The sequence below is a fragment of the Lotus japonicus genome, chromosome 6, assembly GCF_012489685.1.
Source record: "Lotus japonicus ecotype B-129 chromosome 6, LjGifu_v1.2".
NCBI classification, from domain to species: domain Eukaryota; kingdom Viridiplantae; phylum Streptophyta; class Magnoliopsida; order Fabales; family Fabaceae; genus Lotus; species Lotus japonicus.
The window spans coordinates 61676131-61949129 of record NC_080046.1 but is presented as its reverse complement, the minus strand read 5'-3'; the positions used below and the strand labels follow the sequence as shown (position 1 = coordinate 61949129).

General features: G+C 36.9%; 39 protein-coding genes, 1 long non-coding RNA gene, 1 other non-coding gene and 1 pseudogene across 77 annotated transcripts; 17 read left to right on the top strand and 25 right to left on the bottom strand.

Annotated features, from left to right (window-relative positions):
- Positions 1-3670: 3670 nt before the first annotated feature.
- On the bottom strand, positions 3671-9651 carry LOC130723013 (F-box/LRR-repeat protein 4). Its single transcript, XM_057573921.1, has 8 exons — positions 9220-9651; positions 8854-9105; positions 7871-8277; positions 7207-7392; positions 6186-6378; positions 5175-5251; positions 4801-4951; positions 3671-4292 (listed from the first exon to the last, which is right to left on the bottom strand). Exons 1-8 carry the CDS (start codon positions 9487-9489, stop codon positions 3996-3998), a joined length of 1833 nt encoding a protein of 610 aa, XP_057429904.1. The 5' UTR covers positions 9490-9651; the 3' UTR covers positions 3671-3995.
- Positions 9652-37560: 27909 nt separating this feature from the next.
- LOC130725740 (isoleucine N-monooxygenase 1-like) lies at positions 37561-39830 on the top strand. The gene is made up of 2 exons (XM_057576943.1): positions 37561-38505; positions 39186-39830. The coding sequence occupies exons 1-2, from the start codon at positions 37561-37563 to the stop codon at positions 39828-39830; spliced, it is 1590 nt and encodes a 529-aa protein (XP_057432926.1).
- Positions 39831-45290: 5460 nt separating this feature from the next.
- On the top strand, positions 45291-50385 carry LOC130724630 (uncharacterized). Its single transcript, XM_057575906.1, has 11 exons — positions 45291-45557; positions 46311-46475; positions 46559-46677; positions 47216-47290; positions 47879-47972; positions 48060-48119; positions 48400-48465; positions 48557-48655; positions 49346-49390; positions 49836-49938; positions 50072-50385. The coding sequence occupies exons 1-11, from the start codon at positions 45435-45437 to the stop codon at positions 50152-50154; spliced, it is 1032 nt and encodes a 343-aa protein (XP_057431889.1). The 5' UTR covers positions 45291-45434; the 3' UTR covers positions 50155-50385.
- A 363-nt stretch (positions 50386-50748) lies between these two features.
- Positions 50749-52754, top strand: LOC130723860 (uncharacterized). 4 transcript variants are annotated; one of them, XR_009014372.1, is made up of 3 exons: positions 50749-51175; positions 51379-51506; positions 51596-52111. It is a non-coding gene; the product is annotated as an uncharacterized LOC130723860 (long non-coding RNA). The 4 variants fall into 4 exon arrangements; XR_009014370.1 differs by lacking the exon at positions 50749-51175 and adding an exon at positions 52622-52754 and having other exon boundaries at positions 51204-51506; positions 51596-52512; XR_009014371.1 differs by lacking the exon at positions 50749-51175 and adding an exon at positions 51235-51289.
- A 1064-nt stretch (positions 52755-53818) lies between these two features.
- LOC130727023 (uncharacterized) lies at positions 53819-55613 on the top strand. The gene has a single exon (XM_057578352.1). The coding sequence runs from the start codon at positions 53865-53867 to the stop codon at positions 55266-55268; it is 1404 nt and encodes a 467-aa protein (XP_057434335.1). The 5' UTR covers positions 53819-53864; the 3' UTR covers positions 55269-55613.
- Positions 55614-56929: 1316 nt separating this feature from the next.
- LOC130727024 (BI1-like protein) lies at positions 56930-58978 on the bottom strand. The gene is made up of 4 exons (XM_057578353.1): positions 58628-58978; positions 58425-58538; positions 58176-58333; positions 56930-57366 (listed from the first exon to the last, which is right to left on the bottom strand). Exons 1-4 carry the CDS (start codon positions 58914-58916, stop codon positions 57160-57162), a joined length of 768 nt encoding a protein of 255 aa, XP_057434336.1. The 5' UTR covers positions 58917-58978; the 3' UTR covers positions 56930-57159.
- A 1317-nt stretch (positions 58979-60295) lies between these two features.
- Positions 60296-63923, top strand: LOC130724562 (protein FAR1-RELATED SEQUENCE 7-like). 2 transcript variants are annotated; one of them, XM_057575829.1, is made up of 2 exons: positions 60296-60640; positions 60983-63923. In XM_057575829.1, exon 2 carries the CDS (start codon positions 61106-61108, stop codon positions 63797-63799), a length of 2694 nt encoding a protein of 897 aa, XP_057431812.1. In that variant the 5' UTR covers positions 60296-60640; positions 60983-61105; the 3' UTR covers positions 63800-63923. The 2 variants fall into 2 exon arrangements, with proteins under 2 accessions (XP_057431812.1, XP_057431811.1); XM_057575828.1 differs by having other exon boundaries at positions 60298-60640; positions 61090-63923.
- Positions 63924-64965: 1042 nt separating this feature from the next.
- LOC130725739 (uncharacterized) lies at positions 64966-67206 on the top strand. The gene has a single exon (XM_057576942.1). It carries the CDS (start codon positions 64966-64968, stop codon positions 67075-67077), a length of 2112 nt encoding a protein of 703 aa, XP_057432925.1. The 3' UTR covers positions 67078-67206.
- Positions 67207-69765: 2559 nt separating this feature from the next.
- LOC130724707 (F-box/kelch-repeat protein At3g23880-like) lies at positions 69766-71602 on the bottom strand. Of its 2 annotated transcripts, XM_057575997.1 has the most exons (2): positions 71465-71602; positions 69766-71309 (listed from the first exon to the last, which is right to left on the bottom strand). In XM_057575997.1, the coding sequence occupies exon 2, from the start codon at positions 71151-71153 to the stop codon at positions 70062-70064; it is 1092 nt and encodes a 363-aa protein (XP_057431980.1). In that variant the 5' UTR covers positions 71154-71309; positions 71465-71602; the 3' UTR covers positions 69766-70061. The 2 variants fall into 2 exon arrangements, with proteins under 2 accessions (XP_057431980.1, XP_057431979.1); XM_057575996.1 differs by having other exon boundaries at positions 69766-71469.
- Positions 71603-74518: 2916 nt separating this feature from the next.
- Positions 74519-75304, bottom strand: LOC130725738 (F-box/kelch-repeat protein At3g23880-like). The gene has a single exon (XM_057576941.1). It carries the CDS (start codon positions 75302-75304, stop codon positions 74519-74521), a length of 786 nt encoding a protein of 261 aa, XP_057432924.1.
- A 1599-nt stretch (positions 75305-76903) lies between these two features.
- On the bottom strand, positions 76904-78064 carry LOC130725737 (F-box/kelch-repeat protein At3g23880-like). Its single transcript, XM_057576940.1, has one exon. It carries the CDS (start codon positions 78062-78064, stop codon positions 76904-76906), a length of 1161 nt encoding a protein of 386 aa, XP_057432923.1.
- A 6091-nt stretch (positions 78065-84155) lies between these two features.
- On the bottom strand, positions 84156-85535 carry LOC130722267 (F-box/kelch-repeat protein At3g23880-like). Its single transcript, XM_057572951.1, has one exon. The coding sequence runs from the start codon at positions 85515-85517 to the stop codon at positions 84351-84353; it is 1167 nt and encodes a 388-aa protein (XP_057428934.1). The 5' UTR covers positions 85518-85535; the 3' UTR covers positions 84156-84350.
- Positions 85536-89135: 3600 nt separating this feature from the next.
- On the bottom strand, positions 89136-90582 carry LOC130722269 (F-box/kelch-repeat protein At3g23880-like). Its single transcript, XM_057572953.1, has one exon. The coding sequence runs from the start codon at positions 90529-90531 to the stop codon at positions 89611-89613; it is 921 nt and encodes a 306-aa protein (XP_057428936.1). The 5' UTR covers positions 90532-90582; the 3' UTR covers positions 89136-89610.
- Positions 90583-93440: 2858 nt separating this feature from the next.
- Positions 93441-94827, bottom strand: LOC130725736 (F-box/kelch-repeat protein At3g23880-like). The gene has a single exon (XM_057576939.1). The coding sequence runs from the start codon at positions 94772-94774 to the stop codon at positions 93479-93481; it is 1296 nt and encodes a 431-aa protein (XP_057432922.1). The 5' UTR covers positions 94775-94827; the 3' UTR covers positions 93441-93478.
- An 11318-nt stretch (positions 94828-106145) lies between these two features.
- On the top strand, positions 106146-110322 carry LOC130722264 (eukaryotic translation initiation factor 2 subunit gamma-like; annotated as a pseudogene).
- Positions 110323-111183: 861 nt separating this feature from the next.
- Positions 111184-116345, top strand: LOC130722268 (protein ABCI12, chloroplastic). The gene is made up of 7 exons (XM_057572952.1): positions 111184-111674; positions 112929-113045; positions 113493-113729; positions 113881-114045; positions 114774-114849; positions 115713-115777; positions 116105-116345. Exons 1-7 carry the CDS (start codon positions 111363-111365, stop codon positions 116255-116257), a joined length of 1125 nt encoding a protein of 374 aa, XP_057428935.1. The 5' UTR covers positions 111184-111362; the 3' UTR covers positions 116258-116345.
- Positions 116346-117343: 998 nt separating this feature from the next.
- Positions 117344-117415, top strand: TRNAP-UGG (transfer RNA proline (anticodon UGG)). Its single transcript has one exon. It is a non-coding gene; the product is annotated as a tRNA-Pro (tRNA).
- A 926-nt stretch (positions 117416-118341) lies between these two features.
- Positions 118342-123030, bottom strand: LOC130722265 (glutamine synthetase leaf isozyme, chloroplastic). 2 transcript variants are annotated; one of them, XM_057572950.1, is made up of 14 exons: positions 122852-123030; positions 121972-122228; positions 121797-121836; positions 121576-121679; positions 121440-121488; positions 121235-121341; positions 120745-120832; positions 120516-120644; positions 120349-120423; positions 119693-119746; positions 119578-119615; positions 119323-119482; positions 119160-119220; positions 118342-118696 (listed from the first exon to the last, which is right to left on the bottom strand). In XM_057572950.1, exons 2-14 carry the CDS (start codon positions 122217-122219, stop codon positions 118557-118559), a joined length of 1293 nt encoding a protein of 430 aa, XP_057428933.1. In that variant the 5' UTR covers positions 122220-122228; positions 122852-123030; the 3' UTR covers positions 118342-118556. The 2 variants fall into 2 exon arrangements, with proteins under 2 accessions (XP_057428933.1, XP_057428932.1); XM_057572949.1 differs by having other exon boundaries at positions 121972-122222; positions 122852-123028.
- Positions 123031-126995: 3965 nt separating this feature from the next.
- Positions 126996-133911, top strand: LOC130722568 (uncharacterized). 4 transcript variants are annotated; one of them, XM_057573332.1, is made up of 15 exons: positions 126998-127142; positions 127253-127300; positions 127450-127478; positions 128370-128451; positions 128918-129021; positions 129368-129494; positions 130316-130410; positions 130715-130838; positions 131498-131578; positions 132177-132275; positions 132551-132709; positions 132802-132862; positions 132965-133032; positions 133124-133294; positions 133403-133911. In XM_057573332.1, exons 4-15 carry the CDS (start codon positions 128413-128415, stop codon positions 133721-133723), a joined length of 1449 nt encoding a protein of 482 aa, XP_057429315.1. In that variant the 5' UTR covers positions 126998-127142; positions 127253-127300; positions 127450-127478; positions 128370-128412; the 3' UTR covers positions 133724-133911. The 4 variants fall into 4 exon arrangements, with proteins under 4 accessions (XP_057429313.1, XP_057429315.1, XP_057429312.1 ...); XM_057573330.1 differs by having other exon boundaries at positions 126996-127142; positions 127253-127478; XM_057573329.1 differs by having other exon boundaries at positions 127005-127300.
- A 1114-nt stretch (positions 133912-135025) lies between these two features.
- LOC130722569 (elongation factor Tu, mitochondrial-like) lies at positions 135026-139359 on the top strand. The gene is made up of 12 exons (XM_057573333.1): positions 135026-135285; positions 135767-135842; positions 135969-136061; positions 136195-136269; positions 136657-136761; positions 136878-136968; positions 137056-137261; positions 137665-137748; positions 137842-137907; positions 137995-138057; positions 138423-138663; positions 138998-139359. Exons 1-12 carry the CDS (start codon positions 135107-135109, stop codon positions 139066-139068), a joined length of 1350 nt encoding a protein of 449 aa, XP_057429316.1. The 5' UTR covers positions 135026-135106; the 3' UTR covers positions 139069-139359.
- A 235-nt stretch (positions 139360-139594) lies between these two features.
- LOC130722567 (uncharacterized) lies at positions 139595-142688 on the bottom strand. Its single transcript, XM_057573328.1, has 2 exons — positions 140379-142688; positions 139595-140245 (listed from the first exon to the last, which is right to left on the bottom strand). Exons 1-2 carry the CDS (start codon positions 142452-142454, stop codon positions 139820-139822), a joined length of 2502 nt encoding a protein of 833 aa, XP_057429311.1. The 5' UTR covers positions 142455-142688; the 3' UTR covers positions 139595-139819.
- Positions 142689-146259: 3571 nt separating this feature from the next.
- Positions 146260-149686, bottom strand: LOC130724689 (guanylate kinase 3, chloroplastic). Its single transcript, XM_057575971.1, has 2 exons — positions 148697-149686; positions 146260-146634 (listed from the first exon to the last, which is right to left on the bottom strand). The coding sequence occupies exon 1, from the start codon at positions 149590-149592 to the stop codon at positions 148726-148728; it is 867 nt and encodes a 288-aa protein (XP_057431954.1). The 5' UTR covers positions 149593-149686; the 3' UTR covers positions 146260-146634; positions 148697-148725.
- A 2457-nt stretch (positions 149687-152143) lies between these two features.
- Positions 152144-157988, bottom strand: LOC130726881 (mitogen-activated protein kinase 15-like). Its single transcript, XM_057578202.1, has 10 exons — positions 157360-157988; positions 156101-156506; positions 155835-155962; positions 155688-155747; positions 154705-154854; positions 154463-154618; positions 154172-154383; positions 153837-153938; positions 153560-153720; positions 152144-152818 (listed from the first exon to the last, which is right to left on the bottom strand). The coding sequence occupies exons 1-10, from the start codon at positions 157381-157383 to the stop codon at positions 152532-152534; spliced, it is 1686 nt and encodes a 561-aa protein (XP_057434185.1). The 5' UTR covers positions 157384-157988; the 3' UTR covers positions 152144-152531.
- Positions 157989-159550: 1562 nt separating this feature from the next.
- LOC130726882 (40S ribosomal protein S15a-1-like) lies at positions 159551-161597 on the bottom strand. The gene is made up of 4 exons (XM_057578203.1): positions 161444-161597; positions 160814-160951; positions 160549-160709; positions 159551-159832 (listed from the first exon to the last, which is right to left on the bottom strand). The coding sequence occupies exons 2-4, from the start codon at positions 160944-160946 to the stop codon at positions 159734-159736; spliced, it is 393 nt and encodes a 130-aa protein (XP_057434186.1). The 5' UTR covers positions 160947-160951; positions 161444-161597; the 3' UTR covers positions 159551-159733.
- Positions 161598-162399: 802 nt separating this feature from the next.
- Positions 162400-165414, bottom strand: LOC130726002 (endo-1,3;1,4-beta-D-glucanase-like). 4 transcript variants are annotated; one of them, XM_057577202.1, is made up of 7 exons: positions 165169-165414; positions 164963-164984; positions 164395-164521; positions 163569-163659; positions 163360-163449; positions 163182-163282; positions 162400-162767 (listed from the first exon to the last, which is right to left on the bottom strand). In XM_057577202.1, exons 1-7 carry the CDS (start codon positions 165317-165319, stop codon positions 162627-162629), a joined length of 723 nt encoding a protein of 240 aa, XP_057433185.1. In that variant the 5' UTR covers positions 165320-165414; the 3' UTR covers positions 162400-162626. The 4 variants fall into 4 exon arrangements, with proteins under 4 accessions (XP_057433185.1, XP_057433187.1, XP_057433188.1 ...); XM_057577204.1 differs by having other exon boundaries at positions 164963-165080; positions 165169-165310; XM_057577205.1 differs by having other exon boundaries at positions 164963-165070; positions 165169-165309.
- Positions 165415-170994: 5580 nt separating this feature from the next.
- LOC130726606 (mediator of RNA polymerase II transcription subunit 33A) lies at positions 170995-178586 on the top strand. The gene is made up of 12 exons (XM_057577912.1): positions 170995-171378; positions 171661-171771; positions 171888-172235; positions 172572-172891; positions 172993-173084; positions 173246-173600; positions 173789-173999; positions 174452-174566; positions 174702-174863; positions 175940-176594; positions 176844-177050; positions 177273-178586. The coding sequence occupies exons 1-12, from the start codon at positions 171104-171106 to the stop codon at positions 178388-178390; spliced, it is 3969 nt and encodes a 1322-aa protein (XP_057433895.1). The 5' UTR covers positions 170995-171103; the 3' UTR covers positions 178391-178586.
- A 3302-nt stretch (positions 178587-181888) lies between these two features.
- Positions 181889-183297, top strand: LOC130725735 (F-box/kelch-repeat protein At3g23880-like). The gene is made up of 2 exons (XM_057576937.1): positions 181889-183049; positions 183187-183297. The coding sequence occupies exons 1-2, from the start codon at positions 181889-181891 to the stop codon at positions 183295-183297; spliced, it is 1272 nt and encodes a 423-aa protein (XP_057432920.1).
- A 2983-nt stretch (positions 183298-186280) lies between these two features.
- Positions 186281-187187, bottom strand: LOC130723450 (uncharacterized). The gene has a single exon (XM_057574508.1). It carries the CDS (start codon positions 187051-187053, stop codon positions 186469-186471), a length of 585 nt encoding a protein of 194 aa, XP_057430491.1. The 5' UTR covers positions 187054-187187; the 3' UTR covers positions 186281-186468.
- Positions 187188-190956: 3769 nt separating this feature from the next.
- LOC130723828 (protein ALP1-like) lies at positions 190957-192008 on the top strand. The gene has a single exon (XM_057574964.1). The coding sequence runs from the start codon at positions 190972-190974 to the stop codon at positions 191902-191904; it is 933 nt and encodes a 310-aa protein (XP_057430947.1). The 5' UTR covers positions 190957-190971; the 3' UTR covers positions 191905-192008.
- Positions 192009-194663: 2655 nt separating this feature from the next.
- Positions 194664-196093, top strand: LOC130726502 (uncharacterized). The gene has a single exon (XM_057577779.1). The coding sequence runs from the start codon at positions 194810-194812 to the stop codon at positions 195761-195763; it is 954 nt and encodes a 317-aa protein (XP_057433762.1). The 5' UTR covers positions 194664-194809; the 3' UTR covers positions 195764-196093.
- A 1820-nt stretch (positions 196094-197913) lies between these two features.
- LOC130722035 (uncharacterized) lies at positions 197914-200726 on the top strand. 4 transcript variants are annotated; one of them, XM_057572623.1, is made up of 4 exons: positions 197914-198072; positions 198382-199066; positions 199146-199568; positions 199661-200726. In XM_057572623.1, exons 2-3 carry the CDS (start codon positions 198601-198603, stop codon positions 199382-199384), a joined length of 705 nt encoding a protein of 234 aa, XP_057428606.1. In that variant the 5' UTR covers positions 197914-198072; positions 198382-198600; the 3' UTR covers positions 199385-199568; positions 199661-200726. The 4 variants fall into 4 exon arrangements, with proteins under 4 accessions (XP_057428606.1, XP_057428602.1, XP_057428605.1 ...); XM_057572619.1 differs by having other exon boundaries at positions 199661-200725; XM_057572622.1 differs by having other exon boundaries at positions 197914-198083; positions 199661-200725.
- On the bottom strand, positions 200548-201951 carry LOC130725734 (serine/threonine-protein phosphatase 7 long form homolog). Its single transcript, XM_057576936.1, has 2 exons — positions 200786-201951; positions 200548-200692 (listed from the first exon to the last, which is right to left on the bottom strand). Exons 1-2 carry the CDS (start codon positions 201601-201603, stop codon positions 200548-200550), a joined length of 963 nt encoding a protein of 320 aa, XP_057432919.1. The 5' UTR covers positions 201604-201951.
- Positions 201952-202699: 748 nt separating this feature from the next.
- LOC130724079 (pentatricopeptide repeat-containing protein At5g19020, mitochondrial-like) lies at positions 202700-209289 on the bottom strand. Of its 5 annotated transcripts, none has more exons than XR_009014426.1 (3): positions 207061-209289; positions 204559-204844; positions 202700-202983 (listed from the first exon to the last, which is right to left on the bottom strand). XR_009014426.1 is itself a non-coding variant. In XM_057575249.1 (2 exons), the coding sequence occupies exons 1-2, from the start codon at positions 209184-209186 to the stop codon at positions 204835-204837; spliced, it is 2136 nt and encodes a 711-aa protein (XP_057431232.1). In that variant the 5' UTR covers positions 209187-209289; the 3' UTR covers positions 204070-204834. The 5 variants fall into 5 exon arrangements, 3 of the variants coding, with proteins under 3 accessions (XP_057431232.1, XP_057431234.1, XP_057431233.1); XR_009014425.1 differs by lacking the exon at positions 202700-202983 and adding an exon at positions 204068-204478; XM_057575249.1 differs by lacking the exon at positions 202700-202983 and having other exon boundaries at positions 204070-204844.
- Positions 209290-212945: 3656 nt separating this feature from the next.
- Positions 212946-214403, bottom strand: LOC130722926 (uncharacterized protein At4g04775-like). The gene is made up of 2 exons (XM_057573814.1): positions 213438-214403; positions 212946-213354 (listed from the first exon to the last, which is right to left on the bottom strand). Exons 1-2 carry the CDS (start codon positions 213615-213617, stop codon positions 213025-213027), a joined length of 510 nt encoding a protein of 169 aa, XP_057429797.1. The 5' UTR covers positions 213618-214403; the 3' UTR covers positions 212946-213024.
- Positions 214404-214538: 135 nt separating this feature from the next.
- LOC130722925 (uncharacterized protein At5g19025) lies at positions 214539-223737 on the bottom strand. Its single transcript, XM_057573813.1, has 2 exons — positions 222965-223737; positions 214539-214815 (listed from the first exon to the last, which is right to left on the bottom strand). Exons 1-2 carry the CDS (start codon positions 223672-223674, stop codon positions 214770-214772), a joined length of 756 nt encoding a protein of 251 aa, XP_057429796.1. The 5' UTR covers positions 223675-223737; the 3' UTR covers positions 214539-214769.
- Positions 223738-225745: 2008 nt separating this feature from the next.
- LOC130722609 (uncharacterized) lies at positions 225746-231053 on the bottom strand. Of its 2 annotated transcripts, none has more exons than XM_057573388.1 (6): positions 230754-231052; positions 229973-230209; positions 229776-229887; positions 229509-229683; positions 228907-229144; positions 225746-226295 (listed from the first exon to the last, which is right to left on the bottom strand). In XM_057573388.1, the coding sequence occupies exons 1-6, from the start codon at positions 230926-230928 to the stop codon at positions 226006-226008; spliced, it is 1227 nt and encodes a 408-aa protein (XP_057429371.1). In that variant the 5' UTR covers positions 230929-231052; the 3' UTR covers positions 225746-226005. The 2 variants fall into 2 exon arrangements, with proteins under 2 accessions (XP_057429371.1, XP_057429373.1); XM_057573390.1 differs by lacking the exon at positions 225746-226295 and adding an exon at positions 226749-228556 and having other exon boundaries at positions 230754-231053.
- Positions 231054-233377: 2324 nt separating this feature from the next.
- On the top strand, positions 233378-234941 carry LOC130722042 (uncharacterized). Its single transcript, XM_057572632.1, has 2 exons — positions 233378-233787; positions 234395-234941. The coding sequence occupies exon 2, from the start codon at positions 234399-234401 to the stop codon at positions 234924-234926; it is 528 nt and encodes a 175-aa protein (XP_057428615.1). The 5' UTR covers positions 233378-233787; positions 234395-234398; the 3' UTR covers positions 234927-234941.
- Positions 234942-238156: 3215 nt separating this feature from the next.
- Positions 238157-242964, bottom strand: LOC130722470 (DUF21 domain-containing protein At4g14240-like). The gene is made up of 13 exons (XM_057573200.1): positions 242634-242964; positions 242439-242515; positions 242040-242123; positions 241848-241961; positions 241294-241377; positions 241090-241161; positions 240033-240100; positions 239805-239892; positions 239636-239709; positions 238884-239247; positions 238748-238794; positions 238569-238650; positions 238157-238380 (listed from the first exon to the last, which is right to left on the bottom strand). The coding sequence occupies exons 1-13, from the start codon at positions 242875-242877 to the stop codon at positions 238297-238299; spliced, it is 1482 nt and encodes a 493-aa protein (XP_057429183.1). The 5' UTR covers positions 242878-242964; the 3' UTR covers positions 238157-238296.
- A 6433-nt stretch (positions 242965-249397) lies between these two features.
- LOC130722471 (uncharacterized) lies at positions 249398-252025 on the bottom strand. Of its 13 annotated transcripts, none has more exons than XR_009013969.1 (3): positions 251439-252025; positions 251056-251176; positions 249398-250079 (listed from the first exon to the last, which is right to left on the bottom strand). XR_009013969.1 is itself a non-coding variant. In XM_057573204.1 (3 exons), exons 1-3 carry the CDS (start codon positions 251466-251468, stop codon positions 249693-249695), a joined length of 459 nt encoding a protein of 152 aa, XP_057429187.1. In that variant the 5' UTR covers positions 251469-252017; the 3' UTR covers positions 249400-249692. The 13 variants fall into 13 exon arrangements, 10 of the variants coding, with proteins under 10 accessions (XP_057429187.1, XP_057429194.1, XP_057429192.1 ...); XR_009013968.1 differs by having other exon boundaries at positions 251400-252024; XM_057573204.1 differs by having other exon boundaries at positions 249400-250079; positions 251056-251097; positions 251439-252017.
- A 1600-nt stretch (positions 252026-253625) lies between these two features.
- On the bottom strand, positions 253626-257280 carry LOC130723891 (uncharacterized). Of its 3 annotated transcripts, none has more exons than XM_057575037.1 (9): positions 256582-257280; positions 256224-256491; positions 255957-256053; positions 255558-255642; positions 255313-255448; positions 255056-255210; positions 254828-254945; positions 254530-254718; positions 253626-254459 (listed from the first exon to the last, which is right to left on the bottom strand). In XM_057575037.1, the coding sequence occupies exons 3-9, from the start codon at positions 255961-255963 to the stop codon at positions 254217-254219; spliced, it is 933 nt and encodes a 310-aa protein (XP_057431020.1). In that variant the 5' UTR covers positions 255964-256053; positions 256224-256491; positions 256582-257280; the 3' UTR covers positions 253626-254216. The 3 variants fall into 3 exon arrangements, with proteins under 3 accessions (XP_057431020.1, XP_057431021.1, XP_057431019.1); XM_057575038.1 differs by having other exon boundaries at positions 256224-256848; positions 256978-257280; XM_057575036.1 differs by having other exon boundaries at positions 256224-257280.
- Positions 257281-263274: 5994 nt separating this feature from the next.
- Positions 263275-267072, bottom strand: LOC130726822 (BRCA1-associated RING domain protein 1-like). 3 transcript variants are annotated; one of them, XR_009015015.1, is made up of 6 exons: positions 266601-267072; positions 266236-266356; positions 265882-266145; positions 265273-265344; positions 264149-264229; positions 263278-264035 (listed from the first exon to the last, which is right to left on the bottom strand). XR_009015015.1 is itself a non-coding variant. In XM_057578128.1 (5 exons), exons 3-5 carry the CDS (start codon positions 265300-265302, stop codon positions 263721-263723), a joined length of 426 nt encoding a protein of 141 aa, XP_057434111.1. In that variant the 5' UTR covers positions 265303-265403; positions 265882-266145; positions 266236-267071; the 3' UTR covers positions 263275-263720. The 3 variants fall into 3 exon arrangements, 2 of the variants coding, with proteins under 2 accessions (XP_057434111.1, XP_057434110.1); XM_057578128.1 differs by having other exon boundaries at positions 263275-264035; positions 265273-265403; positions 266236-267071; XM_057578127.1 differs by having other exon boundaries at positions 263275-264035; positions 266236-267071.
- Positions 267073-269259: 2187 nt separating this feature from the next.
- LOC130726106 (adenylate isopentenyltransferase 5, chloroplastic-like) lies at positions 269260-271499 on the bottom strand. The gene is made up of 2 exons (XM_057577334.1): positions 271158-271499; positions 269260-270624 (listed from the first exon to the last, which is right to left on the bottom strand). Exon 2 carries the CDS (start codon positions 270603-270605, stop codon positions 269613-269615), a length of 993 nt encoding a protein of 330 aa, XP_057433317.1. The 5' UTR covers positions 270606-270624; positions 271158-271499; the 3' UTR covers positions 269260-269612.
- Positions 271500-272999: the final 1500 nt, after the last annotated feature.

Genomic DNA, 272999 nt, shown 5'->3' with positions numbered 1-272999 from the left:
ATATGAACGGAGACATTAGCAAGTTGTGTTGAAACTAATTTTTTTCATCAGTTGCACTGGCATTGGCATAAGCATACAACTACAAAGTATCTTTAGGGATATCATGGAACTATGACAAAAAAGCCTTATTAAATACTAGACCAATGTGACAAAGTGATTAAATCCATTACACACAAGATCAATTCATATCACAACTTGATTAGTCTCAACCCTTTCAATTAATCTCATCTTTCCATTGTATCTCCACAACTTCAAGCCAAAACATCGAACATCACATTAAATGATATAAGTCAGGAATTGTAAAGGCACCTAAGTGTATTCTGCATTTAGCTTTTTCAATTTTTATGATGCAAATGAATAAGAACAAAAGGTAACAAGGGTTGAGAATATTGCATACAAATTCTTCTGCTTTGGACAGTTAGATATAGTCATCCTCAGTTGATTCCTCTTCCTCATCTTCAGTTGCTTCCTCATCTTCATTTGATTCCTCTTTTGATTCCACTTCTTCATCATCAGTTGCTTCCTCAACATCGGTATCTTCCTCTTTCTCATCTACAGTTGCTTCCACATCTTCAGTTGCTTCCTCAACTTCATTTGCTTCCTTAAAGTCACGAAGCATGAACAGGTAACTATTTACACATGAAACAAAGTTCTAATAATGTTATCATCCTTTAAATTAACTAAAAGTTGGGAAAAAATGAACAGCCAACTTATGCCTTACTTTAAACCCAAAACCATGACAGCACCCACACTCCTTTTGCCCATGACAGAAAGCACTTCCTTACTAGCCAAGGACAACATAAACAAAGTATTCGTGAACATTAACCATTGCCACACAAGACCATTGTTTGTTTATTTATCATACTCTCCATTACCAAAATCCCATGAAAGCTAAAAACAGTAGCAAAAATCAGAAAAGCTCCAACTAAGAAACACTGGCAAACAGTGAAACCAGCTCCATCCCCCAACCAGCACAAAAACTCATATCATATCACAACACACCCACAAAACAGGTGAAGAATCCATCAAAATTAATGGGGAAAAAATAAATCAAAATCAAAATAGGTGAAGAATCATACCCACGAACACAGGTTTGCGATCCCAGAGGTTGAAGAGATCAATGCGGTGAGAAACGATTGGATCTTCAGATCTGGGTTCACCCAATTTGCTCAAACGAACCTCCAACGTTTTCGAACCAGCCTCGTAATCAACCCACGCGTTGAGCTTTTCCCCATTGTTGACAACCAGCTTCAACACGGAAGCATTCGCAACCGCGACGGAGGCGAGGCTACCAACATCGATCCCAGTCTTGCCGTCTTGGCCTTGGGTATGGGAGAAGGAGAACTGGAGAAGCCGAGATAGAGAGGTAGAGGCGCGGCGCAGAGTGCGTGGTGGACTGGAGGACGGTGGTGGTAGCCGGTGGTGCAATGGTGCGTGTGTGTGTGCGCTTGACCTAGGGTAGTGAGAGAAAGAGGTTGAGGACTGGGGCTGAGTAGTGAGTGGGTCTTGGGTGCAAATTAAAATTTTTAGGGGGTTCAAAAAAATATTATACAGGGGGGTAAGTGGGAATTTTATTTTTTTCAGGGGGTTCAACTGAACCCCCTGAGTCCAACGTGGGTCCGCCCCTGTAATTGATGGCTAACACTGGAAACATACATCAACACTCACTTTAAATAAAAAGGAAATGGAATTCTTTCTATGATTTGAGATGAAAATTTGTTTACATTAAACTCAACTTATATTCATTTCATAGCATATACCGGTGCTCATAATCATTTTTATTTTGGGTGAATTGATGAAGTTAGAAAGCATGTATAATGCATGTATATATATGGTAACAAAAGCCTGGTAGTGGAGGCAATTTTATAGTCCTTAAGAAACTTAAAGTGCACGTGGCTATAATTGAATTTGGGTAACACACTATATAGAAGGTAAACAGAGGACAAAAGTAGGAGACAGGTATAGAAGCAATAATAATATGCTCCATTTCCATTATGAAAAGGTTAATTTGTTCACCTATTAGACATAATGCAATTTACACGACCAAATACATGAACACATCTCAGTCATTTTAAGGTGACAATAGGTGTCATGTTTGATTTTAAGTGAAGTCAAGATAAAGTATATAAAGTATGCTACATTGTATAGCCTTACATTTCCAGTTAAACTAAGGGCTCGTTTGGCACACCATATTAGGCATGATAGCATAAGCTTATACAATACATTATGAGTTTATCCATTGTTTGGTGATGACATTGTATTGTATAAGCTTATCCATCAAAGTCCCCTTATAAGTTAAAATGACGTATTATTTAATCCATCATATGAGTGATGTCATATGAGTGATGGATAAGACATGATAAGGTTGTGACGTATAAGTCACCATCACCACCACCCTCCGTTGCTGCCAACTTACACTACCATTAGCACCACCGCCACCGGTGTTGCTGCCACCACCCGATCACCGTCGTCGTCGCCGCCACCACCACCGCCGCCGCCCTACCGCCACCACCACCACCACAACCCTATCGCCACCACCACCATAATCGCCGCCACCACTCTATTGCTACCACCGCCGCCACAACCACCGCCCTATCGCCACCACCACCACCATTGCCTCTACCCTCAACCATCGCCGCCACCCTTCTAAGCCGCCACCGCCTTACCACCACCGCCACCACCCTATCGTCGCACGACAACCACCATCGCTGCCACCACCCGATCACCACCGCCGCCACCACCGGTGTTGCCGCCACCGCCAACACCACCAACACCACAACCACCACCCTATCGCCACCACCACCATAATCGTCGTCACCAATCTATTGCCACCACCGCCACCACCGACACCACAACCACCACCCTATCGCCACCACCACCACCGTTGCCTCCACCCTCCACCGTAGCCGCCACCGCCTTACCACCACCACCACCACCGTATCATCGTCACCACCACAGCCACCATCGCTGCCACCACCACCACCAACCTATCTCCACTGTCACCACCACCGCCACCAACACCGACCTACCACCATTGCCGCCACCACCACCAACCTACCACCACTTCCATCACAACCGCCACCACCGTTATAATCACCTCCATATTTGATTTTTATTATATATCATTATTCAATACTTCATTAAACATAAAATTGCATTAATTTAAACGGTATGATAAATTATACAGAGTATGGCCAAACGCTGGATAGTATAAGAAAGTTATCAGAGCTTATACGATCAGGCCTAATACTATCAGGTCTTATACTATCAGGCCTTATACTATACGTCACACCAAACGGGCCCTAAAAACATTAAATATTGAAATTAACCTCATTTCAACTATTTCCTCATGTAACAAAAAAAAAACTCATTTCAACTATTTTTTTTTCTCAATTATCCTATTTTAATAACTACTGTCTAAAAGACTTTAATTTGATTAAACCTCCAAAATAAAATCATTCGGTACTACATTAATTTGTCTAAAGAGAAATATTTGATTTAACTTTTTCCATTCAATATATAAATAACTAAATAAATGCCACACTCAATTATTTTTTGAATTTTTCATTAAATTAGTTTTCGGTTTTTTTTTAATAACACCCCTAGTTGCAACAAACCAGAACCAGTAAAAATAAATCCTTTCAGCAAATAATCCAATGATTGACCATACTTAAGTCCAAAGCAAATATTTATTTTCTTTAACAAGTTTGGTGTTACATAAATATCAGAGTCAAAAGATTTATTAAACTATGTCTATCCATAAATCAAAACACATTTATTTAACTAAGCCTATTGTTTCCTGAACTACTGACACTCCTACAGCAAAGTCATGACTCCATCTCATATCATCTTATGAGAATTAGTACATGAAAAAACTTCATTCACTAAGGGAACAAAAGTTCTGCATAAGTAAAAACACATAGCTTGCAGCTTTATTTAAATTCACACATCAACCTGTAGCAAGATTGGGGGTATGCATATATACCGAACGAGGTCTAGAGGTCCACACACAAGTAGGAAATCACAGAGCCTGCTCGGCGCTTGGTCCTCGGGGTAACCTTCCACTTCTCAACAAGAACCTTTTTTATGTTGAGACAGCTAGAAACCACGGTGGCCACTCCAGCTGAAGTTATACCAGAGCAATAAACCATGTGGCATGACTCCAGCATGGTGCAGCTTTTTACAAGATGGGCTAAACCAACATCTGTTATTTGACGGCAGTGAGAGATGACTATTTCTCTAATCAATGGACAGTGTTCTCCCAACTCAGTCATAGCCATGTCACCCAAATTCTGCAATTGTATTGAGCAAAGCAATGAAAAGTAGAATGAAAGAAGAACAAGCAAGTAGTGACTACTGACTACTGAGACTTCATTGGGGTATAGCTTATAAGTTGTCCGGTTCAGAGATTCTTGTTTAAGAACTTCTATAAGCACAAAAACTTTATTTGATTCATAAATATAGTACATGAAAATTAGATAAGAGGCATTTAGGTAATTACTTTCTATGACATCACTGAAATAATCTGCCTCAGTTAAGAAGACATACATGCTAATGTTAAAGGAAAGGTTTGATATCATGTCTCCTATATGTGTTTCTATCTATCTATGTGTGTGTGTGTGTGTGCAGTCCTGGGCTGGCCATGGGCATGTTTGATAATAATATTTTAGTAGAAACTAAAACTCAATCAGGAAAGCACAAGAAATTCCTGAAAAAGTATGAGAAGTACAATGCAAATGATAAAGGGCTATAATTAAAGAAATTAATCACTTTGGTATAAAAAGAGACAGGAAAACACACCTGCAGTACGCTCACGTCCAAATAACAGAGTTGAGGGCACCCCCTTGCAATGGCTATCAATCCGGCATCTCCAACTTTGTGGCAACCACTCACATTCAGATATTGGAGGGAACAGCCCTCACCTATAGCAATAAGGGCCTCATCTCCAACCCTAGTAATTTAACAAAGAAATTAAAGGTAGACACATCAGAAGTAATCTAGAGCATGCAGACTGATTAAAAACTAAACTACAGAAGAAAGGATCTAACACAAATAATCATCATCATCAACAATGAAAACAACAATAAAAATAAAGATTAAGAAAATAGAATACATGTAACTGAGGATTTCAATGGAGAGGAAGAATAAAAAAAAGCTGGGAATAAGGTTTTTACCTATCACAGAATCGAATGCTAAGATCAGTTAGAGACCTACAGTGCTCGCCAACAGCAATGATCCCCTTGTTCCCAATCTAATACGGGGAAGAAAGCAAGAAACATAAAGACAGAGCCAAAAATCTATAAACCTCTAATATAAAACCTAAATGGTCAACTACACAAAATTTGTTTACTGCTTGAATGGCATACATAATCTTTCAAGTATTACAATACTCTCAGCTAAGTTTTCCATAAGTCAACTCTTTGAAAGGTGAATAATTTAATCATATCATAGCGTAAAGAAGCGAAGTAGAATGGATAATAAGAATAAAACAACAGAATGCATATTATGATACACAGCCATAACAACAAGGTATAAAATGTTGCCTTAAAAGCCAGGGGACAGCACAGGACCAGTACAAAGTTAACTTGAACAATTGGCTGTAATCTTCTCTTGATAATATGAGAACGGTGTCAAATATTCAACTTGTTAAAAGCCACAGAAAATCTTTAAGAATAAGGACATATAATTTCAGCTTAGAATTCATTGAAATTTGAATCATATATAGTACATTGTATACTCTATCCCTTCTTCAGAGCAATGTTCTATCTGTTGGCCTAAAAGCCAAGATAAAAGACTGCAAGTAGTAGTTCAATTAGTAAGTAACCTTGATAAAAGCACTGCAAATAGAAGGGATGAAAGAAACTAAAAAAACAATTCCTTTTTTTTAAAAAATAGGATTGACACTGAGCAAGGACAGAAAGAGATAACTAGTTGGGATTGTAGAATAATTTTGACATAAATGAATTAGGAAAGAACTAGTTATGACAGAATTTTATACTGGAAAGTGGAAATGATTGTCTAAAAGTAAGTTTGTGAGAATGAGTTTAGATTGGATAGTGTTAAGGTAAAAAAAATTCTGAATGTGAAATCACCACATCCCATGAAGAATAATTTTTTTTTTTGAAATATTACACGAAAAGAATGTTGTTTTCACACAAAAAGCCAAACAAGCACGAACAGATTACCTCATAACAGCGACGGATATGAAGTTTCTTTAAATTCCTGCAGCCCCTAGCTATAGCACACATGGCTTCATCTCCAATGCTTGAGCAATCTACCAAGTGAAGAGCTTGCAAGAATTTGCATCCTTTTCCAACTCTAAGAAGGCCACCATCGCCAATTTTTTGGCAGTAAAGCAATGCTAACTCAGAGAGATGTCTGTACAGTAGAAAGCTGAGATTAGCATCATTGATGGAAGTTCAACATTTTGAAACTTATGTCATCAAATATTATGTCAACATCATGAGCTAATATTCAAATATAAGACCCCAACATTTATATGTGTCAGATTTATATTTCTATAAGAGTTACATCCAATCAGTACTGGGCACAAGAATGATCAGAAGAAGATGGATGATAAGATGAACTATGTGAAGTCCACACAAGATTGATAACCAAGTCCAAAATACATAAAATCCCCCATGTCAAAGCAAATTTTCAGTGATGGTTAGCCTGCTGGAGAAACAATATTGACATAATATCAATCAAATTTCCAAAAGCACGTGTTTTTCCTCCAAAGTGAGCCTGTTTCCTACACCAACAGGGCCCACAGAAAAAAAGTTAATTAGGAGCAGTCTCCAATGTTTATATTCTTTGCATGAAAGCAGGCCTGTTAACAGCACCAACAGGGCACACAGCTATATCAATAGAACAAGACTTTCCTGTTCATACTCATACTACTATGAATTTTGTCTTTGCAGTTTACACTGGGAATCTTTATCAGTTTAAAAAATCCACGAACAACAATACAGGTGGATACAAATATATTTAGTTAACAAACACACAACCAACAAAAAGTTCATGCAATGAAATGCACACCGAAAGACTAATTAAATATCATCACATGAGAGGCAGAGAAACCAAGAGCACAAACATAAATCTCCTTCTGTTGCTTCCTTCTTGATCCAAATTCCAAATGATGATTCACCCAAAAGTTGCCAGGCATACATAACATTTTGGTTCAATTTAGCATAGAGAAAAACGTACTTGCAAAATTTCCCAACAGATACTAGACCAAAAGTTCCAATATTGTGGCATCCATTGACTTCCAGATGAGTAAGTTCCTTGCAGCCAGTGGCAATTGCTTCCAAACCCTTGTCACTTAGGAAAAAACAATCACTTAAAGTCAAATTCTTTAACTTCTTACATCCATTCCCGATAGCACACAAACCCCTGAACGGAAGACATCATTAAAAGAAAAAATATTAGAACAGAATGGAAGACTAAAACTGAAAAAAATGGAAGAATTCTTAGCAGAATGCGAATTTAGAAAAAGAGACATATAATAAGATTGTACCCTCAGGTACAGTCAAAAGATTGTATTTTAAATTCCCTTAAAGGTCATGCAAAAGGAAAATAAAAAGAAATATATATATTAAATCAATCAAGTCTTATCCCATTCTAGATTGACTTAGCAATTAAAAAATAACCACGATTTTTTTTTTGTTAGAACAGTCCCTTTAAATTGATCAACCCTACAAATGGTTGATTCAAGTGACAACACCAGAAAAGAATTTGCAACCTGCACTAAGTCCACTACATCCCATAACATATCATGAGAAATAAAGTTAAGCATTGTGACATTGTGAATTCAACCATAATCAAATGAAGTAAAGTTCTGAAAAAGCAATTATGAGAGAAAACAGCTTACTTATCAGTAAATCTCTGAAAACTATATAGAGCCAACAATTCCAACGACAAACAGCTAACGCCTACAGCTTCCAAAGCATCATCTGTAAGATTAATACATTGCAGCTTTAGAGCTTTCAAATTTGGACATCCTTTAGCCACAGCATTCACCCCTTCGTTGTGGATGAACTCAGAGTCCAATGACAAGGTCTGAAGGGATCCGCAGTGCGATCCAACAGCTTCCATTGTGATGTTAGATACTTTGGCACAAGCAGCTATACCAAGAGATTTTAATGATTTTCCCACACCTACGGCTAACTCAACCAAACCCTTATCACTCACGCCTTCACAGAAACGCAGATTCAAATCTTCAAGATTTTTGCAGCACTGTCCAACAGCAGCCATACCTGGATCTCCCACATAACAACCCTAAAGGAAAATCTCAGTCATTATAACAACAAATATGCATCATCTATGCCATTGAGCTAGTAGAATCATAGATATTGATAAAGCGGCAGGGAAAATGGTGTTGGGGGTCTTAAATTGCAATGCTTCAGAAGACAAGGACATTGATAATAAACTAACGCTTCAATCAAAAAGAAAACTGCAAATTAAGTACCCTTTTAGCTTTTCTATTACATAACCTTAACTATCACTCAAAGCATCTAAATTCTTTGGCCAATCACTAGGAAACATTTTTTCTATCAGAAAAGTTTGAACTTTTTTCAATTGATGTGATTGATCAAAATGATCAAAAGCCAGTTTAGATAAACTATTCCACAAGCACTTACAGGAAATTGAATTTTGAAATGATCTTACAATGACTATAAGTATATTCTACATAAGTTGAAATACTTATCCTTCTCAACAAGTCAGGAATCAAATGAAATATTGCAAAGAAGCACAACACAGTTCCATCAAAATACATGGACATAACAATGCAAAATGATAGCAATCCCAAATCGAATTCGAATCAGCTGAAAACAAAATCAATTAAAAGAAAACCTGCAAGTCCAAGGCTTTCAGAGACACGCATTTGCGAGCAAGCGATGTCAATCCCTTGCTAGTGACATTAGAACACCAAATCAACTTCAGCTTCTGGAGCTTAGGATACCCATTCGCGAGAGCAGACAATCCAGCATCAGACAAGCATAGCGAATCGAAATCTCCCTCAGCAGAAGTAGACCCATTATTCTCCTTCATGTAATGCAGCTTCAGCGCCGAAGAAGAAGACGCTCCCTTATCGGGTTTTTTCACCTGCTCAAAAAAACAAAAATCGACCAAACAAACCAATCAAACATTCAAAACTTTCAATCAATTTGCAGAATTAAACGTGAATGGAGAATTGGGTATGATGATTCAGAAACTTACGAGTTCACTAAGGGGAAGCGGAACGGAGATGCGCTCGTCGATGTGAACGGTGGTGACATTGGAGAAGCGGGAAGAGATGAGGTGGACGAAGAGGTCAGGGGAATCGGTGGCGCCGATGCGGATGAATGATCGAGAGAGACGCTCAAGGCGGCGCCACCGTCTGCAGACGAGGGAGCAGGCGTCGCGGGTGGATTTGGACTCGATATGGTGGAAGATCTCGACGATTAACTCGTCGGGGAGACAAGTGTTGATCAAATCGTGACCTCGCATCGCATCGAATCGAAGCGAAGCGAAGCAATGAGATTGCGAAGAAGAATCAGAAGATGGAAATGGAGAACGAGAACGAGGAAGATGAAGATGAAGGAAGAAAGGGAAGTGAACCACAGATCCAGTTGCGAACCGTACGGTGTGTGTGGTATTTATACACGATGTGACAGACAGAGATTAGCACATCATTCAGGTTTCATCAGACTTGTGTAATAACATGTTTAGTCCTAGGATAACCTATTAAATTTTGCGCGCGCAACTAAACGGTTTATTTAAGCGCGCTTATGACAACAGCTGCGAATGAGGTCTAAGTAGATTTGTTATTAAGGGGTTTGATAACTTTATAAATTGTTTTAGGAAATGGATTTTATTGATGTTTTAAAATGTTCGGTTAAATTTAGCGCGCGCATCTTAACCGTTTATTTAAGCGCGCTTATGACAATAACTACCAATGAGATCTAAGTTGTTTTATTGTTAAGGGGTTTGATGATTTTATAAATTGTTTTAGTGAATGAATCTCACTACTGTTTCAGAATGTTTTGTTAAATTTGGCGCGCGCAACTAAACGGTTTATTTAACCGCGCTTATGATAATAACTACAAATGAGGTTTAAGTTGTTTTATTATTAAGAGGTTTGATCACTTTATAAGTTGTTTTTATTGAACGGATCTCGCAACTGTTTTAGGCGAACAGGCTGCGGGTTTCCGTGTAGCGGCTAGTTCAAATTTAACAGTCCCGTCATTTGGAGGTTAATCTAGGACGGTCGAGCGACAGTTGTAAATTTAACAGTCCCAAAATGTGGATACGTGCAACCCAAATATCTTAGAGTTCGTATATCTATCAATTATTTGTGCACACAACTAAACGGTTCATTTAAGCGCACAACTAAACGATTCATTTAAGCGCTTATGACAATAACTACGAATGAGGTTTAAGTTATTTTATGAGATTAATTTCTATGCACCGACGGTGTAAAAAGTTTTACACCATCATTCAATCACAACCTTCCATTTCCTATTTTTAGATATTCTTAAATTTAAAATTAATTGTAAGCTAACAAAATGGAGGGATGTGATTGAATGATGGTGTAGGTGATCATCTTGGTGGCTTCTCGGTTAAGGCCATTTACTATCTAGCAGAGGCCAAAATCTTGGGAGCTGATCCTATGGTTATATCAAAGAGAATTAGAAAGGTTACACCCCCTAAAGTCGCTATCTTTCTTTGGCAAGCAGTTTTAAACAGGATAGCAGTTAAGGATAACTTGATGAAGAGGGGCTTGGTGGTAGAGAATATGGGACTTTGCAGCGTTTGTGGCATATGTACAGAATCTACTAGTCACCTCCTTCTACACTGTGACAAGATTTAGGCCCTTTGGAGTATGATTCTATCTCGGGAGGGTATGGTATGGTGTACACATAGGAACCTTGAGGAATTGATGATTGAATGGAGCTCACTTTGTCGCATCTCTGATCAGCTGTTGTGGGACCTGATCCCGTTTGCCCTGTGCTGGAGTATTTGGCTCGAGAGAAATAATCTCATATTTCAGAATGCAAGGTTTATTACAGAGAATATTTGGGACCTTCACATTTCTCGAATAGCATGGTGGATTAAGGCATGGCAAAAGGATTGTCCCTACGCTATGACAGACTTCCTGCTTAATTTTGAGGTGATCTCTCTGAAATCAAGGGCAGTTTCTTCCCGGTCTACAACTTGGTTTCCCCCTCCGGAAGGTGTACTAAAATTTAACGTGGACGGATCGTCCTTTGGAAATCCAGGACAAAGTGGTGTGGGTGGGATTTTGAGAAACTGCTCAAGACAAATTCTGGGGGTTTTCTCTTCAGCTGTTGGAGTTCTATGGGCGTATGAAGCGGAGGTTAAAGCTATCTTAAATGCCTTACTATTCTGCAAGCAATTTCAGGTCAGGAATCTAATAATTGAATCGGACTCTGCTCTCGCCGTGGGGTGGGTCAATTCAGATCAAAACAGGCCATGGAAGCTTAATCAAGATTTAATACAAATTGATATGCTGAGGACTGATGTGGGATGCCTTGGGGTTAATCATATTTACAGGGAGGCAAATAACCATGCTGATAAATTGGCAAAATCAGGAGCTCATAGAACCAATCGAATTTGGGCAAAATTCTGAATTAATCTCATTTTGCAGCAGGTCTATATCTGATATTTTCCCCTTATAAGTGCTGATTGCCATTGTGCTGATCTCTTTATGGTCCAAGGCTAGTTCTGCTCTGATATGAGAGGATGTTTTTGATGCTATATATGATCCTTGTCTAGCTGACTCGGTTGGACTATATAATAATCTGGTGGTTCCTACTCTTTGGAGTTATGATGCTATGAGTTGTAGACTTATCCTACTTGATCGTTGCCAAGTGAGCTCTGTTACACAAAGCTTCCTCTGTCTATGAGATGATAGGAACGTTTTTAATATGATGCGAAGGTTATTGGAAGCTGATCCTTGGAAAGCCATGCTCACTGCTCACTGCTGATTGCTTTCCTTTGTCCTAGTCTTTTGTCTCTTGCTTAGATTCCTCTAGTTTTCTTGCAGCTGTTTTATTATGCTTTCTTTTTTCTGTTTCTGTTATGAACTTTCTAAAACTCACAAGGGAGAGTTTTTGTTCCCTTGACCTTTATTTTAATCTATGATATGTTTCTCTTTTAAAAAAAAAAAAAACTTATTTACACCGTCGGTGCATAGAAATTAATCTCTTATTTTATTATATTAAGGGGCTTGATAACTTTATAAGTTATTTTAACGAACGAATCTCGTTATTGTTTTAGGGGAACAGGATGCGGATTTCCGGTAGCGGAGGGTTCGAATTTAACGGTCCCGCCATTTGGAGGTTAATCTAGGACGGTCGAGCGATACTTGTAAATTGCGGCGGTTAAAACATTCTCAAAATGTGTATACGTGCAACCCAAATATCTTGGAATTCGTATGTCTATCCATTATATTTTCAAATTTAATGTTGATGGGTCGCTTAAATTGAATATAAATAAATGATGAAATTATGAGTATCCTCGCTATTATGAAGATAGTTTGAAATGTAAAATTAAAGAAGATTTTGATTTGAGAGTGATTCGTTTCCGGTGATTCATTTCTAATTCGGGGATTAGAAATTTGAATTGTGGTAGTATTGCCCAACATTCTTAATTGGACCAAAGGGTATTGGTGCTTACCATTTATGCATGTTTGGAGGGAGGCAAACTTGATTGTGCATAACCTTACTAATCAAGCCCACAATATGCTTGTTAATAGGTTTCACCTAATTGATGTAGAAATCTACTTTTCAATAATTTCATGCGAATTTAGTTGTAGAGATTAGAGTTGTCTACCGATTCAAAAAAAAAAAACACAGTGGTTTAATTTATACTAAACAAAAGTGAGGTGATGGATATATTTAAAATCTTTAAAATGAATGATCCATATTAATTGGTGTTAAAGATATTGATTTACTATATTCTCTTTTCCACCTCGACAACAACATCTCCCCCTATACCTCTGCCCCCACCCAAGTCACCACCACCTTCACCTGCTAATAACATCGACACCGCCACCTTCATGGTGCATCCACCACCATAAAAGTCAAAAGATCTCATATTTTCGTACTCACTACCACAATCGCCAAACTCCATTAGAGAGATAAATTTCATTCGAGTTCGTGAGTTGATTAATAAACACGAGAGTGATAGAAAATTTGTGTGTAAGAGATAAAGAAGAAAACCCTTTTGAGAAACTGAGTGAACAAACTTTTTTTTGTGAAAAAACCCAACAATAGGCCTTGGCCAACACATCACCATGTTCTTCGATGAGCTCCCGGGATCCTCAACCATCGCAGAGTGATGCTTCCTAAGATGCTCATTAACATTGTTATAAGTTTGTGCCAGTTGGAAAACGACACCGCCTATTACAAAATTGTAACATATGCAGATGATCCAAACTAAGGGGGAGGACATGGATAATGTTTAATGAACTAGGACATTATTGACGTAAAAAAATATTGATTTGAGCTAATTTTTGGTAGTATATGATAGAATAGGATATTATTTATTCTCTTTGTAATTACGCCTGTAATTAGGGTTTAATATTTATTGTTAGTCAACTAGGTAAGTTGGATATATAGGGTATTTCATTATCAATAATAGTCATGGAAAATATTTCCTTCATGGTATCATTGAGCAGGTTCAGATCCCTCTCTATCTGACCTAGTTTTCTTTTTCCCTTCCTCTACCTCTCTCTCATCAACAGCCGCCGCCGCTCCCTCCAAGTGCAGCCGTCGCCGCCTCCTCCTTCGCGCCGCCGGACACAGCCAGCCACCGCGCCCCTCCACGACGTCGTCGCTCCTTCTTGTTCGTTCCCAGCGAACCACAGCCACCCGCACGTCCAGAACGCCACCACGTTCGTTCGCACCGCCACGCCACCGCCCGCCGACGCCTGCCCGTCGACCGCCGGCCCCTCCCGCGCGCCTCCTTTCTCTCACAACGGACCCGCGCCGCCGCTCCTAGGGTTTGCCACCTCCTGCAACCCGGGCTGGATCTCCCAAGCAGATCCGACCCAACTCATTTTCGGGTCTGCCTATTGCTTCCGGTTCGCCAGCAACCGGTTTGACCAGACCGGTCCGGTTCAATCCCACCCGGTCCAACCGCACAGCCAAAAAAAAAAAAAAATTATTTTGTTTAATTATTTTGTTTTGCAATTCCTATGGCTACCTCCGACTCGACCACTGGCTCTCCAACCGGCGACACCACTATGGTCCCTACGCCCACAGCGCCGTCGGCCTCCTCTCCCAAGCCAGATTTTCATCCGGCCCTTGCTGTCACTAATATCAAAAACAACATTCCTTTCAAACTCGAGATCGACAAGGATCATTATGCTATGTGGGCTGAATTGTTTGAAACTCATGCTCACGCCACTCAGGTGCTCCACCACATCATTCCTCAAGCTGACTTGGAGCCTCCTGCGCGCACCGATGCTTCCTATGCCCGGTGGGCTACTCTTGACTCTACTGTCAAACAGTGGATTTATTCCACCATCTCCTTTGACCTTCTCTCCACTGTTATGGAGAAAGGTTCTACTGCTATGGCTACTTGGAACCGTATCGCTTCTATGTTTGAGGACAATCAGAACTCCCGTGCTGTCGCCCTCGACCAGGATTTCATCTCCACTCGCATGGAGGATTTTCCTAATGTTTCGGCCTATTGTCAACGTCTGAAACATATCTCTGATCAGTTGAGGAATGTTGGTGCCCCTGTTAGTGATCATCGTCTTGTTCTCCAGTTGGTCTCTGGTCTCACTGAGCCTTTCCGTGGTGTTGCCACCCTGATCCGTCAGAGTGAGCCTTTGCCTCCTTTCCTCAAGGTCCGCTCCATGTTGATTCTAGAGGAATCTGGTCTCGCCAGGATGTCAGGTCCGGCCTCTCAGACTGCTTTGCACACCTCTGCTTCCCGTCCACCGGCCTCCGTTGACTCCTCTCAGCAGCGCCCCACCTACCGCAGCGATCAGGGCCACTCCAACCATCGTTATGGGTCAGGGCAAAATCGCAATCATCAGGGTGGTTCTGGTAAACCTAGGAAGAAAGGTGGCTCCTGTTATCCTGGATCATCTGGCTCCTCTGGTTCCTCTGCTGCATCTTCTCCACCCTGGCGCCCACCACCGCAGGCATCCTGGAATCCATGGGGTTGGGCTCCTCCCCCTGGTTGGGCTCCTTCCCCTTGGGGCATGCCTCCTTGTCCTTACCCCACATCTCAGTGGTCGCGTCCCATGGGTGTTCCGCAGCAACCCGGCGTTTTAGGTCCGCGTCCTCAGGCCTACACCGCTACTGCTTCTCCAGCACCCACTGATATCGCTGCTGCCATGCACACCATGTCCTTGACTCCTCCAGACACCACGTGGTACATGGACACTGGCGCCTCGTCCCATACTGCGGCATCTCAAGGTACTCTCACGTCTTATTCTAATTTAAGTCATTTAAATCAGAAACTGATAGTTGGTAGTGGTCAGGGCATTCCAATTCAGGGTTCAGGATATACTTCTATTCCTACCCCCCACAAACCTTTAGCACTCAATCATGTCTTGCACACTCCGCGAATTATTAAAAACTTAATTTCTGTGCGACAACTCACTACTGACAATAATGTTTCTGTTTCTTTTGATCCATTTGGATTCTCGGTGTCTGACTTCAAGACGGGGATGCCTCTTCTGAGATGTAACAGCCTCGGCGACCTCTACCCAGTCACTCGTTCCTCTCCCTTTGCTGGTCTTGCTTCTAGTGTCTGGCACAATCGACTTGGTCATCCAGCTTCCTCAGCTTTAAACCATCTTAGGAATAATAAACTTATTTTTTGTGAACCTTCGCGTTCTAGTTCTGTTTGTGACTCTTGTGTTTTAGGCAAACATGTCCGGTTGCCTTTTAGTTCATCTGCAACTATTACTTTGAGACCATTTGATATTTTGCATAGTGATTTATGGACGTCTCCTGTTTTAAGTACTGCTGGTCATCGTTATTACGTTTTGTTTTTGGATGATCATACTGATTTTTTATGGACGTTTCCGATTAGCAAGAAATCTCAGGTTTATGAAATGTTTACTACTCTTGCTACACTTATTAAAACACAATTTTCAGCAAATATTAAATGTCTTCAATGTGATAATGGACGTGAATATGACAATGAATCCTTTCATCGGTATTGTGATGCTAATGGCCTTACTTTTCGCTTCTCTTGCCCTCACACTTCTTCTCAAAACGGCAAAGCAGAACGGAAAATTCGCACCATTAACAACATGATCCGCACCCTCCTCGCTCATTCGTCAGTTCCTCCTTCATTTTGGCATCATGCCCTTCAAATGGCAACATATCTTCTGAACATTTTGCCACGCAAGACTCTTCAGAATGATTCTCCTACTCAGCTGTTGTATCATCGCGACCCTTCCTACTCCCACTTACGTGTCTTTGGTTGTCTATGTTTTCCTCTATTTCCTTCCGCTACAATAAACAAATTGCAACCACGATCGACTCCGTGTGTTTTTCTAGGGTATCCGATGAATCACAGAGGTTATAAATGTTATGATTTGTCACACAGAAAAATTTTAATATCGCGGCATGTCATTTTTGATGAAACCCGATTTCCCTTTGCTGACCTATCCTTGACTCCTGCCCCTTCTTATGAGTGTTTCACCGAGGACCTCCCTCCTTCCTTGATCCACCATTGGCAAACCGTATCCTCCCGCCCACCTGACCCTCCGGTCCAGCCGTCGAGTACCACTGACTCTTCGCCTCCCTTATCGGCTCTCGTCTCCCCTACCGCTTCTCCCTCACCTTTGCCCTTGCCTCCGGTCCCTCCTGCACCACCCGTACGGACCATGACTACCCGTAGCATGCACGGCATTTCCAAACCTAAAAAGCCTTTTAGTCTTTCGGTCTCTATTGATGACCCGTCCATCTCACCCTTGCCTCGTAACCCAAAACAAGCCTTATCCGATTCAAATTGGAAGTCCGCTATGCAGTCTGAATTTAATGCTCTTATTAGAAATAATACGTGGGAGTTGGTTCCCCGTCCTTGTGATGTTAATGTTATTCGTTGCATGTGGATTTTTCGCCATAAAAAGCAGTCTAATGGTTTGTTTGAGCGGTATAAGGCTCGTCTTGTAGGTGATGGCAGGTCTCAGATTGCAGGTGTGGATTGTGATGAGACATTCAGCCCCGTGGTGAAACCGGCTACCATCCGGACAGTTCTCAGCATTGCTCTCTCCAGATCTTGGCCCATACATCAGTTGGATGTCCAGAATGCTTTCCTGCATGGTGATCTTCATGAGACTGTCTACATGCATCAGCCTTTGGGTTTCCGCGACCCTCACCACCCGGACTATGTCTGCCGTCTGAAGAAGTCCCTTTATGGTCTGAAACAGGCGCCTCGTGCTTGGTATCAGCGATTTGCTGATTATGTTTCCTCTATTGGATTCCGGCACAGCACTTCAGATCATTCTCTTTTCATCTTCCGGCAGGGTTCTGATATTGCCTACATACTTCTCTATGTTGATGACATCATCCTGGTTGCATCATCGCATGATCTCCGCAAATCCTTTATGGCACTTCTTGCATCCGAGTTTGCTATGAAGGATCTCAGTCCTCTGAGTTACTTTCTTGGCATCGCTGTCACTAGACATGCAGGTGGCCTTTTCCTCAGTCAGAGCACTTATGCTACTGAGATTATTGCTCGCGCCGGCATGGCCTCATGCAACCCTTCTGCTACACCGGTTGACACCAAGCAGAAGCTCAGTTCTTCCTCTGGGACTCCTTGTGAGGATGCCTCCCTATATCGGAGCCTTGCTGGTGCCCTACAGTACCTCACATTTACTCGTCCTGACATTTCCTATGCTGTTCAGCAGGTTTGCTTACATATGCATGCACCCCACACCGAGCACATGCTTGCCCTCAAGCGGGTTCTCCGCTATGTTCGTGGCACATTGACTTATGGCCTCCCCGGTTGAAAAGCTTGTTTCTTACACTGATGCTGACTGGGGGGGCTGTCCTGACACTAGACGCTCCACTTCTGGTTATTGTGTTTTCCTCGGTGACAATCTCATATCTTGGTCCTCCAAGCGGCAACCCACTCTCTCTCGCTCTAGTGCTGAAGCTGAATATCGCGGTGTTGCTAATGTTGTCTCCGAGTCCTGCTGGATCCGCAATTTACTTCTGGAGCTTCATTTTCCTCTCTCTCAGGCAACATTGGTCCACTGTGACAATGTTAGTGCCATCTACCTCTCTGGGAATCCAGTGCACCATCAGCGTACCAAACATATTGAGATGGATATCCATTTTGTTCGGGAAAAGGTCGCGCGTGGCCAGGCTCGCGTCCTTCATGTTCCTTCCCGTCATCAGATTGCGGACATTTTCACCAAGGGCCTACCTCGGTTTCTTTTTGATGATTTTCGTTCCAGTCTCAGCGTCGGTGAACCTCCCGCTTCGACTGCGGGGGTGTGATAGAATAGGATATTATTTATTCTCTTTGTAATTACGCCTGTAATTAGGGTTTAATATTTATTGTTAGTCAACTAGGTAAGTTGGATATATAGGGTATTTCATTATCAATAATAGTCATGGAAAATATTTTCTTCAGTATACCAAGGTAGTTGGTTGGGTTTACTTCATATTCGGGCATTTTTCCCTCTATCATCACAAAAAAGAAAAATATAAAGTTATGAAAAAGAAGTTCCAAAATGATTTTGTAAATTAAAAGAAGATATTTAGGATTTGAGGATGGGATTGTACAAGACAAGTGAGCATTCATCTTGGTTGTCATAGCAAAGGCAAAAGTGGTTTTTATCATATCTAATAATTTGGCCAATTATACTAAATTTATTTGGTCACATGCTGAATATTTATTTGGTCACATGCCTATTACCCCCACTCATCAATACTACCAAGTACCAACAATAACATGACCTACCTAACTTGTGCACATTTTTTTTCTGCCTCTTTGCAACATACGAATTTTGAATGGATTTTCCAAAGCATAGTAATAAAACTTACGAAATATAGCTGACAATATAGGTAAGAAAAAGTTACTTGCTCTATCAAACGTTTATGATTTACTGAATAATGCTGGTTTAAGTAATACTTGTTTGATTCATTTTAAGTAAGGTGTAGGTATGAATTTTGTTCATGAAAATATCCTTGCTAAGAGAGTTAGCTTCATTAATATGAATGTTTCCGGCTCGAATAGTAATATCATTTTTAATAGAGGATACTTGTAAGATTAGAAAAATAATTACAAACCGATAAAGACAAAACAAACTAAAGCTGAGAAGTCCTTTAAGATAAGAGCTTCTAACTCAATATTGAGCATTTTTATGACACTAACACTAAAGGGTAAAATGTGCGGACTCAATTTAACTTACAAATCCTTTACGGCGTTACGCATTAAAAATATAAATATGATTTCATGATATATGAAACTATGAGTTGTTTAAATAACCTATGTGAGTTTTACTAACCAACAACTTAATGAATCAATAAGATTTTTTATAAATAAATTAATAAATAAAATATAGAAATTTTTAACCCACTTATCGTCAATGTGCTTTGACGATAAATTATTTAACTCAAACTTTTTTGTAGGTCAATTAGACAACTAGAGAAAATATATTTCCATTTAATTAAATTAATTAATGAGACAATTTTTTAAAAATCACGACCATTTATTTAAAGAAAGTCAGTGCAAAAAATTTAATCCCAATTATTTTTTATTTTAGGAAAGCAGTTCCATGATATATATTTTTTTTTGGTACAATGATATACTTTTTTTGGTAGAAAGAGAAAAAGGAAAAGAACAACCTTAATTCCCACTACGCTGCTATTGCTCTCTCTATGATGATCGGGTTCATTATTGCTGCTGATGATGATTCTCAGATCATAATCACCATTACCAATTGAAATCGATATAGAAATTTCAAAGAAGAAGAAGAAGCACTTCATCACCAGCAGCATTTTCGGGGCGGAGAAAGATAGAGAGGCGATCAATCATCATCATCATGTCGTTTTCCTTCTATTGGAAATGTTGAACTGAATTTTATTGATTGTAAAACTGAAGAGTACAATTGATGATCTCTCTATTTATAGAGAGTTACAAGCTTGCATAAGAAGCTAACTAATTCTGTTATGCCAGCTCAGCTTTGACAGCTAAGCTTGACAGCTAAGATAACTAACTACTAGAGTAACTAACTCCATAGCATATACTCTAATATACCCCCTCAAACTCAAGGTGGGTGAGAAACAAGTTTCTCAGCCACATTGAGTTTGGTTCTAAGTGCTTCAAACCTAGTAGGAGAGAGGGCTTTGGTGAATATACCTGCAAGCTGATCAACAGAAGGTACATGATGAACAAAAAGAGACTGATTCAGAACCTTTTCCCTAACAAAGAAAATGTCTAGTTCCATGTGCTTTGTCCTAGTGTGAAGCACTGGATTATGGGTCAAAGCAACTGCCCCCATATTATCACATAAGATTCTTGGAGTCAGGAATGGAACATGAAGCTCATGAAGCAGTGATTGAATCCATAGCAACTCAGCAGAAGTATTGGCCAGACTTCTGTACTCAGCTTCAGTACTAGATCTGGCAACCAGTGTTTGCTTTTTAGATGTCCAGGAGACAAGATTTGGGCCAAAGAAAACACAGGAACCTGAGGTTGACCTTCTGTCATCAGGGTCAGAGCCCCAATCTGCATCACAATATGCAGTCAATGGCACTGGAGTATGCAAAGAACAAGGCTTAAGTAGCAGGCCATAATGAATAGTTCCCTTTAGATACCTAAGTATCCTTTTGACAGCCTTCCAATGATCTTGTAGAGGTTGGCTAAGAAATTGGCACACTTTATTGACAGCAAAACTAATTTCAGGTCTAGTGAGAGTTGCATATTGCAAAGCCCCCACAATGGACCTGTAGAGTGTAGGATCTTCAAAGTAGTCTCCCCCATGTTTGCTCAATTTTGAATTACTAACCATAGGTGTAGAAATTCCCTTAGCCTCAGCCATATCAGCCCTCTCAAGTAGATCTCCTATGTATTTGGACTGAGTTAAGAGGAGTGATCTGTCTTGCAAGTGGTGTACCTGAACCCCTAGAAAATAGTCCAATTGTCCCAACTGCTTCAAAGCAAACTCGGAATTAAGTTTCTGAACTACCTCTTGAATAAAAGGCAAGAAATTTCCTGTGATGATTATGTCATCAACATAGACAAGAATATAGATCACATTGGACTTGTTGTGAAAGGTAAATAAGGAAGGATCACAGCAACTAGCCTTAAAACCATACTTAACCAAAGCTGCCTTCAATCTATCAAACCAAGCTCGAGGAGCCTGCTTGAGTCCATATAAAGCTTTATTAAGCTTGCACACAAGAGACTTGTCTGTATTCTGAAAACCAGTGGGCTGTTGCATGTACACCTCTTCTTGCAAAGCACCATGAAGAAATGCATTGTTCACATCTAGCTGATGTATATGCCACTGTTTAGAGACAGCTAAACTAAGGATCAACCTAATAGTGATTGGTTTTACCACAGGGGAAAAAGTTTCAGCATAATCAAACCCCTTTACTTGATGATATCCTTTAGCCACAAGGCGAGCTTTGTATCTATTGACTGATCCATCAGGATTTTCCTTAATCCTAAACACCCATTTACACCCTATAGGATGTCTCCCTTTTGGAAGAGAAACCAGAGTCCAAGTATTGTTGGCCATGAGTGCTTCATATTCTGACTTCATTGCTGCTAACCACTTAGGATCCTTTAAAGCATTCCTTGTAGTTGTAGGCTCAGTTTGTGCAAGTAATAGAGTTGGAAAAAGTCTTGGCATTACAATACCAGACTTAGACCTAGTCTGCATTGGATGAGCATTAATTACTGGAGGCACAGCAGAGGAATCAGATGCTGGAGGAGAAGCATTAGCTGTAACTGCTTCATTAGGAGAATGAGGAACTGAAGATCCTTCATGCTCAAGAGAAGATCCAGTAGCTGCAACTGCTTCTGCAGAAGCCTCTTGTAGAGGGTGAGAAGAACCAGTAGCTGCAGGAGATGCAGGAGCTGCTGCAAAGAGGGGTTGCTGCTCAAGAGGAACTGAAGCAATAACAGGAAGATCGCTTCCAGATGTTCACGATAAGAGATCGGATCACCAATCGTGATGAGTGCATTCACGATCGACTTCACACGCTTGAGAAAATCCGAAGTACTCTTCGATCCTTTGGTGATGGTTCGAAGCTCAGATCGCAATTGTGTAGATTGCGCGAGCGACTGAGCTTGAAAGAAATCAAGAACAGCTTGCCAAACCTCCCACGCGTACTTGCAATTCACGACGGTAGGAAGCACAGAAGGCGATAGAGAAGAAAGAAGCCATGTGAACAAGGCAGAATCCTGTTGCTCCCAGAGTTGATATGCAGGATTCTCAATAGCATTGATACGATCCTGTTCACTGAGAAAACGCAGTGGAATCTCTGGATCTACAAGAAAACTCTGCAAGCGATGAGTCCTGACAATTCCTTCAACATGTTGCTTCCATGAGAGGAAATTGGAATCATCAAGCTTCAGCGTGAGCTTGTGAACCAGTGTAGATGCACTCGATTGTGACAGAGCCACTGAAACTGGTGCTGGAGTAGGTATAGGAGTTGCAGGAGCAGAAGCTTCATCAGCCATGGTGATGAAGAAGAAGAAGAAAAACCTAAGAAAAATCTGAGAGAGAAAGGCCTCAAGGACCGTACCCTGCTCTTGATACCATATTGGAAATGTTGAACTGAATTTTATTGATTGTAAAACTGAAGAGTACAATTGATGATCTCTCTATTTATAGAGAGTTACAAGCTTGCATAAGAAGCTAACTAATTCTGTTATGCCAGCTCAGCTTTGACAGCTAAGCTTGACAGCTAAGATAACTAACTACTAGAGTAACTAACTCCATAGCATATACTCTAATACCTTCTTCAAGGTTTCAAGGCCGAAAATGCCGCTGGAGGTTGCCAAGTCCATCAAGAAAAGCCTCATTGGTCCTCGACACCAAAACCATTGCTTAAGTTAATGTTGTGTATCAAGTGTGAGTAAGTCTCAGGTTTTGGTGAAAAATGTGGTGTCTGATCAACTTATGGTTTCTGTCAAGTAACCACTTATCCCAAAAGATTCTATATAAATAGTTTTATATTATATTCTAACACGTCCCCTCACGCAAGAGCCCGTTGGGCTTGAAGCGTGGATAAATGCACAGGTCCACCTACCACGTGCGTAATTAAATTCCACTTTTTTATTAGAAAGGGAGGGAAGCAAGGATCGAACTCTAGATCTCTCAGTCATAGAGGTTATGATACCATGTCAAGTAACCACTTATCCCAAAAGCTTAAGCTGTTGGGTAAGGGCTACATGAATGATTTATATTATATTCTAACGGTTTCCTCTTTAAAGTCCAATATGTAGAGTTTGGCTGAAATAAGTTTTTGGTCCCTAACCTTTACCAAATGCTTGGTTTTCGTCCCTCGCCGAAGCAAAGGTGGGTTTTAGTCCCTAACCTTTGCCAAAAGATTTGGTTTTCATCCCTCCGGAGCTCTGGGTCAACGCCGGAGCTCCGGTGGCCCATGTGGCAATGGCACATAGGATTAATGAGGCCAGGTGTTATTATTATTTTAAAAAAAATGAACCAAATTAAAAATAGGATTCATATTCAGCGTCTTCCTCCTCCTTCCCCATCTTCAAATCCCACAATCCAACCTCACCCAGCAACAATCCTCTTCACTCACTCAAATACCACAAGACCAGCAGCAGCCACTGATTCTTCCTCAAAATCGCATTTTTTAACAACCCATTCCCCCAAATCCAACCTTTTATTCACTGTCAAAACCCCATGGCTATGGTATCCTCAGAGCCCCAACCCAGATCCATTCGAAACCCCATCTCTCAAAGCCCCAACCCAGATCTGGACACTACGGTGGCTGGCCTCCACGAAGATGGTGGTGGCGGCGCGATTTCCGCTGAAGCTTGCATCACCGCACCAAGCCACCATGACGTTCGTCTCTTCCTCCGGTTTCAGGAACAAGGACGAAATTATGGATCTTTGTCACAGACATGTTGTTTGGAAGGTTAATGGGTTGGGGGCGAAGATGGTGAAGCAAAGGCACACCTAAACGCTGCGTTTGGAAGGCCAAATTGTTTGGGTTTTGCAATTGAGGAACAGAAAAGTCCATGTGAGGAAACATGGTTGTTCTTGGCTTCACAGAACGAAGGAGAAGGTTAGAGAGAAATTGGTGATGGGGCTTTGTGAGGCACCAGTTGGAGGGAGTCATTAGGAACCAATGAAGGCCTTGGTAAATTGGTACTCATGTGCTGCTAGCCTGCTACGGTGTTCCCCACCCCCTATTTTGACTCTGTTTCTCTTTTATGTTTCTCATTAGCTTTGTTTTTCCCCCTGTAATTGGTCTTGGTGTTTTCTTCCTTTTCTCTTGAGTCTGTACATATACTTGGTTTGGCACTTCTTGTACTTTTTTATAACAACAAATTGGCTTATCCAAAAAAAAATTGCTCTTGTTATTGTTGTTGTTGAAGATTTGGTTTTGGTGTTGTGTTTGGCGTTGAATGATTTGGGAGGAATGATCTTGAAATATGGGAGGGGTCTGTTGTTGTTGTTGCTGGGTTCGGTAGATGAGGAAGGATGATGATGGTGTTGATGATGATGAAGAAATATTGGTGAGGGCTTTAATTAATTAAAAAGGAGGTTAATTAGTGAGTTAAGGGTTTTTTTATTACTGAGTTAATTTCCTTTTTCTAAAAAAATAAAATTAAAATAACACCTGGCCTCATTAATCCTATGTGGCAATGCCACATGGGTCACCGGAGCTCCGGCGTTGACCCAGAGCTCCGGAGGGATGAAAACCAAATCTTTTGGCAAAGGTTAGGGACTAAAACCCACCTTTGCTCCGGCGAGGGACGAAAACCAAACATTTGGTAATGGTTAGGGACCAAAAACTTATTTAAGCCGTAGAGTTTTATACCCCAAGTTTTAAACCATATCCTTTATTTAACCATTTATTTGGCTGAGATTCACTCACGTAATTAGCACCCCTTTTGATCCAAATTCTAAATGCTTTATCTTGGTCTTTGATTTTCCAGTTAAATTTTCAGTCTTGAATCTTGGGTGTCTTGTAATTCTCTAAACGGGTTCTTTAAATTGGTAAAAATACCGTCTTTTACCCGAAAGCTAATTGTTGTTATGTTATGTGTTAGTAACTGGCTGTTATGCAAGTAGTTGTTGTGTTGGAGAAACAACTATATATGGTAGAGTTGTGTTCTGGGAATGAACATTGAGGAGAGGTATAGTACCTAGAGGTAGAGGGATTGTGCTAAGAGAGAATGAGAGTGAGAGAGAGTGCTGAATTTCGAGTGTTATTTCATCAAATGAGCCAAAAGTCCCCTACACTTGATAACTACCTCCTATTTATAGAGCTTGGGTACTACCTATTGGGCCAATTGGGCCTCCGAGGTCAAGGCCCATCTGAAGGCCAGGGCCTCGCCTCAGGGCGGGATACATGCTGGGCGTTGCCCCTCTAGGGGCTCGCCCAGTCCACTAGTCCACAAGACACCGAGCTCGAGGTATGAGAGCTAAGTGTGTCTTTCAAATGCTTTTACATATGTCTTACAGTACACCGGAATCTGCACTGCCAATATGGCTTGAGAAAAGAGAAGTAAACTATATCGCCAACATGGCGCGAGCAAAAGGAAACTAGCATTTTCGGTTACCCAGTCCACTGACTTGACGAGCAATCCGAGCTGGCAAGTCCACAAGTCCACAAGCGGCGAGAACGATTACTTCGTATTGGCGATAAGTTGGAGCAGGTGTATGATCGTTCGCCGGCGGGAGAGGTGGCAGGCATGGGTCATGTGCTGATCATTCAATCATTGACTGGCGGTAACCCCGGCGAGCGACTGAACTTTGTTGTTGGTGTCACCCGTCAGGCGATGGTGTTTGATCCTTATAGTGGCGAGGCTTTTCGCGCTTTCCCTTATTTTAAAACCCTTTCAAATCTCTATCCGCCTCACGTGGCTGCCCCACGTGATGTGTCGGTTACATCAATTTCCCTCTTTCTCCGGAACCGTCACTTCACCCTTCATAACCGTCCCATCGTGCGCAGTAACTCCCCATTGCACGCGACCCACCTCCCCAAAACCATCATGACTTCCAACCTTCCACACGCGTCCAACACGCGTCACCCTTCCAGCTTCTCCCCTTCCCCTATAAAAACCCTTCTTCCCCACAGTCATCCCTTTCCGAGACCCCTCTTTACTTCCCTAATCGCTTACCAAACTCCCTCTGCCCACTTCCGCTCCGGAGCCGTCGCTTATCACCCTTTCCGCTACCCACTCTTCACATCCTACTCCGGTGAGTCCCACTGTCCTTATCTTTGCACCACACACATACTCATCTTTTCCTTTCCTTCACTTCACTGTCTTCTAAAAATGGCTTCAAGCCCTACCTCCCCTAACCACTCCTCTTCTTCCTCCGGAAGCGACCCTGATGCCACCGCCGCCGGCGGCCTCCGTTTAGAGGCCCCGGAGATCCCACCTTACCGACTAAGAACCTACGCCACTCTGCCCCTTCCAGTCCAAATAGCCCCCACTCACGAGGCTATAGACCAACCTTCTATTTTCCAGAACAGCGATCTCATCGTGCAGTTCGTGAACTCCCTGGGTGGTTTGTCGAATGACGATGAGTTTAGCGCGAAACTCAGGATCTGGATTTGCAGTCCTGGGGACCGCCCCTGGCTTCATAAGCCTCCGCCGGCGTCAACGCCACAAAAGCTGCTGCGTCTTCCGACACTCCTATTGGAGAGAAGGAAAAAGAAAATGAAACCCCGAAGTCTCCCCCTCGCCAAGATGCGCCTCCTAGCCCGCCCTCAACACATGATGCGGGCTCCATGCCTTCCCCGCCTCATCAAGGGGAAAAATCCTGTCCTGGTGCTGCCACTACCTCTGAAGCGGCTCAAATTGAACAAGCCCCTGCTCCCGAGGTCGGTTCTTCAAGCTATTATAATATGCTCCCCAACGCCATTGAACCCTCAGAATTCTTACTTGCTGGTCTTAACCGTGACGTCATAGAAAAAGAAGTTTTGAGTCGGGGCCTTAATGACACCAAGGAGGAGACTCTTGCTTGCCTCCTACGCGCTGGGTGCATCTTTGCTCACGCATTTGAGAAGTTCAATGCCGCCACCGTTGAAGCTGAGCGGTTGAAGGCCGAAAGTGCTAAGCATCAAGAAGCCGCCGCCGCTTGGGAAAAGCGTTTCGACAAACTGGCGACGCAGGCAGGAAAAGACAAAGTCTATGCCGACAAGATGATTGGCACGGCGGGGATTAAAATCGGCGAGCTGGAGGATCAGCTGGCGCTGATGAAGGAAGAAGCAGATGAGCTTGATGCAAGCCTTCAAGCTTGCAAAAAGGAAAAAGAGCTAGCTGAGAAGGACTTGATCGCCCGAGGCGAGGCGCTGATTGCTAAGGAGTCAGAGCTTGCCATACTGCGCGCTGAGCTGGAGTTAGTGAAGAAGGCGTTGGCGGAGCAAGAGAAAAAGTCTGCGGAGTCCTTGGCCTTGGCGAAGTCTGACATGGAGGCGGTGATGCAGGCTACGTCCGAGGAGATCAAGAAAGCGACCGCAACTCATGCCGAGGCCCTCGCCACGAAAGATGCTGAGATTGCTTCCCAACTGGCAAAGATCAAAAGACTAGAGGACGAGCTGGCGACGGAGAAGGCCAAAGCCACTGAGGCGAGGGAACAAGCCGCTGACATCGCCCTTGACAACCGCGAGCGCGGTTTCTACCTCGCCAAAGATCAGGCCCAACATTTGTACCCGAACTTTGACTTTAGCGCCATGGGAGTAATGAAAGAAATAACCGCCGAAGGACTGGTTGGTCCCGACGATCCTCCCCTGATTGACCAACACCTCTGGACAGCGACTGAAGAAGAAGAGGAAGAAGAAGAACAGGAGAAAGAAAACAATGAATAATGTAATTTTAACATTACTTTAGCTTTTACTGTCACCTTGTAGTGTACTTTTCCGCCATTCGTCTATGTTTAAGAAACCCTTCGCCATAGCTTTTTATATCGCCGTTGGATATTTTGTAAATCATGTTGGAATGCTTCCGCCGTACATTTTTTAGTCGCCGCCTTCTTATGGCTTAAAAAATTTAAGAATAAGTTTCATAGTTTAACCCCTCAACACGCCAGAATAGTAAAATACTCAACATCCTGAGTGACCAAGCACTCGCCTTCCACCTTATTCATTCGCCGACCTTATATCTTGCGCTATTTTTCACGCGTCATATGATTGAATTACGCCTAACGATTTCGTGCCTTAATTTTAACTAGGACTTGTTGCTTGGTATTCCACCACCAAGACTTTAGACGTTTTCCCCAATAGGAAGAAACGGTCTCCATTCTCGAGGACTTCGCCCGGGGCTTTGCCCGCTCGGGGCTTACAATGCTTGGATCCCAATGGCCATTTGGGGGTCCCAAGACTTTTGCCTAGCTAACGGCGCTCGTCGTATTCTGGCGAGACTTACCCAGCACATCGTTTACGGGACCGGCGATCACGTCAGACTTTCCGGAGGGTGATTCCCAGGCGTCAAAGGCCATTTGTGGAATCGCCACAACCTTCAGGGTTCCAGCAAGCCCCTTTGGGGATCAAGCTTGTCCCACTTAGTGATCGCCGTAATTCTTTATGTCGATCGGCAATTCCGATCGTCAGGGAATCCCTGGAATTTTTGGACACGAATTTCGTGAATTTTCGTTTTATTTTATTGATGGAGCGCCTCATTAAAAAACTCCTTTCGGAGAAAAAGAGCACGCCTTGTTATTGCAATACATTGGAGAATTTGAAAACACTTCGGAAAATCTTAAAGATATCTGGCTCCGGCGATTCCGCCTTGTTCACTTTCTCGCCTGCGATCAACTATAAAAGTAGCGCAAGCTCAAACCATTGAACGATCGAGGTAACCGCCTTCCATCCAGCTCTTCTAAGTGATAGGCCCCATTACCAAGAACTTTAATAATGCGGTAGGGCCCTTCCCAGTTGAGAGTAAGCTTGTTCCCCGGGGCTCCCGATCGCCACTTGAGGACAAGGTCGCCGACCTGCATATCCCGGACGCAAACCCTGCTGTTGAACTTTGCCGCCACGCGCTGCTTCATCGCTGTTTCCCGAATGTGCGCCTCGTCGCGCGTTTCCGACAAAAGGTCCAGCTCCATCGCCATGTTGGCCTGATTTTCCCCTTCAAAACCTGGTTGAGTCCGCCATGTAAAGTTGTCAATCTCCACCGGCAACATGGCGTCTACCCCATAGGTCATTCTAAAGGGGGTTTCCCTTGTAGTAGATTGCTCGGTGGTGTTGTACGACCACAGCACCACCGGAAGTTCATCCAACCAAGCTCCCTTAGCCTCCGCAAGCCGTCGTCTTAGTCCTCGCAGGATTACCCTGTTTGCAGATTCCACCTGCCCGTTCGTCTGCGGATGCTCAACAGAGGCGAACCTCATCTGTATGCCCATTTCCCTGCAGAACTCCCTTGTTTGGCTGCTTGAAAACTGGGTCCCGTTGTCAGATACGATCGCCCTTGGGATCCCGAACCTGCAAACAATACGCTTCCAGTAGAAATTGACTATCTTTGCAGAAGTAATCTTGGCCATGGGTTCAGCCTCAATCCACTTAGTGAAGTAGTCCACCGCCACTAATATAAACTTTATTTGTGCCCTGGCGGTCGGAAAAGGTCCGACTAAGTCCACACCCCACATGGCAAAAAGCCACGGGGCGCTCATCGTTACCAACTCTTTTGGCGGTGCCTTAGACAAATCCGCGAACACTTGACATTTCTTGCACTGCTTCACGAAGTCTATACAATCTTTCCTGAGGGTGGGCCAGTAAAAACCCGCCCTCAACACCTTGCAAGCCAAAGATCTTCCCCCGATGTGGCTCGCGCACACTCCTTCATGTACCTCAGACATTATCGCTTCGTACTTCTGTGGCGGTACGCATTTCAACAATGGCGTTGAGAAACCACGGCGATACAAGTGTCCGTCAATGAGAGTGTAGTGACTCGCCTCCCGCCGTTGTTCCTTCGTGCATTGCTCCACTTCTGTCGGGTCCCCCGCCAAGATAGATATTATGGGATCCATCCATGTTCCCCCTCTGTTCACGCAGGCCATGAGCTCGCCTTCGATGCTTGGGTACGCCAGCGTTTCCTGAATCACACTTTTGTTATTGTCGGGCTTCCGCGTGCTCGCCAATTTGGCCAGCGCGTCCGCCCGCTGATTTTCTGCCCGAGGAACGTACTCCACCACGACCTCTTGAAAAAGTGTCATCAAATACCGTACCCGCTCAAGGTACTTGATCAGATTAGGATCTTTGACCTGGAAAGTTCCCTTCACTTGATTCTCCACCAATTGTGAGTCCGTTCTTATCAACAAACTCCCGATCTTCACTTCCCGCGCCAACTTCAATCCGGCGATGAGAGCTTCATATTCTGCTTGGTTGTTCGTTGCTTTGAACTCGAATTTCAGGGATTGCTCCAACACTAGTTCCCCCGGCCCTTCTAACGTTACTCCCGCGCCGCTGCCACTACTATTGGAGGATCCATCCACGAAGAGAGTCCACTGAGTGTCCACTCTTTCAAACCGATCTGGAGTCAACTCGACCACAAAGTCAGCTAGCGACTGCGCACCAACCGCGCCCCGCTTATCATATTGCAAACCATACTCTGACAATTCAACCGACCAGGCGACCAATCTACCTGATAAATCCGGTTTTTGTAATACTTGTCTCAAAGGCAAATCCGTCCGCACTTTCACGGGAAAACTCTGAAAATAAGGTCTCAACCGCCTGGCGGTGACGAGGACCGCCAGCGCCGCCTTCTCAATTTTCTGATATCTGACCTCCGCGCCCTGGAGTGTGTGACTAACAAAATAAACAATTCGATGCTCGCCATCTATCTCCTGCAACATCACAGAACTCAGAGCACTATCGCTCACAGCAAAATACAAATGCAGCGGGTGTCCCTGTATTGGTTTCGACAAGATTGGCGGTGACGATAGGAGTTCCTTGAGGCGAACAAAAGCTTCCTCACACTCCGCCGTCCACTCAAATGCGACATTCTTGCGAAGACACTTGAAAAAAGGGAAAGATCTGTCACCAGACTTGGGAAGAAACCGAGATAACGCTGCTATTCGCCCCGTCAAACGTTGGACCTCTTTCACATTAGAAGGGCTTTTCATCTGCTGAATCGCCTTGCATTTTTCTGGGTTTATCTCGATTCCTCTGGATGTGATCATGAATCCCAAAAACTTGCCCCCCTGAACACCAAAAGAGCATTTCTCCGGGTTGAGGCGCATGTTGTGCTTCCTTATTTCGCCAAATGCTTCCTCCAGATCTTGATGATGGTCTAAACCACGTACTGATTTAACAATCATGTCATCAACGTAAACCTCCATGTTTCTTCCCACCTGCCCAGCAAAAACCCTATCCATCAATCTTTGGTAGGTCGCCCCAGCGTTCTTTAGTCCAAACGGCATGGTGCGATAGCAATAATTGACTCTGGCGGTCATAAAAGCCGTTTTGTCCTCGTCTGCCGGGTGCATGCGGATTTGATGATAGCCAGAATAAGCATCCATCAAGCTAAGCAGTTCGTTGCCCGAGGCACCATCAACAAGGCTATCGATGCTGGGAAGGGGATACGAATCTTTTGGACATGCTTTGTTTAAGTCTGTGTAATCTACACACATTCGCCATTTCCCGTTCGCCTTCTTCACCATTACGACGTTCGCCAACCACGTCGGATACTTCACTTCCCTGATGAACTCTGCCGCCAGCAACTTGTCGACTTCCTGTTGCATCGCCTTCCCTTTGTCGCCACCCAAGCGCCTCCTGAGTTGTGAAACTGGCTTGACACTTGGATTCAATGCTAACCGATGGCATATGAAGTTTGGATCAATTCCAGGCATGTCTTTACAGCTCCAAGCAAACAAGTCTAAGTTCTCCCCAAGCAGTTTTGTCAGGCGCGTCTCCTGCTCTTCCGTCAGTCTGGTCCCAATCTTCAAAGTGCGATCGCCAAACTTTAGCGCCTTCGTTTCCTCAATTGGCGTGGGCCTATTTACTCGCCCCTCGCCCCGGGGATCAAGATTTTCATCCGAAGCTTCGATTTCATAACATCTATGACCAACCAACGCACTCTTCTTGCCATACAAGTTAAGGCAATTATTGTAACACTCCCTCGCCATCTTCTGGTCCACCTTCAGCTTTCCCACCTTTCCACTGCTTAGCGGATACTTGACCGCCAAGTGGGCTGTTGAAATTACAGCACAAAGGCGATTCAATGTATTTCGCCCAATGATGACATTGTAAGATGCCACCACCTGGAGAACCAGATACCTTACCTTCAAAACCCTGGCACACTCATCTTCCCCAAATATTGTGTCTAGATCAATGTATCCCCGCACCATTACTTGCTCCCCCGCGAAACCTACCAAGGTTCCCGCATATGGAGTCAGATCATTGTCAGTTAGTCCCAACTTGTCAAATGCATCACCATAGATAATATCAGCCGAACTACCCTGATCCAGGAGTACCCTTCTGACGTTGAAACTGTTCATCCTTAACTGTACCACAATCGGGTCGTCCTTATGAGGCTTTATCCCCTCAAAGTCCACCATCGAGATTGTTATGTCAGGGTGTACGAATCCAAAAGCGACCTCATGAACGGAATTAACGGCACGAACATGGCGCTTACGCGCCGCATGAGTGTCGCCACCGCCGCCAAATCCCCCGGCGATGGTGTTGATGGTCCCGACGGGCGGGCCTGAGTGTTGAGCGAACGTGTCATCAGCCCCTTTTGTGGCGATAGCCGCTGTTTCTTGCTTTTTCTTGCCCTTAGTGTCCGCTCGCTCCTCCTCCCGCTTGTGCGCTTTGTTTTGATCGCCACCGTTGCGCCACAGACCTTGACGATTTCCTTGATATCCCGCCCGAATCAACTTATCAATCTCCCGCTGCAAAGTCCAACAGTCATCCGTATCATGCCCGGCGGACCGGTGGAACTCACACCACTTCTTGGGATTGGCGTCCCGTGGCTGATACTTTGGGGCCTCCGGTTCATCCACTAGATTTGCGTCCCTCGCCCCTTGGAGCATATCCGATAAATCTGTGTTCATCACCATATCAGTTTCCTCCCGCTGGCGATGAGACTTAGATTGCCAAGGCCGACGTTGTTCATAATCATCGCGCCGTGGATACAACTGTTCCTTGGTCAGTTTGAATACCGACTTCCCCTTACCTGGTCTCTGCTGCTTGCCATCCCCCTTATCTTCGCCGCTCCTATCTTTTTTCGCACGCTTGGGCGACGAGTCACCCTTTTCCAACTTCGCGCGCTTTCTTTTGAAAGCGTCGTCCTCCTCGTCGAGAATATAAGTGCTGGCACGAGCACGCATCTCTTCCATCGAGCGCGCCGGCTTACGTGTCAATTTGCTGTTCAACCCTCCCGGCAGCAAACCGTTTTTAAATGCTAAAGCACAAGCTCGAGGCTCCTCGTCCTCTACCTTTACCGACGCCGCGCTGTACCTTGCCATGTACTCTTTCAGTGACTCCCCTTCTTGCTGGCGAATATTGTATAGGTCATTGATCGTCACCGGCTGATTCTTATTTGCCGAGAATTGCACTAGAAACTTGGATGAGAAGTCTCTGAAATTTGAAATCGATCCTCGCGGCAAAGTTGTGAACCACGCCATCGCCGTCGATTTGAACGTTGATGGAAACATCCTGCACTTCACCGCATCTGACGCCGCAATTATCACCATCTTCGTATTAAAATACAGAAGATGATCTTTCGGATCGGAATCTCCGCTGTAAGAATCCAGAACTAACGTTTTCATGTTATCCGGAATCGCCACATTCTCAACATCTTCCGAGAACGGACGGAACTCAGCCACGGAATCTGCTTCTCTGCTTCCATCGTCTCGCTGCTCGCGACGGTAGAAATCTAACTGAGCCTGTAGATGCTCATTCCGCTGCTGGATGTTGCCAATGCTGCGCATCAAATGGCGCCATTGCTCCTGTGTCACCGCCGGCTGTTGTTCCGGAGCAGGTGAATTCTCTGGTGAGCGCTCCAGAGATCCCACCTGTGAAGGCGATGGAGGAGGTGGTGGTGATGGAAGAGGAGAAGGCGACTGTACTCCTGTCGTTCGTACCGGAGAATCCAGGTCCACACGATGAGGCCGCCGAGGCGGCGAAATCCGCTGTCGCATTGGTGAATGATGCTGCCTCCTGCGTCGAGTCTCCATCCAAACCAGAAACGATGCAAACTCGATCGGAAAACCAACACTAGTCACAGAATCAAAATCAGAAAACCAGAGAATTGCCTAATCACAATCAGATGTAACTTCATGCACAATCAATCCACGTGAATGGGAGTAGAAAGTTTACAGTCCCCACAGACGGCGCCAAATGTTCTGGGAATGAACATTGAGGAGAGGTATAGTACCTAGAGGTAGAGGGATTGTGCTAAGAGAGAATGAGAGTGAGAGAGAGTGCTGAATTTCGAGTGTTATTTCATCAAATGAGCCAAAAGTCCCCTACACTTGATAACTACTTCCTATTTATAGAGCTTGGGTACTACCTATTGGGCCAATTGGGCCTCCGAGGTCAAGGCCCATCTGAAGGCCAGGGCCCCGCCTCAGGGCGGGATACATGCTGGGCGTTGCCCCTCTAGGGGCTCGCCCAGTCCAAGTTGTACTTTACTTTCAAAATGCAACTTGAAAATGGAGGAAGTTACTCTGATTTTAACTCATGGAAGCTTTCAAATTATTGGGTGGTTTGTTCCTTCTACTTCTAAGATGATAAATAGTTCTGTGTGTTATCCAAATGGGTTATGGTGTTTGTTAGAAGAACCTTCATTTTGGTGAAACAAATAATTGAAAACTGTTTAGAGAGTAAAAACCAAAACCATACTAAAATATGAAAAAGGTCCTATAAAACCATGAAATTACCAAATCAATGCAAAAACACAAATAAAGATGAAAATGCATGAGAATGCATGAAACAATACATGATACAAAGAAAAATACTCAAAAGAAACAAAGAAATGACCCGAAAAACTAGGACAAAAGGAGAGTCATCAGGCTCCCTTTAGGAAAAAAAAATTAGGCTAAAAAACATTTTTGCCCCCTGATGTTTCAATTTTGTGCAGATTATACCCCCACTCTTTTTTTGTCGAAGAATCTACCCTCCATCTTATCAAAAGGTCCAGCGCTTACCCTTCCGTTAGCCAGACGTTAAATCATTAACGGAGGAGCTGACGTAGCATTTTTCTTATTCTTTCTTAATACCACGTTGATTAAAACAATTAAAAAAAAGAGGGACCACACGCCAGATTTGTGCGCATGCTTGTGTCTGCAACCGCGCTGTTCACTTCCAAGACCAAACCACGGTGCCACCACCGCAACCGCGCCGAAGATGCGCCATCCTCTGTCAAAACCTGAAACAGCCTCAACCTCCATGAAACCTCTTCTTCATCTTCCTCAACCTTGACCCATACCCATTATTGCAAAGCCCAGCCACCGTAACCATCATCCAAACCAGAAAACCCACCATCAGAAGCCCCATATTCAGTACTAGACGGTGGAGAAGAAATAAAGGAAATCAAAATCTCCAATACTCAAACACGCACTGCCGCCACCTCAAGGTGGAAGCGCGCAGACGGCGAATCGACGCAGACATGGCAGGGGAAATTGGGTGTGTGCAGCGATTGATGAAGGATAAACATACAAGATGATTGAATTGAGGGATTCTGAATTGGATTTGCGAAACGACGACGTTGAAGGTTAACGACAAGCAGGCGCGAGAATGGTGAGAGTGTGTGACCAGGTCGCAAGTGCAGGAGGTTGGAATCTAGGTTTTAAGGGGGAAAGAGGGAGGAAGAATTATCAATCTTCACCGATCTATCCTTTCTATGAAGTGTCTCCATCTCTTCTCCTTCTCTACTGTCAATTCATCTTCACAAACCCAGAAATTCAGTTTGTTTCTCCTTCCTTGAGTCAGATCTGGTGTCACCGTTACCCAAATCTGAACCCTCTTGCTCTAGTATGACACCATCAAATTTGTTTCAATAATCGAGTCTTGTTCTGCATAATTTTATCATGCAATATAAATTAACCTTCTTCAAATTTTGGATCTTTGTTTTTTTTTTCTGATAATATTCTGGTTATTTCAAAGCCAGTGGGTTGGTGATGATGGAAGGAGAAAGATGGAAAAATTTAATCAAGGAATTTTTTTTCCCAAATATGGCGTGTGGTCCCTCTTTTTCTTTTTCTTTTTTTCTTTTTAATTGTTTTAATCCATGTGGCATTAAGAAAGAATAAAAAAAAAAAGGTCATGTCAGCTCCTCTGTTAGTGATTTAACGTCTGGCTAACCGATGGGTAAGCGTTGGACATTTTGATAACATGGAGGGTAGATTCATCAACAAAAAAAAGAGTGGGGGTATAATTTGCACAAAATTGAATAATCAAAGATCAAAAGTGCTTTTTAGCCAAAAAAATGAAAATAGGCTAATTAATAAAAAAAATTATAATTTTTAAAAATATAAAAATTAAATTTAATAGAATAATCATTTTACAAAATTAATTTTTTTAAATATTATGTATTTTTTGTTCAAAGGAAAATTTAATGTATTTTTCATTGTTTATATCATATCATTCCACCTCAAACACAAGATATGATAATAGTTTATCCTACCGTTATCCTATCTTGTCATTGTCCAACTCTCTATCATATCCTGCTCTTATCTTATCCTGATTACCAAACATGAAAGTTATCCTGAGGATATGATATCAGTTTTTTATTTGTTTATTACCATAACCAGAAATTAATTTCAATATTTATATTTTATATATTTTACAATAATATTAATTAATAAAATATAAATTTTTATTTTAATAAAATATTAATTTTATTACTCATCAATTACTAGTTGTTATTGTTAAGTTAAAATTATTTAATTACAAATAAATTGATTTATAAATGATGTATATAGTGGATTTACTCATATAAAATAATTAAATTTTCTTTATCAGTTATGACTAATTAGTTAACATTATTTTAAGTTATTTATATTATAATAGAAATACACAAAATAATTCTTCACTAACAGTAAAATAGGCTACTCACATACACCATCCGGTCACTATTATAAGCAAAATACAAGTTTTTAAATTCATTCAATAAATGATGTATCTAGTCTATAATAATGTTAGCTAGATACATCATTTATTCAATGAATCTAAAATGTTTTTTTTCTTATAATAGTGACTGGAGGGTGTATATATAAATATTAATTTTTTAATAGTAAATATAAACTAATTTATATTATATGTTTTTATCCAATCATTTATCTCATCTTATCTTATCTTGGTCATATCTTATGCACATATATATATATATATATAAAGAGTGCAGTAGTGAAATTATGACCATACATATCCAATAACTCTTCAGTCCTTGACCCAGTAATTTGAAAGCCATATGGAACGTGCATTTGTCCCTCATTTACTTTGGAGCCTCATAATGCTGATGCTAGCTAGCCTTACGATTCTCCTAATGAAATTCCTAAAACACAACCACATCAAAAAACCAAGACTACCTCCAGGTCCCAAACCTTGGCCAATAATTGGCAATATTCCTGAACTGCTTGCAAATAAGTCTGGATTTAGATACATACAAAAAGTAATGAGTGATCTCAACACTGAAATTGCATGCATCCGTTTAGGCAATGTTCATGTGATCCCGGTGTCAAGTCCTGAAATTGCACGTGAACTCCTAATAAAACAGGATGCTGTTTTTGCCTCAAGGCCCATGAATTGGTCCAGTGAACATGTTTCACTTGGATATCTAACCACAGCTCTCTCTCCTTACGGAGAACAGTGGAAGAAAATGAAGAAAGTGGTCATCAACGAAATGCTTTCACCCCTCAAGCATGATTGGCTTCATGACAAGAGGGTCGAAGAAGCCGATAACCTTGTCCGCTATGTCTACAATCAGTGTAGAAATGGTGATGGTGGGGTGGTAAATGTTAGGGTTGCTGCACAACATTATTCTGGGAATGTGATAAGGAGGTTGATTTTCAATAGAAGGTACTTTGGAGAGGGTAGGGAAGATGGAGGACCCGGTGTTGAAGAAATGGAGCATATAGAAGCACTTTTCAATGTGTTGAAGTACCTTTTTGCCTTCTCTGTTTCTGATTACTTGCCATGCTTCAGGGGACTTGACTTGGATGGTCATAAAAAGAACCTGAAGAAGGCTTGTGAGGATGTGAGGAAATATCATGATCCAATTATTGAAGACAGAATTGAGCAATGGAAGAATGAGAAGAAGACAAATGAAGAAGACTTGCTTGATGTTCTCATCTCACTCAAAGATGCTGACAACAATCAACTTTTGACAATGGAGGAAATAAAATCTCAAATTCTGGTATGCATGCCACTCTTGATTCTTAATTTCTAGCTCTTTTAATTAGTCTCGAGTGAGTTGTTTTATCGATATCTACATTTCATTTTCATGTCTAATTATTGATTTTGAATACTAGTAAGACTATAAGAATTAGGTTTATAATTGTTACTCTTGTAAACCTGAAGCGTCTATTTGGCGGTCATGATAAAATATGATAGAGAGTCGGTGGTCCACACATCACCGTCTCCTCTAGCCCACTCTCCTTGACCATAGGGGTCTTTTAGGTCCGCTCACACGAACCCAACAAATACTACTAACGGCCATATTTGAATTTTGACATATATGCTAAAAAATATTTTAATTTAATGCTCTATCTTAAATTTACATTGATATTCAATCATTTAATGTTACGTATTTAAAAAGGAAATGATAGAGTGCACGAGGATGTAGGCACAATGGGAGCACGAGGCAGTTTCTGGCGGTTTAAAACCGCCATAAATGTGTAACGCTTTTTTTTACACGGTCAACCAAACCGATTTTAATATGTGATTCACTAACTGTGTAAAAAAAATTACACCGTTAATGTATAAAAATTATTCTTTTCAAAAATAATTGCGTTATTTTTTTTAATTAAATTAATAGCTTATATTATGATGTGAGGACACTAATAACGCGCATAAATTCAAATTGGATCCTTACAGGAAATGTGTATTGCGACGGTAGATAATCCATCAAATGCAGTTGAATGGGGACTTTCTGAAATGGTAAATAAGCCTGGGCTACTTGAAAAGGCCATTGAAGAATTGGACAATGTTGTTGGTAAAGAAAGGCTAGTGCAAGAATCAGATATTCCAAAGCTCAACTATGTGAAGGCTTGTGCAAGAGAAGCATTTCGTCTTCACCCCATTATAGATTTTAACATTCCCCATGTTTCAATGGCTGACACAGTTATTGCTAATAAGTACTTTATCCCAAAGGGTAGCCATGTGTTGTTAAGGAGACAAGGAGTTGGCCATAACTCAAGAGTTTGGGAAGAACCACTCGAGTTCAAACCAGAACGCCATCTTAGTATGAGTGGTTATGGGTCCAAATTCAATTTGGTCTTAGCAGAGCCAAGCTTGAAGCTGGTGACATTCAGCACTGGAAGACGCGGCTGCCCTGGACTCATTCTTGGAACTTCAATGACTATTATGTTGTTTGCTAGGTTGCTGCATAGCTTCACTTGGACTGTGCCACCAACTCACTCTAGCATTGACCTTTCTGAATCCGATGGAGATACCACCAAAGCTGAGCCTCTTGTGGCATTTGCAAAGCCTAGGTTATCACCAGATGCTTATTTAATTTAAAGGAGTGAAAATGGTTGATCTTAAACTTGTTAAATTATTTAGTATGTAATTATTTATGTTTTAAGGGTAGCATTAATGCGTGCGTTGAATGTATTTTATTTTCGGCTTGTATAGTGGCTTATATATGGTTTTACGTTTGGGTTGGTGTTATTAGCTTTAGGGCTTGTATTCTGGCCCAAATAGTTTTTAGGGTTTGAGTGTTGCACTTATGATCCAATAGGTTAGAATAAGAGTACGAAAGTGAGAATGTAAAATATTTTCATTCAATAAAATTCCTTTCAAAAAAAAAAGAGTACGAAAGTGAGAGAATAAGAATTGATCCCCTTGGGCAACCCATGTTAGAGAATTTTGTAGCTTTCACTCTAAGGGGGTGTTTGGTACAAGGTTGGGAAATACATTCCCGGGAATGTGAAGGTAGGGAATCATATTCCCGTGTTTGTTACAAGGTTGGAAATAGGATGTCCGGGCATAAAACATTCCCGGGAATGACATAGGGAGCGTTTGGTAGAAGGTTGGGAAATACATTCCCGAGAATAATATTCATGAGAGTCTGATTGTTGGGAATATCATTCATGAGTAAGACTTAAGGTGTGTTTGGTTAGGATTTAGGATTCCCAGGAATATTTTTAAATTTTATTTAATTCAAAAATTTAAAATGATAAAAAATATATGATGGAATTTGTGAGTAGTGGGAAATTACATTTACTTTCCCATGGAATGCAAGATTCTCAACCCATTTCATGAGAATCAAATGACGGAAGTGATATATGTTTAATTTTTGTAAGTAAAGTATTGGGTACAAATTTTGTTCATGAATTTTTTTCTTTAAGAGATTTAATTTCACCATAATGTGATTATTTCCAACTCGAACAATATTACATTTAAAAGATGATACTTGTAAGAAAAAAGTAAATATAATTATTTTTCTTCGAAAAGCAATTACAAACCGATAAAGACAAAACAAATTAAGGCACAAGTGAGAAGTTCTTTAAGATAAAAGTTTCCTACTCAATATCAATATTGAGCATTTCTATAACACTATTATAAAAAAAATAAAAAGTGCGTATCCAACTTAGCTAACCAATCCGTTGAAGCATCAATATCAATATCAATATATATTAGAAAAGAAGAACTTCTGTCAGGCTGATTTAGTGACGTGTCGTTCTCACGTTAATTCTCATTAAAAAAATTTCACGTGTCATTCTTAGGTTAATTCTCATAAAAATTTATTTTAAAATTTTATATTTGATTAGGATTTAGGTTGTTTATTTCTTGATTTAATCTTAATTTATTTTTGATTTATTTTTAGAGCATTAATTAATTTTTATGGTATTTTTAGATTTTAAATTAATTCAGAATTTTATGAGTTTTTATTGTGATTTGCTAGATTTTGATAGTTTTTATCTATATTTATTTAGTACCTTTTTAAATTTTAGGTTTGATTAGGATTTAGGTTGTTTGTTTTTATGTATCTTTGTTAGATAGTTTCTGTTAAAAAAAATCTTTCGTGCATGTTCTTCAAACTCAAAAACGAGTTTCTCACTTCTTGCTTCAGCCTCTTTGTTCCAGGTATGTCAAAAACAATGCTTTGTGGCTTTGTAGACTAAGAATTGTTATCACTCAAAAGTCAAAGGCATATCATTTTCCTCATATCTCTGGTGGTCCTTCTTCTTCAATTTTAATGATTCTTTCATGTAGTTCTAGAAGTGTCTTTTGTTCGCCAAAGCATGTTTTAACCCATTCTATGTTTCATTATTATTGTTTTGTATTGTTCATGTATTAATGTGTTTGTTGATAAAAAAAATTAACATTGATACATGAACATCCCATTTATTTTTTTTCATTGTTATGTATGTTATTTCAACATTTATCTTTCTCACTGGTAGGTGAATTGTTTTCCATCTGTTCTTACTTTTTAAGGGGGGATTAAAAGTTTATTTGATGTTGTAAGCTTATGAATTAGGCTAACCAGATCTTACTGCAGTGTGTTATCCAAATCTTAAGGTTAATGGCCATAAGTACGTACTTTGATTTGAGGCATGTACTACTCACAAAGATTGAGATATAAGTGCATTTGAATGTATGTAAACATTTATACAAACATAGTCTTAGTGGCACGATTTCAATCATTTTACATAACTAACATAAGCAAGGTGAGATCAATAAAAAAAATATTGTGCATATAAAACAATAGAAAATATATATTTTTTAATTAATCGAGGTATGTGGAAAGGTAGTGTGATTCATTTCACCTTGCAATTTAGATTTTTTCATAGTTTTGGTGGGATTCTTCTACAATTGAATACCTATAGGTTAGTGTTAATTTGGAATTGCCAAAACCTATTGCTAGGTTGCATTTTTTTTCTTCTGGAATGGTGAATTTTCTTTAGAATTTTATGGTCCCTTATTTGCTTAAGCTAAATCTTGAGAACATTTATTTGTTTGCATATGAACTTATTGTTGTATATTTTATTAATATTTCAAAAGATTTAAAGTGAATTTAAATTAAAAATATTTATCTATTTATGATTGGCATCCCGTTTATGTTTACAATTAAAATATTGATTACATGGTTAATATGTTACCATTCAATATTTCCCTCTCTGTTCTTATATAAGTTTTCTTTGTGCCAAACGTTACCTTCCCTCTCATAATGTACATGGTAAAAGGTTTTTAATTCCCATGAAAAACATACCGCCAGTCTACCAGCACCTTTCATAAGTTCTAAACCCTATAGTTACATATTCCCTTAAGAGTGTTAATTAATTTTTATCGTATTTTTATTGAATTTTCGGATTTTTATTTAATTCAGGGTTTTATGAGTTTTTATTGTGATTTGCTAGACTTTGGTAGTTTTATCTATCTTTAATTAGTACCTTTTTAAATTTTAGATTTGATTAAGATTTAAGTTGTTTATTTCTTGATTTTATCTTGGATCTTTTATTTTATTTTGAGAGTATTAATTAATTTTTATGGTGTCTTTATTGAATTTTAGGTCTTTATTTAATTTATGATTTTATAAGTTTTTATTGTAATTTGCTATATTTTGATAGTTTTTATCTATCTTTAATTAGTACCTTTTTAAATTTTAGATTTGATTAGGATTTAGGTACTTTAATTCTTGATTTTTTCTTAATTTGTCATATTTTTATTTATTGTGAATTCCAGGAAAATGGAGCTGATCTGGTGATGAGGGACCACAAAGCTATCATGGACACGCAAAGATGTGATGGTTGCTAGGTGAATTTGGCAGAGTTTCTCATTAGCTGCGGACTAGAGCTCATAAGTTACTGCATATAAGGTTTGATGTACAGTTGTGGAGGGTGAAAGGATATTACTCTGGCAAATCAACCATTATTAATGTGAATGCAATCATTATTAATTTTTAAATCTTATTTTTAATTATAGAGATTTTTTTATGTATATGTAACGTGAGATTTTGTTTTATATAAAAACTATCATTGTAAAATCTTCTTTTTAACTTCAGAAATTTCTTTATGTATATGTAACGTGAGATTTTGTAAAACCCCAAGGATTTCTCTATACAGTTAACTTCTTTATTTCTCTGATAAATGAGCATCCATTTAGTAAGATGATTTGCATCTAAAGCTGCTATGAAATCTAAAAGCTATTGTTGTTTGTATTTGGGTTTAATTTTCAATTTATATGTTTTAATTTTAAACTACAATAATGCTACCTACGTGAGATTTTGTTTTATATAAAAGGTTTCATTATATTTTTTTTAAGAGAAAAAGTTTGATGCACCGACGGTGTAAAGTTTTTTTACACCGTCAACCAATTAGATTTCAAGGATATGCCACGTCAATTAATGAAATTAAATGAAAAGAGAGATTTTCTCACATCCTTGAAATCTGATTGGTTGACGGTGTAAAAAAACTTTACACCGTCGGTGCATCAAAATTAAACTCTTTTTTTAAACAATCATTATATTCTAAACTAATTGATTGATATTATGTCAAATTTCAAATAAAATCAAATGGGATACCAACCGAATGCATTCAGTATAAATGACGAGGAGAAATTTCTGCACCTAAAATTCATTTCCAAAACAAATCTATCTTTGCTAATTTGAAAATTTTAAATCTATATTGATTTATGAAATTTATAAGATTTTGTTTCTATGATAAATGAGAATTCATTGAGTAAGATGATTTGCATCTAAGTCTGCTCTGAAACCTAAAAGTGGTTGTTGTTTGTATTTGCGTATAATTTTCAATTGTATGTTTTAATTTTAAAGTACTATAATGCTATTTACGTGAGATTTTGTTTTATATAAAAAGTATCATTATACTTTTTTTATACAATCATTATATTATAAACTAATTAATTGATATTATTTTAATAGAATAAATTTAATATAATTAACTTTAGTATTGTTTTCAAAATTTTAAGAGTGTATATTTATATAAGTATATAACTATAATAAATTGATAGTAAAAAAAGTACGAGGAATACAAAATATTAATACATATGTACTATAAAATTATGACCTGAATTTATTAGTGCTAACAAATTAGAATTACGAGATCTCACGGGGAGAAACATTTTACATGAAAATGAAAATTTATACGAGTTAAAAAAAATAAAATTCATTTTCTATAACTTAAGTGTATTTTTAATAATAATTATATATTTATGTATTGTTATATATCTAAAACACAAAAGCATTACCATTTATGCAACACGAGTATACATCTTCACAAACAAAATTCAGTTATACCTCACATATGCAAAAATTAAAGCTTTTGATTTATTAACTTCTGTGTTTTTCAAAATTTGTGCTCTTTAAATATCTACATCTTTATTATGATTATTCTTACATTCTTAGCATCTTAAATATTTATAATTTAAAATATGAATCGATGTATCAAATACAATAGACATATTCCCAGTGCAACGCGCGGGTAAAAAAGCACTAGTTATGTATAAAAATGTAAATACTATGATTTTTTGTAAATAAAAATGTAAGTATGATTTTGAAGATATGAGAAAATATATTTCTATTTAATTTAATTAAAGTTCCATGATATATACTTTTTTAATTATGGCTGTAGAAAAAGAAAAAAAAAAGGAAAAAACAACCTTAATTCCCACTACGCTTTGCTATTGCTCTCTCTATGATGATTCATCGATCATTAGATTTGGCATCACAACCATTAGAAATGTCACCCCACTTACGGAAACTCAGTTTCCGAAATATTTCGGAAATAAGGTTTCCGAAGCACTTTTTTACTCAAAAGTGTGATTTTTTACTCAAAAGTGTGGTGTTAGATGTATTTTGAACTAAAAATCACGAATTAATTTCGGAATCTAAGATTCCGAAATAATTCGGAACTTGAAAATCCGAAAATTAGGGGTGTGAAATCTAATGGTTGGGGTGGCAAATCTAACTCTCTGATTCATCGGGTTCATTATTGCTGATGATGATGATAACTTTCAGATCCTAATCACCATTACTCATTGAAATCGAAGAAGAAAATTCAAAGAAGAAGAAGCACTTCATCATCAACAGCATTTTCTCTTCATTTTCATCCAACAATCAACAAGGTTAGAGAGAGAGAGAGGTGATCAATCATCGTCATCATGTCGTTCTCGTTCTTCAAGGTTTCGAGGCCGAAAACGCCGCCGGAGCTGGCCAAGTCCATCAAAGAAAGCCTCATGGCCCTCGACACCAAAACCGTTGCTGAAGTGAAAGCGCTCGAGAAGGTAAACTGAGATTCACTCGCGTAATTACCACCCCTTTTGATCCAAACTCTCAATGCTTTATCTGGGTCTTTGTTTTTTCAGTTAAACTTTCAGTCTTGAATCGTGGGTGTCTTTTAATTCTCTAAACGGGTCCTGCAAATTGGTCAAAATATTATCTTGTACCCGAAAGCTAATGTTTGTTATGTAAGTAGTTGTTGTACTTTACTTTCAAAATACAACTTGGAAGTTATGAGCTTTCTGCAGTAGGTTACATGTTTCCCAAATGGAGGAAGTTGCTCTGATTTTAACTCATGAAAGCTTTCAAATTATTGGCTGTTTGTTCATTCAAATGAGTTATGGTGTTAGAAGGACTTTCATTTTTGTGATACAAATAATAGAAAACTGTTTAGAGGGTAAAAAATGGTAGAGCATTCAGCTTGCGAGATCAAGGATTTATTGCTACATTTATTGGGGATGATGTCTAGTAATAGCACGAACGATGGTTGCAGAATATGAACTTGCAGATTTAACACACTTTTATTGGACAAAACAATCAAGAAGATTGTACATCCTAGAAGTAGAAACCGGGTTTCTTGTGAAACAACTCTTTTGTATGCCAGGTTAATCACCTAAGGAGATTATGTCAGAGAAGTCATTCCGTCACTGTTTCTTTGCTTGGTTCTGATTGTCACCATTTTGTTGTAGATATTTATGTGGACAAGAAGCAAAATAATATCTATACAGATATTAAGCCTTTGTTTCACTTTATTGTAGGCTTTGGAGGAAGTTGAAAAGAATTTTGTAACAATGAGAACAATGCTTTCTGGAGATGGAGAGTCAGAACCAAATCTGGACCAGGTTTCACAGCTAGTGGAGGAAATCTGCAAGGAGGATGTTCTTACTCTTGTAATTCACAAGCTGCCTGCACTTGAATGGCAAGTAAGATTCTGATTGATACCAATCATTACCATGTGCAGTTGACTTATTGGTTACTCACTGTTTGAGTGTGAATTTTGATACAGGCTAGAAAGGATTTAGTCCACTGCTGGTCCATATTATTGAAACATACGGTTGACTCCAAATATTGCTGTGTAGAATACATTGAACAACACATTGAGTTACTGGACTTTCTTGTTGTATGGTAAGTTTTTCACTGCATCACCTTTTCTCTCACCAACTTGGAACTGATTTTTGCTGCCTTCCTCCTCTCCTTTTCCTATGAGGGATCTTTAACTTGATGGTATTCAAGTTGGGTGAATGAAACTAATACTCCATGCCAGATTGAAAACATGAGAGATTTTGTTTTTTCTTAACTTCAGCATCTTTTGTATCCTTGGAACTTGTCTGGTCTGGGAAAGAGTTGGTGAAGGACATTTGGATTTTTTTTAGTTTTATGACAGTGGTGAACATACACCGCAATGTTGTCAATGCCATAAATGAGTGACCTTTCCCCTATATTTGGGGTATAATATTCAACCTGCAGTATATTACTATTAATACTAATCTTACAGTATATTGCTATCAATAATTGCCATGGTGATTTTTCCAAAATCAGATATCTAATCTTACAGCAATGTGACACATGTAAAAAAACTATATGTTGTTATATTTTTCAATGTTCTTAAATATGTTAAGTTTAAATAGTTTCTCACTGCGTTTCTGTATCCATTTCCAAGCAGCTATGATAACAAAGATATTGCCTTGAGCTGTGGCTTAATGTTGCGGGATTGCATCAAATTTACGACACTTGCAAAGTAAGTTATTTTGGGTTGTCACCATTTTTTCTTTTTCCTAATTTTGCTGATATTTTCATGTCCATTGTAGACTCATATCGGTCCTGCCAAGAGTTTGATGTGCATTTTTGTAAAAGGATCTGCTTTTGTACTCATGCATTAGTAGGACTTATTACATTGGATTAAATAATAGAGTATTTTAGATTTTAAAGAAAGAAAAAGTGCATAATTTTTTTGTATTATAACAATGAATATAGTGCCTATATGTTGGCATATCTGCATTTCTTGGACGAGCTTCTCCTTATAGTAGGCAATACTTGGCATTTTCATCCACCATTTTTAATTCACTGCTTAGGAGGTTATGATCATAAGTTAAACCCATTTGCAAAATTGGGGTTAAGTTCTTGAGGATCATGAAATTCATCTGTTTAAAAAGGCTGGGGGGTTACGGGGGGTTAAAGTATTTCAGATGTAAAAACTAACAGATTATTATCACTATAAATTTGCATGTTGAGGCTGGTGCTTGTCATGCAATCTATCAAGATGGCAACTGGCAAGTCAGTTACGCTTCTCTAACTTTTTTTTTTTTTTACTTTTGGGCATTTTCAGATACATATTGGAATCTGCAAGCTTTGTGCTGTTCTTTAAATTTGTAGAGTTACCTAACTTTGATGTTGCATCTGACGCATTTTCTACGTTTAAGGTCAGATCTGAATTTTCCCCCTTTAATTCCCATCACCTATCTTACTGGTTGTAGAGTTCTATATGCCACTTAATATATGTCTTGCAGGACCTTCTTACTAAACATGGAGATGTGGTCTCTGAATTTTTGACAGCTCACTATGACGAGGTTTGCTTCCTTTTTGGCATGTTTAACAGATTTGAGCATATCAAGGCAGCACAAAATACTGCTTGAGAAAAATTTATGAATGTCGGTTGAATATTTACCAGGAGATCAAATCTCTTGGGCAATAATTTAAGCATCTGTGTTATTCTTCCTAATGAGATAGTTAAGTGTGCCTACCCTCATCTTTGAACATGCGCGCGGGCATGCTAGAAACTAATTGATTGGGGTGGTTTTATCTCCTATGTATAGTCCAGCTTTTTCTAATAGGACTTCTTGTTCCCAGTTCTTTGATCAATACGAGAAACTTTTGACATCTTCTAATTATGTCACAAGGAGGCAGTCTTTGAAGGTTTGTTCTAGCAACAATTTTCAATGTTTTTCTTTCTGAACTTCTTTTTGATTTACATGCTAATGAACAATTGAATTTATATGGATTCTAGCTTCTCTCGGAATTTCTTCTGGAATCTCCCAACTCTAAGATAATGAAGCAGTACATCTTAGAAGTTCGTTTTCTGAAAGTCATCATGACATTATTGAGGGTATGACTCCTCTTAATCTTGTTAATTGTGTAATATTTGTTTTCCCCCGCGTTTAGATGATTTCATAATTAATCATCTGGTCAGTTTAGTTTCATGTAACGTTATTAGTGTGAAATTTGTGATATATGTCACAGCCACTCGAGGGCATAAACATGGTGCTTATGGATGCTCTTTGGTTGTGAATATTTGGCAATGAGGTGCCAATCAAAGCAAAAATTAAGTGCAATAGAGATGAGAATGTACACAGGAGAAAGTTGAAGTATAGCACCTATTTAGGAGAAGATGATAAAAACTTGACAGGGGTTTGGGAAGACAACCAATAAAGACTCCAGTGAGAAAAGGGGAGTAAGTTGAATATAGTTCTGTTAAATGGGGAGATCTAAGAAAACTTGAGGAGAAACAAATGAAACAGACCTTGCTGTAAATAGTTTTGCTGAAATGCTGGTTTTTTATAGAGCTCGATGACATCAATTGATCCACGTAACTAACTTCACTATTCTATTCGGATAAAATTCGGTGATTATTGTTGTTGTAGTCTATCTGCTTGGCATGCCAAACACTAATAATAAGCATCTAAACCCTTGCTATACATGCTTTTTCTAGTTTACACACACAATAAGCATTGCTTTTGTCTTACCTTCTCTTTCTATTAACTCCATATGTTTAATTGTTATATTTTGGGCTGAGCAGGATTCAAGTAAAAACATTCAGTTATCAGCTTTCCACATTTTCAAGGTGATTTTCCCCTTTCATGCTTTTATATATTGAGCTCATTATTTTTTGGATGCACAAAAAAATTCAACCAGATTATGCCTTCCATTCAAAAGTAATTGGGAGTATTAACCTCATTCTTTGCAAAGTTTAGCATCCTTAAGAGACCTAATCCGCCTTGCCTTATTACATTTGCAGCAATGAATTTAAAATTTTGTTAATAGCAGGTTACATTATGAATTGTTTTAGTGCATAATCTAATTTACAAAAGAGGCTGCAATGCAGATAGTTTCTGAAGGCTATTGTGCACTTCTTTCAAAATATTAATTGCTTGACAATGACATTCTATACTTTTTTAATTCAAGGATGTTGATGGTTTTATTTTTTTTAAATATACCCTACAACACAACACTTTGCTTTGGAGATGATTATCTATATTTGTTTAATATTCTCCCACACGTTTATCCAGGTTTTCGTAGCTAATCCGAATAAACCCCGAGAAATCAAAATTATTCTGGGCAAGAACAAGGAGAAGCTGCTAGAGTTGCTTCATAATCTGTCTCCGGGAAAAGGTTATTATACTTTCAGTAATGGGTTGATTTAAAACTTACAATTAACATGTTGCTCTGAATTTCCATTCTCTATTACTCAAGAATTGAAATATAGTATCTTGAGTCATTGGTCTTAGCTCTTGTCCACTTGCAGGTTCAGAAGATGAGCAATTTGAGGAGGAGAAGGAGTTTATCATCAAGGAAATTGAAAGAGTATCGATGTACATCCAAAGCTAATTTGATGCTAGAGTTTCTTGTTTGCTGTTTGTGAGAAACAAATGTGTTGGAAGGTCCATGAGACTATGAAAAATATGTGTCTGTAATTTAAATAGAATTCAATGTATCAACGAAGAATGTTGCACTGGACTGATCCAGCTACAAACTTAATTTTTTCAGTTTCTATGAAAAAAACAACATTGATCTGAAAAACTGAAACAACTTATATAAAACATGTATGTTTTTATCCCAGCAGATGAGCATTGAGCAGAACATGTTAATGGAACCTACTTGTAGCAGAACAAATGTAATCAGAAGAAATTTTCTTTTTGGGGTCCAAATCAAAAGAAGGTTAAATTACGGAATTTGTCAGAAACAAAATTGCCATATGAGGAATTCTTTAATTGTTTTGGTGCTTCAGAATCAGAACAAAAAGAAAACAATAGAAAGAAACAAACTAGCACCAATTCTATGAAGAAAAAATCAGTCTTTGAAACTTTGTATCGAGAACAAGTATTTTAACTATTTTTCATACAAATATTTAATTGCAAATCTATCTATAAACACTACAAAGGTAGAAGCTATTTGCTACTGTTCACTAAGAGAGTTTTATACCATGTGTGTTGGTCCACTATAAGGCAATATGTGGGTTACTTTTTGTTGCTTTATCTGATTTTTCCCCCTTTTTTCTACTTTCCTGAGCAGAGCATGAATGCGTGAAAACTTTTCAACATTTATTTCACTTTTCTGCACAAATTCAAGTTAGGATTTTACTTTACATGAATTTTCCCTATATAAGGCACTCTAATTGGGAAGATCAATGGTGCAATTGTGTTTCATTGTTTCCAATTTATTCACAAGTGCATTGAAGGATTTCATAGCAAGGGAAGTGGCTGATTGAGACGATGAAGTGATCACTGTTGCTCCATTCAAGGTTTTTTCCGGCCAAAAATCCGATTGGCAACCCAACTTCCTCTTCTGGCGAAATTTGAACATCCAAATCGCCACCCATTTTTGCCTCCTCAGAATTCGACCTTCCCAGGTACTAAGTACTAGGTTTTTTCCGTTTTCCTCCTCTGTCTTTTTTTCTATTACCTTAAAGTTAAAAATGAATGACTCATACCATTAATGGTGTTATTAGAATTTTCTGGTTCAGGTACTATCTTCCCAGTTTACAGGTATGCTACATCAGTTTTGGGTTATTTGCTCAAAATACTTATTTGCCTCACATATTGATTCTATTAGGTAAAGAAAATCAGCATTGGCTTCTCTGCAGTCTGTGAACACCCAGAGCAGAGAAAAAATGTTCATCATTTTTTAACCGAGTAGAGGAGGAACTTGGCACTATTAGTGATGCTGAGTCAACAAAAAAGGTCCTACTTATAATATTGTCTGAATCTGAAGATTGCATTCAACTACAGTTTGTCGTTGTTACATTTGGTGATTCATTGTTTAATGGCAGGTTTCATAAGCTATGCAGATTGGAGCGCGAGCAATTAAAGAAGTAAGATCAGTGTGGAAGATGTTGATCTATGATTAAGAGATCTCGAAGAGAGTATTGGTTCACAGAAGGAAGTTTAAAAGGCGCTAGGTATATTTCGTCAAATATTTTATACCACATATTTGAATTGTGCTTTTGCATTTTTTATGCTGAAATGAATTGTTTGTGATACTAACTTGAGGGAATTTCAAGATCGTCAGGATGTTTGTATCTCTGATGTCAACAATTAAGATTTTGATTTCTTAAGCATGTTGCCTTGTGTCTTTAGAGCAAACTCCACCACACACAGATATGGATGAAGAAGATGTTGAAGAGGAATTCAATATACCCTGTAGTATTTATAGATGTAGCTCCTGTGAAGAACAAATATACCTTGTACGTATTTATTTTAAAAACATTGAAAACTTACATTCTCTCCTCCTGCAACCTTTTTCTTCTTTTTCATTTACCATTAAAAACCAACAGGGTTTTATTCCATGTGATGAAGGTCCACCTTAAGTTAAATATGTTCTGTCAATTGTGGTAGTGGTTTGCAATTTTACGGTGGCCTCAAAAGCTAAAAATAATTCTATTAAAACTTCATGAGGTAGACTTTAATTACAGAGCAATTGGTTCTTATATTAATTAAGGTGGTGTTTAGTTTTCCCAAATAAATCAGTTCAATAGCCAAACCTGCATATTGTCATTCACAGATTGAGTTGTCATTTATAAAGTATAAATTGAATAACATTTATGTTATTACTTTTTAAAATTTGTTTATTTAATATTTTATACTTCACTATTATCCTGGGTGTGAGGCATATCCTTAGAGATCAGCCACAAATGCTATGGACTGCTATTGACATGCCTGGAGAATGAGTCAGGGTTTTATTGGATGGGTATGTGGATTACTAATAGAAATATGGATATACAATCTGTTTTTTTTTGGAAAACAGCATAGTAGGATTCTGATGGGGTTGGATGACAATTTTTATGTTTGGGCATCAGGTTTGCAAAATAGTAGTATTGTTTTTTCATGGTGGGGTTGGAGGAGTGTGTTTTATGCTCCTTTGCACAGATCCGATGCAATGGTGTATGGGAGTTTTACAGGCATGGGGACACAGGCTGTAAAACAACATTTAATCAAATGCTCCCTAATTACACAGCAAATTTTATATCACCAACAAAGGATTGCCAAACACCGAATCAAACCCACATAGCCCCAACTGGATTAATATAAGGCCTAAACCCATGTCAAAATTAGAACCACGTTATGGCCTATATATCCCACAAATCATGACAATAAAATCATTTCAATGTAATATACCAGCAATGTTCCCAAGTATGATTATTCTTTAGTAAAACTTCATCTTTTCCTTAAAAAAATACTTCATTATTATCCTGAACCATATGGATATGATTATGATAAGAAGTTGATGAAATTGTGCTAAAAAATTATCAAATTTTAAAATATGATTCAATATTATGACTTAAAAAAAATAGCATCTGTGCATCGCACGGGTACCTACCTAGTGATGATACAAAACACTTTATGAAATCAAACTGGCCTTTAGTTTATAGGGATTAGAATTAAGTCCATCTTTGAAGGTTATTCTGTTTGTGAGAAATGAAATAGTGTTTATCAATGAAAATAGAGGTGCTTGATAAATAAACTCACCTCATCGTGTTTATAGTTGCTATTTTATTATTGTCCTTCATAAGGTTTGTATGTTTGATTTTCATTGCCGATGTGAGAGTTGTGATGGTGAACGATCTATAAATATCTTTATAAGCAACATGTAATTCTCGCAGACAATCCCCAACTGACTAACTGTGATGGTGATCGGAGCCGAACTCACCCAAACTCTTAATCATTTAAGAAAAAAAAAGCTTATTATTTAATCACAAGAACTAATGAATCAAACCATTGCACTCAATATCAACACCTGTCACCTATCAATTTAAGTGGAAAAAAACTTGATTGCTCTTGAAGTAAGATGTTCCAATAACCTCTTATAAAGGAACCGTGTTAGAAAAATAAAAGAAATCTATATTCTTTTCAAAAGAATTATACATTAAGAAAACTTAACTCCATTCAGATAAATCCAAAATGTGACTTCAAAATATAAAAAATTAAAAATATTAGTATAAAAATATTAGTATAAAAATATTAATATAAAAACCTGAGCCTATTTATAATCACATTTTCACCGATTTCTCCCTAAACACTCCAAACAACAACACCGCCGACATGAACTTCTTCAAAACCGTCTTCTCCGACGAACCCGACCCGCCATCACCCGGATCGGACGACGATCCCGCCCCGGATGAGACGGAATCGTCCGCCGCCACCACCACCACCGGCTCCGCATGGAGCTTCGGCGGCCTGATCCAAACTCTCGCATCGAAATCCGAGTCCGCCCTCGAGAACTACCGCCGCGATCTCGAGGAATTCAGCTCCGGCCTTAGGAAGGAGACGGCGGTGATCCGCGAAGCCGCCTCACGTGCCGTCAAGGACCTCCCGGGCTCGCTCGATGCCGGCGCTTCCGTCGCTCAGGAGTCGCTCGAGTCCGTTGGCCAAGCCATCGACGACATCGGTAGCACCGTTTGGAAATCGACGGCGCAGATCATCTCTCAAGGTAGGGAATCTCTCATGGCTCCTGATTTCGATTCCGATTCTTATGATTCAAGCAATAGCGATAGCGTTTACAGGAAACAATTGAGTAGTGGTAGTGTTGGTCAGGGTTTGGATTTGAAACGGTATAGTAGGTTTGATGCGCTGGTTCGTGCTCTTCAGAGTGATGTGAATACCTATTTGGAGGAGCCTGAGGATTTGGGGAATTTCAATGAGTGGAAATTAGGGTTTGAATTGGATAAGAAGGGGGAAGAGATTGAGAATTTGATTGAAGAGAATGGGGTTGTTGAGAGGATTTATGGGGAGGTTGTTCCTAGTAGGATTGATCATGAGAGTTTCTGGAGTAGGTATTTTTACAAGTTCCATAAGCTGAAGCAAGTTGAGGATGCAAGGGCTAAGCTTGTGAAGCGCGCGATTTCGGGGGATGAAGAGGAGGATTTGAGCTGGGATTTTGATGATGATGATGATGATGATGGGTATGAGATTAAGGGCAGTACCAGTGGGGTTTCTGAGCTGAAGGCGGAAAATTCTGCTGAGGTTGCCACAGGGGGTGGTGGTGGTGGTGAGAATGTTAAGGATTTGGAGGTAGGAAATGATGAAAAGGGCGTTGCCGCTGAATCTGAAACTGATGGAGGTGATAGGTTGGAGGAGGTGAATAATGATCAGAATGTGGTGTCTAATGTTGTTGCAACTGGAAGTGACAGTGGGGAGAAGTTGGATATCAAAAATGAAGTGAAAGAGGTATCGGAAGTGAAGGCAGATCATGATAACAGTGAGTCTTCTTGCAAAGACAGTGATATTTCAATTGTTTCAACCCAGCCTTCAATGCCTGGGGAAGAGGACATCGGCTGGGATGAAATTGAAGATGTTGAAAGCAATGATGACAATAAAGGGGGAGTGGATGCTGTTGAGTCCAGTACTAGTGTTGATTTGCGGAAGAGGTTGAGTGCGGCGGAAGAAGATGAGGATCTTAGTTGGGATATTGAAGATGATGATGATGATGAGGCTGTCAAGTCATGAGTAGCAGGTTGTGGGTTCAGGATCATTAGTGGTTCGATTTATAAACACAAATTGATTACAAACTGTATAATTCTTTTCTTGTAACTTGATAATGTAAATAGGCTCTGTTTTTTTTTATACAAGCTTCAGTGATAAGGTGGTCACCACGCACCAGTTGAAAATGAAGATTAAGTTGTAAGCTCAAGTGGACTCCATTGTGGAACGTTCTTCTTGCACCACGTTCAATTGTATCTTTTGGCAAGAAGGTTCATGTTATTTGCAATTACTTTATTGATGGGATTAATTACATAATCATGTCATAAACTCATATGGAGTCAGCTTATTATAGATTTATCTGTTGCAGCATTGACTCAATTGCAGTCACTTGCAGTATTTCTGGTTATAGTAGTGTTTAGCTAGCAGTACTGTATGTGCATTTACATTAAACGTAATTAGTGATCTGCGATAGGGTAAGCCATTTCTCTCCCTAAAAAAGACATTCATGGCTTATAGTGGTTCTTCCTTAGCCTTGTGAATTATACACATAATTATTGACCCCTTCTCCACCTTCGTATTCTAAACTTTCATTCGTTAATCCAATTTTGATTTGGAGAACCATTCCTGCCTATCCTCTTACTGACCTGCCATTGTTTTTCATTGATGAGTATATATAAACTCTGGGCTTTATCTGATCATGAAAGCTTTGTTCAAAGCTAATGATAATTAAAGCTAATGATTTGATTATTTTCACTTTGTAACTCCTTACTTCTCATATATAAAATACAAATCACTCAGAAAGGTAATATTTTAGTTCAAATTTGATGTGCATTCATGTTGTATACTACATTCCCTTGGTTCCATATAAGAGGATCTAAAACAAAATAAATGAAAATATAAACAATGTACGGTACGCTCATGTTTTGCGTAGAAACCTAAAGGAAATATTATTGACATTGTTCTTACAACAGAAAACAACATTTAGAAAACTCAATCATGTGTTTGAAGTTTCACTGTTAAGAAAATTTTGGAATGATAATATGGGAATAACCGTTGAGTTAGTGTATAAATCGTATTTACACTTGTGAGTGTATAAATCATATTTGGTTTATATTTCATTTTTGTTTGCCCACACCGTGGTGAAACTAGCTCTAGCCTTTTTTTTTTTTTTTCAATTTTTAAGTCTCAAACTCAACATCATTGAAAAGAAATCAAGCATTGCTAACGAAACATCAAAGTTTAAGTCGTATATGTACTTGCTATATGGCCAAACGTTCAATTTTGCTTGACCCGATCGTTATTATGTATTTATGTACTTCTTCCCCTGTATTTAACTTCAGACTTCTATGACCTTCACTACAAAGGAAGACATGAAATTTCCAACACAAAACTTGAAGAATTAGCCAAATAGCCAATATAGATGATTCACATTCAGCTTAGGCAAAAAATTGTAGAGCATTGAATAAAAGTTTTCAGATGCCCAAAGAGCAAAAAACAGATATCAACACTATGCAGTATTACAGCTACCATCCGCATTGTAAGCCCTCACGGAATAATTCTATATGCTTTCTTGCAATTTGCATGACAACAATGATAATACCACAATTCTCTGCATATAGTGCCAGGGTGATAGTATGATAAGCTACGTATTATATATAGCATTAAATTCAAAGACACGAGAACAATTCGCATAGGATACTTTTATATCACACTTCAAATCAAATTATTAAGCTACAAACTTTACATGACACCAAAGTATTGTCATCTGTAAAGGAACACAAGAGAAGCATTGTGTATCTCCATAATGTTTCCTACAGTATTATAAAGATCCAACAAAGCGGTCTAAATAATTTTACTCAACCTCAATTTTTTTTTTTTGATCAGCCTTACTCAACCTCAATTGAAGTAGGATTGACTAATTGTTTGCCTCCCTCAGAATCCTCAAGATGGAGAGGAAGAGGTTCAGAATGTCAAGATAAAGAGTGACAGAGGCCCCAATGTATTCATCATAAGTGAAGCGCTTGATCAGATTGTCAGTGTCATAGACAATATAACCACTGAAAATCATAGCACCAATTCCACCATAGAGAGCATGTGATGCTGGGCCAAGAGGGAAGAACATCTGCAGAAAAGGACAGCAAGTCTTAAGCAAGAGAAAAAACTGCAACCATCCACTATGCATGCATGCGTGTATGTATACAAAGAGCACCCTCATTTTGAAAATTTGAGAAATGTCTAGTGTCATAATTATCAGAGCTATCAAATGGAAATTCAAGTTGTGAATCACTAAGCTAGTTTTTAAATTGTGAATTGTAAATTGTATCAAATCGTAAGATTCAAAGACACAGTAAAAAATAGCTTGGAATATACCATATAAATGTATAATGCTTAATGCAATAAAATGAAATATTATTGACTAGACAACTTAACCACAATCCTCAAAAATTCAAAATCTAGTTTATATACAATATGTCCAGATGAAAACAAAGCAATGCATGGTTAAATAAGATGGAACATAGAGTGAGTAAGTAATCAAGTCAAGACCCTATATGAGCAAGTGCCTCAGTAAGTAACCATGTAAAGCAAGTCCCTATTTCATAAGAATGGAACAAAGCAATGAAATAATTAAAAAGGTGCATTCAGAAGTGCTCCTGTAATTTATTTTCACTAAACAATGCCACAATACAATCTTGCTTAACATAACATTTCAATTTCTATGATGTGAATTGAAGAAAGCAAATCGAAATCAACAAATTGATTGAACTGTGCAATTTATATCAATCAAACAAATCAATTCACGCGCTATATCACACAATCCAAAGTCATTTCTGACTCGTGACATGATACAAAATACCCCATATGATCCCAACAGTGAAATGCAAAATTCTAACAATAATAATGAATTAAGAGAGAAAATGGAATCTAACAAACCTGCATCATCCCAACGAGGAAGAGGGTAAAGAGGCAGGTGAACAAAATCGGGCCAAGGTAGCTGAAATCCTTCCCCTTCTTTGAAGCCCAGAAGGCATATCCCGTAAGAGATGAAACCACCGCAGATGTCAAAATCAAAGCCTCAAGCACAATTTTACCTGCAATACAACAAACATACACAATCATTCACAATCTCATAACAATCCCAACACAATTCACAGCACAGATACAGAAAAATTGAAAACAAACCATCGGTGTTAGCACAGGTAACTCCAACGGTCATGCTAATCGAAACGGTAAAAAGCCCAAGCAAAATATAATTATGAGGATGCTTCTGCTGGTACCTGAGCAACGGAATCAAAACTACAACCAAAAATGCAAAAATCAAAATCAAATTTCATGAAACCCTAGAATTCGAGATCGGGAATTGGGGGAAAATGAAAATGGCTTACAGATGAAGGGGAGGAAGACGAGGAAAAGGAGGAGAGGCGAATTGCCCCTGAGGAGGAGGTTAAGCGGAGCGTAGAAGACGGTGAGGACGGAGACGAGGGTGGTGAGGACGATCTGAGCGGAGAGGATGCCGTACACCTTGCGGATGAAACCCCATCGGAGTTGATTCTCGCCGAGGCTGAGACCCGGGTAGAGGGTTTCACCTGATTCGATGTCGAGTTCGTGGTCATCGCTCTTCACGTTGGAGTATGAAGCTCCTCCTCCTACCTTCTCCTCAAACAGGTTCTTCATCTTTCGTTCTCTGTGGATTTCTGATCTTCTTCTTCTTCTTCTTCGCGAAAGTTTGATCTGAATTTATGTGTGTGATGATGGAAGATGATGCGTGTTTTGTTGGGATTACAGGGCGGTCAGTTTGGGATGGTCACAGGTGTGTTTTGATGCGTTGGATTGGGAAGAGGGGTGCTCTCGTTAGCGTTGAAGATTCTGTCGGTTTGTTTGGTGGGTAATGGTAGCACGTGAGATGACGTAAGCTTTGAGACGCGGTTTTTCCACTTAGGACATTTCCTTTTATTTCCCTCTTTTTTTGTATGGCACTTAACAATATTAGTTAGTTCATAGTTCGTTTTCACTCACTCCAAGTGAGATATTAAAACAAAGGCAAGGAAACATTGCACCTTCCACTACGAGTACGACCATATACTATAGATGAGCATGTCACCCTTCGTGATGTGATTGAGAGCTTGGTGAGGATGAGGCAGTTAGGTTAGATTGAAATGTGCAAAGGGACAAGAGCGTAATGGACGATAAGAACTAGTACAACTTTCAATACCGCAGATCACCGAGCTTGGACAAATGAGCATAAAGAGAGCGTTGAAGATCTCGATCACCTCATGGGCAAGGTCAAAGCTTTAAGAAGTCAAATAGAGAGCTAGGGCAATACTTGCCTCAGGGCCAAGAAGCGAGAAGAGAGGGTAGGGGATTTTGAATCACATGCATTGAGGAGGACCATTCGATCTCCCAAGAGGTTGTAACCCTCATGATTGCATGATGATTCAACGACGTGGAGCTCCTACAACGCTCGCAAGAAGTACTACGCAGAAGTTATGCTTATTTCTTCCAATCGCCCAGTTTGGCAAAGGTAGGAATTTCTGAACCTAGTAATCACATTCAACAATAGAGATTCTGACTGCATCAAGTGCGATCATGACAACCCCATTATCATTGAGGTGCAAACCTCCAACATTGCAGTATGCAGAGTGTTTATCATCCAAGGCAATTCAATTGGCATAATCTCCCACCATGATTTAAGAGGATGAGACTCACCAACACATATCTAATTCTTTTTTAGAGAAACGTGATAGGATACGAAGGAGTACATATAACCCCCTCCATCAAGGAGAAAGAAAAGGAACTATTGGATGCTGGATTCACCATAGAAGTCAACTGCAACACTTCCCTATCCAATGTGGTCATGATAAAGAAATCGACTGGGAAGTGACACATGCGTGTCGTCTTCACAAACCTTAATAAGGCACAATCAAAAGACCATTTTGCTATGTGAAACAAACACAACTTAATAGACCACTCATCATAGTACCGCCACTGAGCACCCGTCTAATAATATTTGATTTCATTTTGATTAGATTGGTGAAGTTTTTGATTGATTTTTTTTTCTTCTGAAAATGAATTATTTTGATACCATGTATAATACATTGATTAGATCCATTTATCCAAATTGGGATGGGCTTCAGAATCCGAATTGTCTCTATATAAATCCCAATTCATACACCGTCGTTTGCCGCTGCCAACTCAAACTGAACAAGTAACGCATTTCAATCACCGTCTTCTCTTCTCCTCTCATCTCCTCCTGAATTCCCTACAAGCTTCTTGCCTATCTTCTCCATTCCCACTCTCACATTGTTCATTCTCAAACCCAATTCTACTCTCACTCTCTCTCTGTGTCTTTCAATTCCAAGTTTTTCTGTATCTTCCTTCCAATGCATCATTGCTTCAAGGTACTTTTCATTTCTCAAACCCTAACTTTTAATTTCACTCTCTGCTGCGTTGTTTTCATTGTTAATTCATGCTTTCACTCAAAATTTCAAGTTTTGCACCAAATGATTGCTTTGTTTCATAACTCTTAATCTATTGATTTATTTGATTGCTTCACTTAATTGCCATCATTTCGTTTTTTTTTTTCAAAGATTTAATTTTTCGTGTTAGTTTCCGATCAATTGTGGTATCTGGGAAGTTTAGAGAAATGGGTCTGAAGAATTATGACAGGGATGCCTAAATTTTTAAGCAGGGTTGTAGTTGTTGAAGTTTGTTTCTTACTTACACCACTATGTATATTTCAGATTTTGTAGGAATGTGTGAGAGTTTGAGATACCTGCAGTTTTTGTCTGAAGTTGTATAGGACTTTTGTTCATTGCATGCTGAATTGCTGATCATTGGATTTAAACAGATAAGAACTTGGGACCATGGCTGTAGAGGAGCATCCTGTTGGTACTCGACTGGCGATGAATAATGGAACTGGGGAGGCGGAAATGGATTTTTCTGGTGAGCTGCGGATAGGGTTAGAATTTGATTCGGCAGATGATGCACTTATGTTTTACACATCATATGCTAATCGAATGGGATTTAAAGTTCGGATTGGTCAGCTTAAGCGATCGTTAACTGATGGGTCTGTTTCTTCTCGAAGATTTGTTTGCTCAAAGGAGGGACACCAGGTTAAGTCAAGAACAGGCTGCCCAGCACTCATAAGAGTACAAATAAATGAATCTGGAAAGTGGGTGATTGATCATTTTAATGAGAACCACAATCACAATCTAGAAATCGGAAGTGGAAACCGCGCTCTGTCGTTGCAGCAGAATGGTGCTATACCTATAAATTCTTTTCCTGGAGTACCTTCCAGGCCAAGGACAAGATTGCTTGGAGAAGCCAATGATGAACCCACTTGTCCCTCTATTATTAGTAATTTCAAGCGCCAAAGAAAGGAAGAACTTGAAGGACAGCCCGGGATTGAACCATATATCGGTCAAGAGTTCAATTCACCTGATGAAGCCTACCAATTTTATCATGCATATGCAGCATGTGTGGGTTTTGGGATCCGAATTGGTCAATTGGTTCGTTCTAAGAATGATGGGTCTGTTTCTGCTCGAAGATTCGTTTGCTCAAAAGAGGGACACCAGGTTAAGTCAAGAACAGGCTGCAAAGCACTCATAAGAGTACAAATAAATGAATCTGGAAAGTGGGTTATTGATCATCTTAATAAGAACCACAATCACAATCTTGAAATTGGAAGTGGAAATCGCACTCCGTCATTGCAGCTGAATGATGCTATACCTATAAATTATTTTCCTGAAGTACCTTCCAGGCCAAGGACAAGATTGCTTGGAGAAGCCAATGATGAATTTGAAGGACAGTCCATCACTGAACCATATATCGGTCAAGAGTTCAATTCACCTGATGAAGCCTACCAATTTTATCATGCATATGCAGCATATGTGGGTTTTGGGATTCGAATTGGTCAACTGTTTCGTTCTAAGAATGATGGGTCAATCACATCGCGCCGTTTTGTGTGCTCAGAAGAGGGGTTTCCGCATCCTTCAAGACTTGTTTGTGGGGCTTATTTAAGAATTAAGAGACTGTCATCAGGAAAGTGGGTAGTAGACCATCTCGAGAAAGATCATAATCATGATCTTGATGCTGAAATGGCAGGTAAGGCAAACTGTCTTCGTGCTTCTGATAGTTTGACAGAGGAGGTAAATACTGGACTGGTAAAAGGTGACTTATTTAGGATAGATAACTATCCTGTCCCTAGAGGAGGTAGACAAAATCACATAAGAAGTGATTGGTACAACATGCTTTTAGATTATTTTCAATCAAGACAAGCAGAAGATACAGGATTTTTCTATGCTATGGAAGTTGATAATGGTAATAGCATGAGCATATTTTGGGCTGATGGCAGATCTAGATATTCATGTAGTCTGTTTGGTGATGTCCTTGTCATAGACACATCATATCGAGAAAGTGACTATTTGGTACCATTGGCTACTTTCGTTGGAGTTAATCATCACAAGCAACCTGTGCTTCTGGGATGTGCTCTAATTGCTGATGAATCTGAAGAGGCTTTCACTTGGTTGTTTCAGACTTGGCTAAGGGCAATGTCTGGCCGACAGCCTCTGTCAGTGATAGCTGATCAAGACATTGCAATTCAGAGGGCAATAGCGAAAGTCTTTCCCGTAACTCATCATCGCTTTTCATTGTGGCAAATTAAGGCGAATGAACAAGTGAATGCAGGTCTGATGGGTGATGGATTTACAAAAGATTATGAAAAGTGTGTTTACCAGAGTCAGACAGTTGATGAATTTGACACCACATGGAATGCCTTACTCGACAAATATGGATTGAAGGGCAATGCTAGGCTAAAAGAAATGTATGAGAAGCGTGCATCCTGGGTTCCATTATATTTAAAGGGCTCATTTTTTGCTGGAATTCCCATGAATGGAAGCGTGGATTCATTCTTTGGGGCACATTTAAATGCCCAAACACCTCAAACAGAGTTCATCCGAAGATATGAAAGAGGTATTGAGCAACGCCGTGAGGAAGAAAGAAAAGAGGATTTTAATGCTTCTAATTTTCTGCCCTTTATACGAACAAAAGAGCCAGCAGAAGAACAATGCAGAAGGCTTTACACCCTTGCAGTATTCAAAATATTTCAAAAAGAGCTCTTGGAGTGCTATAGTTATCTCGGGCTTAAAACATATGAAGAAGGAGGCCTCAGCAGATATTTGGTGCATAGGCTTGGAGATGATATGAAACAGCATGTAGTTACATTTAATGCATCCAATCTTAGCATTAGTTGCAGCTGTCAAATGTTTGAATATGAAGGTGTTCTTTGTAGACATGCCTTGAGGGTTTTCCAAATATTGGAATTAAGAGAAGTTCCTTCTCGCTACATCTTACACCGATGGACGAGAAATGCTGAAGATGGTGTTTTTCCTGACATAGAATCATGGAGTAGCTCTCAGGAACTAAACAATCTGATGATGTGGAGTCTAAGAGAAACTGCATCTAAATATATAGATGCTGGCGCAACATCCATCGATAAGTACAAACTTGCGTATGAGATATTGCGAGAGGGTGGGAGAAAGCTAGGCTGGAACGGGTGAATGCTTTTAAGTTCTGTGAGGCTGGACATAGTTGGGATCAGTTTTTGTTTTATTTTTTTTATCTTGAACTGTTTATTTACAGTCACATTTTAGCTCTTCTAATCAAATACCAACATTTTTCATCCATCCCAGTACTTCTACATTTTTAAGTAATGTATTGTTCAGATTGTTGGTTCTATTAATCATTTACCTGTTCTTTTAATTCAACATTGCAAAACTGCAATGCCCCGGGAATATCTTTGCTGCAATCATTAAAAGGATATCTGAGAGAATAATTGTTAGGCCCTGGGATTTCCAAGCAGGCCCAAATGTCACTAAGGAGCCTTTGATTCATTATTCAACCAAGGAATATGGATAGTGCATTCTAGAAGGGGCAAAGTGGGGATTACTAGTAACTCCCTAACAGAATAGAGAGAGAGAGGATTATGATTGTAATGACCATCTAACAATATAAAGGGAGGAAGGAAAGGTTGAGGGGGTATCTTGATTCTAAGCTAAGTAGAGATATGAGTAGGAAGCTTTGAGCTTCCTATAGGAGCCTAGCTCTGTGTCAGAATCGGATTCCATTCCCTTTCTGTTGTAATCCCTTTTTATCATCAAATAAGCAATCTATCAATTCAGTTCTTACACTTTCTTTACAGTTCTCAATTGTTAGGATCTAGGTTCCTAACAAAATGGTCCGACCTACCGGATTCGCTTTGACGGATGTTCTTCGCCGGAACCAGCAAACAGCGACCAAGATGGAGGCGAAACTCGACGCGTTGGCGAACGAATTCGCTGAGGTGCGAACGGCGTTAGCAGCGATCACGACGGCGGTGAAGGATCTACCTTCATCGTTGGCGCTGATGATAGAGTGATCGAAGGGGAAGGAGATTCCCGATGAAGCAGCGGAGGAAGAACGGCGAGAGCAATACCTACCAGAACCAAGTCTAGATTCTTCAGAGCAGGAAAGCTTGGAGAACAGAGAAGTTTCAGAGGAGGAAGCAAAACCTGAGGCGAATTCACCGGAGAAGACCGAGAGGGAAGCGTCGCGGAAAGATTCAGCGTTTGTTACGGTGGCGGAAGCCGAACTTAAGTCTCCGACAACGGGGAAGGAAGCCACAGCAGAAGCGTTGGGGAGACAAGAGGAGGTCATCGTCTTCAAGAAGCTTCTCGAAGGATCGTCAATGGAGAAGTTGCAGATCGGCAACATTCAAGGGAAGAAGAAGGGAGAATCAGTCGTGGAGGCTCAGATCAGCGATTTAGGGTACGATTGGGAGGGGCGGCCACCACAAAAACCGCCGGACTCAGATCGTCACACGGTAGCGCACCGAGCGCGTACGGCGGCGGCGAAATTAGAGACCCACGGCGCGCCGGCATCGGGAAGGAGAGGGAAGGTTGTGGAAGGCGCACAACATCTCACCGCAAGAGATGGGGAACGTCAAGAGCAAAACGGGTTGGGTATATTTTTCCTTTTAATGGGCCTGGCCCAACAAGGAAAAGAAATAAAAACCAAGGAGTTCTGCTCACTGCCAGCAAAAAGAAGGAAGGAAAAGAATATAGTGGATTTACTATTTAACATAGAGCACCAAGGCCCAATAGAATTCCACACAACCGGATTTACGGGGTCGGGTCACACAGGAGGATCCGATTGGGACTGGGTCAAAGGACCAAAGGAAAACGGGTCTATAGCAAAACCAGAATTACCTGAGGAAGACGGTGAAGAAGTTGCAGAGGGAAACGTTCTTGCCAGAGAGGTAAACGAACAAGAAGAAGGTCATGATGGAGAGCTGAGTCTGAGGAATTTTAACAATCCAGCAGTGGCTATGGTTGTTGCAGAGGTGAGTTTCTTTTCTGGAACGAGCTTGTATCGGAATCAGAAGCCTGGAGGCAGCCCCCCCACACGTATATGCCAGGTGGTAGTGGCATCCATGAGAAAGCACAGATTTCAATCACCTGAGAATGTCAAATACAACGAATTTGGGACAGAGGGTAGGTCTCGTGACAAACTTTTTGGTCTTGTGACTTCAAGAGATGAAATTCCAGAGCTATGGAAGCTTGATGAAGTGATAGATCTTAGGGCTCCTAGAGGCAGTAATAAGCTTGTTCCTCAAATCAAGGAATCAACAAAAGTTCCTGTTCTTGGACATGCTGATGGAATTTGTAGTGTATATGTTGACAGGTCTGCTAATAATAATATGGAAAAGCAGACTGTTAGGGATGCAGATACTGATTACCCCGCAGCTGGCAATGCAATGGAAACTCTTCTGGGACACAAGGGACTGTCATGTATTGGTGGACTTAATGAGCTCACCCTTGAACTCCATCGTGAAGGTGTTCAGCTGTTTGGCAGAACAAAAGCCAGTGCCTTGCTAAAAATTTCTGAGACGAGCACTTTTCATCTTGAGGACAGCTCAATTGCTTGCACGGTTGTAATTGCAGAAGGTGTGTCTGCGGCCATTGACCACATCAATAACCATGGAAGTGCTCATACTGAATGCATGGTTACAGAAGACTCTGAATTGGCTGAGACTTTCATTAGACAAGCTGACAGTGCTGCTGCATTCCACACTACAAGCACACGATTTGGTGTTGGGCGGGTTCTGGGTAATACTTCATCACAGGATCTACGAATCATTGCAAATCTTCATTGTTTGGTTCCCAACATATGTGAAGCACAAGAGATGAACCTTTTTGTTCTCAGGGTCCTGGAATACTTGCAAATGGATCTATCTAATTTGCTGCCTGGGTTTTCGTTTGCTTCTGATGTTCCTAAAGCTGCCTCTGTCAGCAAGAATCTACGCCCTTTACTAAGTTATGCAGAATCTTTGATTACGAACTTTCTAAATGAGGAGGATGTACATCTTCTAAGGGTGTTGCTTGGCGAATCACAATCATTATTCACTTCTCCTGGCATTGGGAGAAATGAGGTTCAGGATAACGAATTGGAAGAGTTATCTTGGGATAAGTTTTCTCAACTCGTCAACAAACATTATCAGGAGGCTCATAGTGTAGTGCGATGCTCATCACTTATACAAGAAGAACCTTCTGTACTTGGTAAGAAAGGGGGCAAGTTGAAGGAGAGAATGTCTGAGACTTCTTTATGTCCAAGCACAGGCCAGTTCGATGAAGCTACTTGGGAAGACAACATCACTATCAAGAGTCAATTCCCATCTTTCAACCTTGAGGACAAGGTTGATCTTTCAGCAGGTGGTATTGTTAGGCCCTGGGATTTCCAAGCAGGCCCAAATGTCACTAAGGAGCCTTTGATTCATTATTCAACCAAGGAATATGGATAGTGCATTCTAGAAGGGGCAAAGTGGGGATTACTAGTAACTCCCTAACAGAATAGAGAGAGAGAGGATTATGATTGTAATGGCCATCTAACAATATAAAGGGAGGAAGGAAAGGTTGAGGGGGTATCTTGATTCTAAGCTAAGTAGAGATATGAGTAGGAAGCTTTGAGCTTCCTATAGGAGCCTAGCTCTGTGTCAGAATCGGATTCCATTCCCTTTCTGTTGTAATCCCTTTTTATCATCAAATAAGCAATCTATCAATTCAGTTCTTACACTTTCTTTACAGTTCTCAATTGTTAGGATCTAGGTTCCTAACAATAATCTTTCTGAAGAAATCAATATTCCAAGTTTGCTCTTATAATTTTTGCAGATCCATTTATAAATAAATATTTTTCTCATTATAACTATGCTCTTATGTTATTTGTTTCTTTAGATTCATTTTGTCCCTTTTTGAAATTTTTGTTTAAATTAATAATTTAACCTTTTTCATGTTTTTAAGTTTTTTTGAAATTTAATTTTGCCATGCAATGCAAAAATAATACAACATTGTATAGTTAGTACTTAGTACTGAGAAAGATCAATTTACTTCTATGTTTTCCTTCTTATAACATGATTTTTTTTTCTAGAAGGAGGATGGTATAAAGGGAAAAGAGGAAATTGCTGGATAAAGACAATGAGCTAAGATTCTTTGTCAATACTACTTCTGTAGAGAACCTGGTTTCGAATTTGCTTGAGACTCTTATAGGCTAGATGTTTCATAGAAAAACTCTGCAGTGGATAAAGTCCACATACTTATCTAAAGCAGCTGTTATGTCCTCATCACCCCAATTGATTCATGTAAGTGGAGGTGGCAAGACTCTTCAATCTTCGAGTTTTTTTTTTTCATCTAATACAGGTACCAATTGTTTTCAAGTCAAAAACATTCACATTTTAATGAAACTTAGCTGTCTATACAAGTTTTTTTCATACATAAGATTCCAATGAAATCTTATTTAAAAGAAATCAAGCATTTATCACGTAAACTATGGTATTTGAGATTTACTGATTTGATGTAGACATTAGCTGCATTTGGATAATGAAAAATAAAAGAAAAAACTTTGGATAATGAAAAATAAATGAAAAAACTTTGGATAATGAAAAATAAATGAAAAAACCACACTAGCCACATTTGGATTCTGTTTCTTTCTTTTTTGTCTTCTTCCCGCCCTCTGATTTCTTTCGGTAGGCGGCGAATGGAATATACAACAGTTACACATAACACATCGTGAATCTTCTATTAAAATCATGTTTCTTCTATAAACTGTATCTTTATATGGAATATACAACAGTTACACATAACACATCGTGAATCTTCTATTAAAATCATGTTTCTTCTATAAACTGTATCTTTATCCACGTGAAATGAGTAGTAGACTTTTCTACTGCAGTAAATCCATACAAGTCTAGGCTTTGTTTGGTTAGAGGAAAAGAAAGGGGGAATGAAAGAAAATACGGAATTCGAGGTGTGAATTTAGATTAAGGTGTAGTTCAAATTCACACCTCGAATTTTGTGTTTTCTTTCCTTTCCCCTTTCCTTCTCTCCGACCAAACAAAGCTAAGTATAGAGTTAGCTTATTCAACCTAATTACCTTTTTTACAAACACTTTTTGACTGATTGTTATTTATCTGTATCTAGCAGTTGTTGTTTACTGCAGCAAATTCAATACAATCATGTCTCAATTATTGGTCTTAAAAAATGTCTCATTGGGAATGGAAATTTGAGGTACAATACAAATAATTCTAGTAGTACATTTCTTAGCATGCAAGAATCCTTACGTCTGTCTCAGTGCTGCGTTTGAGAGCAAAGTTTGTAGCTTTCTGTTTTTGTTTCTATGAGATGTGAAACTTGTCTTCTAGTAATAGTTAATTTATAGATTTCTGTTATTTTTTTCTAATTTTAGAAAGCTCCTCAGTCCTCTCTCTTCTTCTCTTCTTTAGAAGAAGAAGAACTAAAGATGAGTAACGATTATTCACTCTCTCAAGGGTGCTTATCAATAACTTGTGTCATTTGGATTTCTGTTGAACTCAACGTAAATTTATGTTGAAGTTAACGTGTCAAATTCTGCTTCACTGATACGCGTTAAATTTAATGTGGCAAATTTAAACTTCTTTGTTAATACTTTGAAATACGTCAAATCACATTTGTGTTGGCTTCAACGTCAAAACAAACTCGCACGAACATGTTCTAAAAGGAAGAGTCGCCCATGCAATGGAAGTTAATACTTAATACACCATTTATATACATTCCATACTGCAACTACAATTTAAACCAGAAACTGAAGAAAATCTAGACAAGGTCACCCTACGATCCATCATTCTATAGTGTGTTCCATTAGTGCATGTGTAGAAATACTTCTGCAATTAATTCTAAAACTGCAAGATACTTCTGCAATTGATTAGAGAATCTGATACAAAGATGCTATATGAGCCACAAATCTACCTTCAGTATTGTGCTAGAGAACCTGGTTCCCAAGCTTTTTACTTTATTCCATTCTAGGCTTTTTCTAAGGTCAAGCAAAGCTTAGTGCTTTGTTATATAGACAATGGAATAGAGTTTCCTATAGGAGTATATGTAAAAGCTTTCCTCTTTTATACTTCACTGACAGAATGTGCCCTGTTTCTCAAAAGTAGTTCCTTCCTTATCTTTTATACTTCATAAAAGCCTATAGATTCTTCATTCAGAAATTCAACAGAATTGAAGTTGAGTCACCAATTATATGCTTCTTACCATAATACAAGAGAGCATATACTTGTTTTCATACTAGAATTTTCTCATACACACAAATAGATGAACCTATCATCAAATCTTAACAACATCTATACACTGATTTGCCTCTCAGTTCTGAAACATATAATACATCTAATGGCAAAGCATATAAACACAGAGAAAACTAGAGAAGGATTTAAAATACTTCACTTCATTTTTATTCTTCCTTAGCACACCAACCTTAAATCTTCATTGGTGAAATCAAGGTTTCAATATAGACCTCAGCATCAAACCAACCCTTCCCACTCTCAATCCTGGGATACCTAAATGACTTGTCTCTTGGATCATACATAACCAAGTCAAATTCAAACATCAACAGCACTTCACCATTCTCTGAGATGAAATAAGGCCCTGAATATGAAAAATCTTCAGGATTAGGCAAATAAGGAATTGTCACCAATTTCACCCAAGACTCTCTCACTCCATAGTCCTTCATCATCCACACAACAAAATCAGTTCTTTTGTGATCATAATTCATGCAGAGACATCCCTTTAAAACACTCAAAGTAGGTGTTGAACATTCTTCCTTTTCATAATCAGGTGGCAGAATTTCCTTATATGTTTCTTTCTGAAGATCCAAAGAAACAATAATCCACAAAGAACTCACACCAACAGAGTAATTAGCAGCCCAATTGAGAGTGCCACTTACAAATTTCCCAGAGCTTTGATAGGGTGAAACACCATGAGGGAAATCCTGAATCTTCCTCCAAGAATTTGTTCCCATACTATAAACTTTCACCTTAGATTCACTGAAGAACTCATTAGGATCACAGAACACAGCCACCACCTTGTAATCCTCAGTGACATGATCATACCCAAGCCCAAAAGCAGTGAAACACCCTGGTCTCCAATTGTTATTCAGAGGCGGTGATTTCTTGGAGACCCTGATGGAAGGATTCCAGAGAAGAACACAGTCACCTTTAATGGCGAAACAGAGCAAACCATTGCAAGAGCCAACAATTCCATCATGCCGGTACTTGTTCTTCACCGGATAGTTAAGGTCCTCACAAACAGTTGATGTGCTGTTGAACAAAGAGCTCACGGAACATGATTTGAGGTGAAACTCAGCGGTTGTTGCACTCAATATGATCCTATGATGGTTGAACAGAGTGCTCTGTTTTGACAAGTGGAGATGCTTCTTGATGAAGTAAGGATCAGAAATCAGTAACATCCATGACTTGCACACGCACCTGAACTTCAGAAGAGACTTCACTGGAAGCCTTGAGAGGATTTCAACAACGAGTTCATCAGGGAGGAAAGTTGCCACTGCCATAGCTTGATTCTGCTGACTCTGTTTCAAGTGGCTCTGTTTCTGAACAGAGGAAGGTGGAAGTAGTAGTTGTAGTAGTGAGGTTTGGTCCGTGGGATTGATGGGTCGCTCTCTCTTCCTGGTGGAGCTTACACGGTGGCTGGAGCCACCGGCGCCGCCCTGTGATGACATGTTAGAGATAAGGAAGGTTGTTATTGTGGTGGTGATCGGTGATCAAAAGTGTGTGAGTGTGAGTGTGAGTGTGAGTAGTTCATGTGTGTGGTGATGGATGATTATAAGGATGAAGATGATAATGATGATAGTGATAATCTTACTGTGATTGCGCAACTCTAATAAAGTAACCCATGAATTGAAAACTTTGATGTTTGATACATGAGACAATGCCACGTTTCAGTTTTGGAAAGACACTTGCTTTGCTTGAGTCCAAGATAAAGAAGAGGAAGGAAATGAAAAGAAGAAGGAATTTTATTTAGAGAGTTGAACCCAAAACTTCTACTTGAGTTTGAACAATCATGCGGCAATTGACTTATATGTTAACGCAAATGCATTTTTAGGAACTCAGACTCAAGACCCTACTTAAGTTAGAACGATAGTTGATTTATGTGTTGAGTTGTTAAGAACGAATCTAAATATAACTAAAACAACAAAGAATAATATTTTTTGAAAATAGCTAAGTTGCATGATGGCTTTTGCTTAACCTTTGTTGAAATTTTAATTAAAGCCACTCTTTATCTATACCGTACAGAAACACTCTTAATAGCATTTTTGATTATATACCCTTTTGCATATCATATATGCTGTTTTCTATGACTAAGGATCTTGTATGGCGATTAACTTGCAACCAAAGCTGTGTGCTGCATTGAATAATGATAATAATTTTGGTACAAGTAATTGGAAAATTTAAAGCATGAGCTAAGGAATATTTCAGGAACACCTCCAAGGACTTTCTGTTTCACTAATATAATTTTTTATCAGCAATGCTATATGTTAGAAGTAAAGTTGCAAGAAATGCTAGTGTGCCAAAACTCAGTGTAAATTGTCTTGTTTGACAAAAAACATGCAATGATGAGTTAAAAGTCTCTTCTTACATTTTTTTTAAAGATTTAGAGTGAATTTTTTTCAGAGACTGTTTGTATATGAGCTTATTAAAACATATTGGAGCTTTTCTATTAGAAAATGCACTAAATAAGTTTTAATAAGTGCATTTTACTTTTCATTCAAACGAGTTGTACGATTATTAAAATAAAATAAAATTTAGCTATCTAAAAAAAGAATATTTTTTAAATATTTTATGAAAAACATAAGTTAATTTATGTTTGATTACATGCACCAACTTAAATGCTTTTTTTAAAGATAAAAAGTACTTTTTTATTTTCTTTCTCATCTATCGCAATATATTTTTTGATAAGCTAATCAAAATAGCTTATTCAAATAATCTCATTTCACTTTTTTTTAATAATGATTACTTTTAAAAATTCAGACAAACAAACACCTAAAAAGTTAACAAGTGATTTTTATTTGAAAAGTGATTTTATAATGAAATAAAGTAGATGAGTGATTTAACAATTAAAGTAATACTACTACGAAGAATACCAGCAGGAAGAAATTTTGTGAATCTAATTATTTTGAGTTACATATACTCATCAATTAGTCAGTTATATGTTATGTTATTAAAATTTTATATAATTTTTTTTCATTGTAATAGTATAAGCTTATCAAATACCTCTGTCACTCACTCTTTATATCTTACTTCACCCATAAGATTTCTAGATGACATATTAGCGCTAATGTTCTTATCATTAAAGCCCCACACAGTCGTGCCACCACAGTATTCCTGTTTTGTGTTTTCTGATTCATTTGTTCATTTTTTTTTCTCTCTTTAGATAAGATGATGACAGCAAGTGGTGAATTTTGTGAGTCACTCAAAAGTCTATTGAAGAAACAACAGGGCAAAAATCAAAAGAAAAAAAAATTGATCCTGCTATCTCCTATCATGAGATGTACATGTGATTATATCCATTCTTCCCTAGTTAAAAATTAATCTTGTGCTTAGTACAATTCGCTATTCTGTGGCTCATTTATTTGACCAAACTACCAATGATATTGGTCTAATACTGTAATGTTATCATGCACAAGTTGCTTTTTTCTTTACCCTTTAAAATGACAACCATGACTTTGTTATTTGAAGGTATCATGATTCATGACTTCTCAGTGGCTTACAAAAACATCACTAAATTATGAGTGTTCTGTTGAAGGTGTCAATGGGAATATTCCACCATATAAGAACTACTAAAGATTAAAAAAATGCAGACACTTCATCAGAGACACATTAATTCAAATTGTGCTTAAGGATGCTTATGGATTTCTTTGAAGCATAAGATACACATTGATACAAATTGCACACAGCATTCTTTGAAGAATAAGAAGCACATTAATACAACTTGCACACATGGAATGACTGAAAACCATAAATATCAAGGATACTTAGGGATTTCCCAGTACATTTGCAACCCACTTCAAGTGACATTTTAACTTTCTTTACAAGTCAGTAAAACAAGCTTGCATAGATAAATTTTGCAATTGCATCTCTTGCATTGATTGCCTGAACATAGAGTGTGAAAGAGCTAAACAAATAAATAAATGAATAACATACATATATTGAATACAGAGTATTTAGAGCCATAGAGCACTGGTTACAACTGCAAAAAGAAATAGATCAATTAAATTCACGTAGATCAATTAAATTCATGTACATACTTATACTATGTACTGAAAATTGATACACAACGACGCAGAGAAATTTATTCGAACTTCAGCAAAAATTGGATTTCAAACCCCCCAAATGGTCATGTACTGTTATAAGACCGGAGCTCATCTATGCAACAGTCTGCATTAGTTGTTTGTTGCTTTTCTTTCCATTCACAAAAGAAAAACATGAGTTATTTATGAACTTGTAAAAGCAAATCATGAACTTAATTAAGAGCCAAATGTATGTTAAATTATGATTTGTTTAGCTCATAATGTATCATGCAAGATTTGAAGGAAACATCATGGAAATTTGTGCAGCAATTAACATGCACTTCAAGAAACATCTAATGACATTGCATAATATCTAAGTCTCAATTCCAATCTTAGAAAACTAATCAATAACAATAACCATCTAATGCAACACACGGTTTATTGATTGTGAACTATATAAAACGCAACACATATGAAATAACAAACAACCAGATAATCTAATAACTGAAATTAACAAAGAAATTCCTCACACAGCAGTTCCATGGACCATCAAGTATCAACTGGATTCTCTTCAAGAACATCGTGACACAACATGTCATATAATTCTAGATATATCAAAGATATATTAATTATGAAAGACAGGGTGATATCAAACTCTCAATGTAGCGGTATGGGACCATCCCCTCCGAAATTTTTGTGCTGTATTCAGTATCAGGACTCCTAGAAGTGCCATTTATGTAATTATAAACAATCGCACCTGTCTTGGACATGACGACCACTTCATCATCCTCGTATACATAATAAAGCACGCTGGTACACAACGGATTAAAGCCGTCATGAACTCTGAACAACTTGGTCCAAGACTCTTTATTTCCATATTCATTCATAACCCAAACATCTGCGAAAGTGAGTGCATTACAAAAGATGCACAAGCAATCCCTCAACACTTCCAATGTCACATTAACACCCCCTCCTCCATAATCAGGAAGGCAGAGTTCTTGACAACACTCCTTCACCAAATCAAACGAAATAATCCGCGAATCAACTGAGAGCCAGTTAAGTGTGCCCCTAACCAATTGTCCTGCATCAGAGCTTGGACTAGAAGGAAAATACTTAATCATTCTCCAAGAATCAGTGCCCAGAGTGTGAATTTTGGCTACACGAACATCCCAAAAAACCGCAACCACCTTGTAATTATCAAGGACATGATCATAACCAAACCCATACACAATGGGCCTAATTCCAAAATAAGGCTTTGAGTCTTCTAAGGTGGGCAACTTCTTGGATTTCTGAATGGAAGGGTTCCATAAAACGGTGTCACGTTGTTGATTGGTGGTGATACAGAGCATGCCGTCGCAAGAGGCAACAACGACGGAGTCTTGGTATGGATTGTTGAGAGGTTGGTCGAGGCGCATGGCGTGGGTGGTGACGGTTTGAACGAAAGGGTAGTACTGAAGAATGCGTGAAGGGGTGAAAATGAGGCGGTGACGGGTGGGGTTCACTGATGAACGACGGAGGTGGTTTCTGGCGAATTTGGGATCGGAGATGAGGGAATTCCAGGACTTTCAGACGCAGCGAAGTTGCGAGAGGGGCTTTACTGGAAGCCTGTACAGAATGTCCTCCATGATTTCTGACGGGAGCATTGGCTGCGGCGGCGATGGGTCGCCGGAAGGGTTGGAAGCGGAGGAGAGTGACGGTGGTGGTGGTGTTAGGGTTCCCTGCATCAACGGCGTCGTTGCTCCCACTGTCCCGCCACCTGATACTATTGTAATAAAGATTTGAGATAAATATGAAAATGGTTCTTCAACTATGAGCGAAAGTTGGTTTTGATCTCTCACCGGCGTAACTTCCCGAAATAGAACCACCGTACCTGAAATTTGGTCTGGCCATTTCTGGCACAGTTGTTCACCTCACCGGATGGACTATTTTCGGAAGTTATACCGATGATGGACCAAAACCAGCTTTTCAGAGAACATTTTCATATTTCAGAATGTCCTCAATGATTTTTAACGGGAGATTTGCGGTGACGACGATAGGTCACCGGAAGGGTTGGAAGCGGAGGAGAGTGATGGTGGTGGTGTTAGGGTTCCTTGCATCAACGGCGTCATTGCTCCCACTGTCCCCACCACCTGATACTAGTCGGTGAGGGACAAAAGCCAGCTTTTCAGGGAACATTTCCACATTTATCCCTAATAATTTTATGATATTTATTACCAAGCATGTTTATTTAAAGTGATTTTTTATCTTATAATATAATATTGTTTTTTTGGTACATCAGAAACATAAATTATACACGTTAGGAATCGATTTATAGACCTCCACTACACAACTCATATGACATATGTCCACAGGTCTTACCACTTGAGCTATTCTATGAGGACTATAATATAATATTGTAGCGGCTCACGGTTATTATATTTTCAAAAAATGTGATTTTATATAAAAAAAAGTATTTTATAGTTTCATATCCAACCAATTTAAAAGTGTGAATTTTGTGAGTCATCACTCTTGAGGAAAGACAAGGCAATTTTTTTTATGATATGTTTAGTTCATAATGTGTCATGCAAGATTTAATTGAAATATCAAGCGCTAAGCGCTTAGGAATAAATGGGTTGGGAAGTTGGAGATTTAATAAGTTCTAGTAGGTGTAATTTATCATTTCGATGAAAAAATTGAACCTTATAAAATTAGCGCAGCAATCAGCAAGCATTTCAATTTTCAAGAAATATATAACAACATGACATAATATCTAAATCTCAATTCCAATCTTAGGATAATAATAATCAATAATAATAACACTAATGCAATGCATGGTTGATTGATGGTGAACTATTTAAAACGCAATACATGATGAAAGAACTAACAATCCTATTATCTAATAACTGAAAATTAACAAAGCAAATCTTCAAAATGCAGGATTCCCTGGACCATCAACTATCATATGGATTATTCTAGATCAACCTTTTGACGCAACATGTCATATAATTCTTGATATATCAAGGATAAATTGACTATCACGGACAAGGTGATACTAAACTCTCAATGTAGCGTTGTGGGACCATCCATTCCAAAATTCTTGTGTTGTACTCAGTATCAGGACTCCTAGACGCACCATTTCTGTAGTTATAAATAGTCAAATTTGAATTGTATTCAAGGACTACTTCATCATCCTCATAAAAATAAAGCACCCTGGTGCATAGATCAAAGCTGTCAGGAACACTGAATAATTTGGTCCAAGAGTCTTTATTTCCATACTCATTCATGATCCAAATTTCAGAGAAAGTGAAACCATAAGAAAAGATGCACAAGCAATCCCTCAACACCCCCAACGTCACAATAACATGTTTTCCTCCATAATCAGGTGGGGAGAGTTCTTGACAACACTCCTTCACCAAATCAAAAGAAATAATATTCAGAGAAACACCAGAGAACCAATTAAGTGTGCTGCTCACTAATTTACCTGATTCTTCACTTGAAAAATAAGGAAAATTGTTAATCCTTCTCCAGGAATCGGTGCCCAAAGTATGAATTTTGGCTTCACAAACATATGGGGAAACTGCAATCACCTTATAATTGTCAGCCACATGATCGTAACCGAACCCATATACAGTGTGATTAAAGTAGTCTCTTATGTAGCTAGGCTCTTCCAAGGTGGGCAATTTCTTAGATTTCTGAATGGAAGGATTCCATAAAACGATGTCATGTGGATTGATAGTGATACATAAGATGCCGTCGCAAGATCCAACAATGATTGAATCACTGTATGGATTGTTGAGAGGGTGGTCCAAGCGCACAGTGTCCTCGGTAACATGGTTGGAAATGAAAGCATGAGGGAAAGACGTGCGAACGAAATGTAGAAAGCGAGACGGGCTGAAAATAAGGCGATGGCGGGTGGGATTCATTGATGACCGATAGAGGTGCTTTTTGGTGAATTTGCGATCAGAAATGAGGGAATTCCAAGACTTGCATACGCAACAAAATTGTGCAAGGGACTTCACTGGAAGCCTGCACAAAATTTCCTCCATGATTTCAAATGGAAGGATTGGTTGCAATGAGTCTCCTAAAGGGTTTAAGGAGGAGGATATTGAAGGTGGTGGTGTTAGGATTTCTAATCTCTTCATCTCAGTTAAGTAAGAGACGTAGTTTCTCCCACTGCTCTCGCCACCTAACACCATTTGTGATTGTGGCAAAAATTGGATGAGGAATTGAAGATGTTTTGTCGCCTTTTAAATAAAATTTTATTATATTTTATTGTAATTTTAAATTATATTATATTATTTTATTTTAATATTATTTATAACTATATATATTTATATTGTATAGTATTGTATTATATTATATTTTATTTTATATAATATGAAATTTAATTTAAGTTAAAATATTATTGCAAACCAATATTTAGTAACAATTTCCAAAATATAAAATTTAATTCATAATTATTTTACATAAAATAAAAAATATATTTAATGATTATTCAGATTGTTGAGTATATAAATTATTAAGCAAGACTACTCATAATATATTTTGATAATGATAATATTATCAATAATTTTTTTGCTTAATTTCTTAAATAAAATAATGGTTTGTTTTATCATTAGTCACAAATATTAATATTAAATTATAAAATTTGTATGTGTAATTAACATGAAATTATCAAAACAATTATACATTTATCTAATATAATAATACTTTTTGTGATAATGTATATTAATTATTTAACAAAACCTACCAACATATGATAAAATATAATTTATGAATGTAAAATTATTTTTTATGTTTACTAGAAAAATTAATATTTTTGGATATTAATATTCTACATTCATCTGGATCTAATAATATTTATGATTATTATTATATATATATATATATATTAATTATTTAAAAATAAATAATTATGGATAAAATTTAAAATATTATCATAATTATTGATAATATTAATTAACTAATTTTTATGTTAATTTTTATTTTTGTTTACTGGTCATTTATATTATTAATTATATGAATTATTATAAAAATGTACTTAAATATCAAATGTAAAAAATAGCTTACTCCATTTTATAAAAAAAAAAATTGTAGGTAATTCACACTTTGATGAATTTATTTTTAAATAAAATTTAAATATTGTTTATTTAATTTTATTTCAGTGATAATTTTGAGCCATATTTTATTTTTAATCAAATCAATCATATTTTGTGAATAAAAAATTATTTTACCTTAATATTTGTGATTATTTTTCTCATTGATATAACATCCAATTATCAAAGCTTAGTAACTTTTTTGTGGGTTTAAATCATAGGTATTTCCAATGAGCGGAACAAATCCCTAACAATTACTTAACCTAACTGCATTTAGAGGTGGAAATAGGGAGAACTGAACTTTGCATAAATAGTTTTATCTGCTTAAAAAATATAAGGTCTAAGCCTAAAACAAAGGGGAAATAATATTAAATACAAAACAATTTTCTCTTACTGTTTGCTACTACTTACTCAAAATAGTTTAATTTCTATACTAATATATATTTTATATTTAAAATTTTAAATATAGACTATTTTTTTTTTTGAAAAGAAATATAGACTATGTTTAAAAATCCTATATCCTGGCCAGTAGTATTTGAACCGTAGACTTGAGAAATTTTGTTCCATTCAGGCCATTCATGCTAGTAAATAAACTCATAAATAAAAATGAAAAAATAAATTTAGTAGATTAAATAATTTTTAAAATTTTAAATTTAGACAAGTCAAAATTTAAATTAAGATTTATTCCATTGAAATTTTCATTAATTTCTCACTTTTTATATCAAGTCATTATCAAGTCTAACTTAAACAAAGGAGAAGATAAAATCTATCTTGTTTTTATCTTATCCTATGCTCTTTTCCAGCTCTCTACCTCATTCTGCTCTTATTATCTCATAATCATCAAACGAGCTGCAACAAAAGATTTAATTTGTGTAATACTGTAATTCGCAACGTATTGTGCAAGATTTGAAGCAAACATGAAATTTGTGCAGCAGTTAAGTGACATTTAAATACTAGTGACTTGACATAACATTTGGATCCTAAACCATTTAATGCATGATTGTGAATTATAAAAAGAAGAATACATGATGAAAGAAACAACAAACTAAGTTCTAACTAAAATTAACATGTCAATTTTTCAATTTGCAGATTTCATCAACCATTTATTAACAATCATAAAAAATAAGGCAAACTTTTACATGCTGTTTGGTGAGGAACTGTTATAATGTTGTTTCTCTCAAATCCAATGAGTGAATGCCAAGTGGATATTTGTGCGATAGCATTTTAACTTATAAAACTCTTAAATAGGTCCTCTAACTATTTATATTATACATTTTACCATATGATACAAATACTCAACAAAATGTTTATTTTCTGATTTTGAAATTGATTTTAACCTTATTGAAATTGATTTAAACATTTCAAGCTGATTTGGGGCAAATTTATTGACCTAATCCTTCCTCTTCCTCCTCTCTACCGTGTTCATCTTCTTTGTGCCGTCGTGCTCCGTCCTGCCGTGGCGGCCTGAATGAGACCTCATCCTTCGTCAACCCAGCGTCAATTGTGTGCTTGAGTTTTCGTCGTCGTCCTTTCATCTACGTCTATATTGTCCGTGTTCTTCCTCTTCTCTGATGTGCGGTCGTGCTTCGTCAGGGCCCTTGTAAACAGTTGCTTTCTTTGAAGGTTAGGTTTCTCTCACACTCCTACTCTTGTATGCATATTGTACAATTTGTTTTGAAAAATGCACCAGAAGTATAACATGCTTTCAATCGATATTTCAGCGTTGTGGGTTATTTGTACCTATTAGTAGCAGGAAAAACCCTTACCTGAGTGTCTGAGTTTGTTGTTTTCCCCCTTTATTGTAATGCATATGTCTATCTCAAGCTCAATTTTATTGACAGAACCATAAGCAACTCGATCTATATCTTATCCTATTTAATTGAGTATTTATATTTTGGGTTCAATTTGATGTTTCATTTTTGTAAAACTATTCATCAGTTTAAATCTCTGAACTATTAAAACCTAAAACTAGAGAGGATTAATGGGTGTTGTGATGTAGAAAAGTCATATCATTCATGGACACAAAACTACTTCACGTATGAGTTTTTGAGGCTTTGTAATTGTAGTATTCGATGGCTTATACCCATTCATGCAAATAACTGAAATTTATGTGGGTAAATGATCGTATCTTTGTAATATGTTGATATTGCTAGTGGTGCAATTAGTTTCTAGCAATGACATTATGCTCTATCATAAATCAAATGGTTAAAGGGAAAATATTATTATCCACTATCATTGCATATTTCCAGAACTATTTTTAGTGCTTTTTATTTTGTTGTTGGTGATTTGGTTCTGAACAAGTACGGGTTTATAGTTATAACAAATTAATTTCTCTGTATCTCATCATGGCCTTGTGAAGGTTTTGGCTGAATTAAACTAGCCTACTTAACTTAAAGAAGAAAAATGCTAAGCCGCCCCTATACATAACATGGTTGTAATGGGTAGGGCAGTCCAACCATCTCTTGCTTTTGTTTGTAACCAAATTTGATATCAATAACCATTAGAGTAGATTGGTCTGGTCATTGTTGTAGTGATAATGTTTATGTTTTACTGATAGAGTTAATCCTTTTAGTATTGTCACAACCTTTTTTCATTGTTAGTTTGTAATAATAGGAACTTGTTTCTGGTTTGATTGCAGAATGATATCACTTATAAGTCATGTTCTGGATCTTTAGAGTTTTAGTATTGATAAATGATATGGATAAATGAACTTATATGAACGGGCAAATGTATTGAGTATGCTCTTAAATTTTTTTAAAATGATATATTGTATTATGCAAATGTTAGGCTAATATTGACAGACATTCCATGGTATATTTCTATTAGAGCCTTGTTATCTCTTACCAGCAACTCAAATTTTACGTGGGTCTTTCAAGCTGTTTGAACACATAAGATAATGTTTAGTTCTTATAGATTTTTTTTTTCATTTTAATTTCAGGGGATTGCGTTGTGTGTTTTCTGCTTCAAAATTTGGTGCATGACACAGTGAATGGACAATTGGACACTGAAGTCCCCATTGAGACAATTCTTTCTTATTGAAGCACATGATGCTTCTGATATTGATGAAGAGATAAAAAATAAAGACCGACCAAGCTGCTAGTGCCTAAGCAGTTTTCTTACCTATTATGGAAGGAGATTTTACACTTTGTTTGTTAATTGTTAGGGTAGAGATAGTGAAAAGATAGATAGGGAAGACAAGTCATAAAAGGAGTTTGACTAATTTGTTTTTGTTTAGCAAGACAATCATTTTGTGGCGGTTTGAAACCCCCAAAGTTTTTTTTTCACAGCCAGAAAACAGTATCGTAGACAATCTTTTTGTGGCGGTTTGCAACCGCCAAAGTTTGTTTTTACCCAGAAAACAGCAGCCCAGTGAGGAGTTTATTTCTATGTGTAGGATATCATCACCAAGTATTCTAAGTTCATAAGGGGCAAAAATCCTCAATCCCTAAATGGTATCCCATATCCTCTTTCACCAATGAAATTGTCTCATGGCAATTACAAACCACCATGTAAGGTTATAAAAATGTCATATCCATGCATTGTTAGTTAACATGACATAATTTTATTGGTTGAAACAGACAATAAGAGAGTTAATGAGATCAATTTACAATTTTTTTTATAGAAAATGGAAAGCAATTGCTTTGCAGGCATGTTACATCAAGAAATCCATAAAGAAGGGGAGCAATATCTTCTACCACTCCTCAAAGCATTTTTGGGACTTCCACTTTAAAACCATTATTTGCTGCCCTTGCTGTACTTCAAGTCTTCCAACTTGGGACTTCCTAGCACTTTGAAATTTCATATGCACTGCTTTAGCTTTATCACTTTGAAATTGTGTTCTCTCAAATTCGATAAACCAAATTTCACACTAAATCTCCCATAATTTGCACATTTGAAACATTCAGACAATTAGGAACTATCCAATTACATTAAAACAAAAGGAAGGAAACAAGCAATAATCAAATGACAAGCTTTACAATCTTTCTTAAGGTATGAAAACAAGATCTATATACAAAGTGAAAACCCTGATACATTATCATAAAGATGCTCTCCTTCATAAAAGGTAAAATGTAGTTTTCTGTAAATTTATTTAATTTCCAAGCAATTAAATTATCTTGCTATTTCCAAGTTCAAACTAGTGATAACTTATTTCTAAATATGTCCTGATATGTCTCCTGCTACACTTATCAGAACATTATAATTATTCAATCAACAATTCAACACCTGTTCCACACTTGCTGATTAAAGCACATCATGCTCTTTCCAGGAAAGTTTGAACTAATAATTTATTTCAAGCCAAGTCTTATTTTAGAATTCACATTAATAAAGGAAGCATGAGAGCAACAGTATTAGAATGTTATTTTGAGAAGAGAGTTATTAGCAGTTCCTCCAAATCCATCACTGCCTCCAACACAGCTAGAAATTTTAGCCAATAGATAATAACTGGATTCTAGGCCTAGGTCAAGAGTTCTGATCTTGCCAATAAACTACAAGAACCTAAACGAATGCATCTATCAAGCAGAGCCCTGGAAGAAACTTAACCCAGATAATTTAATTAAAACTTCAAAAATCTTTTAGTTTGAGACAAAAAAAAAACAGGCAATTGATATGTACTCAGAATACACACATATGCAAAATAATTGTCCGGATAAGATGAACCTCAGTGGGTGTACAGACTCCCCTCCTACATGAAATGGACACAGATATGAAGTACTGGAGCAAGTTTCAGTATTGATTACATAATAAAAATATCTACCTGGGTGATAGGAGCGTACATAGGCTCGCAAAAGTTTGTGCCAGAGGCGTGCTTGCGACGGATGAGGTGATTATTTTCATATGAAAAGGGGCTTGCGACGAAGGTGCTTCTGGTCGGAATAAACCATGCTTGCGGCGGCGTGGGAGGGGGTGGAGGAGGACTCGCGGGTGGAGGAGATACTTCGGTTGAATAGGCCTAGAAGCTGGAACACGGTGGTGGAGCCTCCATCACCGGCGAGGAAGCTGCGGCTGAAGAGAGATTAGGATGAAGCAGAAAGGTTTTAGGTTAATGAATGTGTTTCTCAAATTTTATTTTAGGTTTAATTTGATTTTCTTAAGTTCAAAAATGATTTAAAAGTGTGAATAGTTGGAGGATAAAATGGAAAACTTAAGAAGTTTAGGGACCCAAATTTAAAACATTAAAATTACTAGTCAAAATGGATGATATGGCAGTCTAGTACATTAGGCATCTTGCTATTGGCCAATAAGTGGGGGGCATTGCTGCTGTTTAAAACACAAACAGCATTTTTAAGTTTGCCAAAAAATAATTAAGATACATTGAATGAAATGAAAACATGTAAGGTCTAGTTAATGGGTTGACAAATTCTTCAAGCATAGCAGCGTCCACATCTTAATACAAAGAACAAGGTGACATCAAACTTTCTACATAGACCTCTGAGCCCATCAGGGAGCCATCATCCTCTAACATATGAAGTTCCATTTGAATGTAGGCTGTCTTAGAAGTTCCATTTTTGAAATTGTATAGAACAAAATTCTCTTTTAACTCCAGCAGCACTTCCTCACTCTCTGACATATGAAGTATCTTTGCATATGAAGACCCTAGTTCCCTTATGGTGAATAATTTACTCCAAGACTCCTTATTTCCATACTCCTTCATAAGCCAAACATCAAAAAACGTATCATATTTAGAAATGATGCACAAACAATCTCTCAACACCCCCAAAGTCAAATTCACTTTTCCATAACCAGTAGTAGGTTGATTAAGTTTTTGATAACTTTCCTTCTCCAAGTCAAGAGAAACAACAACCCAATTAGAATCATCAAATGATAACCAATTAATAGTGCCACTTACAAATTTTCCTGGATCTTTTGGGACATCTTCAAAAGGGAATTCTTGAATCCTCCTCCAAGAATATGTACCCAAAGTATAAACATTGACTTGTGTTTTGTAACCCCCATTATCACTTGGATAGCAGAAAACTGCAACTACTTTATAGCAATCAGAGAAATGATCGTAACCAAAACCATATATTGTGTAACATGATCTCTTTAGCGGTAAATTTTCCAAAGGGGGTAGTTTCTTAAATCTCCGAGTGGAAGGATTCCATAAAAAAGGAAAGTTTGAATAATCATCGCTGAAGCAGAGGATGCCGTGGCAAGATCCATTGATTTCATCCAAACGTTTGTAACTGCCCATAGGGTACTCAAGTTGAATGGCGGGAGCAGGCGCTACGACGTTGAAAATAGAGAGTAGCGGGTAAGTTGTGAAAGATAACTCGCGTGTGTAGTATGAGAAGTTGCTTACGATGAGGTGGTGGCGAGTGAAGTCTGTCAATGAATAGCGGAGGTTCTTTTTGGCGAACTTGGGATCGGAGATTAAGGAATTCCAAGACTTGCATACATAGCGGAGTTCCAAGAGGGACTTCACGGGGAGCCTGCACAAGATTTCCACCACGAGGTCGAAAGGAAGGCTTGGAAGTAGCGACGCGTGAAGTGAATCATTGGGAGGGTGAGAAGAGGAAGGGAGTGAAGGTTGCCCTTGAGTATCTGATGCCATTTCTGAGTGGCAGAAGCTACATGAATGAGAATGTGGTTGCAACTTGCAATAAATCAATTCATCTGACACATTTGAGAGTAAAAACCGAGAACCTCAAGGCCGAGAGACTAGTTCAAAACCAAGAAATCTTTGACTATAACTTGTGGTGAAAATGGATGCATCAGTTCCTAGCCAATTAGGCATAATAAATCCATCTTCAGCAACTGAAAAGAACAGTGAGGTATTTAAACTCAGCTTCGATAATACTATTTATACATTTTTAGGTTATTTATTTAATTTTTCGAAATGATTAAAATTGAAGCATATTTATTTATAATCAAATCAATCACATTTAAAAAAAGAATCGTCTGAAAAAATGTTGATAAACTTATTAATTAACTAATTTTACGTTAAATATTACATATATAATTGAAATAAATATACTACGAATAAATACAATTTTTCAATGTAAAAAAAATTGTACCCATCTGTTGAAAATAAATATTATAATTTTAAAAACTTATTTTATTTTAATATTGAAAAGACAACAAAATTGAAGCATATTTTATTCATACTCAAATCAATCATAATTTGTGTGTGCAATCTAGTATCAGTGCGCCATTGCTGTTACATCTTACAGTACTCATGGAGTCATGGTCATCATGAAAAAATAAACTTAAATGAGTTCCCACCCACACCTCCAAAAAAGGAAAACTTGAAAAATCAGAACAGAAGCACTTGGTTAGTTACTAAATAGTGCAAACAAGTACCACAGCAGGTAGTTAAATTTGTAGAATTTATGTACATAAGCCTCACAAGAGGATGACCTGAAGAAAAATAATTTATGTCTCGTTATTGAACTTGTGCTTATTTAAAACATGCAGTCTAAGTTATGTTTACCAGAGTAAGAGATGTTTCAATCATCTGAAATTACCTATATTTATCTTTAGTGATAAAAAAACCAACAAAACAAGTTCTCTCTTCTCATTCTCAAGCAGTTACTATGAACTTGTCATCAACTTCATTAAGAACTATATGTATGATAGGATTTAATTTGTTCAGTGCACAATGTATAATGCAAGATTTGAAGCAAACATGGAATTTGTGCAGCAGTTAGGTAAACATTTAAATAAATGTACCAGTGACTTGACATAACATATAGATCTAATTTCAATTTAGAAAACTATAACATTAACCATCTAATGCAATTCATGATTGTGAATTATACAAAGCAGGATACACACATGACTAAAAGGACCAACAGTACTATAACTGAAATTAACATACCAATTTCTCAAGTTGCAGATCCAATCAACGATCAATTAAAATGATCAAAAGTAATTACAACAAACAAAACATTAAATGAAATGAAAAACATGCAAGGTCTAGTCAATGGATTGATGGGTTCTTCAAGCATAGCATCCACATCCTAATATAAAGAACAAGGTGATATCAAGCTTTCTAGATAGACCTCAGGGTTCATCATCAAACCTTCGATGTTTTGAATTTGGGTAGTCTTAAAAGTGTCATCTATGGAATTGTAAAGAACTAAATCTTCTTCTAACTCCACCAGCACTTTCTCATCCTCTGACATATGAAGTATATTAGGATATGAAATGCTCAGGGCCCTTATACTGAATAATTTAGTCCAAGACTTTGTATCTCCATACTCCTTCATAAGCCAAACATCAGAATATTTATCAAAGACATCATGATTATATATGATGCACAAACAATCTATCAACACCCCCAAAGTCAAAACTTCAAAAGTCATATTAACAGGCTGAACAAGTTCTTGATAACTTTCCTCCCCCAAATCAAGAATAACAACAACCCCATTCTTCGGGTTGAAGGTGATTTCGCCTGAGGGGATCTCGCAGTTTAAGATGACATGGTGGCGGCTGAGGTCCGTCAGTGAACAGCGGAGGTGCTTTTTGGCGTGGAAAGGATGGCCTTAGAATGACATAAACTCTCGTTTTCATTAATGTAATTGAGCAATACCCATGTTTTATGTTATATATTAAGGGAGATTGTCATAGGTATCATTTTTAAGTGATTCAGAATCAAAAGGTAATAACAGTGGATTGGTGGACCACATGAAAAATGATTCACCATATAACTTGTGTATGCTCAATTAGCTTTGCCCCGGTAGGAAAGCCTTGAAGTGAATGATAAGAACAAGGTGAAGTATTTTGCCTAGGTGATGTGTTAATAACATTAGCCTTTGTAATGTGTTGTTCAAGCTTGTGACCAAAGTGCTTCGGCTAATAGGTTGAGACTAATTTTATCAGATATCATTGATGAGGCAAAAAATGTGTTTGTGTCTAGTAGGCTTATCACGGATAATGCCATGATTGTTTTTTACTGCTTTCACTACATGAAGAAAAATTACATGTGTGAAGCCTGTCTCATTTTTGCTATGCTAATATTAAGCCCACTACCAGTTTTGCTCCTTAGAGGGATCTCCGGCAGGGGGGCCTTTCTCCCTATCTTTTCATCCTTTATGGGGAGATGTTGTTAACCATGCTTAACAGGGTTTTCAGAAGTTTTAGCTTTGCATGGTATTCATGGTGCAAAAATTGCCCAAATTGGGCTTGTTATTTCTCATTTGATTTTTTTTCTAGACTATAGTATTGTGTTTTCCCAAGCAAATGTGGAGGAGGTTGTTATCATCTACTCTGATACTACTCAGAAACTATACACAATTACTCGAACTTTCAGACGAGTGGTTTAAGAGATCTTTGCTTAGAGAACGCTACAATATTTTTTGTGCAAACTAGTGATGGGCTGATTTAAAATGATGATTTCTTCTAATCCAAAATAAAATAGCATATACATGACTTCATCGATGGCAGATTACATTCACTTGCATTCTCAATTTGGCAGCAAATTGTGAGGTAAGATATAAATACTTGAAATATGGAGATAGTATTGCCACCAGTAACTCTCTTGATTGTGGGCAATAGTTCTGTCATAACAACTCATGTACTCAAATATATCTCAAGTTAGGTTGATGATGAAATCAAGATTAACAACATCATTTCCACATATCCATAACAAGTAACAGAACGGACTTCAAATTCACATTCTGACAGAAATTGGTTCCAATTGTGGCCATTTTTGCATACTGACATGATCTTAAACCAAGGCAATTCATCTTACAAATCGGTGAGCACTTGAATTTTGAGAGTATTAGTATGGCATTGCAGCTGTTTTCATATTGTATCATGTTCTCACTTTGGGATTTGTTCTCTAGTGCAAACTACTGATTATGTAAATAAGAGGATTATTCTCTTGTGACAGCTCTGGCTAGTATCAGTGTCATTGCTGTAACATCTAACACAACTCATGGTCATTATGAAAAATATACGTTAAGAAATGAGTTCACCCACCCGGCTCCGAAAAGAAAGACTTGAAAAATCAGAACAGAAGCTCCTTGTCAGTTACTGCAAAGTGCAAACATGTACCACTGTAGGTAGATAAATATTTAGAGTTTATGGGCATAAGACTCACTAGTCACAAGAGGGTGACTTGAAGAAAAGGAATTTACTTGTGCTTAATAAAACCATCCAATCTAAGTTATAGTGGAAAATATGTTACCAGAGTATCAACTGAAAATACCTATCTATTTTAGTGATAAAAAACCAACAAAACAAGTTCTCTCTTCATTACCCATCTAATCCAATGCATAGTGAATTACACAAAGCAGGGTACATACATATAGAACCAAAGAACCAACAAACTCTAACTAAATTAACACACCAATTTCTCAAATTGCATTTTCCATCAAACTTCAATAAAGCAAAAGTAATTAGAACACTTGGTTTGAAGGATTCTTCAAGTTCAAGCATAACATTCACATCCTATTATAAAGAACAAGGTGATATCAAACTTTCTACATAGACCGCAGAGTCCATTGGTCTATTGGAATCTTGAATTCGGGCAGTCTTAAAAGTGGCCTCTCTGGAATTGTAAAGAACTAACTTTCCTCTATGATCCAACAGCAGCACTTCACCATCCTCGGAAATATGAAGTAAGTAGGGAATTAAAAGGTCTAGTTCCATCATCTTCATACGGAACAATTTAGTCCATGAATCTTTATTTCCATACTCCTTCATAAGCCAAATATCACCAAACGCATGATCATCATGATCAGCAATGAAGCACAAGCAATCTCTAAATACCCCCAAACCACTCCTCCACAAACAGGCAGACAATGTTCTTGATAACTTTCATTCCCCAAATCAAAAGAAACAATAACCAAATCATCTGACAACAACCAATTAAGAGTACCACTCACAAATTTTCCTGATTCATTACCTGGATCACCTGAACCGAAATCTTCAATACTCCTCCAAGAATCTGTACCCAGAGTATGAACCTTGACTTGTGTTTCGTAATACACCTCATCATCATCATCATCATCACATTTTAAGCAGAAAACTGCAACCACCTTGTACCTATCAGTGGAATGATCATAACCGAAACCGTATGTTGTGTAACATTCACAATCTTCTTCCTCTAGAAGTGGATTTTCCAAAGATGGTAGTTTCTTAAATCTCCGGGTGGAAGGGTTCCATAGAATAGGAGAGCTTTCATCAATGTCCAACAAGAGCATGCCATGACAGGAGCCAGCGATGAAATTGAATCGGTTTTGATCGTTGAGAGGGTACTTGACCCGGGTGGCGGTGGCGGGGGTGGTCACAGCGGCGGCGTTGAAAACAGATTGGAGCGGGTAAACCATGAGAGCGCGGCTTCTGTAGGATCTGAGATTAGCCATGGTGTGGTGGCAGGTGAAGTCCTTCGGTGAACAGCGGAGGTGCGTTTTGGCGAATTCGGGATCGGAGATTAGGGTTTTCCATGACTTGCATACGCAGCGGAGTTGCAAGAGGGATTTCACAGGAAGCCTGCATAGAATTTCCACCACGAGGTCGAACGGGATGGTTGGCAGCGGCGGTGGAGGCTTGGAGGTGGCGGTTGTTTCCTCCGTCGGCGGCAGCATAGATGAAACGGCGTTTTTATTGTCTTGCGCCATTCGTCAGCGAGATGACTACATGGACTCGTGCAGGAGAGTGGAATTTTATCTGAAATAAATATTTTTATTATCTGAAACAAATATTTTTATTATCTGAAACAAATTTAGTGATAATTTTTCTTTGATGGATTGATTTGGTTTTATTTTTATTTTTTTGAAACTGGATTTGGTTATAATATTTAAAAAATAGATATGACAATTCTTAATTTTTTACAAAATAATTTAGTAACAAAATTAGCTTAAATGTGTTTTAGTCATTTTCCGATGTATCAAAAAATGTGTTTTAGTCCTTGTAAAATATAGGTTAATTAATTTTGTTCTCTCTAAAATAATTTGACTTATATAAGTTTTAGGTCCCTAAAATTGTAAAAGAAATCAAATTAAGTTAAAAAATTGATGCGGTCATCACTCATATATATCTGCTAGCTGCTATTAAGTTAAAAAATTGTCCTAAATTCGATCCTCAAAGGATTTTGTAGATTTTGTAGAATTGTACAAGGTAAATCAATGAATCCTAAATCTTAAAGCTTAAACCATGCAAAGAAAAACTTTTTTTTTTGGTAGGTAAAGAAAAACTTGTTAAAGATAGAAATAGCATTCTATATTTTTTTTTTGAAAGAGTAGCATTCTATATTTTAAAATCCAAAGATAGCGTATTTTGCCAATTGTAAAAAAAAAAAAATTATGTCCAAATATAGTGAATACATTTTGCAGGAAGCAATGTCCACTTTGTTTTATGGTAAAAGAAATTAGATTAATTAAGTATCGTGTGGAATCAATTTTATAAACTCAACTTGATTTGATGGCTCCTATTTCTACCTCTGCCATGTGTCGCGATCAGAACAGAGGTCTACCATAAAATGATGTTGCACGAAGTACTAGAATTTATGCTTTAAAGCTTGGACCAATAGAAGGTTTACACATGGCATTTTGATAAGTTCTTTAAACATCACATGATTGAATCAAAGGAGAATATTGACTAATATAAGGTTTAGGTATCCGAAATTGTAAAGAGAATCAAATTAAGTTTATGAATTTTTTTTGCATGAAATGTTGTCCCTGGAATTTTTTTTAATCAAATTGAGTCATTTTGCTCAATTTTAACTCATCAACGGCCCAATGGAAAACATAGTCACCTGAGGATGACCACGTAGATTTTTTCAAATCAATTTTAATCTATTTAAAAATATTTAATCAATTTTAGTCCATGTTCTTCCACCTTCATCTTCTTTCTCTTCCTCCATAACTCAAATCCCTAAACCCAAAAATTCAAAGCCCTTAAAAAGCCCATGTTCATCTTCACCTTCACCATGTTCATCATATTCACCTTGTTATTCCAAAACCTAAAAAATCAGTGGAAAAAAAACAATTGTGGCCACTTTTACGTACTGACATGATCTTTGTTCTGGGAACTTGGGAAATACCTAGGTCCGACCCCACACTCCCACAAAGGACAACGGTGGGACCCAGGACCTAGGAGTTAACTTCCCTCAACCACCCTAGAAAGCTAGGGACTGAACTTACCACACGGGGAATCCTGGACCGTGAGATCTCACTGGCGCCGCATGAATGACAGAGGATCGAACGGCTGGGAGCCACCCGCGCACAGGGCATGCATGACGTTGCATGGCTCAACCCTAGCTCCAAGGCAAGTATCCCTTAGAAGGTAACTCATCTATCCATCTCTTTACTCACTCACTCTCATTCCTCTACTTACTTTAGCATTGGAGTCCCTTGTAGGAGCCCCTCCCGGGACCTTCTCCAGCCGTCCCAGTTTCACCGCGTCCCTCCCCTTCTTCCTACCCCCGGCTTCTAGGGTAGTTTGGTCGCTCCCCGATCAATCTTAAACCATGCATCTTACAAATCGGTGAAGAATTGAATATTGAGAGTATCATATGTTCTCACTTTGGGCTTTGTTCTCTAGCTAGTGCAAACTACAGATTTTTTAAATAAGAGGATTATTCACTTGTGTCAACCCTGGCTAGTATCAGTGTCATTTCTGCAACATCTTACACTACTCATGTCTCATGGTCATCAAGAACTTGTGTTTAAACATGCATTCTAAGTTATAGTGGAAAATATGTCACCAGAGTAAAAGATGTTTCAATCAACTGAAAATACCTATTTAATTTAGTGATAAAAAACCAACAAAACAAGTTCTCTCTTCTCATGTATTTATTATGAACTTATCATCAACTTCATTAAGAACTACATGCATGATTAGATTCAATTTGTGCAGATTGTACGATTTGAAGCAAACATGAAAATTGTACAGCAGTTAGGTGACATTTAAGTAAACATCCGGCTGGGCATAACATATAGATCTAATTTCAGTTTTAGAAAACTACATCATTACCCATCTAATGCAATACATGATTGTGAATCTCACAAAGCAGGGTGCATACATAATGGAATATTGAGAGTATTAGTATGGCAATGGAGTTGTATTCATATTGTATTATGTTTTCACTTTGGGATTTGTTCTCTAGCTAGTGCAAACTACTGATTATTTAAATAAGAGGATTATTCCCTTGTGTCACCCCTGGCTAGTATCTGTGTCATAGCTGTAACATCTACTCATCAAGAACTTGTGCTTAACTAAACATGCATTCTAAGTTATAGTGGAAAATATGCTACCAGGGTAAAAGATGTTTCAATCAACTGAAAATGCCTATTTATCTTAGTGTTAAAAAACCAACAAAACAGGTTCTCTCTTCATTACCCATCTAATGCAATGCATGATTGTGAATTACACAAACCAGGGTGCATACATAACCAAAGAACCAACAAACTCTAACTGAAATTAACACACCAACTTCTCAAATTGCATTTTCCATCCACCATCAATTAATCAAAAGTAATTAGAACAAACATTAAATGAAATGAAAACAAGTAAAGTAATGGTTTAAACTTTGAAGGATTCCTCAAGCATAATATTCACATCCTATTATAAAGAACAAGGTGATATTAAACTTTCTACATAGACCGCCGAGTCCATAAAACTATCGAAATCTTGAATTGGAGGAGTCTTAAAAGTGGCATCTCTGGAATTGTAAAGAACTAACTTTTCTCTAAGCTGCACCAGTAGCACTTCACCATCCTCAGAAATATGAAGTAAGTTGGGATATAAAAGTTCTACTTCTTCCATCATCTTCATACTGAATAATTTAGTCCACGAATCTTTATTTCCATACTCCTTCATAAGCCAAATATCAGCAAACCTATCAGGAGGATCAGAGATGATGCACAAACAATCTCTCAACACCCCCAAACCCAAAACCAATTCTCTAGTAACAGGCGGAAAAATTTCATGATAACTTTCCTTCCCCAGATCAAAAGAAACAATAACCGGGTTTAAGTTTGTTGAATCATCTGCCAACCAATTAAGAGTACCACTCACAAATTTGCCCGTATCAAAAACTGCAACACCTGAAGGGAACTCTTGAATACTCCTCCAAGAATCTGTACCTAAAGTATGAACCTTGACTTGTGTCTTGTAATAAAAATCATCATCTTCCTCATCGTCATCACATTCGTAGCAGAAAACTGCAACCACCTTGTACCTATCAGTGGAATGATCATAACCGAAACCGTATGTTGTGTAATAATGACAGTCTTCTTCCTCTAGCAGTGGATTTTCCAAAGAGGGTAGTTTCTTAAATCTCCGGGTGGAAGGGTTCCATAAAAGAGGAGAGCTTTGATCAATGTCCAAGCAGAGGATGCAGCCATTACAGGAGCCAACGATGAAATCAACTAGGTTTTGCGTGTTCAAAGGGTACTCGAGCAGGGTGATGGTGGCGGCCACAGCCGCGTTGAAAACAGATTGGAGCGGGTAAGCCATGATAACGCTTTCGTCGAATTTGAGATGAAAGATTAGGGATTTGAGATGAGAGATTAGGGATTTTTGGTTCAACGTATGGTCTAAGATGATGTGGTGGCGGGTGAAGTCCTTCGGTGAACAACGGAGGTGCTTTTTGGCGAATTTGGAATCGGAGATTAGGGAATTCCAAGACTTGCATACGCAGCGGAGTTGCAAGAGGGATTTCACAGGAAGCCTGCACAGAATTTCCACCACGAGGTCGAATGGCAGCGGCGACGAAGGGTTGGAGGTGGCGGTTGTTTCCTCCGTCAGCGGCGGCATGTATGAAACGGTGTTGTTATTGTCATACGCCATTCGTGAGTGTAGCGGCAGCGAGATGACTGCATGTACTGTCGATGTTTGCATGAGAGTTAATTTATACATAAGGTTTCCACCTTATCTTTTTTTTTTTTTTGAAAAGTCGTTCCCACCTTATCTGAAACAAATTCAGTGATAATTTTATATGATTTCTTTGATGATTGATTTTGATTTGCGTTCAAAAAAAGATTTTTTACAATTTAGAAACAAAATATTTTCAATTGATTCTACTATTTTGATTTGAACCCCTATAAATTTGTAACGTTAAAGTATTACATATTACAATTACAATTAAAAGTCTTAAAATATATATATCATAATTATTCTATGTGAGTTTTCATATTTTGAAAACTATAAAAAAGAAATATTCTCAATATTTGTAAATTTTTATGACTTCATTTATGTTTTCACCAAGAAGAACTTATAAAGCATTGACCAAGCAAGATTTATAAGACATTCAGCTTATATAAAAATAACTACATAAAATTTTAAAGCACGTGAATGAACATTTTATATTTCAACATATTAATATTTTAATTAAGTAGTGTATAATAGTACGGATCGGAGTAGCATATTTAGGTTGATTTTAAAATTTTAGATTTGATTAAGATTTAAGTTGTTTATTTCATGATTTTATCTTGATTTATCTTATTATTTATTTTTAAGAGTATTAATTAATTTTTATGGTATTTTTATTGAATTTTACCCGCGCGTTGCACGGGGAATATGTCTATTGTATTTGATATATCAATCAATATATTGATTTTTTAGATTTCTGTTTTTTCCCAATCATAACCTCAACATATGAATATGATTGTTTGTTAACCAATTCGTTGTATTCGTGAGATAAAAAATTTGATCCATATATCATTACTCATTTATAATTAACATAGGAAATACGATTGAATTCATATGTAAAACACTAAAGTAATGAAAATATACTGTTACAAATAATATAATTGACCAAGGAGATTAAAGTGAAGTTGTAAAGGGGGGGGGGGGAATCAGATGATGGAAATTGAATAGAGATTGAAAGTAGTGACGCTCGGTGACGGATATGAGGCAAAGGGGAGTCGTGATCGGAGTAGATGACCATGTCGATGTTGAAGGAGGACTTGCCGAAGGGTGGCGGTGAACGAAGCGGGTTCTGATCTAGGAGGTGTGGGGTGAGAGTTGACTATCTTTTCGGGTTCTGATTTGAATTGGAATCGAATTCAAACAGAGTAAAACGAGGAGAGAGTAACATGTGTAATTCATGAAGAGTGAACTATTGGAAGGACACGTGTAAAGGAGGCTTGGAGAATCAATCAGGTATATATCGGGACCGGTGATAAGTGCAATTGAAATTAAATTTGAATTTGAATTTGTGAACCATAAATGCTGAAAACGGGAAAAAAGAGAGAAGATTTGAAAACGGGAAAGAAGGAAAGCAAAGAAGGCAACGTGGGTCAGGGAAGAGAATTCATGTGGGAATGCCACGTATTAAGAAGCAATAGAGAAACATGGGAATGACACGTAGAGAGGGAGCTGTGAGAATTAATCTGAGAGCAAAATGCACCTTGAATTGACACCTCAGCAAGTGGCTCTCATAGCCCTTGTTCTTATATTCTTATATTTGACAGTATCCATCAATGAAAACATTCAGAAATGGTTGAGCACAATCCCTTATGCAAAAGGGAGAAAGAGATAGCACAATACCTTACCATTGCTATACAATACTCCATTTCCTGGAAGAAGGAATCACGAAGTAGAATCTGCACATGACTAAAAGACTATCAAATATCCATGACTAAAGGGATACCAAACCAAATTTTACATCTAAAATTATATACTAACATTCAGAATATATATCCATGATTCTACTGCTTTTTTTTGAACTAAACTAAACAAAGATTCAATATCTAATTTAATAAGGCGAAAGTGCAATAGTATTGTCATCAAGGAATAAACACTATAATACAATTTCCATAACTAAACGCAACCAAGATGCAATAAAACGGACAATGGCTATATTTCTTTGTTAACCAAGATATAGAACTGTGGGACCCCAAGATTAGATAAAATAGTTTTAAAAACAGAACCTCAATTTTGAGCTAAGTTGTGATATTAATTATGTTCTTTTTTCTGCATCTTGTTTTTAGATTGTTAGTTGTTTTCCTGGTTGATAGTTCAATTTCGTTGTTGATTCACCCAAAAGAGACACATGCTTGAGAGTGATCTTAAATCCTGCCCTAAGTTTAGGACATGCGTGCCTTTCAAGAATTGGAAGAAAGCAGGCAACCTTCCTTCTTAACTTATGCCTAGATGAAAGTTGCCAATGCATGAACAAAAAGAGCTTGGAGGACAGGTTCCTACGAAAGAATGACACATCTATTATCTCACTTTATCTTCTATAAAAAGAAGCTCACATTAAACCCCAAACACATATTTTAACCATAGATAGATAAAAACTACAAAAATCTAGCAAGTCACAATAAAACCTCATAAAATCATGAATTAATTAAAAATCCCACAATTCAATAAAAATACCATAAAAATTAATTAATACTCTAAAAATAAATAATAAGATAAATTCAGATAAAATCATGAAATAAACAACCTAAATCCTAATCAAATATAAAATTTAAAAAGGTAATAAATAAAGATAGATAAAAACTACAAAAATCTAGCAAGTCACAATAAAACCTCATAAAATCATGAATTAATTAAAAATCCCACAATTCAATAAAATACCATAAAAATTAATTAATACTCTAAAAATAAATAATAAGATAAATTCAGATAAAGTCATGAAATAAACAACCTAAATCCTAATCAAATCCAAAATTTAAAAAGGTAATAAATAAATATAGATAAAAACTACAAAAATCTAGCAAATCACAATAAAAACTCATAAAATCATGAATTAATTAAAAATCCGAAAATTCAATAAAAATACCATAAAAATTAATTAATACTCTAAAAATAAATAAAAAATAAATTAAGATTAAATCAAGAAATAAACAACCTAAATCCTAATCAAATCTAAAATTTAAAAATGAAATTTTTTATGAGAATGACACGTGGAATTTTTTTTAAGATAATTAACGTGAGAATGACACGTCACTAAGAATTAACGTGAGAGTGACACGTCACTAAATCAGCCCGGTAGGAGTTCTTCTTTCCTAAATCTACGGATTTCATAGGGGAAAAAAACTACATCTTTGTAATGAGTATCTACAAAAATAAATTGATTTTGAGGCTAATCATGCAATTTAGCTAAATTCATGTTTATTAATTGTGTCCTTAAAAAAATGTTTAATAATTGTGGGTCACCTGAAAAAGAGAAAGAACAAATATATTTATGCATCTTAATCGGTATTAGAATCACATTTGAAGGAAGTTAGCTGCATATACGAACCTTTCACTATCATATCTCATCATGTGCTAACATGTTCGTGTTGGAGTTTCTAACACACTGAACTAGAGAGAGACAGAGTAAACACAGAGAGAGAGTTGGGGAAAAACGAAATCTGTTTATTCAAATTGAGAGTCAACACACTAATGACCCATTATCTTTTATACAAGTCAATCATGGGCTTTTAATACCCCACTAACTCAGCCACATTAATACTGGATCAATCAGCATTAATTCTAGCCCTAATTCCATATTAATTGCATTATTCTAACACTCCCCCATAATGCAATTAACCTATGACAAAGCTACTAAAAAAACAACTCAGCCAAAATATAACAAAGGAAACAAAAAACCACATTATAATTGTGTAAAAAAAAACCCTAAGTCTTCAAATCAGCCAAGCTTGTGACTCCAATAAGCTTTCTCATTTCTTTGAATTTCTCAATCTTCAGTGCTTTGGTTAGCACATCAGCCAGTTGCAAATCTGTCTTGCAGTACACCAATTTAATCTTTCCAGCTTCAACTTGTTGCCTCAAGTAGTGGAATTTAGTCTCAATATGTTTGCTTCTACCATGTGAGACAGGATTCTTTGCTAAGTCTATAGCTGATTTGTTATCCACAAGCAAATCAATTTGAGTACCAATACCTGCTCTCAGTTCTTCAAGCAATGATGAGAGCCAGATCCCTTGACAAGCAGCAGAACAAGCTGATATATATTCAGCTTCACAAGTGGATAATGCTACCACTGACTGCTTCCTACTGCACCATGAGACTGGTGCTCCAGCCAAGAGAAATATGTACCCCATAGTACTCTTTCTATCCATGATATCCCCACACCAATCAGAATCAGAATAAGACAGTAGCTTCAACTTGCTTCTACTGCCTTGATGAGGAAATAGTATTCCATGATCCAATGTTCCTCTCAGATATCTCATCACTCTTTTTGCAGCCAAGAGATGAGATTGCTTAGGATTACTCATGAACCTGCTAATCACACCAACACTGAAAGATATTTCAGGTCTTGTGTGGCAGATATACCTCAGGCATCCCACAATCTGCCTGAACTGTGTACCATCAACGGACTGTTCTTCTTCACACAGTCCAAGTTTCACACTTGCTTCAGCTGGTGTCTCTGAAAAATTACTACCCCACATATGAAACCTCTTTAAGACCTCTGAAGTGTACTTCTTTTGTCTCATGAACAAACCACTGTCAGTTTGAATGACTTCCAAACCAAGGAAGTAAGACAAAACTCCCAAATCAGTCATTTCAAACTCTCATTTAAGCAGTAGTTTCACATTCTCAATCTCAACTGGATTATTGCCAGTTATGAGGAGGTCATCAACATACAAGCATATGTAGAGTACACTATTGTCAGCAAAGAATTTCACATAAATTCCATGCTCAACTGTACATCTTCTAAATCCAGAGCTAGACAAGAATCCATCAATTCTTTTGTTCCAGGCTCTTGGTGCTTGTTTTAGCCCGTATAGAGCCTTTCTCAACTTCAGCACCTTGTCTTCTTGACCTCTGACCACAAATCCAGGAGGTTGATGTATGTAGACTTCCTCTTCAAGTGGTCCATTCAGAAATGCAGATTTGACATCAAGTTGAAACAGATTCCACTTATGCCAACTAGCTAGAGCTATGATTATTCTCACAGTTTCAAGTCTTGCTACTGGAGCAAAGACTTCAGAATAATCCAGGCCTTCCTTTTGCATAAATCCTTTGGCAACAAGCCTAGCTTTGTATTTTGCTATTGTCCCATCAAGTTTGAGTTTTACTTTGTAAACCCACTTTACAGCAATTGGGACTTTTCCTGAAGGCAAAACAGCTAGCTCCCATGTCTTGTTCTTCTCTATGGAGTTGAGTTCTTCTTTCATGGCTTGCTTCCAAGTATCACTGACAATAGCTTCATCAAAACTCACTGGCTCAGAGTCAGCTAGAAGTGCCATGTGCTGCACAAGATCCCCATCATCATCAATAGCATCATCTGAGAAGATCTGAAAGTCTCTCAGCCTTGGTGGTAGACTCCTAAGCCTTGAGGGCCTATTGTTAACTGATTGAGGAGTACGTGCTACTTGTAATCTCTCCCCCTCAGCTTCTGTTTGTGAGTGGCCAGTAGTTGCATTATCCTCAAGTTCTAAATGCACTGAGTTAGGCTTAGGTCTATCACCTTTTACTTCATACCAAGTTCTAGACTCATCAAAGTACACATCCCTACTGAAGATTACCTTCTTTGTTTCAGGATTGTACAACTTGTAGGAACCAGTTGAGTTGTAGCCAATGAAAACCAGCATCTCACTCTTGTCATCAAGCTTTTTCCTTCTCTGATCTGGGATATGTCTATAGGCCAATGCACCAAAGATCTTTAGATGACTCACAGAAGGCTTTGTTTTTTACCATACTTCCTCTGGAACCTTTTCATGTAATCTCTTGGTAGGACATCTATTGAGCACATACACTGCAGTTGATGCAGCTTCACCCCAATAACAGTGAGGTAGATTTTTGCATTTAATCATGCTCCTTACCATGTTGAGAATGGTTCTATTTCTCCTCTCAGCCACTCCATTATGCTGAGGAGTATAAGGAGCGGTCACCTCATGCATAATACCATGTTCAAGACAGTAGTTCTCAAACTCTGTGGAAGTAAACTCTCCTCCACCATCAGTCCTTAATATCTTCATGAACTTTCCTGATTGCTTCTCTGCCAAGTTCTTGAAGATCTTAAACCTTGTAAAAGCTTCATCCTTGGTTTGTATCACATCAAGCCAGATTTTTCTACTAAAATCATCTATAAAGGTGATGAAATACTTGCCTCCACCTAAGGAAGGTACTTCAAAAGGACCACACACATCTGAATACACCATGTGAAGAATGTCCATTGCTTTGGAAGTTGTATAGGAGCTGAAAGAGTTTCGAGGTTGCTTACTGACTAAGCAACTATCACAAATCTTCTGAGGAACAGAAATGGTTGGCAATCCTGTAACAAGGCCTTTGGTCTTGAGCAGTGCAAGATCCTTGAAGTTCAAGTGGCCCATTCTGAGGTGCCAAAGCCAAGTGTCTTCAGTCAAAACAGAAGCTGATAAACACTGGGATTCAAGTGCTTTGACATCAAACTGGAAAGTTCTGTTCCTTGATAAAGGAGATCTAATGATCTTCTTCATGGATCTATCATACACATCTAGATACTTGTCCTTTATGTCAATAGAAAAGCCATTTTCTACCAACTGTCCTAGACTTATCAGATTGTTCTCCATCTTAGGAACATACAAGACTTCAGCTATGATTGCATTAGTACCATTTTTCCTTCTAACACATACATCACCAGTTCCCTCAGCATGTAGTATTCTCCCATCAGCAAATCTCACTGAACTTTTTCTAGTGAAATCAAGATTAACAAGCCAATCCTTATTTCCAGTCATATGATTGCTACAACCAGAATCTAGGTACCATCTTTTTATATTTCTATCACTATCATTGGTGAGCATCATGAGAGTAAGGGGTTGATCATCACTACTTACCTCAGATCCTTCCTTCACCATGTGTGCTTCTTCATGTTGAATACCTCTGTGATCAGCTTGCTGTGGTGGTGCTTTACACTCATTCGAAAAATGCCCAATTTTGTTACAATTGTAACATTTGAGCTTCTTCCTATCAATCTTCTTCCTGTACCACGCCAGTTCTTGTTTCCACCTTTCTTAGTGTTGTCCTGTTGATTTTGCTCAGATTTCTCACCGCCATCTTGTTGATAATTGCTTTGAATCCCTTTTGAGCTTCCACCCTTGTAGAACTCCTTGCCCTTGCCTCGACCTTTGTAACCACTCTTTCCTCCATAGCCACCCTTCTTAAAGGTTTGTGCTTGTAATGCCTGGTCACCAGACTTCTCAGTGGTCCTCTCCATGAGCCTTTGCTCATGAGCTTCCAATGATCCTTGAAGATCATCTATTGTCAAGGTTTCAAGCTTCCTGGATTCCTCAATAGCAACTACAACATGATCGAATTTCTGTGTTAAGGTTCTCAAAACCTTCTCCATCTTAGATTGATCTGTGATAGTTTCACCACATGCCTTCATTGCATTTGTGTGGCTCACTACCCGATTGCAATAGTGTGCTATCTTCTCATTAGCCTCCATTTGCATCAACTCATATTGACGCCTCAGTGTCTGCAATCGAACTTTCTTTAATTGTTCCGCTCCCTCATTGCATTTTTCCAAGATCCCCCAGGCTTCTTTTGAGGATTTCACACTTGAGATTTTCTCAAAGTGTGCATCATCTACTCCTTGGTGAAGTAAGCAGATAGCCTTGAAATCTTTCCTCTTTTGCTCTTTGAACAACGTTTTCGCAGCTTCAGGAGCATCTTCTGCCGGCGCTGTGAACCCTTCTTCCACAATTTCCAGAACTTCTTGAAACCCCATCACAGCTTTCATCTTGACACTCCACTTGTTCCAGTTCTTTCCATCAAGAATTGGAATGTTCGCTGAGAACCCTGAACCTGAGTTCCCTGTGGATGTCATCGCAAGAAGATGAGAAGTGAATGGCTTCAAGATTGAGAATCGGTGCTGGCGAATGGTGTCAACCACCGTGTGTGGTTTGCCGGAGAGGACGATATCGTCGCTGCGAACTTGAATCGCACCACCCTATCGCCACCGCGCAATCTTCTTCGCCGTCGCAACCCTCGTCGCCGCCGTCGTGACCCTTAGATCGAACAATAGCTCTCGATACCAGTTTGTTGGAGTTTCTAACACACTGAACTAGAGAGAGACAGAGTAAACACAGAGAGAGAGTTGGGGAAAAACGAAATCTGTTTATTCAAATTGAGAGTCAACACACTAATGACCCATTATCTTTTATACAAGTCAATCATGGGCTTTTAATACCCCACTAACTCAGCCACATTAATACTGGATCAATCAGCATTAATTCTAGCCCTAATTCCATATTAATTGCATTATTCTAACAGTTCGCTAGTCCGCTACTACCTTTCGCTCTTGGGAAATTTAAACCAGTACCAAAAAGGGTCCAGTTAATCATTGCTTCTTTCACAAATTAACATTGTCCTCCCTATACTATCATTCTCCTACTAATTTAATTTTAATTACTTGATTGTTAAAAATGTTATCTTGAATCATACTAGTTTTTTTTTCCGGAGAATATATCTATCGTATTTGATACATCAATTAATCTTGAACGTGATTATGCGAGTTCGTTTTCAGTTATTATTTTTTAAATTCTAAGTTATCTATGTTTTAATTTTTTTTAAAAGCTATCTAATTCTTTTCTAATATATATTGATTGATATGTAGTATTGTAGGGGAGGAGATGGTTGATGTTGTATCTTAGATAATTAGCAAAAAAAAATAAAATTTTAATAGATTATAATCTTAGCACTACATATTTTATTTTTATATTGTAGATTATGAGAAAAAATAAAAGGAGAAATCAGGGGATTCCTGTAAATATGCAGTAAATTAGACTTGAGATTTTTTCTAATTTAAAGAGATAATGGAAACGGTTTTTTCCTCTAGAGAGACGCGGTAAGAACAACTCACCACATGTGCATAAAGAACCTATCAAAACCATTCCAATGGTGGTGAAACAAAATGGGGCAATAAATAGGCAGAAGAAATACGCTAAGCGTTTGGTTATTACCAACAATGAAAGTGGTGATGGCGATGGTAATGAAAACCCCAATCCAAAGAGGCAAAAAGAAGAAAAAATGGATACCTAATAAATATCCTCTCCATGCTACGCACCATGGCTCTCCGACTCAAATGTTAAAAATTCACCTGTAGAGTCTGTAAAAAAAGATTTAGGAGTGAGTTAAGCAAATCCATGCATGTTCATATTTTGACTGAAATGTTGATGAAATTGTGGGAATAATAAGTAAGGACTGAATCATTATTCAATAGGAGAATGAAAATTTGTGACACAGCACATTGGGGTTCATATTGACTTTGCTCAGCGAAAAGATATCAATGTGGGTCACACCAGAGATAGGGAAAAGAATTATGTACTATGAAGGAAATGCACAACAGACTAAATTCAAAGATAAGGAGCACGCCCGGAGAGAACCTGTTAAAAGTGCCACGAGAAAATAACATTGGTAAAAATCAAAAGTGTCTTTTTTTCAGTTTACACCAACTCTAACGAAGTATAGTGGAAGAAAGGGAGCAGCACCTTGGTAAAGTTTCTAAATTACAGCACCACCCAATAGTAAAAGAAACGGTCTCGAAAGTGTTACGGCAAAAACGAAGGCATTTCTTATTGTTTCTAAACAAAACATATTTCTTGTATCACACGGAGCTTAAAAAAATTCTCCAAAACCTGCTTGATTGTAAAGGGAAAACGAAAAAAGAAAAAAACTAATTCTCAAATCCGAAAGCAACAAAAAGAAGAATATATGAATTGTAAAAATATAAGCACCTAGAGTTAGTTTTTTTTTTATTTACATTAGAGTTAGGTTAAAATCAAAGAAGACAAACAAACAATAAAGGGATTTGAAGAAACCTAGTATCATAGGGCAGCAAGATCAGAGAAATCGAGAGTCTGGTCAGTCACGTTCACTTCTCTCTCACTCTATTTCTCAGTCGAGAAGTGTTCCTCCATTGCTTCATAAACGAAACAATAAAATCGCGGAGACAAAAGAACGTGAGTGAGAAGAACATTTATGGTGCCATCTGCGATGCCTATGATGAAGCCGAAAAAAACCCAAAAGGAAGAGACTATAAAAAAACAGCATGATTAGAACGGTCTCAGGCCACCACAGGCCACCGCCCCAGACCGCAGAGCCGCTATGGTTTCAAAACTCTCATGTGAGCAGCGGGGCTGCTAGGTTAAGGGAGAAGGAAGAGCTAACAAATTTTCTCTTGCACGGGGATCCATTTGATCTTTAAGCATTGCTACACTTTGGAAAATAAGAAATCGAAAAGAGTGAAACGGTGGAAGAAAGAAGAGCGCCAAACCTGAAGCGTTACAAAATGAGAAACCCATAAGACCAAAACGGTGCTTATCTAAAAAAACAAAAAAATAAGACCAAAACGGTGAAGAAAGATGAGCAGCAAATCTGAAGCGTTGCAACAGAAATTATGGACGGCTAAGATTTAATCTTTGGGGAATAATGTGTATCTTTACTAAAATGTCCATGTTAAAAATCAATTGAATGTGCAATGAATTGTCGAATGACTAAACTGCCATTGAAGCTGCAAAAACTCTTCCTTTATATAATTTATAGATAGATAGATAGATAGATAGATAGATAAGCATGCAGGGGTCAAATCCTTACACAGATGCCAATTTGAGTCTTGTAACTAGGCCAATTTGTATAAGACTAGGCTAGATTAGATGAACCCGGATCCTCTCCTGCAACTATTTTGGTCCAGCCCTCCTGCATCAATCTTAACCGTTAGATGCATCTTATGGTTCAGAAAACTAACTACAATAAAACACCTAAAATATAATTAGACATTAAATTACAACCATATGATGCATCTGACAGTGCATAAAATAAAACCCTATTCGTTTTCAGTTTCCTTCCCCTCACTCCTTCCTGCGTGCCTCTTTCTCCATGATTCCTCTGTTTATCTTTTTTTTGCTTCTCTTTCTCAATGACTCCTCATCTCTATTAACCAATCTGTGTGCAAAAATCAATTCCAATTCAATTGACACAATGTGCCTAAATTAACCAACTCCAATTCTTACAATTGGTTTTTTTGTTCTCTGTCTGTAGAAAGAAAGATAAAGTTGCAGGTTCCAGTTCTTGAGTAAAATGGAAAGAAGACAATACATCTAATCTGTCAATGGTGCTAAGAATAAAAACCATCAATTCCAGTGGCAGAGGGTGAGGAAGGTCCAAACCCTAGCAGTGGAGGTTGCCTTATGGTATCGCCGCCCTGAATTGACTCCAGCGGCGGAGGGTGGGGAAGATCAGAACTCGGGGGCTGCGGTGGAGAACGAACGTGAGCCTCCTCGTTGGAATTTTTCATTTGATTTCAACCCTTAGATTGATCTAACAGCTGAGATTATTTTTCAGAATAATTTCAGCACTAGAATTTTTTGAACCCTTGGATGCATCTGACAGTCAAGATTGCTGCAGAAGGGGCTGGACCAAAATAGTTGCAGGAGAGGATCCGGATTCAGGCTAGATTTAATACTCTTTTTTTTTGGTCAAATAAAGTTGGTGCACTTGTGTAACTCTCTAGCCCATAAGTTGGGCCTCGGCCGTTTGGCCTTTTTATTGGAGAACCCTAATCAGAACCATGTCAGTGTCAACAACGCACGCGGACTCTATTCTGAAATCTTCTTCTTCCTCCTCTGACTCGAGGTACCCCTTGTCTTTTTTCACTCTTTTTCTTATCATGTTCTTGCTTATGGGAACACTGCCGTATAATATTTTGTTCTAGTATTGAGAATTTTGGCTACAAATCTTCTTACTAAAGTTGTAGGGATTAACGAGATGCCAAAAAGTGAATGAGGAATCTATTTATATATGTCTGATATATGAAGGCTTATATTGGAAAAGTTTAAAAAAAAAAGTTGCTGAACAATAATCAATATCTATATAAATGCAGATCAGATACTTTAGCTTCAAAAATCACTTCATTGGAAGCAGCCACCATGTCACGGAAGGGTTTGATGGAACAAGACCTGAGTAAGTTGGATGTGACAAAATTGCATCCACTTTCTCCTGAAGTCATATCTCGGCAAGCTACTATTAATATTGGTAATACGTTCTGTATTTATTTCCGATTGATTTGTTACAGCATTAGTATTTGAACTTGAACAATTTTGTGATTTAAAAAATTATGTTAGCTTCTTTCTATATTGATGGGCATTAATCCTGATGAGTAATATTGTAACCTGGCAGGCACCATAGGCCATGTGGCCCATGGAAAGTCAACCGTTGTGAAAGCAATATCAGGTGTTCAGGTATTCTTTTGTTTTAAATTTTTCACTAGGATAATGCTGTTTAACACTTTAACTTTGTACATATATGTAATGTAATTCCTGTTATATAGATTCTTTGTTGTCTCATGTGTGATCTGTTTCAAATGGAAATAAAGTATCTACTCAATTGCCGCTTATATTTGCTCAGTATAAATAGCTGTTACTTGGTACCTACATCAAGTTTGTCAAAATGAGTTGCCATAGAATATGAAGTGGCAATCATCTCCTGGTGGTTACATAGATATTTGACTCTTTATTTTCCATCTTCAATCTTTAAGAAGGATTATGCAAAACCTTGCAAGATTGTATTATTGATATATTTTCCCTCTATGGTTTCCTGTGATTGTTGTGCAGACCGTGCGTTTTAAAAGTGAGTTGGAACGTAACATTACAATAAAGCTTGGCTATGCAAATGCAAAAATATATAAATGTGAAGATGCACGGTGTCCGAGGCCTATGAGCTACAAGTGGGGTTATTATTTTGCACCCTCTTTCTCTGTTATATTATCAGTTTATTTCAACTCTTGTGATGTGATCTAACATTTTGCACAGGGCTTATGGAAGTGGGAAGGAAAATGCTCCTATGTGTGAAGTACCAGAGTTTGAAAACTGCAGGATGAAATTGTTGAGACATGTTTCTTTTGTGGATTGCCCGGTAAATTCCAGTAGTCATTTGCTAGCTAGGCTGTTTTATTCATGCTTTCTTTAGATTTTAGATATAATGTAGGAGTATTTACGTTTTGGTTTTACGTTTCTTCCCCTCAACCCAATTCTTTTAATCCTAGGAAGATACTGTTATTGTTATCCATGTGCATGTATGTCTATATGAATGTACTTATATACCTATATGTCCATTGACAAATTCTTAAGTGCTCTAGAGCAAGAGATAACACCTGTTCTTTACCATTAAATGTGTGTCCACCCTCAACCATGTGATCCATCATGATGTCTCTGTAGTTTCATTTTTAATGCATTTGATGTGATTCAGATCCAATGGTTTAGAATAAGAAACCTAAAATTTGCTTGTATATTTTAGCTTTGACTGTTTCCCATATAGTGAGATTTTTATATTTCTATGGGAATTCTTTTTAATAGAGTGTCAGGTGGCTACAGGTTTCCACTCTGCTAAATCATTGAATATATGTTTAGGTTGGTTGCTTTTACTTATGATTTCTGTTTTTACTTGGCCGATCTGTAGGGACATGATATTCTCATGGCTACAATGCTTAATGGAGCAGCAATCATGGATGGAGCTCTGCTACTCATTGCTGCTAATGAAAGCTGCCCTCAACCTCAAACTTCTGAGCATTTAGCTGCGGTTGAAATTATGCGTCTGCAGCACATTATAATCCTTCAGAACAAGGTAGACCTAATCCCAGAAAACGTGGCAATCAATCAGCATGAAGATATTCAGAAGTTCATTGCAGTAAGTGTTCTTTGAAGTGGTCTATGCTATACATGTGAATCCCTCTTTCATAAGCTTACACTGTACTGAGCATACTCTTCTTTTTTGGTGGTTTACCAGGGAACTGTTGCTGTTACGGCACCTGTGGTACCTATTTCAGCACAATTGAAGTATAACATTGATGTTGTGTGTGAATATATTGTGAAAAAGATCCCAATCCCTGAAAGGAACTTCATTTCTCCACCAAATATGATATTAATTTGATCATTTGATGTCAATAAACCTGGTTATGAGGTTGATGAAATAAAAGGAGGTGTAGCTGGTGGAAGCATTCTGAGGGTAATTCTTTTTCTGGTCCATTTCCCAAATATAATTCTTCATTTGCATGACGCGACTTGCAGATGTTAATACTTTTAATGGTTGGAATGATTATGCTTAGTTTTTAAAATGTTTAGTCTACTGTAGAATTTGAAAGTGTTTGGCGAATAATGCCAATTGCCAAGGGTGTGCCCTATTATACGTGGATGCTTAATCAATGAGTAATACGCGGCCTTCAATTTGTTGAATCTTTTTCTATTTTTGAAAACTTATTTACACATGTAATTTTCCAGAATACATGGAACATTGTATGCCATTCTATTGACAAACAGAATGTCAGTATTTTGGTGTTTGGAATGATATCTGCCTTTACATTTATATGCATAATTTTTAAAATGTTAAGTCTGCTGTAGATTTTTGAAGTGTAAGTTGTGTGCTTTATAATACATGGATGCTTAATGAATGAGAAGCAAGTGGCCTTCTAATTTGTTGATTTTTGTTTTGGAAACTCTTGATGCATGTTATTTTCCAAAACTTTTACAGGGTGTAAAGCAAAGCTGACAATTTGTATTTTACAGGGTGTTTTAAAGGTCAACCAATTCATTGAAGTTCGACCTGGGTTAATTGGTAAAGATGAGAATGGAAACATTCAATGCTCACCCATATACTCCAGGATAGTTTCATTGTACGCTGAACAAAATGAGCTTCAATTTGCTGTGCCTGGAGGCCTTATTGGTGTTGGGACCACGATGGATCCCACTTTGACGCGTGGTGACCAGTTGGTAGGGCATATTCTTGGAGAGGTTGGATCACTGCCTGAGGTTTTTGTTGAACTTGAGGTAGGTCGCCATCAGTTATTTAGTTCATAATGACAAGTGGGGATAAATAACTTGCCTTTCAAAATATCTTCGTTATTCATTTTTACTTGTGTGTTAAGCTTTCTTGTCATGACTTGCGAGAGAGATGACATTCAGTTCTCCTGTTGCTGGAAAAACTTTATTTGTAGATGAATTGGTGACTTGGTATTGCAGGTTAACTTTTTCTTGCTTCGGCGGCTTCTTGGTGTCCGGACAAAAGGCTCAGAGAGACAGGAAAAGGTAGCTAAGCTGACCAAAGGAGAGCCGCTACTGTTGAACATTGGATCAATGTCAGCAGGTGGCAAAGTAATTGCTGTGAGGAATGACCTTGCTAAATTGCAACTCACTACCCCTGTGTGTACTAGCAAGGGTGAGAAGATCGCACTTAGTCGACGTGTCAAGAAGCTTTGGCGTCTTATCGGGTGGGGTCAAATTCAAGCCGGAATCACTCTTGATGTCCCTCCTGCCCCTGCACTGTGTTGAAATACAAACACCAGTTATAGAAACGTGAGATGAATTGAGGTATATGGAAAGGGAGACAATTATTTAACTTTCATAAACAAGTTTGTGTCTGTTGTGTTGTGTAGAGAAGAGAGATGATGAATTATTTTGAACATTTAGAAGTAATTTAGTTATTGTGAACAAATGAGGATGGTGAAGTGGGGGAATGGAAGCCGTAGTTTTGCCCCTCACTTGTTGGACTAAGCATTAAAAAAACATTGAATTTTGTTTTAATTTTATCAATATTTCAAAAGCTTAATTGTACTTTTGGTCTCGTGACTTTACAAACTCATGATTATAGCCGTCTAGTTTCAACCGCTCAAATTAAATATATCAATATTCATTCAAAATTGAATAAATATGGTCAAGAGAAAGCCAAAGGTGAGAGAGGTTATTATATTCATACTTGAACTTCAAGGGAAGGTGAGGGAGAAAGGGAAGAAGATGAGTTGTGTGAAAGATCATCTTTTCTACTTTGATTAAAAAATGACGATCAATGCAGCGTCAGACGCAGTTAATTGCATAATGTTTCCCTTGACGTTCAAGAGTACAACGATGGCGTAGTTTACAACCTTATCTCGTTGATCTATCACCAATTTCCGTGACTTCTCATCGAAGTTCCTGATTTAGTTTTCTGCAAGTAGGGTCAGACAAGTGACGATTGACGATCTATACAATCTTCGTCAGTTGGAAGGCGAAACTCTAGGACCGGGATGATTACTCGGGATGTAGAAATAGACGTTCTAGCTTTAGCTTCCTCGTTCCCGATTCATGTGCAATCCCTGGGGTCAGTTTAAACTCTAGGTTTTCGTTAGTGGAGATTGGTTTCAGATCTATTCAATTTGAGACCGTCTATTTGCAACTTTTTAAGTGATGCGACATCATTCTGAAGGATCTTCTTTTTTAGATTTGCTTATTTCATATTATGGTTCTATTACTACGTTTTTTGATTGGGTTGATCTCATTTACGACACTCGTAGAAGTGCGAATTTTGTGGTTAATTATCTATAGCTATGATCTCATTTACACAAGAATGTGTTACTCTTCTTAACTACATTGTTTATTAAAAAAAACCTCTTCTAAACTACATTAGCTATCCCAGCATATGTTGAATCTCCTCTCCAAAACCAAGGTGTTCGCCACCGCACTAAGCCCCGGAGAAGCAGAGATTGGAGTATAGCCACCGCTCTCCTGGCTTACTCCGCCTCCTTCTCCTCCCTCAAACGCCCCCATGAGCTGTAACCCTGCCACCTTCCTTCTGGTCTCTTTACCACCACCCAGCTGTGTGCTTTTCCCAAAACCCCCTTCTGCATTCCCTGGGTTAAGGAAACCCCTTTTGGCCGCAAACGTGAGGAGAAAACGGTGTTTTACAATCAGAGCTTCAAAGGGTCAATCGGTGGATTGGTCCCAGTGGCTCCCCACCGGCTCTTTTGCTGCTGACAAAGTTTTCAGATTGATAGCCGGTGCCACCGCTAGCCCCATTGGCCAGTTTGTATCTTCCCCCACCACGTTTCTTCACTCTATCGACCCTCGAGTCAAATTGGTAAGCAAAATCATTTCATGGGTATTTTGTTTTCTGTTAGTTTCTGCTCAAATTGATCTGAAAGTGTGTGCTTTTGGCCCCGTTTAGGAAAACAGCTTAATTAAGCGCTTATGATCGCCATAAGCGCTTATTCATAAACTATTTTTATAAATTTATTGAAATACATTGAAAATAAGCTATATATAAGCATAAGCTCTTTTTCATAAGCTATAGCTTATGAAAATAAGCTAAAAACAGCTTATGGTAGGCCATAAGTTGTTTGCATAACCTCTCCCAAACACTTACCCAAGCGCTTATGCTATCCGATAAGCTCAAATAAGCTCTTTCAAACGGGTATCTATGCTCTGCTCGAAGTTTTGGCTATTAGAAAGGATTGTGTAGGAGTAGGACTGTAGTGTTTGAGTTTTGGGTTTGTAATATTTTTGTATGATTACAAGAAACTGAAAAATAATGACTTTATGTTCTGATATGTGATATTCACTATTATGCTATGTTTGGATACCTGTTGGCACCGGTGCGTAATCGTTAGCACCTACTTCGAGACAACAAGTGAACGAAACTTTTCTTATAGATTGAGATATAGTACTCTCGTTGCATTCAACTGATATTCAAACATTAATACTAAGCAATCACAAATGAAAAACTAATGATTTTGTGATGACTATCATATCTTCTGGATTGAACAAGGCGCGGGGGGGGGGGGGGGATTTAACTGATATCCAAACATTAGTACTAAGCAATCCCAAATTAAAAACTTATGATCTTGTGATGACTGCCATATCTTCTGGATTGAACAAGGTTGTGGGAGGGGGGGAGCAGAGCAGAAAGTGTTATTTTCACATGTTATAAATGTTACATCTGTTCAGGAACCTAATGCTCTGGTAGGCTACTGCTGATTGCCTCTTTGATGTCTTTCCTATTTTTAAGAGTCATTGATAAAGGGTGATGCAACAACTAAACTGTAATTGAAACATGAATGGAATTCTCAGGCGAGTCAATTTCTATAATCATCTAATGGATTGGAAAAAGCGTCGTTACCATTTGACTGATAGTGAAGTGGTCATTTATTATTGTTACGTTGTCAATTACTTTGGGTTAGGGGCTCAAGGCTATTAGTGTTGGAGTTCTTCTTATCATGAAACATGATGGAAATCTCAGCAACTATTAGCAGATTCGTATAGCTGGTAGATTAAATTATTTGTTTTGGTTGCTTGGTTTATGTGTGTTTGTGATTTTTGGTGTCTGATTTTACAGGTATGGCTTTTAGTTCTGGTTGTTCTACCGTCAAGGTCACATATAATTATGCGATTTGGATTAGTTATATACTTGACTTTGCTTTCAATTTGGGTTCTACCAAGAAGTACTTGGACGGTAAGTAATTGTTAACTTGACTTATCTAGTTTGGGGGTAGAGTATCTTCATATATAGATTGATATTGTTCACTTTGCTTAATTATATTTGGTAAGTTGATAACCAATTTAAGGGGTTGATTGTGATTTACATTTACTAGTCCTAGACTATTAGGGTGTTGTCAGATGTATACTTTAAGGTTACATTGTGTTTCATCTGACGTTCACTATTTTTTAATCATGTTTTGAATTATTTTTTTCTTTTCATATCCTTAATTTTCATAGTCCAGCACATGGTATTTCTCATTGTTAATGCTTATTTATGATTTGAGCTAGCTTGTAACTTCTCATAAATAATTTGGATTTTCCTTTATATCAAGTCCAATGACAGTTGGCTATTTATTTACGGTTTCTTTAGCCTTGAAGTTTTGTGTTAATGTGGGAATTTTTTGTCTAACTTCTTTTGTAGGATCAACTAGGACGAGTTTATTTGCTATCAGGATTGCTATTCATAACCTCAGGGCTAGGTGCAGATGGTGCACCTGCACTTGTTCAGTTGAGAACTCCACCACCTGCAGTGACGGGGCTTCCTAATCTTCCTGTATCATTAACAGGTTATTCATATTTAATCTCGAAGTTAGGTCCATTAACCTTTACAAGGAAAGGTTTATCTGTAGCAAGTACTGTTGCATGTTTGACTTTTACAGTAAGTTGCTTTTTTGCCTTTCTGTTTTTTCTTTTCATCTATAAGTTGATTTTGGACATTTGGCAAAAACTATGCCTTGAAAGCTTTCTGAAACAGCAAAAATAATTTATGATTCCGTCTTCTGAGAATTTGATCTGCATTTCTTTACAAGGTATTTCAAAGTGCTAGTCTCTGCCTTACAACTACTACCCCTGAACAACTAGCCTTTGCATTACGATGGTTTATGCTCCCTCTGAGATATCTGGGTGTCTCTGTGTCAGAAATTGTGCTTTCCCTTTTACTTTCGTTGAGGTTCATCAGTCTAGTTTTTGACGAGGTAAGAGGTAGGGTAGGGGTTTAACATGCCTACAAATATGTGAATTTCATAAACATAGTTTTGATCTCTGTTTGTTCTATTTTGTTCATGTGTTTCCTTCCAGTAAAACTATCACACATAAAATGTGAAATTAAGAATTGGTGTACACTTTTTTTTGTGGGGGGGGGGGGGGGGGGTGGGATCTTGAAAACAAGCTGAATCACTGTGTTTTTTTTTTCTTTCGTTTTTTGTTTGGGGAGGAGGAGGGGGATGCTTATGATTCCAACTCGAAACACAAGCGTTACTAGGTTTATTTGTTAATAGGACGGTGGTGTTCATTTAAGAACTTAAGGATATAAGATGGCTGTAAGCAGTTCTGTAGATGATCTTACCGGTTTTAATATTTTGAGGTACACTAAAACCAGGATATGATAATATTTTGATTAATAGAATTTTCATTTGTTATGGATGATAGGATTAGATTTAGCACAGGAAATAATTGAAGTAAGATTTCTGAAAACACAGATGAGCAGGTTAGCCTAGGTACTACTTGAAATGGAATGCATAATTAGATGATAATAGTAAATATCACAGTCGCTAAAATTTATTAGTAGTGTATACAGAAAAATTGGAAATCCCTGGAGCAACTTCAAGCAATAGTTAAAACACTGTTTTTACGTTGAGTATTAAACTGGAGTTTTTCTTGTTCCTTGCTATGCTCATTAAATATCCATTTTGTGTTAGTGCAGGTGCGTAACCTTGCTATGGGAATCGTATCTCGCAGGGTAAATTGGAAACAATTGACTGTTATGGAGACAATTGATAGTAAGTAAATTTTTGCTAGCTGTTCCTCATGGTTCCAGGCCTTGAAAAAAATTATTTTTGTGTTTTCTAATTACTAACTAGTGTCCCAACTAGTTAATGGGTATCATCTGGATAATGATTTTACTTTAACCTCATTTAGATCTCTAGGCTTCATATTTGTGCCATCCATAAGAAATTGACACTAGGAAGTAGGAAGTGCTTATCCTAACATGTTTGTTTTGTGTATTTCCATGCTAAGGTCAATGAAATAGGTAATAAATACCATACGACATGCCTATTGATGATGCAGCATTTACTTCTATTCCAATAGCACTTACACATGATTTTGTATAAATATATTTTTGTTGCATAACCTTATACTTATTTAGTTTTATATTACATTTGTCCCATTATTTTGTTATATTAATATGATCATCATTGCACTGAAACTGAATTTCTGGACTGGTGCACAACTTGCTATTTTACCTTATATGACATGTCAGTATTATAATCAAGGCCAGCCCGGATCCTGAACAAAATAACTGAGGGTGCAAGTTTATCTGTTTCTTTTGGATGGTGGTAATTGCTGTCGAAGCTATTTTTTGAAATTTAGTGCTGTTTGCTGCTATCCAGCTGAACTTTCTATCCGTCACCTATATCTACTAGTACTACTAACAGATACATGTACCTCTGTCTAAATAACCTTGTTCTAGCATACGGTTTCAACTGAATGTTACATGGCAGGTAGTTTGTACTTTGTATAGGAAACTTAGTTCTGGAACCGAAAAACTTAATCCGGTTAAAGAAGTTTGATAGACTAAAAGCTTTTACGTAACTATATTTCTCTTTTATCACGATTTATATATCCGTATATAACTTTGCAGTTTTCTTCAACTACTTTCGGCGCATCTTCAAAAATATTTTCAGCCATGCAGAGCAAATTTCTCAGGTTTGTCTTAGATGTCTAATATATTTTTCCCCTATTGTGTATTACTTTTGTTTGGCTTTTCATATTTGTTCATTGTTGAACTGTTGATCAACTGGAAAATTTTGTCAACAATTAAGAAGGTTTTTCAGATAGCTTTAGACAAAATGCTGCTTTCAGTTTTGGCATATGAAAAGTAATACGAAACAGTTACAATTTTGTCCATGTGTTAATTGTATAGTTTTAACTATGAACTATATGTTGACTGGATTATAAACTGACCTTTTAGCTGTTGGCATTAAAACATTCATAAGTTGTTGTATGCTGATAGTTTAACATAAAATACTGCAGGCTATGATAGTCAGAGGTTTTAAAGGGGACGTTGGCTCTCAAAAAATTTATTTCTTGTCAGAACCTTCTTTTGGGATGGCAGATATTATATGCTTATTGTGCTTGAAAATTGTCATAGGAGCTGCTCTCTTGTCTGAGTATTACTTTGTCTAATAAGAAATGTCAATCTTGAATCAGTGAGAGCTTTTTACATTAACATGTTTACGTTTGTTAATATATATTATTTTCATACTTTTTGTCATATTAATTGCACTTTTTATTTATTTACTTAGTTTATGAGTCATTTTGGTCGCTTAATATTTTTTAAGCAAATTTGGTCAATGTGTTTTTTTTTTTTTATCAATGATGTCTCATATATTTCTTCATAACTGGCCAGGCCCAAAAGGTGAGAATATTACTTTATCATTTTTATTTTACATTGGAGTGTGAAGATTAAGGATGTTCGCGGTCCGATTTGGTTCGGTTTTAAGAGAAAAATTTATCTGATCCGATCACTTCAGTTTTATAACTTCACCATCCAATCAATTCCACTTTTCTTTTACATCCAAACCAATCCGATCCAATTTATTTCAGTTTAGATTAGATTGGATTTCAGTTTTTCAAACAAAATCTGAATATTTAAATAAACTCAAAGTTATAAAACTGCTTGCCACTGTTTCAAAGAACAGAAATGCTACTTACCCCGTACGAATCCATCCAGATGTAGCAACAAATTAATACACCTTCACCCCTCCCATGAATGGTTATGGTCCCTACTTAACTTGCTAACTGATTTTCTATTAGATCCCTCAAATTTTTATGAAAAATCATTTGAGCTAAATAGCAGTGCTCTTCAAAGAAAATATGGTTAAGAAGCTAAATTTGTAAAACTTGCATCCAAAAAGTGAAGACCGAAGTTGAAAGATCCAAAAAGTAATTTGTGATTCAACTAGGAATTCATGTCACAACGGTAGTCAGTTTACTATTCCTCCCTACCAAACAATAATCAATATCTGAAACAAACATTTTTGGTTTGTATTTTTTTTTTCTCTTTTTAAATCAGAGAGAACGTGTGAAGATTGGAATTGAAAGATGAAGATCGAATAATTATGAATTATGATATGGGATTAAATGAAATAACGAAAATAAGTAGAATGGGGAGTGAAAGAGACTGCAAATCTGCAATGGTGCAACCCAAGAGAGCAAAGAAAAGAAATACGAAAGTATAAATATTAAAAACTAAGAGCAATGTCAACAAGTGGGCATTTGGTCTAGTGGTATGATTCTCGCTTTGGGTGCGAGAGGTCCCGAGTTCGATTCTCGGAATGCCCCCTTTTTTAATCTATTATTCAAGTCTATTTTTTAATTTTTTTTCATGCAAATCTGCTAGCATGGCCCATTTCCACGGGAAATGTCATTTGGGCCCAAAACACAATCATGATATTAGTTTATAAGCCAAGTTTCACTATTTGACCCACAAAAAAAAACCGAGATTCACTAGAAAAGTAGAAGAACAACAAGAAGCACTACCCTTTATCTCTTCCAGCATTATCCAGTTTGTCTCATGAACAAAGGTGAGAAGGTTTTGTGTTTGTAAGGGGAAGTATTTTTTGGATTGAACTATGCAAGAAAATAGGCAACTTGTATAAGGCAGAATTTATTAGAAAAGAAGAGTGTCTCATGAATAAAGGTAAAGAAGTTATAACATTATCAAAAAAAAAGGTAAAGAAGTTATGTGTTTGTCAGGGGCTTATACTTTTAGGATTGAAATATTTAAGAGAATATAAATACTGTATTATTATATTATAAGTTTATAACCATATTTTTATTAGTTGATGCAAAGGCTTAGACATATTGAGCACAAAATTATGAAACTCTTAGTGATGAATTTGTCGGCTTACTTAACAAATTTATTATAGAATAAACCCATTTTTATCACGGAATAAGTCTTTAAATAAAAGGAGAAAGTGTGGAGAGAATAATGTGACATGATGTGATAAAATATGAAGAAGAAAAAAAACGTACGAGTGATAAAAAAAAAGGTGTGAAAATACCATTTTCATATCTACTCATGAAGGGGACCAGGAGTTTTTCTATGCATACTTTATCTTTTTGGGTCGAATATCCCATGTTCTTTATATGGTTTGAATATTCAGTTTTAATTGTTGTAGTCCCGGTTCCCAAAAAAATTGTGAAATTGGAATGCTTGCTATATTTCTTTTGGTTTAGCCTCAGTTACTTCTAGGAAAAGAACAAAATCAAATCCGAAGGAACACTGAAATATAACCAAGCATCAATGTTTGTCCAGATGCAAACATAACCAACAGAATTTATGATATACAGTGCACATTTCATTTGACAATCAATAACTGGGCATAGGAGCCTCTTTTGTCCAAACAAGATCTTCAGAATGTAGATAATCTAAAAGGAAAGTGTACGTGCTCTCCATCAAGAATGCCATCAATCAATAGATTTAGACCTTCAATTGTATCTTCTGAGCTGCAAGAGCTTCAGCCTCTAGAGTTGGTTCCCACAACAAGGTAGTCTCTGCCAGCAATGCTGTCACAACATATGGATCCATGTTTGAAGCAGGGCGCCTGTCTTCCAAGTAACCTACAATCAAGAGGATATGCAAGGTAAACAATCAAATACATGGTAATTGCAATTTCCTAAGTGCATGTTTGGAAATTCTTCTACAATTGATTCTGAAGTCAGAATCAATTCTGGAGAGAAGAGTAGCTACTGCATTTCAGAATTGATTCCATTGAAGCAAAAGCTAATATAAACATGATGCAAAAACAAAGTTATTAGGAAACAAAGGCAAGTGATTTTGCAACACAATGCCAATCCATAAGCCTGATGGTAAGCCAAGGTGTTGCATTGGCAAATTTGCAATTATTCAAAATGTTTAAGCTACTCAATTTTTTTTAGCTAGTTAATTCAGTTAAGCACAAAATGCTACATAATTGATTATGAGATAAAAGAAGCTAATCCAAACATGTCAATTCTATAATTTTGTACTGTTCATTGAACTAGACCCTCTAAACAAACCGTAGAACTATTGGTGGTGACTAACCTTTTCCTTCCTTCTCTGTGTCTCTTCCCACACGGATTGAGCAACCCCGGTTAGCCACTCCCTGCAATCAACTTCATTAGGATGTTTCACACAAGAAGAAAAACTTTATGCTTGAATACTCTGTCTTTTACAAGAATAGGTATTGGAAAATATGAAACAGTACCCAAGAAAATGTGTTAATGTCGGCTGTTTCATGCTTTCCCGTCAATCGTCTCTCATTTCCTTCTCCATAAGCACGAATATGGTCCTGGTGGCGAAGGGATAGATTCAAAATTGCCTTCTTGATTACCTCAAAGCCTCCCTCTTCCCTCATGCTCTTTGTGCTAAAAGCAAATGATATTTATCAGCTTAGTGATTTATCATGTCAATAAGATAAACACATACAATCATGATTCATGACAAAGGCATGGACAGAAACCTGTAATTGGTGTGGGCTCCGGCACCGTTCCAGTCACCCTAGCAAGTTCAAAACGAAAACAATTAGTATAATTAGCACTGTATAAGAAACAATGTAACCTAAAGCATTATAGTACCTCAATTGGTTTTGGATCAAGAGTGAGGACAACACCAGCTTGTTCAGTGATTCTCTGTCAGAACAGACAAACGCAATATATTCAATTAGAATTTAAATATACAAAATTGGATTAGGGGCAAGAGAACATGCACAAGATTGTTTTTACACAAAACACAGTCAACAATTTTCAGTAACAAGCAAAATGCCATAAGCTTAAGAATGCAAAAATTTCTTTCATGATCTTAAGATTCTTAACACTTAACAGATACTTAGGAATAGTATAGAAATAGATTGAAAGGGAAAAATATCTAATTTGTAGTGTATTCTATTCAATCTTTGATTTCTTCGACTGTGAAAGAAGAGGATAGAACTAAAGAGGAAAAGAATATAGATACATGACAATAATTATATGTTGATACTTCTGCATAACTACAAGCAAATGTTGTAATTCTCATGTAAACACACAATATAAAATCATCAAATCAAGCTTAGTGCAAACAGTCACTTTTTAAAATGCACCTGCACATGAATAAGAACCATACAAGCAAAAGTAAGATATTATTATTGTGCCAAAAACTCATTCAGCAATAAAAAAAGTGACATGTTTTCATCACTGATTATTTCAACATGTTAATTTTTCATATATACAAACCAAAAGTAGGTTAAATGAATTACCTCAAGGAGGTACCTTGAAGCCCAGATATGATCACCAGCTTCAATACCTACACTAGGACCAACTTGATACTCCCACTGCAATATTCACAGAAAAATAGTTACAAAAACTGAGTTCAAACTTCATATACATTCATAAGCCTTAAGAAGTTGGCTGTCAAGAGATATACCTGCCCAGGCATAACCTCCCCATTGGTGCCACTGATGTTGATTCCAGCATACAAGCAAGCCTTGTAATGAGCATCAGATATATCACGTCCGAATGACTTATCAGCCCCGGCAGCACAGTAATAGGGACCCTGATATATAAAGAAACACCTGATTAAATCCACTTTATGAAATTCACAAATTCCTGCAATGTGAACAAAACTGAAAAGAAAACACAAGAAGTGACATTACCTGAGGACCAGGATAGCCGCCAACAGGCCATCCCAAAGGCCACTTCACATCCGTTTGAAGTAGGGTGTACTCTTGTTCTATTCCATACCTTTGAACAATCAATAGACAACATCAGCATGTCTTCTGTTAAGATTATAATTCCACACCAAAAGTTCAGTATCTTCTATTTGAGTGAGTGATCATATGAAGAAGGAAAAAAGAATATAATATCTAATTTTGTTAGGTATCATAGACTAGACAAAAAGTACTATATATGTCAGCATATTACATGGCATCACTAGTCATCATATATCTTTCTTGTTCGCTATAAATCACCATATATTGAAGAGGCTTGTTTATCATAACAGTTAGATACTAAGTTACATTTTTCTAGCTTCTGATAATAGTTAGTAATATTAAGCCTAAATAAATGAATTAATTCTTCGATCATGCAATTTATCATCCCAAAATTGTGGTTATCTTTGTAAAGACAGTGAGTAAAATAATATACCATGGAATTTCAGCTTGAACCTTTGGGTTACTGAAGATTTCAGCAGCTCTGTGCCGCTTGTTTGTAGGGATAGGCTCACCTTGTGGTGTGTAAGCATCGCAAATAACCTTTGCAAAACAAAATAATTCAAATTAACTTCATAATATCTGTATTTCCATTTCAATCAACATGCCATGAGACCCATATCAAGTATAACAGCTCTTACCAAAATATTGTTACCACCACGGAAAGGATCTCTGAAAATTGCTTGAGGACTGCGGGAAAAAAAGACTAAAATTAAAACTGCGCCCGCATGCAGTAATTAGTAACATTAATATAAGTATCAGAACAAAGATTCTTACTATAGAATTACTTCACTATCATCGCCCGGTGCCTGCCCAGTGCTAGATCCATCATAGTTCCATTTAGGGAGCTCAGAGGGATGTGAAACAGGCTTCGATATAGTCTGAGAATTGAAAAATATATATATAGAATTGTCATGAGTAGCATGAGATAAATCAAATGACAACAATGGTAGGAATGTTTTTTTCATAGTAAGTTTTGCACATTATAAATAACATACTCTTGATTTACTGCGAACATCGACACCAGTCCCCCCAATCCTGTTTCAAAAAAAGTATCACAGCTTTAAATACCTAGTATCCTCATATAGAAGGATAAAAAATGATATAGTTATTGAAAAATTGATCTTGCAAACTATGAGATAAAGACAGAAAAAGAAGAATATAATGAAATACCAGATGTACTCAGCAATGAACTTATCAGTGTATGGAGTGACATCCAAATTAAGCAGACCCTCTAGCCTGTTGATGGTGCTACCATCAGACTTGATTGCCAGTACTCTAAACTTAGAAGCACGTGCAACTTTCTTGTTTTGTTTCCACAATAAAGAACTCCACATGTTTGATGTAATGGGACTTGCATTGGGAGAGGTTTTGGTGATTCTCGTCTGCCATTGCGTCGAGGGTGCCAAAATCTGTGCCATGTTCTGCTCCTTACAAAACAAAGTAGTCATGAGAACCCCCACCAAATAAAGGATTCAAATTTCAAATTTAAACAAATTAAGCAAAAATAATTAAATAGGATGATGATTTAATTCTTAATGCCTATCAGCTATCTTGCAACCACTCTCAAATGATGACTAATGAAGCTACACACAATATCATTCTAGAGCACTTGTCAAATCCTTGTTAAACCAATTTCAGTCAGTGCTTGAAAAGTACTAAAATCTGTGTCATTTCTCAACAAAATATACACATGAAAACATCACCTATATATCATCATTAAGATAAAGCACAAAAGAACATTAGTATCATATCAACTATACTCAAATTAATGACTACTTCAGATCAAAGCACTGAAAATTTAATTTCCTGTTTAAACCTTACATAACATTTCAGCCAGAGTCATTACTATACTCTATAAGATGCACATTGCATAACATCAGATTAGATGGAAAAGAACAAGAAAAAAAAACAAAACAATCCATACTCAGAACATAGTATGAATGAAAAATGAGCAGAGAATTAACAGTGACAGTAGAAAAATAAAAAAGAGAACTTGATGGCACCAATCCCAACTCAGGAAGTTTGAATGAAATGGGGTTACGAAACTCACCAGTAGAGAGTGGAAAAATGGCTAAAGATGCAAACTTGAACTAAGTTCAAGTGAAAATGCGCCCCGTGTATGAGTCAGAGACCCTGAGGCAGAGTGTGAAGAATAGTAGTAGGAGAGACTCGTGTGAGATAGATATGGGTTGATGGGCAAAGACTGAAAGAAATCTATTGGCTTTTGTAATATCGATAGGGGTGTGTGATGTGTGGTTGAAGATGCTTTTTGGTCCCTTAAAGACCACCAAGAGAAGCTTGGACTCACAACAATTTAGATAAGGTATGGTGGCATTGGCAGCTACCTTTTTTTTAATCACAAAGATATTGCCAATGGTAAAGATTCTTATAATAATCATAATGATCAGGTTAAAACTTGTTGAACATGGTATTGTTTATAGGTTGTTTAGATCTTAGGTTAGGTTCAACCATGACATGCCAAATTGAGAGTTGAAAACAAACATTTGGAGCATATTTCTATGGATTTTGTAATTTTAATGTGTATTATTTGGAGCATATTTCTTTGGATTTTTGTATTTCTAATATGTATACGTCCTCGGTTTCCTATGAATAGTTTAGATTGTCTCATTACAAGCTATACATAAAGTCAATTTGATGACTATTGTAATAATGGAGCATTTTAAGATTAGAAAAATTATTGTTTTGGAGGATTTGTTTCTCTTTCTTGCAAATCTAGGATGATGTACTAATATTTTTTAAAATCAATTATCCCACTATAAACTACTTACGCGAAAATTTCCACCAAATTAATTCTAACATTAATTGTAGAAGAGCGTGTTAAATATTATTTTCTTCGTTTTCTCACAATTCGAAGGCACAACCGAAATAGTGGCGCTGCCACCCTCCTTTGGGGGGCTCATCGGCATTCCATCTACTTAGGCCCCGTTTGGAAACACGGCTTTATTAAGCGCTTATACATAAGTTATTTTAATTTTTTTATTGAAATAAATTGAAAATATGCTATATATAAACATAAGCTCTTTTTCATAAGCTATCCTGAATAGCTTATGAAAATCAGCTCAAGCCATAAGTTGTTTTGCATAAGCTCTCCCAAACACTAACATAAGAGCTTATGCTTACAGATAAACTCAAATAAACTCTTCCAAACGGGGCCTTAGTAGATGTTCTTTTCCCACATTAGGTGAGATTCTAACACATTAGGTGGTTTTGATATTCAAATAGGTGGATTTTTTCATGTTATTGTTAGGTTCTCCCCCTTGTTTTTCGACCACCACTCCTCCCCACCGCTACCTTGGTCGGTTGCTCCCCTTCCGCTTCCCATCTACACCACAGGCTCGGCCACATACACTAAAACTTGCTGACAGGTGTCGCGCACCCCTTTGTTTTTACTCCACCCAAATCGCAGGTGCAATCGAGACAACCGTTCGCGATAGTAGACACTGACTTCAACTCTTATCACAGTCTACACCTCCTGCCACTAGTTTGTGACCCTGACCCTGGGCTCCGCTTTTGCCGTCGCCTGTCGATGTTTCCTTCACCTGCCTCAGTCGATTTAGCTTATGTTGTTGTTTGTTTGTGCTCTACATGAACCTTTCTCTTCTCTCCATATTCTAAGATCTATTGATTTGACCCCTATTGATGCTGCACAATTTGCAACTCTGGCAGAGCCGGATGAATTGTGTTGATGAGAGCGTTATGTAAAATGGATTATGAAAGTTCTTTCTGCTCAAAAGTCATTTTACTTCTCCGTAAATCTTAAGAGTTTTCAAGAAGTTTTATACGACCTTAAAAACTTTTTACACCATTTTCGCTTAAATGAGCATGTTTATTTTCCTTTTGTATATGCATTTGCATTACAACTTTTTGATATTAATTATTTTCACACAAGTGTGGTTTGACAACACTCTAAATATTTATTCCAAACATCTTTTCAAAAAAATGGAAAGAGATCCCATACATGCATATAATTATTTTTTTAAAAATTGATCTGAATCACGAAACTCAGCAATAAGCAACCGTGTGTATAATATAGCGCTCATTTTATTTTTATTACAAGAAGACAAGATAATAGGAATCTCACAGCAGAAACAGAGAGGGAAAAAAGTAACACATGCATGCATGCCTACTATTTTTTTTTTGGCTTTTCAAGGACTCTTAAAAGTAATAATTATTCTCCTTTATCAATTTCTTTGTTAATACGATTATCGCATACAACTATATAAACCTATTTTTACAAGGGATGCTGGACCACTTTAAATTTACATGTGAGTAAAATTTCTAATTTTGTGGGATGCAGATATGCTTAGATCAAACATTATCTCATTTTGTCTTGTAGTTTGGACATGCTAATTGCTATACCGTCATGAACTGAAAGTTACAAGTGATATCACAAATTAAGACCATGTAATATAGCATAGCCTTGAATCCAAGTGAATCTCATCAGCACATGATGAAGATCATATTAATCACATGGGTACATATCTTTTGCTTTGGCATTGGCCAGACCAAACTGTTCTTGATGAATGGTTGTTGGTGAGGGGAGAAAGACGTTATGCTTTGAACTTTGGGGACCACCACTGGAATACCATTTTCAAGCAATGATGGCCTTAGCCTTATGGACATGGTTCACCTCACCTAATTTATGGGTTTATAAACTTTCACTTTGTGATACCATTATTGTTTGTTTGATTTGGATATCTAACCAACTTTAACTTTTTTATATGAATGCAAATTGTTAATGTGGAAATCTCTTTTTTTATATATGGGTTGAAAGTTAAAAAGTTTTCAGCTATATAAAATAAATGAGAATTCAAGGAGTAAAATTCATTTTCATGATCACCAGGTTCCAATACAGTTAATAGATAATTGAACTCTTTAAACATTTAGTTGAGAGTTTGATTGCTGAGCAGTGTGTATGAAGAATAGTTTGTTGAGAAACCTTAATATATATATATATATATATATATATATATGATCTTAGAGTGTGCTCATGTTAGCCGAAGGTAGGATATCTTAATTAAAAAAAAAAAGAAAAAAAAAAGTCATATCCAGGTTTCATGAAAAGAAGTTCTGAAAACCAGCAAAAAAGTTGACTAAAGTTCTTTACTAGTGTTTTTGTCCAATTTTCTGGTTTGTTTGGGGATTGGCCCAGTTCTCACTAGTCACTGATGGGCTCGTAGGCCACTTGATTGTGGGGAGCCTATTTGCTTCCTTCCTCCCAGATTGCACAAAAATTAAAACGGGCGAATGTTTTGAACAAAAAAGCACAAAACAACTTAATAGGGGTTTGGGCATTGGCGCATTGCTGCAATACCTTTGAAATTGAGAGCTTCATTATTTGTACTATATAAAAGACAGATTAAAAAAATTATGGCAAATCAAAACAAAAGGCACGGAACCCCTCTATTTAAATGGATATTGTTCCGACCCGCTCTAAAAACCATACAACCTGATGACATTACGGCTGGCAGACATGAAACACCACATAGTTGATCAGCGAGACTTGGATTAAGAATGGGTCACCCCAAAACCATTGCCAAAGTGTCCGACCTGCCTAACAAAGGGCCTAATTATCAACTTAAGTAGGACGAAACACAAGTCAATTGTGCGCTTGGAAGCTTCACTTAAAGAACTTCTCTCACACTTGTAAAAATTTCAAACATACCTACCAACCTATAAATATAGGTTGTATCGTTCATTTACTTTTAACATGATATTCATTTTTCACATTTATGAAATATTTGTAGGATTCTCTTTTTTATTCATTCACTCTTGCAATAATTATCATATCAGGACTAATTTTTCTTTATCACAATCTGGTGTGATAACATTTTCCTAAAAATTAATCATACCTCTTCCCTCACACTCATGGTCAAAACTTGTCAGGGGGCAGATAAAGGTGTCTAATCCCCATTAATTATGTTACTTTTCCCACGCTAGCTCCAGTCCACAGCAAGTAGTATAATTAATTTACCCATTTGAAAACTAGCCACTGTATTTCATTATTTACTAATTATTTAATTAAATTGTCTTAAAGTAACAATGATATGTCATATGTGATTCAAAGAATGAATATGAGCTGTATGCCTCTGCTTCTTTCGACAAAACCGAAGAACAAAAGAGAAGTACTTAAGATGGTCAGGAAATAGATATATTATTATTATTTTCATTTGATATCAAAAAGCAAACAGTAAAAAGAAACAAAATATGTAGAATTTATGTAAAAGCTTATGATTATATTATATATGTATATTTTCTGAAGAGGAATTCAAATATTGGGTTGGAAAATGACCAGCTTTTCATGATGCCAGCAGCACCAGGTACAGAATCACCTGTATCTGCTTGGTTGACAGCAACAACAACATTTTCATTATCTTATTTTCCATTTAAGTTCTGTTTTTTTGTTGTTTGTTGTTGTTTCCAACAAAAGAAGAACAGTTGGAAGGAAGCAAAAAAGAACAACAAAGACAAGAGCCTGGTCCAGTCCTTTTCTTTCTGTTTTCTTCTTCTTTACTTCTTCTACTTTGTCTCACAGTTGTCACCTCTCAACTCTCTCTCTCTATTGAATGCATGTTTGTTTCAAGAGCTGAAATTTATCATCTCTGATAGTTTAAAAACATGGAACAGCTTGCCAACTTCATCATTCGCCCACCAAGGTATCAACTTTACTCCTTCTTCCTCTCTGTTAGGATCACTTTCTCAACCAAAGTGTGCTTTTTTCTTTTTTTTTTCACTTTCTGGAACTTGTTTTTTCTCTTTGAATTCTCAGATGGGTATCTGAATGTACTTCTTATGACTATAACAACTTCCTATTGCTTGTTATGTTCTGAAAATGAGATTTGCAAATCAGGAATAAAAAGGAGTGAGAAAGGAAATTATATGGAGATTTTTGCTTTGTGTAGATAGGGGAAGAAAATGGAGAAAAGAGAAAATAAGTGAATTTATTTATTGTTTGGACAGAGAGAACATGGAGAGAAACAAAGATGGATTTTTTCTCTGTTTGTCTGGTTGGACAAAAAGTGAAAATATAGAGAATGTATTTATGTTAAATGAGTTTTACATCTTTTTAAATAGTTGTAGGTATAAGTAAGTAGATGAAATTTTTTGTCATTTTACACTAGTTTTTGCATTTTTCTCATTTTGTTCTCATAAGAGAATGGAAAACTTGTAAGTGGATCTCATTATGTTCCTCTCATTTTAATTTTGTGCAATGTACCATTGTACCTCTTCCAATTTTCTATTAAAACAATCACAGGGTTCATGTTGGTTGAAATATTTTCAGGATTTATATTGAATAGTCATGTCCTTGTAAGTTGTAATTTTAACGATATGTGATGAAGTTCAGCTGCAATATATAGCTTGAGGCATGGTTATGCTAATTATGCAGCTGTATGTGGTATGCCTGTCACAGAGTGGCTACATACTTCAATATCCTTCTGCAATCCTGGTGTTAGATTAGATGAACTCACAGGGACTAATTTCTTTGCATTATTTCATTTCAACTTTTAAATTACTGTGATATGATTGCATCTTTTACTGATATGCAGAGCTGAATATGATCCAAAAAATGATTTGCTGGAGCACGAGTTCATGTTAAAAGGGAAATTGTTTCAACGGAAGGATGTGGAGGTAAGGTTAAAAAATAAATTCAGCATGTCAGTAAAAGCATTAGATATGTGAAAACCCATTGAAAGATTGCAAGTTTCTGCTTTTGAGGCTATAGCTTTTACCCTGAAAGCAATTCAGTTTGAAAGCAATTCTATTTGATTGCTCTTTTGGACAATTGTCACAATAAATGTTACTTATCTAGAATGTCAACATAAGTAATGGGTTAGTCACATTTAAAAACAGTGAAACTGTTGTAGGATGAATAAAATCTCAGAACTAATAATCTACACGACTTGCTTCTTTAAGTTTTGTGCTGATTCCTTTTATGCACGTGATATTCTGATTTTATATATCAATTCAATTGGGAAGTTATTGTTGATGACATTGTTTGTTTGATCGTTTCCATCGTAAGTATTCTTTTTTTATTTTATATTTTAGTTGATGACCCGAAGTATCAGCTTGTCATGTAATATTTGATATTTTGCAGATAAAAAACAGCCATGGTATTGTTCTTCAATGCAGTCATTACATTCCTATAGTCAGTCCTGATGGAAAGCCTCTGCCGTGTGTAATATATTGCCATGGAAACAGGTGATACTGATATAAATTGTATGACCAAAAGTTAACTCAGTCGCATCTTTAAATCCTTTCCTTTTCAGTTTCTTTATGTAGCTGGATAAATGTATGCATGATCGGTTTGACACGGTGACCATGTGGGAGTTGCTGTATTTGCAACATAACAATGCTAATTTGAAATGTTTGTTTTTTCAATATTTGTTTACTGATTATGTACTCAGAAAACTATGAAAATTCTTGATATTAGTAAATTCTGATCTCTTTCATGAGGTTCTTTGCTGATGATTTTTTATTTGTAATTGCTCGCTTTATAGATTTCTGTTCTATATGTTCTTGCTTACTCTGTCTATGTTTATGGCAGTGGATGCAGGGTAGATGCCAGTGAAGCTGCTGTAGTTTTACTTCCTTCAAATATTACAGTTTTTACTATGGATTTCTCAGGATCTGGAATTTCTGGAGGGGAGCATGTCACTCTTGGTTGTAATGAAGTAAGTGCTTGATCAATAACTGTTTGAAAGAATATAATTATCATTTATTCAGTATGAACTTATTGATCATGCCACAACTTGCTTGATTTGGGTCTCTTAGATATATCTGCCAAAGTAATAGGAGAATGATGGGGATGTAACACTAGGGATTGAAGATGGGTTCATGAAATGGAGAAATATTTCAAGCACACTTTGTGATTTTGTGATTACCAATTGCCGGCAAACTCAAAGGAGGATTCTACTCGATAGCTATAAGATCATTAACGCTTTATGGTTGTGAATGTTGCTTATTGGGCATTAAAGTGCCATGAAGAGCGAAGCCAAAAAATAAGCATAGCTGAGATAAGAATTTTGAGGTGGATGAGTAGGAATACTAGTTAGGAGTTATGCTTTCAAAAGTTAGAGTAGCACCTATTGAGAAGAAGCTGACAGGAACTCACCTATGGTGGTTTAATTTGGTCATGAGAGGAGAAGACAGTTAGAGGCTCTAGTTAAAAAAAAAGTTTAAAAATAATCTAATTTAAGAGGGTTCAGGAAGTCCAGACATAATTTCATAATCACTAGTTTAATCCAAAAGTGTTACCAAATAACTTTGGAAACATGGACTGGAATACTATATAGCGTTGGCAGAAAATATAAAACTTGTGATGTGCCTGATGCAGGATACTTATCCTTAATTATTTTTAATAAACTGCTGAATATATTTCAGTAAAAAAATGCTTGGGTTTGTTCTCTGCTGGGATTTTTCATATGCATACTACCATTTGCTTTGTTCCCGTTTTCTTCTATGAAATTTATTTAACATTATTAACTGTTTTCAGAAGGATGATCTGAGGGCTGTGGTCAACTATCTGCGGACCGATGGAAATGTCTCTCGCATTGGATTATGGGGACGCTCAATGGGTGCTGTGACTAGGTAAATTTTTATTGATTCTTCATTTTACCTTTCACTTTGAATGAGGTTAAAGAGGAAAAAGTTATTATTAATATTCATACATAGGTTGTAGCAAGAGGTTGTAATCGGTTCTGTTATTATTATTCAGATCTTAAAGGTAATTGCTTCTAAGAAGTTTATTAATATTCAATTATTCATACATAGGGTACTATCGATGTGTTTTTTAATCTTGAAGTCAATTCATAAACTCCCTGGTTATGTAGCAATTCAATCTTACAGTTTACATGGCTTTTCTTCTTGCGATTAACAATGTCATTACTTGCAGCCTGATGTATGGAGCTGAAGATCCTTCAATTGCAGGGATGGTTTTAGACAGTCCCTTCTCTGTTTTGGTTGATTTGATGATGGAACTTGTAGATACATACAGTGTTCGTCTACCAAAATTCACAGTGAGTATATTCTATTTTTGGATGGAAAATGAGAATATCTTTCATATAAATTATCTATCTGAAAACTGAAACTTTTAATGTATGATTTCATTTCATATTTTAATGCTTATTTACATTTTGGTTACTAAACTACCTTCATGCTTAGTCTATGGTGTGTTACCACATAATATATATGACCAAAAGTTGTTTGGAGGAGGTTCCATTTTAACACCAATTAATAACTCTACTCATAGAATTTGAATAGTTTTTCTTCTTGTGTGTTCAAGACTTCTTCTTTTCTTCTTTTAGATGCTATATCTTGAGAAGCAGTTGATCAAAACTTAAGATTTATTATGTAGCAATATAGCAGCTCCAACAAATGTTTATGCTAATTCTTTTCTCTAGGGGATTGTGAAATGTGGATATCTGTAGTTTGCAACATATAGTCAGATCTTACAATGAACATTTTAAATTCTTGGTATCTTGAACACATATAGCATCTGATTGCAAGGCCCTTTTTACCCTTATTAAGAGAGATTGTCATCGCCCTTTTCCCCATTTATTAATGATAATTAATAAATAAATTATATGCCCAATAAATGAAGCACAGTTGCTTAACCTTTTCTAGAAGAGCATAGATTCGTGGCATTATTTTTGATGCATTTTTTTCCTTGTTACAGGTGAAATTCGCAATTCAATACATGCGAAAAACAATCCAGAAGAAGGCAAAATTCGACATAATGGACTTGAACACCCTTAAGGTTCCTTTTGAATTTTTTTTCCCTATAGAAGTTTGTTTACTGAAAGAATTTATTGTTATTGACCTGATTGTATGTAATGATTGATTAGTTTAACCGAAAAATAACTGGGGAGCTTTACTTTCTTTGCTTTTCCTCATTAGTTGTCGAAATAACTTCAAAAGTTAAAATCCTACACTTGTGCCTGATCTAGGTTACTAAGGATGTAAGTATGTTAGTATAAATGATATGATATATTTATAAATAAAATTATATATATTTGCAAATGTTTTGTTTGATTGGATTTGTTCGGTTGTGAAAATCAAATCCGAAAACGATACAATCCAATAAAAAAATTCAAATAACATGAACTTATTTGTTAGTCAGTCACATCAATCCCCAAGTTTATTGAGTAATTTTATTCAACAACTTACAATTTCTTGCAATAATCATATCTAGAGAAACCTTTTCAAATCAATAAATCAAATTCTAACTTAATTCACATGGCAAGTTTTGACTAGCTGGAAGTGTTGAGGAAAAACTAAATGTCAAGGAATTTTTTTTGGGGGTCTTAAATCTGCTTTGCCCTTGCTTACATAGTCATTATTTTTTTGCATTGCAGGCAGCAAAATCTTGTTACATTCCTGCTCTACTAGGGCATGCCATTGATGATGATTTTATACGTCCTCATCACTCAGATCGTATACTTGATGCTTACATGGTAATTATCTGTAGGAATTCTTTTTATTTTTCAAAAAAATGATAAACTAGTTTACATAACTAAACTTCTTCCAGCTCTGTCGGGTTAGGTTAGACTAAGTCTTCATGTTATTTTCTAAACGGCTAAACCTCCATGCTTGCAACTTCCAAAATTATAAGACATGTCTTCTCAATAGTTTCTCAGACAGGGCATATTAGGGGTCTTCTATCTTCAATTTATCATTTTAACATGCCATTTCATGTGCTTTTTGTCTTATGGCTTTCTATGCTTTGTAGGGAGACAAAAGCATGATTAAATTTGAAGGCGATCACAACTCTCCGCGTCCTCAGTTCTATTTTGATTCCATAAACATCTTTTTTCACAATGTTTTGCAACCTCCAGAAGATGAGGTTGGGGAATCATTTTTTGACATTATGAATGGTTACTTTGGTAAGGTAAGTTCACCATTCAGCTCTTTAGTTCCATTTTCGTCAATGCAAAATTCCATTCTTGAACATTTTCTTATAAGTTCAATGTTTTAACTCAGGACATTTGGAGATCTGTGCATGAATTAGGCGGCGGCAATGAACCATCATCTGAAGACAAAGGCATGGCTCAAATACCTAATCTCTCAGACATTTGTGTCTATGAGAACAGACATTTTGTGACCTCATTTATGAAATCTCTCATTGTTTCTTTGCTAATTGCAGAACCATCAAGTAGTGTTGTCGATGCCAATAAGCAAGTCCTTTCAAAAAGACCAATGAGTAGGATGAAGGTTTGTATTTATTTACTCAGTTTATCATCAGAGGAGAAATGCTTGCACAAACAATGATTAGCTAATTCTGCTTGATATGCTTGCACAACAGGAAGAGAAATGTGATGAACTCTCCTCCTCCTCAGCTATGATTAGCTTTGAACTATCAGATGGTCGTCTCTACGATCCCAGTGTTCCGACCACGTCAGATAATGATCAGTATGTGGAATTTCAACTTGATGACCTTGCAGGCTTTCCATCCAATACAGTTGAAGAAGAAAAAGTGAGTCAACTTATTGGCTATCACATTGAAGTTTTGAATACATGGTAATGGTAGTACACATAAAATATGATTTTTTGGCTCTTATGGATTTGTCCATATTGTTCTTAGATGTTGATGGAAGCAGTGACAGAGTCATTGAAAGACCAGGAAATTAAAAATCCGTCGGAAGAACAACCACCATGTCTCTCATCAAGAGCAGCACCACCACCATCGACATTCGACACATCATCAGTCACTGAGTCTGGCAATAGTACAGAAAGTGCTTCTGCTTGTAGTGATTCTTCTAGCCTAAAAAATTCATCAGAAAATGACATATCACATAAGACCAAAGCCACATTAACTGTCATTAGGAATCCATCAAACCATGTCGTGAACGGATTAATTCGCCGTTGGGACTTCAACTTTTTCAGAAACTGTCATAACCGATAAGATAAGAGTGCTTGTATATTCACAGGTGATTTTACATTGTGTGCTTGTTACTAAAGAAAAATATTATAGTTTACAAGATTTAGTATATGTTTGGATTATCATCTAACTAATCATCTACTATTATTTGACAGTTAAGAAAATTGTTGTTTTCTTCACTTGGATGACTATCATGTGGGTTGGTGAACCAAAAGTATTTTGGTTTAATCTCACTTTTGATCTCTTATCTATCGCAATTGTGTGATTTGATTCACTGATGTTTAAAACAAGCAATTTTGATCCCAAATTTTTTAAACACCCTTATCCCGTGTTAGCACATAGTAATTAAACTTTTTTTTTTGACGGGAGTAATTAAACTTTATTTAAATTCACATGACTTTTAGTGACTTAAATTGCAAGCTTTAATTAATTTGAAGTTAAGAGATAGGATTTGTTGTTAAAATAAAGTTTGAAGTGTCAGTTGATCCCATTTTATTTTTTATTTAACATATACAATCAATTATTTAGTAAGTTTAAATTTCAAATATTTCAAAAAAAAAAGTTTAAATTTCAAATAAATTTTAGTTGATATAAAAATACCTTCAACAATAGAAAAAGTGTTTTTTTTTTATAATTATGAAATTTCAAGATTTGACGTTCTTTTAGAATTTTTTTCCTTTTTAACGTGTATTTTGGTGAATACTTTTTAACGTGTATTTATGAAAGCATATCTATAGAGTTTCAAAATTATGCTAATGTTATGTATAAGTTTACATGAACTCCATTTTCGAGAATTGTCCTTTTTCTTTCTATTTATATAAGTTGAGAGGATTAACGACACTCAATTAGAAATTTATATGTTTTTTCAACATTCTTATTAATTGATTGAAAATCATGTTAATTTCACTAAATTAAAAGTGAAATTATTCATATTTTTAATAGACAACCATCATGTGTAGTGAATGCACATAATATATAACATGAGACTTAAAAATTGGTGGACTTCAATAGAAAAAAAAAAGTTGATAAAGACATACTACTTCCATGGTGAGAGTTGTGTTCGTTAATACATTCATAAGCCACATATAGTGTGAAGCCAAATTCACCAAAACTTTTTTTCACAAAAATAATAACTAACAAATGTATAGTGAATGACTGAATGCACATACATACTTTAGCAAGAGACTTTGAATTGTTCTGGTAGTATGACTATGATATGAGTGACTTTCTCATGAAGCCAGATTTTCTGGCATTTTTAACGTATGACTTTGTGGATTCTTTTATGGCGTGTCAGCACCAGGTAGACACTCCGAACTATCAGTTGTTCAGTTCTACACTGATCTCTGTCTCACTCACTCTCTCTGTGTGTTGTTCATTTCTTCTTCCCACTCCATCGTTCACAATTCCATGGCTTCCGTTGCTTTCAGAAACCCAAATTCTAAGCACCTTCTACTCCCTTTCCGTTTCATATCTCAATACCATTCTTCACTCAGCCATGAAACTCACACCACATCCCAAAACAACTCCTTCTGCAGCAATGCACCTCCATCTTCTCTTCGGAGATCCATGGCCACTTTCACTCGAACGTAAGACCCTCTTTGCTCCTTATACATATACGTGCATGCACATGAAGAAAGGTGTATAAGTATGTATAACAACAAGGTTTTAAATTGCGGTCGCAGCTGCATTGCGGACAAATGCGGGTTGGTGCGGCCGCAGTCCGGATGTTGATGGGGGTGACTCTAAAATTCCTTTAAGTTGCAGCAGCAATTGCGGTTGTGGACCGCAATTTGAAACCATACATATTGGCTTAAGTTGGCCTAGATAACTAGTTTGAGCAGCTATTCTTCCTTCATGATAAATAGTTTTTTGTTGAGTGTTCCTTTTGTTAAATTTTCCGTAAATGAACAGTTTGGATGCATTGGGTATGTGTAATTGTGTACTGGTAATGCAGATAGCAGATAGAGATATCTATAATTTATTGTTTGTCCTAGATTGAAAAAAGAGAATCTTTGAATGCAATTGACTCATGAGGGTTTCCTTTATTATTATTGTTCTCTTTTGCAGAAAGCCCCATCTTAATGTTGGCACCATTGGGCATGTAGATCATGGAAAAACCACACTAACTGCTGCTATTACAAAGGTTTGGGTTGATTTCCTTGTCTTAATAGTTAATTCCACCTTTTCGATTTCCTTGTGGCATGAAGTTTGTGTGATTCAGGTCTTGTGCTGGAAATAGTTATACAAGCGAATTGATTTTGTGGAACAGGTGCTAGCTGATGAAGGTAAAGCCAAAGCCATTGCCTTTGAGGAGATAGACAAGGCTCCTGAAGAGAAAAAGAGAGGAATTACTATTGCTACAGTAAGAGATAGTTCCTTTGCTTTATGGATTGTGCATCTCGTGAATGACACCGAGTTAAATGTTTCTAGGATGAAAATTTGGTAAACATCTCTTGAGCTTATCATAGGTCTTAATTATCTTCTTGATCTTGCAGGCTCATGTGGAGTATGAGACAGCAAAGAGGCATTATGCCCATGTTGATTGTCCAGGACATGCTGACTATGTCAAGGTAAGCTTGATGATGAGGCATAGTTAGAGACAGATTATGTGCATGTTTGGAAATGCTTCTACAATTGATTCTAAAACCAGAGTCAATTCTGGGGAGAAGCTTTTGTAAATAGTTTCTAGATTCTAGAATTGATTCTGAGGAAAGAGAAGTTGATCTAAACATGCATGTTTGAAATATCCCCTTGAACAGAAAGATTATTATTTTGTTTATAGGGTCCATAATGTGGTAAATTGTGAGTCTAGTCTTTTCTGAATAAACATATATTGCTTCACTCTCAAGATTGCATGGTCTTTTTTTGTGCATGATAAATTCATAATGCTCTTTCCCATGTTCGTGTCTCCACTACTTTGACTCAATCTTCACTTAATTCATTTGGTGAAATTACAGAACATGATAACTGGAGCTGCACAAATGGATGGTGGAATCCTTGTTGTTTCTGCTCCTGATGGGCCAATGCCTCAAACAAAAGAACACATACTGCTTGCTCGTCAGGTTGGTAGTTCATTTCGTTAAAATGTAAAAGTAAGTTGGTTTTTATAAAATCTAATTACATGCCAAATCCATAAGACCAAAGCTTATAAGGTGTTTTCTTTGTTTTCCTGTGCCAGGTTGGTGTTCCATCACTGGTCTGCTTTCTAAACAAGATAGATGCTGTTGATGACCCAGAGTTACTTGAACTTGTGGAAATGGAGCTTCGTGGTATGAAGACTTATCTTATACATATCGGAATGTTTCTTTTGTATATTCTTTTTACTAAATGGTTTTGACAAACAACTTTTTTCGCAGAACTACTTAGTTTCTACAAATTTCCCGGAGATGAGATCCCAATTGTACGCGGTTCAGCCCTGTCTGCCTTGCAGGGGACCAATGAAGAACTTGGAAGGAAGGCTATCTTAAAACTAATGGATGCTGTGGATGGATACATTTCTGATCCTGTGCGGCAGCTTGATAAGCCTTTCCTAATGCCAATAGAAGATGTTTTCTCCATTCAAGTAAGCAGAAATGTCATATGTACATCAGAATATTTCTTATTGGAGTATTAGCTCCTCTAAATTGAGGGAGTCACTTTAGAGAGTAAAATAGGTCATCACAATTCACAACCATTGATTGAGAGATTAAAAAAACAACATAGTTTGTTATAGATATGCAAATTGAGATTTAAAGAACACCATAGTTTTTTATAGATATGCAAGTAGATGATCCCAATCTCAACATGAATATGATGACTTACTTTACCCAATAAAGTGATTTTCTCACTTTAGAGGAGTCAGATCCATAATATTCAATGCATTGTCATGTTAAGTTCTATACTCATGTAATGACATTTTCATACTTACTCTACATATATGTTGTCAATTGCCTTTCCTTTCGCCATCATCTTTGGTTTATGTAAAGGGGCGTGGAACTGTTGTGACTGGTCGTGTTGAACAAGGCACCGTCAAAGTTGGTGAGGAGGTTGAAATATTGGGACTGACACAGGTATTCATAGAAATTAAATGTACTATCGTGTTCATGTGTGTTTTTCTGTATGTTATATGTTTAATGTTTTTATCTATCAATCTGTGTGTGCAGGGTGGACCTTTGAAGACTACTGTAACTGGTGTGGAAATGTTTAAGAAAATTTTGGATCGGGGGGAAGTGAGTAAAACCATATATCCCTCTTCCTTTTTACCTCTGAATTGGATTCATGGATAATTGGATATCTTAACTTGTGTTCATTTCTAGGCTGGTGATAATGTGGGACTTCTTCTACGAGGTCTGAAGCGTGACGATGTACAAAGGGGAATGGTGAGTGAAGCTGATATAATGAGTAAAAGTAATTTTAACAGATAAAATATATGATTACCACTATTCTAGAACTTCAAATTGAAGTGTAAATGTTGTCATTGTCTCACTCTTGATGTGAAAAGGTGAGTTCTTACTGAGTTTGTAATAAATATAGTCATAAAGCATTGCAAATAAGAAATATCTAGAGTAGAAGTAGGGATGATCATTTGAAACTTGAAAGTGTAGATTTTCAGGCAAAATAAGAAAGAAACAGGAGAAGTAACAGAAGAAAAACTGTAATCCACCATTTCATTTAGGCTTATTTGGGTTATGAAAATTAACCAATATTTTTCCTTGATTGAAATATTTCTCGGTAAAATTTATAGGTTGTCTCCAAGCCTGGTGCACTGAAAGCGTATAAGAAGTTTGAAGCCGAGATTTATGTCCTCTCGAAAGATGAAGGTGGCCGTCATACTGCTTTTTTCTCTAACTATAAGCCTCAGTTTTACTTGAGGACTGCAGATATTACAGGAACAGTGCAATTACCTGACAATGTTAAGATGGTTATGCCTGGTGATAACGTGTCTGCAACTTTTGAGCTGATTTCACCTGTTCCTCTTGAAACAGGTATGTTGAATCCTAGATGTGGTGTAGATTCTATAGAAGATAGAGATGCTGATCTAATAGATAGTGCAAACATTATTTTTTGCATATCAATTTTACTTTCTTTAGAATTAATTACTGAATAAACACTAAATTATCTCATCTTTCCATCAATCAAATCTTATTTGATGTCATGGTAAGAATAGAAACTCCTTCCTAAAACATAAGTATAGGACTATAGGAAATCAAGAAACCAAACCTACAACTTAGTTTTATTTACTTCAATTTCATTTGTATAATTTTTTTCTGACTACATTCGACAATTTACTCTGACAACAATCCTTTAATTGAATAACAGGACAAAGATTTGCTTTGAGAGAGGGAGGCAGGACAGTTGGTGCAGGAGTTGTCTCCAAAGTGATTTCCTAGGATGTTGATCTAGAGTCCACAACATTTTTTTTGGTCTAGTAGATTGTAATTAAGTTGTGAGTAAGGATTGAGAGCACCATCCTAGTACGATTCTGTGATGTGACTGTTTTCGGCACTTCATGTGTTGGTTTCATTTGAATGTGTACTGTTTGGATATCCGTTGTGACCACTACAAAAAGTGAACGAGATTCTTCAAATGGATTGGAATAAAAATCCGTCCACGTTGCACTCAAGTGGTATCCAGACACACTTGATATTGGGAAAATGGTTATAATTTTTTGGTTTGGCTAATGATGCCAACTTCTTCCAAATTTCTCTCTCAACTTTCTTGTCTGGTATGTTGTTATAATAAATTTCATTGCCTGCCTCAACAGCAGCACCAAATATCGAGTACCTATATAACTATGAAACTTTGTTGGGACACTACATGCAAATTTTCGCAGAAGGAGAGAAGCAGCAATCAAATATTATTCTTATACCTGTTTGGCCAAAAGATGTTAATATGTTATAATATAGCATTTAGAAATTACCAGTAAAATATCAGGTTAGTATAATATAGCATTTAACAATACAGAGGAAATATGGATAATTTAGTTCAAATACATTGAATCTGGAAGAAAAAAAAAATTAATGAATGAATTACTTAGTCAGCCTAGCTTTTACACACACATATGTACAAAGTACTCTATTACAATGATTGCTGAGTAACATGGATTTCTGGTTTTGCATTGATGTTCTGTGTTTGATTATTTTACCAATCTTCCAACAACTTCAATGCTGTCTCAACCAGTGAGTGAATGGTTAGATTGTGCCGGTTCAATCCCACAGTACCAGAGAAAACATTAAAGCTTTCAAGCTCTGATGTGGTCTCTAGGACACCCTCCAGCACCTCCTCCATTCCCAGATCCGTGAAAGTTTGTATATTTTCTGCTTCGTCTTTCATCATCCAAATCGCCAGCTCTATCACGAATCTCCTTATCCTTGGGACCTTTGTGGGTGGATACTTGTGTTTCTTCAGAATCTGGACTAATTTATTTGCTAGTTCAGCCTCAGTGATTCCAGAATCTTCAAACACTCTCCTTGATTCAGAAGAAGTCATGAATGTGAAAACATTTGCTGCAAGTCCAACCATCACTTCTTGTAGCTTGTTTTCTTCTGACATGATTGCCTGAAGTACCTGCATGGTAAATGGTTTAAGATTGATCAAACTTTTCTTTCTTTCATGTGTGATTTTGTTGGATAGAATAGACACATAATAAAAATCTCAAATGCTGGTAGCTCATAATTAGAATGGTTAGAGTAACACTTACTGTGGGTGCTGCAGCTGTAACCCTCTTAAGCTGGTTGAAGCATTCTGAATCTGATCCACTGTAGATGCACAAGTTTCTTAGAATCCTAGCAGCATTGACGCGAAGCAGCGGAACTTTCAATGCAAATACCAGCCTCTCCACTACTTTCAACTTCAGAATCCGATGACAATTGCTCTTACTTTCTAATGCCAACATTGCTAGGGCCTGGCCAGCAACAGCTGTTACATCTTTCTGACTTTCAGGTATGCTTTGTCTGAAAAATATATTGAACAATTCTTTAAGCACTCCACCTGTACCTCCAATCCTTTCCGTCGCTTCATCTTCCAATGCGAGACTGGTTAAAATCTCTATGCTTAGTTTCTGCAACAAGGGGTGTTTCTCTCCATGCCTTAAAATGTCTCTGATATTGCTGATTGTGAAGACTATCTCTGAAATCTCTTTCCTAAGTTGCTTCCCATTAGCGCCTGTTGTGCTAGCCAGCATCTTCACCAGCTGCAGAGATCTCTTCAGTGTCAGAATCTGGGTTGGAGTAACATTTTCATTCTTCAGCAACCTTTCTTCAGCATGAGTGAATTCAATGATCTTTGGGAGCAGGCCTCTTGTGTTTCCAATCTTCCAACAGTTGTCATGATCATGTGCAAGTTTTTTCAAAATGAGGAGTCCCAAGTGGTTGAATGTCCAGAAACCATAACTGGGGTGATCTAAAATGAGTTTCTTTTCTCCAATTTCATCAGCTGCAGGTATAGAACTCCTGTTAGTCTGGAGAAGAGATGAAATTGACTCCATAGCTCCTGGTATCCCGGCTATGCGGAGCGAGTTCTGCTTCTTGCCGGCTAATGCTGACAAAATCTCCGCAGCTGATAGCCTAATTTCCTCCTCCTTGTGATCATCCCAATTCAACATCTCAACTAGTCTCTCCACCACAGATATGGAAATTCCAATCTTCTGAAGCGTGTCATCAGAAAACCGCTCACTGACCGCGAATTGGCGAAGAATTCTCGCCCCAATGAGCTGTTCATCAGGTGAATTTGAAGCCAAGAGATCCATGGCGAAACAGACCATGTCCATCTTCAACCCATCAAATATGCTTCCATTGACACACCTTGAATAAGCATCATAAAAGAATCTTCTGATGGAAACCATCCCTGAAGGCCCTAACTCACACTCTTGGTTAACCTCATCCAAGAGCTCACAGTAGCTGATTTTCCACTCCCAGTAAGCCTTCTCAGTTAAGAACAACAGAGCTTCTGCTAGTGCCAGAGCATAAAAGATGTTCAGAGCAGATGCTCTATTCCTCTTGTCAGTGTCTCCTTTAGCAACCTCTCCATAATTGTGTATCACAAGCTTAATTGATGAAAGAACCACACAAGCTGTTGCAGAAAGAAGCTGAAGCCAATAGAGAATCTTGCTGATATTCCTTGAAAGGAAAAACCATTTAGCATAAGGTAGAAGTGGAACATCTGAGCTAATCCAAGTGCGAGTCGGTGTCCTAGAACATGTGGCATTATCCCTATACCTCGGGGTTACAACACCACCCTCCGCCGTTTCACTTCTTTTCTTCCTGATCACTGCAATAGGTCTGCAAAGGCTCTTGAGTCTTTGCAAGAGAAAGCTTGAACTGGACCTGAAACTTTTGATTCCATCATCTGAGATGGACCATGTGGCTTGGTGCTGCCACTCAAGTTCATGGCTCCTGCTGAAGATTCTGGCTCCTTCAATCAAGAGTATGATGGTGATGAACCAGAAATCGGTTTTGTCTAAGGTGATGGCAAAGCCGCCAAGAAGGACAACGGTTGCCCATATGAAACCGAGAGTTCCTAACCCTGTTGCTGCTTTTTCAAGCACTGCTAGCCTCAGGGCAAACAAGGTTAGCTTCTTTTCTGGTGCTGTTTCTGTTGTTGGTGAATCAAGAGAGTTGTTATCAGCACCACTGTCTCTCTTTTCAATGATGCTAACCCCTCGAGGCTCGAACATTGTGCTGCATTTGCTCGTCTCGCTTAACCTGCGAAGCTCATGAATTTGTAGATGAATGCTTCCTTCTGCTTCTCCCTCTACAGAAAGCCTATTATGATCCATGAGTAAATGTTTGGGTACAAGTAGGGGTTAATGCTGACTCGCGTTAGCGCTCACTTCGAGACAAAAAGTGAACGAAATTCAACTGGTGGACTGAGATGAATGTTGCTGCTTATGTCTTGTTATGTATGTTGCTTGCAAGTTCAAAGCAAATGTTTGAGAGTGTTGGGGAAAGATGGGGTTTTTATACAAGAAATTGAATGAATGAAAGAATGAGAGAGAGAATGCAGAGCTTAGGGGGCACGCTTGTTATGTGGCATTTTTTTCTATGCTTTATTAGCAATTTTGGTAACTTGGGGAAGGGGTAACTTGTTTCTCTGTCTCACTTGTAAGGTAAAGCTTGCTTTCTCTTTCTAGAAAGTCTCTTTGTTAGCTTCCAGCTAGGCAGAGTACGTAGTATGCATATGAAGTTAGAAAGCAAGCTCTACAGAAAATGAAATGTCGAAAATTGTCTTTATCTCTTAATGGATATATTAATGTTGAACTGGATAGAGCTTTGGATTGGAAGAATGGGCTTAAAATATTCACACCCTTCTGAATCATTGGAGTACCTTTTTACCTGCAAGTAGTAACAAGTCAAAATTTATTTGTTAACCATCATTGTCTTTCCCTCTCCAAATATGACATACAAAATCTCTACAACTGATATGTGAAGTGTGTTTAGGTGTAGGTATACTCACTTTTATTATGGTTTTAAAGTGAAAAGTTAAAAAATAAAAAACTAAAGTGTGTTTTGTGACAGTCACAAATGTTGGTGTCATTGGTGTTAACAACTGTTTTGTTGTTCACGAAACATTAAAAGTTCTTAGCATAAAGTGATTGTAAAACTGATTTCTAGTGGGGTACTAGTTTTATGCGAAGCATTTTTAGTAATGAACATTCATATTCTAGTGGGGTTAACTCTCTTGACATGTTTTTTTTCCGTACACAAAACTCGAATATAAGATCTTAAGGAAAATTATATATGTACAACTTGAACTAACCACTTGTTGGTTACTAAAATCACTATTTAGAGTTAAGTGAGTTTTTTTATTTAATTAGTATTAAAAAATAACAAATTACCAATAAAGTATGATTAAAAAACTATTTTCGAATATGGTGTTGTATTGGTCAAGGGTACCGGTGAGTAGGAGAGAAAGCTTCCGTACACATATTCTAAATTATATTTATTGGTAATTTGCCAATTTTTTAAATATTAATTTTAAAAACCAGAAAATCTCACCATACAATAATGATGTGAGAGTAGTGGCAAAAAAAAAGTTGTCTAAATGACCCATGATAAAGTTTGGGTTAAATAACCCATCATCCAATCACATTATAGATAAATGAGTTGGAAATAAATTAATAAATAAAATATAGAAATTCCACCTCACTTATCTCCATTGTGATTGGATGATGGGTTATTTAACCCAAATTTTATCATGAGTCATTTAGACATCCCCATAAAAAAAATATGAAATATTGATCCTCTAAATCAAAGGATATACTTTATGGGGGCCTTGAAAGTCTTGGTTGCTTGGAGTGTACAGATAGATTATCACATTCTGAATATACTTAATAAGAACGAGTTGCATTTCAAAGTTGTAGTCATGGCTAATTATGTAGCTCATGCGTGCTGCACATCTTATTCAATAGAATGGGAAGATATTCACAGCATTAAGCTTCCAATTCAAATATGCAAAGCATATGTGTATATATAAACTGCATCAATTAGCTGCCATTCTTTCTGTCACGTAATTAACAACTATGGATTGACATGTTGTCCTATAAAAAAACAATTAGTGACCCAAATTGTTCAATTAATGTCAATATCATATAGATATTGTTTGATTCCTTAAGCAAAAGGGAGAGATGGCTCAATATTAATTTAATTCAATGAGTCCTTGTTATCCAAATTGGGGTCTCCTTCAAGTCTTGTTAATCTCATTTTCGTTTATGGGTCCCAGAAAGCATAGGCAAAACGAGGAAAATGAAAGAAATTGAAACAGAAAAGGGAGGTAACAGAACAGAAGTAAGCAATTAAGAAGGACCATGCAATAATATTAATCATCACATTTTAGTTTAGTGTATAGAAGATTCTTCAGGTAGCTTATCAGGGAACCCATGCCACAAGTTTTTGGTTGTGAAATTTCGTGACGTTTTAATTTTAAGCGTACACGTAAAATAGAAATGCATTTGCCACTTCAAGCTAATGGAGCTACCTGTTTCAACCGGCACGCCACCAGCTCAAGCTAACACAGCGTTACGGTTTTTTTTTTTCTTAACAATTTTTTATACATTGTTCTTGAACTCCACCTATACTTGTATAGCTCGTCCCAAGCTCAGGTAAAGGAGAATGGTTATGTTAGGTATTTGCGGTCAACATAAAACTAGTTGATATCTTTAATATGGACCAAACACTATAGATTTGTGCTAATACTAGGTTGTTGCCCTATGAAGCAATGCGCGGTAGGTATGGTTTGAGTATAGTGTTAAATGAGCTAGAGTCATGGCATTGACGTTCAGATGCAATGTTAAATGAGCAGGAGTCCTCAGGACGGATGTAGGTGAAGAAGTTAACCCAGGATAAATGAGAATGTTAAGTTGGATAAGTGAACACGCTAGAAAATGATAAATTACACAATGAGTGAAAAAAAAAAACTTTTGATAGTCAAATGTTAGTTGTTAGTAAATTAGTACAAATTATCCCTCCTCAGGGTTCGAACTCTAGTCATTCACTTACAATTATCCTTAGTTCAACCATGTGAACTACACACCCCACCCCAATGAGTAAATAAATAAGATATTGGGGGTGAGACTTATCGTGGAGAAGCTGATAGTAAATCGATTAAGGTGATATGAACATGTACAAAGAATATCTTTGGAGACACTGATAAGAATAGTTGATAACATGAAATTTAAAATTTAGTTCTCTAGAGAGATATAGAGGGAGGAAGGCAAAAAAAACTTGAGAATATATTTTTAAAAATGATCTTCTTATCAATAATATATCTTCTAAACTAGACAACACTCGAGTACAATAGCATAATATGATCCTTATAGCCTACCTCATTGAGTGACTAATTGTTTCTCCTAACAAATCACTTATGCATTGCATTTATTTCAAATAAAAAAAAATTGTGAGTGAAAACTATGGAAAAAACAAATTGTTATTAACAAGTTAAAACATATTTAACCCTTAGAAATGTCATACTAAACTTTACTAAAATTCCCTTAAAAAAAACTACTGAAATTACTTCTTCAATAAATGTCACAAGTATTAATCACTTCACTTATAAATTCCAACTCAATTTTAACCATAATATTGAAAAATCAATGTTTTTTTTTTGAACAGGAAAAAAAATCAATGTTATTCAACATGAATCTGTGTAAATACTAAATAGTAAATACTCACCCAAACACTATTAAATTCAGTTCAGTAAACAAAAATGAAAGCTTTGGATTTTCAACCCAAATCAATGAAATCATGACTTCAGATGATTGTTGAAAGCACGTTATGCTTAATGGGAGCGAAAATCTTAGCAGTTAAAAATAAATTTGAAAACTGAATAACAGAAACGCTACAAGAGTTACTAGGTCTAGTAGGACCCGGGGGTTATTAACACACCAAGATGGAAATAATTTGTAGCCATCTAATTATCCACAGAAACAAAAATTAATTCATTTCTATCTCTTCCATATTCTTATTAAGCATACCTATATATCACATTTTAACCCTAAGTAAAATAGAGAGAAAGAAGGACTCAGAACACGAATAAAAACCTATTGCAATTAGGTTTAAAGCTAAATGCTTTTTGAATCAGCTCACTAGAAGAATAACATGAGGTATAAACTATAAAGGCTTTCTGTGTCACAGTTCAGTTCACTGTTTTCACTTTTCAGTTTCACTCACTAAATTCAATATGCTACCTACATAAATATTTCCTACCAGATTAACAAATAAATTTAACAAATTGTATAACAACTTACAAGTTGCAATTAAAACTTCTATCAACCTAGTAAAAACTTCAATGTTGTAGCAGCATGAGTACTGGAAGAATCACCACAGACATTAACAGTATGCGCATGATGATACCAATTGTATGAAAGGAACAACGGAAGTACCAAGTTTGTAATTGGCAAAACACAGAGCCTTCAGAATGGAGTTATACTAGCATCCCCAGCTAATTAGCTGTCATAAAATCTACAAGAAAAAGCAATATTAATAATACAAACAGTTAGTACGTGCAGGTTGCAAAGCAAGCAAGCTTGAAGGCACCTAGTCACTTCTGTTGGCCAAGAAAAAAATTAATAAATAGTAATCATGAAATGCTAATGATAAATGTTGGAGCAAGTCCTAAATAAAACATGGAGCTACAACAAACTGCCACATAGCATATCTAATTTATCACATTTGTTATGAATTCATGTAATCAAAATGTAAGGAACAGTTATGTCTTATTCATAAAATAAATATTTAGTTATTTACTACCAAACATACATATCCAGCAAATATAAACTCAACCATGTATAACATGCACTTGCATGATAAAATGTATCTTAAACTCCAACCGAGACAATCACAAACTTTAAACTCACAATCCTAAAGTTTTACCGTGCAAAATGTATTTCTAATATCTAATGAAGTGGCCTTCTCAAATCAAACTATTTGCAACTTATAGTACTCCAATTTTAGTGCATGTTCGAATGTAGTAGCCCCACAATTTCAATCTAAGCCTGTCAAAGCATTGTAATGAGCCAATATTGCTCAAGAACTATTAAGTCTAGCTATTTAATAAGACATAGGTTTATATGCAACATGGATAAAGAGATCTGAGAAATCTATATACTTAAAATAAATGCATAATACAGCTCTAACAAATTGAAGAGATCCACCACCATTATCAAGTAGATCATGTACATGTTCACTGATGTCCCCCAGGCCCCAACCTTATATCTTCCTTTAGCATACCCTTTATCTTTTCTATAAAAAAGTAAAAGGTTGGAGTGTACATAAAGGAAACCTCTACCCTTTTTTGAATCATTTTGTTTCTCTTTGTCGAATGAATAAAGGAGTATGTGAATGTTGGTTTTTTTAACGTGAAAGAGAAGAAAATATTTCTGATGGAAGGCAGATTTTTTATTAATCAGAACTTGCTCTTTTAAAGGCAAAGAGTAACTAACAAACTGACTAGAAATCTGCAAAATTTGAAATACTAACAGAAGATACTCTAAACAAATTCAAAGATAGTCTAACTAATCATCCTAACAGAATTAGGACTTATTCAAATTTAAATAACAACTTCAAACTAACAACTTAAATTTAAAATTCAAACAGGTACTGAGACATAATTTCAACAGTGTAATCCAATTACTCTCACAATATGATGAAGAGAAAAGTTGCATAAGAAACTTCAAGTATTTGGAATTGTAATGCAAACATGTCAAGCTGTGTATATAACAATTGGATACTTCCTAGACACATGACTGGGAATATCCTACGCATCTGCATATATGACACTGATATTTGAGCAATTTCGAAATATCTGGGCTCCATAGCTCAAGTACATATAGGGCTGCCCCATTCTTTAATTGAAATTCAGAGAGAAGGGGCTTATTTTTCAGGAAGAAGATATTTCCTCTCATACTTAGAATATTCATGTGGGTATAAAAATATAAAAACGGAGGTCTTGCAGAACAGAAAGAGGTAGGAGGGCTATTCTTTTTGAAGGGAGAGAATTGTAGTGAAATGAGGGGCCTAATATATATAAGAAATAAATAACTACTCTTATGCTTAAGCTGTTGAAGAGCAACATTTAAACAGAAATCAAGGTCTTATAAAACAGGATGCTAAAGCTTATGCCTTAGCAGTTTCACAATCAGGCAAGGTCCGAGTAGAAGCAAGTCCATTCAACCTAGCATGCCAATCTAACAAAACTTCATTTATGAACAAAAACTGCATCTTTCAATCAATATTCACATGTAAAATCCAAAGTCAGCATGATGCAATGGACATTTCAGTTTCACTCCAAATTTGTTTCTCAAAGAATGCATATTGCATCTAGCATTCAGAAAGAGAATGAAGAACTGCCATCAGATAAATCTAACCTCAACAATTAATCAAATTCATACAATCATCATTGCAAAACACACACATAGAAGGCATGTAACAAAACCTTATATCAAATTATCAATTGAAGGACACACACAACACAAATTAGAATCATGAAACAGAAAAAATGAAGTTCCAAGAAAAAGGGAATTACCAAGAAGATTGAAGAAAAACTGATGCAGACTATAAAACAAGCGTCCTTTGACGGACCTTAGCTTTCTCAGCATCAATGATAGAGTCCACCAACTTCACAGCATTCTCAAGCTTCCCCTTGGCATTCACCACCACATAATCAAAATTCTTCACATGCTTCATCTCCTCCCTCGCCGTGCTAATCCTCACCAGCAACGACTCCGCCGTCTCCGTGTTCCTCTCCACCAGCCTCTCCACCATCGCCATCTCACTCTCCGCCACCAAAAACACAAACACCGCCGACTTCCCCAGCACCTTCCTCAGCGTGTGAGCACCCTGAATATCCACCCTCAGAACCACATCACACCCCTTTGCCATGTACTCCCGGATCTGCTGCTTCGGCACCCCTTTGTAGTCACCATACACCAGCGCGTACTCCAGAAGCTCGTCCTTCTCCACCATCCCCAGAAACTCCTCCTTGGAGACGAAGAAGTAGTCCTGCCCATCAACCTCGCCGGGGCGTTTAGCGCGGCTGGTGGCGGTGACGACGAAGTGGAGGCCACGGCGGGCGTCACGGAGGCGGGAAATGACGGCGTCTTTGCCGACGCCGCTGGGGCCGCTGATGACGATGACAAGAGGGTTGGGGTTGGGAGAGAAAGGCTCCGAGCTGAAGGAGGAGCCGAGGGAGGCTTCGAGAGCGCGGAGGAGCTCGGAGCGGTCGGCTTTGTCGACGGTCGGGATGGGGACTGATAATGGTCTCCGGGCGTCGCCCATTGAGGAGAGGAGTTTGGCGGTGGTGTGGAAGGAGCGGTTGTGGGTGGTGGAGTTGAGAATGGGGAGGGAGAAGGAGTAGAGGTTGGTTGGTTTTGGTGGGATTGGAAGATGAGGGGCAGAGGAATAGAGGAGCCTGCGAAACATGGAGCAGAGGAGAGGAAGCGAAGAATGAATACAGTGTGTTGTGTAGAGGAAGAAGAAGAAGATGAGGGTTGGTAAAAAAATACACAGTAAATATATATAGTACTAGGTTTTGTTTTGTTTCAAGTCATCATGTTTGTTTTGAAATATTAATCCAACATCATAGATGGGGGAGAAGTAGGATTTCAACATGTTGTTTTTAATATGAATTTAAGTTGAGTTTAACCAAAATCTAAACATACACATAATTATGGCTCATTTGTGTCCTGGGAGATTTGGATCATGTTCTCTACATTTTCTTGGATAATTATAGTCATTGATTTTTACAATTAATGGACAAGATCAATCTAAATAAAAATATATAATTAAGTTTAAAAAATAGTTATATGTATGCAGATTTCATAAAGGCTACAAAGAGGTGGTTGGTTCAAGCGCTATGATTCCGCTTAAGCAAGGTCTCGGGTTCGAATTTTGTGGATGGAAAAAACTCTCATTGGGAGAGTTAGCCCCACCATGATGTGAATGTTCTCGGCTCGAATAGAATTGTCTCTGAAGGACGACACCTGTCTTATACCAAAGATTGCAGAAAGGCTGGAGATAATCTAAATACATTGCGGGTGCGGTGGCAACCTTCGTGTATTGGTTTTGATGCGTTAAACTAAGATAGTAGTTCCTTGGGAATCCGGGTTTATCGAGTTGTGATGGTGTTGTTCGTACGAAGGATGGTGTTTGGTCGATTGGGTTCTCTAGTCATATTGAAGTCTCGGATAGCCTTCATGCAGAGTTCTTGGCTATTATGCATGGGTTGAAGATCTGTTGGGATTGTGGCTTCCGTCAAGTAGAACTGTTTACTGACTCAAAGTCAGCTTTGGGTCTCTTGATGGAGGTTCATTCAGATTATCATCAGTATGCCTCGATTATTATCCGGATTAAGAGAATGTTTCAAAGGGATTGGGTTGTTTTATGTCATAATTTTTTTTTCACGAAGGTAATATCGTAGCGGACTTCTTTGACAAGTTTGGTGCGTCAAGTCCTAGCCCTAGTAGTGCCCTACCAATATTATGGTTTGGAATGCTCCCGCAGAGGGTGTTTCTTCTCTGTTACTGGCTGATCGTTTGGGAACAACTTTTCTAAGGCTGTATTTTTTTCTTTTTAGTTGTTTTGCTCTTTGTCTAGTGAATGATCAAGTGTTGAGTACTTCCATTTGATATTTTGAGTATTTTTTTTTTTGGTTACAAGAGGAAATGTTGATATTTTGAGTATAAATTAGTTATCCATATGAGAGTTGTTATTCGGACCCCCCATCTATTTGAACCCCCCTTTAAAATGAAAAAACACTTTTTTACGCACTTTGTGACCATAACGCATTTTAGAGGTGCGTCCATAACGCACTTTCAAAGTGCGTCGGTAACGCACTTTCAAAAACACTTTTAAAGTGCAAGCGAAAATTGAAAATAGTTGTGTGTGTGTGGGGGGGGGGGTTCAAATAGATGTCGGGGGGTCCGAATAGCAATTACCTATCCATATTTGCCAAATTTATTTAAATTTAAAATTATAAAAATGATACACTTACCCTGATTTTACAAAGCGGGGATGGAGGATAAGGTGCAATATTGGGTGGGTCTTGCACTGGTGCAAGACATCTTTATAGCCACATAAATAGAATATTCCATAAAGATGCTATACTTGTTACTTGTTTAACCTAGAAAAGTTTAATTATGGTTTATTTAAACTTTATTTATCTTCTTACATTAATGTCCTTTAGTATATTGAGTCTTGTTACCAAAAAAAAAATATTGAGTCAAATGTATTATCACCCACAAACCTCTAGAACCACCACCGGAAATCACCGGAGCTCCGCCGCTATATATGCTAAACCACCCAACCCAAACCCATTTCAGAATCCCCTGACCCATCGTCATCATCTTCCCCAACTTCCATGTCAAACCACCCAACCCCAAGCCAAGATCCAGTAATGGCTTTTTCTTGAATCCTTGCATGTACGATCATTAATTTATGAAACAAAGGTGAAAACTTTCATTTGTTATTTAGGGGTTTTGTTGGTAACATTTGGTTTCAGGCAAGGGAGAAAAGGTCATGGAGTTTTCATGATTTGGAGATGGAGGTGGGGAAGGAGAGGCGCAGTGGAGCAGAGGGAGGAGCAGAGGCAAGGGAGAAAGAAGAACACATGAGGATAATTGTGTAATATAACTTTTTATATATTTTTAAATTTTTCTCAGCAGGTAACTAATACCTGTTACAACAGGTCAAATTTGGTCTTGCACTTGCACCCTAACAGCCACCGAGTAGTAGTGTTCAATATTATGGGAGAACTAAAAAAGTTATCAATGCATAATATGTTCCGTGATACGTTTGAGTTGGAAACATTTACAATCAGGCAGAACTAATTCTTTTGGTGAGATTTTGTTTCATACACAATACTCCAAACTTGAGATGAGCCATAGGCCATAGAGAAAACATGCAAGGAGATGGCAGAGTGAAACAGTGAAATTCAGAAAGTACAGAAAGAGATAACAGACAGACTAGACTAGGATTTTGCCTAAAAATATCAGAATTTAAAAACAATAATACATTATTTTTGTCATCGTAAAAGTGACAACAATTCTGCAATGAAGTAAAGCAAATGTTCAGCCTTCAAGTTGAAGGCTTTTCACATATATCATATTCATTGTTATTAATAAATTAGAGTGCGAGCCATCAATTGGACCCTTCCAAACTTCACATTGCAAGATCTCAGAAATCGTGTGCTAGAAACTCTTTCTTTATACTTGAGTCTCTCAACCTCTACCATTGTTTGATAAGTCAAGGTTATGTCACATCAAACTTTTGAAGTTCAGGTGAACAGGATTAGATGAAACCCAGGAATCAGAGCTTCACGGCACAAATTAGTTGTAATCCAAATATATTTAACATGTCCAAAATCAATACCACTGACCACCAGCTCCGCCTTGACCAGCAGCAACTTTTCTAGCCATGTATTGAGGCTTTGGCTGCAGTCCATTGGAACCTTCAATCCCATCATCATCTGGCCTCTCATTTTTATAGCTTGGATTTCTCCTAGGATATGAACCGCTTGAAGCGGCATACTGAGCTGAAACAGATGGATTCCTAACCACCCTCCGCTGATCGGTCTCTGCTGTCACTGCCACCCCACAGTTATTGTAACGCATTACTGAACCTACAACTTTTCCGGGCCTTGCAGCAACACCTGAAAAATGAGCCAGAAATGTACATTGGATAAGAATAACATTATAGTAGGATGAACCTTTCAAAATAAAACATTATAATAGGATGAGAAGAAATGGATAATATGATGAGATTAATAATAATTATTATTTGAAAATACCTAAAATTATATGTAATATTGCCATGGCCATTGCTCTAGTACAGTATAAAAGGGGAGGGTTTTAGTAACTTCAGACTATTGTGTAAAACAAGCCACTTACTACCAAAGGTGACATGGCACAGTAAAGAAAAAATATATTTTTTCAATTCAAAAGGATATGAAAACCCCTCTACTTGATCGGGTACCGGAGAAAAATCTTATTACCATATTCTATAAGACATTTTTCAAGAAACGGCGTTTATATTATAAGTCATTTTATGGCCAATTCCTGTGAATGTGCACCTTGATGTCTTAACATGCATATAGATCAAAGAATAAGATGAAAAAGTAAGTCATCGGTAAGAATTCAAAGAATTCCACAACTCTGTCAGTATTTCATCGATAGAAACCTGATTGTTTTCAGCCATTCACACATAATTCTCATCAAGTGGCTGAAGAAGCTAGTAAGTATGTGTGCACATATGCAGAAACAATCTCTTTTTTATTAAAGAAGGCACAGCACTATTGTTAGATAATGCCTGCTACGTGTGTATGATGGGTAGGAACTAGGAAGGAAGAAAGGGAGCAAAGGGATAATATGAATAGTAAAGTCAGTCATCGCACCTTGAATATTTTGAGGAGCTTGTACGGGAACCCGAGTCATCGGAATAGCACTACTCCTATCTATGGGTGGTTTCTGAACTTCTTTGATGCAACATTTGGATAGATCATCTGCAACCTCAGCCGTATTCTGTATTGTGTTATCAGAATATGACACGCATGCTCTGCAAGTACAGCCTCAAATCAGCGGAGACAGAGTTGCAATTCCAAAACAAGAAAATAGTTGAATTCTGTATTTGTATTTAACAATTTCCAAAAAACGGTCACAGAATTAGGATACCTGGGTAATGATGCATGCTGCCTCTCAGGAGGAGCAACTGTTCCCCCTTTGCCATAATGCTCCTCAAGATATGCAAATTGCTTCTTGAAGTGGTCCACAGCACTATTCAAAATAGGTGGTAGGAAAAAAGAATAGGAGAAATCAAAGGCTGGCCTTACAAAGCTAAAATAGTTTGGGGCCAAAAATTCAAATGAAGCTAAAATACATCCATACAAATTAAATATGCTTGAAAACCAAAAATTTACAATCTTATAAAGAATAACTTTTAAACACATTTCAACATCCATAATCAGGCAAAATTTTCAAAAAAAACTTGGGTACAGGTTTAGACCAACCTTGGATACATGAAACCTGTTGGCTCTGCTCCCTCAAGAAATTCCTTTAACATCTTGGGATGGTATTCCAGAGTCTCTCGGTATATAAGCTCTCGTACATCTTCCTTTGTTATCCTGCGCCTCTCAAATTCAAACTCCATCTTGGTAACTGGCTGAGCAGAAGGTTCTCTTTCAACCTTGGCCAAGCCTTTAAAATATGGATCTGCTAGGGCCTGCCATTATCATACACAAGATGCCCTGTTAACCAGATATAACAAAGTGAAATACAGCAAGATGGACATCAATTTTAACCTCTTCAGCAGTAGGCCGATCTTTAGGCTCAAATGCCAGCATTCTTTCTAGCAAACGAAGAGCAAGGGGGTCTGCATTAGGAAACTTATGTGTGAAAGGAATTGGCCTCTTCTTACGCATACTGCTCAAGTATCTCCGAGCCTTCTCATTCCGTACCTATTAATTTAATACCAAGGTTGTGTTTAAGTAAAAACAAATTAAAAATAAATAAAATTGGTAAAAGGAAGAGAAACTGAACAGACCCTGGCTATGGCTTCAGGAGATGGTGTTCCAAGAAAATCAGTCATGAGGTCCAGTTGATGGACAACATTCTTTCCAGGGAAAAGAGGTTTTCCAGTTAAAAGTTCGGCAAAAATGCAGCCAATGCTCCATATGTCTATAGCTGGTGTATACTGAAAATAAAAAAGTTTATGACCATATATATTACTAAGTCCAGCATTGTAAATCAGCAAGATATACCCAGAAGTATGACATCTTCATTTTACTAACATGATCAACCTCCTATTTGATTGGACTATAAATTAAGCAGTTCAAAAGTAATGTGCATAAGTATGCAACCAAACACTTTTCACACAATATGTTAGCATAAGACAACAACAACAACAAAAGCCTTATCCCACTAAGTGAGGTCTGCTATATGGATCATTTTCACACTACGTCATTGTGCTCGATCAAAATCCAGATTATGAGGCATATTATTGATAATGAGACCAGTTTTAACAAAATATGTTAGCATAAGAAAAGAAAAAAGGCACCGATTCCTATGTTTAAATCATACAAGCATCCAGAAAAGAAATTATGATAATGTGATTAAAAGTAAAAAAGGACCTTAAGCCAGTTACTTGAGGTCCAAAGCATCACAAATGAGATAAGAATCTAGGACTAATTTGATGAAAGTACTATTCTCCTACACAGGTACCCCTGTGAAAACCAAAGAGACTGAGTGAAAATGAATACACCAGTTGAGATTTTACCGCAGTACATCAAAACACATTGTTAGACCATATCAGATGAAGATAGCCCTAACTTCAGAAGGCACAAATAAGTACTTCTACTATACAAGAGATTCCTGCCTTATTGGTTTGAAGTAGAGAAGTAAGAGGGACAAGAACAACCAGTGGGGGCGAAGAAAAATTATGTGCCCAAACTTTCAGATATCAAGTGAGGGTAAATATAAATTAAGATAGATCAAAGATCTTAAATAGTAAAATAACATATATTGCACCTTGGAGAAAAAGGATCCGCACAACTCAGGAGCCCTATACCACCTTGTTGCAACATAATCCTGTGAGTAAACAAATGGAACTGAGAATGATGAACTGAGAAGGAGAGATATATTCAAGGTGATAGTTTCAAGGAAAAAGATTCATACTGTCCAGAATATAGCAGTGGGTGTATCATTAAAAGCCACTCTGGCAAGACCAAAATCACAAATCTTCAATTTGCAGTCAGCATTTGCTAATATGTTTTTGGGCTTTAAATCTCGGTGAAAAACATTTGCTACAAGACCATTAAAAAGTTAAAAATCAGCAACAATAATCATATAATTTGGCAACTAGTTTTATGCAATGATAGAAGAAAATATGCTAGAGCAAGCAATCTAAGAAAATTCATATCGCTAAATGCAAAGAGCATTACCTGTATGTATATATTTCAAGCCTCGAAGAAGCTGATAGAGGAAAAACTGGTAATGTTCTGGTGTCAGATCATCATTTGCTTTGATGACCTGATGTAAATCAGATTCCATGAGTTCGAAAACAACATAGATATCTTTGAATTCCCTTCTAGAAGGAGGTAACAGAATATGCTTGATCTCCACAATATCCGGATGACGTAAAAGTCTAAGAAGCTTAATCTCGCGAAGAATGCGAGTGGCGTCAGAAACGTGTTCAAATATGTCATTGATTTTCTTTATAGCAACCTTTTCCCCGGTGTGTGTATCGTATGCAGAGCAAACAACTCCATAGCTTCCTTTACCAATGACTTCCTCTATTTTGTATCTACTCCCTTCACCATATTCAGTAAAGAAATCTACATCCACAGACTGCATAAACACAACAAACCAAACTAACTATTATATACTAAGCAAACTCGAAGCCATATGTTGGTTAAACTTAAATGGTCAACAACAACGTACATGTTGCAATGAAGGAAAACAATAAACTTCCACATTTTTATACCAGAACTTCAAGTTCAGTACCTAACGTTTGCATCCACCCATGGACAATAGTAGGGTAAAAGCAGCTCCAAATATTTTAACGATCAGTATCAACATAGTTAATTTTGACACAAGATTTATATTAAAAAACCACAGGGAGTACATTAGATTTGACCCAACTCTAACATTAACAAAATAAATATATTTCAGGAGCTTCTAAATCCGATATGAGGAGATAATCCAAATTTAGAGGTATTAAAGATATATTATGCAAGTAATATGAATTCGTGATCAGTGACCCTGTGATATTAAATAAACAGTGAAACAAGAAGAGGGATCTAAATTAACCCATTGCCATACCATGGGAACAGAAATATCAAACAACTATAGCTTAAATGATGAAATAGATATCTCACAAACCAACACTACACATTGTTTCTTCTTAATTCTAACCCAGAAACAGGTTTTCTATTCACAATAAAACAGAGATACAAAAAGTAAGCAGCACCCGAAAATAAGTGGAAGTTAGAGCCCCACAATAGGTTGTATAATTAAAGAACAAAGTTTCAATCATAAAGAGTAATACAAATTCTATTCATATCCCACAAGTACAGAACTAACAAACAAAGAGCATTCACTCCTCTCAGTTGCAACCCAATTATCTCCCTCACTCAATAGTACAAACCAACATATATTCATTCACATCAACCAATACATCAGTTAAGTTGAGTAAATTTACCTTTTTCCTCTGATCAGGATGCATCTTCGTACCTAAAGCATAAAAAATCCTTCAAACCAATAGGTACATCCAACGAACAATACTCTCAACTCAAATCCAGATAACCCAACCACCCACTTCCAGTTCAAAAATCCAGCAAAAAGAGACAGACAACCCCACCAGCCCCAGATCACAAAGGAATAATCCAATTGCAAAGAGAAACTCAAATCAAAAGGGGAAAAACACCTCTCAACGAGAGCGAGCTCAACAGGAAAAAATAAAACCGACCCAGTAGAGTTTTCCGGCGAATATAGCGACTGTGACTGAAAAGACAGGAACTTGAAGGATCTACTATGGCGATAAATATAATCACAAACAATGCGAAAGGAAGTGGATAAATAGGGGGGGCATTGGAAACAGTGCTTGGGATTTGAGAATGGGATAAGATTGTTTGAAATTGAGTGATTGAAGAAGAAGATTGTGATGGGAATTTGGAAGATGAATCAAAAAGAGATAAACTTTTGGATCTTAGAGCAGAGGGACACAGGCACGCGCTTCAAGTTCTGAGTTGAAGTTGAACAAGGTTGTGGTTGTGGTGGTGGTGCATAGCTCAGACTCAGAGAGACATAAAGGGAAGAATATGAAAAAAATAGAATAATAAGGAAAAGAAATTATAGTATTATTATTATTGTGGACATGTACATGAGTGCACCTTTGCCACTCAATTTTCTTTATCTTACAAATAAAATTTTGGTTGGTCCATGTAATATAAGGGTTTTAGCTCATGTTGAAAATTTTATTTGTTTTATGTCACTTAAAATTTTAACTTATGATTCTAGTCTATATCACTACAAGACTCTTAAATGTGTTCGGTGGTTGACGATTATCTCAATTAGTAATGTCATGTAAACGACACGTCAGATAATAGGTAATATGAATGTTGATTAGGACGATGACGTAGATTTTTCAAAAAATAAATGATCCATGTAATGTATGAGGTTTCCATTTTGAATTTTATTCCATGTCATGAATTTACACTTTAAATCATGGCGAAAAATCTTGAATTTCATTCAACCTTAGCGATTTACTCCATCGGTCATTTCTAATTTTTGTCCATGCTCAGAGCTTCTCTATAAGGCAAGAGATAGCAATTATTCTTGATAGAGGAGATGGGGAAGTAGGTTGGGTCATATTCATCTCTTCAAGTCTAACATCAAAATGAGTCATTCTAAATCCACACATTTTAATAGCTTAAGATATTGTTTCATCATTTTATTTTTGTTGGAGGTCACAATCATCCATTCCAATGTCATGCTCAATATCTCAACTCAAAAGCGACATAGAAACTTTGTGAACCAGATTTTTATCCACCAAAATAGAGCTCGATCTCCGTTAAGGTCACAATTATTGGTGTTAGGCTCCAAATTGGCACATTACGCTCAATGGTATGCAATCCTAAAGCTCAAAAATTGCACCCTCAAGCACTCAAACAAGCCATACAATGAGACTTTTTTTGGTGCAATGGCACAGAACAGAAGCCAGGACAAGCTAACATTTGCTGGCACAACTCTAGTGCGAATGGAGAGATGTCTTGACATTATTCTCAAATTGCTAAGTTGCAACTCAATCTCTTGCAACATGCGGATTATTCAGATTTAATAAATAGCACATGTTAAAGTTCTACATTTCGGCTAAGAGAGAAACATAGGTAGTGCTGGGTTTTCTAGAATTGGAAGATGGTGAACGAAGATGATTTTATGGTTTCTTTTTTTTTCTAATTTTTATTTACAATAACGGTTAAAATCTGGGACAGAAACCAAAAGTGCAAAGAAAAGGCTTATGATAGGAACTTAAAATATCGTGAAAAAGGTGTAAGTGAGACAAAAATACAATTAAGCCATATTTTAATTAGTAAAACACGTGACCTCAAGTACTTCCCTAAGCTATGACTCATAAATTAGCGCTTTCTATTAACACAACAATGGTGGTAAGAAATCAACCAACCCTTACCTATAATTATACACAAGATCCAAGTCTGACCATACAATCGATTATCGATTTCCCCAAAAGGAATTTATTTGAATAAAAAGAGAACCAAATGGGCATTCGAACTAGGATTCATTTAAAAATCACTAATTTGAGTAGCCAATGCAAATATTAAACCTCTAATGTCTCTCATTGGACTCCCATTTAAATCAACTCAGCCAGAACATTTTAGTAAGAATATGACTTATAGCGACCAAAATGTTTTTGCAAACAAAACAAAGCAAGTCAGAAAAACAACTCTTGCCATGCTATTCTTGATAAAACTACTGCAAGTCAAGCACATTGTCTATTACAACCGGTGGAACTTAAAAACTGAAATCAATCTCAAAACTCATCAAATGGAAATAGATTAGTAGAAGAAACCCAGCACTTTACCACCAACATTCTTCCTCCTAGCCTCTTCATGATCCATGATGCCAGCAGAGGTAGTCAAGACAATATACCCAAACTGCATTAATGTGCAAGATAAGGTCAGGGGCACAGATAGAAAATAAATGTACAAGGTCTTTATCTGTAGATTAAAAATTTTAGGTACAGGCAAAGCCGTGGTACAAGTGAAGTCCAAAACAGAAGAGACATTATAGAAGATTGTATTGGAAGTTGGAACACAAAACTATGGCAAGTTGCCATCACATAGTAGACAAATTTAAGACAGAAACATAAACAAGAGGATTGCAAAACTACAAAGGCACCCCTTATTTCTTCTTATTTCTTTCCTTTTTGTACTTTGTGAAATTTTGGGTGAAGAATGATTTCCATTGCAATTATGACCACAAGCGCACCCCTTCATTGAGACCCAAAACCAAGCTTTACCATAGGCACTCAACTCTTATATAAATGAATATATTTTTGGAGACGTATATGACATAATTTCTGAAGCACTCATGCTTCCTAGGTGGTATGCATATTAAGTGATATAATTTGAAAGATAACAGTTGGATATAATCATAACTTCAGAATGTTATAAACTAAAATAACTATGCCATATACATTCTCAGATTCTGAAAAAGTCTTAAGACGGAAAATGAAAAGAAAAAATGTCTTAAGCAGGTTATCTATGACATAGAAAGTTGGGATGATATCACTCTGCCGTTTTTTAACTACATTACACTTTGCAATCTTTATTCTTATGTCATAAGGAATCAAACAATCTATTAAACTGACCTGTCTTGATGGGAGCAGCCTAGCAGTCCATCCTTCTATCTCCTTGACACCGACATCAAAACGGGGACTAATAACCCCACATTTGTTCAGTCTACCATTCAACTCAACCACAATTTTTCCAGCCCTGTGGTCGTCAACATACTCAAACTCACCAATGTACCCTAGAAAGCACCAAATCAACCATATTAAGGCAAAAATAATCTAACTCAAGCCTAACAGCAATCAAATTTAAGGATCATTCATACACAAAAAGAACGACAAGTACCGTGGTGCTGCATAACCATAAGGAATTTAATAATAACTTTTGAGGATGGCCTAATCATGACCTGACGCTTTCCCCTCTTCTCAGCATTGTACATGCTTTTGAGAGCATCATTCAACACACTCACCCTCACCATTGTCACTGCAACAAATTTCACAAAAATTAACAACACTCACATAAACCATTATGTGCAGACCAAATATTGAACCATAAGAAAGAGCAAACAAAACATTTCAATTATCAAAGGCTTAGAGATTCTGCAATGTGAAGAAAAGCTGCAAGTTGATCTTAGATTCTTAGTTAATACTAATCACAGAAAACATTCATGTGTAAAATTACCATTGAACCAACTGAAAATCATTCACAAACAGTAGCAATGCCCAAACATTTTCAAAAAAAAACTAAGAATTCATGTGAAAGACGAAATTTTGCAATCTGGGTATCCTCTAACACATGAAATTAAACAGTATGGAAAAGTAAACACTAATCCAAACCCACAAAAAATGCATCTGATTTCAGTTTCTTCATCATGGATGGTGAGATAACAAGAATAGTGAAACGAATCTAGGAACGGAAAATGAAATTACGTAGCAGTGAATGGAACGAGATTGAGGAAGAGGAAGCAGATCTTACCGAGCTAGAACAGAAATGCTCAGAAACGGCGGGGTGCAGAAGAAGGGAGACAAGAGAGGAGGAGGAAAGTATAAAACGAGTGTGTGGGTTGTTTTAGGGTTTGAAAGTAGTCAAGGTTTTTGGGCCCTTGCTTTCATGGCCCATACTTGTGTCCATTTAGTTTGTTGAATTTTATTACTAATTAATGAAATTGAATTAATTTTAAATTTTCATTCAATTTACTTTTTACATTATTCAATGGATATTAATTTGCTGTTTTCATGTGTTTGCTAGTCTCTTCATGAATATTCATTTCCTTCTTGCGTGGAATTGGGACGTCCATATTCAGCATATTATTCCTAGAGAAGCTAATGACCTTGCAGATTGTCTTGCCAGTTTGGGGGGGTCGTTACTAGTCTTAATGATCCCCTAGATGTTGTTGTGCCTTTTTTTGTCCCGGGATATTTCAGCTCTTATTCTTTAGTTGTTTGTAAGTTTTTACATTCAAAAAAAAATAGAGTAACATTGATATCCAATGTTATTAGAGAGTATGGAAAATGTGGGCACTAATGGGGTAAATTTTAATATTAACCAATCATTTTTTTCTATCATCATACATAATAGCTAAATGGACAATAATTGAATAATATAAGTAATCTCCAACCCAAAATTGTCAACAACTATTTCAGAAAATATATTTTGAAAATGCTGAAAAACAACTAAGTACAACTTCATTCATGCGCCAATGTTGAAAAACACGATATATATGGTGCTCAATATCATTTGGATGCTTTATTCATGAAACCATCTCACACCCTTTATTTCATCAGGAGCTGGAATAACTTAATGTACTTGAACATTTTAAAAGATGTTCAATTGTTCATACAAACACATACTTGCAAGCGGTCAACAAAATCATGTAAACCAAGTAGTTTCACTATTTAGCATGAGAAGTAATAGCTAATGAGAAGTAAGAATTAGTGAGAAGAAACTATATATTTAAAACGAGAAGAGTAGAAATCATTAAGATTGAAAGAAGTAGGGAAAAAAAAAACACAATTAGTCTTTCATCCAAAAAGATACTAATTGCTTTACATATCATTCAACATTTTCCTAGCTAATCCGAGATTCTTTGACATTGTATTCTTTCATTAACCATAACTCAATGCGGTTGATTTCAATAATTGGCATCAACCTTCACTAATCACTTGACATGCTTGGTAAACCAGTTCAACATGTCTTGATGGGCTTCTTCTGCACTCTTAACAGCTGCTTCATCATCAACATTGTATCTTACTGTCCATCCATGACTAACACCAGGATATAGCTTTACAAAGCTTTCAATCTGATAAAAACACAAATAATTTGGAGTCAATAGAGAAACTACTGATAATTTGAGCATGTGATGACTGATGATGATACTGCTTATTTAGGCAAAGTTAGGTTAAGTTTGCACTCAACAATGTTCAATTGCTCATATATTGAGAAAATTTGCACTTCATTAATAAATCCTAAATGACTTAATGTGTTTGGAAGTCCTTCTACATGAAAGTCTGAGGGTAGTTTTTGAATGCCAGAATTGATTTTGAGAAAAGAAAAATTGATCCAAACATGATATTAGGATGTTATTAGCTGCTTCATCATAAAAGTTGAAATACTGTTAAAGACTTAAAGGGGTTAAACTATAGAGAAAAAATTAGATTTGTGAAGGAAATCTTATCTGGAGAAATCAACAAAGGATTCCCCTAGAATTTCTCACCTCTGCTTTTGCAGACAACATTTCTTCAGCTTGCTTCAGCTTTTCTGGTGTGAAATGATTGTCAATTTCTGCTCCCAATATAGCAATAGGAACCCTCACCTCTGAAGAAAAAAAAATGGTTTGTCAATCATCTCTATAATCATTCATTTCACCAGAAAATTGATAAGCACAAGTTTACCATTAAGTTCCTCTTGTTTGATTGGACCGGGATGCAGAATAACTGCGGCCTGAATGTCACTAGAAATTGCTAATTTAGCAACCACCACCCCTGGAACAAAACCAATAAGTTTAACTATTCCACATCCCTCACTAATTTGTTTTTCCTTTTTTAATTGATAATGAAGTTGTATAAGCAAAAATGAATGAATAAATAAAAGAGTCACTCACCTCCCCAGCAGAAACCTGCAGCCCCTATGGCTGTAACACCTTTACTCTTTAGAGCAGCAATTAGAGGTTTTGTATCTTCACATCCCTTATCCTATAAGGAAAATATACAGCACATTTTCATAATCATGTTGTAACAGTAAAATGTTATGCAAAATGAAATCAGATATGGAAATGGAAGAAAAACAAAACTTCAAAATCAGATATGGAAGAGAATGTTATGATATGAATGGATGAGAAACATGTTATATTAGTATGTGGGCTCACATATAATCATGTATTAAGTTTATCTTAAATATTATCCCCTATAAGAGTGATCTACTATGGATTAATTTTGGGGTTTATAACATCTCACTTGGTATGAGCTTTATAATGTGTAGATACCATAAGTGTTATTTTTATTTTAATGATGGGCTGAAATAGAAATAACAAAACATTAGGTCATGACTCTTGATGAAAGGGTATGTTCCTATTATATAAGGGGTTATGGTCCCCAAGGTATATGCATAGTTTACTTTTCTAACATCACATCATTAGAAGAGAGACACTCATTGTGAGGCATTGTGCATATTGTCCATAGTTCTAAATCAAGTCACTCATGGACATGGTTCCATATCAACTTCATCATGGACTCGGATTATCATGGATTCATTTCCGCTTCCGCCTCTAGACTGTCATGAATCCGGGTACGCTTCCGCTTTCTTATCATTTATATGTATGCTCTTGATGATTTGACATAGAAGCACTTTAGTTAGAGATGACTTTGTTCTTCTTTCATCTCCTTTATATTCTAACAAAACAAAATTGAATCTGTGAACAGGAAACCAACCGTTCCATGAGCCTTTGACCATGAAGCTCGATCAAATTGAGGATTATCAAGATCCAAGTAGTCACCATAAAGAAGATCAGGAACAACAACCAAGAATCCAGCTGCTGCCACTTTGTCCGCAAGTTTCCTGTTCAGTGAGCGATTGTTAAAGCTAATGGCAAATAATTTTACAACATGTTTGGAACAACATCCTTTCATCAGAATCAATTCTCTCACTCAGAATTGAACCTACTCAAAGAAGCTTCTCGTCAAAATTAATTTTGACTTCAGAATCAATTGTAAATGGATTTCTAAACATGCACTTAGAGGCATTGAATCTGATTTAGCAATGACGCATTGAAGCCTAATAATAACAGAACTGGGAGACTTATTACCAAAACATGATCATTCCTTACAATGAACTAGTGTGAAACTTCAACTTTTCCTAATTTTGTGGCAGCATAAAAGTTCAAAGACTGAAAATTATAAATCCTCAACATACATTTCTATTACCTCCACCCATTGGAGGGATTCAATATTTTCATTTATCTAACGAACAAATAACCATAGTAGTGAAAATTTCATTTACCTTAGATTTGGAGCTTCATACCCTGACATAATTTCAAAACAACTTACAGTTAGATTTTATTGCAAGTATCTTCAAAATGTGATGGTTTTTCAATCAGTTTTGAAATATCTGCATTTTCCTTGATCAAGAGAACATGCATAAGTAAAAAGCACAAGTGAAGCTTTTGTAAAATCAATGAAGTAATAAATTTGAGAGGGTTTTGTTACCAAATACATCAGAAATTAGGATGAGTGCCAATTTGGAATCTTGAGGTCCAGTGACATAGGACTTAAGTCCTCCAAGTTCTAGGACAGTTCCAGCTCCATGGATACCAGAGTTCAGGTTAGGTGGATTCTCAAAACACTGAGGACTTGACATGGCTGCAAGCAAAAAGTGATAGTGATCACAGTTCTCTGACCTTTGTAGCTTATAGTAACAAAGAAGAAAAGCGCCACTACAAATATCTCTGGAGAGGATTGACCAAAATGCCTTGACCAATTACGTTTAATAACATAAGATCGTCACTGAATACGTCATGACACTTGTTAGTTCATGCCACAAGTCAAAACTCACAATCCAAATTGCAAGAAACATAACGATACTGGTATTACATTCTTACATGTGTTCTAACATATGACTCACTTCTTTTTTTGTCAATGTAGGGAAATTTCATGTAACCATGGGCCAAAAGCCCAGCTCAACAAAAAGTGGGTTGAGGAAACAGACAATGCAATCCAAAAATATTATGAGGACTTCTAATCATGATTGCTCTGTTACTGCTTCAAGTATTATGGTTCATATCTCAAATGGGGCATCCAATCCCTGCAAGTTTTCTCATATTGTCTTTAAATCATTTTATCTGGCTTTGTTTATGTTACATGTGTACTTGGTTATCAAACAAGCAATCAATCATTTGAAAACCATTATTATTTGAGTAATTTGACTAAACAACGACATTGTGTTTAACAATTCTCTGTAGATACGATAAAATTCAATACTATACTACGATAAACTTGAAATGATTTGACAATAATCGCGGTGTAGTAGGCAAAAATCTCTTTCATTAAAATGACGTCATTTAAGGCTTTGCTTGAGTGAATTCTTTTTCACACGAACTAGACTTTTAACTAAAAATCATAACAATTTGCCATATTTTCAAAACCTTCACATCTAAAATTCATAATACTCACCTTGTGTGTTTGTCATGCATCTCTCAACATTACAAACTTCATTTGGAACCTGATATACACTCAAATCCAATTGGTGATTATGAAACTCACAAATGCATGTGCAAGGTTGACAAATTACTTATCAGATAATATATAGTCTATGAATATTGATTCCAAGCTGGTACCTTGAATCAGGCCACGTGTTAATATTTTTTTTTTTAATGGTTTGCCATAATGATGGCAAAGTTATTCTAATCATCATTAAAGTTTTCCTTCCATGTGAAATGTATATAATCTTTTCCACCTCACCTCTCTCTCTGTCTCTCATTCAAGCATAAAGGTCAACATGGACTGAAAGCTCTCATTATAAATGGTAAAAATAGTTATGTATCTACAAGAGATGAACTTAATGATAAACAAATTGCACTCTAAAGAAGATAAAGTTTTCGGTCTTAAAGACTCCATTGTACTTATTATGACTTAACCTTATTACTCCCTGTATTAGAATAATTGTTCTTGCTTGTTCTACATCTAGTCAGTTCATGATAACCAAATGGCACTCCAATGGAGATTGTCTCATATTAAATATAATTGGCTTGTTCTACATCAACTCAATTATGATTACTTGCCTTTACCGTCTTGGTTTGGTATTGGTCTCGGTACCATCCTTTGGAAGTCAGCTATGAATTTAAATAGCTTTAAAAATTTGATGGATTCAGAATCAAGCTAAGCTAGATATATATTTTTTCTTATCTTCACATTCCAAACATGGCTAGGACTAGGAATCGTAAAGATTAATTTATGGTCAGGCAGGGGCAGGCTATTACAATATTTTCACCAAGAATCAATAGAAAAGTCACCATTTTATCATGCAGTTAATTTTAATAAACCGTATATATATGAGTAGAAAACTTGATTTAAAAAAACAGAAAAAAGGTATAAGTGAGAGAAAAGCATGGTCAAATCATTTAAATAATATTTTTTCTTAACTAATGTATTTCCATAACCGATTGTTGCGAGACTGGTATTTCATCGCACGGTCAGTGCACTAAAGGGTTAAGATTTACCAATCAGTTTTTTTTCCATTAACAAGAATTAAAATTCAAGCTCTCAATCTCTTACTTAAAAGATGTAGTAAAATCATTCAATTAATTTATGTTACCATGTTACTGCTCTCTAATTTTGAAAGGAGACATAATTCTTTTGTCTGAGACTTTTTAACTTTTAGTTAATTATTCCATAAACAAGATCACCTTTAATCTTTCCCCCCTAAAATCTCAATGAGCTTTAATTAAGCCTTTCCTGTTTGGATAGGTGTTGAGGCACATAGAGGTGCATGTGGTCCCATGCCACTTTCCAAAAAGGCCAATGAAGCTGCTAACTGATCAAGGCACTAACCCTCACCAACCAGCATGTCCCATTCATAAGCTAAAAAAACAGTAGTACATGTAAAACAGAGTATAACAAATATTATCAAAAAAAAGTAAACAGAGTATAACAAATGTGTGTGAGAGAGAGAGCATATTTTCATTTTCTTTCTATAAATGATTGAGACTAGACATTGAGTAGCAGAAAACTTGCCTTCTTTTCTCACCATCTCAATGGAATTGGAGGAGGCAACCTTTCGCATTCAACTTTACCCAAACCCAACCACTAGGATGTGGTGGGCATAATGCTCCCAACATGTCATCATCTCTACCAAACCTAACCACTTTTGGTTTGGAAACCCCAATCAAAGAAAACTTCAACCTCAAAAAATAAATAAGAAAAAAATATTAAATTAGACTTTCCATCCAACGGCTTGGCTCACGACGTTTTTTTTTTTCAATTAAACCGATTATTAAATCGATAAAAAATATTACTTACTCACAAGGATTAATCTAATTATAATTTGATTTAATGAAAACTGTTGTGCATGTATGCTTAACAAGTTAACATTATATATTATGATAAGCTGTTTCAAAAAACAAATATTATGATAAGCTAACATATTAATAATAAGTGTATATATATATATATATATGTCCATCATCTTTTAATAAAATATAAGAAAATGATTAGCAATGTAATTTTTTATTTTATCTACTTCTCAAAGGTAGAGTTGCAAAACTTGCCATAGAGACCAAAAGGTAGAATAGAATTTTTAATAAAAATATATAATTTGCTTACTTTAAAATAAAAACTTGCAATGTATACTAATGGGGTTTGACTAAATTTATGAATATTATGACTTGTGGTATCGTGTAAAGAACAAAAAGTAGTTAGTATTTGATTAGTTATGTAAACATTTATGATCATGCTAGTCAATGCCCTGAAGCATAATTTTTTGTTGTGACTTATTCAATTTTGGGCCGGGGGGGAATGCCTTGAAGCATAATTAAATGATTAAAAATATAAAATTTTAATTAGGAAATAGTCATGAATAAATGTTTGTTTCTGAAACATCAAACATTAGCTTATACCCTCTATTTCAAGAAACAACTAGCACCCTCACTCATTTCTGTAGTTTATATTTTTTAATATATATCATAATTCCATATATTCAATCTTTTATATGTTGATGATAAGCCAAATATATTGTGCCAATAGTATTTTAATAATATTTAAGCGCGAAAAACCATATCAACCATACTCAACGAGTGTAACCACAATTTGTTACGTGGTGTTTAGTTCACTTCAATTCGTATCCATAAAAATAAAATGTGTTATTCAATCAATCCTTTCAAACTAGTGTGAACATCTATGATTAAATTATTAGTTACTGTTATCAGTGGTGGATACATGAAGCTAAAAAAAAAGACTCTAGAAATGTAGTCCCTACCCACACATTTATAGGCTTATCCTGTAATTATGCGAGCATGATCTTGAGTAGGCCATACTCATCTCTGTTTCAACATGCAGCTGCACTCCACTCACTAATGATCGGAATTGGCCATGTCGTGCCAACCTCCCACCATCCCAAAAATGAAAATTGCCAATTAACCTGAGAAATTATGATCCAGCCCCTTTGAATACAAACCTAACGTAACATCATTTCAGTTAGATTAAGATAAGATAGCTTGTATAATTTTAAACCTAACCACAACATGACACATGAACAGGGCCGGTCCCGACATTTTGGAGGCCCTGTGCAAATAATAATAATGGATCCCTAATAAAGAGAAATATCTCTTAGAGATACAACTTCCAGATACCTTTATATATTTAATGTTCGAAATTTAATCAAAGTCATTATGTTGGTTTGTTTGGCAACTGGCCTCTTGCAACACGCCTAAAGGTCGCGTGTTCGAATCCAAGCTAATGTGTCATTTTGCTTTGATTTTTGAATTCTTTCAATTCAAATTAATTAACAAATAACATGTCAAAAGCCAAAAGGTGGGATTCGAACTCAGTACATAAAAGCAACATAAACTGTTACTAACCACTAGACCACTTAAAGTCATTAATAACATCTTGAACATGAATTATTATAACTAAGTTAGTTTTTAGGGAAAGTTTAATGTGAATTTTTTTTGGGGCCCCTTCTTTTTTGAGGCCCTGGGCTGTGGGCCTGCTTGCACAGGCCCAGGGCCGGCCCTGCACATGAACAATGAACCCGCCCCCGTTTTCCGGTTGCACACTCATTCTCATTGACAATGTAATCTTAAGAAACATAATTTATGATGAATAAAGCAAATTACATTACCATCTTCATATTTTATCAAGCTAGTCTTACTTTTTTTTATAAAAATGAAAATAATGAGAACTTGAATAATAAAGACAAATTTCCCCTTACGTCTCAAATCTAGTGTTTTTGGATTATTGTAGATAAAATATAGATCTCTATGTTAAAACTTGTAAGCGAAATTCTTATTAAAAAAATTAAATCAAACGTTAACAAGACTAAAGACATATTTTATCTAAATTAATATTGTTCTGGAGGTTGATCCGATCAACTCCATAATTACTCCACCAAAGATTACTTATGTACCTCTCGACATTTACAGTTGAATACTAGAGCCGATGCTTCTGTTATGGGGGTTGACCCAATTGACCCTTCGACGACCATGACTTACATTCGTCCGAACATCATCTTCGAACACAATTATCCCCAACGGAACCCATACGATCACCCTCTCGCAAACTACTACCCACATTAGGGTCTAAATATCAAATGAGTTTATGTCACATCATCACGTTCCATCACGAGCCTTTCTAACGTAGGCGTGGAGCTCAAGACTCCAGGTCTCACTCACTAGGTTGCCCTAACCCTCATATCTTTGAAGATGACAGGAGACCCAATGACTAAGATTTACCATAGCAACATACACTCATCGCAATCCTCGAGACCTACCCGACACACTCATAGGTATAACAGATCAAACAATTGGCACACACATTTCATCAGATCCCAACACTTAGAGAAATCCCTAAATCCACCCTGCCTTTAGCTTATACTTCAAAGTATCTTTACAGGGACTCCTCTTGAGTTTGATGATGATAGACAACCTTAAGGCTCTTCTTTCTCCTTCATCCAAGCTCATCCAAACCACCAATTAACACAGTTGCGACGATTTAACCGAATTGTCCGATCAATTACTACATAACCACAAGCTATGGCATAATTATTCCTTATCTCACCCATACAAATGACATTCATTCTGCGTCTGATAATTTCCACTTAGTGTGAGCACTTACGGTAAAAAGCCGGACAAAAACAAAGTACTCTACAACATTGTTAGAGTGGAGACTTCAAAGGGACCACTTTGGCGAGCAAAGGCCCACGTATCTTATTTGGGTTTACATTTTTGTCGTGATCCCCTGAGAACTGATACTGTACATGAAATTCCCACATTACCCCTAGTTGGTTTGACTTAAAGGACAACAAAATGCAACGAACTCAGGGGGAGTGACAAATCACGTTCACAGACGAAGGTGGTGCTGCGAGCTGTGAGACGACACAAACACACACGCACGATGCGTTTCCTTCACCGTTGAACTCGCGACGGCGACGATGGAGGTTTCCGCCGCGCTGAGCAACTGGAGCAAGGCGGCGGAGCTGACGAAGGCGGCGCAGGAGAAAGGGAGTGATCCTCTGGTTTGGGCTATTCAGATGTACTCCAACTTGAACTCTGCCGGAGAGTCTCTTCCCTCACCGGAACTCGCTGAGTTCTTGGTCTCTTACATTTGCTGGGAGAATAATGTTCCCATTCTCTGGAAGTTTCTCGATAAGGCTCTTATGCTCAAGATCGTTCCTCCTATGCTTCTTCTCGCTCTCCTCTCTCTCAGGTTTCACCTTCATCTTTGGCTCGTAATTTCTATACACTGTCCAGCATTCTGATCCATATGTTAGGTTGTTCAATTCACACTACAGAGACAGGGTTCCCTGTTAGGCCATGAATCTTTGTAGTTTTATGTGTTGACTAATTATTGCTCTTTGGTGTTTGTTAGATTAGAGCCATGTTTATCTGTCTATATCGAAACAAGGTCTATATGTCTGTTGTGTTCCCTGATGTATTGCTGTTTTTGTGTGTTGATATGTTATGTTGATATCTCTATTGTTTTTTGCAGGGTTATTCCATGTAGACATGTCCAACCTGCAGCATATAGGCTATATTTGGAACTCCTCAAGAGGCATGCCTTTGATCTTCAATATCAGATTAACCGGCCGGATTACGAAAAGTAAGCTGGAAATGATATGATACTTTTTTATTCGACAAGTTTCTTGCTTCATTTGCTTACAACTTCCAAGTTATTGTGTCCAGTGATGTTAATTCTTGTGCTTATGCTATGGACAGGGTCATGAAATCTATAGATGATGTTCTTCATCTTTCCGACATATTTGGCATGTCACATAGTGAGCCTGGCATTCTGGTGGTTGAATTTATTTTTTCGATTGTCTGGCAGTTGCTTGATGCATCATTGGATGATGAAGGTTTGCTGGAATTTATTCCTGAAAAAAATTCTAGATGGGCAATACTGTATCAAGAAATGGATCTGGATAGGCATGACAATTACAGTGATAAAAAGGCTGAACAACTTGAGATATTGCAAAATGCAAATACACTTATGGCTGTTGAGATAATTGGGCAGTTTTTGCAGGATAAAAAATCTTCAAGGCTTCTTTACTTGGCTCGCCGAAATTTGTAAGTATTTGAAACCTTTATATTTATCCTTCACACTTTCTGTCAAATTTTACCATAGTCAAGCAGAATTTATCTATTCATTCTTAAATTTCCTATCCAATTCATTTGGCATTTGATTCCCCATTTTCCATTTCCATTTTTCTTCGGTTAAAAATGACTCCGAAGGATTCATAGAATTATTTGTTCTTTTACAGTTATTATGGTTGTGATTTCTTGCAGTTTTTTTTTTCTCACAAATGTTGATTTCACCCTACCACATCTTGTGGGATAAGGCTTGATTATTGTTGTTGCCTTTTTGGACTTTATTGGCTCAACATCTTACTTCCATTTTACCAGGCCTGCACATTGGCTAAGTTTTGTTCAACGGCTACAGCTGCTTGGAACAAATTCATTAGCATTGAGAAAATCAAGAATTCTATGTCCTGAAGCACTTTCGCATCTGACTTCAGATACTTGTATGGCATTGCCTCGAGAATGCAAAACAAATTCACAGCAAAAGTTCCAGTCAGTTATGGCTTTTGAATATCTTTCTTCTTCTGCATCACTTTGTCATGGTGCTAGTCATTCTGCTCTTTGGATTCCTCTTGATCTGATGCTGGAGGATGCCATGGACGGCTATCAAGTCAGTGCAACTAGTTCTATTGAAATAATTAGCGGTAAGACAGAGAATAGCAATTGGAATCTTACTGAAATGGTAGATATAGTCTTCTTAACTTCAATTTAGGAACTTGTGAGATGAAAAAATTGCATTTTGTAGGTTTGATAAAGACCCTCCGAGCAATAAATGGCACCTCTTGGCATGACACTTTCCTTGGCCTCTGGTTAGCAACTCTTCGTCTTGTTCAGAGGGTAAATTTCTCTCTCCAATTCAATGTGTCTTCCTATGAAATTTTGGTTTTAAATTGTCTTGTACATTAATTACTTCTAGTATTCCATTACCATAAACTTTGCAGTTAAGAAATTTGCATCAGTGGTTTACACCTTTAATTTAACTATTGATATATTTATAGGAAAGAGATCCGATTGAGGGCCCAATGCCTCATCTTGATACTCGCTTATTCATGCTGTTTTGTATCCTACCTCTTGTTGTTGCCAATCTTATTGAGGAGGAGGAAAGGACACCGGTAGATGAAAAAGACAATGGCCCTACAGATCACTGGAAAGAGAAAATGGTTCCAGGAAAATGTCGCAATGATTTAGTCTCAAGTCTCCAGGTATTGGGTGATTATCAGAGCTTGCTCCTTCCACCTCAATCTGTTGTTGCTGCTGCAAATCAGGCTGCTGCAAAAGCAATGCTATTTGTTTCTGGCATAGGGAATGCATATTTTGACTGTCTCACCATGACAGAGATGCCAGTGAACTGTTGTAAGGGATATTGCTTTTATTGTCAATCGTAATTTGTACATGAATCTTTGACAACTAGAGTAATTTCTATCAATTTCAGGAATTTGTACAGCTCTAACCACTTATTTTCCTAAATCCTAATAAATTTTCCAAGAAATCCTTTGTTATAGTTTTCCATATATTTTTTAGATTTTTTTTTTTCTTTTCAGCTGGAAACATGCGTCATCTGATAGTTGAGGCATGTATTGCCCGAAATCTACTCGATACATCTGCATACTTATGGCCAGGTTATGTGAGTGGACGGATCAATCAGATACCTCAGTGTATGCCAGCTCAAGTACCTGGCTGGTCATCATTTATGAAGGGAGCCCCGCTTACTTCTGTGATGGTTAATGCTCTGGTTTCAAGTCCTGCTACAAGGTATGATCGAACTTTTGTGTATTCAGGCAATTGGTTTATTGCCCTATTTGGGTGTAATTTTGAGAACTAGCAAACTTCTGATTGAGCAAAGGTGTTACATTATAGTGTTTATTCTACTCCCCTCTGTTAAGCCTATAGCCACAATGCTATGACCTTTATCATATGGGTGAATTTAAGGTTTTCTTTATTTTAATTTCATTTTAAATGAATCCGTTGCTGTGTAGATGTTCAGAGATAATTTACTAAATACAACATGATTTGATCATAAACTTAATTTGTAACATAACAAAAGCCACTACAAGCTGGTAGACTTAAAATTACTTTCTAAAATTCTGTGGCCTGGTCTTCAGTTTTTCTTTTTCTTTCCTGAAGCCAGGTATGTCAGATGCTCTTTTTTGTAAATTTACCAAAAGGTAAAGCAACTGAATTTACGCTCCTGGATTTGATGGAAGCTTAGCAGAACTGGAGAAAATTTTTGAAATTGCACTTGGGGGATCAGAAGATGAAAAGATATCTGCTGCTGCTATTCTTTGTGGAGCATCCTTAATTCGGGGATGGAATATACAGGTAGTGAAGTTAGACAGTAGCAAATATGAAAACTTCAACTTGCTTAGTAGTGTAGACAGTAGACTTGGAGAACATATCCTTCTTCTAAACCACTTTCCCATTCTAATTTGGAACTTGGATCTCTGTTTTATGCAGGAGCACACTGTTCATTTCATTCTTAGGTTATTATCTCCCCCAGTACCAGCAGGGAACACTGAAGGAAATAACTATTTGATTAATTATGCTCCAATACTAAATGCACTCTTTGTCGGAATTGCTTCTGTCGATTGCGTTCAAATATTTTCACTGCATGGCTTGGTAAGTTTAATTTAATCCCAAATTTAAAATCTTGTTGATATTTGATAGAACCTATAATTTATATAAATGAAAGCTGAGGATCAGCTCCTACATTAGATGAAATCCTCTGAAAACTGAATTGCAACCAGAAAGATTGAATTAGAAAATTATGTTGAAGATAACCAAATACAGCCTAAATAAAAGCTAATTTATATAAATGAAAGCAAAATTTATTGAAATCCTTCTAGAAGATTCTGATGTTATATGTGTAGATCATGTTCCCTCGTAGTGTGATAATCTAGTTGCAACATTGCAATACAGTCTTTTACAGTTTTACGAGAGGACAAAGCATAATGCAATGAATTACTGTATTGTCACTTTGTTAGTATGTTGTTACAAGTGAAGAGATTTCATATACCTTTAACACCCTTGAATTTCCAAGTTGCTGACATGTTCCCTAATGCCCTGAAGAAGGATGATTTTGTGAGGCTGTGACTATTAGAATTTGGGTTAGACCTAAACACTAACTTGGCCATATCTCTAGTCGATGTTGGACTTCACAACACATCCCCTCACGCCCAAGGCTGGACATCTGGAGTGTGGAAATTACGAGAATGAACATCTGCAAGTGACTCATATATGGTTGGTCTCCAAAAATGGATCTAGGATAGACTCTAACACCATATTAGAATTTGAGTTAGGCCTAACTCAATCCCAAAAGCTAGCTTAGAACTTAGAAGTACTTATTTGACCATATGTCTAGTCAATGTGAGACTTCTCAACAGTGACATTGACAAGCTTAGCATGATGAAATTCTTTGCTTCAACTGTTTGTTCAGTAATTAATGTAATTGATGCTATAATTAGCAAGTAATTACTTAGCTGTCAATAGCACAATATGAACAGAAAACTAGGAAGAATTTAGGCAGCTAATTAGGAGATATTCAACTGGAAAATTTATTTTCTATTTATTATATAGTTTTTTTACCTTTGTATAGGAGCTGGCATATGATTCTGATATATATATATATATATATATATATAGGAACTCTTTTCTTTTTTCAATTTGAATTAATGCATTTCCCAAATTCCAACCAGGTTCCACAGCTTGCCTGTTCATTGATGCCAATATGCGAGGTTTTAGGGTCATGTTTACCTAATATATCATGGACGTTACCATCAGGGGAAGAAATATCTGCCCATGCTGTGTTTTCAAATGCATTTATTCTTCTCTTAAAGCTATGGAGATTTAACCGTCCTCCCCTTGAATATGGAATTGGAGAAGTACCCACAGTTGGCTCTCAATTAACTCCTGAATACTTATTGCTGGTACGAAATTCCCACTTAATGTCAGCTGGTAACGTCCACAAAGATCAATACAGGAGGAGACTCTCAGAAATTGCAAGTTTATCATCGCCAAATTCGGTATTTGTTGACTCCTTTCCAAAATTAAAAGTTTGGTATCGGCAGCATCAAGCATGTATAGCTTCAACTCTCTCTGGCCTTGTTCATGGGACCCCTTTTCATCAGATTGTTGAGGGGCTTCTTAACATGATGTTCAGAAAGATTAATCGAGGAAGCCAGACTACTATTATATCGGGAAGCAGTAGCTCTTCTGGACTTGGAAATGAAGATGCCTGTATAGGGCCAAAGTTGCCTGCTTGGGATATTCTTGAAGCCATTCCCTTCGTAATTGATGCTGCTCTAACAGCCTGTGCTCATGGAAGACTGTCTCCGCGTGAGTTGGCAACAGGTATGTGTGTTTGATCAGATAAGGCCTAAGGGAACACACCAAATAGCTTGCAGGGCTCATGATTTCTAAGTTACAAAGAGTCTAACTGGCTGTTGTAAAACCTTAAAAATGTTTCATCTTCAAAATTCTCATTGTTTTGTCTTTAACCTCTAAATATAGAACAATCAGACAAGTTCATGTTCATGTAGTTCTTCCTTGATGTATGCAACAATATCATAATTCTAAATGCTTTCTTAATATTTTTATCAGGTCTTAAAGATTTAGCTGATTTCCTTCCTGCATCTCTTGCAACCATAATTAGTTACTTCTGTGCTGAAGTAACTCGCGGAGTTTGGAAACCAGCATCTATGAACGGAACAGATTGGCCAAGCCCCGCTGCAAAGCTACAGAATGTTGAGGAGCAGATCAAGAAAATTTTGGCTGCAACTGGTGTTGTTGTGCCTAGCCTTGCTCCAGGTTTGTCTTGTTGTTCTGACCATAAATTCTGACACTTCTTAAAATCCTGAAAATGCTTTTTCAGCAAAAACAATATACATTTACAAGGATCCAACATATTAATTACAATCTGCATCCATATAATTCATCTTTTACACTGCCTGAACCAAGTATTAATATTGATTGCTGTTTAGAAATGTCCTCCATCTTATTTTTCTCTTCCAATGGGCATCATTTCCACAGGAGACACCTCTCCTGCCACACTTCCATTGCCCTTGGCTGCCTTCACTAGCCTTACCATAACATACAAAGTTGATAGATCATCAGAGCGTTTTCTTAATTTAGCTGGCCAAACATTGGAGAGCCTTGCTGCAAGTTGTCCATGGCCTTGCATGCCAATTGTGGCTTCCTTGTGGACCCAAAAGGCAAAACGTTGGACTGACTTCCTTGTCTTCTCAGCATCTAGAACCGTCTTCCTCCACAACAGTGATGCAGTAGTCCAACTTCTTAAAAGCTGCTTCACAGCTACCCTTGGAATGAATGGCTCTCCTATCTCATCCAGTGGTGGTGTTGGAGCTCTCCTTGGTCATGGATTTAAGGCCCATTTAAGTGGAGGGATCTGCCCTGTTGCTCCTGGTATTCTTTATTTACGGGCTTATCGGTCAATCAGAGACATGGTTTTCCTGACGGAAGAAATCCTTTCCATCTTGATGCAGTCAGTGAGAGAAATAGTGTGTGGGGGGTTACCAAAGGAGCGATTGGCAAAGTTGAAAGCAACGAAAGAAGGCATGAAATATGGACAGGTTTCGCTTGCTGCCTCAATGAGCCGGGTGAAGCTTGCAGCTGCCCTTGGGGCTTCTTTAGTATGGATATCTGGAGGGTTGACGCTGGTTCAATTATTAATAAAAGAAACTTTGCCATCATGGTTTATATCTGTTCACGGCCTAGAGCAGGAAGAAAAGTGTGATGGAATGGTTACAATGCTAGGAGGATATGCACTTGCTTACTTTGCTGTTCTTTGTGGGGCTTTTGCTTGGGGAGTTGATTCATCATCATCAGCTTCAAAGCGACGTCCAAAAGTTCTAGGTTGCCACATGGAGTTTCTTGCAAGTGCACTTGATGGTAAGATATCGCTTGGCTGTGATTCTGCTACTTGGCGTGCCTATGTGTCAGGTTTTGTGAGCTTGATGGTAGGTTGCACACCAAACTGGGTACTGGAAGTTGATGTACAAGTGTTGAAGAGACTGAGCAATGGGTTGAGACAGTTAAACGAGGAAGAGCTTGCTCTTGCTTTGTTGTCCGCTGGTGGTGTAGGTACCATGGGTGCGGCAGCTGAGCTCATCATTGACACTGAAATGTAAACCTTTTTTTTTTTCCTATTCTGAGGGCACTCTTCACTTTCAGAATGATTTGTACATTAGTGTTCATGTTTAAAAAGAGTTATTTTGCTTACGTTTGAATTAACAGTTTTGTTTGAAAAGTAGCACCTATGAGATTGGAAAAATATGTATGTATAATGCTCATCCTAACGTAAGATATGTGTTTATCAACATCAAATTTCCTTGGCCTCTCTACCTTGTCTTACAAATTACGATTATGGTTTTGCATCTTGTGGGCCTTGGGGTTCTAAACAGTGCATCTAACTCTAGTTTGTTAGTTCTGCGGTTCATGTTAACAATGTCGGGTGGTTTTAACTGGGGAAAAAGTTATCATTTTGTATTTTTGTAAATCAAAGAGGATTTGGTTGGGATGATTGGAAAAAAAAAATCAGTTCAGTTAGATTATAAAGGAAAATGTTACTTACACCTCAAAAAGAGGTGGAATGAGGAGAGATAAAAAGAAAAGAAAAAGTAAGAGAGAGAAAGTATGAAATGTGATAGATGATAAGAGGAGAGAGATAGAAACAAAAATTGATGGAAATGAAGTGTTTAAAAAATGAGGTGTATATATATCATTGTTGGATTATAGATGATGAGTTGAATTAGAATAGGATAGAACTTTATTTTGTCTTCCTTGAAGGTGAATTTAGATAATGGTATATAAGGAAGTTCCTTTTTTTTTTTTTTGGTTAAAATCGCAATTCTGACCCGGGTGTGGTGAAGACTGAAGACAAAGATAATACAATGTGCACCTCTTGCTCATTGCAGGAGGATGTGTTCATGTTCGTGTGGGCTGTAATTTGGAATATTTGATTGCGCGTAATACAATGTGTTTTGGTTAGAGAGTGGTTTTTGAGCACTCGTAGCTAGCTGCCATTCATACGCAGAGGTCGTGTCTTCAACAGGCATGATCGCCTAATAATGGTGCTGGACATGCTCGGTTGGTTTCTTGGACTCCTCCCGCTAATACAGCAGGGCCCACAGTATGGCAGTTGTAGCGTGTCTCCTTGGGGTTAGATTTTCCACCCCCACTACTAGATTTCACCTCCCATTTTCGGATTTTTAAGTTCCGAATTATTTCGGAATTTTTTATTCCGAAATTAATTCGTGATTTACATACCTGACAGTACAAAATACAATGTAACACCCCACTTTTGAGTGGGAAAATACTTAGGATTTTTAAGTTCCGAAATATTTCGGAAATTAAATTTCCAAAAGTGTTTTAAGTGGTGTGACATTTCTAATGAGTGGATGTCAAATCCAATCCCCCAGATTTTGGTTGGCTACATTCATAACAGGGTGGAGTTTTGATTGTGGGTTACATGGGCGATGGAAAAGCTCCAACCTCCATTCTTGACATGGAGCTTCATGCGATTTTTAATGGGGTTTGAGGGCGGCTTGGGACCATAAGTGTAGGCATGTTGTGTGCTCCTCATACTCCTCTCCGGCACGCTTACGCAATTTTGATTAGAGGGAAATGAGATTAGAGTAGAAAAGGAAATGCTTGTGCGGATTTCTTAACGAAGGAGCGTTTCTTATTAGTTCTAGACAAACTTAACCTTTTCTTACATAAAACTTGTATATGAATTAACCAAACAAAGCAAAACCCTTCCTTCATCTTATTTTTCTCTTCCAATATTTTGTAATTATTCTCATGATGCTCAAGCAATCTCTAAGTACCTCCAACTTCAAACGAAATATATCCGGACAATCAACAAATATTCTCGAACCGACTCCATAATTAGGTTGCAAAATTTCTCGAAATCGCTAAATCCCCAAATCAAAACAATATTTTTAGTTGTTGATATAAGATCTAAAACATTAACTAGATCATGAGATTATTTCTATACCAAAAATACATATAGCTGGCACAAAATTTAATTTTTTTGGGGGGTCATAGCCCTTGCCAGCCCACCCTGGATACGCTTCTAGAAAAGGGCGATGCTTAATTGTGCTGGCTTAATTATTTGTGTTTATCATGCTTTTATTTAATGTAATTAGGGACTAAGGGGTAAGCTCTAATGTTTAAATTAAAATTTCTACTTGATTAAGGAATAACTAATAAGTAGATAATTAGGCAAAGCAACACCATAGGCAAGATTGCATAAAAAGGAAACTTTGAAGGCATTTCTTGCCTCATACTCTTTTAAAATAAGAGAATTTGATGGCCTTTAATTTATTTATTTTCAAGTTTTGGTTAAGGTATTTTCACAACCGATGGTTGTTAGACTAATCTATCGCTCCATGGTTAGTGCATTAAGCAATATGAGCTGACCATTAAGCAATATGAGCTGACCAATAGTTTTTTAGTTCCCTTAAAATAGTGAATTTTGAATTTGACCCCCTTTAATTTTTTTCATTATCATGGTCCCTTGAAAAGAACGAATTATTGAATTTAGTTCCTTTATTCATTTTTATGGTATTTTATGGCAGTTTAAATCGTCGCTAACAAATTTTGTGGCTCTTTAAAAACCGTCACTAATATACCAAAACCCATCATTAATAACAATATTAATTGGTTATTAATGATATTTTATATTATTCATTTTATTAATTACTAATTGTAGTTATTTCAATTTTTTAAATTAATCCAAATTTGAAGAAATATTTTAAATAATGATGATAGTAATAAGAAACAGTAAAATTGACTTGACCTTCACATTAATAACAATAGTAATTATTTAATAAAAATATCTTATATTATTTATTATATTAATCACTATTTTGTACAACTTTTCCATTTCTAGAGAAAAAATTTAAAATGATAAATAAAAGTAAAATTGACTTAACCTTTACATCAACAATAATATTAGTTGGTTATTAATGAACTTTTATATTATTCATTATGTTTATTACGGATGGTAAATTTTTTCAATTTATCATATAAATCCCAACTTGAAGAAATATTTTAAATAAAGATAATAATAATAAGGAATAATAAAATTGACTTGACATTCACATTTGTAACAATATTAATTATTTATTAAAAAAAATTGAGTTGACTTTCACATTAATTACTAATCATTAAAATTTTCCACTCCTCATTATAAATGACAGCTTGAGAAAATAATTAAAAGTAAAATTGACTTGACTTTCACATTAACAATTTTATTTTAAATGCACATTAACATTAATTAATGACATTTATATTATTCATTATATTAATTGCTAATTGTAAACCTTTTCAATTTATCATATTAATCCTATATTGAGGAAATAATGATGATAATAATAATAATAAGTAAAATTGACTACTTTAATTAGTTATTATTAATAATATTTTATAGCCCGAATGATAGCTCAAGTGGTAAAAGTTGGAGATATATGGGTTTGGGAAGGGAAGATCCATGGATCAATATCTGAATAGTGTAATTTATCTTTCCGATGTAACAAAAAAAAAATTAATCAATGAAAATTTTTATATATATCTAGTCTTGTAGGTAAATCAACACTTAAAAAAAAGTGAAAAACCCTCAATCAATGGTGTCATATAGTAGCAAGGACTTGTCAGAGTGGTTGTCGTTCGACCTGGTGGAGCAAATCCTATGGAGGCTTCCGGTAAAGTCCCTCTTGCCATTCTGCACCGTCTGCAAGTCATTGAATTCCACAATCTCCGATCCCAAATTCGCCATAAACCATCTTCTCTGCTCAAAGAAGAATCTCACTCACCACCGCATCTTACTTTCCCGACGTGACATGCCACCGAAGTCTCTCAGTGCTTACCCTCTCTATGAGGAACGCCGCTCATGCATTTTCAATGGTCACCCTAAAGGGACGCCGCTCAATTACCCCCGGAGCAATCCAGATTCTGATTTCATCGTTGGCTCTTGCGACGGAATCCTATGTTTCGCCGCCGTCGCCGGCGGTGAGGACAGACCGTTTCTCGTGTGGAACCCTTCCATTAGAAAATTTAAGGAACTGGAGCCTTTGGAAACCAAACATCCTCATCAGAACCCTGTTCCAATTTATGGTTTTGGGTATGATCATTCTTGTGATGATTACAAGGTGATTGCAGGGTTTTGTTATAAATTGCCTGGTGATGTTTTCAAATGCCAAATCAATGGTAATGATTTGAGGACTAACGTTTGGAGAAGGAAAAATGTTCAGGATTTCCCTGGTTTGCCCATGCCAAATGATGAGATAGGAAGATTAGTGAGTGACACTGTTAATTGGTTGGTGAAGTCTACTAGTTCATTTGTTATTGTTTCTTTTGATTTGGGGGAGGAGAGTTGTCAAGAAATTTCACAACCTAATTATGGAGTTGATTCTAGTGTTTTTGTTGATCATCCAGATATGTTTTGTTTGAAGTTGGAGGTACTGAGGGATTGCTTGAGCATTATTGTTCATGTTAGGGATTTCGAAGACAATGAGGACTATGAATATTTATGGGTTATGAAAGAATATGGAAATCGAGAGTCTTGGACTAAACTGTTCAAAGTTCCTCACATGAAACTCAGCATACGACCCTGGTATGGTTCGTTTGCCCGGATAGTCTGTATTTTAAAGGATTCCAAAGGAGATGATACATTGTTCATGCGTTGGGGGTCAACTTTAGCAGTTCATAGCTCAACTTTAACTGTTTTCAATTGCAACCATGATGGCGTTTGCGTGTTTGAAAGATTCAAACCTTCATTTTCCCTGGTATTTATGTGGAGAGTTTTATATTTAGGATGTAGATGCTATGCCAGGTGAGGTTTATTGAAGAGGCTCTTAATTGCACCTATTAGATTGTCTCTTCTAGTTTTTGCTGATTTCATGGATTTTGATTTCGTTTGTAGTTTGAGAGAAGCTGTGCAGCAATTTGTGTCGCATTTGTCTATTCTCCAATGAAATTTGTATACTGTGCAGCAGCTATCATGGAGGGTCCTCTTTCTCCTCCATGTGCTTAGTATTGAAGAGACTATGTATGCCTTGAAAGCAGTGGCGGATCCAGGACCCCGGGGTCAGGGGTTCAAAATCTGGTGGAACAAAAATCTGGTGTTATCAGAGCTTTTTCTTCCCTCAAAGATTAAATAGACAAGCCTATTAGTCCATCCTGCAAATTCATTATAGCCTCTTAGAGTTGCACAAGCACAAGGCATGATGAAGCTCATGAAATACTCGGTAATATAAAATACCAAAAAGCAAACTAGAACAAAAGGGTCAACCCAGGGAAGCTTTCAGCTTAATTTGATGCTGAGCATATCATGATTTGTCAACATGAAAGTGTAGATAACATTTCAATACAAGAATTTATGAAAGTGCTCCCATTTACTAGGTATTGCATTCATAAATTTCACCAGATGATAATTCAAGTTTCCTTTGTTTAACTATACATCATTTACCAAAGAGCAGAGCCACAAACTGTTTCATGGTTCAGCAGAGATTTTCATAACAAGAAAGACCAATTCACCCACTAATACAGTTTAAAAAACAAAATCAAAGAACCCCACATGAAAAACATCCCCAAAAGGGGTTTAATTTAATTACTAGGAATTGAAAAATTAGAATCTGATGATAAATTGGTGAAATTTCCTCCTAATTCAATGGGGAGAAAACAAAACAGAAAAAGCATTGTTCAAATTCCAACCCCCAAAAAATCAGTATAGATTCACTCAGGTACCAGACAGTTGAAATTAACAGTGGTTGGAGATTCACACTACAGTTGAGCAAAGCAAGAACGTATAACTTATAAGCAACAACCTTAAAAATTACAAACCTTAAAAAAAGGAAAAACAAAGAACACTCGAGAATGAGAAAATAGAAAACAGAAACAAAGAAAAGCAAAGGAATGAGCAATTACCCGCTTTCAGCAGAGCAAAGAGTGTTGAGTTGACTGGTGATGGGAAAGAGGGAGTTGGGTTCTGATCATCTGATGGATGAATTCATTTCCCTTCACATTCCAAATTTCCAATCTCAAACCAAGACAACAAGCTTATTTCCCAGTCTAATTTCACTTCAATTTCATATACACAAACTAAATTCAGCAAAAGGAAAAACAAGACAACAAGCTTATAACTCAATTCCTACATCAGGACAACAAGCTTATGCTAAATAAACTAAACTCAATTCCCTTCATATATGATATACACAATTCCTAACTAACTAAACTCAAACTCAATTCCTAACTTTCAGATTGCTTCAACAGCAGCACAATGATTTGATAAAAAGTGTTGGAGTTTTTCAATTTGGGGTTTTCAATTTGGGGGTTTAGGTTTTCAATTTGGGGTTTTTCAATTTGGGGTTTTCAATTTCTAACTAACCTTCAAGCTTCAAGTCTTCAACAGCAGCAGAGAGAGAGAGTGGTGGTGCGTTGGGCGGCCGCCGGTGGGCGGTGGTGGTGGACTGGTGGCGTTGGTGGGCTGTGGCTGCCGCCTGGTGGGTTGCAGCGTTGAGAGAGAGAGAGAAAAGAGTGAACACTGAAACAGTCGAACCGTGAATCAATGAGTGGTGCCGTGGTGGTGGCTGGGGCCTGGTGTAGTGGTGGTACCGTGGTGGTGGGCTGGTGGCCGGTGGTGGTCTGGAACTCTGGATCGTGAAGGTGAGAGTTGAGACCGTGAGAGAGTGAGTGCGTGAGGAAGAGAGAGAGAGAGAGGAGTGTGGAATGAGTGACTGAGTGTTGACTGGGACCTGGGTGCAATTTTCAAATTTCAGGGGGTTTAAAAACAAATCACTCTAGGGGGGTAAGTAGGAAATTTTTTTTCAGGGGGTTCAGTTGAACCCCCTCAGTTCAACGTGGGTCCGCCCCTGCTTGAAAGGGTTCAGCATCTTCTGTAGACGAATGCTTGCATTTTGTTTTTCTTATGAAGGTGTATTTTTGATTTATGAACGCAATTAGTTTATTTTTTGATTTATGACAGCTATGCCTTTTCTCTCTATACTATTTCATATTGTTGCCTTATTCTGTGTGTAAAAAACTCTCATTTGATCATTTGGGCGATACTGCAAAACCTTTATACATAATCAAATTTAGGATTAAGCACTCTTTGAGGTCAAATTCCGGATTCATTCTTAATCAAGTGTTTTTTTTATATATATAAACACTGAAATTATCATTTAACATATGTAAAATTGTGAGAAATACGAATATAAGAAAGAGAATGTGATCCCTAATGAATGAAAAAAAAAACACCTGCCAAAGGTGAACATGATAACTTACTCTATTCAGCACAACAGTAAAAACTGCATATGTGAAACTACATCAAAGTTTTATCCTTCAAATTACAGAGATAGAAGTTGAAGGAGTAAACAAATATGAACATGGAAAGCAAATTTTTAAAAATTTAGTAATATGCAGCATGGAAAGATTGTGATTCTACCATGTAAAACCGAAGAACAATGAGCACTTTTTTTCCGAAAGAAAAATATATTGAAATATATAGATAGTTGGGAAACAACACCTCTCAACATAGTTGAGATTACAGTGACCAAGCCAACAAAACAAGTTGACAAAAACCCAACCACTACAAAAAAAATTCCACAAAAACCTCAAACACAAACCCCACAAGCATAAGCACATACTTAACAATGAGAAATTCTTAATTGCAAATGACTCATCAAATGATATTTTCATCATTTCAATTATAAATGGACATGTATATGAAAATATTGTCATATAAAAAACATTTCTGACATGGATCCCCCTGTCTTCACAGTTCAGAATGAGGCCATAAACATAACAATTTACAATTCACATTAAACAATAGCAAAAATATCTCAGTTCTGTTTCTGTTGTTCCAACATGAAACAAGACAATGCTACCAAGTTAGGAAGCATAACATCCTTGTGACTTGTTCAAACTAAAAGCTAGTAAGCACATGAATAAACAAACAAATACCCAATTCCACATATTAAAAATTGCATTCATCTAAACTAATACTAATAATCCATACATTTACACTCTAAAACATGATCAATAGCATCAAAATCACTAATTAACTTACACTAATTTTCCTTAATCATGATTTCAGATTAAACCAAAGAGCAAAAAAGAGCAACCATATTAGATTGTTGATAAATTATAATTCAGCAGTTGCAGCAGCATTGACAAAAAAGAAAAAGAAAAACTGAACCTCATCAGATCAGAGAAAGTGAGAGGATGAAGCTGAAGCAGAAACAGAAGAAGAAGAAGCCTTTGCTGTCTTGAGATAAATTAGCAGAAAGCTTTGAAGGCACTTCATTCTCTCCTTGATGGCTTGAACATCGACCTTGATTGTTTCCAAGCTTCCTTTCAGAGAACGAACAACCAGCAAGAGATTATCCAACTGAGCCACCTCGTTTGAGAAAGAATTCCTCTCTTCTTCTTCTTCTTCGTCTTCTTCCTCCTCTTCTTCTTCATCGTTCTGCGGTGGTTGTTGTGGCGGCGGAACAGGGGCATAATTGTAATTTAGCTGCGACTCGAACGCGTTCATGTCATCCATGGCTTTGGATGCGAGATCGGTGATGTCGGTGAACGATCTATGGAGGTGATTCTTGACAAATTGAGGATCAACCACCAGCGATTTCCACAACTTGCACACGCACCGGAATTGCAATGGATTGCTCACCTCAACCCTAGACAGGATTTCGATCATCAGTTCCTCCGGCAGGACGACGCTCGCCGTCGATGCCGATGCCGATGCCGCGTCGTCGATCATACGACGGCGCTTCCGCGTCATGATCGCCATGGTGGTGGTGAAGGCTTCGAGGGTTTTCAGTGCTCCATCGTTTCGAATCGGGTCGGAATGTGTTGGCAGTTTCGGTTTTAGGGCTTCGATTTTGATGCTATTGGAATTCAAACCGTTTCATTTTTTGTTATGGGAAAATTTTGAATAATTAAAGCAATAAATACTCTATAATTAAGTTGATGCTTTCATATCATTTTCATCTTTTAAAATTCGTGTGTATTTTATGATAAAAAAATGCATTATCTCAATAAATTACTTTACCCCACACACAAATGGTTCATCTTTTCCAAGTTTTCCTAGGTTTTTCAAAAAAAAAAAGTTTAACTATGGTGAATGTCTGGACACATGGTTAAAAAAATTTAACACAGTAAATTTAATTCACAACTCAGCTTACCTCGTTCACTCCTATCTCAAACTGTCAAACACATGTCATCCTAATAATTTTACTATTATCTATCTTATAAAAAAGGATTTTGCTAGACGATACAAGATAAACATCGACGACTTGCACGTATTTTTTCTCTTATTCAATTGTAATCATTGTTTATAAGTATTTATTATCCATTGCATATACTACTTCAAAAGGTGATTTACTATTTTATACTTCATGCGTTATTCATCGCTCTACAGAGGTGCCTCGACTAATTCGACGTTTTCACTACACAGATCCCATTGGGTGCTCATTCCTCGACCTTAATCTCCCACCTTTCCCATTCTCTTCCTCCACCTTCTTTGCGTCTCCACTGGTTCCCATTGAGGTCGCCTCGTAGTTGATCAGACCCTAACTCTCTAAGAAGAGAAAGACATTTCGCATGAGCGTGACGTCACCCACTTGTGATTTTCGCACCTCACCAAACATGAGCATATCCTCAAAGAGTCTTCCTTGTACTTGTTTTAGTTTAACTTTATCACGAAGCTAAGAGGCAAAGGCACACCGGAAGAAACACAATGGCATGACCGCATGAGGGTGAAGGAGAAAAACTCCTAGTGACGATGTGAGTGTGAGTTTTAGGTTTAGTGAGCAAAATAAAAATTTAACCTAAGTTTGTTTAACCCCTCTAGATGTTCAGTTTTGAATCAAGCTTGTTTCGGTTAGCAAATCACAAATTAAACCTCGCACATAAACCAACATCAAATTAGTTTTCCTCTTTCCAAATTTGAACAAACTTAGCCCGTCAATCTAAACTAAAATTTTATTTAGAGATACGATGTCTAGCTAACCAGTTTGATTTGACCCATGAGCCCACCCTACTTAAATTAACCCAATTTTTAAATAGAAACCCCCTTAGTAGATGGAAAATTGAAATTCTCATCTCAGTCCTTAATTTGCTATACCTACACACTAATTAATCACAAATATATTCATCTAAGACTATCAGCAATGGTGTGTAAAGGGGGGAGTTGAATGTTGAAATGGGTGATTAATGGTGTTGAAATGTGGTGTTGAAAGTTGAAAGGAGGAGAGAGGTGTTGAAAATTTTCAACACAGCTTAAACCTGAACGCGGTGACACGTGGCAGCGCCTGGTTGGTGAATGCCAGGCGCGTGCCACACACGCGCCAACAAGACGCGTTTGTTGCAGAAATGGCAGGGCTGTGGGACCCAGGCGGACCGTGGTGGGACGCGTGGCACGCGTCGGTTGGGCACCGACAGGCGCGTGCGTGCCACGCGTCAGAGGAGAGAGGGACGTTCTGATGTTGGACGCGTGTCGCGTTTTAATTCGTCCGGGCGATTTTCTTTTATCCTAATCTTTCCAACTCAATTATTTCATTAAAAAAAAATTAAAAAAATATAAAAAAATTACCAAAATTCATGATTTTTTTTTCTCTATAAATAGAGACTTGGTTCGTTTGATTTGGACACAGAAAAAAAACCAAGTTTTCCATCATCTTATTCATCTTATTATCTTTCAACTATCCCTTTTGCTTTGAAATGGATCCCAACAACTACCATTTCAACACCCAGAATTCTTCTAACCAAATTCCCAACAATTATCAACATCCAAATCAGTTTCCCAACAATTATCAACATCCAAATCAGTTTCCCAACAACCAAATTTCCAACAATTATCAACATCCAAATCAGTTTCCCAACTACCAAAATCCCAACATTTATCAACATCCAAATTACCAAAATCACAACAATTATCAAGATCCAAATCAATCCAACTACCAAAATCACAACAATTTTCAAGATCCAACTCAATTTCTCAACCAACGTCCTCATCCCCATCATGGATCTATGTTCAGATATCCATCTCCAACACCGTCGTCTAATGATGGTGCACCTGAATTTCCCGAGTTTTCAACACAAATGAATCTTACTGGCATGACAGCTGGTAATGAAGCCACTCCAAATGAAGAGGATTCAACTCCTACGAGCAGGAGAAGTCACTTACCAGCATGGAACACTGATCAAAATAAGGTGTTAATTAGTGGGTGGCTTAAATATGGAACAAACAGTGTTGTCGGGAGAAACCAAAAAAGAGAAACATTTTGGGGTCAAATTGCTGAGTATTGTAATCAACATTGCTCATTCAATCCTCCGCGGGATGAAAATGCATGCCGAAACCGTTATAATTATATGAGCAAGCAAATAAATAAATGGATTGGCGCTTATGAAGGCGCTAAGCGTATGCAACGAAGCGGTTGGTCGGAGAATGATATTTTGACCCAAGCGCAAGAATTATACGCAGATGGGAAGAAGGGTCAATTTAATTTGATGGCAGAATGGGAGGCTCTCTGCGATCAACCACGTTACAGTAGTCAAGCAGGAGGAAGTGTTGGCTCAGGAAGTAGTGGATCTAAGAGATCTCGCGAGAGTGATGCATGTGGCTCAAACTCTATAGGATCGATTCCCCGTCCAATGGGTAGGGATGCAGCTAAAAAAAGGGTAAAAAGAAGAGCACAACAGCTGCCTTGGAGGCGATGGAGAAAGATTGGACTGCATACAAACAAGTCAAGGAGATAGAGGTTGAACAATTGAAGCAGATGGCGGTGATGCAACAAGAGACTAATAGATTGAGGAAAGAGGAGACTGAAGCTAAGAAAATGGAATTATTTCTAAAGTTAAGTGAAGAGGAGCATCTCAGTGACCACAAGAAAGAGCTGTTGAAGCGGTTGTCCCAAGAGCTCTTTGGAAATTAATTTTCTGTAGTGTTTGCTTTATTATTTTTCATGTGGTGTCAAGTCTGTAGTGTTTGCTTTAATAATTTGTCAGTGTTGTCGAGTCTGTAGTGTTTGCTTTAATAATTTGTCAGTGTTTTGTCAAGTCTGTACTGTTTACTTTAATAATTTGTCGGTGTTGTCAGTGGCTTTAATGTATGGGTTACCGAGTTTGAATATGCATCACTCAATTCGAATCTAGTCCTTATCCGATAATTAACTATAGTTCATATTATTTCGAATCCGTCAATGTCCACCATTCAAGTTATCTATATATATGGACTCATAGATCCACCATTCAATGTATCTCTTCCCATCTACTTCCCATCTACTTCCCATCTCTTCCCATCTACTTCCCATCTTTTCCCATCTCTTCCCATCTACTTCAAATTTCACAAAAAATGGATCCACCAGAGTTTGATCTCGAAGCTTACCTTGAAAAAAGCAAGAGAGAAGACACTTATGTACTCAACCACTTTAGGGAGCGTAGAAATCTAATATTGGAGGGTAGCGCACCTCGTGGTAGAAAATATCTCAGTAGAGATCATGCAGGGGCAAACCAAAGGCTAATTGACGACTACTTTGCCAATGAGCCTACATACGACGATGGAATATTCCGTCGCCGGTACCGGATGCAAAAACATGTGTTCCTTCGAATCGTTGCAGACCTTTCAAGTAGTGATAGCTACTTCACCCAGCGAGTCGATGCAGCGAAGAAAGAAGGTATATCGCCCTTAGCAAAATGCACCACAACAATGCGAATGTTAGCATATGGTGTGGCAGCAGATGCAGTCGACGAGTACATCAAAATAGGAGAGACTACAGCATTGGAGTGTGTACGTAGATTCTGTAAAGGAATCATACGATTGTATGAGCAAGAGTACATGAGAGCACCAACCCAAGAGGACCTGCAAAGAATACTACAGGTTAGTGAAATGCGGGGGTTCCCAGGCATGATCGGGAGTATTGACTGCATGCACTGGGAGTGGAAAAATTGTCCTAAAGCATGGGAAGGTCAATTTGCTAGAGGGGATAAGGGAACCACCACAGTTATTCTTGAAGCAGTTGCATCTCCTGATCTTTGGATCTGGCATGCCTTTTTTGGATGTCCGGGAACCTTGAACGATATAAACGTTCTAGACCGGTCACCAGTGTTTGATGAATTGGAACAGGGAAACGCTCCACGTGTGAATTTCATCGTGAACCAACGTCCCTATAATATGGCATACTATCTAGCTGATGGTATCTACCCTTCTTATCCAACTTTTGTCAAGTCTATTAGACTTCCTCAAACTGAACCCGATAAGTGCTTTGCAAAACATCAGGAGGGATGTCGGAAGGACATCGAACGTGCATTTGGAGTGCTTCAAGCTCGTTTTAAAATCATCCGTGAACCAGCTCGCTTCTGGGACATAACTGATTTGGGTATCATCATGAGGTCATGCATCATATTACATAATATGATTGTTGAGGATGAACGAGATACATATGCTCAACGCTGGACCGATTTTGAGCAAGCTGAGGGAAGTGAATCTAGTACACCGCAACCATACTCGACCGAGGTGTTACCCGCTTTTGCGGATCACGTGCGTGCTAGATCCGAGTTCCGTGATCCAAATGTCCATCACCAACTACAAGCAGATCTAGTGAAGCACATCTGGGCAAAGTTTGGAATGTATGATGATTAAATATGCTTTGTATCGTACTAATTACGTTATTTGTGTGTTGTGTGTTTAGTTTGTTGTCTTGCATTTTAAGTTAAGCAAATAAAATGTATTATTGTGTGCTTAGTTTCTTTTCTTCCATTTGAAGTTAATAAAATAAAATAAATTATTGTGTATATTTTATTTAAAAAATATTAAATTGTTAAGTTTTTAATTTAATTTACGTTAAAAAAATATTACGTTAATTTAATTTAATTTAAATAAAAAAATTAAGTTAAATTAAATCGATAATAGTTTATTTAATTTAATTTTTATCGTAAATTTTAATTTTATGAAATCATAAAACGAAAAATATAAAATTAAATCAAAATATGAAATAAAAGTGGTGGGGTAGGGGGTAGGGTGTTGAATGAAAAACCATTGGAGTGGGTAAAAGTTGAATGAAGTGTTGAACTGGAGAGAGAAGGTGATGCGGAGTGTTGGGAAGAGAAAAAGTAGTGTTGAATGTTGAAACCATTGTGAATAGTCTAATAGTGTACGTAGTAATCACAAGATCACATGCATCAGCACTACGTTAATAAAGTTACACTATCTTCAGACAGTATTCACACAATTCATTGAATGTCTTCGACATATTAGTTTAAGCATAACCCAATAACAAATGATCTTGGTAGCAAATTAGCATTTGCTAATATCATCATATTCTAATAAAACTCACAAGCTAACTTGGAAAAGTAAATGAAATTGATGAACTTTGTTGACGTAATTATCACATGGAGCCGCCAAGAATGAAGTCATACGAATAAAAAAGAAAAGTAAAGCTGTGAATTAAGCCTCTACAAATCGATTCATGATCTTTTATGACGTCGCGGATGATGGAAATTTTGCACGAAGACAAGAAGAAGAAAAAAAAAGGGTTGGTTGGTTATATTGGTCAGCATGTAGGTTATTGGATGGTCAAAACTCTAAACAGAGTCAGGTAGATAGCTCTTCAAATTCAAATTCAAAGATTCCACTTAAATTCTTAATAAGGCTCTATAATCCATGAAACGATTAGAAAGAGATTTAGGAGGGAGAGGTTTGGGGATAGGAGAGGAGGGTGAAGGTTTGAGCGTGGTGATTTGTCGAAAAAATCGTTGGAGAAGGGATGTTGGAAGACGGGAGAAAGAAGAAGAAAATGGAGAAATAAAATTTTACCGAATTTGATGAAATAGAATATTGAATGACTAAAATTGATTAGAAAATTAAATTTTATATCTGATGATTGGCCATGTGAGCCGTGATTGATTAAAAAATATTTCAAAAAGGTTTTTTATGGCGTTATAAAAACTATTTTCAATTAAACAAATATTTCTAGTGATTAAAAACTATGCGTTTTTTTTTCTATAAAGACATTTTTTTATCATGATGTACAAGTAAGATATTACAATCGTGTTTAACCCGGCCAAAGTCAAAATAGAGCACTTTTACTAATTACTATAGCAGCAATTTTTGAGTTATGATATATAATAATATACACAACTCTTCATTTCTTTTCCATATTTATTTTTATATATTTTCCTTTTCTTTATCAATTAAATCACTTATCACATCTTTACTTTCTCTTTCATTTCTTTCTATCTCTTTTTTTCTCCACCTCTCCCTACCTCATTTTTGATGTGAATATATAATTATTCGCAATTTCTTCTTCTACGTTTACACTGCCCCGCACACTGCCTTTGCCTTTCCTTCACGAGCATTCTGTTCTCACTTTAGCAACCAAAGGAATTTTCCCTTTTAATTCACTTCATGGGCTATGGCCCACAAACCTTTGTTAATACCTTTTTCATTTTTGTTTCCTTATTAGGTTAAGTGGGCTCACCTTGTTGGTGACCCACATGACCACATCAAAGTAAATTACGTACTCTTTTAGGTTTTAATTAGGGGGATAGAGGGAAATTTCCCATTACTCCCCATGAGGTACGGATACAATTTATAGATCACGGGAACTTACCTTTCAAAATTTCAGCTATTCACCCCATACACATAACTTAGTAATCCACAACAATTAAAGGGATAAGCATGCAATCAAATTGTGTGTTGGGTTAGTTGTTCACTTCTTTAGCTCTTCTCTTAATCATGAGTATTAGAATTATGAGGCTTAACCCAAAAGCTAGCTTAAAAATTAAAGGTTGTTCTACCCTTATGAAAGCTATTTATACCATATATCTGATCAATGTGAAACTTCTAACACACCCTCTCAGGCCCAAAGTTGGACACTTGGAGTGTGGGATTTGCAGAACTGAACATCTACGGGGTGACCCAAATATAGATGGTCTCCACCAACAAACAGATTTAGGATAGGCTCAGATACTGTATTACAATTAGACATACCTAACTCAACCCAAAAGCTAGCTCAAGAGTTAATGGTTGTTCTACCCTTATGAATGCTATCTATATCATATCTCTAGTTAATGTGAAACTCTTATCAATGATGTTAGAGTTTTGATCATCTCTAATGGTAAAACACATTTCATGATCATCATTCATTTATAAATTAGCACCAGCAATGAAATGATCGATTACAATTTTCGGCTGTTGATATAGTTGATTGCTTGACTGGAAAAAAAAAAGGATAAGCATGGTTTTAATTTTATTTAATCATCTAGAAAGTCAGCGCTTCCCCATGTCAATCGTCATAGGTCTCTGGTCAGACACAAATAACTTTCCTTGTCACTCAAGCCTCCAAATATTGAACTTCAATAGAACTCTCTAGACCCCAACATCCTTAAAACCCCCACATCCCCTTTCTCTATCGCCCCATCAGCAAACCAAAATCCATTAAACTCTTTCTTTCTCTCTCTTCCTTCTTTCTCCTTAATTCTTCTCTGTTGCAAAACATAACATTTTTAATTAATTCATAACACCACCCACCACCACCAACAACAAAATGGGCACTCTTGTGGGACATGTTGCACCAGGCTTAGGCTTCTTGCTAATTGGCCTATGGCATCTCTTCAACCACATCAAGCTACACTGTCTCAACCCCAACTCCTACACTTCTCCACCATGGTTCCCCACATCCAAATCCAAGTACCTCGAACTCTTCCTCATCATGGCGGCCTCAACCGCCTCCGTCGCCATGGAACTCTTCATCGGACCGGAACGCCACCAGCCTCTCGACTCAGACGGAACCATTCCCTCCAACCACCTCCACAACTTCGAACACTCCTCCATCTCCCTCACCTTCTTCACCTACGCTGCCTTCTCTATCATCCTCGACAAAAAAATCCAAAACACTCAAACCAAACATGCCTTAACGCAATTGCTAGCCTCCGTGGCCTTCGCTCAGCAGCTTCTCCTCTTTCACCTCCACTCCGCTGACCACATGGGACCTGAAGGACAATACCACCTGCTACTGCAGCTCCTGGTATTTGTCTCGCTCACCACCACGCTCTTGGGAATTTGCTTTCCCAAGAGCTTTTTGGTGAGCTTCGCACGTTCCGTGAGCATATATTTTCAAGGACTATGGCTTATTGTTATGGGCTTCGCACTCTGGACCCCGGAGCTTATCCCTAAAGGGTGTTACATGAACGATGAGGAGGGTCACATGGTGGTTAGGTGTCATGATCATGAATCGGTCCACCGAGCTAACTCGCTGGTCAACATTCAGTTCAGCTGGTTCATCATCTTGGTCACAATTTTTTCAGTTTCTTTGTACTTGGTTATGGATAAATTCTATGGTGGTGGGAAGGTTGAGTATTTCTCTTTGGGGAATGAGGAAGAAGGAGGAGAAGAAGGTGATGACGTGGACGTTGAGTCGCAAAAGAGAAGCATAGTTGGCAATCCCATGAGCTTTATTCATGTGGGAAAAACGTTTTCACCTCTTGACATTGAAAGGTAGAGTGAGTGATGAAACTAGCTACTAGCAAGGATGATTAATTATATTATTTTGTGATTATGTGTGTACAGTACTATTAGGGTGGTGGGGTCCAGTGTGAGTTAATTAATTAAGCCAACGAGAATGTGGTTGGTTTAAGGAAACTTACTCTTGTGGGTTGTACGAATTTTTTAATTTAAAGGGGGATATATATGGATGACTTGTATTATTTGATTTTGTGTTTTGGATGGTTCTAAAAGGGTTTCGTGTCCATACGTTGTGGAAATGTGCAAGAAATTTCCTTGTAAGGATTTTGTACCATGTTTATATGTTGAATTGATTTCAATTGTTTCATCTTTTTCAGCTAAAAGTTAGCAAAAGAGAATCTTTAATTTCAAGGAGATAGCGAGACTTTTATTGATGCACTTGTTTAAATGACTCAAGAAAAAATTTGGGTTGAATCACCTTAATCTTAAGTGAACTTTTGTTATCGATCTTAAATATTATTGATTCACTTTAGACTTGAGTTATTTAATTTAAATTTTTTCATAGGTCATATAGATAACTAACTCCTTTATTGATATTTTTTTTTTGAAAGGACTCCTTTATTGATACACTATTATATATGTTAGAGTTATCAATTGTAATCAATATATATCAATAGAGATTAATTTCTATGCACTGGTAGTGTAAACAAGTTTTACACTGTCATTCAATCACATTCATCCATTTCGGTAGCTAATAATTAATTTTAAATTTAATAATGTTTAAACTAGAAAATAGAAGATGTGATTGAATGATTATGTAAAATTTTATATTGTCAGTGCATAGAAATTAATCTCATATATATATATATATATTCTTTTAAATATATTCTTAAATATACTATTCATTTTTTTTCAAAAGCCAATATATATTTTTAGCTGATTTTCATAATTTATTCAATTTTATTTTTATGGTAAGGTTAAAACTTTAATAACTTGCAAATGAAAATACATCTGTTAAAAGAGACAAGCGAAGGAACTCCAGGATGTTATCCCACCAATGCATGTTAGGGAATTCCGAGGCCATAGCCGCTAGCGTGTGAGCAACTTACGAAGAAACGAACAAAATGTTAATCTAGTAGGTATACAAGCTAAAATATGAGTGAGACACATGTTTGAATTTAGAAAATAATTTATAGAAGGTATAGTATAGTTTCCTGAGCGTTGGAATGGAAACATTTAGGTTAGAAACTAAAAGCAGAAATATTAATTAATGAATAAACTCCTATATGCATATATATAAATTATTTTGAGTTTATTTGAATGAGTTTTTTAAATTAATTTATGAATAAACGCTTGTATAATAAACATTTTTTTTTTGACAGTTTGTATAATAAACATTTGTATCATATATAAACGTTTAATTATATTATTTATCTGAGTTCAAAAAAAATTATGTTATTTATCTAAAGCTGTTATATACTCATCATTTTTGTATGAATTTGGTACCAATATAACGTCAGAAGCACATGCACGTTTCGTGTTTTTCTTAATTAAAACATAATATTTCGTTAAAAAAATTAACAAGGTAAATTGAGAAACAGAATTTTTTGACTATAATATTACGTTTCACTGAAAATTAAAAGCAAGCAGATAATTATAAATAATAAAGTGCATTAGCTCAGTGCTTATGCAATCTCCCAGGGAGGAAACCGGGGGCTGTGTTCTTTGTTTTATCAACATTCAAAATTCACTCATTTGCTTTGTATTATTATATATGGTGACATCTTGTCTCTAGTATAATCTTAAATTCTTAATGATATGATAATGATGGTATAAGCTGCGTGAACGCTGCTGAGTTGCTTAAAAAAATAAAGTAAAACTTGAATCAATATGGTCGAATTTTACAAATCAATTGAAAAAAACATAATTAACATCACTCAAAACTATTAAAAACAATTAGGGAGCAACGAATCCAGCACAATTAATATATAGCTGAGCTTCTTAAACATGTAGCGAGGTTTCGTCCTGGATTTTTTTTTCTAAATAATGCAAAAAAGTTTTTTAATTAGCAAAAAGGGGCACAAAAAAAACTATTTAGCAAGATGGGGTACTTTTAGTGGTTCCGCGAGTTTTGTTGCGTTTCCCATCTATTATTTCTGAAAAAGGTCTGACTGATTGGGAGGTGCAGGGTGATTGGAAATCATTGCTTTATGATGGTGGGATTCACAAGTTTTCTTGCGTTTTCCATGTTCTGAAAAGCAGAGTTGGAATGATGGGTCAATGATGGTGGCAGGGTGGCAGGTTGCACGTTGAAGATTGGTGTCGCAACTTTACCTGCGAATTCAGGTGCTTTTCAGGTGGCAGTACTGACATGGAGGGAAAGGAATGGCTAATATTGAATTCTCAATTTTTTTTGCGAATCCAGGATATACAAAATGACAAAATAAGCGAGATTGACTGGATTCTCAATTTTTTTTGTGAATTCAAAACACTATAAGTTCATAACTTGAAACTCCTGAGTCTCATAACTTTCTTCTACGAAAAATACACTTGAATATTTTCAAAACTTCAATCTCCTGCATTTCATAACGTTTCTGTAACGAAAAAAACCTTTGCAATGGATCAAGTTATTACTTTTGTGTATTACGATGGTAGGGTTGTCCATGGCGACCAAGGTGCCATATTCGAAGGTCGGAGAAGGTCCATGCATCTGAAGCGAAACATTACCTTTGACCGTTTGAAGAAGAAAATCCACGAAAGGTTGAAGCTGCAAAGGAACCAGATGATTTCTAGAGTCAGCTCTAGATTTATGACGACACCGAATCCCATTTTTTTACGCATTTTGAGATAGTTGATAATGTTGATGTTCAAGTCATGATGGATGCATTTAGTCAGCAGTCATATATGGTTCAGCTGGAGTTGTATGTTGAAGTTACTGAAGCTGGAAGTTCATCAATGTCAGTGCCGACGTATCTGTCGTCTACTCAACCGAGACCCACTGAAGACGGTGGTAGACATGTTGTTGATGAGGAGCTTCTTGCAGAACCATATACTGTGCCTTTTAGCGTTATGAGTATTGAAGAGGCCAATATCGTCGTTCCTTCGGATGTCGCAATTAATTTGGGCGATGATTATGACTACCGCCTTGACAATGATAATGTGGACGGTGAAGTCATTCCTTCAGACGATGACCACAATGAAGATGAAAGAATGCAAGAAGGAGGTGACGAGTCTGACACAGACGAAGAGGGAGACCGACACGCTAATCCTCAGCCTCAGATGACACCTCATCCTGCTGATCAACCTGCGGCACCAGTGAATGTCAATGTTGAAACTCAAGGTATGTACAATCAACATATCTCATCAAGCGTTGTTTTTTATAAATATATGGTACTTGATATATTTCTATAATTTTATAGGCCACCCAAACACGGCCCCATTCTGGAGTGCTTCTTCGCATTATACATATATTAACTGGGATCACCCAGATGAAGAAACTGATTTTTATTCTGAAACGGATGTGAATGGATCATGGAAGCTTGGTGATGACTTATGTAAATGGTTGATTTTTGAAAACAAGCGTGCTGTACAGGATGCCCTGTTACACTATTGTCTTAGACTAAATCAAACTTATAAGATGAGTGAATCCAAGCCATAGTACTTTACTGCAAAGTGTCAGAAATCCGTAGATGGCTGCCCGTGGAGGATAAGGGCACATCTATCCAAGAAAATTGGTAAATGGACCATATCCAAATGGGGGGGTTCGCATACGTGCTTAAATGCGATGACTTCTCAAGACCACAAGAAGATGACGTCCACCTTCATGTCCAACTACATTCTTGGTATATATTGCTTACATATGATTACTATTTCGCTACACATTTACAAATATGAAATTGCTATTAACTTACATTATTTTTCTTTTATGTCTTAGGCATGGTAAGTGCCCAACCAACTATCCCTATTTCCCTCATACAAGAGAGGATAAGTGGTCAGCTCAATTATAAGGTGTCATACTTTAAAGCTTGGAAGGCGAAGCAAAAAGCACTTGCTCGCGTGTTCGGTGATTGGGAGGAGTCTTACGACCTGCTCCTTAGGTGGTTGGAATATATGCTGAGGTTTTCCCCTGGATCCCATTACGAGTTTGTCACAACTGACTATAAGGACCAGTATGGCAATGTTGTTCCTGATTTCAAGAAATTTGGTCGAGTGTTTTGGACGTACAAACAATGTTGTGACGCATTCAACTATTGCAAGCCAATGATACAAATTGATGGCACATTCCTCTACGGAAAGTATAGTGGAACTTTGCTTATTGCCACGACACAGGACGGGAACAGTAATGTGTTGCCTTTAGCTTTTGCAATTGTGGAGGGAGAAACACTCGGTGCTTGGACGTGGTTTCTTCGTCTGATGCGTGTGCATGTCACCAGGAAACAAGGGATATGTCTAATATCAGACAGACACGCCAGCATTCTCTCAGCAGTGGGGAATCCGTCTAACGGGTGGCAGCCACCAAACGCTTATCATGTGTATTGCATTCGCCACGTTGCCAGTAATTTCAACAACAGGTTTCACAACACAGAGCAAAAAATATCATGCATTTCATTAAGTTGAGACGGTGCATCCGGTACAGGTTGAAACATCCCGAATTGTTGCATAACTCGATCCGGTTGATGCCACTCTGAAACGTGATAGAGTACCATTGGCACCACAGTTCTCCATAAATGCATGTTTTCTCGACAACGTTCCGGAAGCCCATTGAGAACACGATCAGAGTACGGCTTCCACACAAACTACATACACAAGAAGGATAGGAATTTAAATGAAAATAAAGATAAGCAAAGTACGACATCCACACAAGCTACTCACGTCATTAGAACTCAAATCGTCTAATTTGGTACGCCACCACTCGATTTGCTTCTTTGCCCACTTTATTGGTTTTTCCGGGGGAGGGTCCCTCCATCTGTTTAATATATAAAAAATGAATGAACCATAAAGTTTGAATTTAAGGAAATGAAATTAGCAACAAAATTTATTATTTAAATTATGTGCATACCTTGCCGCGAGTGGGAGGCCACGGTGCAGCCTCGGTGGATCCGAGCCGATTCCTGGAATCCTTAGCCATGCCCACACTTGTATCAAATAAGCACAGCCGCCAATCTCTGTACGTGAAGCACCGGTTGCATAGCACAACTCATGATAGAGAAGTGCTAGTACGGCTGAACCCCAACTATACTTTGCGGTCTCCTCAAAGTCTCGTAAGAGAATGAGATATCTAAGAGGGACATGTGAACCGGTGTGGTCACATAGTAAGAAAGTACCAATTAGTCGCAAGATGTATGCTCTTGCTGTATACATAAGTTGTATCGGGTCGGCACCGCCTAGATTATGAAAATTAAATTGCTCACCTAGCCAAACCAACTTCAAGCCACCTCCTTTTATAGCACTGGCGGGTGGCACCACTCCGAGCAAGTCCTCTACAAGCTCAGACCAATCACACCAAGTAACTCCGGTGACAGGATTCCCATCAATGGGTAAGCCAAGATGAACAGCAACATCTTGCAGAGTGATAGTACACTCTCCGAACGGCATATGGAACGTGTGTGTCTCAGGCCTCCATCGCTCCACCATAGCTGATATTAAAACTTTGTCAAGTTTCAGAGACCCAGCTAAGGCGGCTTCGTAAAATCCGGCTTGACGAAGGTGGCCTACAATTTCAGCGGGAATAAAATCTCGAAAATCCCGATATTTTCTCACTTTCAGAATTCTATTTATTTGGTTCCACGCACCAATAGACACGTGCTTGCCATCTTTTTGCAAATACAACACACTATCATTCCTCGGACCCAATTTGACCACTTCTTGGTCAGCCATTTAGCTTGAGAGAGGTTGAGGATGAATGAAATTGAACAAAAGGAAGAGGTTGTGATGAGAGTTGAGGTTGTGAAGAGGTTGGGATGATAGTGGAAGTTGAAGTTGGATAGTGGCGGTCTATTTATAGGGGTTTCAGACCGCCACTAATAGCCAAGTCAATTCGCAACAAATGTTGCGAGACCCATGTCAATCATGCATGCATGCCTCGTGTCGCCCATGCATAATCAGTTTATTGGATTCGCAGATAAACTTGCGACACCCATCATTTACCAGTCAAAACCACGTGACCCTGCCACCCTGCCACCATCATTGACCCATCATTCAAACTCTGCTTTTCAGAACATGGAAAACGCAAGAAAACTTGCGAATCCCACACGGTCAACCATCATAAAGCAATGATGTTTCCAATCATCCTGCACCCCATCATTTCCCAATAATCAGTCAGACCTTTTTCAGAAATAATAGATGGGAAACGCAACAAAACTCGCGGAACCACTAAAAGTACCCCATCTTGCTAAATAATTTTTTTTTGCCCCTTTTTGCTAATTAAAAAACTTTTTTGCATTATTTAGAAAAAAAAATCTTGGTCCTGAACAATATATATGAAGAAAAATTAGTTGAAAGTTATATACCGGCTTAAAGTTATCTCAAAGCTTCGAGATAATTAATCTCATAACTGTGAGTTAAAGAATACTTGCTAAAAAAACAAAAAAATGGGCCAGTGATAAGACGTTTTGAAATAATCTATAGAGATCCACATGTAATATTCGCACATTGAAAATTTTATACCACGTTTATATTACTTATATAAAACACTCGTTCATTAATTTTTTTATCTTTAACAAATAGAGGCTAAAATAGTTTAAGGATTTTGAATTTTGATATAAACAATCACTTTTGACAGCTACATGTGTTTAGATTTCTTTTGCCATCAAACCAAGTTTTGCTTTCTTTCTAGAAACGTAAGATCAATGGCTTGATTAGTATTGGATTTGGTTCTGCCAGCTCAGTAAAAAACGGACAAGAACAAGCAAGTCAATTTCAAATGGAGAGCCAGAAACTGAGGCAGTAACGTTATATATATATATATATATAGGTAAACTAACTTACTCTCATTTGATTTTGTGGAGGAGTAACTTAACACATTTTCTTTTGGACAAAAAAACTATAAAAATCTCATTTATGTGCCAAATGAAATTAAGGTTACTTTTGTGAATTTGTTTGGAATCTGAATTCTCTGTCATCTTCCTAAGTTTGGCAATCAATTCTCGTTAAATTCCATGGAGCAGCAAATCTGTCCTCGCCGCATCAATGTAACCATCACCGGTTAATTACCATGCAAGGTCCTTTCTGCATCAACAGTTCAACACCCTCCTGGTCCTTGCACCATCAAAATCAAAATCACCATCACCGATTACCACATGGAACGTTAACTTTAACCACTAATTAATAATGATGCTTCCTTGTCAATGGAGATAGGAAATGTAGCAGTAATAATTCGAAGAGGAGAAAGAGAAGTTGGAAATGGAGCATTGAAAATTCTCAGAGTATGATGTTGAAGGAGAGAGGGTAGTAAAGATGAGGCGAGAGAAATTGGGAAGTTTTAAATAAATAAAAGAAACCCATAATTTAAACTACTTTTAAGAAGAGAGGGTTGGATATATATATATATATATATATATATATTTATTTTGGATGTATCGTATGAAAATGAAGCTTTTATGTGTGAGTGAGATGAGTCATTATGAGCTTAATATTAAATCATTAACGGTCAAGATTAAAATATGAAGTCATGTGACTAAAAGTCACATGACATTTTTAATTGATCATGCGAATGATTATAAATTTCACGTGTCAACTTTTGTAATTCTTTCATTATGAGAGAAGCATTTGCGGCAGAGTATAACAGAGTTTGCTATTAGATGAGAGATAAGTTGGCACGTCAGAATCGCTAATTTTTTTAATAAAACGAAGGGTGAAGATTGGGAGTAAGTTTTAAGAGTTGCTCCTGGAGTAAATGGAGCCCTCCTCTTAATCTTGACCATTAAAAATTATATATATGTGTATATAGATTTTGAAAAATCAAAATTTAGTTCTTTTTTATGAATACAAAGCTTTGAATTGCATTGATGTAACAGGAAACCAATGTGTCTTCCATTTTGGCCTTATAATGTAGTTCGTTGGTGTGGGAGAAAGAAACACAAGACTATACAGAAGACGGAAGTATGCATAACAGCAGCTAACAAGCACATAAGGACGGTCATTGGGTGAGTAACCAAAATAAGAGATGCTCTAGGAACCATGCTACGCCATGAATCAACTGAAGCATTCTTCACGGGTTTCACGTTATGAAATGAAGAGCGAGTTTAGTTTACTATTAAAAAGTATGAAAACAAAAAAATAACACATTCTAACATACACTACTTCAATAAAAAAGGATCTCAGAACGTGATATTTTTCCATTTTCATACTTTCTAACGTTAAACAAACCAGACTCGAAGTTTTGGTATCTAAGCTTACAAAAACCAAAAATAACAAAATCACCAATACATTTGTAATTTGTTAAGCTTAAACCAGGACCTAGGTGATCAGAGAAATTTAACACTTTCTTGACCGTTATTGCATTTCTATAGTTATCTACACATTCTAGATGAGATTGTATTCAGGATCCCCCCTCGTTTTGTATCAGCAACCTTGTATATTTCTTATTTCTTGTAGTGGAAATGTGGAATAAAAAACAGGTATTCCCTGATTTCCACCTGTCCAGGTTCCAAAACAAAATTTGAAGCCCAATCTAACAATAATATTATACTTAAAGCACAACTGGTAAGGAGCATTTCTAGACAATTTACAAAACCTAAATGCTTGATGATTCCTAAAAAAATTGATACTGAAAGATCAGAATCTTCATCCTTAAAATTAGCAAAAAATGTAAGTGAATTGAAACTCAATTACCTTATAACACCACTGCACCCAGGCATTCTCTCCATTCTCTGACCCTGCATGACTCTTCATACCAATGATACATCCTCCCCCACCTTCCTGCATCTGCATATATGTTTGATAGGAGAACTTTACCTCCACCATGAGATGGTGTCAATCCTGCAAACCTCTCTGCAATCCTCTCTCATATATTGACATTTCCATGAGTTCTACATGCTGCTAATAAAGTTCCCCAAATCAGAATGTCGGCCTCCATAGGCATGCTCCTAATAATTTCCTCAGCTTCCTCTAATAGTTTCTGAAACAGCAAAACTTCAAGTATTCAATAAATTTGATTAAATGGATAGGCAATAGTTTCTGAAACAGATCACCATGAACTCATGTAATTTTCTTTTTCAAGTAAATGATGCCCACAACTTTAGAATAAACATTTTGTGGGATGACAGGAAAGTTTAGGAGGGAAAATATAACACCATGTAACAGTTCCAGAACAAAGTTCACAGTCAAACACCCTGAAAAAAACAGACTGAGGTGAAGTATAGGTGACAATAGAGCATTCATTTACATAAGCAGAAAAGGATGAAAAGTTAAACTATCATATGCTTTATACTTATAGCATGTTTGAATGACTATTGGTACACAGTCCAAAACACGATAACACCAGAAGCTGCACTTTGTTCCTTCTCCTTACAAGTGTTTATAGGGCTTCCGACCGCATAACCGAGCAAGCTATTAATGGATTCATAAAACACCTAATACTACTGCGTAATGGTATGAGAAGGAAAGAGTTTGTTTAATCTTCAGCAAAATTTCATACTTGAAGTCTTGAACCTTATGAATTGGAAGCAAAAAAAGGCATCAAGAGAACTTTATCCCCTTAGGTGGATTAACATGCTCTACTCAAACTAGTCATGAAATAAGTCTGGATACTGAGGGTCTCAGACAAAAAAGGATTCATAAACACCGATTTGAAGTTATAAACTGGTTGAACAAGGAAAACATGGTTGAGAAATCATGCTTCTGTTTAAAGCAAATTACGTTTAGTACCTACGCTCAAAGTCACAGTATCTGGTGACACCAACAATTTTAATTAGTGAAAAGATATAAAATTAAACATTCAACATGGGGAGACAATCAAATCATAATTCCAGAAAAGCTAGTCACGTTTTAAGGTACAAGATAACAAGAATATTTCCAACCCAGGGAGGTAGAGGTATTATAGGCGATGACAAGAATAGGCCCATAGGAAGCCAAAGTAGTAGCACAAAGTATCTATGCTATCCACCTTGATGAAAGAGATAAGACCCATATACAAAATGCTCACAGCCAAAAGCCATACTATTCTACGTACCCAAATGACGCACTATCCAACAAAATATTAATCAGCTGACAGCTAAATTAGCAAATCTAGGGATGCATAAAGTTAGATATTGACAATTTTTACCCCAAAAAAAACAAACAAAAATTAAGCTAGCTTCTATTCTGCAATTATTTTTCTGTAAACTTAAGGTGAATATAACAAACAAAGAACGTTATTGACTTTAACATTCATGCTAAAGTAGAAACCCTCCTGGTAACTTTTCTTAATGCAATCCAGGGGAATCAAAAGCCAAGTGGGCCACTACTTTTACATGCTCATATCATTGTTTTCATCATAATTACAATCTTTCCTCTGACAGGTCAAGGTTCACCAAAGATTGGATTGTAAGATCAAACTGAGGAACATAAGGTCCTGTTCTCTTGAAAATAAATGTACAAACCAATAGGTTAACTAAATTACCATAAAAATATCAATATTTCTAGTTTTAAAGAGAAAAAGCAAACAACACAATAAGTAGCGTATAATTTATACCTTGGAGCAAAACTATAATTGAAGAATTTTGCAATTACCATGATGATGGTTAGTTTCTGTAGTAGGTTCAAATGAACTATAAGTAGGCTGAATCTCATTTGACACAAATTATGGACAATTGTTAAAGGATACTGATTGGATTTATTTCTAGACTTTTTCAGCACTATCCCATTTCTACCCCAGTCAACCCATCTATACCACCACAAGAAACTTAATCATTCTATGTATGTTCAAACTAAAACCCAGTTTTTGTTCCCTTCACCTGTGGAAACAGGCGCCTCTTCCTATTATGCGTATCTGGAATAAGAACAATACCCAACTTTAGTAAAGGCAAGTACAAACCAGAGAAGAAATGGACACCAGAGATTGGGCCACAGACTAGGGACAAAGAAATTGCAGACTGAACAAAGAAAGGAGCCAAAAAACAAACACTTAAATTCCCTGATTTCCACCAGTCCAGGTTCCAAACCAAAATTTGAAGCCCAATATAACAATAACATTATACGTAAAGCATAAAGCACAACTGGTAATGAGCATTTCTAGACAATTTACAAAACCTAAATGCATGATAAGAAGAGTCACTGCATCTGGTAAGAAGAGTCATGCATTTTCATCCTTAAAATTAGCAAACAATGTAAGTGAATTGAAACTCCATACACTACCTTATAACACCACTGCACCCAGGCATTCTCTCCATTTTCTGACCCTGCATGACTCTTCTTACCAGTGATACATCTTCCCACCTTCCTGCATCTGCATATATGTTTGATAGTAGTACTTTACCTCCACCATGAGATGGTGCCAACCCTGCCAAACTCTCTGCAGCCCTCTCTCCTATATTGACATTTCCATGAGTTCTACATGCTGCTAATAAAGTTCCCCATATCACAATGTCGGCCTCCATAGGCATGCTCCTAATAATTTCCTCAGCTTCCTCTAATAGCCCTGCTCTGCCCAAAAGATCAACCATACAACCATAATGCTTGATATCTGGTTCCACATTGTATGTACTCTTCATGCTTTTAAATATTCTCCGCCCAGACTCAACCAGCCCCGCATGGCAACAAGCACTTAGGACTCCTATAAATGTAATTGGATTGGGTTTAATATGATACCTATGCAAATCAGAAAACACCTCTAGGCACATACTTGCATATCCATGTGAGGCTAACCCACATAAAATTGCATTCCATGGGGACACAGAAGAGACTTCGTCTCGAATCTGATTGAAAAATTGTAAGGCGCTGTTGATGCTCCCACATTTTGCATACATATCGATCAGAGCAGCACGCAAATTGTCATTCAAAGGAATACATTCGCTACTTATGTAATCATGGGCCCACCTTCCTTCCTTCAATGTGCCTAATGTGGCAATTGCAGAGAATACACTCACCATGGTGACTTCATTTGGTTTGATTCCACTGGCTACCATTTTATGGAAGACTTCAAGTGCCATCTTGGGCTGTTCGGTTTGTGCATAGCCAGAAATCATGGTACTCCACGAAAACACATCTCTTTCAGGCATCTTATCAAAGACTTGCCTCGCCTGGTCTGTCATTCCACATTTTATGAATCCAGCAACAAGAGCATTCCATGATTCTAGGTGATCCTTTACACCCATTTCAAATTGCAAAGAGGCAAGGTCCATCATCCCACAAGCTGCATAAAAAGAGATAATCGTAGTCTGTATAAAATTGTTATAGTCAAAGCCTTTCTTAATAACTGTTCCATGCAATTGCCGACCGTCACCAATTGCAGTCCGACGACCGCATGTTGAAATCAAATTCACCATCATGACTTCATTAGGTCCCAGTCCAGTTCTTAGCATTGCACGATACATCATTAAAGCTTCACGCAAACAATCCAATTGGGTATAACTATCAATCATTGTGCCCCAAGAAATCACATCTTTATCAGGAATTCTCTCAAACAACTCCCTCGCCATGTCAACAAGGCCTGTCTTTGAATATCCATTTAACATCACATTACACGTAACTAGATTCCGCTCAGGCATCTTATCAAACAACCTTCTCGCTTCCCCTACGCCTGAGCAAAGGCAGTACGCATGCATCAAATTCGTCGAAACAAGGACTAACCCGTCAACGGCCAATTTAATCGCCAAGGCATGAATCATTCGACAGTTCCAAATTTCACCAAAACGCGAGCAAGCAGATATCACATTCATCAGAGTCAAGTCATTAGGGACCACACTATCAGACATCATGTCCTTGAAAACCTCAAGGGCTTCTCCAAAGCAGTCATTTTGCACAAGACCCTTGATCATGGTTGTGTAGGAGACACAACCTTTACCAGGCATTATGTCAAACAGTTGGCAGGCATTGTCCAATTGACCAGCTTTCACATACCCAGAAATCATAATGTTACAGGATACAGGGTCCAACACAGGACAAGCCTGAAAAAGCAACCGGGCATCAGAAATTGAACCGCATTTGGCATACATGTTGATTAAGCTGTTTTGAATGAAGGTGTTGGAGTGGAATCCAAGTTTCAAGGCCAGTGAATGGATTTGGCGGCCCTGAGAAGGGGATGAGATGGAAGAACATGACTTGAGTGCGGAAACCAATGCAAGCTCGCACTCTGCAGGGTTCTGGTGTTGCCTGGCATTGCAGAAAATGCGAATGCAGTGTTGTGGGTCTTGAAGGAGTGAAGGGGCTTTGATGGAACTGGAACTTGAAACCCATCTTAGTAGAGTTGGGTTTGGTAGCTCGAGTGAAAGAGATCGATGTACGATTCTGAATCTGAAACTCGCAGAAATCAACACCAACATTAGACGTGTGTGATCATTAGCGGTTCAATTTGAAGTGTTTGTATACTGGTTTGGTTTGTTGGCGTGTTTGGGTACTGTTTTTCTGGTTTTGTTGGCTACTGGTGTATTTAATAACATCGCTTATCTTAGTGATTTCACCGCTAAATAATTATAGGCTTCTAGCAGGACAAATATTATGACTTTGCAAACCCAAAAATAATTTGGCATTTTGGCCATAACTAAATAATGTTGTGGTTCATCATAGTAGAAGTTAACTCTGATCCAAAATTAACTTTACATGCCATACTACGAATTCAAGACCTAAAGATACACTCTAAATGGGTAAATAGCCAAGTTCGTCCCTGAAAGTGTCCACCGCCTTCAACTTCGTCCCTAAACTTCTAAAATGACGCCCGTGGTCCCTGGAAGTGGCAAATCTCCCTCATTGATGGTCCTTCGTTAAAAAAAAGTAACTTCCGTTAACGGAAGTGTGACATGGATTTTCTTTTTTTATAAATCCATAGCTGATGTGGAAATAAAAAAGTTTCCCCCCAAAACTAAAAAACGTAGGGTACGTGTCAGATCAGGGTAGGCAGATAATATGGTCAAATAGGTCCTTACCACCTTCCTCCTCATATTAGCAACCTCTACACTTCTTACATTTCCAGTTGCACTAACAGAGAGAAGGAGTGACGGAGAGCGCTAGGTACGACGGTGAGCGTGAGGATAGCGGTGGTTGTTCGTCGGAGGCGTACGAGCACTCGACTTTGGCGAAGAAGAACGATCGTCTACGGTGGTCCTCACGAGAGGAGCAACGGTGCTCTTCATTAACGTACAAAGGTAACATTTTTTCGTTTCAATCTTGCAATATGCAGTTGAAATCTGTATAATATGCTTATGTAAACCCTAAATTTCAGATCCCTAAACTATGTTTTCAACTCTAACCGGAAGTTGTACCTGAACTAGTTATTCTGAAATGGGTTTTGTGTCTGTGTTAAAGTTTCAATTTTTATGGGGTTTTCTTAACATTGGGATTTCTGATGCATGATTCTATGCATGTAGGGATTTTACTCTATTCTATTCGTTAGTTTCTTTGTGAGTAACCTACCATGAGTTTGAAACCCTATTTTGTGTTGCAGTTCTTGACTGTTGGATATCTTCATTTTTTTACAGATGGATGATAACAATGTCACTCTGATATTGTATCATGGTGGATTGCTAGAGTTTAGTGGTGAGAATGGCAATGTGTCCTATGAAGGGGGTCAAATGTGTGTCTGGGAGGATTTGGATTTTGACAGAATAAATGTTAACATTGTGACGTTAATGGGCAAAGAACATGGCTATGCAGTGTTTCAGAACATATGGTGGCGTGACCCAACAGTTTCAGAGGACATTGTGTTGAATGAACTTTCCACTGATCGTGATATCATGGATATTTGTAAAGCAGCCAAGTTGAACAATGGGGAGATTGAGATTTATTTTGAGCACCCTCACCATAAGCCCTTATCTATGATTCCTCCACCCCCACCCCCACCCCCACCCCCACCTGCTGATGAAGATGGTGCAGTTGTGGTGATTGAGTCTATTGTTGCTGATGAAGATGGGCTGGGTTGTGGTGTGGGAAATGTGTCTGAAGAGGGAAGTGGGATTGGTGCTGAAAATGGGAATGAGAGGGTGACTGGTGAGGGAAGTGAGATTGGTGCTGATAATGTGAATGAGAGGGTGACTGGTGAGGGAAGTGGGATTGGTAGTGTTCATGGGAATGAAAGGGTGACTGGTGAGGGAAGTGGGATTGGTGCTGGTAATGGGAATGAGAGTGTGACTGGTGAGGGAAGTGGGATTGGTGGTGTTCATGGGAATGAGAGGGTGGCTGTTGAGGATGTGAATGAGATAGTTAATGAAGAGGAGAATAGAAGAAGAAATGACAAGGGGAAACAAAAGGCTTTTGAACAGTATGACTTCCATGGCATGGGGAGGAGAATCAATGATCCAGTCTCAGATGACAATAGTGACACTGAGTCAGATGGTGATGCATTTAATATGGCTCATACAAAGGGAAAGTCTGTATTAACTGGTACTGAGTCAGATAATGACAGTGACTACATACCAGATGAAATTGAAGAGGAAAATTGGTCTTTGGATGATGACAACAACTCTTATTGTAGTGAGGACCTCCATAGTCCTGTGAGTACAGATGATGAGGGCAATTGTAGGGTTAAGCAAACTTTCCCACAGTTTGATGAAACTGCAGGGTATGGCAATATCCATCTAGAACTTGGCATGGAGTTTCCTAATACTGGGAGCCAACTGATTATGTTAAGCCACTTCCACCCAATGTGCCAAAGAGGAAAGCTGGAAGACCAAAGAGGAAGAGGAGAAGAGATGCAACTGAGCAGCAAGTGGCTGGAGGATCAAGGACAAGGCTGAGAAGAACTTATCCATACATTACATGCACAAGGTGTGGTTTGACAGGTCACAACTCAAGGGGCTGCCACCGCCAAGGTGTGTCACGTTTGCCCAGGAATTGGGTTCCACCACCACCTGAGGAGACAGAGAATGGTGAACAAACTGAAAATGGTGGGCAAACTGAAAATGTTGATGCACAGCCAGGGCTGCAAACTGAAATTGATTTGTCTCAAAGTGCACCTAATGAGATTGATGTCTCCCAGCCAAGACATCCAGCACCTGAGGTAAATTATTCTCACAATTTTACTTCTTCCTTGTACTATAATGAAATTATTAATTCTATTTAATTTCTTGTTGTAGGGAACTTCAAATGCTCCAGCTGATCCAATGCCCACTCCAGCAGCTAGAGGTGGCAGAGCAAGAAGGAGTTCAAGTAGGGGCACAAGAGGTGGTACAGGAAGAAGAGGTGGTACAGGAAGAAGAGATGGAAGAGGTGGGAGAGGTGCAAATCCTGAAGTCATAAGCCAGCCAACTCATGAAGCTCCACCTCTACAAAGCCAACCCACTCCAATTCCCCATAGGCCTACATCAGCTCATGCCCCAGCCCGTGGACCTGCCCCTATTGGATATGTTATCTGGCCCAATGCTCCCACTGGAATTGTGCATAGGCCTTCAACAACTGCCATAAGAGCTCCCACAGGAGGGTATAGGCCACCCCCTATTAGAGCTCCAATGTTTAGGCCTCCACACCAATCAAACCCAACTCCTCCCCAAGTCCAGCCAAATTTCCAAGGTAGGAGGAGTTCACCTCCCCCAGGTCCAGTTAATCAACAGCTCAATGGAGGCCCTATGAAATTCATGCCAACTCCTTCAGTTCCATGGAGGCCCTAATGAAGATGCTTAGGTTTCATTAATATATTACTTTTTGATATCCTCATCCTTAGTATGATGGTGGAAAGTTGTACTTTTTTTAATAATGTCTCAAACGTGTTGTTTAACTTTGATAATGCTCTATGGTATCCCCATCATTAGTATGATGGTGGAAAGTTGTTATTTCTTGGGATCCTGTCTGTTTATGTAGCTACTTATTATGGTTATGTGGCCAGTTAAGTTATCTTGCATGAAAGGCCTAGTAGCCCTTTTGTTTATGTTATAAACAAGTTGTCTTGTTATGTTATAAACAAGTTGTTTATGTATGTTGAGCAGGTTGTTTATGTATGTTGCAAAAATTTTGTTATAAGTAGGTTGTTTATGTATGTTGAGCAGGTTCTTTGTGTATGTTGCAAAATTTATGTTATAAGCAGGTTGTTTATGTATGCTGAGAAATTAAAATTCATTGGTATACTGTGATAGAAATTTAAATTCATTGATAGAGTTCAATAGACTAATACAGAAAAACAATACATGATTACAAACTGCTTCCCTCCCCCCCTCTCCCCTAGGTTCACTCATTCTACACAAACAGTTTCAAAAACACCATAAACAACACAGCAAATCCCATGAATATCACACATGATTTCATGAAGTGAATTTGTTGCATATGAGTGTCATTGTTCTTCAGCATAATTCCCTTCATGATCCTAATCTCTTCAACCAAAAACTCATTCTTCTTCTGCATAATCTCCTTCATCATCACTACCTCCTGCAACAAGGTCTGATTCTGCAACAAAATTTCCTTCAACAGCCTCACTTCTTCATCATTGTTGTTAGGGTTCTGCCCATTTGAAACCACTTCACCTTCTTCTTCAACCCAACGAAAAAAATTACAATTGGACACATGACCCTGCAAACAAACACAACAAAGTTACAAAATGAAGCTTCTAGGTCCATATTCAAGAACAAACTTTGGAAACAAGAGTTACTAACCTTAGGTAAATAGCAACTATAGAAAGCTTTTCCTGGGTTCAAATCAGTCCTCGAGACCCTAACCACAGCCTCTTGACCACATTTGCAGTGGGGAACAACAGCATGCACACGAGAGGATGAAGAAGCACTGTAATTCCTGCAATTGTTCGGTTGAATCCGCGACTTGGAGCTCCCACTCATTGTGTGTTCAATTGCGACAGAGAGGGAAGGAGAATTCAGAGGAAATGACGAAGGAAGCTTGGAAGGTTAGGGTTATGCGAATTAGGGGAATTTGAGATTTTAGGGTTCATCATCATATAAAGGGCTGGAAGGACTAAATTGAACCCTTCCCAAACATCCACAACGTTAACATTCCACATCAGCTATGGATTTATAAAAAAAGAAAATCCATGTCACACTTCCGTTAACGGAAGTTACTTTTTTTTAACGAAGGACCATCAATGAGGGAGATTTGCCACTTCCAAGGACCACGGGCGTCATTTTAGAAGTTTAGGGACGAAGTTGAAGGCGGTGGACACTTTCAGGGACGAACTTGGCTATTTATGGTACTTTATCTACCACCACACTCAACCCAACGATTAGTCCCATAGTTATCTATGCCTTACATGTAGAAATTGTTTTAAGACAGTTTTTTATGGGGGAAAAATAAGAATTTATCTTTGTTATTTATTAAAGACAAAATTCCTCTAAAGCTAGCAAATAAAAATGTATTTGCACACTTAAATTTAGTGAGAAACGTACTTTATTGATATCAAGAATAAGTATATATTTACTTCTCTAATATCAAATAGTTTAGATGAACTTTTTTCTATTTATTTGGTGTTTAATATGCATACATTGTAAAAAAATGAAATAAGTAAACAGAAACATAATTAGATTCTTGCAGAGGAAAAAGGTTCATAGAAATTAGAAGCAACCAACACGAGAGATGCAGTAGTGCATGGCACTCGCGTACTATCACATTATTCACACCATGAACTCGTCCATCAATCACTTATCTTGAATTTCAATCTAGAATTCTTATATATTCTAAGGAATTAGAAGAAATAATTTAAAAGGCAATGAACTTGGCATTTTTTAGCAAATCTACGACTAATGAAATGGATCAATGATGAATCACATGTTTATTGCAGTTAATATTTATGTACGATCCTTCAAAAGTTTATAGAGAGACTCAAAGATAGAGCAGATAAAAGAAGGACTCTGTTAACACCAGATTGCTATTTTCTTTCTCATAAAAATGGTTCTGATAAAAAGTTTTCCAGTAAATGGAGAACCATGAGAGTCATAATGATAATGAGATGCCAATAGCAGTGAAAACATCGGGTTTAATCAACGATGATCTCCTCCTCCATTAAGAGTAGCATTGGGCAAGGACCTGCTCAAAGCATTAAAATCAGAGGTTTAGAGTTACAATTCACACACACAGAAAATTTATTAAAGTGAAAGCAGCAAAACTTAAAGTATTCAATAAATTTGAATAAATGGATAGACAATAGTTTCTGAAACAGATCACCCCGAGCTCATGTAATTCTTTTTCAAGTAGACGATGCCCACAACTTTGGACTAAACATTTTGTGGGATGACAGGAAAGTTTAGGAGAAAAAATATAACACCATATAACAGTTCCAGAACATAGTTCACAGTCAAACACCCTGAAAAAAAGACTGAGGTGACGTGTAGGTGACAGTAGAACACTCATTTACATAAGCAGAAAAGGATGAAAAGTTAAACTATCATATGCTTTATAGCATGTTTGAATGACTATCAGTACACAATCCAAAACACAATAAAACCAGAAGCTGCACTTTGTTCCTTCTCCTTACAAGTGCTTATAGGGCTTCCGACCGCATAACCGAGCAAGCTATTAATGGATTCATAAAACACCTAATACTACTGCGTAATGGTATGAGAAGGAAAGAGTTTGTTTAATCTTCAGCAAAATTTCATACTTGAAGTCTTGAACCTTATGAATTGGAAACAAAAAAAGGCATCAAGAGAACTTTATCCCCTTAAGTGGATTAACATGCTCTACTCAAACTAGTCATGAAATAAGTCTGGATACTGAGGGTCTCAGACAAAAAATGATTCATAAACACCGATTTGAAGTTATAAACTGGTTGAACAAGGAAAACACGTTCGAGAATTCATGCTTCTGTTTAAAGCAAATTACGTTTAGTGCCTACGCTCAAATTCACAGTATCTGTTGACACCATTAATTTTAATGAGTGAAAAGATATAAAATAAAACATTCAACATGGGGAGACAGTCACCTCATAATTCCAGAAAAGCTGGTCATGTTTGAAGGTACAAGAATATTTTCAACCCAGGGAAGTATTATAGGCGACGACAAGAATAGGCCCACAGGAAGCCAAAGTAGTGATAAGACCTTGATGACAGAGATAAGACCCATATGCAAAATGCTCACAGCCAAAAGCCATACTATTCTACGTACCCAAATGACGCACTATCCAACAAAATTTTAATCAGCTAAAAGCTAAATTAGCAAATCTAGGGATATATGAAGTTAGATATTGACAATTTTTATCCCAAAAGAACAAACAAAAATTAAGCTAGCTTCTATTCTGTAATAACTTTTCTGTAAACTTAAGGTGAATAATATAACAAATAAAGAACGTTATTGACTTTAACATTCATGCTAAAGTAGAAACCCTCCTGGTAACTTTTCTTAATGGAATCCAGGGGAATCAAAAGGCAAGTATGCCACTACTTCTACATGCTCATATCATTATTTTCATCATAATTACAATCTTTCCTCTGACAGGTCAAGGTTCACCAAATATTGAATTGTAAGATCAAACTGAGGAACATAAGGTCCTGACATCTTGAAAATAAATGTATAAACTAATAGGTTAACTAAATTACCATACAAATATCAATATTTCTAGTTTTAAAGAGAAAAAGCAAACCACACAATACAACAACAAGAACAACAAAAACAATAATAAGAACAACAAAAGCTTTTTCCCACTAAGTGAGCTCGATCAAACAAACCACACAATAAGTGGTGTATAATTTATACCTTGGAGCCAAATTATAATTGAAGCGTTTTTGCAATTACCGTGATCATGGTTTAGTTTCTGTAGTATGTTCAAATGAACTATAATTAGGCAGAATATATTTTGAGAAAATTATGGACAATTGTTAAAGCATGTTGATTGGATTTTTTTATATAGACTTTTTCAGAACTAGCCCCTTTCTACCTCAAGCAACCCATCTATACCACCACAAAAAACTTTCATTCTGTGTATTTTCAAACTAAAACCCAGCTTTTGTTCCCTTCACCTGTAACAACAGGAACCTCATCCTATTATGCATATCTGGAATTAGATTAATACCCAACTTTAGTAAAGGCAAGCATAAACCAGAGACGAAATAGACACCCGAGATTGGGCCACAGACCAGGGACAAAGAAATTGCAGTCTGAACAACGAGAGGAGCCAAAAAAACAGACATTCAAACCAAGTTGCAATTAGAACAAGTGTACTTGGATCATGATTCAGAACTGAAATCAGTAATGCATGCTATTCTAGCCAATTTCAGTAACACTTGCAATGCATGCTATTCTAGCTTTCAAAAATCCTACAGGATTTATTTTTCACATCTGTAATAGATTTGAAACTTCATGAAAATTTTAGATTACAAGCTTATAATCTTGTTCTGAAAACATAACGTAGTCAGGAATATACTGAAACTTCCAGTTTCAACACGAAAGATTAGCGCACGAAGATGACTGCCAGCGACATTTTGGAGTATGTATGTATTGTGTCAAGTAGTGAATAGGTAGCTATAATCTTAGCTGATTTCCGACATCTGTATCAGTTAGGGAGTAGCTACATTTCTGATAGGAAGTTGCAAGCAACTACTCTTGAGTTCCGTTAGCCAACTGCTTCTCTATAAATACTCTGGGTACATGTTCAGATAATCGATAGACAAAATAGTCAGTTCATACCAAAACCCCCCATTCTCACTCTCCCATATTTTGTCTCTGCTATAGATTTCTAATAGACATCCTAAATTCACAGAAGGTGCATAAAATCAAAGTTTGAGCAGCTATGAAGCCCAGATAATAAATACGGCAAGAGCATGAGAGCAGACATGTGCGAGGACAACGAAACCAGCAAGCCATAGTTGTCCTTTACCATTTTTCTGTGCTATGCAAGTGTGTGCAAAGAGTAGAAGCAGTTCAGGAGTCAATACTAAAACACATTGTTTTCAATTGAAAAAGATCAATGTATTGTGTCTTTTTTAGCTACCGTGACTTTGTTGGTTAATTGTGTAAGAGGTGTATCTGTTGAAAACCTAAACTGAATCTGAGAATTGAACTGAAAATATTATTCATTGAAAGGTGAAGATTACAAGAGTTTATCTCAGTATTTATACTGTGAGAGAGACTTGCATAGCAAGCTACCTAAACTAACTATAGTTAACAGTTAGGCTAACCATAGTTAGTAACTAACCGTAACTGACTCATAACAAACTCAACTGACTAACAAACTTAACCAGCTTGTAACTAACAGTTACAATGTATATAGCAAAGCATAATTGCTTTATACTCTAATAGACCCCCTCAAACTCAAGGTGGTTGAGAAAGAAATTTCTCAAACACATTGAGTTTGTCCCTTAAGGCTTCAAACCGAGTAGGAGAAAGAGGCTTTGTAAAAATGTCTGCTAGCTGATCAACTGAAGGAATGTGAGTCACAAACAGTGACTTGTTGAGAACCTTCTCTCTAACAAAGAAAATATCTAATTCCATATGCTTAGTCCGAGTGTGCAAAACAGGATTATGGGTTAGAGCCACTGCACCCATGTTATCACAGTAAATTTTTGGAGTTTGGAAGGGAATGTGTAGCTCCTGGAGAAGAGACTGAACCCATAGAAGTTCTGCAGAAGTGTTGGCCAGACTCCTGTATTCAGCTTCAGTACTAGATCTTGCAACCAGGGTCTGTTTCTTAGAGCACCAAGATACTAGATTTGGACCAAAAAATACACAAGAGCCAGAAGTTGACCTCCTATCATCAGGATCTGACCCCCAGTCAGCATCACAAAAAGCAACAAGGGACACTGGCTTTGTGAGAGAGCAAGGCTTGATCAGTAGACCATGATGACTTGTAGCTTTGAGATACCTGAGAATCCTTTTGACAGCTTTCCAGTGCTCCTCTAAAGGCTGACTGAGAAACTGACACACCTTGTTTACTGAAAAACTAATTTCTGGTCTGGTCAATGTGGCATATTGCAAGGCCCCAACAATGGACCTATAGAGAGTAAAGTGAACTGGCAAAGGGGAAGGGACTTGGCCAGGAGAGGCAGAAGGAGAAGGTAAGATCTGAGGTGGAGTATGTATCATAGGAGAAGGTGACTGAGTATGTGGAATTATAGAAGAAATGCCATGAGAATGCAAAACAGGACCAGGTGATGAAGGAAACATAGTAGGGAAAGGAAACCTGAACTCATTAAAGAGTACATCCTTGGAAACAAAGATTCTACCTTCTGCATCAAGACACTTATACCCGTTGTGTGAGGAAGCATAACCCAAGAAGAGACACTCTTTGGATCTGAGGGACAACTTGGACTGATTGTAAGGCCTTAGAAAAGGATAGCATGCACTTCCAAAGACTTTAAGAAACTTATAATCTGGATGAGTTTTGTATAAAAGAAAATAAGGACTAACATTGCCTAGAACTGAGGTAGGAAGTCTATTAATGAGAAAAGTTGCAGTTAGAAAGGCATGATCCCAATACTGAGAAGGCATATTAGCAGCAGCAAGTAAGGACAAACCAGTTTCAATGATATGTCTATGTTTCCTCTCTACACTCCCATTTTGGTGATGTGTATGAGGACAAGTGTGCCTATGAACAACACCTAGAGAAGCAAAATGAGTGGAAAGAGGTTTGAATTCTGTACCATTATCAGTTTGTACAGATTTAATCCTAAGATTAAACTGCAATTCAACCATTTTCTGAAACTGAATAAAGACACCACAAGTTTCTGATTTCCTTTTTAAGGGATAAATCCATGTAAAACGGGTAAAGGCATCCACACAGGTTAGAAAGTAAGAGTAACCACTAGAAGATTCTACTGACGCAGGACCCCACAAATCAGCAAATATAAGCTCCAAAGGAGAAGTATAAGTTGTAAGAGAAGAAGAAGATGGTAACCTATGAGACTTGGCCAAACAGCAAGAAGTGCAAACAGAAAATTTTGCTTTATTAGGTATTGGTATATTACAAATGGATAAAGCTGAAAGTAAAGCCTCATGATGAGGATGACCTAGTCTACCATGCCAAAGATCATAAGTAGTAGGCACAACAGTGGTAGATTCTGAGTTATTTATGCTAGGTACATTAGAAATAGTAGAAGGAAAACAAACAGAAAAGGCTGAAGCTGGAGACAATGATGAAGCTGGAGTGACACTCGAAGAAGAGCCCTTGAAGAATTTGGAAGCATGCATGTTATCAAAGGAGTACAGGCCATCTGGTCCAAGTGTCCCTCGAAGAAGCACTTCAGAAGTGTCCTGACATTTCACAACACAGTAAGTAGAGTGAAACTCAAAGAAAACACCATTGTCCCTAGCAAACTTGCTAACACTAACAAGATTTTTGGTTATAGAAGAAACTAGAAGAAGATGTTTAAGCAGAAAATTAGTTTTAGCATTATAGGGTGAAGAAAATGATGCTGAACCAACTGAGTGAATTGGCAAACCTTGGCCATTCCCCATGTAAACATGATCATTACCATTCAATGAAACACTATCATTGACCACTGAAGCATCATTGGTCACATGATGTGTAGCTCCAGAATCTGGAAACCAACTGCTCAGATCAGAAGCTCCAGAAGTTGATGACCCTGAGGTAGAAGCTGGAAGTGCAGTAAGCATAGCCTGAGGTGGTCTTCCAGTAGGAAAAGCAGGCCTGGAATGTCCATGAAACTGTGCAGCAGAATATTGATGAGTAGGTACTCCAAACCCAGGCATTGCAGATGACTGTCCAAACATAGAACCAGGACCTGAAAACTGCTGCACATTCCCAAATTGAGATGGAAATTGAGACATTCCAAAGTAAGGAGGGTAACCGAAAGAAGGCATCATCATCTGAGGCAGAGCAGCACCAAATTGTGCTGACATAGCAAAAGGTGAATATGGTGAAGCAGTAGATTGCTTTCCACCAGTGCCAGAGGATGCATTTCCTCGATGATAACAGATACTAGCATCATGTCCCCATTTGTTACAGATCTGACATTGAACATTACGGCCTCCGCCGCGTCCTCTGCCTCCGCGACCACCGCGACCACCAGAACGGTTATCATAGCCACCACGATTCCGATCATCATAGGAATGATCGTCATAGCTCTGACGATTGCGATCCTCAAACTTGGAATCGTCATAGCGATTGCCGTGTGAGGAAGATGACGAATCCACAGTGCCTGAGCCAGATCCAGTTGTAAGATGCACTGACGGAGACGACGATGTCTGCACCGGAGTCGATGACGGTGGCGACGGTGTCGATGGCGCCGGCGACGCGATAACATGAGTAAGAAGCGCAGAAGCTGGAGTCGCAGCAAGCTGACGCGAACGCGCACGCTCCAGACGAGCTTCATGAGCGATGAGAATCCCTTCAACTTGCGAAACGGAGCAGGGAACATCGCGATTGTAAACAACAGTCATGACGGAGGAAAATTCCTCAGGAAGACCATCGAAAATGGACTCCAGATGCTCGCGATGACTGACAGGGTCGCCAATCGAAACCAAAGCATTGACAATGGTCTTGATGCGCTTGAGATATTCACTGACAGTCTTCGAGCCTTTGTTGATGGTTCGTAACTCAGTACGAAGCTGCGTCGACTGCGCATAAGAATGCGCATGGAAGAACTCGAGGATTTGCGCCCAAACTTCCCAGGACTGCGTGCAATTGACCACAGTAGGAAGAACAGAGTCAGAGAGCGACGAGAGAAGCCAAATAAACAACGCTGAATCTTGCTGAATCCAATCAGTGTAAGCAGGATTCTCAGTCGCACTCACACGATCTTCTTCTGAGAGAAAACGAGGAGGAATCTCTGGATCCGATAGAAAACGCTGCAATCGATGAGAACGAACAACGCCTTCAACGATTTGGCGCCAGGAACGAAAATTTGTATCATCAAGCTTGATCGAGATTTTGTGTGCTAAGCTATTGGAAACACTGTTCTGTGCTCCTGGATTTGCTGAATTTGCATTGGAAACACTGTTCTGTGCTCCAGAATTGGCTGAATTCTCTGGAATTTCAGCCATGGCGAAAGAGAAAGGAAGAAATCAAGGACCTAGAAGAAGAAAGAAATCAAGGACCTAACCGAGCTCTTGATACCATGTTGAAAACCTAAACTGAATCTGAGAATTGAACTGAAAATATTATTCATTGAAAGGTGAAGATTACAAGAGTTTATCTCAGTATTTATACTGTGAGAGAGACTTGCATAGCAAGCTACCTAAACTAACTATAGTTAACAGTTAGGCTAACCATAGTTAGTAACTAACCGTAACTGACTCATAACAAACTCAACTGACTAACAAACTTAACCAGCTTGTAACTAACAGTTACAATGTATATAGCAAAGCATAATTGCTTTATACTCTAATAGTATCAAAGAGTGAAGTTTAAAAATGAAAATTAAAAACTAAAGATACTTCCTATAAATGTATCCTGGAGCATTGTATGTATAAGGGAAAGAAACCTGAATAAACCCCTAAAGGCATAACCATTGAAACATTAGATGATAGGAAATCACATATTCTACTCGTGAATGAAAGGAAGCTTTTATTGGCCATGTATAACAATAGAATATATTCTGGACACATCAAATTTTCTCAGTATAAGAAAATCACAGGTATTCTAAATTCTAACAAATGAAGAGTTTATAATGCAAACCAATAGCTTATCTTTGCCAAAATTATTTAAATAAAGTTGGATGAAGGAATAACTTTGAGAATACAATTTACAACCAACCACGAGATAACGTTACAAGAAAAAAGTAATTGCTCAATAATGGTTGTGAAAGCATCACATTAACAGCAAAGCTAACTACAACCTAGCCTACCAGTAGTGGAAAACATGAGCTGGATTCACCAAAACAATACCCCAACAAGTAAAGAGGGAACAGCTGCTAGAGAATGACAATCCACAAACCAAAACACTACCCCATACTAGCGCCGTGCTAGATCAGCCCAATGGACAGATCAGGAAACCTTCATTCATTCAGTAATTTTCTTAAATCAAAACAATATAACAAATCTATGATAGCTGAATCTACACATAAACACATCAACCCTGAAATTCTACTGATCCAAACTTAAACCACACAGAACATGTTCCAGAACTGCAACACAACATTTTCCTGAGATTTGACTTTTTATATGAGATGCTTAAAAGATCATTCACCATTTCACCCAATTAAGATTTCCTAATTGAAAACCCACAAAACAAACATGAAAATCAAACTCCAAAAGCATGAGATAGAGAGTGAAAGAGAAAGACCTCTTATGGCGCTTAGGCTTCTTGGGGCCAAGAGCTTCAAGCTTAGCAACTGGGCAGCCACAAGGAGCCCGGAAAAGCAAGAGGGCACGGCCATTAGGTGGAGCCATTTTTCTGAGCTCAATTCTCAGGCACTCGTAATCAGGGTTCCCTTCACTCCCACCTTTCCATGGAAGCTTATCAAATTCACCCAACCCAGACGCCGACGACGACGACGACGACGACCCAGATGGGCCAAACCTCTCAATCTGCAAATCGAACTCGGTAGCCTTCTTGAGCCCCTTGCAACCCCGCCGCTCACAGCGGCGGGATCGGGGGCCGCAGCAGAAGGCGAGGGAGGCGGCGAAGAAGAGGAAGAAGGAGATGAGGTAAGGGAGGAGGGAAGGGAGAGAAGGGATGAGAAGCGAGAGGGAGTTGAAGATGTAGGAGAAATAGGAGGAGAGGAGGAAAGCGCCGGAGAAGAGGACAAGGAGGAGGATGAGAAGGTCTAAGGTGGCGGAGGGGGCGTGCTTGCAGTTGCAGAGATTGTTGCAATGGTGGGTCCAGGAAGATGAGGAGGAGGATGATTTGGGTTTTGGGGGATGGTGATTATTGTGATTGTGATTCCAACAGGAAGAAGATGAAGATGAAGATGGAGATGGAGATGGAGAAGAAGATGAAGATGAAGAAGAGGGCATTGCTGTGGTCAATACAACCCCTTCCTGCATGTTCATGTTAAACAAAGGTGTTTTCTTTCTTTCTTCACCTTCTTCCCCATTAATTAAACAAAACTAATCAAATTTACTTACTAAGTTATGCTAATTCTCAATCAATAATCAAATAATGTCTCACTTCCAATTTTGGATCATCTAATATACCAATTTTTTTAAAGTAAAATGTGATTTTTTCCCTTAAAATATTCATCACAATGTCTCCGAAGGATAACTCATGTGTCATGTGGTAGGAGCTAAAGACGTATGAGTTGAGAATGAGAATCAATCGTGTGAATTTTTTTTGTTACATGAAATTATTTTTTACTTTCATTCATTTACATATTGTGCTTAAATCAGCAACACATTTATTAAGTAGGAGTATGTACGTCAGTTTGCACTTTTCTACAATAGCGGACAAGAATACATAACATCACCTTCATTGATTGTATTTAAAGCTATTTACTATTTTCTCTGAGAACTATTTTTATAGCAAAATGTTATTTTATTTCACAATCAAGGTCCCCATCTCTGGTGTTTTATGTTTGTGTTTTTCATTTTTTTTATCCTCTTGTACTAAAAAATATCCATCGATCCTCCATCTTCAATAACATTACATGTTCTTTGTAAATCCAAGGTGAAGGATTCTCTCAAATTTCAGTGGTGGTGCACGTTTCTGAGTGAATCTTTTATACAGTGGAGCGGTTTAGGAACCACGAAGAAGATAATAAGTCAACGTATGAGTAAAGAGAGAAAAACTCAAATTTTTAGAAGAGCAACGATATATCAAATGAGTAGGAGCTGGTCGACATCATGACTTTCACTTGATTGTGAGGTCTCTTGATTGTCCAAGATGATATCAGGCCTTGTGGCCATTTTGGTCAACTAGAGTAGGAGTCCTCAACTTGACATGTAATTCAATGCAATATCAAGTTTGACAAGTTTATGTCATGGAGCATTTTGAGTGAAACAATTATTTTGAGATGCAATGCAAACAATTCAAGATAAATATTTGTTTTCAATCGGCTATTGTTGAGATAAAATTGTTTAAAATACGTTCTTAACTACTCAGTTCTTTAAGGCTTTTCGCAACTATGACTTGATCATAAACACATGTAATAAAGTTTGACTTTCAACCGACCATTTTTATAATTTTTCAGTTTGTTATAAGATTCATACATATTGACATTCTTGCACACGGGCTGCTTTAACCTTTTAGAGCTTTGGCAGAAGAAGAATGTTGTTGTTTCTTATTTTGACTCCCTTGTTCAGGAATTTTTTGCTTTGCCTTTCATGTTTCCTTCTTTTCGGTTGTCGTTTGCTGGGCAGGACGACAATGTGACCGCTGACCTTGAGTCATGTTTTATGTATTCTGACCATATTTGAGTTAAGAACGTGTCGAAGAGACTTGTTCTTCTCTTGTTATCTGATTCTTCTAATTAATGCATTTGAGTGTTATCGTAAAAAAGAAAAATACATGTTCGCATCCTTATTTTTATTTTTGAATTTCTTAAATTAAAAGGAAAGAGGATTCTATAAGGTTTTCCACTTAATCTCCTCCATAATGAATGATGTGTAAGGACAGGAAGAAACCACTAAAGAGTTCAGACCGTGGGCATGACTTAAGCAGCTGGAACTTGGAAGGTAGTGTGAGTGCCGTCATTTTGAAGTTGGGATCCACAGAACTGTCGGCCAGGAAATCAAATGAAACACGGGTTTGCCTTAACATGAAACATAATGAACTTTATTCTTGTCAGTGAACTTTAATTTAAATCCACGAAATCTGCAATGAAGCATATGCTCCACTTCATTGTGAAATGGAATAGTCAAAAAGTCCAAAAGTAAGCTCAAACAAAATCAAATAGTATCTTTAAATCAGCTTATTTTTCCTCAAAATCACTTTTAACACTCAGAAACTACAAAATCAATTTTAACACTCAGAAAGCTGAAACTTCTCTCCACTAGAATAAATTTTAGCTTAAAAATCAACTTTAAAAGGATTTTCAGACATGCCCTAAAACTGAACTTCATGTACACGGATTTAGATTCAACAGCAAGTACAATTGCACAAAGAAATTCATCTCAATAAAATCAATGAAAAATAACTGCAGTGATATCCTGACTTTTCATTATGTACTATAATAGCAGTTCCTAAACTCAAAGCAAATTTGAGTTATTCACTATAGTAGATGGAAAATGTTTTACATATTACATGAAGAGTGAATCTACACAAAAACATTAAGCAGTGGAACACACAACATTCTATATGTAGGCATCAAGGGTGATTACTTACAATAACAATACCAAACACCTAACAAGATTGCTATATAAATAGTAATTTATAGACAAGAGGAACTAGGCAAATTCACGATCAGGAAGAAACACAGGAGCCAGAAGAGTCCAGGCATACAATCCAGCAGTGACCCACTCGGTGCCGATCCGAACCCACACTGAAGTCCAACCAACATCTATCAGATCTGAGCTATCAGATGTGCTGGTCCATCCAGAAAGAAGCATAGCAGAATACATGCTAGCCAGGGCAAATATCAGGTGGAAAAATGAATAGGAATAACTAACTGGCTTTGCTTCCTTCTCCTCCTTTTTTGTCTTTCCTTCTTCTACTTCTTCAAGAAGAGGTTTGCTCCCTGTTGAATGAACATATTCAAAACACTTTCATATCTTAATATGAGATGTGAACTATTTAAAATATGCAGGACTAAATTTGGAGAATCCATTCTTGTAAAACAACACTGGCAGGTGCTTCAAGTGAGAAGCACAAAAGCCTGTTTGGTTGGCTAATCTGTTTTCTGTTCTTAGTTCCACTTTTCACCTTTTATCACATGCACAAGTATGAACAAAAATTATTGTACTGATGCTACAATTAATTTTTAATCTATACTAATTCCACATTGAATAAGTAAAAGGAGAAAGGTAAAAATTATCATCCTATACTAATCCCAATTGAATAATGGGATGCTTATCATTATAAAAAAGCCCAGCTCCTATTGCATTACAGGGTCCAATTTATCACACGTTGGACTAATTAGAAGGAGAATGACCGAGTTTTAGTTATAAATTGGAAAGGCATAATCAATGTAGGAAAACTAAAAAAATTATTCTATTTATTTACTTTCAACTTTTAAGAACAAAAGAGGACCAATTTAACCCTATGAACCATCTTCTGGTTTTATTTCAATAGTTTTCAGAAAACTGATTTTTGTAGGCTCCCGATGCTGATCCTCCGCCTGAATCAGCACCAGTTACCCTGCGTCGATCCACTCGCCTGCATCGAACACCTGATAGGTATGGATGGGAGCCTACTTCTCTTACTGCTACTTTATCTAGTATACCTATTCCCACATGTTATTCGCAGGCTGTTAAGGACATGCGTTGGGTAAAGGCCATGCAAGATGAGCTACAAGCACTTCAGGAGAATTTCACTTGGGACATAGTCCCTTGCCCTCTTGGTGTTAAACCTATTGGTTGCAAATGGGTGTACTCTGTGAAGTTAAATTCTGATGGTTCTCTCAATCGTTATAAGGCCCGGTTGGTTGCTTTGGGTAACAAACAAGAATACGGGGTGGATTATGATGAGACCTTTGCACCTGTGGCAAAGATGACCACTGTCCGCACAATCCTTTCTATTGCTGCCTCTAAAGGTTGGTCCCTATATCAAATGGATGTGAAGAATGCATTTCTTCATGGTGATTTAGCAGAAGATATTTTTATGAAACCTCCTCCAGGCTTGTTTTCTTCCTCTGAAGGCGTGTGCAAACTCAAGCGTTCTTTATATGGCTTGCGGCAGGCTCCTCGGGCATGGTTTGAGAAATTTCGGTCTACCCTTCTTGGATTCTCTTTTTCTCAGAGCCAATATGATTCCTCCTTATTCATTCATCACACGTCCGCTGGTATTGTTCTTCTTCTCATTTATGTTGATGACATGATCATTACTGGCTCTGATCAAGCGTCCATACAACTACTTAAACAGCAGCTTCAAGCTTCCTTTCACATGAAGGATCTTGGGTATCTTCACTATTTCTTGGGGCTTGAGGTTCATTCTGACTCCAAAGGTATTTTTCTCAATCAGCACAAGTATACTGAGGACTTAGTTTCTTTGGCTGGTCTTCAATCTGCTGTCCCTGTGGATACTCCTCTTGAAGTTAATGTCAAATATCATCGTGATGAGGGTGATCTTTTGCCTGATCCTTTATTGTATCGTCAATTGGTGGGAAGTCTTAACTATTTGACTATTACACGTCCAGATATTTCCTTTGCCGTACAACAAGTTAGTCAATTCATGCACACTCCTCGTCATCTTCACTTGGCTGCTGTTCGTCGCATCATTCGCTATTTGAAAGGAACGTCTTATCGAGGATTATTTTTTCCGGCCAGTACATCTCTTACTTTGCTTGCCTATAGTGATGCTGATTGGGCAGGTTGTGCTGATACACGAAGGTCGGTGTCCGGTTGGTGCATGTTCCTTGGTCCGGCCTTAATTTCTTGGAAGAGCAAAAAGCAAGCCCGCGTTTCCAAGTCATCCACTGAGTCTGAATATCGAGCTATGTCCACTGCTTGCTCTGAAATAACTTGGCTTCGTGGTTTATTGGCTGAACTCGGATTCCCTCAAATCAATGCTACGCCTCTCCATGCTGACAACACAAGCGCTATTCAGATTGCTACTAATCCAGTTTTTCATGAGCGCACTAAGCATATTGAAGTGGATTGTCACTCCATTCGTGAGGCTCTTGATGATCATGTTATCTCTCTTCCTCATGTCTCCTCGCAGCTTCAGCTTGCAGATATCTTCACTAAAGCGGTTCCTCGTGCCCGTCACCAGTTTCTTCTTAGCAAATTGATGCTTCTTGACAAACCGCATCAATTTGAGGGGGGATGTCAATGAGGATATCTGCAATTAATGATTGTTTCCTATTTTATGTTTGAGAAATTAGGAAATAGAATCAAGAATATTCCTATTTGAATGTACAGAATTAGACTTCCTAATTTAGGTTGTGCAAATTAGGAATTAGGGTTAATTAGTCATTATTGCTTGTAAATGTAATTGTATTATATATAGAAGAGAATAGAATCAGAGAAGGCATCAAGCCAATTATTCTTGACAGATTGGACCAGCGAAGGACTGATTCCCAGCTTTTCCAGTCCAGTACGGTGTCTAAAAGAGGAGTAGAAGAAATTAATCTAAAATACCAATACACATATCCTAAGATCACAAATCATAAAGATTCATTCTTTTATTACCTGATCTCGGTGAAGAAGGTGGTGATAAGAATGTGGTCGAAGACCCTGCACGAAGAGCAGAATACAACACCGATAGCACCGTTGTTACCATGCCAAGAACAAGCGTACTTGTGGTGACTGCTTTAGACTTGTTTAGACCATTGCACTCATAGTTTCGAGGCTCACTAGAAAGACCAGTGTAACACAAGTAAGCACAGTAAAGGGAAATCACAGCTGCAGGCAACAAGCTTCCATTCACCTGTTTTTGCATTACAATTATTATTCAATTTTTCAATAATAAATAAAATAAATGAGACAGTGAAAGTGGTTACATTACATCTTGCCTAACCTTATTAAACATACAAAAAGAATATGTTATTTTTAGAATTTGGGTTAGGTCTATCTCTACCCCAAAAGCTAGCTTAGGGGTGAGGGTTGCTCTACCCTTTATAAGAATTACTTTGGCCATATCTCTAGTTAGTGTGAGGCATCTCAACTCAACAGTTATTAGAAACTCCATAAACTTCAGATGTTCTCAGTTCTCACATCATCATGCAATTCATATCGTACAAAAGCACAAAAGGCAATAGCTTCAATTGCTTAAAAACATTTCTATTCATTACCCGAGGATGTAAAGCAATAATTGCAAGTAGAAAACCAAGAATCATAGTCATGACGAGGAAGAAGACATTGATGCTACAATCATATCCAGCAGGGTTGAACCAAATAAAAAGAATTCCCGACAATGCATATGCTCCAATGTAGCATCCGACAGATACAGCAAGTAAAGCAACATACCTAAACATGCAAAAAATTTAGGATCACAATGGCAAATAGAGAACCACAGGAAAAAAAAAAATTATAGGAGTATAAAAGAAAATTCAACATACCATTTCTGTTCATCTTTCTCAACCCATGCATCATTCCAAGCGTGCGTGCAGTCAAGTAAAATTATCACCTGAACCAATAAAAACAATCCAGCCCCAAATTTTGATATGAATCCTGCAAAACATTTATAAATACGCACATGCCAACCATCAATGCCACAAAGAATCAAAAGCAACAAATTAAGGATTACAAAACATACCATATACTAGTATTATGACATCAGGAAGAAAGAACGAGAGGACAAGCAGCAAAAGCCAGATCACCAGTTTTACAGTCCATCCACCATGGTGCCATGAATCACGCCTATCATTCTGGTCCTTCACACCAATCATTATAAGAGCTAAAATGCCAAAGAACAAGAAATTCCCCAAACTCACACGAAGAACTGCTTGCACTTGATACCATTCCTTTGTGTGAGTATCAGATGAATCTATCCCTGTAAGTTTGAATTTATATACCACATATAAGAGGGAAATGTTCAAATCCCAGCACAGAAAAAAACCATTTACAATAAAAATATTAATTCAATGAGCTTTACTGACACAAGTTCCAGCACCAGAACATTTTTTTTTTTTAGGTAAGCCCAGCACCAGAACATGAAAGTATCCTGAAACTAATACATCAATATTTTGCATTCAAACAGAAAGATTAAGCAGTGTGTGTTTGGATTACCTTCTTTAAGAGGGTTCAAAACAGCTTATAGTAATAAAAAAAAAGTTTGTCCAAAACTCAATCAAATTAGTGAAAATACTAAATAATCCATTTCTTTCTAAGTGTTTCCATTTAACCAAAATTCCAATCTTTTTTCTCTAATTACTTGAATTATAAATCTAGACAAGTGAAAAATGAAGCTCAGCTAAATGTAGTTCATTTCTGAAAAACCAGAACCCTAATTATCATATTTGATCGATCATGATTCATGAAGGTTAATGAAAAATTAGAATGAAAGCTGAAATCTTTAGTGAATGAATATAAGTTACATGGTATTTTCTCCAAAAGGGGTGCTCCAATTTCTCTGAAAATCCAAGAAACGACGAGGGAAGCGCCGAAGAGAAAACAGTAACCGATCCTGGCAGATTTTTGGGAGATACCAGATGCCACGGAGGAGCAGAGACCACAGGTTAGAGATGCGCAGCAAGATAAACAACACGACATGGTTGATTGATTCTGATACTCTCTCTCGCGTCACTCACACTGGAATTTCAACACGTTTGTGTTTAGTTTAGAGGAACAAACATGGCTTCGATATGTGTCGTTTGAAACTTGTTTTGGTCGTTTAAGAAATCACTTTGATTCTTATCTAGTTATCTTATGGTTTATTTTAAAAAAAAAATCTTATGTTGTGGGTCCTCATATGAAATCAGTTGGGGAAAGATAATATTATAACTTTCTCTCTTAAACAGGATTAGCAACAGCTCGACAGTAGATAACTGAGTTTTTTAAATATATAGTTTAAATAGGTGATGTGTATAAAGAAAATTTATTGGTAGAAAGTGTGGACATCTAACTCACTCCCCTTACTAACGAGTGGTTGATTTATATGTATATCATTGATTCTCTTTAAATAAGATTTGAATTTTATGGATACATTTTTTTTTTTTGATTAGTCTGCACAGGACGTGAATGCCATAGAGAACAAGAGAACCCTGTCTTTAGTCACATGAATTACAAGGTAGAAAACTTGAAGATATCAATATAATGACCGACATATCAATTTTCTTTTTCTGACCAGCCACAATTGCTTCCTCTTGTGGTGATTGTGGAGCCTCATATCCGATCTACTACCTATCAACATATCCAGGTGATAGAGCACACTACAATACATAGACATATTTAATTCCTCTGCCAATCTGTGAAAAAACACTCCCTAGATCTGTCAGACTCATGGCAGTGATGTAGCTTTGTTATTAACCCTAACCAAAGCAATGTATAGCATATTTGGAAATTCTTTATGATTGATCTTCATGTTAAAATCAATTATGATAGCAAACTTCTTTGAGTAACTTTTAAGTGAGAATAAATTCTGAGAAAAAATTAGTTGATCCCAACATGCTATTAATAATAGGACTCGATTACACTTAAGTAAATCAATTCAGTTTAGTATAACACGACTTTCATCTCAATTTATAAGAAGAATTTATTCACTTCCTGTAAAAAAAGAGTTTCATATTATTTATCTTAAAGTGTGTTGTGTAAGATGTTTGCCCTGATGCAAAAGGATAATCAAACCCTTTTTACATATTCCACATTCAGAGGGACCCCTGAGAGTAACTATCAGCTAGATATAGACCAACGTATCTTCCTCTCTCTTTCTCTGATACCCTTCCACTGTCTTTTCCTGACCAATGATCAAAACTAATTTTCATGATGCTAATGACACACTGCTTATGTGTAGTTTTAGTTTGTCACATCCTGAACCACACAGATCCTATATATGACTAATTCACTCATTATTGCTTTGAACAATAAGGCAACCGATGAAAGCCAAAGCAAGACTTGCCACCAGCTCGGAGCTTTCATTTCTATCATTTCAAATCATTCAAACACAGCACAAAATTCCAACTTTTGAAAGAACATGTCCCCCAAGGTTGATATTTATTCTTCTAAGTGTGTTACCTTCATTGGTGTAGCATTGTAGCTAGGCCATTCCCTCTGTGGCTTAAATTTCACCATGCCTATTCAACCAGGACCCATTATAGCTGGATTCAGAGTTGATCAACCTCACAGTCCCACAAAAAATCTTATCTTTGATACTTTTCCTTTATGATAAGGTAAGGGAGCCAATCTTTTCAACAAGAGTGAGACATTATTTGACATGCTCATAATCACATGCTAAAGGTTGAATGATGTACGATCTCACGTGAAGTTCTGGTTTAGTGTGTTGGAATCATCCTCAAACTAAGGAAAAAGACAAGCTCCCACCCATGTCTCTCATTTCAACTGTTGAAGCTCAAGAGGCCCCTAAGGTTTGATGGGATTAATGATAGGATAGGCGAGAGCCCACACTTTGATCTTTTACAGTCATATTCTCTACAGCTCTCTGCTGTAAATTCGTGATCCTTAATTCTTATATTAAGTGGTTTATATCATTCATAAAATGTTAAATTAGTCAAAAAATTTATACATTTATCATTTTACTACAGTAGAGTATCTGAATTCAATGATGTGAGATTAGCCACTGTTTAAGATAAGGGTGGAGATTTTATACTTACTAATCACACTTTTGCCCGACATGATTTAACTAGCAACTAATTCAATTCAGCTGAATTTGGAATGAGAGCACGTGCATGACGTCCAATTCATATACAAGTGGAGCCTTGGCATTGGATGAAGCATTGCAAATTGGAATTCCGAACGTGAATCGAATAAGCGTGTTGTCTCCTGCTGCCAGATCAGATTTTTTCTTCAATAAATTGTGTGTTTTGGGTAGTGAGTTGGAGCAGCATGTTCAATTGTTCATGCAGTACTTAGAGATGGGAAACAATGGTGGAAGATTTGCCAAGTGGAGAAGATTCGTGAGGCAACAAAGGGCGAAGTTCTATATAATGAGGATGTGTATCTCTATGCTTCTTAATTGGAAAGAGCAATCCTAGCCAAGCACTCATTTTTGTAGTATATTCAATGAGCTTTTAGGAGTTATATGGGTCTGGTCTGGATTGATTGCTTCATTTCACTGTTGTAAATAGTTATTAGCAATCAGTGAGTTGAGCATCTTCAGAAGGGAATTGGGTTTAACACCCCAGCCCTTAGGCTTCCCGCCCCACTTAAAGTGGGGAAATTACCGGAAACCCTCAGGATTAATATCGGTAAATGATTTTCCGATACGTATCGGTTTATCATTTACCGATTCGTATTGATATAACAGCATCAGATAGGTTTTGAAACATAATTTTCAAAACCCATTTCCCTCCCCAAATCACTCCCTCTTCAAATCTCTCCCAAACTTGCGTTCGGTCCCATCATCATCAAAGCTTCCTCAAAGCTCCGGAACTCCCATTCCATTACATTCAAAAGGTAAGTTCCATTTTTATTGATTCTCTCACATTGATTGATGATTAGAGGTAGTTGATGGATTATTAGGTGAATGTTGAACACTAGGGTAGTTGATTATTGATTAGAGGTAGGTTTTATTGACTGAAATGGCATGAAACGGTCATGGGCACGAGTGGGTCGTTTCCAGTTCTGGTTTCTGGGTTACTGTAAAATCGGAAAAACATTTTCCGATTCTGTAATGGAAAATGTTTTTCCGATTCTGTAATGGGAAAACATTTCCCGATTCTAAACCAGTTTAAGGCAGTTTAAGGCAGTTTTTTTAAGCCAGTTTTTTTTAGTTTTCCTCCATCTATTGGGCTGAATATTTTGTACAAATTTTCAAATATTTTAGTGTCATGACACTGGGAAAGGGTGTTGATGGTATCGGCTTATTAGAACTAGGGAACTTCCTTAATGTTGCATTTTAGTTATCTAGATTGACAAATTAGAAAGGGTGTTGATGCTATATGAGAGATGTTTGTTTCTATATGAGAGATGTTTGTTGCTATATGAGAGATGTTTGTACAAGTTGTAACTGTTAAAGTTGTTCAAGTTGTAATTTGATGTTAAATTTGTTTGCTTTTCATAGGAGAATGAAGGGCGGGAGGAAGAGGTCTCGATCTTCTACAGTCGATGATGCAGAGGATCGCCACGAGCGCTTGCATGCTTCTACGCGTCGCGGCGACCATCGAGCAGCTAGTCAGGCGGTTGAGGCTTCGGCCCCGTCTCCGTCTCCGTCTGCTACTCCGGCCGGGGCTCCGTCTCCGTGTCCGTCTGCTACACCTCCGTCAGGTGGTCCATCTACTACAGCTCCGTCAGGTACTCCGGCTGAGCCTCAGCCTCATCCTACTCCGGTCTCTCCGATGGTTGAGTTACCTCTTGAGGAGACATCTGGCGAGCAGTCTTCTTCGGAGCCCAGTGGCGAGGAGTCTGCTTCTGAGACTGCTTCTGAGGCCAGTGGTGAGGAGGAGGAGCCTCTTATTCTCCAGGAGGAGATTGATGCTGCTGATGCTGTGCCAGATGTGGTGGCAGAGGGCGGCGCGGATGACGACCTCATCCAGAGGGTGGCACCGTTTCCCGGGGGGCCTGAGGATCTGTCGCTTCTTGCGCATAAGGCATAAAACAAGGCATAAACAAAGCAAACAAAGCATGCAAAAATTTGTGCAATGAGTACCTGATCAGTATGATACAAATGAGAGACATCTATAGATATAATCGGAGGTTCAGCTAGTGATGGTTGCTCCTCTGGATTATCATTTTCCAATCCAGCAGCATGTATCAATTGTGATTCACCAAAGAAAAATGACTCTGTCATCCCTGGAACAAAAACGGTAAATCAATAACCGACCATATAACGGTAAATCAAATTCCGACCCCATAACGGTAAATCAAATTCCGGTACTATAACGGTAAATCATTTACCGATTCAGTTCACGATTCAGCAGCCTAAATTACCAACTTAACTAACTAAACTAACTACTTAAACTAACAACTAACTACTTAAACTAACTATAAATAAAGTACCAAAGCTAACAACACTTACCAGAAGTTAAAAGCTTTCCCTTGGTGGTGGTGGTGTTGGTGGTGGTGGTGGTGGAAATGTGGAGATGGTGGTGGTGGTGGGAAGGTGAAATGTGAGGGAGGAGTGGAGTAATGGAGAATAAGGTAGTTTGGGCGAGTTATGGGGGGCTGGTGGGGGGTTGTTGGAGGGAGGAGTAATGGTGGAGGGGTTGGTGGAGGGAGGAGTAATGGTGAAAAGGTGATCAAACTTCCAGATTACAAATCGGTAAATGATATACCGATACAATATTAGAATCGGTTAATTATTAACCGATATTGTTCTTCGTGTTCTGGGTAATGGGATGAAGGTGTTCATACTGAGGAACAATAACGGTAAATGATTTACCGATTGGTATTTTGACATCGGCAAATCATTTACCGATGGGTAGTTTTGGAATAAAAAAAAAATGCTGGGGCGCGTAGCCTAAAGGGTGGGGTGCCAAACCCAAATCCCTCTTCAGAAGTGTAAATTCTTTCTTTCTCACTCCAGCTTTCTCTCTCTGGACCCAGTGAGCAACTCTGATTTCAACTATATGTGTTATTTGTGTTGTCTGAAAAATATACAAATGAAGAGAATATAGTCAAACGCATCTATTTAAGGTAATTCCTTGCTTGTGTCCTGTCTCACATCTAAAATGTGTTTGAAAGCAAATTCTATTTTTGGAAAGTGAAATCAATGTTAATTAGATAGGACTGTTATTGTTAATTACAACTTGCTAGTACATGCTGTTAGATAATCTGCTTTAGAAGCTACTAATGACAACATTCTGTTGAGTGAAAGACATCACTTGACATTCAACTTGTAATACATTCAATCTGCTTTAGCATATTTGGTTTCACAATGTGAACATAATTCAAGATATATTTACTCAGAAGTTAAGACTTGTATCTTCTGTCCATAATTAATTCTAGAGTATTTTACTATAGATTATATTTTATCGTGCACTCTTTATGATAAGTGAAATATTTTTTCCCTTGGCAATTATCGAAACTATCTAGAGAATCCATACAAAGTCATGCTGAAATTACGGCACCAAGGCACTTGTTTTGGGAATATTCTAGTTAAAGTCAGAGGGGAAGATAATATATATATATATATATATATATATATATATATATATATATATATATATATATATATATAGAGGCTTAGTAAAACTGATAAAGACAGGGTTGGCCATTCCTATTAGGATAAGTTGCAGTAGGTCCTTTTCAGGGGGACAATGTGATAGAGGCCACTTCAGCACTCTTTGACACTTTCTCTCCACAACCTGAACCTTTCTTCTATATAAAGAAATGATATCAGGTTCCATGTAACCAATCAACTTTGTTGTCTAAGCTTTTCTAGCATGGCAGGGCAGTTTCTGTCAAAGAGATTTCCGAAGCCCCAGCTATGGAAACGGTGGTCAAGGCACTTTAGGGAGCAGAAAACAAGATTTTATATCATATGGAGGTGTACAGTGATTCTACTAAGGTGTCAAAAGAGACAGTGATGGGTTTGGAAGGATCATAAAAAGGGGACAAGTTGAGCCTTAAAGTGGTTCTAGCCTAGGATTGAAGATATGTTGGTATATATTTTCAAAAGTTCCTTAGCTTTTTCTTCTTCTTCTTCTTCTTCTCTTCTGGACCTGGTTCAGGAATAGACAAGTTTATATAGTAGTTAGGTTAGAAAGCGGAAGGGCAGTTGTATAGTTCAGTTGTCGGAAAAAGATGTAAAGTATGCTTTTTACTCTGATTTTTTCTAACTTTCCGTTTTTATTTGATGAGAAAACTTATGGTTTTGTATAGAAAAGTAGAAAACTTTGCATAATCCTTTTTCTTTCTTCTGTGACTCCTTTAAAAAATTTGCACCATCACGAAAGGTTTAATCATAAAGTTCCAAGACAGCGGATTTTATTTTTTTTTACCTTAAAAGAGGAATATTTCATTCAACCAAAACTGGGGATTGGCAGGTCATTTAACAAAATAGTTTTTTTTTGGTGCTTTGGAAAACTCATTTAACAGAATAGCGTCAAGACCAAGAGGGTCCTCCTCGACATAAAATAAGGCATAAGCCTCTTGTCAACATTGCCAACCAAAAAAAAAATGCAAATCATAGCTTGAACTACTCATCACAAATGAGGAAATAGCTTGAACTATTGAATTAATCAAAACCTCCCTACCAACACAAGAGGGCATTTTCCTTCCACCCCTTAAGCTTCTTCTAGACTCTCCTTGACAAAATTAAACACTTGGGACTTTGATTTACCAATGAAGGTGAGAAGTCCAAGATATTTACCAAAAACTCTCTATTGTCTTTACATTCATTAGCTGAACAAGCAAAAAAAAAAATAGCTGAACAAGCTCATCAATTCAGATGTTAGGTACATTTCGGTTGAGAGAGCATTGAGATATACCGAGGTTAATTTTCTGACCTGAAGCCTGCTCATAGGTCAGGAGGATGCTTGTAATGTGTATGAGCCTCTTGAGTGGCAGCCCTAGCAAAGATGAAGCAAAGATAATGCTATCTTCTACAAGGAATATATGGAAAATAACATGGGAACCACGAACAGTTCTCAAGCCATGTAAAGAGAAGTCAACCATCCCCTTCTAGACCATGGTTGAGAGGACTTCGCCACATAAAATTAAAATGTTAAGGGAGAGAGGGCCCCATACACGAACCTTATAGAAAAAATCTTTCACTCAATTTAGCAATCAAAACATTAAATTTCAGCCAAAAACCATTATTTAGATGGAAGGATTTAATATATTTAAGTGAAAGAAAATTGAAGAATAGTTTGAACTTGCTCAATTTTCAAAATAGAACCTGATTAACTTTGGAAAACTTCAAATAGTAAAATTACACATAATCTACACTAGAGGGTACAAATACAATCGAGGCTAAAAAATACAAGCACAAAAAAAGTACGAAGACTAGCATTATGACATGACTTAAGAAGTTCCTTGTGATCTCGTAGTACTCAATCCATCCTCTCCAGATTTCTTCGGTGTTTGCCCTGGCTTACTTTGGCCTCCCTGAATGAGTGAAATCAAGACAAGAAAATATTTTTAAAAAATGAGCATCTATGTTGGATGATTTACAGACACAGCTTTAAAGCAACCAAAGTTATAAGCTTTCCACGATTGGCAATTAACAACACTGAACATGAAAGAGACAACGAAATCATGCTTTTAAAAAAAAATTGTAATAATTGATCACTTACTGCTCCCTTTTGGGCAGTCAACCTTCGGGTTGATGGAGCCCGTGCCACAGAGGAAGCAGCTGCAGCAGCAGCCACACGTATTCTGCAAAATAAAATACATAATAACACTCAAATTCAAATTGGAAACAGTTTAGTCCAACTCTGCAAATTAAGTTTAGAAAGTTTATTCTCTTTATTACCTCTTATGAACATCAACATATTCATCTGTCTCATCCACAATCTCCTCCTAAATCATTGGAAACAAAAGCAATCAGACTTGCGGGAAAAAAGAGTAATTAAAGAGTATGGGAAATATCTCAAATTATTGTAGTTTACTTGCAGAAGTTCTTCAAATACATCTTCCAAGGTGATAATACCAATCACTTCACCATCTTCAATACTCTCTTTAAAGGAACCAGTTGTTGTAGCATCACTATGTTGCAACTTATTAGAACTGGGATGCCTTGAAGGCTTCTCAATGTCAACAACAACACTTTCTAACTTCTCATGCTGCTTCTGTAGTAATGGAGTAGTCAGCTGCGAATCGGCACCAACACTTTCCTTTTCATCATATTTCTCTTCATCAATTATTTGTGGAATTGTTATTCCTTTTCCCCTAGCCTTAACAACAGCAGCCATATGACTACTGCCCTTTTGGAACTCATTCAGTATATCGTACAGAGGCATATCTGCTGGAACTCTGTACATACAAAGCCATTACACACTACTGATATCTGACTTAAATTTTAACAAAAATAAAGAGAGTATAAATTAAGAGAATTAAATATTAAAGACATGATAACCACACACAGGCTTCTACCTAGTCTCAAGACTTTAAGGAAACTTGGTTCTTGACATGGTGAGGCCATATGAAATTATGATTAGGAGTTTGATCCTTACCATGCCAATCCTTAATTAATTTAAATTTTAGCATAAAGGTAAATTGAGCCAATGTATTGTCCCTGCTTCAAGGCCAAATGAATCTTGAATAGGGATGTGTTAAAGATGTAAAAATCAGCCACTAGTCATGTGCCCCAAGTTAATAAATTGAGCTTTTAGAACAGTCAAATCTGTGACAACAAACACACCTTGGTATTCTCCGGATGGAAACAGCACTGACAGGGGTCTCTGTTTCTGGTCGTACAGTGAGAAGACTTTTGATCTAATTTAAAAACAATTTGACTAAGGGAAAACTCACAAAGTAATAAAAAGGAGAAAACTAAAATAAAGCCAAAATGGGGAAGATTTAACACCAACCAGTAGAAGCCCAATAATGTTTTTTGGGTTTCCAGAATAGACAGGAACTCGGCTGTGCCCGCGAGCAAGAACTTTCCCCATTGCCTCCCTGATTTGAGATTTGCAATATTAAAAGAGGTAGGGATACTAAAATGCAAGAATAAATACATATACTAAGAAGTGAAACACAAGTTTGGCCGAAATGAATAGATTAAATGAAGATAGACGAAGCAGCATCGAGACGCTCACCAGTCCAATTTTGAATTAACATCCAAAGAAAAAGTTGATTCAATAGGAGTCATAGCCTCCTCAGCTGTCTGGCCAAAGACATGAGTTCAAATGAGGATAAAAGGAAATTTGTATAGACATATGCTGCAATAAGGATGCATAAAATATGTCTTAAGCACAAATCAACAACATAAAGGACTGAATCTAGATTTGATGAATACCCGCAATGGGTAGAGTCTTTACCCATCAAATCGGTCTATGGCCAATCCTAGGTAATTTCCAACCAACAAAAATTTCAAGGAGAGGGAGTTTGGGTACTATAGTACCCTAGCCCACACCGCACTATAAGTTTGTGTTATAATTAGGTTTTAAAATATTTTTGGAATTTTCGGTATGGGGGGTAGATGTTTCCCACCGTACAAGTTAAGTTAATTTATTAGTTCGCAAAAGAAATTAAAGGAAGAGTGCATCCGTTTAACTAAAATGAAGGTTAGGTTTGTGTACATAAATACCCATTGGATAAGGGTGTGAGCAGTAAAAGAATAGGTTCAAGAACATATTCTTGAATGGGGGTGTGGGCACTGATACTCTAGTACCTTATCCTAAGTCCACCCCTTGCCATCGCTAAACAACATATAATATGGTATGATGAATTGATGATGATTAAAAAGGTAAAATACAAAGAGAAACTCGAGTATGCAGGAGCAGGACAGTGTTTCATTTAGAGAACACAAGATCACTAGTGGATGATTAAAGTGACACCACTAAGATGTGATAATTTGACAGGCGTCATAAAAAAAATAGACAATTTTTAAGCATTTAATATAAGCTCCCCGTTTGATGTCTAAAACCCTTGACCATTCCATACATCCCTAAACAAAAGACACTGACTGGTTAGAAAGTACCAGATTCATGAAGCAAACTTCACATGTTTCCACATTCCATCAATCATCAATGTGCATTGAAATTATAAATCAGTGAGAAACTTCAAAATATGATACATTGAATCTCATAATAGTGAAACATTAGTAAATAGGTTGACATTAAACATATACTGCTGGTGGTTTGTGGGGTTTACCTTTTCAGTCAAATCTAGAGCACCACTGATAATTGTTGTCTCATCATGCGTAAGCTCACCCCCTTTCCCAGCCTGAGAAACAAGAAAATTCAACACTCATGAATCAAACACCAATAACTATGGTAGTATTTGGATAACTTCACCAATTTTACATCATTAAGTTCTTTATCACAATCACAGTGATCTTAAGAATTTATTTTATACCTCCATGCCGTGGATGGAGACAAGAGCTTTTAACTGAGCTCGCCGAAACAAAGCCTCATTATGTCCCAAAAGACAATCTAGAACCTGGAACAAACATCAGTGAGAAAAGAAAACCTTGTGGCATGATTAAAATAAAATCCACCCTTCTATAAAAAATGAGCTGACACCAACATTTTGAAGGGTTATTTCAGTTAGAAAAGACAGAAGAGTAATGAACTGGGTAATTTCAGCCAAAAGGCATTCATGTGCATTTGCTTATAAGCTAACAGACTAAGGCATTCTTTTAGACCAAGCATGACAAGAAAAAGACTTTAACTTGTATATACATGATTCGCCTATATGCACATTTGCGTATTGAAGTTTAATTAAACAACTTAAGATGATATGCTATTAATTTCCACTTCTTAGTTCTCTTATCAATTACATGGTATAGTCGATTAGAATGGAAAGAAATGTGATTTTTACAGGTCAACGAATAAATAAACCGCATCAAAAGTAGAAACTAAAACTAAAAGTAAGAGTACAGGAACTTTAACCCATGAAAGATAAGTAACCTTTCCAACAGGATAAGCAACAGGGTAACAAATTATCATTAAAACGCGCACAAGCCATACGAAGTTAGCACCTACAGCAAGGCCATATCTACTACAAATTGCTTGTGGAATAACCTGAAATCAGAGAGGCAAAAGTAGGTCAATCATCAGACACAAATTTTGATGCTAAACCACTGAAACACAATCACATACCTCCCCAAAAAACAGAACAAAAGTCACAGAGAGAATGATAGCAACAAACGGATTGAACATCTTGTCTAGGTATATCGGCAGCGCCTGCAAATTACAAGTTTCAAAGCCAACAACTGTTTAAAAGTTAAGCCTTATTTAGGAACCAAATTGAAGTGCATAACATAATCAATAATTCAATACCAGGCATAAATATTTTGGTATAAACATCCGGTACTGGTCACCCTTTGGATGCCGTCAGATTCGGAATTTAGTTATATAAGTTCACACAGCATAATCAAAAAAGCTATCCTACTACTGAAATTAATCTAATGAGTTATAATAGCCTCCACCACTAACAAATTAGGCATGCTTGCTATTCTAAATTAGAATGAAAATTTCATAACATTTTGATCCAATTACCTCCATGGCAGCAGCATTACACAGAAGCAGAGTCACAAGAAGCTGATGTTGTTTTTGAACTACAGGAAGTATAACCGCTGCAAGCACACACAAATTCCATGGTTAACAAGGAAAAGCACGTTGATGATTATTGATTGATGAAAATTCGATAACAGTAGAACAAGAAGAAGAAGAAGAGAAAAAGGAAGGGAAAACCTGCTTGCTTCTTCTCGGAAGGAGAACCACTACGCTGAAGAATCTCGAGGTCAACGAGGCCGAGAGACATGAGACCTAGGGTTAGTCCTGACATGATTCCGGCGAAGATGACGAGAAAAGCGGAGATCCCGGCGTAGACGAACCACCACGGCGATCCGATGGGTACGTTTTCCTGGGCGACGAGTTGGTCCCGAGTCAGGAACCGAGTCACCGTGAACGCGTTCACCGCGTTCATCATCGTCATTCTTCTTCTTGCTTCTTCTTGCTCGCTTCTTCAGTTTTCTTCTTCTCTGCAACTCGCGTTCCACGCATTCAACTCTAATGACACGTGGCGGTGTCTGGCGGCTTTTTGTTTGGATGCGTGGTACAAGTTTCACGTGACCGCTGCTGTGGACGGCGATGATGCTTCCATCTCATTCTTGATCAATCTTGGCCGTTCCATCACGAATAATTATTATTTATCCACTACTTATTATTTGTACGAAGACAAATATTAATTTTGATATATTTCTATATATATATTATCTAGATTATGATCTTTTATTTGTTTTCATATAACTCACGTCACTCTCTTTCATGCATATCTATCTATCTATCTATATATATTAGAAAAGAACAACTTCTAGCATGACGTGTCGCTCTCACAGGCCAAGTTAGTGACGTGTCGTTCCGAGATTAATTCTCACTTAATTATTTACACGTCAGCTTTTCCACCTATTAATTCTCATTTAATAATTTACACGTCAGCTTTTCCACCTATTAATTCTCATTTAATAATTAATTCAGGATTTTATGAGTTTTTATTGTGATTTGCTAGATTTTGATAGTTTTTATCTATATTTATTTAAAATAAACTTTTTCTTCACCTAAAATTTATTTCCATAACAAATCTTGAAACCGATTTTTTAAAGCTAATTTTAAATCTGATAAACTTTTTCATAAAATATTAAAATCTTAAAAGATTTGCCTTAATTATCTAAGATTTACCTAAATTGCTCCTTACTAATACTGCATCAGCCACCTCCTCCCCTACATGTCTCTACTGTGAACCGGTTGGCATGAAGGAAAAATGAGGAAGATCATAAACTAAAATGTAAATAAAAATACCTTAAAAATTAATTAATAAAAACTACCAAATCACAATAAAAACTCATAAAATCCTTAATTAAATAAAAATCCGAAAATTCAATAAAAATAACATAAAATTTAATTAATACTCTAAAAATAAACTTTTTCTTCACCTAAAATTTATTTCCATAACAAATCTTGAAACTTATTTTTTTAAGTTAATTTTAAATATGAGAAATTTTTTCATAAAATATTAAAATCTTAAAAGATTTGCCTTAATTATCTAAGATTTACCTAAATTGCTCCTTACTAATACTGCATCAGCCATCTCCTCCCCTACATGCCTCTACTGTGAACCGGTTGGCATGGAGGAAAAATGAGGAAGATCACTCGAGTATGCAACTTGCTTTATGTGGTGATGATAATTGTGTAAGTTGATAATTGTGTAAGTGTTTGACATAAATGTTTATGCTTCGCTTCCTAAAGGTTAATTTTTATTGCTGAATTTGATTGACCTAATTAGTGAGCACTATATTTGGTAGTGTTGATTCAATTCCTAAAAGTCATGGCCTTTAATTTTCTCTTAATTTGTTCATTGTTCCCTATTTTGTGATTGTTTTGTTTAATTTCATATATGCTTTAGTATTTGTTGGTGGTTTCTGTGATGCTTCCATATCTCTTAAATAAACTAATGTTGTGATGCTTCCTCTTATGCAACCCTTATTCTGAATGTACTTAATCGGCCAATTAATAGCAAACTTACATGCTTTTATCCTTCCCATTGCAAGTTTATTTAATTGCAGATAAACTCTTTCAGAAGAAGGGACGTCCAACAAATTTGACCCAGGATCCCAGTTAAAGAAATGAGATTTAGGTAAGATACTTATTCATATGATTGCTTTCAATTCCAGATTTTGCTATTTTTCTTATTAATTAATAGATTTTTTTTGTTGTCAATTGTAAATCGCTTTTAGACATAGCTATAGTCTCTTTTATTTTTCTTTACTATCTCAATAGTGGAAGCTTTTTTTTCAATTAGTACATGGGTTAAAATTCTAAATTTGCTTAACTAAAGGTCTGATTCTATTTGATTTTCAGGAAGTTTCCTATTTGGCTCAAGAATGTTTGGGGTTATGGTCCGGGAACTGCATCCTTATACCTGTCACATCCATGGGTATTAGTTGTACTCATAGATGCATCTTTATAACTCATAAGAAGATACTTATTCATATGATTGCTTTCAATTCCAGATTTTGCTATTTTTCTTATTAATTAATAGCTTTTTTTTTGTTGTCAATTGTAAATCGCTTTTAGACATAGCTATAGTCTCTTTTATTTTTCTTTACTATCTCAATAGTGGAATTTTTTTTTTTCAATTAGTACATGGGTTAAAATTCTAAATTTGCTTAACTAAAGGTCTGATTCTATTTGATTTTCAGGAAGTTTCCTATTTGGCTCAAGAATGTTTGGGGTTATGGTCCGGGAACTGCATTCTCATAGCTGCATCTTTATAACTCATATGTTACATTTAGTTTGGCTTCATAACTAATACTTGAACTTTTGCTTAGTGGGAAGCAAGCCTTAACACAGTTAATGAGCTGAATGGAAAGAGAATGTGGGTAAGGAGAATGAATCATATAAAATTTCCTTATTTTCATCCACCAATTTATGGCATTTGCTCTTGCTATCTCATTTCTTGCTGATAAATTTATAGCTACTCATTTTTATTGATTTTGGATCTTAGAATTATGAATCTAATACAAATAAGTAACTTTTCAAGCATGTGGTTCATTCTCCTTTTTGTCTCCATTTTTGTTACTGCAATTCTTGATCTGATGTGGAATGGGGTTAGTGTATAAGATTGGTGGCAGAATGAACAGTTATGGGTTCATATAATGAGGATAGGGACTTTGCTGAGCTCTATGGACATCACCTCTCATCTCAATCTTAGGTAAGGGAAGAAATTTATTATAGCCTTCACACATTCAGATTGCTTAGTATAAAAAGATTATTAACTCTTATCCGGGTTTTATGGACTTGCATGTCTGTTGCTCACCTTTTTTTTGGTAATTCAATTGTTTTCCACTACCTAAACAGTATTTCATTGTTCCTCTCAATCTGTTTTGTCCATCTCACATGTGCAATGTAAGCTCTTGCTTGATTTGCAATTTGGTTTTGTATTTTTTTTATATATAATAAATGCATCATCTTGCACAATTTAAGATCATTCCCAATGATGTAGAGTAAAAGAAAGACATTGATGCTCCCAACTACCAAAGAAGCATGACGATGATTGATGATATGTGATGGATTTGCAAGAAATTGAGCTTGAGTTCTACACCAAGAATAGTATAAAATGTGTTATTCTAAATACAGTTGGTGGCTACTATACAGCTCTAAAGGCCCACACTTCTTGATAAATGGTGGCAAAAAAGAGCATGCAAAGATCATTGTTTGTTGTAATGATATTTCAAGGTGTTGCCACCTATGTATAAGTAAATCCTTCTCCTATTTTGACACGTGTTACACTGAAAATTTTAAAATCTTCTTTTTAACTTTAGAGATTTTTTATACATATGTAACGTGAGATATTGTTTTATATAAAAAATATTATATTTTTTTTAAACAATCATTATACTCTAAACTAATTGATTGATATTGTGTTAAATTACAAATAAAATCAAATGAGATACCAACCGAATTTATTCAGTTATAAATGGAGAGTAGAAATTTCTGCACCAAAAATTTATTACCAAAACAAATCTGGCTAATTTAAAAATTTTAAATATGAGAAACTTTTTTATAAAATATTAAAATCTTCTTTTTAACTTTAGAGATTTCTTTATGCATATGTAATGTGAGATTTTGTTTTATATAAAAAGTATCATTATATTTTTTTAAACAATCATTATATTCTGAACTAATTGATTGATATTATGTTAAATTTCAAATAAAATTAAATGGGATACCAACCGAATGCATTCAGTTATAAATGGAGAGGAGAAATTTCTGCACCTAAAATTTATTACCAAAACAAGTCTATGTTGGCTAATTTAAAATCTATGCAAAATTATTTTTGTCGGTTTAAGGTTCGTAAATTTTGTACAAAGTCTGATATATTGCTATTTTATGACTTCAAATAAACAAAATGATGTCATATTTTGTGATTTATCTTTCACAACCCTAATTTGTGCTACTATCACATTTTTTTCCCCATGATTAATATGTTTTTATCATCTGCTTTATAATAATTGTTCTTACATTCTTAGTATGTTAAATTTTTTATAATTTAAAATAGGCTAAAAAGCACTTTTGACCCCTGATGTTTCAAGTTTATGCAAATTCTGCCCCTACTCTATTTTTGTCGATAATTCTACCCTCAATGTTTCACAAATGTGCACTGTCTGCCCCTCCATTTGTTTGACGTTAAAAAATTAACGGAAGGGGCTTAGTTGGCACTAGCAATGCCACATCAGCATCTACGTGGCGTGACACATCACTAATTATAATCAAGAACTTGAAAAAAGAGGTGAGGGGGATTCAAACTCAAGTTGGAAAAACAAACCCTTTACCAGTTGAACTACATACATAATTGTTATATTTTGCAACACAATTTTATTTATATTATAACTTTTGTTCTTCCTTCATGCCACGTAGATCCTGAGGTGGCATTGCTAGTGCCACTAAAGCTCATTTCGTTAATTTTTTAACGTCAAAGTGACGGAGGGGCAGACAGTGCACATTTTTGAAACATTGAGGGTAGAAGCGTTGATAAAAATAGAGTAGGGGTAAAATTTGCACAAACTTAAAACATCAGGGGCCAAAAGTGTTTTTTAGCCTTTAAAATATTAATCGATGTATCAAATACAATAGACACATTCTGTTTTTTTCCATGATTAATATGTGTTTATCATCTGCTTCATTATGATTTTTCTTACATTCTTAGTATCTTAAATTTTTTTATAATTTAAAATATAATCGATGTATCAAATACAATAAACATATTCCCCGTGCAACGCACGGGTAAAAAAAATCACTAGTTCATATTCATATATAAAGTTCAAAAATAGATCAGAGACCAACTATTTAATAACTTTGGCTAAAAGTTTATTCTTCTGTTTATCTCATTAACCGCTTGAATAAATAAACCATGTTGGAAGATATATGTGTTGGACAAGACAAACTAATAGGAAGAGGGTATAAATTTTGAATAAGTGAAATCAGATAACTTATAAAATAAAACTTCCGTGTGGATAGAAGTTTTTTTTGTTACAAGCTATTAGATTAGATAGAAGATACATAGCTTACACCTCTCTTAACTTATAAAATACTATGCACGGACGAACGATTCTACGATTTAATATAATTAATTCTTCAATTATTAAGATGAACAAATTAATTTACATATCAATAATTTATAATCTTTTCAATTATATACCGTAGTTGTCTAAATGACCCACATGAAAGTTTGGTTAAATAACTCATGGTCCTAGACGAACCAATCACATTTAAGATAAGTGGAATATAATTTTCATATTTTATTTATATATTTATAAATAATTTTATTGATTCATTAGGATGAGGTTAAAATCAACAAAATTTATCATCATCTTTTTCAATACATAGGTGACAATAAACCGATTATTAACTTTAATAGATATAAAACATCTGCATTTTGCATTTTTTTTTCACATTTTAAATATAATTATAATACCATAACAATGTTACAATATTCAATTTATTAGAAATGTACAATGATAAAATGATAAGTCAAAAAGATATGGTCTCCTTTTTTTTCCAAGACTTAACAAAAAAAAAGTATGATCAGATCTTTAATTATCCAACAACGTCTATAAACTGGAAAAAAACCTACTTGATTTATTTTATTAAAATATTACCTGTATTTAAAATAATTAATAGCTATGCACCTTTCTTCATGTCAATTTTGAATATAACTTTGCATATTTATAATTCTAAGAATTAGTACAAATATATTTAATTTTTAGCAAAACTATTTAATTTTAGAAAATTGTAAAAGCTTAGTTGGCAAAGAAAGTAGACAACCTTCTTAGAAAAGATGACAATTGACAAATCAATATAAACAAAGGACAACGATTGGGGGGAGGGTAGCTCACTTGGCGAACTAAGGAAAATGCAAGGATTGCAAGGTGAAGGGTCTTGGTTCAAAGCCCAAGCAAAAGAACTAATTTACTAACCATTAACAACTAACATTTGTCTATAAAAATAACAAAGGACAACAATTGATTTGTGATCCCATAAACGAAAGCTCTATGAACTTGGTAGCAGAGCCAGTCTTGTGAACAAAGAAAGCGGGGAATTTTGATGAGAAAGTTAACCAAAGTAGTTAACAAAGAGACTGAATGAGAAGTGGTTTTCAGCGGGAAGACTTTATCCCAATCATTCAGTGTGACACATATATATGGGCTTTCCCTTCTTAGAAAGTAAATGATAAAGTCTTGTTAGTAAAAAAAGATGTATGAAAGAGAAGGATCACAAAATCCATGAAAGGCAGTAATATATAGAAAAGGAATCAAGTATTCTTACTTGTGTGTGGCCTAAATGAGAAGAAACTTATTTGTTGGCATCTGAATTTGTTGATTCAATAATTGAATAAAAGGAAGAAAATGATACAAGTCTATTCATATGACCATCAAAATAAGGCTTAAATATACTTTATTCATTCTTATAAGCATATTGTTGGAAAAGGACAAATGAAGCATTCACAATGAATACAAACACAAACTTATATTGATAATAGGGTTACTTAAACTACAATTCTGCACATCACAGTTCTCAAGAGGTTACAAAATAGCAAATACATATCACGTTCACCAAACTACATGCAGTTCTAACATAGGACATGTAGCATCACACTTAATTAAATATAATACTTAGTTCAATGGCCCCATAGATTTACAAAAAAGGGACATACATAATGCTAACACATAACACCCAGGTACATTGAATTCTTCATTCAGAGTAAGCAATATCCAACATCCAGTAATGAACCTCTAGAAGCCAGCAGGTTGAAATTTCATGTTTTTCCTGGACCTTGAACTCAGCAATTGGTACAAAACGACCCTCACAGTCAGACCCCCCATCAGCTATCTTAATTTCCTTCAAGCGATTAATTTCACCTAACAATCCATCATCAGCATTAGCAAAGTCATGACCAGTGATTTCTACCTTCTCCACCACCTTTGTTTCAACCTTTCTTAGCTTGCTATCTGCATCTTCATAAAACTCACTACCAGACACTTTCAATTTTCTTTTCACCAAATTTGTAAGAGCACCTTCATTGATACTTTTTCCATATCCAGCAACATGGGCAGCATGTTCTCCCTCACCATCTGTCACCTAAGAGTTCTTCTAAAGTTAGAACATGCTACCTAAGATGTCACCAATGTTATAAAAATTGACCGTTTAAGGATGCATAATATATATATACCAGTTCTAACTCACACATGATACCTAACAAAATAAAAACATAAACACTACATCTATGTCCTGTAACAAAAAAAAAACTAATAAGGTTAATAGTTGTGTACTTGTATCCAGATTATATCACAAAATACATACAAAAATTACCATAATCGATGTAGTACTCGCTGCCTCAGAAAAGAAAAGTGAAATGATCTCAGTATCAGCACAAATTCGAAGAACCTCATAGCAAGGAAACCCCTTAATTGTAATACCAGGAATCTTAGAAACTTTGAACAACAATTCTTTTCCAATAATTTTTTCCTCAACCTCCAGCAGGTAATCAACATCAACAACAGAATGCATCAAGGAAAAAATAATTGAGGAAGGAATCAAGTAATCAAACTAATCCAATATAAATTAATAAATCATTATACTATATCAACAAAGGCTTGGCAATACTCACATCCAAAGGACAGACCAGATCCAGGGGTGACAAACTAATGAAAATATATAGTTATATTGCTTCAACTGCAGATTTGCCTAAGCACGTGATTCCAATTAATATACAGGTATGTCATGAAAACATATTTGATGAGTGTTTTCAAAGAAATTGCAATTTTTTGTGCAGTGGCAGCCTTAAAATTATGATAAGATGCTATGCTTTATCCTTTTACTGCAATAAAGCAAATTCACTAACCAATAACCTGAATAGGAAGCAAAATACTATAATCAACTTATGAAAACAAACATAATAACCTATTTTGAAATTTTTTTCAATTTCAAATATCAGGTTTTACTATACAATAATTTTTGAGACCACAACTTCCAAAACTGGACAGAAAACCTCAAGATCACCCTTTAAAACCAATGAAAGCAATATAACCAAAGAAGACATATAGAAAAAACCTACCTGGAAGCAAGCACATAGCACTTCTTCAAGAAAAGAAATAACCTATGAACGATCAAGACAAGATTAATAGCATATGGTTTGCCAGGATCAACAACAGGAAACATCTTTGCTTGGGCATAAGCTACAAAGGGGATGGAAAAGACCAGTAGTAAAAGCCATAAGTAACAACAATCAACAATTCTCTATACGAAAGGGGAGATAAGCAAAAGAAAATTGCATTGAGCAAGAACACCAAGAAGAACAGAAGAGAGCAGTATTTATAGACAAGTGCAAGTGAGAAACATTTGAGCATTTCAAAAAATAAATTAAATTACATTAAATTGAATTGAGTTTCAGCAGTAAACCTGCTTCACAGCTATGCATACCAAACCTCTGTTACTGACCTGACATGGCTTCTGATACACATCTACCATCCTCCTTCAGACAGCACATTCTGCACATATCAAAATCCTTCATCAACAGTTCTATTCTCCTCCTTCAAATTACAACCTATCTGACAATGACTTGAAGAAACTTAGGTCAGGGTGACGAAATTTTCCCTAAATCGTGTTCAACAGGAAAACCTAAAATTTCGACTTCCTACTTCAACCAAACTTACAATGATCCTTCCTTCTACAACTACACCTAACCCAAACAACTACTGCAGGACACAGGCTATCTGCAAGAATGACGATGGCTATGGACACACTCTTTGCCTCATCCAGAAACACGCTACAGGGACAGGGGTTGCAGGGGTGACATATACCCACGAAATCAAACCATGGTGAACACACTCTATCACGACGTTCTGTATATCAGAAAATTAGAGCAGCTTGAGTGGAATAAAGATGAAAAAAGTCTCACAAAGGAAGGGCCATGATTAAATAGATCGCATGGAGAGAGAATCAAATGGACGGCCAAGATTGAAAGTTCTTTTAGGAATAGTGATTTCTTGAGTCTCTTTTAAAGTGTAGTAGATAATAATATATAATAACATATCTACCTAATTTTAAATATGCAAATATTAGTTATTTCAGGACTTTATGGAAATCTCTTTTTTACCAATGTTTCCTCCACGAATACATTTTAAGTATAACATTTTTTTACTTATAAGTATAACATACTTAACCATATATCTACTTTACCTACCACTAAGTTCAAGATCGGTTTTCGATATATCAAAGTAATGACTTCTGGATCTTTTAAATAAAAAAAAAATTTAAGGGACCAATGTAATCAAATAGGATATAAAGATAACAATATGTTAAACTAAATTATTCTGGGTATTAGTTTTAACACCCCTCAATTAATCCCCCACCCTCCTTTATGCACCAAAATGTCTGAAATACCCTTTAAAATTTTATTTCATTCCAAACATATCTATTTTCCTGTCTTATCACTACCATCATTTTTGTTTATCACACCACCATTCACTTTTACTCTCATCTCATAGTTTTCTTCGTTGTCACTTTTCACACTTAATATATGTGAAAACATTTCATACATTGTAAGTGTGAACCGATGTATATTCATTCTCTCTTCACCTTCTTCCTTTCGTTTTAAGTATTTCACACTCAGTGAGCGAAACATTTTCACATTCTTAACAGTTGGTTCCTTCACACTTTGAAAATATTTCACACTCTTGAGTGTGAAATAAAAATAGAAAAAAATCAATTTTTAAAAAAAAAATAAAATTATTAACAATTCAATAACTCACACTCTTGAGTGTGAAATTTGAAAATATTTCACACATTTGAGTGTGAAATTTAATTATTAAAAACTAAATATTTAAAATTAAAAATAAAATTCTTAACACTTGGTTCTTTCACACTATTGAGTGTGAAATTTGAAAAGATATTTGAAAAGATTTCACACTCTTGAGTGTGAAATGAAAATTATAAAAAAATAAAATTAAAAAATTATTAACAGTTTAATAACTCACACTCTTGAGTGTGAAATTTGAAAATGTTTCACACACTTGAGTGTGAAATCTAATTCTAAATAAAAGAAAAATTTAAAATTGAAAATAAAGTCTATTCACACTACCGATCTTGAGTGCGAAACGTGATTGTGTTTCACACCCTTGAGTGTGAAACAAAATTGTGCGAATCGAGTATCTTTATTCTCTCTTCACCTTCTTCCTTTCGTTTTAAGCGTTTCACACTTAGTGAGTATGAAATATTTTCACACACATTGAGTGTGAAAATGTTTCACACTTAGTATGTGTGAAAATACTATCACACTTTGACTATCTCTTTATAAGAGAGGGTATTAAGGGAATTTAGAAAATAAGGGGTATTAAAAGAGGGTATTAAAAGAGGGTGTGAGATTAATAAGGGGGTGTTAAAACTAATTCGGTAATTCCCAATTATTCTCTGCCAACACTACAATAATTATTAAGTGCCAAACTAATAAAAATGAACAACAGCCTCTACTAATCAAATAAACAGAAGGGTAAGTTAATTTCTACCAAATTTCATAATTGACCACACCCATCTTGGAATAAAAAAACGTAGACAGAAATACTTTGTCTTTTTAAACAAAATACGACACAAAAATATTACGTCATTGGAATGACAGAAAACAATGTAAATCTCATACAAAAAAAACTACACTTATTACAGTTCATATCATATTTTATATTACACTTTTCAAAATAACAGCAAGAATACCTTTATAAAAAGTTCTGGGCAATTGTGATGTACATATAACATGTACAAAGCTACTAAATCTCATACCATAAATAAGATCAGTGAAACACCAGTACAATACATTTATAAAATTAAAGTCCTACCCAAGGTATGTTAGAGGAAAATGATGATGTCGAATTATAAGTGCTCCCAGAACCAAATGAAAAATAAACTGCAGAATATTACAAACAAATAAACATAAGATTTCCCATATCATCGACAGTTCATTACATCACATCAAAGTGAAACCATAAAACAAAAGGCAAAGACCATCTAAAAAAACCAGGACAACCAGCAAAGGTTCCAATCACTAAAAATTAAAATACCCCTCGGCAGTATAACAAAATATAACAAAACATAAGGTGATAGAGAGCACCCGAATAGAAACATTACAACAACATCAGAGGGGCAGCAAAACACAAGTTCTTGACACAGTCAAAATGGATAAACTACTTGGAAGGAACACATGATGTCTTATAACTGAAAAGACTCCTAAATCTCTTTAACATTCCTTAGCTTCATCCTCTTGGTAGGTTTGGAGGAGCTTGCATCAAAATCACCAGCACTCCCAACAGAAGAAAGAACAGAGGAACATTCCACCGGAGATATGTCATCAAGGGAGACTGTATTGGCACCAATTTCTGAAAGTTCATTGGAAGACTCAGCTATAATGTCACTCAAGTGACGTCCATTTGATCCACCAGCAAATTTAGAAACAAACGCATCGGTAAGCAACTGGAAATAGGAATATATAACTCATTACCAACAGTCCAAAGCAATTTTCAAATAAGAAACAAATAAATACCTTCTTAGGAGTTTGAACTTGAGAATTATGCTTGAACTTCTCGATAACAGAACCATTATCACAAGCCTTCTTCACTTTGAATGAATCGTCAAATTTCGCACCGTGGTCAGACATCTTCTCAACCTTAAAAAGGTACTCCTTCCCAACTAAACCCTTAATAACATCAGGATATTCACACGCATTCTTCCCCTAACATAACACAGGTAAAAAAAATATAAACTTAATAAAGGTAAAAACAAAACACCAAATGTAATAACACACACAGAAAAATATTACAACAAAGATAAGTAAATTACACCTTCCAACCAGCAAATAAATCCTTGCAATTCCTTTGGATTAGATGTTGACTATCAGCATCAAATAAGACAAATATAGCTGTGTCTTCACCCTCACAGACTTCAATCTTAATCCTAAACCTATGCATCCAAGAACATATCAACGTTTAGCTGATCTCCAAACACGAACAGCTGAAAGAAATACCAAAAAATAAAGAATAAAGGCAAAAATATATACTTCACTAACTTACCTTGGAATAACTTCAAGCACAAACGTAGCACACCCAGAACAATAAGGCATATCATCTTTAATTGTAACACCTCTGTGACAACGGCAGGACATATACCACCACTTCTCCCCCTCAAGTAAACCAGATACCTTAGCACATACAATGAATATACCTTCCTATAAACATATTTAATCAAAAGATAACTTAGTCTATATGTATAAACAAATAACTAAGAACGTAATAAAAACACCATACAATACACGAAATCATTAATGAACCTCAGCAGTTGAATGCAAATCCAGAATAGTCTTCCGAGGAAACATTGTTAAAAAATCCTCATCAAGAGAAAGAGTTGGCACATCACCATCAATTAAACCAAGAGGAAGGTGACAATCAATTCCATTACGAGCAAAACTACACACATCAGTAAAGTCCATAGATATAATTCGACATTGACGGGATAAAATTAATACAAAGACAAATTCTTTGCATAGGAATAATAAAAAAATAAATACTTGATTACCCATCTCGAAATGATGCTACTTCCGGGATATCAGGATTCCACATAATCTTCGTTCCATTCATAACATTTTGAAGAACAATATCACCTAAAATTGAATATAATGGACAAAACAATTAACAACTGATTAAAATCATTTAAAACAACACAGCTGCGATCAATAGCTTCCGAATTAGGATATTACCCCGAAATGACTTGATCTTAGAAAATTGAAGAACAACAACTGGCAATTCATCGCCTATAGTGGCAAGAAACCCTTTTACAATGTCAACATAACCACCAAACAACGCACACCTCACCACCCCCCTACATACACACAAATAACAACAAAGGTACGGGTTGAAAAACAATCTAACAAAAGTTTATTATGCAAATAAGTTTCACAGTATTGTATGCAGTTACTTTTCATCAGTTAAATCCAGCTCAATCTTCCTTGTGATGTTCCCAGATTTGGTATACTGCTTCTCATTTGAAGCTGCTGTGACTAATCCAATAAAATCTGAAAATGAAACATAAATTTCAAAACAAATCAAAATGCAACAACAATGAATTCCACCTCCAACCCAATAATGATCACAACATCTAAATATAACACACATAAAACTTAAACTAATAATCAACATCATTATACCAGAAACAAAATCAACAAAATGGAATTGGTCATTTTACCTATGAGAAAATCTGATTCCCCAAGAGTAGCATCAATGTCAGCAGAGTTTTTCAGGGATAACGCAATCGTAGGAATAGCATCTGAAGATTCAGGCACAACCCGTGTCCTCGAATTGAAGAAAATTTTGAACTCATGATCAGATGCACGAAATGCGCCCGAGTTTTCAGATTCACCGAAAAAATTTATCTTGTACACACCACCCTCAGAGAATTCACCCCTAAACTTACTGAGATAGTTCTTCTTGATACAAGCCTCAATTTTGACACCCTATACAACAAAATAAAAGCACAAATTATACACTATGCTTAGATTCCACAAGCAAAAAGAAGTAACAAAATAAAAACTAAAATAAATAACCTGTGAATCGATCAACACAAGATTCATAGCATATGCTTTGCCAGGTTCACCAACAGGAAACATTTCCCACAGTCGGAGAACCCGAACCTTAACTTTCCATGTATCTTTGCCTTTGCATAAGCTACGAAGTGGATGAAAAGGGCCAGTAAAAGCCATAATAATTGACAACAACCAACAATCTTCTAAACAAAAGAGAAGCTAAGCAAAACGAAATTGCTCTGACCAAGATAAACAGACTGAGCACAATATCCCAATATTTATAGCCAACTGAAAATGAGAAGCATATCAGCATTTCAAAATTCAAAATTAAAAAAATAATAAAAAAAAACATAAATTCAATTAGGCTTCAGAAGCAATCCTCCTTGACACATGAAAAACAAAACCTCTGCTACTAACCTGACATAACTTCTGATACAATACTAATCTCCTTCATCAAACCACCCATTCTGAACAAATCCAAAACCTTCCTCAACAGTACTACTTTCGTCCTTCGATTAATCACCTACCACACAATGGGAAATGAAACTTAGGTCAGGATGACGATTTTTAACCCAGACCCTGTCAACAGGAAAACCTAAATTTTCGAATTGCTTCCTCTACCATAATTACACCCTTACCTCTTCCTACCATATTACAGCTAACCCTAACAACTAAAGCAGAAAAAAGGATCTGCAACAATGAAGACTGCAACACTCTTTGGCTTTAGATCTGAGCACAAAAACGCAATCAATGATATCATCCCCTTCATGGCAACTTCGACAGCTATTCACTCGATGAATCCAACTACACTTATACATTAGACACGCAACAGAGATAAAGTTTGCGAGCATGACGATATCGCACGAACGCTTATAGAAATACAATTTGTGACCTTCAGCCAACAACACAGAGAACCTGCAGTAAAACAGGGGAAAAAAAGTCTCACAATCGAGTGGTCAAGATTATAGCGTGAAAATGGAGAGAGATTGAAATGGACGGCTAAGATTTGAAGTTCTTTTATGAATAGTGATTTCTTGAGTCTCTTTTAAAGTGTAGTAGATGTTGCATGTGTGGATGTTCCCTTTGACATCTTACACGTGGTTTGCAAACATAGTCTTTTTTATTGAGCCAAAAGGGCTACGAGCCCAAAAATGCTACCACATATTTGGAAGATCTCTTTGAGGAGCAATAGAAAATAGAGGGAAGCAAAAATAAAAAATAAAAACTTATAAAAACAACTTGAGGAATAGCTTGGCCAATGGATATACCACTACCATGGACTGGATTGTTGTTCTAGAATTCATGCATAAACTTTGCCTTTGTTGTTTAGAAATGTTGAGTATTATAATCATAAATCTTATGGAAGAGTATTGTAATAATGATAAATCATCTAGTTCAAAAAAAATGATAAATCGTCAGGGATGCTGGTGCAATGTCATCAGTAAAATAAAGATGGTTAGTGCAATAATAATAAACTTCATAAATTTTCCAAAAAAATAAAATAAAAGAACAGATAGTGTGTAAATAATAATTTTGAGGTGTACGCTAATTTTATTTTATTTTTGAATCAAGGCACCTTTTAGTCCTTTTTTTTTCAAAGAAACTTTTAGTCCAAACCCAAAGGCTGTGTTAATCGGTATGAGTGATGGCCCAAAGAACAGTATAACTGATGGCCCAAATTTAATGTAGCTAGACCCAAACTTTTAGAACCCATCGCACCATTTTATTTAATGTGTGTTCTTGTTCGTTGATGTATTTTCCTTTCAACAACAACAATAAAAAATGGAATTATCGGTAGCAGGGAATGTATAAAAGGAAAATGACTAGAGAAAATAAGGAATTATCTCTTTAAAAGAAGATGTAAATGGGTGCATGTGTAAATATTTAATTTTAAAGTTCTCATGAAAGTCATAAGCTTTCGTCTAGGTCGTTGAATCAATCTTAGTAGCATGCGTGTGGATTTGGTGTGTGTGAGACTAATCATATTCAGCTAATGGGACTAATCATGATCATGAAGAAGGCCTAGTATAAAAAATCAAAGAAAGTAGAGGCATGCTTTGGATATATGAAAGAAGTGAAGAAATGATGATAAGGATGGATGTACGAGTAAAGGAAACGAAACAAAACAAAGCATTCACACTGCAATTGGATTGAGTGGATTTGCTCTAAAATCCGAAATCAAGAACAAAATGGGAAAGCCTTACTACTTTTGACTTGTTAATTTGTTCTTGTTGTTCCTTTTTTTATGTTGTCTGCATTTTAGCTAATGTATGTGTGTGCCAAGATGTGAGACCAGATGTTGTAACATCGTGCTGTGACATTTGTCCCTGCGGATCTGCTGTGTGTTTGGCTGATTTTTCTAGAAGCTTTGGATGGATTTCGTGATAATCAAGTTAGGGTTATTGAAGAAGCTTCTCTATGCTATCTGGAATATATTATAGTGGAATCAAATCTGTTGAAGAGGATTTGATTTGGTTTAAATTGTGAAAGTTGTTATCTTTTGTTCAAATCTTATTTGATAAGATTTGTTACTGGTTTAAAAGATTTGTTCCAGATCTGTTTTATGGACTCTATTTTCGTGCAAGCCCATTGAAGATCAAGACCAGAAGAACGGCTATTTAAGGAGGCTTAACCCTAGTTGCAAAGTGTGCCTTGGGCACCCAAGGATTGGGTTTTTAGGGTTTTGTTTTGTGAGTCCTTGTTCTGTTATTTTGTACACCTCTCTACTGCCTCCATTGATAATCATATGGCTTAGAGTTGGTTTGTTTAGTTGAGTTGTAATCTCTTCAAATTGTTGTTTGATCATGAGATCTATCTTTCAATCTCTTGTAAGGGATCGGTCACTGTGGCAGTGATCATTAGGAGTTAGGGGAAGTTTCCTCATAGCTTAGAGGAGAAGGGCTAAGCTAGATTCACTTAAGTAATAGTGGTAGACATTGAAGAGGCTCTATACTAAGGGGGAGTACTTAGGTATAGGAGGGACTTTCATGTGACCTGAGAGCTATTATTTGATAGTGAATTGACTCCTGGATTGGTATCCTCCAGATGTAGGTGATGTTGCACCGAACTGGGTTAACAATTCCCTGTGTTTTTTTCGTTGATTTAATTTATGTACTGTTGTGCAATTGTCGAACCGATTGTCCCAACATCGCGTTCGACATCTGTCCTGTGCGAGAACCAGAATTTCAGTTCTTTTTTGGCAAAAGCATACATATATGCACACCTGCATGCATGATTGTGGTTGGTATTATTTGATGCAACATGCATGCGTGTGGTTGGCGAGTCAGATCTGGAGAGAATAAGAAATAGATCCTAATTGATATCTGATCAAATCCTAATGCAGAAAGTCCACCAGAAATGACATGTATGCTATGTTTGGTTGGGTGGAAAGAAAGGGGGAGGAAAGAAAACACGGAAACCGATGCATGAATTTAGACTAAGGTTAGTCTAAATTCATGCATCGGTTTCCGTGTTTTCTTTCCTCCCCCTTTCTTTCCACCCAACCAAACAAAGCCGTAATGAGGAAATTTGCAATGGCCATATCGTTACACTTGTGATGTTAACGGCAGTAATTGAGAAGTTTATGCTTGGATATGATTTTTATTTTCAGTCATATTTTGGACATACGTATGTCTGGCAGTCTGAAATTACCAGCATGACCACTAGAAATGTGTTTTCACATTTTTTAATAATTTTGTGATTTTTGGTAGTGCATACCCGTCATCAACTCATATGTTGATTGTGTGTCCAGCGACAAGGGGTTTATATATAAAAACTTGTTTATAATAGTGGCAAGATGTTTTTTTCGTACACCCTTCAAATAATATTCACACACCTAAAGTCATTTTTTCCTCAAAATATCCTTAAATGACTTTGAAGACTTTTTAAATAATCAATTTTCAAAAGCTAAATTTTATGTTTCTGAACCTTCAACTTTTGATTTCTATTTGTTTTGCACATCAACTTCTAGAAGTGTAAAACAAATACATTTTCAGAAGTCAAAAGGTTACTCGTACTCAATATAATTGCAAGCAAAGCTTTTATCAGTTGTCGATATTCCAACTAAACCGCAATAGTCGTAAAAGAAGCAACCATTTTTAGTGTTGCTAAAGCAAAATTTATGGCCGCTAAAATGATTATTTGTGTGAAGATGATTATAGTTAGCATTTGCATGCCTTTTAGGAGTACCTCTTGTACTTCTATTTCATAATATATGATTTATAAAAAAAACTCATGATATGATCACGAAGGGTGATTAAAAACAAATTGATATGAAACTAATTAGGTCCCTAAGTTGTCCCTAAATTAGTCATTGAAGTCATCCCTAAATCATTTGTTGAATCTGTTGCCAAATTTGTCACTATATCTGTCACTGAGTTTGTCATTAAAATTTGTCGCTAATAAATCAATCGCTGCAAGTTAGTGTCCAAGGTATTCGTCATAATATACCGCAACAGGTTGAGGAGAGTGGTTATAGGGTGCTAGAGGAGAAGCTCAACCCAAAAACCTTAAGGCAATTGGGTTGCAACTCTCCAGTTTATAAATCATTCAATTCAATTTGGTAGTTGAGTTAGAGTCTACTTAGGCTTGTGTTCAAGCAGAACCTCAGAGGTCGTCGTTGTGGGCTTGTACTCCTCTGTGTGTACTTGAGTCTTAGAGGCCCATAATTTTTTCCTTTTTTTTTTGAGCCCATCTTTTTTTTTTCTCTTCTCTTTTTTTGGTTTTTGTTTTGTTCTTTTTTTAGCCTCAAGTGAACTCAGATACCATTGTTAGGTTTGGATGTGTGCGGGCCCAATATACTGCAACAAATAGATGAGGGTGACTAAAGAATGCTCGAGTAGAAGCTTAACCCAAAAAAACTTAACGCAATTGAGGTTGCAGCTCTTCAACTTATTAATCATTAATTTGTCACTAACTTAGCAATGTGAAACTTTTTTCTTATATTTTCACCGACTAATGAACTATTTTTTATTTACAAAGTCATTAATAATATACATAAGTTGTTGTAATTAAATCCAGAGATCACAAATGTCAGACACAAGCAGCATAAACCTCATAAACTGATAATGACATCTATTAATTAAAATACACATAGTTCACTGGTGATGAAATGCGTATATATTATTTTCATGAGGTTGCTGATGAACTGATAAGAATATAAGAACAGATACTATACCTTTATGTTATAACCTTTGTAAAATATATATTCTATGCATGTTTGAGGTGGACCAAGATTCTCATTGAAGCGTTGGAAAATCATTAGTCGTACTATCTTTTTTGCCTTTTTTATATATATGGGATGGATGCAAAGCCTATGCCCCTTTACTAAAGGTGATTTTGACCATACATCGCATGTGTTGTTATCATTTATATGTAACCTTCCCTTTAGCCATTTTTTTCAAGGTTTTACCTCATATAGTACAAGCAAATTTATGGGAAATGCTCTATACTCTAAGGGGAAAAAGTGAAAGTGCTCAAGAACAAAATATGTTTTTTTTCCTGTGCCTCTAATTAATAAGGGTCCACAATGGCTAACTTTTTTAATATGGGGTGGTGAGTGGGCGTATAAAGGCAAACTGTTTGTTATATATTGGTAAGAAACTTAGAATCATGTGAGAAGAAGACAAGGTTCCTCCCCCCATTTTGTCTCTTTTTTCTGATTCACAATAAACGCTTAGCATAAGAATATAGTAAATGTACCTTTCATTAATTAAAAGAGTAATGCTATATCTTCTTATGCCTTGATATACTCACATATACTACTCATATATTCTTTTCTTTTCATTTTCTAATTATATTCTCATAACAAACACAATTCAAATCTAGTTTTTTTTTTTTTTTTTACTTTTCTTTTCTTTTTTCACCAGCTTATATATACTCTTGGAAAATGTTGGGGATATAACTACATATTCAATAGATGTAGTCATATAGACCATTAACTAATATATTTTTTCTTTTCATTTTCTAATTATATTCTCATAATAAACACAATTCAAATCTAGTTTTTGCTTTTGAACTTTTCTTTTCTTTTATTTTTTCACGAGCTTATATATACTCTTGGAAAATGTTGGGTATATAACTATACTAGGATAGTAGCCCGTCTCCGTGCGATGCACGGACGAGCAATTCTACTATTAATCATATTTATTTACTGAGTTTATTAAACTGAATAAATTAACTCCAAACTTGGATAATCACGTAACAAATGTGTTTTACATTTTTTTCCCAATATATAGGTGATAAAAAACCGATTATGACCTTTAATATGTATAATAAATGTGTTTTACATATTTTTCCAATATAACGTCAATACACTGACAATGTTATAGTTTTTTTTTTAAAAAAACTTGAAGTTTTTGTTAGAAATGTACAAATGTTGAAATTATAAGTCTAATTAAACACAAATATAACTAAATTATTTTTAATAAGCAAGAAAAATAACTTGATAATTTTTTATTATTTCTCGTACATATTGGCATTATGTACACCAATATCATACTTCAATAGCAACTAAGAATATAATATAAATTTCATATCTATTTATCAAAGGGTGAAACAATTATAGACAAAATAGTAAACAAAATAATCTCACTTAATTCCAATATCTACGAACAAACATAGAGATGTTATGTTGTTGAAAAGATTATTCAAACTTCTAGGCCATTAATTGACATGGAAGTAGTTTGAAAAATGAAAATTAACTATGGCATAAGTACTAAATTGACAACTATATCCACCCACTATATTCCAAACATGCCATCTTAGCATGTGTATATAACAACACAAGATGAGTGTAGGGCATAGAAACTTACGGAATGAATGCAAGTAACTTAAGATCACCCTCATTGCTTTCCAAGTGATCTTGTTTTTTTTTTTAGTAAATCACAAATACATTTCACTAAATAACCAACGGTCAAACATATTGCTAGCATCCCTCAATATCATAGCTTACATAAGATATAAATTCAATTGACATTCTGTACATAAGTGATCAAATCTTTTGCAGAATAAAGACCCTATCAACAGAGGGAAAAAATATCTGCTACAGAATGCGTTTTAGCTAACAAAAGGCTACAACTTACACGCAGCAATTGACTCCAGAATCCATGCGTGACCAATGACTTGGGAACCAGTATTGGCAGCTAGATCTTCTGCCGCATTTAGTCTCTGCCAAAGAGTTGAAACTTCATCCCCCACAATTTTTTTCCTTGTGGCGGATCAAGATTGTAAACAATCAACAAATTTGAAGCCACTTCAAATTCATGTCTTTTAGCTTCCAATTTATCCTTGCTTCTCAAAACTGCACCTCTTCCCACGTCAACTAAATCTTCAAGATCTTCCTTATAACTCGTCACATAATCACTCGAAAAGTAAAACTTTAAGCCACTGAATAGCTTTGGCTTATTGGCCAGAGCGCTAAGTCTGCCAGTGTTTGGGCTTTGGGCCACCGTTACACCCTTGGTTTCCAAGTGATCCTGTTAAAGCCAATGTGACCAAAGAGGATAAATTACTACAGGTTAAAGACCAAAACTGCAGAAACAATGAATCTTAAATATTGATATCTAGCAACTGAAGCTGAATGCATTACCCCAGAAGAATTCAAACGGTCGTCCCAAGCTTTGAAAACTGACTTAACACTTCCTGGTGTTGCCTCATTCAAGGCAGATGCCTGAAAGAGAGTACAAAATCATGTCTTTGATGAGCTAGCATTCTTAGAGGCCAAAAAAATTTAACTGTTCTTAATTGATACTTGACAAAATATAATAATCTATAATATTTTTGCATAAATAACGAATTGATCTGGAAGTTAAAGGAAAAAACATGCTATAAGACCAAATAGAAGAGAAACATACACAGAGCCAAGGCTGGGAGATATTCACGAATAGATTAGAGTGAGAGGAACTTTGGTTCAAACCAATCTTGTTTCACCTAGATATAGTGTGTTTATATATAGAAATCTTCATCTAACATGTAAGTTAATGTATGTTTAGAGAAAAAAAGCAACAGATTTCTCGATAGGAAATCTTGACAATAGGAGTTGTCATCATGAAATGAAGAAAATTGACCACAGAACTAAGTACAAATTTTTGGACAATGTAGGTAAAGTCATCTAAAATGATTCATTAATTCAGTAACAATATTTGGGTCTCTTTCAAAGCACAAAGATAGTACTAATAGTGGGTAGGCTCATTAAATGCAAAGCAATGAATTTAGTAAAAGAATTTTTGATAAGTTAAAGATCGCATTAAAATGGAGTATAAGGGGTACTCCAACTCCAACCCTTAATACAAAAGAGAGAAAAAAGAAACCAGAAAAATGAAGCCAAACCAGAAAAACCAGGACAACAGTACAGAGACCAGAGAATTACAGATACTTGCAACTGCAAATACAAACAATGTCCAACACCATTAAATGCCATCCAAAGTGCCTATACCCCAATCTGAATTTCACAAGCCTACCACGAGCCATTCCAAATCACCAAACAGTAGGAACAGCAAGAAAGCACTATACTAATAGAAAATTAGGCCAATTAGAAATTAAGCAAAATTTCATTTTCGGTCAATTGAATAAGTATTGGCTACCAAATCTAAGGCATAGGTTAATATCAATATCAACTTGATTTACATAAATTCTGCCTTTGTTTGCAAGAAACACTACTCAGATATAGACTCATCACTTGAATGCTAACACAATACATTATAACTAACTTACATATGGGTCTGATTTTTGCAACAGTAGCATTCTTTGAAAATGTTCCACAAGGATAGAAGAATGTCTTCATACCTGCACATCAAATATATATTTGGAATGAGAAGTATAGAGGAACTGGAAACTCTATTTACCTGCACATCACCCAATAGGTGGAATTAGCTACATGGATTAAACAACACCGTAATATCTTATCATGAATAATGTCTAAAGATAGACAATTTAAATCCAAATCTATACATGGTTTGGCGTATAATTTTTCTTGGTGTCCCTCTATCTCTAACTACTGGTCTACCTTATCTGGTATTCCCTCCTTACCGATGCGTCTATACAAGTCTTCTCCACATATCCCTAAATCACCCAAAAAGAGACCCTCCCATCTTTTCTACAATGAGTGCTAACTGCTACCTTGAATTTCTCTATAATGCTTGGATTCCTAATTTAATACAATTATAATATCAAAACAAATTAAACTGCAACAAAAAGGCATTCCAATTACAACACAATGTAATACACCACAGATAAGTATAAAAAACATAAAACTTAAACTCATAATCATCATCATCATACCAAAAAAAAAATCCTTCATTGAAATGGAAGGAGTTAACTTACCTATGAGAAAATCTGATTCTCCAAGAGTAGCTTCAATGTCAGCAGAGTTTTTCAAGGATAACCCAATCGTTGGAATAACATCTGAAGATTCAGGCACAACCCGTGTCCTCAAATTGAAGAAAATCTTGAACTCATGATCTGATGCACGAAATGCGCCGGAGTTTTCAGAAACACCAAAATAAGTTACACCACACCACCCTCTGAGAATTCACTCCTGAACTTACTGAGATAGTTCTTCTTAATACAAGCCTCAATTTTGACACCCTATACAACAAAATAAAAGAACAAATTATAGGATATGCTTAAATTCCACATAGAAATAGAACTACAAAAATACAAAATAAAATAAATAACCTGTGAATCGATCAAGACAAGATTAATAGCATATGCTTTGCCAGGTTCATCAACAGGAAACATTTCCCACAATCAAAGAACGCGAACCTTAACTTTCCATGTATCTTGCCCTTTGCATAAGCTACGAAGGGGATGGAAAGGGCCAGCAGTAAAAGCCATAATTAACAACAACCAACAATTGTCTAAACGAAAGAGGAGATAAGTAAAGAAAAATTGCTCTGACCAAGAACACAAAAATGAACACAAGATGCCAATATTTATAGACAAGTGAAAGTGAGAAGCATTTCAAAAATACAATTAAATTCAATTACGTTTCAGAAGCAAGCCTGCTTGACAACTATGCATACCAAACCTCTGTTACTAACCTGACATGGCTTCTGATACAAATCTATTCTCCTCCTTCAGACAACACATTCTGAACAAATCCAAAACCTTCCTCAACAGTTCTATTTTCCTCCTTCGATTCATCACCTACCTCACAATGGCTTAAAGAAACTTAGGTCAGAATGACGAATTTTACCCCAAATCCTGGTCGAACAGGAAAACCTAAAATTTTGAATTCCTCCTTAAACACGCAACAGGGACAGGACCTGCAGGCATGATGATAACTCACGAACGCTTAGCAGGGAAACAATTATGACCTTCATCCCATACTCCATCAACGCGCTATGTGACGCCAACCATACAGAGAACCCCGAGTAGAATAGAGGCAAAAAAAGTCTCACAAGTGAGTGGCCAAGATTAAAGAGTGAAAATGGAGAGAGAGTGGAATAGACGACCCAGATTTGAAGTTCTTTTAGGAATAGTGATTTCTTGAGTCTCTTTTAAAGTGTAGTAGATATGTACATATATTCAACAGATGTAGTCATATAGACAGTTAAAATAAGAAATGAAGAAGGAATAGATTGGAGTAATTAATGTGATATGATAAAAAAAAAATAGATTTATGTGAATTGTGAAGTGAAGTTTGTATTGTTCGGGTGTTTATGTGCCTGTTTGGGTACATAATTAATTATGGTTAATAGAAACTTTTTTCCTTAACTTTTGTAATTGACTAATATGATTTTAGTCTACTTATTGTATCTAAGGGTGAGTTTTCTAAATGACCTAAAATATTTTTTAGGTTAAATAATCTTATTTCTAAATGAATGATTAATATTTAAAATAAGTATAATTTCTAACTCGCTTACTTATTATTAGTCATCCACTACAACTAGCGTGATTTAATCCATCTTTTATGTTCATTTAAACAACTTGTGTATCTAATCTAACCATAAACTATGTATCTAAACATATCCCTCACCCAAATTATAAATAAATGACAAATTAAGGCACAAATCAAATGAAAAAACCAAAAAAGAAGCCACTATCTGCCAGTCCCCACCTCCACTACACTGGTGGGGCATATTCCCATCACAAATCAATGAGCAACTGTGATCAACCTTTTAAATTGGACCCACCAATGAGTTTGATGAATCGATGCAGGTGCACCACAAACTATCAGTCAGTACGGATGATGAGATGATCATTGATCAGTGATCACAAAAAGGAGAATGTACTGTATGTACATGTTCATTTCAAATAAAGGGAGAATCTAATATACACCAATTTTAGGTGGTGTAATTTTACACCACCTACTTTGACTGGTTATAGCAGGTCAACACATGATATTTTTTAAGAAAAAACATCATTAAAAATTTGTCATATATTAAATATCTTTTAAAAAAAATGTGTTTACCTATTATAGTAGGTTAAAAAAAGTGGTCTAAAATAAAAAGAAAGTAAAAAACTTTTTCTTTTACTTTTCATTATACACACCCATCCCCTCAACTCACTTCCACGTATCCCAATAATGCTTCTTACCTGTGCGGCCGCCAAATATAGAAGGTACTTTCAAGCAGTGTTATCAGACTCGGACCGATGATCGACTCGGTCGAGGCACTGGGTCAATGAGTCAATGGTTCAACCACTGGGTCATTGGTTTGATTGCTTGACTCGGTTTATATTAAAAAATTATAATAATTTAAAATATAACCTTAGTATATCATATATATAAAATAATATGCATTCTTCTAAACAAGAAGTAAGGTGGTGTAGTGGAAATTTGGATTAGCTTTCCTCCTTGAGGTCCTGTGTTCAAGTCCTAGCCATGACAATTTTTTTAAATAACTCTCAATTGAATATCATTTGACCAAATAATTAACATTAAATGTAAATTAATTACAGTTTGACCATTAAAAACAGTTTCGACAAAAAAAAAAGAAAAATCAGAAAAAAAAAAAAAAAGACTGACCGGTCCAAAAAAAACCGGCCGAGTCGCCGGTTTATTACCTGAACCGGCCGGTCCAAACCGGTTCATACCGGTTCAATTACATGCCCGATCCATTTAATGGCTCGGACCGGTCAAGGTTCCGGTTCCCGGTTCAACCGGTCGAACCGGCCGGTCCGGTCCGAGTTTTATAACTATGCTTTCAAGTTTCAACTTTAGTATTTGCATTTTGCTTTCACACGTGATATATAATATAATGGGAACGGAAGATAAATGTAGAAAAAAAAGGTTGGTACAAAGCATATGCAATGTGAAGTGATACACATATCAACAATGTTGTTTGATTTACATTAATAATCTATGACATTTTTCTCTCTTTTCTTAAACTCTCTATCATAGAGAAAATGTTTGAGCCTTCATTTGGTATATCAATTTTTTCTATTGTGCTAGTTTTATCCCTGCCCTTTATCCCTTGACAAAACAATCTATTAAAACAACTGTCATTTGAAAGAGAACAGAGTTTAGAAGAGGTACAGGATTAAGGAGAAGTTAGGATTTAGAAGAGCTAAAAAGATTGTTTAGCTCAGTTAATGTGAAGGAAAATTTTGAGTCTTTGATTGCATTGGTAGCGATAGCAACTCATCATCATCATTTTTTCCCAACTTTTCCCTCTTTTTAAAGCACTTTTCCTTAATATTATCAGTAATCACACTGGGATAATCAATGTGTAGCTATAAGATTTATAAGAAAATATGTCACACAAGTATCAAATTAAACTAGTATTTCCAAAGTTCAACTGTTACATTCTATGCCCCCCACATCAGCCCTCAGTGCAGGATCATATATGCTATGCTCCATTAACATATTTAATTAATTTATATGGAATACACTCAAGTATTCCTGATGTAACCCAAGAGAACCCAAAAAAATTACATAGTTCACATTCTCTGCATGTAAAACCTTAACTGGCCCAATGATGACCCAGAGAAAAAATTCAAAAACCCAAAATGTAAGACTTTTACTCAATGACATGACCTAAAAAACCCCAAAAAGAGAGTATCTTAAAAAAAAAGTGTGAAGTGCCTCTATATGCAGATTCTCTGCCCCTCTAGTGTGTCACCGCCACCGCCGCAAAGGCCGGGAGGGCCACCTGCGGTGACCTAGTCGGAACACAAGAAATTTCCTTGTAGAGAAAGTTATGCAGGATCATGAGACTCTTGGCGAGCACGTGATCCTGCCACGCTTCCTCCGAATCAGCAGAGTCACCGCTGCTTCTTCGGAGGAAGACGTCATTGGCATCTAACCGATGCATGCTCCTCCTCCACACCCTGTGGAGGCGATGAATCTTCTGAACCTGGCGATTGGCGAGGGTGCAGTTGTTAATCTTGGTCCTCGCAATGGCACCCTCCAGAAGCCGCAGTATCGTCATGTCATCTTCCCCATTCGCCTCTGCTCTCAAGAAATCGTCAAACTCCGGCACACCAATCGCCCTTTTGATCCCTCTAGTGTAATCCGCAGAAGGATCGAAGAATTCACGAACCTCATCCACTTGCCCCGCCTCAATCATGCGATCCGCACGGGCCTGAAGCGAGGAATGGAGAACAGGGAGTGAAACATCAACCCAGAGGAAGCAACACTCGTATCTCAACCTGAACTCTGCATGATGGTTCACCAGAGCATCAAGGTAGGAATTTGAACCGCCAGCAATGATGGGTAATCCATCTTTCTTCACGATGGAATCGATGGCGGAACACGCATGGTGGCAGAAATCATTAGCAGTGAAATTATAGTTAGGATCATCCACAGCACCGAGAAGATGGTGTGGGATTCCACCACACTCTTCCTCTGTTACTTTGTTTGTTGTGATGTCAAGGCCTTTGTAAACTTGTATTTTGTCTGAGTTCACTATCTCTGCTGGTTGGAAGTGTTTGGCTAAATCTATTGCCAGCTTCGTCTTGCCAGTGCCAGTGGCCCCCATTATCACCACCACTTTGTCCTTGTTCCGGTGGTGGCGAAACAGAGACTCCATGATTAGCCCATTTTGGAAGTTTACTAGTGGCAGTTCTTGCTTGCAAGGAGATGGAGGCACTGGGATAATCATCTTCTTTTAAAAATTATACCTGCATAGTTGACGAAACATTTTTTATGATTCAGTCATGTAATCAACTTTACAACCAAACAAGCTCATAGGGGCACTGATTTACAAACTGTTTGTTGGGAATTGATATTTTGTGGAAGCTATTATACAAATCAGTTTTTATCAATCATGAAAGAGATGGGCACACAAGTGATGGGAGATAGTTTTGTTTTCTAGCTGTAATAACTCAGTTAGTTGAAAGAAAAGATAAAGTTAAATATTTTTGTGTTTGTGACTTTGTGTCTATCCATGAAAACTGTTTCTTAGTGTTTGGTATTTTTCTTAATTTATTACACCCAATGACAGGGAGAAAAGTTGGAAAAGAAAAGAACAGAGGAGCTTAGTCTGTAAACAACACCATATGTCAGACATGTATGAACATTTGAGGATGTGAATGGGAAATATTTATGTACCAAAACAGAGCATTTAAAACAGGGGATAAAACAGAGCAATAAAAACAGGGGAAAACAGAGCATTTACATGGACCACCATGCTTATGCGTATTTATGTACATACCGTCAGTTTCCAAAACGCGGCGAGCAGAAGAAGAAAGAGGGTGATAATTTATGATCTTGTGTTGAATATAAAGTGGTGTGAAGGTGCTTGGCTTAAAAAGAAGTTATTGGGAAATTTTTATGGTTAGGTAAAGTGTTGGAGATGGATGGTTATTGTGAGTGGATTTTGTTGTGGAGCAAAGGAAGCTCACACACACTGGTATTTATATGCGAAATAGAGACTGTTTTTGGCGACTCCAAGCATGACATTAAAAGTTGAATGCTTTTCCGTTGCTGGCCTCAGAAATTCAACGAATTAAAGTAGAAATAGAAAATAGGGATAAGATGAATCATGAATGGGCGTCTAACACATAAGAGGCACTGTTTATATATAGCAGCTTGGAGCTGTTGCCATGAGCCAGAGGACAGAGTCTGTAAAATACATCTTTTTTTACAAGTGGAATGACACATTTGCACTATCAACTCATTTTCATATTCATTTTCTCTCTTATTTTTTCATATCATTATATTTTCCAACTTTACAACACTTTTAAGGGTGTGTGAATAAAACTTTATTCTTTTCACAAATCGTTTTTGTTTACAACTTTGATACATTCTAGCCTTTTATTTTTACCTTTCTTCATTCTCTATCATATCAACTAACATATATTTCCCTTCTATTCTTATTTCCCTCATTGAGTCTCACTGAATTTGGTGTGAATAGATTACTTTCCTATAAAGTTCTTAGATAAAAGATAATTTATGATTTTTTTTATCTAATATGAACCTCTAAAAGAATGTTCAAATTCAGACCCTCGTCTTTTGCTTGTTACGGCCGATCACACCTCATGTAAAAATAACTCCATCATCTCTTCTTTGGAGAAAGATTGGTCTCCTTCTCCCTTGCTTCCCGAAATGACAAAGGCATTATTCACTTCTCTAATCGTTAAAATCATGACCACCTTAGTAGCCAATTCACTCCGGTTGTCAGAATCCCGAGCTACAACCATCAAAGTCTTTCATCTTACCAGATTTTTCTTAGTTTCGAGTTCCACCAAAAATAGACCATAAATAATCGCAACCGCCACCACAAACTCAGCCCTTTAGCACCATACTAAACTCTAGATCAGTGAACCTGGACTCATACCAAGTCAAACTCTAATTGATTTTGAGGGTTCACATTTTTTTCTGCTTACCCCCTTCCCAAACCTTAGTCGCCGAAAACACCACACCATGTTTGTTTTCGATTTGATTGAGTTTTAGATTCATTTTTCTGTTTTTTAAATTAGATCCATCAATTATGAACACTCCTACTAATAGAGATAGTGAAATTCTGGTTCTCGCACAGGACAGATGTCGAACCAAATGTCTATGACATCTGGCACAACGTACAACAAATAACAACAGAAGTGCAGCACAATATTAAATCAGAAAAATAGTAAAGAACACAAAGGATTGTTAACCCAGTTCAGTGTCAAAACACCTACGTCTGGAGGATACCAATCCAGGAGTCAATTCACTATCTTAATAATAGCTCTCAGGTCATACATGAAAGTCCCTCATATACCTAAGTTACTCCCCCTTAGTATAGAGCCTCTTCAATGTCTACCACTATTACAACTAGTGAATCTAGCTTAGCCCTTCCCTCTAAGCTACAAGGAAACATCCCCTAACTCCTAATGATCACTGCCACAATGACCGATCCTTTACACAAGAGATTGAAAGATAGATCTCATGATCAAACAACAAACACCACAACTCTCAGCTAATACAAGAACATAAAGCTGCTGAGAGAACAACGGAAACACAGTGTGAACTCATGAATATGAAACCCTAATTTCTCCACACAAAGGCACCCCTAGCA

Coding starts and splice junctions, on each gene's coding strand:
- LOC130723013 (XM_057573921.1), bottom strand. CDS start 9,489: ATGCGAGGTCACGATTTGATCAACACTTGTCTCCCCGACGAGTTAATC. Junction 6,379..7,206: donor TCTGTTGGGAAATTTTGCAA/GTACGTTTTTCT, acceptor TCTACTGTACAG/ACATCTCTCTGAGTTAGCAT. Junction 4,952..5,174: donor AGCATTCGATTCTGTGATAG/GTAAAAACCTTA, acceptor TTAAATTACTAG/GGTTGGAGATGAGGCCCTTA.
- LOC130725740 (XM_057576943.1), top strand. CDS start 37,561: ATGGAACGTGCATTTGTCCCTCATTTACTTTGGAGCCTCATAATGCTG. Junction 38,506..39,185: donor AAATAAAATCTCAAATTCTG/GTATGCATGCCA, acceptor GGATCCTTACAG/GAAATGTGTATTGCGACGGT.
- LOC130724630 (XM_057575906.1), top strand. CDS start 45,435: ATGTCGTTCTCGTTCTTCAAGGTTTCGAGGCCGAAAACGCCGCCGGAG. Junction 46,678..47,215: donor CTGGACTTTCTTGTTGTATG/GTAAGTTTTTCA, acceptor ATTTCCAAGCAG/CTATGATAACAAAGATATTG. Junction 48,656..49,345: donor TCATCATGACATTATTGAGG/GTATGACTCCTC, acceptor TGGGCTGAGCAG/GATTCAAGTAAAAACATTCA.
- LOC130727023 (XM_057578352.1), top strand. CDS start 53,865: ATGAACTTCTTCAAAACCGTCTTCTCCGACGAACCCGACCCGCCATCA.
- LOC130727024 (XM_057578353.1), bottom strand. CDS start 58,916: ATGAAGAACCTGTTTGAGGAGAAGGTAGGAGGAGGAGCTTCATACTCC. Junction 58,334..58,424: donor TACCTGTGCTAACACCGATG/GTTTGTTTTCAA, acceptor GTTGTATTGCAG/GTAAAATTGTGCTTGAGGCT. Junction 57,367..58,175: donor TCCTCGTTGGGATGATGCAG/GTTTGTTAGATT, acceptor CCTTTTCTGCAG/ATGTTCTTCCCTCTTGGCCC.
- LOC130724562 (XM_057575829.1), top strand. CDS start 61,106: ATGGCTGTAGAGGAGCATCCTGTTGGTACTCGACTGGCGATGAATAAT.
- LOC130725739 (XM_057576942.1), top strand. CDS start 64,966: ATGGAGAAGTTGCAGATCGGCAACATTCAAGGGAAGAAGAAGGGAGAA.
- LOC130724707 (XM_057575996.1), bottom strand. CDS start 71,321: ATGTCATCACAGGGCGGCGCCGGTGGCTCCAGCCACCGTGTAAGCTCC.
- LOC130725738 (XM_057576941.1), bottom strand. CDS start 75,304: ATGCGCCTCGACCAACCTCTCAACAATCCATACCAAGACTCCGTCGTT.
- LOC130725737 (XM_057576940.1), bottom strand. CDS start 78,064: ATGGTGTTAGGTGGCGAGAGCAGTGGGAGAAACTACGTCTCTTACTTA.
- LOC130722267 (XM_057572951.1), bottom strand. CDS start 85,517: ATGGCATCAGATACTCAAGGGCAACCTTCACTCCCTTCCTCTTCTCAC.
- LOC130722269 (XM_057572953.1), bottom strand. CDS start 90,531: ATGGCGCAAGACAATAAAAACGCCGTTTCATCTATGCTGCCGCCGACG.
- LOC130725736 (XM_057576939.1), bottom strand. CDS start 94,774: ATGTATAAATTAACTCTCATGCAAACATCGACAGTACATGCAGTCATC.
- LOC130722268 (XM_057572952.1), top strand. CDS start 111,363: ATGAGCTGTAACCCTGCCACCTTCCTTCTGGTCTCTTTACCACCACCC. Junction 114,850..115,712: donor TGTTATGGAGACAATTGATA/GTAAGTAAATTT, acceptor ATAACTTTGCAG/TTTTCTTCAACTACTTTCGG. Junction 115,778..116,104: donor ATGCAGAGCAAATTTCTCAG/GTTTGTCTTAGA, acceptor AAAATACTGCAG/GCTATGATAGTCAGAGGTTT.
- LOC130722265 (XM_057572950.1), bottom strand. CDS start 122,219: ATGGCACAGATTTTGGCACCCTCGACGCAATGGCAGACGAGAATCACC. Junction 121,837..121,971: donor TTCATTGCTGAGTACATCTG/GTATTTCATTAT, acceptor TTTTTGAAACAG/GATTGGGGGGACTGGTGTCG. Junction 119,747..120,348: donor CTTCAAGGTACCTCCTTGAG/GTAATTCATTTA, acceptor CTGTTCTGACAG/AGAATCACTGAACAAGCTGG.
- LOC130722568 (XM_057573329.1), top strand. CDS start 127,124: ATGATGCCAGCAGCACCAGGTACAGAATCACCTGTATCTGCTTGGTTG. Junction 127,479..128,369: donor TTCATCATTCGCCCACCAAG/GTATCAACTTTA, acceptor ACTGATATGCAG/AGCTGAATATGATCCAAAAA. Junction 130,839..131,497: donor TTCGTCTACCAAAATTCACA/GTGAGTATATTC, acceptor TCCTTGTTACAG/GTGAAATTCGCAATTCAATA.
- LOC130722569 (XM_057573333.1), top strand. CDS start 135,107: ATGGCTTCCGTTGCTTTCAGAAACCCAAATTCTAAGCACCTTCTACTC. Junction 137,908..137,994: donor AAATTTTGGATCGGGGGGAA/GTGAGTAAAACC, acceptor GTTCATTTCTAG/GCTGGTGATAATGTGGGACT. Junction 138,664..138,997: donor ACCTGTTCCTCTTGAAACAG/GTATGTTGAATC, acceptor ATTGAATAACAG/GACAAAGATTTGCTTTGAGA.
- LOC130722567 (XM_057573328.1), bottom strand. CDS start 142,454: ATGGATCATAATAGGCTTTCTGTAGAGGGAGAAGCAGAAGGAAGCATT. Junction 140,246..140,378: donor TTACAGCTGCAGCACCCACA/GTAAGTGTTACT, acceptor TTTACCATGCAG/GTACTTCAGGCAATCATGTC.
- LOC130724689 (XM_057575971.1), bottom strand. CDS start 149,592: ATGTTTCGCAGGCTCCTCTATTCCTCTGCCCCTCATCTTCCAATCCCA.
- LOC130726881 (XM_057578202.1), bottom strand. CDS start 157,383: ATGCATCCTGATCAGAGGAAAAAG. Junction 155,748..155,834: donor CCACTGCTATATTCTGGACA/GTATGAATCTTT, acceptor GTTTACTCACAG/GATTATGTTGCAACAAGGTG. Junction 154,855..155,687: donor GCGGATCCTTTTTCTCCAAG/GTGCAATATATG, acceptor TTTTATTTTCAG/TATACACCAGCTATAGACAT.
- LOC130726882 (XM_057578203.1), bottom strand. CDS start 160,946: ATGGTGAGGGTGAGTGTGTTGAATGATGCTCTCAAAAGCATGTACAAT. Junction 160,710..160,813: donor TATGGTTATGCAGCACCACG/GTACTTGTCGTT, acceptor GGTGCTTTCTAG/GGTACATTGGTGAGTTTGAG. Junction 159,833..160,548: donor GGCTGCTCCCATCAAGACAG/GTCAGTTTAATA, acceptor ACATTAATGCAG/TTTGGGTATATTGTCTTGAC.
- LOC130726002 (XM_057577202.1), bottom strand. CDS start 165,319: ATGTCAAGTCCTCAGTGTTTTGAGAATCCACCTAACCTGAACTCTGGT. Junction 164,522..164,962: donor TATGAAGCTCCAAATCTAAG/GTAAATGAAATT, acceptor CTCACTGAACAG/GAAACTTGCGGACAAAGTGG. Junction 163,660..164,394: donor GGTCAAAGGCTCATGGAACG/GTTGGTTTCCTG, acceptor TTTTCCTTATAG/GATAAGGGATGTGAAGATAC.
- LOC130726606 (XM_057577912.1), top strand. CDS start 171,104: ATGGAGGTTTCCGCCGCGCTGAGCAACTGGAGCAAGGCGGCGGAGCTG. Junction 173,085..173,245: donor CTCTTCGTCTTGTTCAGAGG/GTAAATTTCTCT, acceptor ATATATTTATAG/GAAAGAGATCCGATTGAGGG. Junction 176,595..176,843: donor TCCGCGTGAGTTGGCAACAG/GTATGTGTGTTT, acceptor TATTTTTATCAG/GTCTTAAAGATTTAGCTGAT.
- LOC130725735 (XM_057576937.1), top strand. CDS start 181,889: ATGGTGTCATATAGTAGCAAGGACTTGTCAGAGTGGTTGTCGTTCGAC. Junction 183,050..183,186: donor TCAAACCTTCATTTTCCCTG/GTATTTATGTGG, acceptor TTTCGTTTGTAG/TTTGAGAGAAGCTGTGCAGC.
- LOC130723450 (XM_057574508.1), bottom strand. CDS start 187,053: ATGGCGATCATGACGCGGAAGCGCCGTCGTATGATCGACGACGCGGCA.
- LOC130723828 (XM_057574964.1), top strand. CDS start 190,972: ATGCGAATGTTAGCATATGGTGTGGCAGCAGATGCAGTCGACGAGTAC.
- LOC130726502 (XM_057577779.1), top strand. CDS start 194,810: ATGGGCACTCTTGTGGGACATGTTGCACCAGGCTTAGGCTTCTTGCTA.
- LOC130722035 (XM_057572619.1), top strand. CDS start 199,511: ATGACTTCTCAAGACCACAAGAAGATGACGTCCACCTTCATGTCCAAC. Junction 199,569..199,660: donor CATGTCCAACTACATTCTTG/GTATATATTGCT, acceptor TTTATGTCTTAG/GCATGGTAAGTGCCCAACCA.
- LOC130725734 (XM_057576936.1), bottom strand. CDS start 201,603: ATGGCTGACCAAGAAGTGGTCAAATTGGGTCCGAGGAATGATAGTGTG. Junction 200,693..200,785: donor GGCCTCCCACTCGCGGCAAG/GTATGCACATAA, acceptor TATATTAAACAG/ATGGAGGGACCCTCCCCCGG.
- LOC130724079 (XM_057575249.1), bottom strand. CDS start 209,186: ATGTTGGTGTTGATTTCTGCGAGTTTCAGATTCAGAATCGTACATCGA.
- LOC130722926 (XM_057573814.1), bottom strand. CDS start 213,617: ATGAGTGGGAGCTCCAAGTCGCGGATTCAACCGAACAATTGCAGGAAT. Junction 213,355..213,437: donor ATAGTTGCTATTTACCTAAG/GTTAGTAACTCT, acceptor GTTTGTTTGCAG/GGTCATGTGTCCAATTGTAA.
- LOC130722925 (XM_057573813.1), bottom strand. CDS start 223,674: ATGAACATGCAGGAAGGGGTTGTATTGACCACAGCAATGCCCTCTTCT. Junction 214,816..222,964: donor AAGCCTAAGCGCCATAAGAG/GTCTTTCTCTTT, acceptor TGCTTTGAGCAG/GTCCTTGCCCAATGCTACTC.
- LOC130722609 (XM_057573388.1), bottom strand. CDS start 230,928: ATGTCGTGTTGTTTATCTTGCTGCGCATCTCTAACCTGTGGTCTCTGC. Junction 230,210..230,753: donor CCTTTTGGAGAAAATACCAT/GTAACTTATATT, acceptor TCAAACTTACAG/GGATAGATTCATCTGATACT. Junction 229,888..229,972: donor TGTCATAATACTAGTATATG/GTATGTTTTGTA, acceptor AATGTTTTGCAG/GATTCATATCAAAATTTGGG.
- LOC130722042 (XM_057572632.1), top strand. CDS start 234,399: ATGAAGGGCGGGAGGAAGAGGTCTCGATCTTCTACAGTCGATGATGCA.
- LOC130722470 (XM_057573200.1), bottom strand. CDS start 242,877: ATGACGATGATGAACGCGGTGAACGCGTTCACGGTGACTCGGTTCCTG. Junction 242,124..242,438: donor GTAATGCTGCTGCCATGGAG/GTAATTGGATCA, acceptor TGTAATTTGCAG/GCGCTGCCGATATACCTAGA. Junction 238,795..238,883: donor TATTTGAAGAACTTCTGCAA/GTAAACTACAAT, acceptor CCAATGATTTAG/GAGGAGATTGTGGATGAGAC.
- LOC130722471 (XM_057573201.1), bottom strand. CDS start 250,508: ATGCATTCTGTTGTTGATGTTGATTACCTGCTGGAGGTTGAGGAAAAA. Junction 250,080..250,310: donor CGAGTACTACATCGATTATG/GTAATTTTTGTA, acceptor AAGAACTCTTAG/GTGACAGATGGTGAGGGAGA.
- LOC130723891 (XM_057575036.1), bottom strand. Junction 255,211..255,312: donor ATTTGCATTCAACTGCTGAG/GTTCATTAATGA, acceptor ATATGTTTATAG/GAAGGTATATTCATTGTATG. Junction 254,719..254,827: donor ATTTATTTGCTGGTTGGAAG/GTGTAATTTACT, acceptor GTGTTATGTTAG/GGGAAGAATGCGTGTGAATA.
- LOC130726822 (XM_057578128.1), bottom strand. CDS start 265,302: ATGCTACTGTTGCAAAAATCAGACCCATAT. Junction 264,230..265,272: donor TGCAAAAATCAGACCCATAT/GTAAGTTAGTTA, acceptor ACTCTCTTTCAG/GCATCTGCCTTGAATGAGGC. Junction 264,036..264,148: donor ACCGTTTGAATTCTTCTGGG/GTAATGCATTCA, acceptor TGGCTTTAACAG/GATCACTTGGAAACCAAGGG.
- LOC130726106 (XM_057577334.1), bottom strand. CDS start 270,605: ATGATTATCCCAGTGCCTCCATCTCCTTGCAAGCAAGAACTGCCACTA.